Source organism: Bufo bufo, chromosome 8, assembly GCF_905171765.1.
Source record: "Bufo bufo chromosome 8, aBufBuf1.1, whole genome shotgun sequence".
NCBI lineage: Eukaryota > Metazoa > Chordata > Amphibia > Anura > Bufonidae > Bufo > Bufo bufo.
The window spans coordinates 171,996,537-172,284,894 of record NC_053396.1 but is presented as its reverse complement, the minus strand read 5'-3'; the positions used below and the strand labels follow the sequence as shown (position 1 = coordinate 172,284,894).

At 45.5% G+C, this 288,358-nt stretch overlaps 3 protein-coding genes across 4 annotated transcripts; 2 read left to right on the top strand and 1 right to left on the bottom strand.

Annotated features, from left to right (window-relative positions):
• Window positions 1-54,979: 54,979 nt before the first annotated feature.
• Window positions 54,980-158,551, top strand: LOC121009367 (fibronectin type-III domain-containing protein 3A-like). 2 transcript variants are annotated; one of them, XM_040442434.1, is made up of 26 exons: window positions 54,980-55,138; window positions 102,357-102,494; window positions 117,546-117,621; window positions 118,649-118,725; window positions 120,272-120,503; window positions 122,375-122,653; window positions 125,342-125,400; window positions 128,064-128,221; window positions 130,958-131,017; window positions 131,381-131,519; window positions 131,637-131,690; window positions 135,409-135,530; window positions 136,784-136,958; window positions 137,407-137,493; window positions 138,439-138,577; window positions 138,666-138,734; window positions 141,489-141,607; window positions 142,983-143,088; window positions 145,444-145,616; window positions 146,230-146,343; window positions 150,128-150,277; window positions 150,941-151,224; window positions 151,936-152,148; window positions 152,882-153,048; window positions 153,827-153,948; window positions 155,206-158,551. In XM_040442434.1, the coding sequence occupies exons 2-26, from the start codon at window positions 102,384-102,386 to the stop codon at window positions 155,521-155,523; spliced, it is 3,603 nt and encodes a 1,200-aa protein (XP_040298368.1). In that variant the 5' UTR covers window positions 54,980-55,138; window positions 102,357-102,383; the 3' UTR covers window positions 155,524-158,551. The 2 variants fall into 2 exon arrangements, with proteins under 2 accessions (XP_040298368.1, XP_040298366.1); XM_040442432.1 differs by having other exon boundaries at window positions 117,531-117,621.
• Window positions 158,552-167,028: 8,477 nt separating this feature from the next.
• LOC120978107 (growth hormone secretagogue receptor type 1-like) lies at window positions 167,029-175,015 on the bottom strand. The gene is made up of 2 exons (XM_040406336.1): window positions 174,262-175,015; window positions 167,029-167,534 (listed from the first exon to the last, which is right to left on the bottom strand). The coding sequence occupies exons 1-2, from the start codon at window positions 175,013-175,015 to the stop codon at window positions 167,161-167,163; spliced, it is 1,128 nt and encodes a 375-aa protein (XP_040262270.1). The 3' UTR covers window positions 167,029-167,160.
• Window positions 175,016-186,103: 11,088 nt separating this feature from the next.
• Window positions 186,104-203,635, top strand: LOC120977702 (transcription initiation factor TFIID subunit 9-like). Its single transcript, XM_040405754.1, has 7 exons — window positions 186,104-186,244; window positions 188,861-188,942; window positions 193,216-193,352; window positions 195,974-196,108; window positions 197,724-197,805; window positions 200,330-200,443; window positions 203,158-203,635. The coding sequence occupies exons 1-7, from the start codon at window positions 186,182-186,184 to the stop codon at window positions 203,322-203,324; spliced, it is 780 nt and encodes a 259-aa protein (XP_040261688.1). The 5' UTR covers window positions 186,104-186,181; the 3' UTR covers window positions 203,325-203,635.
• Window positions 203,636-288,358: the final 84,723 nt, after the last annotated feature.

Sequence of the window (288,358 nt, the reverse complement as noted above, 5' to 3'; positions counted from 1 at the left end):
AATCCAGGTGGTGTGTATATACACAGGCACACATTTGCTGCCAAATTGTGAACATTTTTCAGACTGTTTAAAAAAAAAAAACTCCTATGGTACAGTTTGTTTTTAAAGGGCTGTTTGTTACCATCATCAGACATGCGTTATCACTTTAAGATTATTAATGCTGTTTTGGTGTTAAAGGGGTTGTCCGGGTTCACCCAGACATACCCATAATATCACCCAGGCAGCCCCCCTGATGTTAGCATCGGAGCATTTAATGCTCCGATGCTCTCCCTTGCCCTGCGCTGGATCGCGCGGGGCAAGGGCTCTTTTATTTACAAGAACACACTGCCGGGCTGAGGCTTCTGCCCAGCAGTGTTTTCGGTGACATCACCGGCTCTGATGGGCGGGCTTTAGTGCTGCCCTAGCCATTTTACAGGCTAGGGCAGCACAAAAGCCCGCCCATCAGTGCCGGTGACGTCACCGGGCTCACTGCTGGGCGGAAGCCTCCGCCTGGCAGCCCCATGGAGAGCCCGGTACATCACCGGAACTCCAGAAAATGCCTTTTCAAAAGAGAACTGCTCCGATGCTCAAGTCAGGGGGGGCTGCCTGGGTGAAAATAGGGATATGTCCGAGTTCAGCTCTAAACAATCACACAACTGAATCGAATCCGAGTTGAATTTCAAGAAATTGCCTCATCACTACTAATATTATTGGTAGCATTTTCTGCTTTCTCAGACTGGTTACCCTGTGGTCACAAAGTGATTACATAGCTCTATGCGTGTCCTCCCCACATCCACCATGACTAAATGCATGTTAAATAGGAAACGTTTTAGTAGATTTTTTAGTTTTTTTGCTACATGACAAATAATTTGTCACTTTCACATCAAAATAACAAGTTCCCCTACGACCTTTCTGGGCACTAAATGTCACAGCGGAGAATCTTTTTGGCTGTCTTGTCTTGTTTTTGAAGTTGGCAGATTTCCCCCAGGGTGATTAGTAAATTCAGTAGCCAAATGTTATCTTAATCTTGTTCTTAACATGCTGTGACAACTATATAGCTGTGGACTGTTTGAACTCTCCTACGAGAAAGGGTAAAAAAAAAACACCACGCTCAGCATACACCGTAATTATGTTTCTAACTGCAATCAAACAACAGAGACAACCAGAACTAATTGATAAGAAATGCAAATTCATGCTTGATGTGATGCTATGAAGCTAAAAACCCAAGCCGCCATTTATGCGGCATTTAAGGGAATGTATCACCAGAAAATGACCTATTGTTTAAATCACGTTTTTACGCTCAACATAATTAATTAGCATTTTTGGCGATTTTTGTTTAAATTAAATTATAATGGTAAACGTAATTTTTTTTTTAAATCCAAAAATTATTCCGTTTTCACACTGGCCACTAGGCCGAAGAGATGTCAAGACTTCCTGTATTTTGAGACCTCATTAAGTTCTTTGGGAGAGTTTTGTGGACGTGCTCTGTGACCCGTGCAGAGGTCAGGAGGGAGTAGATAAGCTGTGATATCACCTACTGTGAATGGTGGATCCTGAGTTATCTATATATGCTGTAGGTGATATATGTCATTGTAATTCTGCCTGTGATGATAATGCAATGACTGCTGACAAATTACCTGTACAGAACAGGAAGTCTTGACCTATTATTAGGCCTAGTGGCCAGTGCAAAAACTGTATGATTTTAGATATTTTTTTAAATCTAGACAGTGACATGGAAAATGAAAACCAAAATCACCAAAAATTGAAGAAATTTTTTTTAAACATAAAAATGTGATTTATACAATAGATTATTTTCTGATGACACATTCCCTTAATGCATTGTCCAGCCAGTAAAAATGCTTTAAATAGGGGTCAGAATAGCCTAAGAAAATAACCTTAGCACTGTTGACTCTGCATTGGGTGGCAAGAAACCCGTGCATTACTCCCCTTTAGGTCTCATGCACACAAACTTTTTTTTTCTTCCGCTTCCGTTCCAATTTTTGTTTTACAGGTCCCTATGCAGAACCATTCATTTCAATGGGGCTTGAAAAAAAAAACGAAAATGGCTCAGTCTGCATTTCATGTCCATATGTCCGCATGTCCATTCCGCAAAACAAGAATAGAACTTGTCCTATTCTTGTCTCTTTTGCGTACAAGAACAGGCAATGTTACAATGGATCCGCCCCAAAAAAAACGGATGCAACACGGGCGTCACACGGATGTCATCAGGTTTTTTTTGCAGATCCGTGTTTTGTGGACCGCAAAATATATACAGTCGTGTGCATGAGCTTTTACTGAGGAATTGTATTATTAGCAAGCATGGGGGGGGGGGGGTAAGATATCGGGTAATGGAGAGAAAATAAACAACATCTCCTTCAGTCCTTTGCAAAAAGCTTTTTGTACAATGTTGGCGCAGTTTGATGTTTACTATGGAGGCCCTTCTTTTATATGCATTCCACTGTCATTTAAAAGTAAACCGTCAGCGGATTTATGCTGACGGAACCATAGGCAGCTTAAAGTACTGCCAGGCTCCCTCTTTATAAAGAATTCTGATATACCTCTCCTCTTGTTTTCTCTGCAATGTCGCAGCTTTTCAAAGAAAACCATTCCTATGTGTAATAAAGAAGCCTGATGGTATTTCACGCGGCCCATGGTTCAGGCAGCATGACATTGATGACAGGCTCCTTTATGATCAGTTAGCCCACAACTCATCAGCTACAGTAGCTTGTCTCACTTCTTCAGACAGCTTCATTTATCTCCTGATTCCTGATAATGTGGTTGATTAAAGGGGTTTTCTGAACCCTTTATACTGATGACTTATCCTCACCGTAGCGCCACGGCCTTTTCTCAGCTCACCAAGCACAGCGCCGTACATTGTATAGCGGCTCTACCTGGTATTGCAGCTCAGCCCCATTCACGTTGATGAACGTGACATCACATGGCCTAGACTATGCTGCGAGAAGGCTGCAGCACTACTGGGAGCGCCAATGCCTTCTCAAACAGTTGATCGGCGAAGGGTCCTAGGTGTCAGACCCCTATCGATCAGATACTGATGACCTATCCAGAGGATAGGTCGTCAGTAGAAAAGTCTCAGAAAACCCCTTTAATTATTATTATTAGTGGTATTAAAGGGGTTGTCTCACCTCGGACATCGGGGCATATAGCTAGGATCTGGGACCCGCACCTATACTTAGAACGGAGTCCACAAACTGAAGGAGGGTGCACCACATATATGTGGACCCTTCAATTTATGCCTATAGGAGTGCCAAAATTAGCCTTATGGTACGCTCAGCTATTTTCAGCAGTCCCATTGAAATGAATCGGCAGTGTACTGCGCAAGCGCAGCCACCGCTCCATTCACTTCTATGGTGCTGACAGAAACAGCCGAGCCAGCGCTCAGCTATTTTTGACACTCCCATAGGAATGAATGGAGGGCAGCCGCAAATACGGGGTGCACCCTTCTTCAATTTGCGGGCTCCGTTCTTCTTAGTATAGGTGCGGGTCCCAGAGGTAGGAACTGCACTTATCAGACATGGGGGCAGATCCTAGCGATATGCCCCCAATGTCTGAGGTGAGACAACCCCTTTAACTACTATCACTCCTCAATTTCGTACCCCATCCTTGTTTTGGATTTGCACACTTATATGTGTTATAGCTATGACATCCTAATTCAGTTATAATTTTAACCAGTTTAAGACTGGGCCATTTACCATTTTGGAAGCGCTCATTAGTACCGGAGGACCAGGAAGCGGTGAACGTTCTGTACTTACCGCTTCCTGGTCCTCGGCTGTCGGCTGTGAAGGGCCGCGCACAGCATGAGGCGATTTGTGACGTCACGCTGTGCGCGCCAGTTCAGAGCACAGCCGACAGCAGGAGGAAGAGGATCGCGGGCAGTGAGGAGCGGCGGCGTCCAGGAGCAGAGAGGTGTTTTTTTATTTTATAAAAAATTTGGCTGCTGGGGGCATAATGGAGGCAAATGAGGCACAGGCTCGGACTGGCCCACAGGGGTACAGGGGAATCTCCCGGTGGGCCCTTGAGCAAGGTGGACCCCTAGTCTCCCACCCCTTACACAAGTGGAACATAACACAGTAGACTTACTGCACTACATACATATATTCAATGTACAGCACCTCAACCAGCCCATGTTCATATAAAAAAAACTTATTATATTTGAATGTATCCGTATGGTGGGCCCCCAAAATAAATTTTACTGGTGGGCCCTAGGTACCCCAGTCTGACACCGATGAGGCATATGGGGGTTAATGAGGTATATGGGGGCTAATGAGGCATATGGGGGCTAATGAGAGGCATATGGGGGCTAATGAGAGGCATATAGGTGCTAATGAGAGGCATATGGGGGCTAATGAGAGGCATATGGGGGCTAATGAGGCATAATATGGGCTAATAAGAGGCATAATGGGGGCTAATGAGAGGCATTAGGGCTGATAATGGGGGCTAATGACATAAAGGATATATATATATATATAAGCGCACGCGGTGTGTGTGTTTGTGCTTTAGGGTGCACACCCTAATGCAATAGGCTGCGCACGCCTATGGGCCTAAGGAAGGGGAGACTCAACACAGGGAGGAAACTATACACAAAGACAGACAACATGGAAGCGAGAGCTTCCCAGGCCATCCCCAAAATAGCAAGAGAATCAATGGAGCTGAGATCAAGAGCCAGGAGATAATGCAGGCACAAAAGGGGTAATACAAGATCAAAGTCAAAACAACCTGAAGTTAGGAGCCAAGATATCTCGTCAGTACAAGGGGTAACACAAGGTCGAAGTCAAATACAAGCCGAGGTCAAACAAATCGAAGTCACACATGCAGGATAAGCTAGTGAGGTGATAAGACCAATCACAGACAACCTGTGGCCAGCAGGTTACCTGTTTAAATAGGTCCCCTTGATGGATCATGTGACGTGGCCAGTGTCACATGACCCATGTCTAGCATCTCTGTACACCTGAGCGCCGACTCACTAGCACCGGCGCTCAGTTCTCCACCTGCTCGTTGCTCAGGAGATGGAGGACGCCGGCCACGTTGAGGAAGTGTGCACGCCCGGGTCCTCTCGGCCCCCTTGTCACCATGGAGACGGGGACGCCAGCCGCATTCTCGCTCCTCCTCACGAGCGGGATGCCGACGGCGCTGCAGAGAGAGCGTGTCGCCGGCTCCCCGTTACAGGGGCTTTATTTTTATGTCATTTTTATTTTAGCTGTAAAAATGTTAAAAAATAAAAAAAATAGTCTATCTCAATATTTTTCATTCTTTTTTTTTTTTTGACTAAAATGAAGGTGCAGCTAAAATACTTTTTAAAATTATGTCCCTTTTCTTGATGGTTACTTTCACATAGGATATTGTGGGGATTTGCTCTGGTAGGCAGGTTAGCGGATGCAGTATAGAGGCAAGGGACCAGGTTGTAAATCTTCAGTGTTTATTCACACTTATAACATAACACAACAGTCACTTTTCAGGCTTTATGCTTGTTCACACGCACAGAAAAACAAAAGTTCACCTGGTATCCGGGGTGTCAGTTCACACCCGGCTGAATGTTCAGCCTCAGAAAGTCCACTTGCAGGCTTTAATTCGGCCTGCTTGCCAGACACACGGTTTTCAGACCTCAGCACAGAGATCTCCAGAGCTGCTGGCTGTTTTTTGTAAGCCTGCCAAGACCGGGCCTGGCACGTGGGGAGTAGTCACCCACCCAGCACTTTGACTACTCCCGGATCGTCCCGGATCAGCTATTTACAGCCATACTAAATAGCAAAGTGTCAATCAACATTAGCTGCTGCTGACACATGAAAATACCGGCTCTTACTTCACCGAGGCCAGGAACCTCGGTGACACATACCTACCATCAATGATGACCCCTTGTACTTTCCTACAATATGTATGGGTGATGGTCGCCAGGGATGGGGCTAAAAGCTGTAATGTGGTGTGTGGTGCTGTTTCTTTTACTATATTTTTTATTTTGTCAATTTTGTTTTACACTTTCTGCCCCCCATAAGGTCATCCAAGACATTGGGGGTGTTTTGCGATACTTTTTTTTTTTTCTAATTTCTTTTGTTACTACATTTTACATATTAGACCCAGTTACAGCCCTGTACAACCTCACTGCAGAGCCAAACTGGATCTGCTCATACCCAACAGCAGACACCTGGCCACCAGCGACCATGCGATCGCTGGCACTGGAGCAAGAAGCTGCAGGAACTAAAAAGTCCCTGCTGTCATTGAAGGTGGGCTCCCAACTCCTGCAGCTGCACAACTAAAGTGCAGCTTCCATCTCTGCAAAGACATTCAGAAACACCCTTGCAAAAGTAAGCAAGGACCACCCGGATGTATATAGTCAACGGGTGGTCTGGAGGCAGTTAACAATTATTGCTTACTGTTTACAAATAATTAGTTACTCTGTATCTAAATATTGATTTCTTAATGTGACATTCAGTATACTGAGTTTCTGTGATAATGTATGGACACAAAGTTTCCATAGAGGGGCAGAGACATCTAAGAAAGATAAAATAGTATATACTGTACACCTTTCAAGTCCATACCGGCCTCTTCCTCAGGCTTCTTCTCTACTCTACACCATGAAATGCAGTACAATCTGCAGGCAGCATGTTATAGGGCAGGAGGAGCTGAGCTGCTGGGGGCGTAGTGTATGAGCGGAGAGAGAGACGTGCTTGGGCTCTGTAGTGGGGGGAGGGGGACTGAGCACTGGATGGGGGAAACTACTGTGTGGGGAAAATTACTATATGGGGCAGTGTGGGGCAAATTACTGTGGGGGGGACTGTGTTGGGGAAACTACTGTGTGGGGACAGTGTGGGGGAAATGACAGTGTGGGGGCAGTGTGGGGGAAATTACTATATGGGGGCAGCGTGGGGGGCATTGTTATTGGGGAGGCACTGTAGGGGCAATTCTATTATTTCTGGGGACATTATACAGGGATTATTTCCTAGAGCACAATATAGGGTGTTATTATTACTGGGGGCACTCTAGGACATTATAGCTGCTGTGGACACTATAGGAACATTTGGGGTCATTTATCAAACTGGTGTAAAGTAGAACTGGCTTAGTTGCCCATAGCAGCCAATCAGATTCCACCGTTCATATTTGACAGCTCTTTTGGAAATCCAGTTCTACGTTACACCAGTTTAATAAATGACCCCAATTATGTCTACCGGGGTCACTATTTTTTCAGCAGTATAATACCTGGGGCATTGGGTGGCACAACGGGCACAGTATTGGAGGTGGCAGCAGGATGACACTGTGGGGACACCAGGCATGCTGGGTGAACAACAAACACCGAAATTCTTTGAGAAGTTGGAGTGCCGCGGTTTTTTCCTGTATTACTGTGGGGACACCAGGATGGGGAGGTTGATGGAAAACCTGAAAAACGTGTCTGAAAGAATTTGTCATGGCGGTCTAACGGAGGAGAAGTGGAAAGAGAAGATCTACATGACAGGAGATTTCCCTGGATGTAAGAGGTATGTGAGGCGGGGGGGTGCCAGAGAAAGGACCCACCCCGGGTGCCAAACACCCTAGGCACGCCACTGCGGTGGCATGAAGGAGGAATAATTACTATGTGGGGGCATTAAGGGGACTGGGTGGGTTTAGGTGTATAGTTATGTTTTGGAGTTAGAGGCGTGGCCTAGTGCAGAAGAATCTGCTGCGGCACGCGAGGCACAATGTGTCCCTCTTTGTTTGTTTACAAAGTTGGGAGGTATGCTTTTGGTATAATATTGATTCTCTAGGTGATAGATTCCCTTTAATGGGGTTGTCTCATCACAGACAATGGAGGCAGATCGCTAGGATATGCCCCCATTGTCTTATAGGTGCCCACCTATATCTAGAATGGAGCCCCGAAAGTGTAGGAAAGCGCACACTGCGCATGCGCAGCTTTCCCCTCATTCATTTTCTATAGAGCCACCAAAAATAGCCGAGCGCTGGCTCAGCTATTTCTGTCGTGCCCATAGAAGTGATCGGGAGCGGTGGCCGGTCATGCGCGGTGCGCTCCGATTCACTTTTTATGGGGAGCGCACTTGGTGGTGGCCAGTCCGGAGTCCTCCAGCCACCACCCTCCGGGGCTCCATTCCCGATATAGGTGCTGGTCCCAGTGGTGGGACCCGCACCTATAAGACAATGGGGGCATATCCTAGCAATATGCCCCCATTGTCTTTGGTGAGACAACCCCATTAAAGACCGAGGAGGGACATATTGTGTATATTTGCAGTTTTCCAGTCCTCATGGTCTGAATGTACATTTTTGATTTGTCCTGCGTTGATATATGTGATAGAAAGGCGCCTTTTCTTCTCTTCTTTCATGTTCACAGCAAATGAATTGCAGAATTAAAGCGACCTGTCCCATTTTGTTTCTGCTAGTTTTCTGATAAGGATTGAAGAGTGAGTTTGAGAAAGGTATTGATTTCAACATTATGTTATTTACTTTATGTTAGGGTTATCTGGGGTCACCATTTTTAATGGCAACATACATAAAGTAAAAAGTAACATTTTCCCACGTATCCCAATGTCTGCTGTGGATGCATATATACCAGTGCATGCACGGCTGAGCTAGACACTATGGGGTGATGTAGACCAAATAGACATGACATCACATATTAACACTGGACAGGACCAATCGACATTGCTGAATGCCCCTTGGTAAAATATTGGGTGGTAGCTCCTCTCCTGTCCCAATTGATATTTATGCAGCACTATATTGTAAATTAAGGGCCTGACGTGAACCCTCTTTGGCGATATTATGCCACTGTAAAGAGGCAGGCGATTACCTAATGAACTAAAGAAACGCTCGTTCGTGCGGACACCTAAGGATCGTTCTTGTGGACACTTAAATCATTGTTTTCCGGCAGCAGATCGTGGTATCTAAACAGCTTCTGCTGCCGGCAAACAATGACTTTGTATGGGGGCGAACGATGGCATTAGCGATCACTGCTCCCCATACTGTGGAGGAGATCGCTGCATGTAAATGTGAGGGTCTCCTTCACTGACAAGCAGGAGATTAGTAGAAAGGAAGGCTTCCTTCTCGACAATCGCTTCCTACACTGGGCCATTTAAAGGGGCCTTTAGTAACCTGTTCAGCTGTTTAAATGGTAATTAAATGGTGGAGGCCCAAGGGTGATTGCCCCATCCTCCCTATAAACTAATCTTGATGCTGGAAGCAGACAGCGGGAGTGAAGTCATGATGGGGAACACAAACATTTCCCTCTCCTGACATCTGTTTTAGTAACTGCTTGTATTCCCCATGTAATAACAATTCAGGAACATCTATTCTCATGACTCATTTATTATTTCTGTTAGAAGTTATAAATGGATCAGATGGGTGTGACAAGTCGGGGGGAGGTGTCTTTGCACAGTCAGACACTATCCAATCAGTGCTGCCAGTGTCAGACCACACCCCAACTGATAACACCCAGCTGGACCTTCATTGCAGACCGCTGACAATTCACTCATAACTTCTAGAAGGAATAATAAAAGAATGGCACGTTAGTGTTGGGCGCGAATATTCGAATCATGAATTTTAATCGCGAATATCGCCATTTCGAGAATTTGTGAAGATTTAGAATATAGTGCTATATATTCATATTCGCAAATATTCTAGATTTTTTTCATCTGAACCCATGATCCCTCCCTGCTTCTTGCTTGTGGCCCAATGAAAAGGCTGCAATGTCTTTGTCAGAGCTTAGCAACATCCCAAGCAACCAATAGGAAAGTTGCCTACCCCTTACTATATAAGAACCTCCCCAGCAGCCATTTTCTGCTGTTTTTTAAAGTTCTGAGAGAGAGAGCAGTGTCATTGCTATGATCTGTGCTTTCCACTCATTACATTAGATAGTTAGTTAGCTCATATATATAATTCAGATAGTTAGTGGGAGATAGTCCGTGTAGGTTATATTCTGATATAGTGTAGCTGATAGGTTCCAATGCAGGGTGTTAGGTAGTGTGATAGGTTCTGCTGTCCATACATACATGCTACAGACATAGTGCTGTGATGTCACAACAATACATAGTGCACCAATCAGTAATATGTAGTCAGACCTGCTAAAATGTGAAGTTGCATGTATTGCGCAAAAATATGCGCATAATTTATTGCCAATTTGCACAATCACAAATATATTGGAGCACTCTATCTGCATATAAAGCTATTGCTAAAATCATACAAAGACAGTGAAAGAGTTCCGAGGGGTCTCCGTGTCTATAAAGAGTACAAGGATGATATTTCTTTTGCTGCAGAGTGGAAAAAACGACACGCCAGTTTATCAATGCAGATTTTACAACTTGTACTACAAAGAGATGAGCAAGAGTATGAAATTGTCAGTGAGGAATTGAAACAAGCTAAAGAAGAATTAAAGGTGAGGTTAACGGAAAACTAACTCCTCGCCTTTGAAAAAAAGCTGAATAAAAAGTGGATAATAACACAAAACTAAATAAAAGAGAGAAAAAAGGACAAATTTTTGAGAGAAAAATTTGACTATGACACCGGTAAAGTGTTTGAGTTGAACAAGAAAAAACATCGAAAAAGACTCCCACAATGCAAAGTAAAAAGTGATTATTGGACCACCGACTCCGACTCGAGTATATCAGATGACGTCAATGGGATGACTGAATCAACACAAAAGCAAGACCCTTTAGAATGAAACTCAGGAGAGGTAGAAGAAGAAGAAAGAAGAACTCCAAGGAAGTCGACTCGCTTGAAGAAACAAGTCTCCTGGAGACATTGAACAGAAACACTTGCCATGAAATTAAAGACAATATCGTAATTAACCTCACCCTGCATGAGTTGTCGTCGGACTGTGTCTCAGTCCTTAATAGACGGCTGGGATACAGCCTGCTCGAGGAGTTCAACAGGGTGGGGTTTGTTATCGATTTATACAAATCAATACGTAAGCTACAACTAAAAAAAGTATGCAATGAGATGCCTGATAAACAACAAATGAAAAAACAAGGGGATATTTGTCACGGATGTTGTAGGGGAGAACACCAAAAGACAACAAGAAGGAAGGGAAAAGACACTAGGCCTCACCGCTAGGGAAGGAAAAGGGTCACCACCTATAAAACCCTGCTCCTGGCCCCAACTCCTATCCATATGGGCACCACTGGATGGTAGAGATGCCCATACACAGTAACCTAGAGAACCCTGGTGGCCCTCAGATGCCCTAATGGTAATGACAGGGCAGAGACAACCCGCTCCTTCCCTGGTGAAGGAACCAGCGTCTGGCTGAGGCCTAGTAAACAACAAAGGTGGGGGGGGGGGAATACAAAACACAACAAGCGGAACACTTAACTTCTGAGGCTGATGGATGATGGACAAACAGGACTTCACCAAGAACCACACTCCAGCTCTTCCAAAAACCAAATGAAGCTGTCAGATCACAAATGTGCAGATAATCTTTCAGACCTTCTCAAACCTGTCACCGGAGTGACAATATTCCAGCCTATACTGACCAATTAGGCTTTTATATCTCGGAAAAATTCAGCAATACGGAGATATCCTGTTTAGAATTGCTCACTGACATGAATTTAGGAGAGGAGGAGGGTGGTGAACTCATGGTGGACAGATTTAGTGGTGGTATTAAGTCCTCTTATTGTCCCCCTTGCCTGCCGGTAGTAGCATCGACATCTTCCATAAAGGAGTACTCAGAGATGCCAAGAGTACAAGATAATATTACTTATAGAGAAAAAGAAGCGCTATAGCTCGGTAACAAGAAGGATGTCGTGGTGAAACCGGCAGACAAGAGGGGGGGGGGCATATAGTCCTTATGACCAGAGACTATTATATGCAGGAAGCTGATAGACAATTGGGGGATAGTTCCGTATATATAAAAAAAATTTAAATGATCCTATCTCGCACATACAGTTGCAACTCAAGGAAATGTTACAAAAATATATTGCTTATATAGGGCTTATAATTCTTTTTTTTTGTTGTTAAAGACGTCCTGTTAGTACCCTATATATGACCATTTTTCTACTATGTCACACTAAAACTGACCAATTCAATTTTCTAGATTGTCGAAAGTCATGCCATAATGAACTCCATCAATCCTAGCAGCTACACAGAGTAGGTTTCCGTAACTTCCATTCATTTTGTCGGTGGCTGGCCTGGAACTATTACCATGGATGGGCAGAAGCAAAATTGCTTCCCTTTCCTTCATTCATAGGAATGATCAGGTCGACTGACTGCAAATATATTTTCTAGGTCTTCTAAGCCTGCCCTGTGTTATATGAGTAGGAAGTGAGAACTTTTTATGCCATTGGCCATGGAGTAGTGAGTCAAGGTTGGCTGAGAGTCTGACATGTATGTTCTCAAACATAATTGGATGGAAAGATAACATTAATGTGCACAGCATTACACAGGCTATGAGTAATCCATTACTGTGAACGTGCCGTGGCATCACAGAGATTCTCACACCTGTGGAGCCTGTAGGCTCGCCAACAACATTATGTCATTTGAAAAACAGCACTGGAAGTGGACAGTGCAGAGGCAAGATGACATTTGTATAATGAGGTGACATAATTGTAGTACACCAGAGTGGGCACTACCATTCATACACCCTGCTACTGTCTCTAATGGCTAACCAATAATGTCATCTGTGTATTTATTCCAGAACCTCTTACACTATGCCTTAATAGTATTGCTACATAACTTATGTATTATTATTACATGTACTGTGCCTGGTTGTCCAGCAGGTGGCAGTGCATCTGGCAGAGAGAGATCTTTAGATAGAATGGAACTTACCATTTCATTCTCCCCCTTTTGGGCAGAAGTGGGCTAGACCTGCTTCCTACCAAGGGAGAGTTTGAAGGAAGCTATAGTTGAGTTGAGAGTTGGAAGGAGACAAGAAATGACAGTGTGGGGAGCAACCTCCCCCCCCCCCCCTTGGTAGAGCACCAAGACTACAGGCAGTTCATAGACTGAGTATTACGAGGGGGTTAAGGGCCAAAGCACCCCACTCAAACTACCAGAACTGTCAGAAAGTCTAGTAACCAGATGGAAGCTAGAGATTAGTACAGCAGAGAGGGACGAAACAGAGTATTCAAGTTCACCTGCCAGTGCACCCTAAAGGCTGCTGGAGCCAAGAGAAAGATCAAGCATTGTTTGGATGACACAAGGTTATCTCAAGTTTATCCAGGTAAAAACCGTTGAACTTCAATAAGTCTGGACTGTTACTTATTCCACCAACTACAACTGACTTTGAATGCTACGGAGCCTAACCCCGGGAAGTGACAGTATCTAGGTAGGAGCATCGTGACACACAAAACTATTAAGGCTGCATCACCACTCAGCATTCCGAAAAACCTGGGACACGATCGGCCCTGGGGAAGGGGGGTGGCCCCTTGCAAAATTCACATATGGTGACATGTAACATCCAAGGTCAAGTACAATTGAAGAAGCCCATGCATCTGCTTTGGAGCCCTTTGAGAAATAGAGCAATGCAGCCTATGGCCTAGCCCAGGTTGGCCGCATCCCTTAAATTAATGGGTGGTAAAAACCTGTCTATGGGTTCCCTGTCCACAACAAAAATCAAATCATGTCCTCCTCGTACAGTTCCCCTTTAAGAAAGAAGAGAATCGCAGACCAAATAAAATTGAAACATCTCACCTTTACTAACATGATTACAAATACAATGGCACTCAATTGTACTAGAGGCAAAATAATTCTTGGTTGTTCTAGCAGACGAGGTGGCACACGTACGAGCAAACAGTTACATGAACAATTGTATAATTTTCCACACCCTGTCTCTGTTCACCCCACAGAGACAAAGCCCAGACTACATTACCTCACACAGTCTTCAAGTGCACCACACCCGCTGCTTGCCAGGCATCAATCTGTTCCCAAATTCCACCCTGCTCTCAAGGGCATTATACCCTGGTCACAGTTCCTACATCTCAACGGTTTGTCCAATCTGTCACAGTTCCCTCAGATTTCTCATCAGGGATGCAATCTTCTAAACGCCCATCCAGCAGTCTGTCTCACCACTGAACACAAGTCTTTTCTTCACTCTCACTCACTCACTCACTCACTCACTCACAAGCAGCAGGACAGCATCTGCACAATACCCAGTTTATATCATGGACCCTATAATACCATTCTATACAGTCCAGCACAGCCCCAATAGACTTCCCAGTGCTAACCACTTTGGGTGATGTTGCACTTGTTACATAGTTGGTCCAACCATATATCCTATAAGTGTTAAGCAATGAAGGCATTGCTGGGTTTGTGCCAGGGGAGGCGGGGCAACACAGGGTTAAAAGGCAGCCGAAGATACCTGCTGCCGCACGTTCACCGGCACGTCTGAGGCAGAGCACTTCCGGGTCGTTCAGGTTCGGGTCGGGCAGCGCGTGCAGGTCGCGTCATCGCGACTCCAATTCGGGTTAACTTTGTGTGCCACCATTGGCATTTACAGAAGACAAGGTATGTATCATGTTCCGACGTAGCACAAACAGTCAGTCATCCATGGCGTTAGGTCCATGGTGGAGGGTTTACCCACAAAAAAAAAAAAAATAAAAGTCTGTCACGACCTCAGACTCACAAAAGTCCTGTCACGACCACGGGCAGCCAAACGCGTCTGTCACGTCTTCAGACTTGCGATACAATCCTGTCACGACTACAGGCATTCGATAAAGAAAAAAAAAAAAAAAACCTGTCACGACTACAGGCATTCGATAAGGAAAAAAAAAAAAAAAAAACTGTCACGACTACAGGCATTCGATAAAGAAAAAAAAAAAAAAAAAACTTGTCACGACTACAGGCATTCGATAAAGGAAAAAAAAAAACAAAAAAAAAAACCCTGTCACGACTACAGGCATTCGATAAAGGAAAAAAAAAAACAAAAAAAAAAACCCTGTCACGACTACAGGCATTCGATAAAGAAAAAAAACCCTGTCACGACTACAGGTCTTCGTGTCACTACGTCTGTCACGTCCACAGACTCGCTATAAAGTCCTGTCACGTCCACAGGCAGCTTTGTCATACACTACGCGCACGTCCACAGGCTGGTCGAAGTCCTGTCACGCCTACAGGCACACCACGGCTCATTCAGACATCAGCACTAAGTCCTGTCACGACCTCAGGCACACGTACCAGGACGTCTTCTCAGTCATGATCACTCCACAGGTGCCACCTGGGGTATTCCGACACTGGTCAGGGCCTGTCCCGTCTTCGGGCATCACAGCCTGGAGACCACGGGGGGCTACAACACAGGTGGCAGTAGCACGCTTGTCAGCCACGGCACCCGCGGGACGGACAGGCCCCTCAGTGGCCAGGCACACGGACACCAGCTCATACTTCGCAGCCTGGCAATAAAGGGGGGTTCTAATAAGCTCTCAAATTAATAACCAATAGGAAGATGTCGCAAGAACTCACACCTGGAGGATCCTCCGCATCGCGGGATGGTGGGGACACCCAGTCGGAGCGAAGCGTGGGACCCTCTTTACGTTCCTGAACCATACCGAAATTGGCCGCCGAGCTGCGCAGAAGGGGCATCCCCTTTCCAGCATCAGCAAGGAAAGCCGAGTTGTATCGACTTCTGATGTCTGATGTACCTCCAGTGAGTCAGGATGAGGTTTCCATGGGTACCATTCAGACGTCGCTCACCCAAATACACGCCATGATCAACAGTATGGCGTCATCCATGTCAGACCTTCAGGCCCGAATGGATTCGGTGGAAGCCAGGTCTGCGGCGGCAGCATCACCGACACCAACACCGGCGGAACCTGTGGCAGGGCCATCCGGCACTTCGGGTGGGTCATTCCACTTTCCCTCCATCACTCCATCCCACTTCATTCCGGCCAGTATCAGGCAGGACATTTTGGAGGGCAAAGACGTCAACCTGGCGTCCCTGCTCATTGCGACACATGAGGCCCCGGACAATAGAACCATTGCCTGTGGGGAAGTTTCGGTAATCCTGAAGTCTAAGGACGCTAGACTTAACAGGAAGTTGAACGCCATGGAATTCGTTCTGGCGTTCAGTTTATATCGGGACGTGATTTGCTCAGTCAACCCGCATAGGAGGGCCGAGCTAGATCTGTATATGTATAAAGTGGTGGAATTAGCTTACAAATATGGCGGCTCGGCATTCTTCGAATACCACCGGTCATTCTCAGCCAAGGCAGCAGCTGCCCTTGTTCAGTGTCAGCGCATGCTGGATTGGTCTGACATAGATACAGAATTGTTCTGCCGCCATTTTGCTGGGCTCAAATCTCCAACCTGCACGGTCTGCAACTCGTACTCCCATACCACGGGTTGGTGTTCTCAGTCAGGCCACATAGCAGATCCAGCACTACCTTATTCTGCCCCAGGTTCATCAAACACCAAGTCAGCTTTCGGGGTTGATAAGTTAGGTCGTCCTATTAAATACCTTGGCAGGAGCCAGATATGTAATAATTATAACTACGCCATTTGTCACTACAACCAGTGCAGGTTGCTGCACCTGTGTGCAATTTGTTTTAGGGCCCATCCACGCGCAGCGTGCCCTCAAAGGAATCAAGGCCCATCGTGACTAAGCGTGGTCAACGTGGCTCTGCTGGCGGTGTTCTTGGCTGAACATCCTCACCCAGCTTGGGTCCACTTCGTCATCCACGGCTTGACACACGGGTTTCATACAGGGCTTCTGGCGCTTCCTCAAACCACGTTCGAATGTGACAATTTGCAGTCCGCAGCCAGAGACCCAGAAGCGGTCACTCAGTTGATCCACACTGAGCTAGACCGGGGGTACTTGATAGGGCCGTTCAACCATCCTCCCTTCGCATGCTGGAGAGCCAATCCAGTAGGCATCGTGACCGGCAAATTCAATAATAAAAAACGCCTAATCTATGACTTGTCCGCCCCACATTCTTTACACATACCAAGCTTGAACTCTCTGATTCCATCCGAGGAATTCACTATGAGATACGCATCTATTGACGAAGCCATACAGGTCATAATCAGTTTAGGCAGGGGCACCTGGCTGTCAAAAGCAGACATCACCGATGCCTTCAAGTTACTTCCCATCCATCCTGAGTTATGGCAGTGGCATGGCATGAAATGGCAGGGTGCTTATTATTTCGCCAGTAAACTGACCTTCGGGTCAAAGTCCAGCCCCTGGTTATTCGACCAGCTGGCCAGCGCGCTGCATTGGGTGTTGACCAACACCTTTAGGGCAAACCACGTCATCCACTACTTAGATGATTTTCTCCTGATAGAATCCCCAGATCAAGTACCACAAGATTTGCAAGTCCTGCGCACGGCGTTTTCAGACCTGATTATTCCATTAGCCCCACATAAGGTGGAGGGACCCAGCACTGAGATCACTTTTCTAGGCATCCGCTTGAACACAGTGGACATGAAAGCCAGTCTTCCTCTGGATAAGCTGGACAGGATCAAGACTGTCGTTCATAGACTAACACAAGTGAGGGTAACCACCAGGGCAGATCTGCAGTCACTCCTTGGAATGTTGAATTTTGCAATGCGCATTATGCCGCAGGGCAGGTCCTTCATTTCAAGGCTCCTGGCACTCCTCCCGCTTGCGCCCTGCCAAGACAGTCCAGTCCAGCTGGACCAAAGCGCCATTGCTGACTTGGTAATGTGGGACAACTTCCTCTCCCAATGGAATGGGGTTTCCCTCTTTATCCCGGTGGCTTCCAGTAATTCCCCAGTGATCCATACAGGCGCCTCGCCTGCTGCCGGCTTTGCAGCCATTCATGGCACTCACTGGTTCGCCCAATCATGGCCGGTAGAGGTCTCCAGCATCCCAGGGTTTTCAAGGAGTTCCTCACTCTTTGAGATTTATCCCATAGTAGCAGCGGCCGTCACCTGGGGGGCACAGTGGAGCAACCAAACTGTCCTGTTCTTAACCGACAATGAGGCTCTCGCTGACATCCTAATGAAGGGCAGGTCAGCCTCCAGGCACGTCATGGCGTTTGTACGGAAGGTGGTGTGGCTGGCTCTGCAAAACAATTTCAATTTTATATGCACACACATAAGTGGCCAACGTAATGTTGCAGCCGATGCTCTATCTCGGTTTAACTTTCCCCTCTTCTTTCAGGTCTTTCCAGAGGCAGATCTCTCCCAAACACCAACCCCGCCTCATGGCCAGCTATTGTTGGAGTAGCACCTTTCCTCCAGATCGCTAAGAACCTCATGTCCGATTCTCTGTCTAGCAACACACGAAAGGCGTACAGAACGGCCTGGCGTTTGTTTAACAGGTTCAAATTCTCTTACCCTCCGGCCGGGGAAGGTCCTATCACTTACCTGCTGGCGTTTATAGCTTTTTGCCACTCACAGCTAAATCTATCCTATAGCACCATTAAGCTGTACCTCGCGGGCATACAGCATCATTGGTATGTACAGTTCCTGGATCAACCATCACTGTTCACGGCCCATCCAATCAAATCCTTGCTGAGGGGCATCCAGAAGCAGGCTATCAGGAAAAAGCCGGCCAGGCAACCTTTCACCGGCAACATGGTTAGGACAGTTTCGGACGCTCTGGCCAATGAACCTTTCGGCCGTTATATTAGCTTACTCGTCAGGGCGGCATTATATCTGGCCTTCTACGGGTTCCTCAGGCCAGGTGAGTTCACATGTGTACGATCATCAAACAAATTCTTGCGGAGGAACCAACTGGTTTGGGATGGTATGCACCTCATCCTCAGTTTGGACTCCAGCAAGACGGGCCGACCTGGGGAATCTGTGCAGGTCAGGTACTTTGTCACTAACAACAAATGGTGCCCAGTGACTGTACTACGCGAATGGTTGCGGTTTACAGGGAACATGCCCGCGGAGGCCCCCCTGTTCCTGCTGGATGGGTTTCCCTTGAACATTCAGACCTTCCTCAGATATGTTCGCTTGTTGGTCTCCTCGTCAGGGGGCAACCCGTTAGCCATCACCGGGCATTCATTTCGTATAGGTGCCGCCTCCGCGGCCTCCAAAAATAATGTACCGGCACACGTCATTCAGAAATTGGGCAGGTGGAAATCTGCATGCTATGCTCGTTATGTTCCTGATCCTCAACAGGAAATGGCACTTGCTTTCAATTATTTGTTGCTGTAATTTCACTTATAATACACAGATCCTAACCTTTCCTGCATCCGTGTGGTTTTTGGCCCCTTCAGGCTACCCTCAATACAGCAGTTCCGGCATAACTCTACTGCTTCAGGTAGGTACAGGTACATAGTTCTCAGCCAGCCGATCCTGGCACAAGTGTTAAGCAATGAAGGCATTGCTGGGTTTGTGCCAGGGGAGGCGGGGCCACACAGGGTTAAAAGGCAGCCGAAGATACCTGCTGCCGCACGTTCACCGGCACGTCTGCCAACCCAACCCTCCCCTTTTTTAACACATAATCCACTCTGGGGTAGCCCCCTTCAGGCTACCCTCAATACAGCAGTTCCGGCATAACTCTACTGCTTCAGGTAGGTACAGGTACATAGTTCTCAGCCAGCCGATCCTGGCACAAGTAGTGTTAAGCGAACTTGTGTTTTCAAGTTCGGCTTACAAGGTTCGGGTTTGGGTTATCAAAGAATCCATAACAGAACCTTGTACGCCGAACTTGAAAACACAAGTTCGCTCATCCCTATCTTTAAGCCATAACCTAATTGCAGGGTTTCCAATCGTCCGGAAATTTCTAGACAGTCCTTAAAAGTAAGTGACTTTTTTGCTGAATTTGACCAAAACACTGACATGTGAATGAGGCTTAAAGCAGTTATCTGATCCCTGAAATTCCCCCTCTATATGCCCGGGCCCCTCACACACCATGTTCTTACCTGGCTCCCCAGCACCTGCGTCGCTCCTGGTTCCCACACGGCCACCGCTGCTTCTCCCAGTACTTCCCACACGGCCTCAGGGAGGCAGCCAATGGCAGGCGGTGACGGGGACGGGCCTCCCTAGCATCGCTCGTTCCTGTCACCGCCTGGTATTGGCTGCCCCCACCTCCCGACACCGTATGTTTTCATCTGCGCACAGGGAGAAGCAGTGGCGGCCATGCGGGGACCAGGAGTGAAGCTGGTGCCGGGGAGCCAGGTAAGTACATTGTGTGTGAGGGGCCCGGACATATGGGGGGGAATTTCAGGGATCAGATAACCGCTTTAAGGGATAATGTGTTCTTCAGCCTATGCCCTCTGCTGGGAGGGATGAATTTCCCCGGAGTAAATCCCTAGGAGCAGAAGTAGCAGTAATCACCATGAGTAGACTCAGATTGACCGCAGTGATGTAGGAATGGTGATGTTGTTCAGTAACATGTAGAGGTCGGCAACAGGAGGTCATCGGAAATAAGAGGTGCAAAAGAGGATAACAAAGTATAAATCAAGCTGAAGTCGGAGCTGACAACCACAAGTGTCAGCAATTCAAGGGCAGAGAGAACAAAGTTTTGAACAAGCCATAATTAAAGCTGTGTAACAACAGGTTTTAGCAATCCAGGCAGGAATAAAGCAATAAATAGGTCAGAATGAGGTACAAGAGTTAGTAGTAAAAAAGAAATACAAAAAAATGTTTGCCTCAACATATAGTGACTGGCAGTGGCGTACATAGAGAAGTAAGGGCCCCATAGCAAGGATCAAACCAGGCCCCCCACACAGGACAGAAGGGTTTCCTCCTAAACCCCTTTCAATGACCCTTGGGCCATTTTTTCCACTGCTTCATTTGCTAAATGTTGTTTCTTTAGAGGGTAGAGTCCTGACCAAGTCTTGATCCCCAGTAGAAGAGGAGATGATCCCAACTGGGCCCCCTATTGCTCTGGGCCCCATAGCAGTCGCATGGTCTGCCGCTATGGTAGTTACGCCCCTGGAGACTAGCACTATAATAAGGCAAAGTCTGCTGACCAGGATGTTGATCTGAACCTGCTGCCCATGGCATCTTTTAGCACCTACTGCCTAGTAAATCTGGAACAGAGTCTGGTGCAGGCAGGAGTGTCAGAAGAGCCAGGCTGGATCCTTCCCTTATATTATTTCTTTTTTATCTTAACATAGACGTGTTTATCCCAGGCCTGTTTAAATTCACTTACTGTAGATTTTCCAACCACATCTGCTGGAAGTTTGTTCCAAGGAAATGACAGGACAGGACAAGGCCCACTTGGAGCTTGGGTGGGCCAACTTCTTACAAAACCCCTCTGTGTCAGCTCTCAGACAAGTTATAGCTGAGCTCACTGTCCACCTTATGACATGTCCTCAATTTATCTGTTAAACAAGGCAGTCGTGCAACCTTCTTCTACAGGATTTATTCCCCTTCTATGGGCAACCATCTATGCAGTGCAGCAGAGGTCTTCTGTCACAAAATATGGCCTCCAGTTCACACCTCCACAACTAAGCTTCTAGTCTGTCTCGTAGCTTGCCATATAGTATTCTTGGCCTAATATCTCACACAAGCCCTCGGCAGAAATGTTTCCCCTGATGGTGCTAAATACCCTGTCTTTAGGAGCTCTCCCTATCCCTCTCCCACTATCATGGTGACACCATGCTCTGTCCCCAGGCTCTTCTTGGGCTTATGTCCCCCTGTAGCTGCAGATGAGAGTACTTAGTTCACTCCTCTTGCAAACCCAAGATTCATTGAAAAGAGAAGCACCAAGTCTTTCAGTCCTAGGGTCTTAGGGGGTGTGGTATTTTTAACCAGTACCAGAAGGAGGCTCCATTTCAGTAGTTACTATGCAGTAACCTAAATTCTGTGTAGGCCGTTAAGAACATAATTGGTGGTGGTCACAGTTATAGTTTTTTGATCAGGGTTAATGTACACCTCCATGGCATGCCAGCCATGGCCTACAAACTGATGAAGATCATAAAGCTACAGTAATAAAATGCTACGAAACATCTATATACTAATCTTTCTGTACGATTTTACTGCTGTAGATGTATTTATGAGACTAACCATACTCAGGGATTATGACATCATGCAGACTTCTGCAGTAGCTAAACTGGGGAGAGCTGAGTCACACAACCCCCTTCTATGTGTGCAAATTCCAAACATTCTTACTAAGATTCAACTTTACTGCAAAAGTGTTCTTCTTCGGCTGTAAATGCTTCAGTTTTCCTACTTTAGAAAAAAACACAAAGTATCCTTGAAGGAATAACCCAACCTTCTGTAGAATAAAATATAAAAAAGTAGTATTATGGCTTCCATATATACTAAATGGGCCAATAATCATATATTAGATCCATGTCAGAATTTGCCTCCTTCAGTGGGACCAGCTGATGTGTATGAGGGCTTCACAACTCTCTTGCCAATGGCAGATGTCAGGTGACAGAAGGATAAAGCAGTTGGATTTCAACATGCCTTATCTCTTTGTTCTCATTGAGATAATTCATCACCAGAGGTGTCTTGTAGTGGCTTTCTCCCGTGTCATCATTCAGAACACATATTGTACATATATGGCCGAACTGAGCCAACAGTATACTACATTTAAATTTGATGAGGCCAGTGTGTGTGGGAAGCTGGTGAGCACTTTTTGCTGTCAGAAGGATTTTGAAAAACCTCTTTGCAATTAAAGGGGTTCGTCCAGTCTAAGAGCCAACAACCGCAGTGGAAGGAAGTGGTTCCCAGTTAAAAAAACACACACCTATCCACAGCCCCGCTGATCCAGGGCCATTGCCCCATTCCTGGCTGTTTCCAGTCCCAGCCAGACTAGAAGTTACTTGGTCTCATGACTGCTGTAGCCAATAACTGGCTTCAGTGGTCACATGCTTGAACAGTACGTCACTAGGAGTGACATGCCATTTAAGCACATGTGACCGCTGAGGCTAGTCACTGGACCAAGCCACTTCTGGTCCAGCAGGGACAGTGGAATGGTGTTTTTTCTATTTTTTTTAACTGGGCACCAGTTCCATCCATTCGGGTTGTCAACTCCTGGGCCAGACAACCTCTTTCAGTAACCCTTCCCTGCAATATAGAACAGATAAGTATTAGTTGCTCAACAGAGCAAGAGTCCGGAAAGCAAGAAGAGGACTTTATCATGTGCGGCCAGCCCTATGCTGGTCATACACAGCTATTGGTTGAAGGTCCTATCAGTTGACAGCTATCTCTAGCTATGATGTTTCATTCTTTTTTCCAGCAGTTCTTCATAACTTCCATTATTCAGACATTAAAAAAAGTTATAAGCAGCTCACATGTCTTCCCTAATGTTTTAGAATTTTTGGGAATCTGGCTTTAGGACAGCCGCCTTTCATAGTTACCAACAGTCCCGAGTTTCAGGCTGTCTCAGGCCAAAAATGGATGGGGCTTAAAAAAGCTACACCTGTTTGTAGGCTGTACCTGGCAGGTTTGGGAGTGTTCCCAAGGTGGGGCTTAAATGCCCTAAAGTTATCAACTACAACGTTGGTAAGTATGCACTTACATCTGAGTCTCACAAAATAATCTAAGTCAGTGGGTGAGTGAGACTTACCTAACCATCTATCGCTATAGAAACTCTCGCTTGTTGTAATTTTTATTTGCCTTTCTTCATCAAGGCAAAGTCTATAGGCACCCGTTAACACGTTACATTTTCTACGGGAAAAATATGGCAATTCAGAGTACCGTGAAGGTGAATGAGGAATGTTTTCCGGTAACACACCACAGCGACTCTTCTGAAATATTTTGACAGCAGAGTTGCTCTGGTCTGAGAGGGATACAGTGCATCCATTCACTCTACATCAACTGAGAGATTGTGAGGACTGTAGACCTGCCCAGATTGTGCAGCGCTAAAATGTCCTTCTTCATTACTGAAAACTCGTAAACAGAAACATTTACTACTTTTTCCTCTATGACATAAACACAAGGTATTGGACCAGTCTCAAGACAGTACCAGGAGTTACCTATTTCCATTATAATACAGAAATTCATGCGGATCTTTTGCACTGTGTGCAGGTACCCTTAAGATCAGCAGGCTGTTGATATAATTCACTCACTTTGTAGTCCCTCTCCTATCTAATCGATGGAGGTTACGACTCCCCTTTATTTACTTCACAGACCCTAATAGCTTATTCTAAAATTGGTTTTCTTAAAACAGACGATCCATTTTGTGGGGGGAAAAAAACTCATAACAAATCCATGATTTGTAATTAATTTAATGTATTTTATAACATTTTCCTCTACCTTGTAAAGTTCCCAGAAGTCAGGTATGTGTCTGCAAACAATTCGAAATACTTCATTTTCAGCGTGATTTCATTTCAGATATGTAGAGGATAACATGTTGACATTTTAACTTGTCTGAAATAAAAACACGTAAAAGTTTACATATGGTAGAGGAAGGAGCCGATGCAGAGGCAGGCAATTTCAAGGAGAGGTCTCACGTTCTTGGTTGAGGACCCTTCTGGCACGCTTGGATACCCTTGTTAGCACGTCAATATCTTGCGTCATGTATTGCTCAGTTACTAAGTAAATGTTTGTTTAAAATGCTCAGCCTCTGCTTTCCTCCCCCAAAAAACACCTTCACCCGCACGAATGCTACTTGGTCAAGGAAGTCAAAAGAGCTTTTCTTCCCTAATTAGAAATAATATTAATAAAAACTATTTTTTCAAAGTTGGAATAAATTCCAATAATAATAACTGTATAAATCTGGATATGTTACATACATATTGAGCTGGGATCTCCATCAGTTGCTAGAGGAATGAGGCTTGGGCGCCCAGGCCTCCTGTCTTTTAGCTCAGAAGTCTGCATTCTGAAGCACTAGGAACTAATATTGATAGCACAGAACCATGTGCAAGACCCTGTATGGAAGCACATGAAGTCCCTGCAGCTCCACGCTTTCCGGGTCATGACATATCGTGCTTTGTGTGGCGCCATGTTATTTTTTTACACCCCCCCCAGAGGTGGTATAGTGGTGAATAGTTCAGTAATACTGCATCTGATGGGTTCCAACAGAAAAAGCGTCTGCTTTCTGCAACATAAAATTAGTTCCATTCCTCTGAATGGGGTTTTCTGACACCTCGTCAAGTCCTCAGAGTTTTTAATGTCATTTTAGAAAATTGTGGAAAAAAAATCACAAGGTGTAAAAACCCCTTAGGTCTAATAAATGTTTAATTGCACTATGATGAAACTTTATTTACTGATACATCGCTCTTTCTCTATATATATTCGCCCTAGTAGACAGGATTAGCAGACGTAGTATAGAGGCAACAACAAGTTCTTTGGATCAAACAGTTCAGTGTTTTATTCACACTTCAGGCAAGTGACAAAACAAGCAGTCATAATAAAAACAAAAAGTCACCTTGCGGTGTTGGTAATTCACACCATGCAGCAATTCTGCCTCAGAGAGTCCTTGCTGATAGCAGCACCAACCTGTTTTCACGCCAAACAGGTAGTAAGCCTTCATCCAAACACAAGGCTCCCAGATCCCAACACAGAGACACAGCTTCTGAGCCCAGCTGCCTATTTAAGGACAGCCAGGTGCTGCCAAAACCCGGACCGGCACTTAAAATCTGGTCCGTATTTGACCTCACCTGGCTGTAAATCAGCCCAGCAGCACATGCTGGGAGGAAAATACCTGTTTTCCCAGACAAAACCTCTCACTGTGTCACATACCCCCCTTTGTTCAACCCTGAGGGGGTAAACACACGCCAGACAGTGTACTCGGGACAGGGCATCCGCGTTTCCCTGTAACTGGCCTGCCTTGTGTTCCACCGAAAACTTTACGTTTTGTAGGAAGAGAAACCATTGGGTGACCCGGGCATTTCTGTCCTTGGCCTGGCTCATCCACTTGAGAGGGGAGTGGTCAGTCACCAGGCGGAATTTTCTCCCCAATAAATAATAGCGGAGAGATTCGAGTGCCCACTTGATAGCCAGGCACTCTCTCTCCACTATACTATACCAGGTCTCGACTGGGATGAGCTTACAGCTGAGGAAGCAACGGGATGCTCCTCCCCGTTGACTTCCTGAGACAGTGCAGCACCGAGGCCTACCTCGGAGGCATCGGTCTGTACTATAAACTCCCTTTTGAAGTCGGGCGTCACCAAAACCAGGGACTTCAAAGCAGAGAAAGCCTCTTCCGCCAGCTCATCCCAGCGAACCATCATTGACTTGTGTCCCTTCAAGAGTCCTGTCAAGGGCGTGGCTAGAGTAGCAGAGTGGGGAACAAACCTCATGTAATAGCCCACCATTCCCAGGAATGACTTTATTTGCCTAGTGGTGACTGGTCGGGGCCAATTCCGTATCGCCTCTATTTTGTTCACTTGGGCTTTGATGACTCCGCACCCAATGACATACCCCAGGTACTTAGTCTCTTCTAACGATATCGCACATTTTTTTGGGTAAGCGGTTAGGCCAGCTTTCCGAAGAGAGTCCACTACAGCCTGCACTTTGGGTAGGTGACTTTCCCAGTCGGTACTGTGGATGACAATATCGTCCAGGTAAGCCAAAGCGTACTGACGATGTGGACGAAGCACAATGTCTATTAGTTGCTGAAAAGTGGCGGGGGTGCCATGCAGACCAAAGGGTAAGACCTTATATTGATACAGCCCCTCAGTCGTGATGAAGGCAGTTTTCTCTTTGGCAGCCTCCGTTAAAGGCACCTGCCAGTACCCTTACCTGAGGTCCAAAACAGAAAAATACCGTGCTTGTCCTAACCTCTCGATGAGTTCATCCACCCGGGGCATGGTATATGCATAGAATTTGGAAACCTCGTTAAGTTTTCGAAAGTCCCGTCCGGCTTGTGTATCAATACTATAGGACTGGCCCACTCACTTTTTGACTCCTCAATGACGTCTAGCTGCAACATTAGCTGCACCTCCTCCGATATGGCTTGTCGCTAATGGCTTAGTAAGAATGTCATGCTGGATTATGGAAGTGCATCCAGGGAGGTACGAGAACACATCCATGTTCTGACTAATGCACTCCCTGGCCTCCTGAGTCTGTTTAGAGGAGAGGCTGTCAGTAATTTTTACTGTGGCAGCCGCCTCTCTTGCATCAGACAAAGGGGCCGGTACCTCTTCTCCTAGAAAACCCGGCCGCGGGCTGTCTTCTGTACAGGTTTCCCTATCATTTCACGGTTTAAGTAAATTCACATGGTAAACCGGCTCCAGCTTTTGCCGCCCTGGCTGGTGTACCTTGTAATTTACATCTCCAATTTTTTCAAGTACCTCGTAGGGCCCCTGCCACCTAGCCAGGAACTTACTGTCCATGGTCGGCACCAGAACCAACACCCGATCACCCGGGTTAAAGATCCGAACCCGAGCCTGCCGATTATATACCCGACTCTGGGCTTACTGAGCTGCCTCCATATGCTCCCTAACAAGAGGCAACACTGTCTCTATCCAATCTTGCATCTGGGTAACGTACTCAATGAAACTTTTATGTGGAGTGGGTTGTTGTTCCCACGCCTCTTTGGCCACGTCCAAGAGACCGCAAGGGTGTCTGCCATATAGCAGTTTGAAGGGCGAGAACCCAGTAGAGGCCTGGGGTACCTCTCGCACTGCGAACAAGAGATAGGGCAGAAGGAGGTCCCAGTCCTTCCCATCTTTAGCCACCACCCTTTTCAACATATTTGTTAATGTTTGGTTAAACTTTTCTATCAGACCGTCCGTTTGCAGATGGTAAACGGACGTCCGTAGCTGTTTTATGTGCAGCAACTTACAGAGTTCACTCATCACCTTGGACATAAAAGGGGTCCCTTGGTCGGTCAGAACCTCTTTAGGTAGTCCTACTCGGCAAAACATCAACATTAATTCCTTAGCTATGAGTTTGGCCGAGGTATGTCGCAGTGGTAATCCCTCTGGGTACCGAGTGGCGTAGTCTGGAATGACTAAGATGTGTTGATGCCCTCTGGCGGACTTCGGTACTGGGCCTATGAGATCCATAACTATTTGGTCAAACGGTACTTCGATAATCGGAAGAGGTACTAGTGGACTACGGAAATGTGGCTGGGGGCTAGTTATCAGGTTGGGCAAGACTTACAAACCTCTTCCACTTCTTTGAATATGCTGGGCCAGTAAAACCGCTGTAGAATATGATCCTGAGTTTTCTGCAGCCCGAGGTGACTCCTAAGAACGTGTTGGTGGGCTAGATCTAAAACAAGCTTGCGATAAGTCTTGGGGACCACCAATTGTTCAATAGGTTCTCCCCCTAACAACATATCCTGATGAAACACTGACTCTGCCCCAGGTTGTTGTGGTTCACCATCTACTATTAACACATTTTCCCAGGTGCGGGATAGGGTTGGGTCCCGACGTTGGGCGGTACCAAAATTATCCCCGGAGACATTGAGGTCATCCAATTCAGGACCCGACGGCAAGTCCTCCACGTCTCCCACCATCACACTTAACAGGGTTGTCTCCCCCTCTTCTACCGAAGTGGCGGTCACCCCTACCACTGGCCCTTTGGTCTCAGGTTCCCAGGGTTCTGGTTTCGCCCCCTGAGCTGGGCCACTCTGCTAGTGTTACCCCTGTCTCATAAGCATCAGTCAATATCATAGCAGGCCACAGTGCCGGGAAGTCTCTCCCTATTATGAGTTCATAATGTGGATTTGTGGCGACAGCCACCTCGTGGGTCCATCTACCGGCCACCGTAGTTAGAGACACCAGCACGGTGGGGTAGTCTTTTAAGTCTCCATGGATGCACATCACCCCGACTTTCTGGCCAGTATACTCAGGGGACCACACCAGGGTAGCCCTTACTAGGGTCACCAGCGTACCCGAGTCCAGCAGAGCCTCCGCTGGAGTGTCTCCCACTTCCACCTGGCACAAAGGATCTAGAGACTCTGGGGTACCTGTTGCACACAGCCTCCTGGCATATAGCGACTGACGCTAGCCATAGTTAGTGTGCATGGGCTCAACCCTATGGGGACAGTCAGCCATTACAGGGCCAGGCTCCTGACACCGCCAGCAGACTATCGGAGCCAGGTCTGCTGTGGGTATATCCCGGGCGGGTTTTATCGGCTGGGGTGGAGATTTCCAGGGTTTGCCAAACTCCCTCCCGACAGAACCCGCCTTTAGATTCCTGGTAGCTTCATAGCGTTCCACCATCTCAAGGGCATTGCCAGGAGATACCTGACCAATCCAGTGCTGGAGAGGGTATGGCAAAGCCCTCCAGAACAAATCGGCCAACAGACGATCCAGCATAGCAGTGGGACTCAGCATGTCAGGCTGTAGCCATTTTTGCAAGAGGTGAAGTAAATTCTAATACTGGAGTCTTGCAGGCTCAGCTGGGTTGAACCCCCACTGATGCACCCGCTGGGCCCGGACCAACACATTCACCCCCAGTCTTGCCAGAATCTCACACTTGACTTTCTGGTAGTCGGCTGCTTGATCGTCCAGCAAGTCGAAATACACCCGCTGGGAATCGGATGCCAGGAACGGAGCGACGACCTCAGCCCACTGGTCACAGGGTAGCTTTTCTTAGGAATTGCGGCACAGACTGCTTTCCGGGCATCGTGGATGCTCAGAGTTGCTCCTGCTGTCTGCAAAGCCATCACGTGTTGTAGCAGCAACTGATTAGTCTACTGCTGCTGCTTATTAGCCTCGCGTTGCTGCAGGTTTGTCTCTCGCTGCTGCAGATTAGCCTCCATGAGGGCCTTCACAACAGCCTCTATTTTGTTGTGGGGGCACTGGTTGTAATACAGCTAATTTAATGTACGACATGCAACCGTGCCTGAAAAATGCAGGAAAAAGAAAATCGGCGTGCGCGGATCCTCCACCAATTGTGGGGTTTCGCTCTGGTAGACAGGATTAGTGGAAGCAGTATAGAGGCAACAACAAGTTCTTTGGATCAAACAGTTCAGGGTTTTATTCACACTTTTGGCAACTGACACAACAAACAGTCATAATAAAAACAAAAAGTCACCTTGCGGTTTTGGTGGTAAGTAACACCATGTGGCAATTTTGCCTCAAAGAGTCCTTGCTGATAGCAGCACCAACCTGTTTTCACGCCAAACAGGTAGCAAGCCTTCATCCAGACACAAGGCTCCGAGATCCCAACACAGAAACACGGCTTCTGAGACCAGCTGCCTATTTAAGGACAGCCAGGTGCTGCAAAACCTGAACCGACACTTAACTCCTTAAGGACAGAGCCTTATTTCACCTTAAGGACCAGGCCATTTTTTGCAAATCTGACCAGTGTCACTTTAAGTGGTGATAACTTTAAAACGCTTTGACTTATCCAGGCCATTCTGAGAATGTTTTTTCGTCACATATTGTACTTCATGACACTGGTAAAATGGAGTAAAAAAAAATCATTTTTATTTATAAAAAAATACAAAATTTGCCCAAAATTTTGAAAAAATTGCAAATTTCCAAGTTTCAATTTCTCTACTTCTATAATACATAGTAATACCTACTAGTAATAGTTATTACTTTACATTCCCCATATGTCTACTTCATGTTAGAATCATTTTGGGAGACGTTACAAGGCTTAGAAGTTTAGAAGTAAATCTTGAAATTTCTCAGAAATTTTCAAAAACCAACTTTTTAAGGACCAGTTCAGGTCTGAAGTCACTTTGTGAGGCTTACATAATAGAAACCACCCAGAAATTACCCCATTCTAGAAACTACACCCCTCAAGCAATTCAAAACTGATTTTACAAACGTCGTTAACCCTTTAGGTCTTCCACAAGAATTAATGGAAAATAGAGATACAATTTCAAAATTTCACTTTTTTGGCAGATTTTCCATTTTAATATTTTTTTCCAGTTACAAAGCAAGGGTTAACAGCCAAACAAAACTCAATATTTTTGGCCCTGATTCTGTAGTTTACAGAAACACCCTATATGTGGTTGTGAACCGCTGTACGGGCACACGGCAGGACGCAGAAGGAAAGGGATTCCATACGGTTTTTGGAAGGTAGATTTTGCTAGACTGTTTTTTTTGACACCATGTCCCATTTGAAGCCCCCCTGATGCACCCCTAGAGTAGAAACTCCATAAAAGTGACCCCATCTAAGAAACTACACCCCTCAAGGTAATCAAAACTGATTTTACAAACGTTGTTAACCTTTTAGGTCTTCCACAAGAATTAATGGAAAATAGAGATACAATTTCAAAATTTCACTTTTTTGGCAGATTTTTAATTTTTTTTTCCAATTACAAAGCAAGGGTTAACAGCCAAACAAAACTCAATATTTATGGCCCTGATTCTGTAGTTTACAGAAACACCCCATATGTGGTCGTAAACTGCTGTACGGGCACACGGCAGGGCACAGAAGGAAAGGAATGCCATACGGTTTTTGGAAGGCAGATTTTGCTAGACTGTTTTTTTTGACACCATGTCCCATTTGAAGCCCCCCTGATGCACCCCTAGATTAGAAACTCCAAAAAAGCGACCCCATTTTAGAAACTACGGGATAGGGTGGAAGTTTTGTTGGTACTAGTTTAGGGTGCATATGATTTTTGGTTGCTCTATATTAAACTTTTTGTGAGGCAAGGTAACAAGAAATAGCTGTTTTGACACCGTTTTTTTGTGTTATTTACAACATTTATCTGACAGGTTAGATCATGTGGTATGTTTATAGGGCAGGTTGTCATGGACGCAGCGATACCTAATATGTATACAATTTTTTTTATTTATGTAAGTTTTACACAATGATTTCATTTTTGAAACAAAAAAATCATGTTTTAGTGTCTCCATAGTATGAGAGCCATAGTATGAGAGTTTTTAAGCGATTATCTTAGGTAGGGTCTCATTTTTTGCGGGATGAGATGACTGTTTGTTTGGCACTATTTTGGGGGTGCATATGACTTTTTGATCGCTTGCTATTACACTTTTTGTGATGTAAGATGACAAAAAATAGCTTTTTTTACACCTTTTTTTTATTTTTATTTTTTTACGGTGTTCACCTGAGGGGTTAGGTCATGTGATATTTTTATAGAGTAACTTATTACAGACGCGGCGATACCCAATATGTATACTTTTTGTTAATTTATGTAGGTTTTACACAATGATTTCATTTTTGAAACAAAAAAATATCATGTTTTAGTGTTTCCATAGTCTGAGATCCATAGTTTTTTCAGTTTTTGGGCGATTATCTTGGGTAGGGTATGATTTTTGCGGGATGAGATGACGGTTTTATTGGCACTATTTTGGGGTGCATATGACTTTTTGATCGCTTGCTATTACACTTTTTGTGATGTAAGGTGACAAAAATGGTTTATTTAGCACAGTTTTTATTTTTTATGGTGTTCATCTGAGGGGTTAGGTCATGTGATATTTTTATAGAGCCGGTCGATACGGACGCGGCGATACCTAATATGTATACTTTTTTTTTATTTATGTAAGTTTTACACAATAACAGCTTTTTTTAAACAAAAAAAAGGATTTTTTTTGTGTCTCCATATTCTCAGGTAGGGGCTCATTTTTTGCGGGATGAGGTGACGGTTAGATTGGTACTATTTTGGTGGGCGTACGCCTTTTTGATCGCTTGCGGTTGTACTTTTTGTGATGTAAGGTGACAAAAAAATGGTTTATTTAGCACAGTTTTTATTTTTTATTTTTTACGGTGTTCATCTGAGGGGTTAGGTCATGTGATATGTTTATAGAGCCGGTCGATACGCACACGGCGATACATAATATGTCTATTTTTTTCCCCCCCTATTTTTTTTTTACTTTATTTGGGGAAAATTACGTTTTTGTTTATTTTTACTTGAAACTTTAAATTTTTTGGGGGGAAAACTTTATTTTATTAACTTTTTTTTCACTTTCTTTTTTGTCCCACTTTGGGACTTCAACTTTTGGGGGTCTGATCCTTTACAATGCATTCCAATACTTCTGTATTGGAATGCATTGGCTGTATGAGTAATACAGTGTGTATTACTCATACAGCTTCCGGCCTGTGAGATCCAGGGGGCTGGATCTCACAGGCTCGTCACCGGAAGGCAGCGCGATGCCTTTCTTAGGCATTGCGCTGTCTTCCATGCCATCGAGTCCACCCTACAGCCGCATGGGGACCAGATGGCACCGCCCGCCGCCACAATAGGTAAAAGCTGCAAACCGCAGGTCTGAATTGACCTGCGGTTTGCGGCGATCGCCAAAATGGGGGGGGGGGTCACGGGACCACCCCGTGCATTTAGCCGAAGTGCCTGCTCAATGCCCGCTGGTGATCAGAAATACACAGGGCGTACAGGTACGCCCTGTTTCCTTAAGTACCAGGACATCATGGCGTACCTGTACGCCCTGTGTCCTGAAGAGGTTAAAATCAGTCCGGTATGTGACCTCACCTGGCTGTAAATCAGCCCAGCAGCACATGCTGGGAGGAAAATACCTGTTTTCCCAGACAAAACCTCTCACTGTGTCACAAAATATATATGATAGATAGATATGATAGATATATGTTCAGTATGCTGAAAATCTACAGTATATTGCAGTACCAACAAAGTGGATGAGATTTTACAAAGTCACATCCACACACTGTGGAAAAAATCCCCCCCCCCTTCCGGGACATACCCTCAAGCAAAAACCAGTTTATTTACTTTTTGAACCCCTTGAAGTGTTTTTCCCTCTTATTCCTCAGTGATGAAAGGTAGACATCTGGAGGACCATTCATCCTGGAAGTCACTGCTTGGTGCACAGGCTGCTCAGGATGTTTGGGGTGGACTGCAGCTTGAGTCATAATTTTTCTTTGAATGATTAGTAAATTTATGGCTAAACACAGAAATAGAACTGTCTCCTTGACTCACTCTCCACTTCCTTGTAAATGACGTCACTTCTATAACATTTTCTCACTTTAGGTTGTCCTTCTAGCACTTCTTTATCAGCTAAGGTGTAAGGAGATTCCAATGAGAACACTGAAAGGACATAAAAACCTGACATTTCCAGTTGTGGAGATCCCAACAAAAAATTGTCTTGTCTTGAGAGGTTTAGGCTACATGCACACGAACGTTGTTTGTTTCCGTGTCCGTTCCGTATTTTTTTTTCCGGATAGGATGCAGACCCATCCATTTCAATGGGTCTGCACAAAATGTGGACAGCACACCGTGTGCTGTCCACATCAGTATGTCTGTTCCGTAGCCCTGCAAAAAAAAAAATAGAACATGTCCTATTCTTGTCCGTTTTAGGCATTGTTACAATGGATCCACACACAAAAAACGGATGGGATACGGATGTCATCAGGTTTTTTTTTGCGGATCCGCAATTTGCGGACGGCAAAACACATACAGTCGTGTGCATGTAGCCTTAGGCTACTTTTACACTGCCGTTTCTGGGTCCGCCTGTGAGATCCGTTTCAGGGCTCTCACAAGCGGCCCAAAACGGATCAGTTCAGCCCCAATGCATTCTGAATGGATAAGGATCCGGCTCAGAATGCATCAGTTTGCCTCCGTTCAGCCTACATTCTGCTCTGGAGGCGGACACTGCTGCTTGCAGCGTTTTGATGTCCGTCTGACGAAACTGAGCCAAACGGATCCGTCCTGACTTACAATGTAAGTCAATGGGGACGGATCCATTTTTACTGACACAATATGGGCCGTACCTGGCACTTAAATACTGGTGGGAAACAGAGCGCGGGCGCGATCTACTGCCCGTGGCTTATCTAAGGATGCCCGAATTAAGGTGGAGCATTATCTAGTACTCCATACAATAGTCCACTTACGATCAGCTGGTGGTATTACATTTGCCATCACCGGATCGTTAGAAGTTTTTAGAGTCCTATACATCTCCCCTGATGATGTTATTTTGCTGAAACGTGCATGTAGGGAGCGGGACTAGAATAGGGCCATACAGGGCCAGGCGACAGGGCAAGGTTCCGGACGGGGTCGCCCTTATAAGGACGAGTGCCCTGTGGTTAGGCTGCTATCCCACAATAGTATCAGGGCAAGCCATAGACCACTTTACAAGGCCAAATCAGGGCCTCAGCTGTACCCCGCCGTCCCTATAGCAGGTGAGCGTCTACTTAGGAGTCCATTATCGTGGCATCATTTGGACGCATTCTGCACCCTGGATGCAGACGTCAGAGCGGTAGAAGTACGGGTTTTTTATGGGTGCCGCCGAGTACCCTCTTTAATTTATCATCGGGTGCCGCCGTGCATGATTACCTGTCATACCGTCGCTCTGATTATAATTTGTTTGTATGTATATATGCATTTTGGGCCTATTTTTCTTAAATTCTATAGTAAAAGTTGTTTTAACACAACTAAGAAATCACTAATCCTGTAGTTTTTGATCACAATATGGTGCAATTGAAAACGGATCCGCCTCCCATTGACTTTCAATGTAAGTCAAAACGGATCCATTTGCATTATCATGAAAAAAAATATATATATTTATTTTTTTGTTCATGGTAATGCAAACGGATCCGTTCTGAACGGATACCAGCGTTTGCATTATAGGTGCGGATCCGTCTGTGCAGATACCAGACGGATCCGCACCTAAACGCAGGTGTGAAAGTAGCCTTACATGCATTTCAATGGATAGTGGTGGCAGATCGCCTCATTCTTGAAGGAGTAGGCCTGAGAAAAAAATAAAAACTTATATCACCTAGGTTATGTGTCCAACCACTGGGAACCCCATTGATCACAAGAACCTCATTTGAATGTACCAGTAATCACTCATGCGTACATCCGCTCCATTCAAAATCTATGGGACTGGCGGAAATAGCTCAGAGACTGAATGGAGCAGAAGTGGTAGGTGATCACTAAGCGAAAAATGTTTTTTTGTGGATCCCAGTGATCAGTCCCCACCAATCAAGCTTTTATGACTTGAAAACGTTTTAGTGGTACACCTCTTTAAGTTATTCATTTATTTCAAATAGATTATATAGCGCCACTGTGTTCTGCAATTATCATTAATCCTTATAGGCCACCATACACATTAGGCTTGATTCACACTTATGTCTGCTGATCCGGCAGGTTGTTTCGGCCGGATTTGGCATTGCTGAACGCTGCCAGAATGCCGTCCGCCCCATTAACTATAACGGGGTCCAGAGCAGATCCGGTCAAAAACTGGCAATAATGTAGAGAAACGGCCGGACAAATATTGCTGCGCGCAGTGGTTTTTGTCAGCCTGCTTCCTGGCTTTTCATGCCTGAACGGCCTGGTGTGGCCAGATCTGCTGACAATCTAATGTATATAAGGATCTCCCGACAGACGACGTTGGGGAAAAGAAGGATCGGGCAAGATGAATTTCAATGCCGAGTCCTTTTGTTCTCCTGGGAGATAAGTCTCCCCTGAGGTATCAGGCATTAAAAACACAAACAAGCTTGGCCAAACTGAAAAAGCATGTGTATGTGTATGGGCGAGTCGGAGAAGGAAGCGGTCATCCAGGTGCACATATCTCTCACACACTTGACAGTTTTATAGGAAGCCAGCTAAAGCTATTATCTTGAAATGATATGGCATATGGCTAGAATATACCATAACATAATGGTCGGTGGGAATCCAACCTCTGGGACCTCTGTCGATCCCTGTTGAAGAAGATTTATTAACAGTAGCGCACTGAATGAGTGATGCACCAGTATTTCTCCTACATGCGGCATGTGCAGGGTTGAAAAGTAGTAGTCTACACTGAGCACAACGCTAAAGTCCCATTAAACCCTTTTTTTATGTGTCAGAAATGGTGGTGCAGGGTATTCATAAATATATCAGATCAGTGGTGTGTTACAAAGTGGGTGTGGACCCACCATATCAATCAACGGTTTTGGCTTAGGGCTAACTCTAAAGGCCTTATCCTAGCAGTATTCACTCTTTAACCTCTATACAGGGATCTGGACTTTGCTGTGGAGGAGCCACCAGACCGCTACCTCTTCAGATAATCCCAGTGTCTAGTGGCTGACCTGTGGGGCCAGAGACACCGGTGCGAAGCACCAAAGGATCAGGCAATATGTGAAGTCTGGAGACATGAAAAGGGCAGGGTAGCCATCATATGAGCGTATCCGTGGGCAGCCAGAGGAAGAAGGAGCAAGGGTGCACAAAGTGGCTTTGACCCACCCTCGGTGCACTTAACTGCTCATCTGCATATGAATTAAAGTACTAAGTGAAAGGTATCATTACATTCAGCTAAGCTAGCCCTACAAGGCATCGTGCTTGGTGAAATTCCTGGTGACAGACTTCCTATAATGCATCGATAAATAATCTCCCATATGAAAATAAAGATATACAGTCAGGTCCATAAATATTGGGACATCGACACAATTCTAACATTTTTGGCTTTATATAACACCACAATGGATTTGAAATGAAGCAATCAAGATGTGCTTTAACTGCAGACTGTCAGCTTTAATTTGAGGGTATTTACATCCAAATCAGATGAACGGTGTAGGAATTACAACAGTTTGCATATGTGCCTGCCACTTGTTAAGGAACCAAAAGTAATGGGACAATTGGCTTCTCAGCTGTTCCATGGCCAGGTGTGTGTTATTCCCTCATTATCCCGAATACAATAAGCAGATAAAAGGTCCAGAGGTCATTTCCAGTCTGCTATTTGCATTTGGAATCTGTTGCTGTCAACTCTCAAGATGAGATCCAAAGAGCTGTCACTATCAGTGAAGCAAGCCATCATTAGGCTGAAAAATACAAAACAAACCCATCAGAGAGATAGCAAAAACATTAGGCATGGTAAAAACAACTGTTTGGAACATTCTTAAAAAGAAGGAACGCACCGGTGAGCTCAGCAACACCAAAAGACCCGGAAGACAACGGAAAACAACTGTGGTGGATGACTGAAGAATTCTTTCCCTGGTGAAGAAAACACCATTAACAACAGTTGGCCAGATCAACAACACTCTCCAGGAGGTAGGTGTATATGTGTCAAAGTCAACAATCAAGAGAAGACTTCACCAGAGTGAATACAGAGGGTTCACCACAAGATGTAAACCATTGGTGAGCCTCAAAAGCAGGAAGGCCAGATTAGAGTTTGCCAAACGACATCTAAAAAAGCCTTCACAGTTCTGGAACATCATCCTATGGACAGATGAGACCAAGATCAACTTGTACCAGAGTGATGGGAAGAGAAGAGTATGGAGAAGGAAAGGAACTGCTCATGATCCTAAGCATACCACCTCATCAGTGAAGCATGGTGGTAGTGTCATGGCGTGGGCATGTATGGCTGCCAATGGAACTGGTTCTCTTGTATTTATTGATGATGTGACTGCTGACAAAAGCAGCAGGATGAATTCTGAAGTGTTTCAGGCAATATTATCTGCTCATATTCAGCCAAATGCTTCAGAACTCATTGGATGGTGCTTCACAGTGCAGATGGACAATGACCCAAAGCATACTGCAAAAGCAACCAAAGAGTTTTTTGAGGGAAATAAGTGGAATGTTATGCAATGGCCAAGTCAATCACCTGACCTGAATCCGATTGAGCATGCATTTCACTTGCTGAAGACAAAACTGAAGGGTAAATGCTCTAAGAACAAGCAGGAACTGAAGACAGTTGCAGTAGAGGCCTGGAAGAGCATCACCAGGGATGAGACCCAGCGTCTGGTGATGTCTATGCGTTGCAGACTTCAGGCTGTAATTGACTGCAAAGGATTTGCAACCAAGTATTAAAAAGTGAAAGTTTGATTTATGATTATTATTCTGTCCCATTACTTTTGGTCCCTTAACAAGTGGGAGGCACATATGCAGACTGTTGTAATTCCTACACCGTTCACCTGATTTGGATGTACCAAAAGCTGACAGTCTGCAGATAAAGCACATCTTGTTCGTTTCATTTCAAATCCATTGTGGTGGTGTATAGAGCCAAAAATGTTAGAATTGTGTCAATGTCCCAATATTTATGGACCTGACTGTAGATGCAACTAGTCACTGAAATTACAGAAATGTACTATCCGTACAGTAAAGGAATTGTAATTTGGCGGCGAGGTGCTCAGGGCGCTCTCTGTAGACAATGTGAGTAGTGTTTTGCGAGATGTTCCCGGGGAGCAGACGTTTCTTCCATACAGGAAATGTGTATCTAAGCTGCCTGTAATTTACACATTTGGGTAAATTACACATTTACACAGCAAATACTGCAGTTTAACTACTCCCATAGCAATTGCACCACAAAAGAACTTTGATCTGTCTGGACAGAAAAAAAAAAAAAAGAAAGAAGAAATTCTTTGAATTGCCAAAAAATATTTAAAAGAGGGAGGAAGGTTCAGCAAAAAATACCTTCTATGTGACATCAACTGGTTCATACCCTGGGGTTATACATTTTTATTAGAGACACATCCCTTGCTGGACGGGCTGGAGTTGCACTGAAATACAAAACTCCAGGTTTCTCAAAAGTTACAAGCTTCATAGAGCAATCCAGGTGATATCCAGGAATCAGCGTCTTGCAGTCACTTGCCTCAGACCACAGGGTACAGCTGCTGCTTCTGACTCCATTAGTCCACGTTTTAGAAGAGAACTCGTTTGCAGTTGTAGAATCTTGCAGACTTGATGTTATATTTGCGGAATCCACACGGCCGGTTATCCATGTTTTGCGAATCCGCAATCACACTGCACTAGTGACTTCTGCATGTGTGACCTAAAAAAGAAAAAGCAATGCCACAATTGCTATTTTTTGTTAATCCCGTCTACCAGGAAATGGAAAAGTGATGAAAAAGTCATATAGTCCCAAAAATGGTCTCAATAAAATTTACAGATTGTCCGGCTAAGCCATCACTGTTATTCAATTTTTTGTCGGGGACAAGGCGACAAAAAAAATTGGCAAATTGTGTTTTTTTTGTTTTCCGTTACAGCGTTCACCGCGGAGGAAAAATATATTTATATTTTAATAATTCAGACATTTTCAGATACCTGTTATGTTTATTTTTTTATTATTTATTTGGAATGGGGCAACTACAGTACCCTGAAAGATGATCAACATTAGGGTTATTCACTTTAGAAAAAAGACGACTGAGGGGAGATCTAATTACTATGTATAAATATATCAGGGGTCAGTACAGAGATCTATCCCATCTTCTATTTATCCCCAGGACTGTGACTGTGACGAGGGGACATCCTCTGCGTCTGGAGGAAAGAAGGTTTGTACACAAACATAGAAGAGGATTCTTTACGGTAAGAGCAGTGAGACTATGGAACTCTCTGCCTGAGGAGGTGGTGATGGTGAGTACAATAAAGGAGTTCAAGAGGGGCCTGGATGTATTTCTGGAGTGTAATAATATTACAGGCTATAGCTACTAGAGAGGGGGCGTTGATCCAGGGAGTTATTCTGATTGCCTGATTGGAGTCGGGAAGGAATCTTTCCCCCCTTAAGGCCTCATGCACACGACCGTTGTTTTATTCCGTGTCCGTTGTTCTGTTTTTCGTGATTTTCTGCGGACCCATTGACTTTCAATAGGTCCGTTGAAAACTCGGCTAATGCACCGTTTGTCATCCGCGTCCGTGATCCGTGGTTCCAGTCCGTCAAAAAAATATAACCTGTCCTATTATTTTTGCAGAAAACAGTTTGCGGACCCATTCAAGTCAATGGGACCGCTAAAAAACACAGAGGCACACAAGATTGTCATCCGCGTTCGTTTTTTTCCTATCATTTGCATGGCAAACCTGTCTTAGATTTTTTTTTTACTTTCCTTTATGTCTGGTGGTCCTCCAAAAATAAAGGAAGACACACAGAAACAAAAACGGAAACGGAACCCCATTTTGCGGAACGGAACACAACGGTCGTGTGCATGAGGCCTAAGTGGGGAAAATTGTCTTGTACCTCACAGTTTTTTTTTTGCCTTCTTCTGGATCAACTTGCAGCATAACAGGCCAAACTGGATGGACAGATATCTTTTTTCAGCCTTATATACTATGTTACTATGTATTTATATATGTAAATTTGGGAAAGGAAGAGATTTGAATTTTTCATATTTATTTTCATGTTAACCTTTTTTTAAATTTTTCATTCAATAACTTTTAGCCCCCTTGGGGGGGCTGTAACCTGTGATCTTCTGATCGCTTGTCCCATAGCCCATAATAGAAAACCACTATAATCTATTTGATTTTTCATTGCCTGCCTGTGAAGCCATTGCATCTGAGGGGGTAAACGACCAGTTTCGGCATCATTGCTGGTATTATACAGCCAGCAGCCGCCATGCATGCAGTAAGCTCAGCGCAGCAGCCGCTCCACACAAGCCCTTTAAAAGAAATCAAACCTGGCAGAAAGAGTTACTAAAAGTTACTCAATAAGTTATATGTAGCAATCTAATGCCGGATCTATCCCCTTTAGACCACTGCTCTCTTATCCCTGCCTGTAAACTTCCGGTGGCGATTGGCCACATCGGTGACTTGTTCCCCAAGCGGCACGTGACCGCACTGACCTGCCACTACCCATTGGAAGTTTGCATGTGGGTACCGGAGCGTGGCGAGGACAGCAGTGGGCCAAAGGAGCTGGAACTGAGCAGGTGGGGTGCAGGTAAGGCTACTTTCACACTTGCGTTGTTCTTTTCCGGCATAGAGTTCCGTCACAGGGGCTCTATACCGGAAAATAACTGATCAGTTTTATCCCCATGCATTCTGAATGGAGAGTAAGGCCTCTTTCACACTTGCGTTGTCCGGATCCGGCGTGCACTCCATTTGCCGGAGGTGCCCGCCGGATCCGGAAAAAAGCAAGTGTACTGAAAGCATTTGAAGACGGAACCGTCTTCCAAATGCTTTCAGTGTTACTATGGCACCCAGGACGCTATTAAAGTCCTGGTTGCCATAGTAGGAGCGGGGAGCAGGGGAGCGGTATACTTACAGTCCGTGCGCCTCCCCGGGCGCTCCAGAATGACGTCAGAGCGCCCCATGCGCATGGATGACGTGATCCATGCGATCACATGATCCATGCGCTTGGGGCGCCCTGACGTCACTCTGGAGCGCCCGGACGGTAAGTATGCTGCTCCCCCGCTACACTTTACCATGGCTGTCAGGACTTTAGCGTCCCGGCAGCCATGGTAACCACTCTGAAAAAGCTAAATGTCGGCTCCGGCAATGCGCTGAAACGACGTTTAGCTTAAGGCCGGATCCGGATCAATGCCTTCCAATGGGCATTAATTCCGGATCCGGCCTTGCGGCAAGTGTTCCGGATTTTTGGCCGGAGCAAAAAGCGCAGCATGCTGCGGTATTTTCTCCGGCCAACAAACGTTCCGTTCCGGAACTGAAGACATCCTGATGCATCCTGAACGGATTTCTCTCCATTCAGAATGCATTAGGATAATCCTGATCAGGATTCTTCCGGCATAGAGCCCCGACGACGGAACTCTATGCCGGAAGACAAGAACGCAAGTGTGAAAGAGCCCTAATCCGTTCAGTTTGCATCAGGATGTCTTCAGTTCAGTCGTTTTGACTGATCAGGCAAAAGAGAAAACCACAGCATGCTACGGTTTTCTCTCCGGCGAAAAAAACTGAAGACTTGCCTGAATGCCGGATCCTGCATTTTTTCCCATAGGAATGAATTAGCGCCGGATCCGGCATTCCGAATACCGGAATGCCGGATCCGTCGTTCCGGCATGCGCAGATCGGTAAAAATGTGAAAATATGTACAAGACGGATCCGTCGGTCCGCATGACAAGCGGAGAGATGGATCCGTCCTTGCAATGCATTTGTGAGACGGATCCGCACCCGGATCCGTCTCACAAATGCTTTCAGTCAGCGGCCGATTGGCGGATCCGGCGGGCAGTTCCGACGACGGAACTGGTTACCGGATTACACTGCCGCAAGTGTGAAAGTAGCCTAAGCATGCTTTCCTCCACAATTCTAGGGAGGGGCACAAAAGTGTAAGAAAACTGAAATAACCTAGTGGCGTATTGAGTGCTGAATGATGGGGAAAAACGTAATTTTATTTTTTAAAGCAAAAACTGAAACATAAGATGTGAAAACAGTAAAAGGGTCTCAAGACTTGTCAGAGACCGTGTATTCCTTTATGCATTGCATTAGTGTATTATATCGTTTTTGCACCAGTCTTTACTGTATCATGGTTTCACACACCCCCAGCTTGGTGTTGTTTGAGTGCACCACCTTTGTTCTTTTTGGACGTTGATTACAACATGTAAGCCTGAACAATATGAAAGGTGTAAGGCTGGGTTCACCCACAGTGTACAAGATATCCTGTGCAACTCGCTTGAAAATCTGCATTGTAATACAAAGCGAAATCTGCATGTGTTATGGGCAATGTATTCATGTCCTAGTGCGGCTGCACTTCGTGGTGCCCAAAGGTGCCAAATGACTAAGAGGTCATGCCATACACTTACCATACCGGACAGATCATATTTTTGAGAGACAGCGGTCTGCTATCAAACCTTCCATTTGGGCCAACGTTTATCTAATGTGTGTGGGTAGGTTTCTGAGATTATTTTTAAACTGATGACCTATCTAGATAGGTCATTATTATCTGATCGGCGGTGGTCCAACACCCGGGATCATCTGTTTGAGAAGGCATCAGCACTCGCAGTAGCACCGCGGCCTTCTTGCAGCTTTGCCTAGTGCAGCGCTCACACGAATCCCCGTGCCTTCTCAAACAGCTGATCGGCGGGGGGACCTGGGTGTCGGACCCCCACTGATCAGATACTGAGGACCTATGCAGAGGTCATCGGTAGGGATGAGCGAAATTGACTTCGAAATGAAACATCCGAAGTCGATTTGCATAAAACTTCGTTCCAATACTGTACGGAGCAGGAGCTCCGTACAGTATTAGAATGTATTGGCCCCGATGAGCCAAAGTTATTGCTTCGCGAAGTCTCGCGAGACTTCCGGTAATAACTTCATAAATTAATTTGTACTGTAAAAACCTTGGAACCGAACCCGAGTTCGGGAAATGTTTTTTTACAGTACAAATTAATTTATGAAGTTATTACCCGAAGTCTCGTGAGACTTCGTGAAGCAATAACTTCGGCTCATCGGAGCCAATACATTCTAATACTGTACAGAGCTCCTGCTCCGTACAGTATTAGAACAAGCTTTTATGCAAATCGACTTTGGATGTTTCATCCGAAGTCGATTCGCTCATCCCTAGTCATCAGTAATAAAATGTCGGAAAACCCCTTAGAGGGGTCAATTTACAGGGGCCGATAAAGAGTGCCGATCGACAATGCGAACGTGATGAGCACCACGTGTTACCTGCATTTTCATTGTGTTGTTCGTTCCCAGTCATCGACCCGTATGAAAGGGCTCTAAGTCTGCAGATATGAGGATTAGAGATGGCCAGTTCGCTGGCGAACACTGCGATGAGGATGGAGCTCAGGCCATGACGCAGGATCACTATAAGATAAGTAACCCAATGTATTTACTCACCTATTACGTTGATAATATCTGTATAATAATCTTCAAAGGAGAACCTAGCCGCACTGTTCAGATACCGGAGTGAACTTCATGCGAATGAACACAAGTCACTGTCCAGTGTCTGAACTATCAGTACATCAAAGGCCAACAGGGTTCATAAGGAAACACGAGGGCGATTACAAGCGCACGGAATCCCCCACAAAACCAGACGAACCAGTTCATACATGAGAAACGCTTGCACTGACCTTTTCCTATTGAGGTATTTGTAGACCGAGCAGGAAGTGTACTTACTGTATGCCGGATTTGTGCTGTGTCAATATTTTAATGATATGAAATCTCAGATCCCGTAATGATCAAGAGTTCATTTAACGGAAAAAAGTGTGGCCAGGGAGGAACTATGGGGGTCATAAACAAAGACCGGCGGAGAAGACGCCTAATTTATGACGAGGCTCAGGCTTTATCATAAATTAAGTGCATTGAGGGAGCTGGCGTAGATTTAAGGCTGTTGTATGCCGGTGGTGAATGCACTGACGTTATGTGGTGGCAGACTACGCGACTGGTCTGGGGCCCAGTTGGGATCATCTCCTCTTCTATTGGGGGTGAAAACTTGGTCAGGCCTCCACCCTCTAAAGCAGGGGTGCACAACCTTTTTTGGTCTGTGGGCCGCATTGTCACATCGCTCTATTTCAAGGGGCCGCAAATTAAAAAAATGTTGATCGGCGCTCATCTGCCTATTACACAAGCCAGTGCAAAGTGACTGGGGAGGAGTGATCACTGCCACAGTCGTGCTGCAGATAATCGGACATCTTTCATCCTGATAAAATATGCAAATCAGCCGACAAATGAGCGATTCCTTGTTTATCAACTGATCAGCTGCACGATTATACCGGCCAGATATAAGATATGAGCGCTCCTATGAACACTTGTTCCCAGTAATTGTCCCAAATATCGTGCTGCAGCATAGCCCCTGAAACCGAAGAGTTAGGCTGGGTTCACACCTGAGCGTTTTACAGCGCGTTCCTACGCGCTGTAAAACGCTCAACAGGCAAGAACCAATGATCCCCTATGGGCATGGTTCTCATCTGAGCGTTTTACAGCGCGTACGAACGCGCTGCAAAACGCCCTACGCCCCAAGAAGTACAGACACTTCTTTGGGGCGTATGGTCACTCGTTCCCGTACATAGACTTCCGGGAACGCGCGACAATGGGCGTTGCTTGTTGCCGGAGCCGCGTCTGTAAACGCACGATAAAATTGCGCATACAGAGCGCTCCTTTGGTACACTCAGGTGTGAACCCAGCATCATACTTACCTGCTCCCCGCCTCTCCGAACTGCCTCCGCTGTTTACACCTGGCAGTGCATGGACATGGTCATACACCACTCCAGACAATGACTGGCTTAGGCGGTGATGTGGCCACAAGTAGCGTGTCACTGCTGAAGCCAGTCATTGACTGGAGCCGTGCAAGTGACCATGGCCATGCACTGTCAGGTGTAAACAGAGCAGGAACCGGAAGATGGAGGCAGCGGAGGCAGCGCAGAGGACCAGAGCGGAGTGGAGCAAGTAATTATGAATTTTCTATTTCAGAGGCCATGCTGCAGGAACTTGTTAAAAATCATTTTTACCAGAAAAGTGGCGACATTTCCTTCCATCCTGCCTCCTATTTATAAATCAGCGGTTTCCTTCACTGCAGAGGACGGAGCTCACTGGTTATCACATCTCCTGCCAATCCAGTTATAGGCGTCCTGCAGTAACCAGTAAGCACATTACCTTGCTAGTGGGGAAGGCGCCTATTGGTTAACGCTTGAATGACCAGGCCCGAAAAGGCCTTAATGACCAGACACTTTTTTTGTGATTTAGCGCGCGTGGTGGTTCAAATGGTTGTAACTATCTTATTTGTTGGACTACCAAGATAATTTTTGCAACAATTTTTATTTGGGGGAAACTGTACAAAACGTTTTTTAAAAGTATATATTTTTTCAAACTATCCTTATTCTTTAAATATGCAAACTGACGCCAAATTAATTATTATAATTAGTTCTCTATTTTGTGTATTTTGCTATATAATATGAAAAGTTTCACGTGAATGGGGCGGTAATGGTGACGGTTTTGATTGGTGTGGGTGTCTTTTCTTTTATGTATGAATTTTTATTTTTTTATTTCTGCTACATAATATGTCCCCCAAGAGGTCATAAAAAGACCTTGGGGGACACTGTCACTTATTAAAATTTTGCACTTTTTCATAAAAAGACTGTGGTGGGACAGTGAACACTCTTTTATTAAGCACTTTTTCCTTTTTTTTTTTTTTTTTTTTTTTATTTAGTTTTCAATTTTTTTTTTATTATTTTTTTACTTTTTTTAAAATATATTTTTACCACATAATTTGTCGCCAAGAGGTCACTAAAAGACCTTTGGGAGACAATAAGTGAATTTTTTTTTGTACTTTTTCCACTGTAACTGGAGCATCCAAAGGAGCCCCAGTTACAGGGAAACCAGCCTGCTGCGGAGGCTTTGTACCAGGGCAGCACTCCTCTGTTCCCGAGACACCCAGCGATCACGTGATCGCTGGGTCTACACTGCAGAGCGCTCATAGAGGAGAAGGCAGAATCGCTAATAAAGCGCTTCTGTCTTCTCCTCGGCTTCCCCGCTCTCACTAATTGCCGGGGACCCTTTCTGCTCCTGATACAGTGCACAAGCAAAACCTGTGATCCATCTGCTGTGCGGCGCTCTGTGCAGAAACACAGCTGATTGCAGGTTCAGCTGTGTTTCTGCCCAGCAGGGCGGGGGCCGCAAACCATGGCTCTGGGGGCCGCATGCGGCCCGCGGGCCGCAGGTTGTGCACCCCTGCTCTAAAGGAACAACTTTTAGTAAATGAAGCAGTGGAAAAAATGGCAGCTTAGGCGGAAACCCTTCTGTCCTGTGTGGGGGGGCCTGGTTTGAGTCTTGCTATGGGGCCCTTACTTCTCTATGTACGCCACTGCCGGCACCTCTACGTAACTTAGGCGCCTCAAGTACATAGGGAAATTAAGACCGGCGTCTAAAACGACCCCAATCATCCGTAATCCGGGTCCTTGGAGTAAAAATTATTCCAGTCTCTGACTGGAGTCGTTTTCTCTCTGCTTAAGGCCTCCTGCACACAACCGTTTTTTTCCCCCCCGTTTACTGGCCGTTTTTTGCGTTCCGTATACGGAACCATTAATTTCAATGGTTCCGCAAAAAAAAAACGGAATGTACTCCGTATGCATTCCGTTTCCGTATTTCCGTTCCGTTTAAAGATAGAACATGTCCTATTATTGCCCGCAAATCACGTTTCGTGGCTCCATTCAAGTCAATGGGTCCGCAAAAAAACGGAACACATACGGAAATGCATCCGTATGTCTTCCGTTTTTTGCTGAACCATCTATTGAAAATGTTATGCCCAGCCCAATTTTATCTATGTAATTACTGTATACTGTATATGCCATACGGAAAAACGGACGGAAAAACGGAACAGAAACGGAAACACAACAGAAACAAAAAACGGAACAACGGATCAGTGAAAAACGGACCGCAAAACACTGAAAAAGCCATACGGTCGTGTGCAATAGGCCTTAATGCCTAAAAAAAGATGTGTTGGGCCCGATGTCCCGGCCCATGTCCCACTACTCTCAAGTGGCGAGCAAGGTGCAAAAATATTGTCGCACGGTGTCATTGGTTGCTATGACGCTGTGCGCTTCCTGCTGCCGCCGCTGTACAGTGATGCACTGGTATAGATCATACCAGTGTATTACTGTACTGCGGCGGCAGCAGGAAGCGCACAGAGTCATAGCAACAAATGACGCCGTGCGCTCCTGCACTCAGCCTAAAAAGTTGCAAACTGGAACCTAGCGACTTTTTAATGCCAAAAACTGTCAGGGCACCCATCGTAAAATGACCACATATTATCTAAAGGAATTGCCTAATTTTCAAAATACCTATTAGTCCACATGGACATCATAGAGGGGGGCCTTCAGCTCAGGATCCCCCTCTGTGAGCCAAAACATCTCCTGTTTTGGTGGACTCAAGATGCCCTTGTATTTTTACCTCCCAACCGTCCCGGATTTTGGCAGCTGTTCCGTGAGAGTTGTGATATGTCCCGATTTCAACTGTATCTGCATCCCGAGGACGCAGATACAGTTGAATGCAATGGTGAAGTGGGAGCCTTCAGCTTCAAGGTCAACCATTCACCAATCTGTGCTCTACCCAACAGTGACATCATTGCATGCTCAGGAGAGTGCAGAGGCTGAGGATCGTTCACCGCCCTGTGCGCTCTCCCCTGTGACGTCAGAAGGGTGGGGAGAACTCACAAATACAGTCACTGCTAAGAAGAGTTTCACTGAACGCACCCTGAACGCATCCGGACCTAATCCGCAACGCCCGTGTGAAAGGGGCCTAAGGATTTGCTCTGGATGCGTTGCAGGAAACCCGCGCGAGTGCGCACACAATTTCAGTCAGTTTTGACTGCGATTGCGTTCCGTTGTTTCGTTTTTATTGCGCGGGTGCAATGCGTTTTGCACGCGCGTGATAAAAAAACTGAATGTGGTACCCAGACCCAAACTTCTTCACTGAAGTTCGGGTTTGGGTTCTGTGGTGTGCAAATGTTATTATTTTCCCTTATAACATGGTTATAAGGGAAAATAATAGCATTCTTAATACAGAATGCATAGTACAATAGGGCTGGAGGGGTTAAAAAAAAATTAAAAAAATTAACTCACCTCATCCACTTGATCGCGGCGCAGCCGGCATCGTCTTCTTTCTTCTTCTTTGAGGACCTGCAAAAGGACCTTTGATGACGTCACCACGCTCACCACGTGGCCTAAGGGCCCCTTTCACACGAGTGAGTTTTCCGCGCGGGTGCAATGCGTGATGTGAACGCATTGCACCCGCACTGAATCCTGACCCATTCACTTCAATGGGGCAGTGCAAATGAGCAGTGCTTTTTACGCATCACTTGTGCGTTGCATGAAAATCGCAGCATGTTCTATATTCTGCGTTTTTCATGCAGCGCAGGCCCCGTAGAAATGAATGGGGCTGCGTGAAAATCGCAAGCATCCGCAAGAAAGTGCGGATGCAATCCGATTTTCCTTGATGGTTGCTAAGAGATGTTGTTTGTAAACCTTCTGTTTTTTATCACAGGCGTGAAAAACGCATCAAAACGCATTGCACCCGTGCGGAAAAAACTAAACAACTGAACGTAATTGCAGACAAAACTGACTGAACTTGCTTGCAAAGTAGTGCGAGTTTCACTGAACGCATCCGGAACGCATCCGGAGCCAATCCGTCACACTCGTGTGAAAGAGGGCAAAGGTTTCGTTATTTTAGGGTACTTTCACACTAGTGTTATTCTTTTCCGGCATAGAGTTCCGTCCTAGGGGCTCTATACCAGTAGACAGAGGGAGGTGTTCATGCCGCTCTACAGAGCACTAGTGAGACCTCATTTGGAGTATTGTGCGCAGTACTGGAGGCCATATCTCCAGAAGGATATTGATACTTTGGAGAGAGTTCAGAGAAGAGCTACTAAACTGGTACATGGATTGCAGGACAAAACTTACCAGGAAAGATTAAAGGACCTTAACATGTATAGCTTGGAAGAAAGACGAGACAGAGGGGATATGATAGAGACTGCTAAATACATAAAAGGGAATCAACAAGGTAAAAGAGGAAAGAATATTTAAAAGAAGAAAAATTGCTACAAAAGGACATAGTTTTAAATTAGAGGGACAAAGGTTTAAAAGTAATATCAGGAAGTATTACTTTACTGAGAGAGTAGTGGATGCATGGAATAGCCTTCCTGCAAAAGTGGTAGCTGCAAATACAGTGAAGGGGTTTAAGCATGCATGGGATAGGCATAAGGCCATCCTTCATATAAGATAGGGCCAGGGGCTATCCATAGTACTCAGTATATTGGGCAGACTAGATGGGCCAAATGGTTCTTATCTGCCGACACATTCTATGTTTCTATGTATACCGGAAAAGAACTGATCAGTTTTATCCCCATACATTCTCAATGGAGAGCAATCCGTTCAGGATGCATCAGGATGTCTTCAGTTCAGTCTTTTTGACTTTTCAGGACGGAGATAATACCGCAGCATGCTGCAGTTTTATCTCCGTCCAAAATTCCGGGACACTTGCCGGATCTGGCATTTTCTCCTTTGAAATGTATTATTGCCGGATCCGGCCTCGAGTGTTCCAGCAAAATGATTCAGTTTTTGCGGTCTGCATGCTCAGACCACAAAAAGTAGAAAAAAAAAAAAATGCTGCATCCGTTTTTCTGGATGACAGCGGAGAAACAGATCCGGCATTTCAATGCATTTGTCAGACGGATCAGGATTCTGATCCGTCTGACAAATGCTATCAGTTTGCATACATTTTGACTGATCTGGCAGGCAGTTCCGGCAACGGAACCGCCTGCCGGAATCCTCTGCTGCAAGTGTGAAAGTACCCTTAGCCCAGTCCGACTAGTTTTAATATAAATTACCCCCCAAGGCCCCTTTCACACGAGCGTGACGGATTGGCTCCGGATGCGTTCAGTGAAACTCGCACCATTTTGCAAGCAAGTTCAGTCAGTTTTGTCTGCGATTGCGCTTAGTTGTTCAGTTTTTTCCGTGGGTGCAATGCGTTTTGATGCGTTTTTCAAGCGCGTGATAAAAAACTGAAGGTTTACAAACAACATCTCCTAGCAACCATCAGTGAAAAAACGCATCGCACCCGCACTTGCTTCCGGATACAATGCGTTTTTTCACTGAAGTCCCATTCACTTCTATGGGGCCAGGGCTGCGTGAAAAACTCATAATATAGAACATGCTGCGTTTTTCACGCAACGCAGAAGTGATGCGTGAAAAAAAAACGCTCATGTACACAGACCCATTGAAATGAATGGGTCAGGATTTAGTGCGGGTGCTATGCGTTCACATCACGCATTGCACCAACGCGGAAAACTCGCTCATGTGAAAGAGGCCTAAAGACAACCTGTCACCTGGATTTTGGGTATAGAGCTGAGGACATGGGCTGCTAGATGGCCGCTAGCACATCTGCAATATCCAAGTCCCCATAGCTCTGTGTGCTTTTATTGTGTGAAAAAAACGATTTTAGATATATGTAAATGAGGCAAGAAGCCCAAGGAGCTGTTACTAACGTTTCCGGAGCCCAGCACCGCATACTCCGAATCTCCTCCTTGCTCCCCGATGTCACAAATCTAAAGCATCGTAATCTCGCGATGTGCGAGCTAGCGCATGCGCAGTGTCGGCATAGTGTTCCTTCCCTGTGCTGGCATCAGCCTCAGGGAGAGAACTGCGCATGTGCTAGCTCGCGCATCGCGAGATTACGGCGCTCTAGCTTTGTGACGTCGGGGAGCAAGGAGAAGATTCGGAGGATGCGGGGCGGTGCTGGGCTCCTTCACAGTGAACGTGGCCGGGCTCAGAGTCAGAGAACGCTGGACTCATCTCTGAAGCATGGAGGAGACAGAACTCATCTAAGGCTCATTTACATATATATAAAATCGTTTTTTTACACAATAAAAGCACACAGAGCTATGGGGACTGGGTATTGCGGATGTGCTAGCGGCCATCTAGCAGCCCATGTCCCCAGCTCTATACACAAAATCCCGGTGACAGGTTCCCTTTAAACAATGGACAGAGCTGTATAGGCACCAGAGCTACTCTACAACAGCTGATGGCCGTGGGGAAGGTGTCAGACCCCTGTCAAAAGGACACTTGGCATCTGTTTGAGCCATTTCTGTCTGAAATCCATTTTTTAGACGGAAAAAAAAAGTCCTGCATGCATGATCTCAGACGGAAATGGCTCAAACGGATGCCAAAATGTGTATAACTGATGTTCAGAAACCGTTTTATTACTTTACGGATCAGAAGAACAGCAAAATAAAGGTGATGTGAACGTGAACCTTAAGGCCCCTTTCACACGAGCGAGTTTTCCGCACGGGTGCTATGCGTTTTTTTTTTTTTTTTTTTTACTGATGGTTGCTAGGAGATGTTGTTTGTAAATCTTCCGTTTTTATCACGCGCGTGAAAAACGCATCAAAACTTATTGAACCCGCGCAGAAAAAACTGAACTACTGAACGCAATCGCAGAAAGAACTGACTGAACTTGCTTAGAAAATGGTGCGAGTTTCACCGAACTCACCCTGAACGCATCTGGACCTAAGGCCTCATGCACACGACCGTTGTGTTCCGTTCCGCAAAATGGGGTTCCGTTGTTCCGTGATCCGTTTCTGTTTCCGTGTGTCTTCCTTTATTTTTGGAGGATCACCAAACATGAAGTAAAGTAAAAAAAAAAATCTAAGTCAAGTTTGCTTTGCAAATGATAGGAAAAAAACGGACGCGGACACGGATGACAATCTTGTGTGCCTCCGCGTTTTTTCGCGGACCCATTGACTTGAATGGGTCCGCGAACTGTTATCCGCGAAAAAAATAGGACAGGTCGTATTTTTTTGACGGACTGAAACCACGGACGCGGATGACAAGCGGTGCATTAGCCGAGTTTTCAACGGACCCATTGAAAGTCAATAGGTCCGCAGAAAATCACGAAAAACGGAACAACGGACACGGAATAAAACAACGGTCGTGTGCATGAGGCCTAATCCGTCACGCTCATGTGAAAGGAGTCTAAGGGCTCATGTACACAAGCAAATAGTGGTCCACAACGCACAGGCACTAGCCATGTGCCCGCCGTTTGCGGACCCATTCACTTTAATAGATCCACAATCCGCAAGATTCAGCCCACACCGCAAAAAATAGAACATGTTCTATTTTTTTGCAGTGCGGAAGCACGGACTGAAATCCTTCATGTGTCATTCAAGCCGCCGTGACTGACCACAGTGGTCATGGGACCAAGCTGCTTCCTAGTCCTGCGGGGACTGGAAACGGACTAGCGGTGGGACCGCAGACAGCTGAGTGGGCTTTTTCCATGTTCAGGGTGACAGGGAAGTACCCCAGGTGTTTCCAAGGACAAAGCTGGACAACCCCTTTAAGGCCTGAGATGCATTTAAAATAAGACAATAAAGCCACTTACCTATTCACTTCTGCTCCGTTTAAAGGGTTTCTGTCACCCCGCAAAACTCATTTTTTTTTTTTTGGATAGTTGGATACCTCATAGCGTGATATAGGAGAATATAATGCTCTTACTTACTTTCATGCGGCCGATTCTTTATAAAACGAACTTTTATAATATGTAAATGAGGGCTCTACCAGCAAGTAGGGCGTCTACTTGCTGGTAGCTGCTGCAGAAATCCGCCCCCTCGCCGTGTTGATTGACAGGGCCAGCCGTGATCTCCTCCTCCGGCCGGCCCTGTCAGTAATTCAAAAATCGCGCGCCTCGCGTCATTCGGCGCAGGCGCTCTGAGATGAGGAGGCTCGTATCCTCAGCACTCCCTCAGTGCGCCTGCGCCGATGACGTCTTCTCTTTCGGTGATGTCATCGGCGCAGGCGCACTGAGGGAGTGCTGAGGATACGAGCCTCCTCATCTCAGAGCGCCTGCGCCGAATGACGCGAGGCGCGCGATTTTTGAATTACTGACAGGGCCGGCCGGAGGAGGAGATCACGGCTGGCCCTGTCAATCAACACGGCGAGGGGGCGGATTTCTGCAGCAGCTACCAGCAAGTAGACGCCCTACTTGCTGGTAGAGCCCTCATTTACATATTATAAAAGTTCGTTTTATAAAGAATCGGCCGCATGAAAGTAAGTAAGACTATTATATTCTCCTATATCGCGCTATGAGCAATCTAACTATCCAAAAAAAAAAAATGAGTTTTGCGGGGTGACAGAAACCCTTTAAGCTCCAGGGGTCCCGTCCCCCCTGCTGTGGACCAGAAGTGGTCACATGCACCATCCACTGGCCTCAGTGGTGATGTGTCCTTAAAGGGGTATTCCCATCTCAGACAATGGGGGCATATCGCTAGGATACAATGAGAACGGAGCGGGGAGAGCTGTGGCTGGAGGACCCCGTATTTCCCGGGGTCCGTCCACCACCAAGCGCTGCTCCCATAGAAGTGAATGGGAGCACACCGCGCACGTGCGGCCGCTGATCCCATTCATTTCTATGGGGCGGACGGAAATAGCCGAGCCAGTGCTCGGCTATTTTCGGCGGCCCCATAGAAATGAATGGGGGGCGGCTGCGCATGTGCAGTGCACCCTCCGTTAATTTCCCAGCTCCGTTCTCATTGTAGGTGCGCCCCTGGGACCCGCACCTATCAGACAATGGGGGCACATCCTAGCGATATGCCCCCATTGTCTGAGAGGAGACAACCCCTTTAAGGCCTCTTTCACACAAACGATACGGACTGGCCGAGGATGCGTTCAGTGAAACTCACACCATTTTGCAAGCAAATTCAGTCAGTTTTTTCCGCGCGGGTACAATGCGTTTTCCACGCGCATGATAAAAAACTGAAGGTTTACAAACAACATCTCCTAGCAACCATCAGTGAAAAACGCAACGTACCCGCACTCGCTTCCGGATACAATGCGTTTTTCACTGAAGCCCCTTTCACTATCAGATTCCCACGCAACGCAGAACTGAAGCGTGAAAATTTTTTGCACAGACCCATTGAAATGAATGGGTCTGGATTCCGTGCGGGTGCTAGGCGTTCACGTACACAGACAGTACTGACCCCTCTTACAAACCTACCCCCATTTGAGGGTATCTCTGTACACCCCCCCCCTTCTCTAACCTTTCACAATAGATGAGGGCAGCAGTGGAAACCCCCTTTAAGCGCCACTCCGCCGCCCATGCCCAGTGCACAATGAGGGGGCTGTGTGTGGATTTCCCATGCAGTGAAACTATTTGCACAGAGGAGGGGGGGGGGATTTTCCTAGCCATGGCACTCGGTGCACAGAGGAAGGGGGGGGGTGTGTAGTGTAATCTCTGCCAGGGAGTGGGCCGGTCCTGTCTGGGGCTGCCCCCCCCTCCTCCTCCTCCTCCCTCTGCGCATGCGCACTCCCCGCATTCCAGCATGGCGCTGCAGCCCGGCAGTGGAGGAGCTGCGCACTGAGATTGCAGCGGCCCCGGGGGACACAGAACGGTGCGAGGGGAAGACACGGACACCGGGCGATCCGCTCCCACCATCCCCCCCACCACTCCTTCATCTCCACCGACTGCCCACAGGTAAGCGCTGCCGCCACAACGACGGTACTCCCGGAGCCTGGGTACCCCCCGGGCATTCTTCATCATCTACCCCATCCAGGGGCAGCAGATGCACAGCGGCCGCGCCACACATTGCAGCATCCAGGGCACCGGTCCCGTCATCATGCCAGGTCCTGACTTGCTATGAGTTCGATCTGCCGGCGGGGAAGGGGTTAACGGACAGGCACTGGGGGGGCGCCTGATCCGGGCTGTGCCCCCTCGGTGCCCTCTGGGTCCGTAGTCTCCCCCCCCCCTTCCCTCTGCCTCCTGGAAATGCCACGTAGGCTTCAGATGACTGCAGATGGAGAGGTTCCTGCGCCCTCCCTGCTCACTGCTTTTTTTTTGCTCCCCCCCCCCTTCCATTTTTTCTCTCCCTTCTTTCTCGCATTAGTTGGGAATCTTTGATTTCACTTCTGCCCTTCATTTTAGGACTGTCCCCCCCCCCCATTCACTCATTCAGGGGGCGCAGCGTTGCCCCCCTCCTAAGTCCAAGTGATAACAAAGGGCTATTGACTTTTGGGCTGACGTCACCCTGTGGACAGTTACTTGTTGCGGGCGGGCTGCGGTGTCAGTGGGGTATGGGGGGCTGCACTGTGTCACTGCTGGGGGCTGCTCTGGATGGGGGGGGCTGCACTGTGTCACTGCTGGGGGCTGCTCTGGATGGGGGGGCTGCACTGTGTCACTGCTGGGGGCTGCTCTGGATGGGGGGCTGCACTGTGTCACTGCTGGGGGCTTCTCTGGATGGGGGGCTGCACTGTGTCACTGCTGGGGGCTTCTCTGGATGGGGGGCTGCACTGTGTCACTGCTGGGGGCTGCTCTGCATGGGGGGGGCACTGTGTCACTGCTGGGGGCTGCTCTGCATGGGGGGGGGGCACTGTGTCACTGCTGGGGGCTGCTCTGCATGGGGGGGGGGCACTGTGTCACTGCTGGGGGCTGCTCTGCATGGGGGGGGGGCACTGTGTCACTGCTGGGGGCTGCTCTGCATGGGGGGGGCACTGTGTCACTGCTGGGGGCTGCTCTGGATGGGGGGGGACTGTGTCACTGCTGGGGGCTGCTCTGGATGGGGGGGCTGCTCTGTGTCACTGCTGGGGGCTGCTCTGGATGGGGGGGCTGCTCTGTGTCACTGCTGGGGGCTGCTCTGGATGGGGGGGCTGCTCTGTGTCACTGCTGGGGGCTGCTCTGGATGGGGGGGCTGCTCTGTGTCACTGCTGGGGGCTGCTCTGGATGGGGGGGCTGCTCTGTGTCACTGCTGGGGGCTGCTCTGGATGGGGGGGCTGCTCTGTGTCACTGCTGGGGGCTGCTCTGGATGGGGGGGCTGCTCTGTGTCACTGCTGGGGGCTGCTCTGGATGGGGGGGCTGCTCTGTGTCACTGCTGGGGGCTGCTCTGGATGGGGGGGCTGCTCTGTGTCACTGCTGGGGGCTGCTCTGGATGGGGGGGCTGCTCTGTGTCACTGCTGGGGGCTGCTCTGGATGGGGGGGCTGCTCTGTGTCACTGCTGGGGGCTGCTCTGGATGGGGGGGCTGCTCTGTGTCACTGCTGGGGGCTGCTCTGGATGGGGGGCTGCACTGTGTCACTGCTGGGGGCTGCTCTGGATGGGGGGGGGCTGCACTGTGTCACTGCTGGGGGCTGCTCTGGATGGGGGGGGGGCTGCACTGTCACTGCTGGGGGCTGCTCTGGATGGGGGGGGGCTGCACTGTGTCACTGCTGGGGGCTGCTCTGGATGGGGGGGCTGCACTGTGTCACTGCTGGGGGCTGCACTGTGTCACTGCTGGGGGCTGCTCTGTGTCACTGCTGGGGGCTGGTATTTTGTAAACACTCCTGGAAAGTTTAGGAAGTTGAGAAAAGTTTTTTGCTGGTGTTGTTTTTTTTTTGTAATCTTTTTTCTATAGCGCTGACCTATTCCACAGCGCCTTACAATCATAAATAACTATAACTCCCAGTATGCTCCGGGGGTTGTCATTCCATCAGGTTTTGGCTCCTGCTTGGTGGGATCTGGTGATTGGGGCGGTCTGTGCGTCCAGGTCAGGCATCCTCAAACTGCGGCGGCCCTCCAGCTGTTGTAAAACTACAACTCCCACAATGCCCTGCTGTAGGCTGTTCGGGCATGCTGGGAGTTGTAGTTTTGCAACAGCTGGAGGGCCGCAGTTTGTGGATGCCTGGTCCAGATGAAGAAAATGGTTAGAATGGAATATACTGGCTTCACCGCAGCTTCTGCAACGAGGTGGGATCACACAGGTTTTTAATGGCGTTTTTCGGCTGTTTTAGTCGCGTTTTGGGAACGTTTTGCCTTAAAAGCCATTTCCAGAATGTCTGTGGGAAATATGAAATGCAGGATACGTACGTGTTTTTAAATTTTTTGCGCCTGGCATTTTTGTTTAGGGTTGTTTTTTTTTTTTTTTTTCTGGCGATTTGACATCTCTATAGGGGAAAACAGCAGAAAAAAACTTTTTTTTTTTGCCATATCGTATGCGGTTTTTATGGCATTTTTTGAGTAGAGCAAAATGAATGGATGACGGCCAGGCTCTGTTCTGTGTGCACACGTTTTCAGCGTGCCGCCAGAAGTGCATGCCTCAAAGCAATCATGTGACGGATGCCGAGCAGTGGTGTGGCCCGTTCTAGAGAATAATACCGTGCAGTATACTTTTATTTTTTTTGCTGTGTGGCTGTAAGAATGTGCAGACTGCTGCGCTTTCCTATACAGTAAAAAAAAAAAAAAAAACTTGGCAGGCGGAGGCCAAAAGGGCAGTCTTCTGACTTCAGTCTGGTAGATGGAGCCCTGTGGAAACAATAGAAGAAATGATTAGACTTCGCCCCAGTCCCGGGCATGGCATTGTCTCAGCGGGCAGCGGATAGCATATGTCATGGGGAAGGCTCTGCTGGATAGAGCCTACAATTTAGAACGTTTTTTGATCACTTCTTTTAGCGTATGTCCAGTTCCTGCTTTTTTTTTTGTTAGAGGAAGTGACATTTTTTCCTTTTTTTTTGCGGATTTTGTGACAGGTGAGATGTAACCAGAGCGGGCAGTGAACCCTCCTCATGCCAATGGTTGATCTTACGTATGATGTAACTCTGGTTCTGATGAAAGTGATCCGGTTTTCTCTACGTCAAGTAGACATAACTCCTAGACTGCCGCTGTAGCAGTGTTGAGCAACGCAAGTGTCAGGCTACTTTCACACTAGCGCTTTAGTTTTCCGGTATTGAGATTTGTCATAGGGGCTCAATACCGGAAAAAAAAAAAAACGCTCAGTTTTGTCCCCATTCGTTGTCAATGGGGACAAAACAGAACGGAACGGAGTGCTCCAAAGTGCATTCCGTTCCGTTTGGTTGCGTTCCCAGACCTCAGAGCAAACCGCAGCATGTTGTAGTTTGCTTTCCGCCCTGGGATGCGGAGCAAGACGCATCCGGCATCACCCCCCCCCAATGCAAGTCAATGGGGACGGATCCGTTTTCTCCGCCACAATAGAAAACTGATCCATCCTCCATTAACTTTCAAACGGAACCGTCTTGGCAATTTTAAAGATAACGGATGCAGGCGGTTGTATTAGCGGATCCAGCAAAAACGCTAGTGTGAAAGTAGCCTAACCCACGCGGTTTGGGTGCAAAGCCATTTTTTCTGTAGAGAAGTGGTATTTTTTGTACAATGGCTGCACGATGTGACGTTTTGGGCTCATGCGCACAACCGTACTTTTCTTCACTGTACTCCTTTTTTCTTTTTTTTTTTTCATGGATAGCACACTGACCCATTCATTTTGAGAGCGCCAGGCACACATCCTTTTTTTATTTTATTTTTGATCCACAAATCTCAGAACTAGTCCAAACCAAATCTTGTCCGTCTTTTTGATGAGAATAGTTTTGATGGGAGCGAGACAAATCCAGAATGGCCATGGAAGCTATAGGATCAGTTATTTTTAATTTTTTTTTGCAGACTGAGATACGGGCACAGCCGTGTGCATGGGGCTTTATGTAAAAAAAAAATATAAAATATGGTTTTATGCCCCTTTCACATGACATCTGTGAATGACCCATGTTTGGTCCGTGTGTCATCCGTGTTTCACGGACACTGCTAGGCTGAAAATTACGGTAGTTTATAGAGCATCTCCTACCAATGGTCCGTGAAAAACCACAAAGCAAACACAGGCAGCATCCGCCTTGTGTCCATGGTTTCCCCAGACCCGTAGACTATAATGTCCATGAGGGACCCGTAATCATGGACAAAAATAGGACATGCTCCCGTGGCCTCAGTCTGTGGAAGACCATTGATGACTAAATACACACAAAAATCAGTGGATACTTAAGTGGTCCACAGAGACCACAGGCAGCACACGTCTAACCCTGCTCCATTATGGCTATCCTGTATGGAGCCCTGGGACAATATGACTACTGAGCAGTCGCTTATTGGTGATCGCCTTGTGTCTTTACTGGGTTTTGAGGGTATTTTATTGTCCTGCCCTTTTCATCCCTGAGTTTTAAGTGCAGCCAGGTGTAATAGTAAGGCCTCATGCACACGATTGTATTTTGCGGTCTGCCAAATACGATACTGTCCGTGTTGCATCCGCATTTTTTGCGGACACATTGACTTTAGTGGGTCCGCGGTCCACATTTTGCTTTCCGCATCCGCATGTCCCTTCTGCCAAACGCTAGAATTTGTCTGCAAAATGTGGACCCATTGAAGTCAATGGGCCTGCATAAAAATGCGGATGGCCCATGGGCTGCATCCGTATTTTGCCAACCATACAATGGACACGGTTGTGCGCATGAGGCCTAACCTTGCTTTGGAAGTAACTACATGACCACACTTGGCGCAGATATTCACACCATTTAGGTACTGAAATACCATTAGCATGGACGCTTTGATCAGCCCATGTACTGACCTTGTGGCCGAAGGAAACGTCGGCCAACCTGGACACATGGTGGTCAGGTAGCATTGCCGTAAACTGCAATCTGTGGACTTCTGATACATGTTGAGAAAGGGCCTGGTAATAAACGGATCGCTCGCACAACTATAACAAACACATTATGGAGTTGCCTTTTAAGCCGTTCTTCGGTATTGCACCAGCATCTCTGGTACTTGGTCAGGATTCAGGAATACCCATATTAGTGTACTGCGTGCCCATATTTATCAATTTGATGTACGCAGGGTAGACGCTGAGCTGTGCCTGGCGCAGCTTGTCACTATTTTTTGGGGGGATGTTGCAAGGATCTACGGAGTGTGAAATTTTGAAGCCACACTCTTAAAAATGATAGCTGGAATCTGATATTGCTATGGGCATCTAAGCTAGTCTTGATAAGTCTCCCCCAATAATGTGTCCTCGAAAGCCATTTTTTTTTTTTTTTTGTGTTGCCTTCACGTGACGTGATGCTCTGCGGCATATTGCACATTATTATTGCTGTAATTTCCTCACTGACACTTATCTGGAAATGAGTGTCCTTCTCAGAATGCGGGTAATGACAACAAGAGGAAATGCCTGACTCAACGGTTCATCCAAATATAGTCTTTATCGGGCGCGTGAGTCTGCCTGACGCTGGTGTTCATGAGAAGAAGAGAGGAGACAGCAGCTCAGTGAACTGGGCAATATCTGAGGGGGCAAGTAAATGGGGTTTCCAAGATTAATCCAAACCTCAAAATATCCCTTTTAAGGGGGTTGTCTTGTCATATATTTTTTTTTTGTGCCCCCAAGTTCTCTATACCCATGGAAAAATCCATCCTTGCCTGCTCACCACCACTATCTTCTGGCTACCTGCCTCTTCTCTGGTCTTATGGTCTCCATCTGTTAACCTCCGCACGGATGGGTGCTGGATCATGTGCCACCTGGGGACATGTCACCTCTTAGGTCAGTCATTGGCTGCAGAGGAGCATGTGACCTTGTCCATGGGAAGTTGACAGGCAAGAACCAGAGGACCGGTGAAGAGAGGCAGGGAGCAGGTGAGTGTGGATTATTCCACAAAAAACTGCAAGAAAGCCCTACAACAGGGTTCCTCAACTCCAGTCCTCAGGGCCCACCTACCAATCATGTTTTTAGGATTTCCTTAGTATTGAGCAGGTGATATCATTAATGTCAATGCATGAGGACTTACCACAGGTATTCATTCTGTTGGATATTCTTGACTCATGACCGACAGGTGGGCCTGAGGACTGGAGTTGGGGGACACTGCCCTACAACATTATCTCCAGTTAAACCCATGTTCTGATAGTTGGTATAGGACAGTGGTCTATAACCTGTGGTTCTCCAGCTGTGGGGAAACTACAACTCCCTCTTAAGGTTTGCAGAAGGACATCTAGATAAAGTGTACCTCCACCGATGATCTCCCTACTGATCTGCATTGGACATGAAGAGGTGCAACTGCCCGCTGGGTGGTATAACTGCTAAGGCTATCAAATGATGCCTGTTGCGTATTTATGTTGGTCCTATAGGACCCATGTGTGATACTAGCCGGGTATCCTATGGCTGCCTTTGCACCAAGTTGCTTTTTTTCAGCAGTGGAGGTACTCCTTAACGATTGGACGAAGGTGGACTTGCCCTTTAAGACCTGCCTTTATTCTCCAGTTCTTCAGAAATTGACGACTTGACTCCCCAGCTGTTCCCACCTATGGTATGTTCTCATTCTTGGCAAGTATGGGCTGTTTCTGTTGAACAGCTGTGTAATTGGCATTGTCTCCTTCTTTTCCATATGATTCAGCCTCAAGTTCTCCATTCTCTAAGTCGTCCCAAGGCGTCAGGGTTGAATTCCATGACAATGAATCCCAATCGTCTTGAAAAAAAAAATTGTATGGCGCGAACGTGCGCTGCCGGCTACGCAGGTCACCATTTGCTTAGATCTGCAACCATTCTTTTTCCACCTGGTCTTTCTTTCCGCAGTAGTTAATGGAACAAGCCGTCACAAGCGCGACATTAGGTGTACCTGCTCGTGTACTGTTGTAACAAGCTCACCTACCCCTCACCCACCCTCGTCGGTTCTCTTGGCCTAGGCTGTATTCAGGCAATACCTTGGCAATGACATTGAATAATGAACTTCTAGAAGTGTTTCCTGGCAGACCTTCTGCTTGCCTATAAATAGTCTTTTCAAAAATGAGTAAGCTAATACTTTACTGGGTTGGCTTTATTTTTGCTCATATAGATGCTCTCTCTTTCCCATAGAAGAACAGAGGTTGCCTTGTTCTCGTGGAGATATCGGATCTCCTTTACCTGTCGTCGCGATGTTCAGTGATTAGCTAGCAAAGCGCTTTTTAAAATGACTATTGAACAAAGATTCTTAAGTTTGGGCAGCAGAGTACCATGGCGCCCATTAAAGCGTAACTCTAGGGAGAACCTGACAGTCTGAATTTAGCTCAATGTTGAACTTCCACCTCTCAAAACCATACAGAAGATGGAGTTGTGTTCTAGAGGGAGTATGGAATATGCAGGGATTGACACATCATTGCTCACCTCTCTGAAGTCCATGTCATGTTCCAGTTGGGAGTAAGGTTATCAGAAACCCCCCAGATGTCCTCATTACAGGAGGAGGCAGGAGGTTAACAAAACACAAAAACTGGATTTTCAGGTCTAAATGAATTTTTTTCTTCGTTTGGAATCCAGAACAAAGTATTTCTACTCTGAATAATGGCTACCATTGAATTGAGTCTTTGAGGTGAATTTTTTTTATTGTCTTCTAGTGGGGTTTTTTTTTTTTTACATTGGCTGTCACATCTAGGTAAGCAGCTGATAAAATGAGAACTAGACATTTGATAAAACATATTACAAAGTTTCTTGTGGTCTCTTATACTGTTGAGTTATGTAAAGTTGTGTGAAAGTACAGTGGCTCTTTAAGACTAGGTTTTTTTTTTGCCTGTTTTACAGTTCTGTACCCCTGATTTTAGCAGACCATTTCTGTATGCTGTACAGTTTCAAGGAGTCAATGCGTACTGTTGTTGTATCCCATAAAAATGAATGGGGTCAATCTGAGATAGGATTAGGCTCCTACTTTGTGTTTTTGCTATTTTCTTTTTGCTTCTTTGGGGAGGGGTATTTGGCGACACAATTTTTGTTATTTTCTATACCACAAGAGACAGTTATTAGTGTGAACTACTCAGAATCTGCAAGCTTCTTTGTAACAATCGCTATAAGGGCTCATACACAACCTCTCCATACTGAGCATCCATGCATTTTTTTTTTTAAAGTTTTTCTGCACTTTTGTTTCTTTTTCACCTTTATCTTCATTAAAAAAAACAAAGAAAACTCTGCATACTAGAGCTTTTGACGTTTTTTCCTGGAGTTTTGACACCACCTTCTGACACCAGCACCAGGAGCACTGACTGCCCAAGGTACATCTAATTTATGACAGGGTGCACACCTCATCAAAAATTTGACGCATCCTTTGGCAGTGTGTAAAAAAAAAAAAATCTGAAAAAAATTGCTACAAAAGGTGGCCAAATTGTTTTTTTTGTTCTGGTGTTCTTTACAGGTAAAAAAAAAGTAAAGTCTTGTGTGAGAACCCTAAGGCTACCTGTACGTTTTTTTTACTGCGCAGGTTTTCTTGCAGAAAAAGCGCAGTGTAATACAGTTCTAGCAAATCTCATGCACACTTAGGTGCCGAAATTGACCTGCTGTGCGGATTTTGAAATCTGCAGCATGCCAATTGTGCGATTTTTGTTACGGATTTCACTCTTTTCTATGGAAGGTTGATATCTGTGGAAAAAATGCATCAAATCCGCAAATAACGCATGCGTTATTTGCGGATTTGATGCATTTTTTCCACAGAAACGCACAAAAAGCCACATGGAAATTCTGCAAGTCCTACACCCGTGTGCAGGTAGTCTTAGGCTAAATGCAGTTTGTTTTGTCCACGATTTGGAGTCGGCGCAGTGAAACCGCCATGTTTTGCAGTGATTTGGGCAAACTGCGGACAAAGAAGTGTAAGAACATGGTAATGAATGAGTGAGCAGTAGGAGCGGCACACGCATGATAGGTCTGACATCCCTTTGGCCTCTGGTTACATACGAGGAGTTCAGTCCTTTTCTATGAGAATCCGGTTATTTTGGGAAAATCTTCTGTGATATTGTCCTTGTTTTATGTCTCCCCTCTACGAGCTTTGCCAAGATTCTGATTTACACAAAGAAAGGTTGAATAACCTAAGAAAGCTTTGCTTATTTTGTGCCAATTTCTTCTTTTATTACTCAGATGGCGGTGTTAGTGTACAAACCCTGTATGATGGCACATAGTGTCTGTTGATCCCTATGATGGATCTACAGTTCCTGTGCCGCCATACAGTACTTTAGTGATGCACCGTTTGCCCCTAAGGGTATATTCACACACTGATTATCATGCAGAAAATCTGCAGCCTAAGCGCTCATGCACACAAGCGTATTCTTTTTTTGTTCCATGTCCATTCCGTTTTTTTGTGGCCCGTATGCGGAATCATTCATTTCAATGGAGTCACAAACAAAAACCTGAAATGACTCAGTGTGCCTGTCCATTCCGCAACAAAATAGAACATCTCCTGTTCTTGTCCATTTTGCAGACAAGGACAGGCAGTGTTAGGATGGATACGCATAAAAAAAAGACGGATGGAACACGAATGTTATCCTTGTTTTGCGCACCGCAAAATACATACGTTCGTGTGCATGAGCCCTAAGGATGCCTTCAAACGTTGCGGAATTTTCCGCAACAAAATCGGCAGGTGTGGATTTTTCAAAGTTGCAGATTTTGGCCTCATGCACACGACCTTTGGGTGTTTTGTGGTCCGCAAAAAACGGATTGCGTCCGTGTGTGTTCCGCAAGTTGCGAAACGGCGTGGACAGCCATTATTATAACTGCCTATTCTTGTCCGCAAAACGGACAAGAATAGGACAGGTTATATTTTTTTGGCGGACCACGGAACGGAGCAACGGATGCGGAAAGCACACTGAGTGCTGTCCGCATCTTTTGCGGCCCAATTGAACTGAATGGGTCCGCATCCGAGCCGCCAATACTGCGGCTCGGATGCGGACCAAAACAACGTTCGTGTGCATGAGGCCTTTGTGTGTGAATCATGTTGCGGATTTCTGTGCAGATTACATCTCCACTGAAATGAACGGAGACATTTAGCTACAGGAAATCTGCATATATTGACGCTTTTCATCCCCAAAGGCTAACATGGGGGGGGGGATGTCTTTACGGTGCGGATTTTGTTGCTGAAAACTCTGCAACGTTTAAAAGAACCCCAATACAATACCAGGATTTTATTGTGTATTTCTGTGCCTTTCGATATTAAAAACTGCGTCTCGTTACTTGCAGTTTTTGGTGCGGATTTTACGCAGATTTGACCTTTGCATTGAAAAGGGTAAAATGATAAAATCTGCACAAAGAATTGACATGCTGTGGATTTCAAAATCTTCATGGGAAAAAAAAAAAAGCTAAGTCTACATAAGTTATCTAATCTTTCTCACTTTGCTGGTACTGTAATATGCTGCGGTTTTTCTGCACGAAAAAAGTCATGCCGGAAAACCCACGTAATCGGCAACGTGTGCAGGTGGCCTAAGGAGGCCTTCACACGCTGCAGATTTTATTGCAGAAAATTTCTGTGACTGGAAATCAGTTCTGTGACTGAAATTGGGTTGTTTTGGCAGGAAGAAAACGGTTTTCTGCAAGATCTATTCAGGTGAACGGAATGGGTTTTTAGTGACGGAAAAGTTCTGCCTCAAAATCGGCCATGTGTGAAAGCGGCTTGTGTATAAAAACTACTTTTGTATCCTGCGCTAGAAAATGAAAACTGCGCTTCGTTTGGTGGTGGATGTCAATGCCCCGTGTTTATTTCACCACTGGCCACGTGTCTGTCCCCTGGGAAGTGACGAGGAGATGTTTTATCTAACGGCTAAACATGTTTATGGACTGGGGGGGGGGAGCCAGGGGGGGGGGGGCGCTCCTGAGGTCGGGGCCCATGTGTTCCAAATTTACCAGCTACAGAGTGGATTAGCATGAGGGGGTGCGCTGTTGCAAGATGGCCACTTACGTATGGCAAAAGTCACTAGGCCTCGTGTTGAAACTGGTGGGGGGGGGGGGGGCGCGAGTTTAGTTGAGCTTTCACTTTCTGAATTGCTGTGGAAAAATAAAACGTAGGCCCTGGTTGCTATGGGCGACAGGACTGCATTGGTTTTGGGCCTGGTATTCATTCTCCTATTACAGGTCGTTGTTCCTATTGATTGCGTACCAGCAATTTTATAGGGATTTTTTTATGGATATTTTATAGAAATATTTAGGGATTTTATAGGGTTTGACCTTGTTCATGAGGAAAGAATGGTTGCTTTTACGATGGGCTCCTACATGAACAGACATGCGACATTTAAAACTGGAGCTTCTCAAAGACTTAGGCCTCATTCACACTTGTTGCAAAATACTGATCTAAGTACACGTCAGGTTCCAAATACCGATGCCAAATACTGAGGTCTTCAGAATAGCATTGTAAAAAGAGCTGTCCGATTGTAAGGGTACAATTCAAACAGTGCGGTCGTGATCCGGTTGGGCCGTGGGCAGCTACGGCCAAGCACTGTGCAGCCATTTAGGCTGCAGCTGCCTGATATTTAATTAATGATGACCACACGGAATAGCGGCTGGATCAACGCCAAACCTCATGGGGTCCAGCAGTGAAGTAGAGAATCCGGCAATGCGAGATCCAGCGGGTTGCTCGGTGCTGGTACAGCCTGCCGGATCTCCTTGTGAGCCCATGCACACAGCCTTTGCTGTTTTTGTGGTCCGCAAATTGTGTATCGGATACCAGCCGCGTGCGTTTCCGCATTTTACAGAATTAAATGTCCTGCCATCTATAGAACAGTCCGAACCTGGTCCATAACACGGACAAGTATAGGACATGTTCTATTTATTTGCGGGTGCCGCGGACCTGAAATACCGCGTGCTGTCCGCATCTTTTGCGGCCTCATTAAAGTGAATGGGTCCACATCTGACCCACAAAAATTTGGATCTGCATAAGCACTGATCGAGATGTGAACTCAGCCTTAGGCCTCATGCACACGACCGTTGTTCTGGTCCGCATCTGAGCCAGAGTCTTTGCGGCTCGGGTGCGGACCCATTCACTTCAATGGGGCCGCAAAAGATGCGGACAGCACTCCGTTGCTCCGTTCCGTGGCCCCGCAAAAAAAATATAACATGTCCTATTCTTGTCCCTTTTGCGGACAAGAATAGGCATTTCTACAATGGGCCGCCTGTTCCGTTCCGCAAATTGCGGAAGGCACACGGGCGGCTTCCGTGTTTTGTGTATCCGCAACTGGAAAAAACGGAACGGTCGTGTGCATGAGGCCTAAGTGTCTTGTTTTTCCATGATAAATGCCATAGGGGCATCCAGTACAAAATCATAAGGAAGCACTTGCCAATTTTCCATAAGGTGCCCGAGTAGAACGAATCTCAGGTCTGACATCCGCCCTGTAAGGTCGTTGCGGTGTTACAGTTCAGTCCTAAAGTTAACCATTGTCAGGATTAAATTAGACCGTAAACCACAGGGCCTGGTAATCAATCTGTCATCCGGCTTCCACATTATGCTGAGCGTAGAACACACCGTGCTGGGAGTCAGACGACCGTTCCCATGGTCCAGAAATATTCATTACGGGAAATAATATTTTTGATGACGTCATTACCTTGACATTATAAGGTTACCGGTGAATGGTCTGCATTACGGCTTCTTTGTTCCCCTCCTTGGTGCAACCGGGGAGTGTGTACGTCAGTGAGTGTTAAAGGTGGACAGGTGCTTTGTACCTGTTCTATTGTGGCGTTTTTCATTTACACTGACAGCAGTTCCGTGCGCTCAGAATGTCATGTGTCGTCGTCCTGTGCCCTAATGCATTTTTAGAAAGCTGTTTTTTACATTTGTTGCAGTACATACGCTGGAGGATAGTCTTGGTGCACCTGGGATTGATCTCGAGAGTCCTCACCTAAAACGTCCTACCTAGAAGGAGTAAAAGATGCATAGATAGAAACCTGAGCTACAGATGACTACCTGAAAATCTCGTATACCTGATGAATATATAGCTATGTTCTTCCTGATTTTCTTTGTTCACAAATGAAATGCGAAACTACGGTAAAGACTGACACCGAACAGTAGCAAAGGGGAGGCTAACGTACGGTAGCTAATGAAAAAATGCTCTTCACCGATCCAGTCTGGCAGGCTCGCTTTGTTCTGAAATCCCCAGCTTTTCTTCTGGACAGAGTATGGACGGGGTCACATGTGCTCTGCAGCCAATGACTTGTCACCGCTGAGGCCAGTTGGCTGCAGCAGTGTAGGTGACCACATCTGTTTCTTGGCCGAAAGTAAACAAACCAGGGACCTGAAGATGGCCGAATGGAGCGGCAGGGGGCAGGTGAGTATTGTGCTAAGGGGCTTAAAGGGGTTGTCTCATCTGAGACAATAGGGGGCATATTTCTAGCACCTATATGGAGAATGGAGCGGGCAAAAGTGGTGGCTGGAGGACTCTGGTCTGGCCACCACCAAGTGCTCTCCCCATAGAATAAATGGGAGCACTGGTCACTTCTATGGGCCCAACGGAAATAACTGAGCCAGCGCTTGGCTGTTTTTGGTGGCCCCATAGAAATGAATGGAGGGCAGCTGCCCATGCTCAGTGCACCCTCCACCACTTTCAGGGCTCCGTTTAGGAGATGGGTGGGGTGGGACCCTCACCTATCAGACAATGGGGGCATATCCTAGTGAGATGAGACAATCCCTTTAATTATAAAGGGAGTTTAGCAACAACAAAAAAACAAAACGCAGAGTTGCAGCACAGCCCCGACATGTGGCAGCACTCTCATCCATATGAGTTGTGCTGTAAACCTGCCTGAGGACCTAAGATTGGAATTATTAGACATGTTGCTGCCCATTGCTCCTCTCCCGTGCACAAAGCAGACCTCTTTCAGCTACCTGTATGTGGTGCCGGAGCGCTGTCATTAGCCCCTCCACCCAGTTCCAATATGTGCTCTGAGAAGGCGTCATCAACAAAGGGGTGGAATCTATCCAAGAAAGGGACAGTCTTAAAAAGAGACTAGCTCATGCAGAAAATATTTCACGGCTGCACTTCCAAATGAAGCCAAGTATGCGTTGTTCTGGGTGGAGGGTGACATTATCTGCGCATGCGCCATAGTCCTCTGTGGTAGGGTAGACTAGGGTGCATGCACAAGGTTAGGGGTCAGGTGAGATGCTTGGCACTGGTATTCAAGTGGAGCTTGGGCCTGCCCCTCGGTGCTCTGTGGAGCTTGGGCCTGCCCCTCGGTGCTCTGTGGAGCTTGGGCCTGCCCCTCGGTGCTCTGTGGAGCTTGGGCCTGCCCCTCGGTGCTCTGTGGAGCTTGGGCCTGCCCCTCGGTGCTCTGTGGAGCTTGGGCCTGCCCCTCGGTGCTCCGTGGAGCTTGGGCCTGCCCCTCGGTGCTCCAAAGACCTTATTTATATATTCAGTAAAAATTAATTTTCTCAGGAATAGTGCAGCGGAGGAACAAAGAGGAGGTGGTATTTTGCTCTTCAGGATCAGACCTACCACGCATTATGCCTGATAGGGATGATTCCGCTGACAGATGCTCTTTATCGGGTTTCCGATGAATAAGCTGACTACAGGATGTACTGTACGGCTGAACGTTCTAGTTCATCATCTAATGTGCTCGGGGGTGTTCTGACTCTCCTTCTACTGCAGATGTCGGGGGACGCCCATATATTAACTCAAATTTCACTAATGTTGACTATTCAAAATGAGAGTTCTACTTCAGGCAACCCCTTTTGGTATTTTGCAGCGGATGTTGCCGTTTGCCGTGGCGTGCTGTACATGCTGTTCTTGGTGAAAGTGTTATCTCTGCAGAAAGTAAAAGCTCATATTTTGGATTCCTGAAATCTCGCTGACCTTTCAGAAGCCTTTAGGGATAAATGTAAGATTCACGGTTTCTTCTAAGAATTTGTGGAGCGTTTGCATGCTTTTAGTGTTCACTAATAGGTAGGGTTCCTACTGGAAATCAACAATGCACTGATTATGGGGGCACCCAGTGTAAACGGCGACATAGGAGGATATTAACTTGAGTACGTTCACCAGTGCAATAGTTTTCATCACTTTATTGCATTTCTAGTAAAAATGAAGCAATTTTGCAAATATTCTTGTTTTAAAATGAGTCTACAGCTCCGAAGCAGAGCTCTGTGTCTCCATGGTTACCAACTGTGTGTGTCGTCCGATATCGCAGTCGCGCTGCCTTTCATATCTATCCCCTACTTCTTTCCAGCCATCAGAGTACACCAGGTTTGTCGGTAATTGGTCATTTATCTTCTTAGGAGCTGTAGACTCAAAACAGTATAAGAGACTATTAAAAAAATATATTTAAGGTTGTCCATCTCCTATTGAAGGGGTTTTTCATTCGGTGGGGGTGTCGGACCTTCGCCGATCAGCTGGCTGAAGAGAAGGCCAAGCTCCGTGCGAGCGCAGCCTTCCCTTCATTGTTTACCTGCTTGTAGTCGACATCGCAGCCGTGAGCGGCCGTAATTACCTGTCCCATTCACTTCTATGGAACAGCTCTGAAGTATACACTTGAATAAGGAGTTGTCGTCCCATAGAAGTGAATGGGACGGCTTCTTGTAATTACACCTGCCCACCGTTACGGCGAGCAGGTAAACCATGAAGGGAAGGCGGCGCTCACACGGAGCGCAGCCTTTTCTTCAACTAGCTGATCGATGGTGCTGCCGGGTGTCGGACCCCGGCGATCGGATATTGATGACCTATCCTGATGATGGGTAATCAATATTAAAATCCCGGAAGACTCCTTCGAGATCTCAAGATAGGCCATCACTAGCTGATCAGCAGGGTCCGACACCCCACACACACCTCCTCTATGTAGCTCCGTCAACATCGTAGGGGACGGCGCCCTTCACTGCGGTGAGGAGCGCTGTCCACAGCAATGTTGACCGTGCTGTGCAGTTCTGGAGCCGACTTCTGGCGACGGAGCTCCACAGACCAGTTTACACAGTGACTATTCATTAGTGACCACTGCATCATTCTTGTACCGTGACTTACTGTGACATCACTTTGTGCATTGCGGCTGAACTGTGACATCACTGTGTGTATTATCCCTTTTTACCGTGACATCACTGGGTATGTTATCCTTGTACTGTGACATCACAGTGTTTATTATCCCTTTATTGTGACATCACTGTGTGTATTATGGCTGAACTGTGACACCATTGTGTCTAGTAACCCTTTTACTATCACTTGGTACGTTATCCTTGTACTGTGACTTAATTATCTCTGTGCTGTGACATCACAGTATTGTGACATCACAGTATGTTCATTATGCCTTTATTATAACATCACATTGTGCAATATCCCTGCGCTTTAGGAAGAAGAAAATATTCATATTTTCATTTTCAAAATGTGTTGCTAGATGTGTTCAGCGGGAGCAGTACTTACTTGTCATGCCCCTTACTGCTGCCTTCTTAGGAACTTGGTTCCTGGGTACTCCCGGAAACCACTGCTTTGGAGACCTTAAAGGGGTACTCCAGTTAGACTACCACCACAGTATGGGGATAACTACCAGATCCTACCCCTACCTGCAGGGGGGTATGTGGGCCCCCTTTCCCCCTGCAGGCCCTTGAAACGAACGGAGCGCATACACGTGGCCGCTCCATTCATTTCTATGAGAGTTACTGAGATTGCCGAGTACATTGCTCGTGATCCTGTGGATAGGAGATAACTTAATATGTCCGGAATGCCCCTTTTAATGTATTGAAAACTCTTCTGAGTGACGTAGGACATTTTTTGGTGTTACTGGTCCAATTAACCGGCGCTTATCAGCTTGTTGAGAAATGTCAGCCGGCGTGCGGTTGGGCTTGCAGCCTTCAACAGTTGGTTGTGCCGTCCATGGTGGACCAGAATACATCCTAGAGTGAAGGGCCTTCTTCCGGCAGTATTCTTCACACCGCCATGGAATGTAGAAGCCATTGTTTTGGCAGCAGCAAACTTGTTCTGTCTGGACTTGAGAGCGGTGAATTCCCTCAGGGCTGGAAAAGTGATCTGCTTTTCTTCTGATGTCAGGTGGGCGGTGGCGTCATGTAAGTGATCTGACAGGGCTCTTGTGAGGTTACCCTTACCGATTACCCAGCTCTGTCATATCTCATACGCTGGCGCTGCCCGTGTCAATATTTATTCAAGTTGTTGCCTTCGTCCTCCGATCGTGACCCGTCATCCCTGCCCATGTGTAAGAACAGAAGTGGCCGCCTCTGTTACATGAAAGGTTTTCTTCCCATGGTTCCTGGTGTAATAAAAACTATAAAAGTTTCCAATGTGTATCCATGCTGGAAACGGTAGCATAATTTGACGCTATATGTCGTGCGTAGAAGTGCTTGGATAAGATGGTCATAAACGCAGGTTTTTTTTTAGCACCCGGTTCCACTGCAGACAAACCTCGGCCTAAGGCTACACACACAGTGCCTATTACACACAGAAAGCGTAATACGGTACCAGCTAAGTAAATGAGATTTTCAAAATCTCATGTTCACGGTACAGAAATGATTGGCGCAGACTATTTACCTGTGGAGCGGATTTTGAAATCCTCGACATATCGATTTGTTTGTGCAGATTTTCACCCTTTGCAATGCACAGATCTGGAGCAAATCCACGTCAAAACGCGCAGGTGACCCTTGTGGGTTTGTTGCGAAAATTAGGGATCGACCGATATTGATTTTTTAGGACCGATACCGATAATTTGTCAACTTTCAGGCCGATAGCCGATAATTTATACCGATATTCTGGGTATTTTTATTTTTGAGGAAAAAAAAAATTTCCTACACAAATCTGCTGAAAATTAATGTTTATTGTTAACGTGTATTATTATTTTATTTTTTTTGTAAATCTTTTTCATTTATACTTAATATTTTTGTGTTTTTTTTTTTTTACTAACTTTTAGCCCCCTAAGGGACTAGAACCCTTGTCCCATTCACCCTGATAGATCTCTATCAGAGTGAATAGGATCTCGCACTCTCCCTGCTGCCCTGTGCTCTGTGCACACAGCAGCATGGAGCCGACTATGGCAGCCAGGGCTTCAATAGCGTCCTGGCTGCCATGGTAACCGATCGGAGCCCCAGCATTACACAGCTGGGGCTCCGATCGGAGGAGCAGGGGAGAGGGGATCCTGTGGCCACTGCCACCAATGAGTAATACTGGGGGGGGAGCGCACTGCGCCACCAATGTTTTTACTATTGGGATGGGGGGCGCACTGCGCCACCAATGATTAATACTAGGGGGCTTGAGGGGGGGGGGCGCACTGCGCCACCAATGTTTTTACTATTGGGATGGGGGGCGCACTGCGCCACCAATGATTAATACTAGGGGGCTTGAGGGGGGGGGGCGCACTGCGCCACCAATGAAGATACCTCTCTTTCACATACAGGAGGCGGGAGCTGGCTGCAGAATCACATAGCCGGCTCCCGACCTCTATGAGTGGTAGCTGCGATCCGCGGCACCTAAGAGGTTAACTACCGCGGACCGCAGCTGCCGTTCATAGAGGTCGGGAGCCGGCTATGTGATTCTGCAGCCAGCTCCCGCCTCCTGTATTTGAATTAATGAAAGACTCATCTTCATTGGTGGCGCAGCGGCCACAGCCCCTCCCCTCCTCTTGTCTTCCGTCCTGTCATTGGAGGCAGCGGCAGCAGCATCACAGGGGGAGGAGACACTGCTTCCTTCTCCCCTGTGCTGCGGAGGGAACACAGAACGCGCTGAGAGCAGCGCGTTCTGTGTTCCCAATGCGTTATCGGTATATCGGCAAAATAGATACCGATAACGTTCAAAATCCTCAATATCGGCCGATAATATCGGCCAAACCGTTAATCGGTCGATCCCTAGCGAAAATGCAGCAAAATCTGCGTGCACTACAGTGCTGTGTGCATATACACTGAGGCTACCTGCGCACGTTGCGGATTACGTAGAAACTGCGTACTACAATACCCACAAATCTCATGTTTCACTTTGCTTATATGTTCCCTGCGGAAATTGACTTGCCGTGCGGATTTTGAAATCTGCAGCATGTCAATTGTACGGATTTCAGAGATCGGATCAAATCGGCATGAAAGTCCACAAGTTACACACGTGGATCTGGAGCGTAAATGCTGAGAAATCCACGCAGTGATTCTGTTTGACAGCCCGCACCCCTGTACAGGCACCAAGAATGTGGAATTTGTGGCGTATTTTGTTGCAGATTTTTATGCATGGATTAAGATATTATATTTGTGTGGATTACGGTACATCCTCCATTGATGTAACATTTGAGGGCACCCTAATTCTTTTATTTCCAGTGGCTATGAAGTCTGTCTAGGTAATATGATGAATAGGGATGAGCGAACTTCTGTTTCAGAAGTTCGGGTTGGAGTTACCTCCGAACTGCGTTGTGGATCCCGTGACCGTAACGCAATTCTCTGGTAACCCGAACGCCAACTTCTAAAACAGAAGTTTGCTCATCCCTAGTGAGGAACACCGATGTCGTGGTTTCGACCTGGCCGCACTGCGGTTGAGTACCGCACAGCAGTGGGCGGTCATTAAACCGGTTAAGAAGTCAATGTCTAGTCGTTCGGCATTGTTAAATGGGTTGTGTCACTTCAGCAAATGGCCTTATCATGTAGAGAAAGTTAATACAAGGCACTTACTAATGTATTGTGATTGTCCATGTTGCTTCCTTTGCTGGCTGGATTCGTTTTTCCATCACATTATACACTGCCTGTTTCTATGGTTATGGCCACCCTGCAATCCATCAGCGCTGGTCGTTCGTTCACACTATAGTAAAAAGCACCGCCCTCTCTGGTGGCCCCGAACCATGGGAACGCACATAGGCTGGTGCTTTTTCCTATAGTGTGCAAGCACGACCACTGCTGATGGATTACGTAGTGGTCATAACCATGGAAACGAGCAGTGTATAATGTGATGGAAAAATGAATCCAATATGGACAATCACAATACATTAGTAAGTGCTGATCAGGCAAAAGAGAAAACCGCAGCATGCTACGGTTTTCTCTCCGGCGAAAAAAACAGAAGACTTGCCTGAATGCCGGATCTGGCATTTTTTCCCATAGGAATGTATTAGCGCCGGATCCGGCATTCAGAATGCCGGATCCGTCCTTCCGGCCTGCACATGCGCAGACCGGTACAAATGTGAAAAAATGTACAAGACGGATCCGCCTGTCCGCATGACAAGCGGAGAGATGGATCCGTCCTTGCAATGCATTTGTGAGACAGATCCGGATCCGTCTCACAAATGCTTTCAGTCAGCGGCGGATCCGGCGGGCGGATCCGGCGGGCAGTTCCGACGACGGAACTGCCCGCCAGATCACACTGCTGCAAGTGTGAAAGTAGCCTTAACTGCATCTACACAAAGAAGATGTCCATACTTTGCGGACACGGACCCGGTGGTGTGAGAGGCTGGATGGCAGCCCCTGTGAATAGGTCATCAATATCCAGAAGATAGATCATCATCATTAAAAAGGCTCGTAAAACCCTTTTAAAAACTCGTCCACTTTGCTGACATTCTAATACACTGCAAAATCCTGAAGGAAAACCCATCCAGTCTATCCACCCATGTGAACCAGGCACCTTAGCTAACTCTCGGCTTGTCCAGCCGCCAGCTGTTGCTCCTGACGTTCCCCATTCACGTGGCTCGACTATGCATGTGTTCCATCAGTAAGAGGGGAATAAGTTGCTACGAGACACCTCTGACAGTGACCTGTCTAGCTTGATAACCAAACATCTGCCATCAGGGCAAAATCGGGACACCTACATACACATTAGATGGTTGGCCATCGCTGCCAAAATTGGTAGTTTTGTAGTATGTACAGTCAGGTCCATAAATATTGGGACATTGACACAATTCTCACATTTTTGGCTCTATACACCACCACAATGGATTTGAAATGAAACAAACTAGATGTGCTTTAACTGCAGACTGTCAGCTTTAATTTGAGGGTATTTACATTAGGGTTGTTGCGGGTATCGAAATTTCGATACCCAATCGATACTTTTGTCCCGGTATCGATACGATACCGGGATTTCCGTTTTTTTCGATACTGGGCTGCGCTTCTGCGCAGTCTAGTATCTCTGAACATGAGCGCGCTGCTATCGGCGCGCTCATGTTCTCTCTCAGCAGCACGGGGAGAAGGAAGCTGTCCTCCCTCCCCCTGTGCTGCTGCCGCTGCCACCAATGAGAAGAGAGGGGCGGAGGAGGGGCGGCAATGAGAAGAGAGGGGCGGAGGAGGGGCGGCAATGAGAAGAGAGGGGGTGGAGGAGGGGCGGGCGCACTGCGCCCCCAATGATAGGATTACTATCGGAGCGATGGGAGGAGAAATCAGCTTCACTAGTGGGCGTTCCTTTTCCCTGCGCTGCGATTGGACAGCGCTACAGCCAGGGAGAAAGAACGCCCACTAGTGAAGCTGATGTCTCCTCCCATCGCTCCGATAGTAATCAGCAGCATGTGGAGCAGGAGAGGAGACAGTAATGGGGCACTGCGGGCGAACGGAGCGGCGCCCAGGACTAAATGGTGAGTGCTGAGACATCGCTGGGCGCCGCTCTGTGTGGCCTAATAGTGAAAGTCTGGACTCATATACAGTAGTCAGTCTTTAACACATACAGGAGGCGGGTGCCGGCAGCAGAATCGCATTGCCGGCACCCTGCCCCTGACAGGGAGCTGCGATCAGCGGCAGTTAACTGCCGCTGATCTGCTAGTACCCGCCTCCTGTATAAAGGGGTAAAATCATTGGTGGTGCAGTGTGCACCCCCCCTCAATCCCCCCATCCCATTAAAATCATTGGTGGCACAGTGCGCCGGCCCCTCTCAACCCTCCAGTATTAAAATCATTGGTGGCAGTGGCCACAGGGACCTCTCCACTCCCCCTCATTGGTGGTGCAGTGGCAGCTTCTGATCGGAGCCCCAGCTGTGTAAGCCTGGGGCTCCGATCGGTTACCATGGCAGCCAGGACGCTACAGAAGCCCTGGTTGCCATGGTAACATCCCTGATGCTGTGTGCACAAAGCACAGAGCAGCAGGGACAGTGTGGAGTCCTATTCACCCTGATAGAGATCTATCAGGGTGAATAGGAAAAGGGATGAAAGATCCCAGGTTCTAGCCCCTAAGGGGGGAAATAGTTATTAAATAAAAAGTGAAAAAAAAAACACTAAAATATGAAGTATAAATCACCCCCCTTTTCCCAATTTCACATATAAAATATATAAATAAACATATTACATCGCCACATCAGAAAAGTCCAAACTATTAAAATATAAAAAAAAAATCTAGGTGGTGAATGCCGGAACAGAAAAAATAAAATAAAAACTGCGCGATTCGCCATTTTTAAAAATGAGGAATGCACGTGGCTTTTTTTGTTTATTTTTTTCGCGTGGTATCGAATGGTATCGAGTATCGCAATACTTTTTCATGGTATCGAAACCGAATCAAAAATTTGGTATCGCAACAACTCTAATTTACATCCAAATCAGGTGAACAGTGCAGGAATTACAACAGTTTGCATATGTGCCTCCCACTTGTTAAGGTCCCAAAAGTAATGGGACAGAATAATAATCATAAATCAAACTTTCACTTTTTAATACTTGGTTGCAAATACTTTGCAGTCAATTACAGCCTGAAGTCTGGAACGCATAGACATCACCAGACGCTGGGTTTCATCCCTGGTGATGCTCTGCCAGGCCTCTACTGCAACTGTCTTCAGTTCCTGCTTGTTCTTGGGGCATTTTCCCTTCAGTTTTGTCTTCAGCAAGTGAAATGCATGCTCAATCGGATTCAGGTCAGGTGATTGACTTGGCCATTGCATAACATTCCACTTCTTTCCCTTACAAAACTCTTTGGTTGCTTTTGCAGTATGCTTTGGGTCATTGTCCATCTGCACTGTGAAGCGCCGTCCAATGAGTTCTGAAGCATTTGGCTGAATATGAGCAGATAATATTGCCCGAAACACTTCAGAATTCATCATGCTGCTTTTGTCAGCAGTCACATCATCAATAAATACAAGAGAACCAGTTCCATTGGCAGCCATACATACCCACGCCATGACACTACCACCACCATGCTTCACTGATGAGGTGGTATGCTTAGGATCATGAGCAGTTCCTTTCCTTCTCCATACTCTTCTCTTCCCATCACTCTGGTACAAGTTGATCTTGGTCACATCTGTCCATAGGATGTTGTTCCAGAACTGCGAAGGCTTTTTTAGATGTCGTTTGGCAAACTCTAATCTGGCCTTCCTGTTTTTGAGGCTCACCAATGGTTTACATCTTGTGGTGAACCCTCTGTATTCACTCTGGTGAAGTCTTCTCTTGTTGACTTTGACACACATACACCTACCTCCTGGAGAGTGTTCTTGATCTGGCCAACTGTTGTGAGGGGTGTTTTCTTCACCAGGGAAAGAATTCTTCGGTCATCCACCACAGTTGTTTTCCGTGGTCTTCCGGGTCTTTTGGTGTTGCTGAGCTCACCGGTGCGTTCCTTCTTTTTAAGAATGTTCCAAACAGCTGTTATGTTTGGCCTAATGTTTTTGCTATCTCTCTGATGGGTTTGTTTAGTTTTTTTAGCCTAATGATGGCTTGCTTCACTGATAGTGACAGCTCTTTGGATCTCATCTTGAGAGTTGACAGCAACAGATTCCAAATGCAAATAGCAGACTGGAAATGACCTCTGGACCTTTTATTTGCTCATTTGTAATTGGGATAATGAGGGAATAACACACACCTAGCCATGGAACAGCTGAGAAGCCAATTGTCCCATTACTTTTGGCCCCTTAACAAGTGGGAGGCACATATTCAAACTGTTGTAATTCCTACACCGTTCACCTGATTTGGATGTAAATACCCTCAAATTAAAGCTGACAGTCTGCAGGTAAAGCACGTCTTGTTTGTTTCATTTCAAATCCATTGTGGTGGTGTATAGAGCCAAAAATGTAAGAATTGTGTCAATGTCACAATATTTATGGACCTGACTGTATATTTGCCTTAGGGTACTTTCACACTTGCAGGAGAGCATTCCTGCAGGCAGTTCCGTCCAAAACGTATGCTCCGTTTGACAATTGCATTAAAAAAGCCGAATCCGTCTCTCTGGTGTCATCCGGAAAGAACTGATCCGGCAGCATTTATTTTTATTTCAAATTTTTTGCGGTCTGAGCATGCGCAGACCGCAATGCCGGATCCGTTTTGCGGGAACACGCTAAGGGCCGGATCCGGCATTAATACATTTCAATTGGAAAAAATGCAGAATCCGGCATTCCGGCAAGTGTTCCGGAATTTTGGACAGAGATAAAACTGCAGCATGCTGCGGTATTATCTCTGTCCTGAAAAGGCAAAAGACTGAACTGAAGACATCCTGATGCATCCTAAACGGATTGCTCTCCATTCAGAATGCATGGGGATAAAACTGATCAGTTCTTTTCCGGTATTGAGCCCCTAGGACGGAACTCAATGCCGGAAAAGAATATCGCTAGTGTAAAAGTAAAGGTTTTCTGGTAATTATTACGTTTTATGTAATGCCCGCAGCCTGCCTCCTGAAAAAGAAAATTCATACTTGCCGGCCCCCTACCACTTCGGTCCTCCTCGCGTCCTCTGCTGTGTCCATGTTCCGGTCATCGTTGATGTGGCCACAAGTGGCGTATCACTGCTGAAGCCAGTCGTTGGCTGCAACGGAGCTCGTGACCATACCCATGTAGCGCCAGGTGTAAACACTCCGAGGACTGGAACATGGAGGCGTCGCAGAGGTCCAGAACGGCAGGTGGCAGGTAAGTATGAATTTTCTCTTTTTCAGAAGTCAGGCTGCAGCATTACATAAAGTCATTATTACCGGAAAACCGGTAAAGGGGCCCTTTAATCCCTATGGACGCCACTTTAGGCTGGAGAGAGGCTGATGGTAGTCGTCTTCTACTGGATTACCGGCAGGAAATCCAGAAAACAATGTCTGCCCCATGATTATTTTGGGAGATTCCCAGACATCCCAGGAGAGTAGTTAAAAGCGTGATCACTCATTTCGGAGACTGCCGGAGACTATAATTGGTCCCGCTAATCTATCACTTCTTATCGGGAATAAGTCTCCATAGAAAATGTTGCATGTCAATCAGACCTATAATTAGATTTTATTTATTTAATTTTTGTATTTTTATTTTTGTGACGGCAACTTTTTACGGTCGGTTGTTTTGCACATTTACACAGTGCTATTAATGCTAGTCAGCCCAAATCTTTTAGACCTCGTGCACACAACCGTATTTGTCATCCGTGTTCTAGCCGCAGTTTTTGCGCAGTTAGCAAATAGACCTATTCATTTCCATTGGGCCTTGCGCACACCCGTATTTTTTGTGGGCATATGTGGCCTTTCCGCTAATTATCGGGCATGTCCTCTTATTGTCTGCATTGCAGATGAGAACAGTCCTTTCTAGATCTGTTGTTTGAGGACCAAAATACAGATACTGCTGTGTGTATAAAACCTACGTTTAACAATTAATACCATTATTATTTTTTTCATTCTCATACAGTGAAGGGGTTAATCCCGCTCCATCAGCGTAGGTTTATTCGCCTCTGATATAGTGCTTGTGTCATCAATCATGTTCTGGTACAGAACTGGCACCAAGCGCCTTAGGATAATGGTATTTAGGGCATTCTGCTTCATCTTCTGTTACGTGCCAGTTCCTCCTCCTCTGTGATTTTGTGCATCGTAGTCATTTATTTCCACTCACTCACTTCCGTGCTTCAGCCTTGGGGCTGCTTTCTTCCAGAATGCACTATGGCAGAGGTCTTGTCTTCATACTTAAAAGTTGGACTATCTGAAAAACTATCAGGTTCTCTGCTTCACACTGAATCCATCAGAGAGCTGCTCCGTCGGATATGTCTGTAATCCGTATCTGTTCTTTCCTAACTGCTCTAACATCTTAGTAGGCCTCATTCACACGACCATATCCGTATGGCTGTGCGCAAAGCGCGGATGCATAAAGTATGGACACCTACTATTGTGCACTCTTATTTCTCACTCCCATCACTATAAATGACCATTCTTGTCTGCAATATGACACAAGAATAGGACATGTTCCAGAATTAGTGGAATGGACTTACAGATGCAGACATCACATGATGATATTCGCGCACTGTTGTTATTTTTTTTGCGGACTCGTAGAAATCAATTGGTCCGTGTGCTATCTGCAAAAAATTTGGATTGGACTCTGATGTGCATGAGCCCCTAGTTTGATAAGAATTGAGCTATAATGAGTGTTTGAGCTGTCAGGAGTTCAGAGATAAGTGCTACAGAGCCAGCCGTCAAAGCTGTTCTCTGATGGAGTCAGAAGTGGAGTGTGAAGCAGGGACCCTGGTGGTCTCCAAATGCACTAAACCTGAAGGCTGTAGAAGAAAGACTTTTGACAATTTTTTTATAAAGACCACCTTAAAATTTATTTTTAGCCCAAAATGAGTAGAATTCAATAATAAAAAAATCGCCCCCAAAGGCGTCCTCAGCCTTTTTTAAAGGGGTTGTGCAAGAATCGGGGCGTTTTGGCAAACCCTCCCATTTGGCCAGACCTGCAAAGGAAAGATTACTTACTTACTGGCTTCCTGCTCCTCCTCCTACAGAGCTACGCTTGGCTCTCTCGATGTCAACATCCGGTTTGACGTTGCCGCAGCCAATCACTGGCCGTGGCAGTGACCCTATTCCTTTGCATCATTTGACATGACGTAAGGGGAGCCGGTCACCACAGTGGCCAGGGATTGGCTGCAGTGATGTCAAATTGGATGTTGATATCAAGGGAGCCTAGCAGTCCTAGACGGAGGAGCGGGAGGCAGGAAAGTAATCATTCCCTTACAGGTCTGGCCAAATGGGAGGGTTTTTCACAACCCCTTTAAGGTTTTTATTACTCAGACAAAAGTCTTACTATGTCTAGGTGTATGGTTTTCAGCGCATGCATGTAGTCTTTGTTTTGACTCCTCCATCTCGCCTCAATTAGCGGTAGAGAGTTTAAAAATAAGAAATGAACACAGAAATGATAAACGCCATCTTATCTTGTGCTGGCAGCTCCATAACACTTAAGATAATGAGCGTGTACCTGTGAATGACTTGTGGCGTTATCAGGCTACTGATTAGGTGAAGGTCTGAAGATCCATACAGACTAATTGACCTCCATAAAAAGGCATGTGTAGCAGATGGCGTACCTTCTTTCAGAGGCACAGACAGAAAACCCACGGAAGCACTCAGTAGTGCTTCCGATCCGTACCTCCGTTCCGCACCGAATGGTGATGTGGGGTGCACACGGCCGATTCCTATGTGTTGCGGACCCACTGTATGCGGACCGCAATACGGCCACGGCCGGGCAACGACCATGTGCATGAGCCCTCACCGAGGAGGTGTTTATTACTAAAAAGGGGTTGTCCAAGTCTTAAAGGTATATTCAAAAAATATTCTTTCATTTTGTAATTGCAAGTAATTAAAAATGTTTTATAGCCAGTGAGCTATTCAATAAAATGTATCTGTATAGCGCCACCTGCTGTTTGTTCTTAATTCCTTAATTTATTTTATTTTTTTGTCCGTCTCTCTAAGGCTACTTTCACACTCGTGTTTTGTGCGGTTCCGTCATGGATGGATCCGTTCAGATAGTACAACCGTCTGCATCCGTTCAGAACGGATTATCTTTAACATAGCCAAGACGGATCCGTTTTCTATTGTGTCAGTGAAAACGGATCCGTCCCCCTTGACTTACATTGTGTGTCAGGACAGATCCGTTTGGCTCAGTTTCATCAGACGGACACCAAAACGCTGCAAGCGTTTTGGTGTCCGCCTCCAAAGCGGAATGGAGACTGAACGGAGGCAAACTGATTCATTCTGAGCGGATCCTTTTCCATTCAGAATGCATTAGGGCAAAACTGATCAGTTTTGGACCACTTGAGAGAACCCTGAACGGATCTCACCAACGGAAAGCCAAAACGCTAGTGAGAAAGTAGACTAAGCTGGTCACACATGCTCAGTTTAAGTCTTTAACTGCCACCAGCCATATGTTGTGTTAGAAGCTGTGGCAGTTAAAGGGAGAGAGCTGCAGCAGAAAGGACACTCCCCGTGAGCTGCCAGGCTGAAGAGAATCTAGCAGAGCAATTGGCGTGTTGAATGTGGATATCCTCTGGACCCATGTGAGGTACAGGGCTGGTCCTAGCTTCTTTTAAAGGCATTGCCATGTACTATATGATGTCTGATTTTAATTTTTTTTACATCAATCTTGGCATAACCCCTTTACGATAATAAGTTAGGCTATGACCCCACGGTGCAGCTAGGCCACGTCCACAGCAGCAACTAATTTCCAGCCAAATTGTGTGCCCATTGGCTGAGGTGGTTGGACACGGCTTGGTCGCATATGTTCAAGGTTCAAACCCTCTCCACTCCAGGGTCAACTCTCTGATCCTTGAATGGGACTGAACTGTGCCCTAGGTCATGTGACCGATGAATGTGACGTCACTGGCGTGGGAAGAGGACTCGGCGCTGTTTTCTCTTCAAACAGCAGATTGGTGGGGTTGCGGGGAGTTGAACCCCAACCTACTAATGACCCCTCATGGGTGGAGGTGTAGGGAGTCGAACCCCAGCCGATCAGATACTGAGGACCTATCCTGAGGACAGGTCGTAAGTATAAAACACTCCTGAAGTGGTCCTTGAAGTTACATAGATGTGCTATAGCCTATAATTGAATTTTGCGAGTGGGAAAAGCCCCTGGAACTACAAAGGTATCGGGCCCTTTGTAGTCAATATATGATGTCAGGTGGTTTGGCCGCCTAGCTTGTCCCATTGACCGTCTTGGTGTGAGAGGAGAGCAGAACGTCAGGCGGTCTGAAGTTGTGTCTGTGATTTATATACTGGTCAATCTGAGATCTCGATAAATAAGTGAGACTCCTGTCCCAACCTCTTGGATTTACAATTTTGCGTTTTCCGACCGCGGCATCTTTAAATCCGACCGCGGCATCATTCCATGAAACACGTTGGCCAAATGTTTGCTTTGTAACAAAGCGTTTGCATTCTGTCAGGGTTCACATCAGTATCAAAACAAACATTGGCTGTGGATTCCCAGGCACACTGGGCTTTTCAGCCTTGTCTGAAAGGGGCAAAGTGACCTTTTGCCTTTTTTCTGTGCAAACACAGGGCCGGAAACAAGGTCCTGGAGCTATTGTGCCCGGCTGTTCTTTGTTAATCCTTTGTTGTAAACTTGGAAGAGGACCGGCTGCTTGTACCATCTCGCCGCTTTGTATGGCTTCTTCGAACGTTAATGTTTTTATAACTCTTTCCAGATCCTTGACTAATTTTGTGGTTTCCTGTGTATTGATCACTTTCACTCTTGGCTTTCTTCCAGATTGTTGTGGAATTTCGTCAGACTCCATTTTTTTTTTCTTCAGAACTTTTACCTTGGAGAGTCTGTTCTGTAGTCTCCACCGTGAGAAGGTGGAGGGCCTCGGTTGACCAGGTTCTGTAGGTTAATATGTCAAACCAATTATTTTGCTTAATGGGTCCTGGCACATAAAATGGTTTAATGAGAAGAGTTTTAGGTGTTCGCATCCTGGTGGGCACTCCCTTGTCTGCGGGCAGTGGAAATATCTGGGAAGAATGGCAACTGGACCAGCAGTTTACATGGCATCGAGCATTCGGGCCACCTTCAGATCTCCAGGAGAGAACAGCCTGCAGGAGTTCACCGGATCGGGAATTACCAGATTCTACAGATCACCGCTGGATCAATATCGGCTATAATGGGATCTGGCGGTGATCTGGTATAAATGCAGCTTCATGCAACGTTTATTGAACAGCTAGCATTTACGCCGTAACGGCCCTCCACCGGATCAAGCATGCCAAAGATGTGAACGCAGGATTAGGGTCCATTCACACGTCTGTAATACACCTGGCCGGCACCCCTATAGAACTGCCTATTCTTGTCCGCAATTGCGGAAAAGAATAGGACATGTTCTTCTTTTCTTTCTTTTTTCTGAGCCGCGGACCGGAAGATCGGGGCCACGCTCCGGAAATGTGGATGCAGAAATGTGCCCCCATCCATTTCTGCCCCATAGAGAATAAATGGGTCCGCACCCATTCCGCAATTTGCGGAACGGATGCGGACCCATTCTACGGACGTGTGAATGGACCCTTACTCTTCCCGTCTATAGGGAATGTATCATACCCAGGATACATGTAATATCATGCCTATATAGGCCAATGCCAGCAGCATCCATGGTTGCTGAGATGCATGGCACAAATCATTGAGTTGTCTGGACTTTCCTTTTTAGTTTCGAAATATATCAGAATTTAATTTTTCATGAATAAAATATGCAATAAAAGTAATAAGTAATCAACACAAAAAATGACACTGTAGAAGTTGTGGCAGATAATAGCTTTGGGTCTGTTGTATGAAAATGCTCCTGGTGCCGACATCATTTACTGAACGGCTCGGTAAAAGCCTCCATGAAAAAAAAATGGAAATCCCAGTGGACACCTGGCCAGCAGAGTCCAAAAGAAGACTTGTTTGCCCTCTGTGGCTTATAAGGGGGTCCTATAGGTTTGCGCGTAGTTAAAGTCACAATGCCGACTCGATGTGCAATGCCCGGAGGAAATCCTTGAGAACGTACAAGCTCCGTTTTGGTTGCCTTGCTTGGTGGTTAATGGGGTCCAGCCTGGGGTTCTGGGTAGGCGTCCTCTGCTCTGGCTTTGTTTTCTCGTTATGCCTAATTTAATGCAGATTTTATTATTTTATTTTTTTTTGAAGATTGAAAACCAATGTCAAAATTGTGCAACTTGAAAGTTGTGGGCGGATTTGTTTGCTTTTCATTGTGAAAGAATTTCGGAAGAAGCAGATTTTTTAGGGATTACATAATAACGGGGGGGTAGTCATGTGTTTTTAGCCCTCTGAGACTTTTAACTAGATTTCCAGAGACTCTCTGCAGTTCATTTCCCATTAAGGGGTTGTCTCACTTCAGCAAGTGGCATTTGTCATGTAGTGAAAGTTAATACAAGGCACTTACTAATGTACTGTGATCGTCCATATTGCTTCCTTTGCTGGCTGGATTCATTTTTCCATCACCTTATACACTGCTGGTTTCCATGGTTACAGACCATCCTGCAATCCATCAGTGGTGGTCGTGTTTGTACGCTATAGGAAAAAGCATTGGCCTATGGTCCCGCCACCAGAGAGGCTGACGCTTTTTCCTATAGTGTGCAAGCACGACCACCACTGATGGGTTGCAGGGTGGTGGAAACCATGGAAACGAGCAGTTTTTTTTTTATGTGACGGAAAAATGAATCCAGCCAGCAAAAGAGGCAATATGGACAATCACAATACATTAGTAAGTGCCCGTTTTAACTTTCTCTACATGATAAAGGCCATTTACTGAAGTGCTGCATACAGTATATCGCCATCTTACAATGTGACCCAAAAATGTTATGTCTATGAAGGCAGCTTGCCTCCCGTAAAATCTGCCATTAGACACCATATATTGGCCAGTCTGACACGACATCGAAAGATTTATTCGCAGGTTTTCCTAAAACTCATCCGATATCCTAAGACCATTCCTCACTTTTAATATGTAGGAACTGCACAAGCCCTTTAATTATCATTAAAGGGATTTTCCCTTCTGGTTAAGGGGGTTTTCCAAGACTCTCTATCTAACTGATGACCTATCCTCTGGCCCTCAGTATCTGATCTCCGGGGGTCAGACACCCCTGCCAATCAGCTCCTGTGATCGCCGCGGCCTTCTCTCTACTTTTCCTAGGCCGATTGACAACACGTTCATCGAGAGCTCCAGGGCATGCACAGTAAGGAGTCCATTCACATCTTTCCGGATTTTGCAGACCCATTCATTTTCAATGGGGCCAGAACGGATGCTATGTGCTGTCCGCATCCACATTTCCGGATCCGCTTGTCCGGATCCGCAATGCCGTTCTCGAAAAAAAATAGAACATGTCCTATTCTTCTCCGTAACTGCGGACAAGAAAAGGCATTTTATATTATAATGCCGGCGATGTGCGGTCTGCGAAATGCGTAACGCACATTGCCGGTGTCCTATGTTTTGCGGATCCGCAAAACGCCTGCGGACGTGTGAATGGAGCCTAACCCTGAAGCTTCTCAATAGGGAGGAGCTGGAGTGCACACAATCAGGCAAACGGTGCGATGATGTCATCAAACCAACTCTTGTCTGTAATGTTCATCAAATTGGGAAGTCCAGCCCACAGAAGAGTCAGGAAATGGCGATCTGGTGTGAAGGGCAGATGGGACAACCCCTTAAACGGGTTGTCCGGGTCCAGAGCTGTTCCCCGGACATCCCTCCATTTTTCACCCCGGCTGCCCCCCTGACTTGCGCTAAATCGTGCAGGGCAAAAGCATATTTTGGAGATCCGGTGACGTACCGGGGCTCTTCATGGGGCTGCCAGGAAGCCCGGTGACGTCACCGGCACTGATTGGCGGGATTTAGCCCATCAGAGCCGGTGACGTCACCGAACACACTGCCGGGCGGAAGTTTCCGCCCGGCAGTGTGTTATTGAAAACAAGAGACCTTTCCCTTCGCGATTTAGCGCAGGGCAAGGGAGCGCATCGGAGCATGAGATGCTCCGATGCTAGCCTCAGGGGGGCTGACGGGTTAAAAATAAGGGTATGTCCGGGTTCAGCTCTGAACCCGGACAACCCCTTTAAGTGTTCATATCTGGTAACTAGGCAAACTTCTTTACTTGTGCGTTTTTGTTACATAATGGACTTTGTGTTGACTCCAAAACCTCTCTTGCCATGTCAGGATTTACACCCCTTTCTCATCTTAACCTGGAACCGTAACATAAATTTTTTTTGTTCCCATGAATTGTTAATAAAAAGAATCTGTTTTGCTGCTTTTTGTTCTTGGTGCCAGGACGTCTGACGGCATTGGACGAACAGTTGGCGCACAAGTAGTACAGACAACCACCACCAAAATCTCCGCCCCTAGATGTTAGCGCTCCAGCCCATCACTCGGCTGTCAGCATAGTTGTGTCACACTTTGGTAATGAACTCAAGCGAAACCTTTTTTTTCAGACGGAGCTGGTTCTATTTTCTTCTGCTTTTCACTTTTAGGCGTTTTGAGCACACCCCATTTTCTGACCCGTTACACTAAATTTAGAATTATTAGATTTGTCTGAGGGAATTTCTTTGGTGATTGTATTGGGTTGTTGCGTTCCTTCGAGGGTCCATGCGCACTGCAGCGCCTTGCTCGTGGATGGTGCGGCGGCAGAAATTATGGAAAACTTTTGGTTGCCCGTAGCGACCAATTATAACGCGGCTTTTATTTCCTAATCTGCTGTTGGAAAATGAAAGCTGTGCTTTGGTTGCTATGGGCAACAGACAGTTAAATAAATCTTCTCCAGTACTAATTTATTAAGGGCACGCCCCGCCTCAATCGGGCACATCTTTTGGCAGTCTATGATGTTCATTTATCAAAGTCTGGCATTTTCTATGCCGGTCTTGACGCGCTTAGGGCTAAGCGGTAAATTCTACCGGCAGGTGGTACCGGTAGAGGAGATGGCAGTGTGGGCAGGGGAAGCCAGACCCGCAGACTCTCTATGGCAGATTTACACAACTAATCGCAAGGAAATACTGAAATCATAAAAAATATATATATATATATTAAAATTGGAGGATTTAACCTTCACTTTTCTAAAAGGGGGTGTGACAAGGGCGGGGAAAGGGGTGACAAATTTGTCTTCATTTACGCCATTTTTCTGACAGCTGAGATATAGATTTCTGGCTAGGCGCACAGGCCGCAGGAGGGTGCGCTTAATTTACAACGAGGGATGCACCCGGTCATAAATTAGGCGCCTCCTCCGGCAGCACAGGGGATATCAAGACAGGCGCATAACCAAATGACCTTTCGTCGCCAAAGTATTTCAAACAAAGCAAAAATAAATTGCTTGGAGCAACTCGTTTCAGGTCGCGGTGATGTACCATGTGATTGGAGCATGTGATCTGACGTCACCAAAGGTCCTTTAGCCCATAGTTCATCTTTTTAAAGAACTAAAGACCGGGAGAACTACGCGAACAAGAGGACAAGGTGAGTTAATTTTTTTTATTTTTTAACCCTCAATTGATCACCTACTATGCATTCTGTATTCAGAATGCTATTATTTTCCATTATAACCATGTTATAAGGGAAAATAATACAGTGAATAGACTGTCACCTAGCAACCGTGCGTGAAAATCGCACCGCATCCGCACTTGCTTGCGGATGCTTGCGATTTTCACGCAACCCCATTCACTTCTATGGGGCCTGCGTTGCGTGAAAAACGCAGAATATAGAGCATGCTGCGATTTTCACGCAACGCATAAGTGATGCGTGAAAATCATCGCTCATCTGAACAGCCCCATTGAAATGAATGGGTCCAGATTCAGTGCGGGTGCAATGCGTTCACCTACCGCATTGCACCCGCGCGGGAATCTCGCCCGTGTGAACGCAGCCTTACACTGCGGCCAGGGGATGATGGGGATTACAGATGTTTGATTTCCAGGAGCTCCGCTTCCCGGCTGGGACTGTTCGAGAAGCTCAGCACATAAGGTGTAATGTTTGATTTTCCTGGGTGGTTCGCTTCAGCAGTTTGGGCTCCTGACAGAATAGATATTTTTCTGCCGGCGACCTAATTGAATTACACATAATTTACGTAAACTGGTAGCACAGTGTTATTTTCACGTTTTATTATGCTGTTGTGTATCGCTTTAATGCAGGGCGTGACAAATTTCCTTGGAATCTAGGAGCCAGCTAAAAAAGTTAGGAGCCAGGCGGAGCCGCGTCATAAAGCCCCCAGTAGATGCCCCCATAGTGCTCCCCCCCCACTTCTCCATAGAGCCCCCCAATAATGCATGCCAGTACATAGGGCCCCCATAGTGCTCCTTCTCCTCTTCTCCATAGTGCTCCCCATAATGTGCCAGTATATAGGGCCCCATAGTGCTTCCCCTCTCCTCCATAGTGCCCACCCCCCCATAATGTGCCAGTATATAGGGGCCCCCACCCCCCCTCTTGCCACAGTGTACTATAAATAATAAAAACAATAAACTCATATACTTACCTTATACTGCTGTCAGTGATGCCATGCAGGCCTCTTCCGGACTGTGTCCCGCACTGTACGGCTTAGGTGGCGCTATGACGTCATCGCGCCGGCCTCTGATAGGGTACAGGCCTAGTGCCATCAGAGGAACGGGCAAGGGAGACGTGTCTCCCCTGCTCCTCCGCACCATTCATCTGTATCGCTGTCCTGAGGACATGAATATGGAGATGAGCGCTTCCACAATGGAGGCGCTCATCTCCACTCCTGCTGCCTCTGGACAGAACGGGCACCTTTGAAAACGGGCTGACAAATACCCAAGCGCCAGGAGCAAATTCCTGATCGCCATGGCGTCTTTAGATCAAGCTGTTAGGATAGTTTGTTCATAGCGTTTAATAGAATATGCTTATTTTTGTCTGCAATTGCGGTCAAGAATAAGGCATGTTCAATTTTTTTGCGGGGCCACGGAACGGATGCGGACAGCACACAGAGTGCACTCAGATTCTCACCAGTCGAAACCCATTCATGTGTCTCTATGACTTAAGCTACATGCACACGACCGTTAGGTCCGCAAATCGCAGCTGGCGTCCGTGTGCGTTCCGAAATTTGCAGAACGGCACGGCAGCCATTAATATAACTGCCCATTCTTGTCTGCAAAGCGCGGACAAGAATAGGACAGGTTATATTTTTTTTGGGGGGGGGGGGGCCATGGAACGGAGCAACGGATGCGGACAGCACACAGAGTAGTGTCCGCATCTTTTGCGACCCCATTGAAGTGAATGGGTCCGCATCCGAGCCGCCAAAACTGCGGCTCGGATGCGGACCAATACAACGGCCGTGTGCATGAGGCCTTAGCCAGTTTTTTTTCTAAGGACAGTGACACTTTAAGGACTGCCTTAGGACTCATGCACACGAACGTTTGGCCGCTCTGTGCATTGGGAACCAAAATTTGCGGTTCCCAATGCACAGGCAACATCCGTGCGGATTCCGCAAATGGGTCCATGTTCTATTTTTTTTTTTTTTGCTGTGCAGAGGCACGGACAGAAAACTACAGAGAGCTTCCGTCGTTCTTCTGCTCCTTCTGGATTGTGGACCCATTCAAGTGAAAGGGTCCGTATCCGTGATGTTGTGCACAAACGGCCAGTGCCGTATATTGTGGACCCACTGTTTACGGGCTGCAATAAGGGCACGGCCGGGCAACGGCATGAGCCAATAGATTGAGGGGGGGGGGATGTTCTTGGGCTGTGCATTGTATTGCAGCTCAGCCCCATGTACAAGAGTGGCATTATCCTGATCCAAGAGAGTCCTTTTCTAAGGGGGTCCATCATGACCATGGGCTTTATAGCAGGAGCAGAACAGGGCCCTTTTTTAATGCATTTTTTTTGTCCCTGTTCCATACTTGTAGCAGGACTGAACCTGGGCCTGTTGTTCCTCTACCTTTCTCTGCTTTCCCCTTCCCATATTTGCTAATATGGAGGTCCCTTTGGAATAGGTTCACAGCACTCATGGGCCCTATGCGGCTGCCGATATAGTCTCAACAGTATTCACCCCCATTTAAGAACGGGATAATGTAACAACATGACTGGTTACCTGTTATGCCGAGTAGCGCAAAATCACAGTTATAGTTAGAGCCTGGTGCTCGCCTGCTTTCACCCCTCACGTTGATTGACAGCCTTCAGTATGTAAGCAGGGCCAATTATTTTGAGGTGGGGGGGGGGGGGGGAGCGCACAACGTATGAATGCACCGGACTTATAACTAGGCTGCCATGTGTGTAAATGAATGGGGACCACAGCAGTCGCTTGACTTTTCCCATTCACTTCTAAAGCAGCGTAGTCCAAGGCGGAGAGGGGGAGGGGAGCAGCACATAGAGTCACTTGTATCTGCAACAGTCGCGCCATTAAGGTTTCTGAGAGGGATCGTCTAGACCCGGAGACCTCCCGCACAGATTTGTTAATACCGGTACAAGCGATAGACCTCTTTCGATAATCTGGTCCTTATTTCTAGCGCGGAGCTGCAGTGTGTGGGATTTCACAGGACGAGAACCAGAATGTTTGACGGGTGGCACCTATCCCCATTGATGCCAGGTTAAAGAAATGCGACTAGGCATCTAAGGGGCTCTTGTAATTTATTGGGATCATCTTAGTTGTTATGACGTCCAAGGGCTGGTACACCTCTGTTCCGAATTTCCATTGCCTGGCTTCGTCATAGGAGCAGAACAAGAAGTCCTCAATCTGATCGGTGACAGTGGTGCTCCGCAAGCCCTGCCTGTGGACCGTCAGTGGGTCTGTCGGGTCTCCGTCACGCTGTCTGCAATTTATCGGATCTCTGTGTGTGTATATAGAGAAAAGCTATGAGGACAACCTCAAAGGTGCCTGTGGCGTGAACAGAAATCCTATTACCTAAACCTTTGTTGAAAAGCCTCTTCGGCTTTCATCTGGTCCGCTCGCCTTCTCGAGCTTGTGGAGTACGGATCCGTAGAAAGTATATGGGACCCATACTTCGTCGCCGAGCAGAGCCGACGAAAACCAAAGGGGCGTAGCGCCCCTAGCAGCTCTTCCGCCTCTTTGTGTTTTGAACAGATCAAGTTCCCCCTTTTAACTGAATTAAATGCAATATAAAATTGTCATTTAAAGGGATACTCTCACTTCAGCAAATGATGTTTATCATGAACACAAGGCCCTTACTAAGGTATTGTGATTGTCCATATTGCCTGCAATCCAGCAGCGGTGGTCGTGCTTTCACACTATAGGTAAAATCGCCAAACTCTGCCTCGTATCTGTGCTGCAGCGGTGGCCGTGACCTCTGGAAACGAGCAGTGTATAATGTGATGGAAAAATGAATCCAGCCAGCAAAGGAGGCAATATGGACAGTCACGATACATTAGTAAGTGCCTTGTATTCACTTTCTCTACACGATAAATGCCATTTGCTGAAGTGAGACGACCCCTTTTAAAGGGCATCTGTCAGTAGATATCTATGACACTGGTTGGCAGCTGAAGGCATCTGTGTTGGTCCCATGTTCATATGTGCCCGCATTGCTGAGAAAAATAATGTTTTAATATATGCAAATGAGCCTCTAGGAGCAACGGGGGGCGTTGTCATTGCACCTAGAGGCTCTGCTCTCTCTGCAACTGCCGCATCTTCGCCGCTCTGATCGACAGGACCAGGTGTGATGCGGGGCAGCCAGTTTCATAGGTACAAATCTGCTGCCCGATGCCCTCTAAGTTTGGACCGAAGGATGTCAAATACCACTAGTGAAGAAGGGGTTAAGGTTACCAATCCCTGCTTGTTTGTTGATCAGGATTTCCAGGGTCACTACAATTCATTCCAATAAGTATTTTCTTCCAGCCGGGATTTGTTGCCTTTTTCACCCTAAATAGTACTGTAGGGTTTCCTGTATGAGTGTGTGTGGGCTGCCCATCCCCCACCCTGGCAGCGCGGACCCCTATGGTATTGTGTTCCCCATAAGGACACTTTCTGTACATCCCAGGTTTGTGCTGACTAATCTCTGTATTCATAGGATATCCAGTTCCTTGAAGCCTTTCAGAGCGCAGTTATTCAAAGAATGACTCTGGAGCTGGGAGAATCCTGGCCCCCAGGCGGCGGGGGATGGGAGGGGGGGGGGGGGGGGTTCATTTATTTATTCTCTAATGGTTGTGTCTTATATGGCAGAAAACTCAGATTGAGTGAAAGGCGGAGAGGATCGCGTCCTTATTGTTTTAGATTAAGGGTGGATTGGCGGAAAATGCCGCAGTTTTGGAGCCAAAGCCAGAAATAAATCCAGCAAGAAGTATATATTATATTTCCCGTTCCTTCTAAATCCATTTCTTTTGGCTAAGGCTACTTTCACACTCGCGTTTTTTGTGCGGATCCGTCGCGAATAATGCAAACGCTTGTATCCGTTTGCATTATTCATAAAAAAAATTTTTTAAAAAGTAAGTCAAAACGGATCCGTCTTGACTTACATTGAAAGACCAATGGGGGACGGATCCGTTTTCAATTGCACGATATTGTGTCAGTGTAAAAACGGATCCGTCCCCGTTGACTTACATTGTAAGTCTAGACGGATGCGTTGGGCTCCGCATAGTCAGACGGTCACCAAACACAGCCAAATTGATGCATTCTGAACGGATCCTTTTCCATTCAGAATGCATTGGGGCTGAACGGATCCGTTTTTGGCCGCTTGTGAGTTGTGAGAGCCCTGAAACAGATCTCGCAAGCAGACCCAGAAACGCCAGTGTGAAAGTAGCCTAAAAAATGCACGATAAACTGCAGCATTTATTTTTTTTAAAAAGTTTGTGACACTACCTTTACTGAGAACGGAGCCCCGAAAGTTATGGAGAACGCACTGCACATGCGCAGCCGCCCTCCATGAATTTCTATGGGGCTGCAGAAAATAGCCGCGCTCTAGCTATTTCAGTCAGCCCCATAGAAATAAATGGGAGTGGTGGCGGCGCAAGAGCGGTGCGCTCCCATTCACTACTACGGGGAGAGCGATGGTGGTGTCCGGCCACCACCTTCCCCGCTCCGTTCTCTGTGTAGTTGCGGGTTCCAGAGGTGGGACCCGCACATATCAGACAATGGGGGCATATCCTAGCGATATTCCCCCATTGTCTCAGATGAGAATGCCCCTTTTAAAGGGGTTTTCCAGTATTTAGATATGAATGGCCTGCCTCTGCCTCTAATGCCACCAGAGGTAAACAAGCTGACCTTTGAGTCAATGCTCAACCTTTTGAACAGGCCTTGAGACATAACTTGGATAATAAATAAGCCAGTATCTCATCTGCAGACAGCTGTTTTCGCGGTGAATGCCCCTAATCAATGCTGAGCAGAGAGAAGTGGCTTCACTGGGTGCGAGGCCTAGGTCAGGATTCGGGAAAGTATGGATCAGTACCAGCACCATATTGATTGCTGGAGCGCAGCTTGGATCTCTTTGTCCTGGTGGGAGTTGTTGGAGATGATTCTTCTGACTACTTCTTTCCACGATTTACTAGCAGCTGCTTATTTCAAGTATGAATTTTTTTTTCCATCTTGGAATTTTTTGTGCTTTCGTTGTTATGTGGTTTGCGTGGATCCCTGCATGTTCGGAATTGGATATTGCCGTGATCTCCTGGCTGTGGCTGTGAGCGGACGTGCACTGGCCATCAGAGAGGACATCTGTAACTAATATTTCATTTCTTCAGTCATTCCCTTCGTAATAATTTTGTGTGGTTTCTATTCTGATGGCTTGTATATGGCATTTACACCACACTGTTCTGTTTCAAGGGTTGTGTGTTTCTCTCAGTTTAGTTTTATTGCTGTGGTATTGTCTGGGAAAACTTTTTATTTTGTTCAAGAGGGAAAAATGGTCTCCTAGATTACTGATCTATCGACTGTTACTTGTCTCACAACGTTGAGGCTAGTTTCACACTAACGTTCATGAGATCCGGCACGGAGCAGCCTGCCCGATCCCTCTGTCGGAAACTACACAGAGGCCCTCCGGCCCCATTAACTATGATCTGGCCGCGCCCGACATGTATGCCGAGAATCAACCGGACAGGTACCACTGCTTGCAGCAGTTTTTGGCCGGCCAACTGTTGGCATTTATGACGGAACAGCCTATTGGATCAGCCTACCGGATTCACAACACTACTTTATACCGTATGTAGCCTGAAGTAATAATTCAAATTGGTGAAAGAAGGAAAAATACCAAGGATGGGATAAGTTGCCTTTAAAGTTTAGTTTGAGTTTAGTAAAAAAATAATAAGTGGGTGACAGTGATTTCATACATTCCCATTAGAGACGAGCGAATTTCACAAAGAAATTTGCTTTGTGACGAATTACTTCGCCACGAAGCGCATTTTTTTTTTTGTAAGGGTACTTTCACACTAGCATTTTTCTTTTCCGGTGTCGAGTTCCGTCACAGGGGCTCAATACCGGAAAAAAACGGATTAGTTCTATCCTAATGCATTCTGAACGGAGAGCATTCCGTTCAGGATGCATCAGTTCAGTCCCTCTTACGTTTTTTGGCCGGAGAAAATACCGCAGCATGCTGCAGTTTTCTCTCCGGCCAAAAATCCCGAACACTTGCCGGATCCGGCATTAATTTCCATTGAAATGTATTAGTGCCAGATCCGGCATTAAGTGTTCCGGCAAGACCGATCCGGTATTTCAATGCATTTTTCAGACTGATCCGCATCCGGATCCGTCTGACAAATGGCATCTGTTTGCGTCCAGATTGCCGGCAACAGAACTGCCTGCCGGAATCCTCTGCCGCAAGTGTGAAAGTACCCTAGGTAGCGGGTGCAATGATGGGGAGCTGCGATGGCGCCGCCCCCATCATTGTACCCCTCAGATGCCACGTTCATACATGATCGCGGCATCAGAGTGTACAATCGGTGTGAAATAAAAAAAAAACACGGGCGAAATTACGTGCGGCGTGATGATGTAATCTCGTGCCGCACTGGATTGCAGGCTGGTCTGTAACCATGGAAACGAGCAGTGTATAATGTGATGGAAAAATGAATCCTGGCAGCAAAGGAAGCAATATGGACAATCACAATACATTAGTAAGTGCCTTGTATTCACTTTCTCTACATGATAAATGCCAGTTACTGACACGAGACGGGAACGTTAGACTAAACAATGAAGTTGTGTAGTGCGGCACCCGTGTCGGTCACCTGGATGTGTATTGCTCGGGACAGAACAGCTTGTCCCCTGGTTGCAGCACACACTCCTTGCGGATTTCCAAAAACTGGGGCTGGAAAATAAACGGTGGAACTTCAGGGAAAGTAGAGAGTACTGTGGAAGACCTTCAAGGACAACCCCAATGTGGGATTGGTGAAGTTAAAGTTTGTCTTTACAACGCGTTTTGGGTTATTGTGGCATTAGAAGAAATGGTCCTCGTCAATGTGGTCTGTCTGGAATTGCAGCTTAAAACCAATAAAGCGAATTGGGATGAGCGGCAATGCCAAAATAAGATATATTTCTGATCTCGGAAAACCACTTTAATGTCTGCATACATTCTGCAAGCTTAGGGTAAGCAGACTCGTGCTTTGTGCCCTGCCCGTGCCCCCTCCAAACCTCGCCACTTTCTCGGTAGTGTACTCTCTGTATTGAGATCGGGCATCTGTTCTGCTCGGTTCTCCAGATGTCTCGGACCTGAAACTCCCATGACAGAAACTCTAGGGTTTATGTAAACCACCGAGGCAGGTTCTCGAACAGCAGATGCTTTGTTGACTTGTCTCGTTTTTCACAATGGCTCATTTTTAGTTCAAACTATTTGAATACATGAACCATTTTTTTTTCTTGTGTTAACAAAAAGGGATTTTCCCAGTTTCTCCTTTTGCTTTGTGTCTTGCGGCGTTCATTGGGCTAGTGTTTATTTTTTGGGTTTTTAATTGAGAACTCTGTAATGCTTTATATGCCCTGTGGTGGTCCTGCAGGATTCCATGGCAGATTACACAGGTGACCCCCATTTATCTGTAGGTGGTGATGGGGAATGTCCCATCTGAGAAAACTTGGGTTTATACAAAAAAAAAGCAGACCACTCCATTAGGCTACATGCACACGATCGTTGTGTGTTTTGCGGATCCGCAAAAACACGGCGTCCGTGTGCGTTCCGCAATTTGCGGAACGGCACGCACAGCCATTGATATAACTGCCTATTCTTGTCCGCAAAACGGACAATAATAGGACAGGTTATATTATTTTTTTGCGGGGACACGGACTTGATCAACGGATGCGGACAGCGCACGGAGTGCTGTCCGCATCTTTTGCGGCCCCATTGAAGTGAATGGGTCCCTATCCGAGCCGCAAAAACTGCGCCTCTGATGCGGACCAAAACAACGGCCGTGTGCATGAGGCCTTAATTTGTTGCCTAACTTGTCTGACAGCGGTGAGGACATAAACGATTGTCTGTTTCCAAGGGCAACCAGTAGAATTTTTAAAGCAGCTACCCATATGACGGGAGGATGTGACTCGTAGAAACCGAAAAAGATAAAAGTTAGGCAGATTTCGCACAATCCCCAAAGTGAGCACTTTACTGCAGAACGTCATCTCTGTGATGACGTAGGAGCACATTTATCTCATTCTCGGAGATCCCCTTTAAGAATTTTGTCCCTGGTCGTCTTGCCTCAGTTTGTACTCACTATCTTCTCACAGAAAGAGGAAGTGGTGTGTCCACATAAGGCAACGTCGGCTGGGACATGATCTGACTTTATCAGCCTTCACAATATAAAGGAAGTTGGCTCACATTTAGTCACAGATCAATCTTCCTGAAATGACGTTGGCTGCAGTGTTCAGTTCCCCGCCACCCTGCTCCTCTTTCCAAAGATTTTTTTTTATCTTAAAGGGGTTTCCAGAATTACTCTGGTTTTTAACAGATAGACTCATGTAGTTGCTCACCTCATGTACATTTTCCCCACACTTTATTTATTTTTTGTCAATTTGGACTCTTCTGACGCGTTTTCATCATGTAAACCAATCCCTCTTTGCTTCCATCCTGTATGTAGCACTTCCTGTTCCTGTATCCAACCAAACCCATGATGCACTTCTCCTTCCTCTGCCAGAGCTCCAGCACCGCCCCTAACAACGCCCAGATAGTGTATAGCTCCTCCCACCCAGCTAGTTAAATAGACACTTCTTTATCACTGCCCCGCCCATGGACATAACATCACAGGAAATAAGAGAGCTGCATGGACATGGTCATGTGATTGCAGCCAGAACGGAAGATAGGAGCCTTAGACCTCTTGCACATGACCGTATGGCTTTTTCTGTATTTTGCGTTCTGTAAAAAATGAATCCGCAAAAAATACGGATGACGTCCGTGTGCATTGTGCCAGCTGTCCCCTGATAGAACAGTACTATCCTTGTCCGTTATGCTGACAATAATAGGACACGTTCTATGTTTGAACGTAAATATGGAAACGGAAGGCATACGGAGTACCTTCCGTTTTTTTTTTTTGCGGATCCATTGAAATTAATGGTTCCATATACAGTCCGTATATGGAATGCAAAAAACTAAATGGAAGAAAAAAACGTTTGTGTGTAAAGAGGCCTTAGGGTCTATTCACACGTCCGTGGTGTATTGTGGATCCGCAATACACCCGGTCGCCCCCCCCATAGAACTGCCTATTCTTGTCCACAATTGCGGACAAGAATAGGACATGTTCTATTTTTTTTGCGGACCCGCGTCCTGGAAGTTTGGGTCCGAAGCCCGGAAGTTCGGGGCCGCACTCCTGAAATGCGGATGCGGAGAGCACATGATGTGCTCTCGGCATCCCGTTCTGCCTCATTGAGAAGGAATGGGTCCGCACCCGTTCCCGATATTGCGGAACGGATGCGGACCCATTTGCGGATGTGTGAATGGACCCTTATCCTGTTTATTTCATTTTAAAGCCTGTTGAGCATTGGTCCTTTTCACTGCACTGTGTGTAGGTCTACCCCATACTAAGCAGGAGGTATACACCCTGTACAGAATTATTAGGCAAATGAGTATTTTGACCACATCATCCTCTTTATGCATGTTGTCTTACTCCAAGCTGTATAGGCTCGAAAGCCTACTACCAATTAAGCATATTAGGTGATGTGCATCTCTGTAATGAGAAGGGGTGTGGTCTAATGACATCAACACCCTATATCAGGTGTGCATAATTATTAGGCAACTTCCTTTCCTTTGGCAAAATGGGTCAAAAGAAAGACTTGACAGGCTCAGAAAAGTCAAAAATAGTGAGATATCTTGCAGAGGGATGCAGCACTCTTAAAATTGCAAAGCTTCTGAAGCGTGATCATCGAACAGTCAAGCGTTTCATTCAAAATAGTCAACAGGGTCGCAAGAAGCGTGTGGAAAAACCAAGGCGCAAAATAACTGCCCATGAACTGAGAAAAGTCAAGCGTGCAGCTGCCAATATGCCACTTGGCACCAGTTTGGCCATATTTCAGAGCTGCAACATCACTGGAGTGCCCAAAAGCACAAGGTGTGCAATACTCAGAGACATGGCCAAGGTAAGAAAGGCTGAAAGACGACCACCACTGAACAAGACACACAAGCTGAAACGTCAAGACTGGGCCAAGAAATATCTCAAGACTGATTTTTCTAAGGTTTTATGGACTGATGAAATGAGAGTGAGTCTTGATGGATGGGCCCGTGGCTGGATTGGTAAAGGGCAGAGAGCTCCAGTCCGACTCAGACGCCAGCAAGGTGGAGGTGGAGTACTGGTTTGGGCTGGTATCATCAAAGATGAGCTTGTGGGGCCTTTTCGGGTTGAGGATGGAGTCAAGCTCAACTCCCAGTCCTACTGCCAGTTTCTGGAAGACACCTTCTTCAAGCAGTGGTACAGGAAGAAGTCTGCATCCTTCAAGAAAAACATGATTTTCATGCAGGACAATGCTCCATCACACGCGTCCAAGTACTCCACAGCGTGGCTGGCAAGAAAGGGTATAAAAGAAGAAAATCTAATGACATGGCCTCCTTGTTCACCTGATCTGAACCCCATTGAGAACCTGTGGTCCATCATCAAATGTGAGATTTACAAGGAGGGAAAACAGTACACCTCTCTGAACAGTGTCTGGGAGGCTGTGGTTGCTGCTGCACGCAATGTTGATGGTGAACAGATCAAAACACTGACAGAATCCATGGATGGCAGGCTTTTGAGTGTCCTTGCAAAGAAAGGTGGCTATATTGGTCACTGATTTGTTTTTGTTTTGTTTTTGAATGTCAGAAATGTATATTTGTGAATGTTGAGATGTTATATTGGTTTCACTGGTAAAAATAAATAATTGAAATGGGTATATATTTGTTTTTTGTTAAGTTACCTAATAATTATGCACAGTAATAGTCACCTGCACACACAGATATCCCCCTAAAATAGCTAAAACTAAAAACAAACTAAAAACTACTTCCAAAAATATTCAGCTTTGATATTAATGAGTTTTTTGGGTTCATTGAGAACATGGTTGTTGTTCAATAATAAAATTAATCCTCAAAAATACAACTTGCCCAATAATTCTGCACTCCCTGTATGCTGGTCAATAAATGTCAGCTTTTATGAACCCTGGTGGTTGTGTGAATGGGAGGTTACTGGATAAGTGTAATGGATCTCACTGCGGAGCACAGTAGTCTTTTGTTTTATTCTTGTGGAAAAAAAAGATTCCAGATAAACGTAATATGGCATGACAAATTTCCTGTATCCTGTTATCTCATTCTTTATTTTTTTCACAAGAATGCTCAATGCCTTCAACTTGTGAATATTTCAGTTAATCTTCCTAGGGAGAGAATAATTTGAGTGTTGAGTACAGCGCTTGGCTATCTCCTGTAGTCCCTTAGACATGGAGCGGCTGAGAGCATGCCTGACCGGCTACTCAATTCATTTCTGGGGGCTTCATGGGGGTCCCAGTGGTAGAACCCAGCCGATCTAATAGTTATTCCTCTATCCTGTGGATAGGGGATAACTTAAAAGCTATGGACTCCTTTGGGGCTATTTTTTTTATTATTGCATTGTGCAGATTTTGAGCTAAAAAAAATAGAATTTTTTCAATTGGTCTTTATTGAAAACGTTCCGCCGCCTTTCTCTGTACAGCCTTGAAATTCTCTAGTAGCAGGCTGTGTATTTTTACTCTGTTCCGTCAGGCAGCTAGGCTGACGGCTCCTTATCTCTGAGCTCATAAACACTCATTATAGCTCAATTCTTATCTTGCTCATAAAAACTTGGCTTAAATATGTGTTTATGACCTTTTTTAGTAATTTAGAAATAAGGTTTATTTAGATGAAAGTGAGAGTACAGTTCACAGACAGAACAGAACTTTGTGACAGAACGGCTGAATATTTTTAATAAAGACCAGTCGGAAAAAAAAAAATTGTTTTTTTTTAGCCCAAAATGGGTGAAATGCAATCATAAAAGAATTGATCCCAAAGGTGTACATAGTCTTTAATATAACCGTAATACCCACTTAGAGGTTTTCAGTAATAATTACTTTTTATCTAATGACTGCAGACTGTCTCCCAAAACAGAAGATTCATGTTTTCGTACTCACCGCCGATCTGGTCCCCCTTTGGTTGGGGGGATGGGGGGGGGGGGTAAGGGTCAAAAACAATAAAATAAACTGTTGCCTGTTGACTCCTCCAGTGCCATTGCTGTCTGCCAGCCCTCCCTTCCCATCTACCTATATCACCGCTACAATATAGTGAATAAAAAGCTTAATTTTACTATGTTTTTTTTATGTGCAGGTGGTGGATGTGAACATCTGTCGATGAATGATCATTTCAGCCATGATGGCCGACCAGCCTCCTCCATTGGAAGCTACTCCCTTAATGAATGATGTTTCACTTGTACCTCACATGGTAAATGGCGACAGCACCCAACAGGTAAATCAGGGTTGTGACATTTTGTTAGCTTTTGGTGGGTTATTTCTCCTTTTAGATCGTACTCTAATGTATAGGAGGAGCCTGAACGTTCATTAATAGGTTTGCAGATGTTTGTGCCGTTATGGTAAAGGACATATTTTGTATGGTGATAGTTAAACGGGTTTTGCAAGAATGTCCTGTAAAGGAAGATTATTTACTTCCCGATGCCGGCTCCCCACTCCTTCTTCAGCCGTGCAATTCCCTGCTGGCCTCCCTCGCGTGAACATCCAGTTTGACATCACCACAGCCAATCACTGGCCATGGTGGCGACCAGATCCCTTTGCGCACAACCATTTGAGAAAGCGGTCATTGCCGCGGCTCGTGATTGGCTGCGGCGATTTCTCACCGGATGTCTACAAAGAGGAAACTCAGCTGGGAGGAGAAGGAGTGGAGAGCCACCACATCATTGGTCAGATGGCCAAGTACGCAGACAGATCTTTTGTACACGCCAACTATTGGTCAAATAATCTGTTGGTGTAATACAGCCCTTAGCGCAGTGGTCCTCAACTCCAGTCCTCAGGGCCCACCTACCAGTCATGTTTTCAGGATTTCCTTAGTATTGGGCAGTTGATATAATTAGTGTCCGTCCATCAGGATTTACCACAGGTATTTATTCTGTGGGATACTCCTAAATCCTGACCGGCAAGTGGGCCCTAAGGACTGGAGTTGGGGGACCCTGCCTTAGCACACAGATAGACAGTTAACCCTTTGTTACAGAACCGCTCAATATTTTTAATAAAGACTAATTGAAAAAATGATTTTTAGCCCAAAATGAGTAAAATCCAATCATTAAAAAAAATTGCCCCCAAAGGTGTACAAAGCCTTTAAAGAAAACCTATCACCGGGATTTTATGTATAGAGCTGAGGACATGGGTTGCTAGATGGCCGCTAGCACATCCGCAATACCCAGTCCCCATAGCTCTGTGTGCTTTTATTGTGTAAAAAAACGATTTGATACATAGCACACCGAGCTATGGGGACTGGGTATTGCGGATGTGCTAGCGGTCATCTAGCAACCCATGTCCTCAGCTCTATACACAAAATCCCGGTGACAGGTTCCCTTTAATATTTGAAAGCATCAGGGCTGATGATTTCTGAGCAAACGACTGTCCTTATAAAGTGATCTGTACCCATGCCGGGTTCATCACAACTGCTTGATATTTTGTATGTTGACAACCAGAAAAAGTTGCATTATCTCCAGAGGAGCGTTATTCTGGAAAGTAAAACTTTGCACGCTATGGTCCACCGTGTTAGGTGGCGCTATATTTCATACAATAGGTTTGGGCAAGTGACTTTGTGGAGCCAGACTTTTTGCCCGTTATCTATTGCTGACATCCCATGACTGCAGCAGCGATGGTGTGCGGTCATCTTCGTGTCCATGGTGCCATGTTGTGGTTTTTGTGAACAGAGGCTGGCTTAGCAAGGTGTGAAGGTTGAAGCTTGGCATTCTCCAAAGGGCAAATGTATTCGGCCTATGAGGGTCATTTATCAAACTGGTGTACAGTAGAACTGGCTTAGTTGCCCATAGCAACCAATCAGATTCCACCTTTCATTTTCAAAAATGAAAGGTGGAATCTGATTGGTCGCTATGGGCAACTAAGCCAGTTCTACTTTACACCAGTTTGGTAAATGACCCCTATATGTTTATACAGGTCGGCTACACTAAAGGGGTTTCCTAAAATTCCCAGAACCTCATGACCTGCAAATTATTGGTTAAAAAACATACACTTCGTTTCTCGCTCAGTTATATTTCCGGATAAACCGGCTGAGGTCGGCCCGGGGCTTATGAAGTGGTATTGCTTCCTTCCATTTGACTAATCAGTGGCACTTTGTTTTCTTCATAATCACTGAAGCTCAACCGTCCGCAGCTTTCACAAGTGCAACGTGGTTTCAGTTTAGAATTATTCTTAGAAATCCATCGTATGAGTGTGTACGACGGTGAGGAACTCAGCACAGGTGTCACAACACCTGCACCCTCCCCCTACGTATTATGGGGAGAGGTTAGGTGCAGCATCCAGGGGTGCACCCAATGTCCTGGCGCTGGGCGGCAGCCAGAGCTGAGCTTGAGCTGAGTGGTCTGGGGTCAGGTAGGGGCTCTGCTTTGGGGTGAAATATTAATATTGGACATGGTCTTACATTGAAGCGCCCCTTCGGTTTTAGGGTACGACCACATGGCGCGGTCGTGATGCGTTCATGCTGCACCTGAGGTTGCAAAAGACAGTTTGCAGAAATTGGTGTAGATGTGTTACACACTAGCGTTTGTGTTCCGGAGTTCTGTCACAGGGGCTCGATACCGGGAAAAAACAGTTTCAGGCCCCATTCACACGTCCGCAATTTCGTTCCGCATTATGCGGAACGGAATTGTGGACCCATTCATTTCTATGGGGCCGCACAATGTGCGGCCCGGCTCTGGAAATGCGGACTCGCACGTCCGGGTCCGCATTTCCGTTCCCGAAAAAAAATTAAATAGAACATGTCCTATTCTTGTCCGCAATTGCGGACAAGAATAGGCAAATTCTATTAGTGCCGGCGATGTGCGGTCCGCAAAATGCAGAACGCACATTGCCGTGTCTGTGTTTTGCGGATATGTGGATGTGCAAAACACGCTGCGGACGTGTGAATGGAGCCTTCTCCTAATGCATTCTAAATGGAGAGCAATCCGTTCAGGATGCATCAGTTCAGTCCCTCTTACGTTTTTTGGACGGAGAAAATACCGCAGCGTGCTGCAGTTTTATCTCCAGCCCAAAAAACTGATCACTTGCCGGATCCGGCATTAATTTACAATGAAGTGTATTAGTGCTGGATCCAGCATGCGCAGACCTTTAAAAATGCAAAAAGAAACTGCCTGCCGGAATCCTCCGCCGCGAGTGTGAAAGTACCCTTACGTGTAAAATAGAATCGGGAGCATTAAAGGGGTTGTTCATAATTAGAAACTAAAAAGTGTTTTTTTTTATCCAGAAAAAGCACCTCTCATGGGCAGCGACTAGAATTGCAACTCCTCCCCAATAGGACTGAACTTGCATCCCAAGTGTGGTGCTATATTATATTATATTATTATATGTCTCTTTCACAGAAGACAGCACTTTCCTTTCCTAGGTATGTTGTGCGCTGACATATCTGTACCTCCATAGGGATACATTTCTATATTCCTGATGGAACGTAGAGATTCCTGTACAAAAAACTCAATTAACCACCTCCGGACCGCTGTACGCACAGACGCGTCCTGGAGGTGGTTGATTCATTCCTCCTGGACGCGCCGGCGCGTCCTCTCGCGAGACGCGAGATTTCCTGTGAACGCGCGCACACAGGCGCGCGCGCTCACAGGAACGGAAGGTAAGAGAGTTGATCTCCAGCCTGCCAGCGGCGATCGTTCGCTGGCAGGCTGGAGATGTGTTTTTTTTAACCCCTAACAGGTATATTAGACGCTGTTTTGATAACAGCGTCTAATATACCTGCTACCTGGTCCTCTGGTGGTCCCCTTTGTTTGGATCGACCACCAGAGGACACAGGTAGCTCAGTAAAGTCCCACCAAGCACCACTACACTACACTACACCCCCCCCCCCCGTCACTTATTAACCCCTTATTAGCCCCTGATCACCCCATATAGACTCCCTGATCACCCCCCTGTCATTGATCACCCCCCTGTCATTGATTACCCCCCTGTAAAGCTCCATTCAGATGTCCGCATGATTTTTACGGATCCACTGATAGATGGATCGGATCCGCAAAACGCATCCGGACGTCTGAATGAAGCCTTACAGGGGCGTGATCAATGACTGTGGTTATCACCCCATATAGACTCCCTGATCACCCCCCCTGTCATTGATCAACCCCTGTAAAGCTCCATTCAGACGTCCGCATGATTTTTACGGATCCACTGATAGATGGATCGGATCCGCAAAACGCATCCGGACGTCTGAATGAAGCCTTACAGGGGCGTGATCAATGACTGTGGTGATCACCCCATATAGACTCCCTGATCACCCCCCTGTAAAGCTCCATTCAGATGTCCGCATGATTTTTACGGATGCACTGATAGATGGATCCGATCCGCAAAACGCATCCGGACGTCTGAATGAAGCCTTATAGGGGCATGATCAATGACTGTGGTGATCACCCCATATAGACTCCCTGATCACCCCCCTGTAAAGCTCCATTCAGATGTCCGCATGATTTTTACGGATGCACTGATAGATGGATCCGATCCGCAAAACGCATCCGGACGTCTGAATGAAGCCTTACAGGGGCATGATCAATGACTGTGGTGATCACCCCATATAGACTCCCTGATCACCCCCCTGTAAAGCTCCATTCAGATGTCCGCATGATTTTTACAGATGCACTGATAGATGGATCCGATCCGCAAAACGCATCCGGACGTCTGAATGAAGCCTTACAGGGGCATGATCAATGACTGTGGTGATCACCCCATATAGACTCCCTGATCACCCCCCTGTCATTGATTACCCCCCTGTAAAGCTCCATTCAGATGTCCGCATGATTTTTACGGATGCACTGATAGATGGATCGGATCCGCAAAACGCATCCGGACGTCTAAATGAAGCCTTACAGGGGCGTGATCAATGACTGTGGTGATCACCCCATATAGACTCCCTGATCACCCCCCTGTCATTGATTACCCCCCTGTAAAGCTCCATTCAGACATCCGCATGATTTTTACGGATCCACTGATAGATGGATCGGATCCGCAAAACGCATCCGGACGTCTGAATGAAGCCTTACAGGGGCATGATCAATGACTGTGGTGATCACCCCATATAGACTCCCTGATCACCCCCCTGTCATTGATTACCCCCCTGTCATTGATTACCCCCCTGTAAAGCTCCATTCAGACATCCGCATGATTTTTACGGATCCACTGATAGATGGATCGGATCCGCAAAACGCATCCGGACGTCTGAATGAAGCCTTACAGGGGCATGATCAATGACTGTGGTGATCACCCCATATAGACTCCCTGATCACCCCCCTGTCATTGATCAACCCCCCTGTCATTGATCAACCCCCCTGTCATTGATCACCCCCCTGTCATTGATCACCCCTCTGTAAGGCTCCATTCAGATATTTTTTTGGCCCAAGTTAGCGGAATTTATTTTTTTTTTTTCTTACAAAGTCTCATATTCCACTAACTTGTGTCAAAAAATAAAATCTCACATGAACTCACCATACCCCTCACGGAATCCAAATGCGTAAAATTTTTTAGACATTTATATTCCAGACTTCTTCTCACGCTTTAGGGCCCCTAGAATGCCAGGGCAGTATAAATACCCCACATGTGACCCCATTTCGGAAAGAAGACACCCCCAGGTATTCCGTGAGGGGCATATTGAGTCCATGAAAGATTGAAATTTTTGTCCCAAGTTAGCGGAACGGGAGACTTTGTGAGAAAAAAATTAAAAATATCAATTTCCGCTAACTTGTGCCAAAAAAAAAAAATTTCTATGAACTCGCCATGCCCCTCATTGAATACCTTGGGGTGTCTTCTTTCCAAAATGGGGTCACATGTGGGGTATTTATACTGCCCTGGCATTCTAGGGGCCCCAAAGCGTGAGAAGAAGTCTGGTATCCAAATGTCTAAAAATGCCCTCCTAAAAGGAATTTGGGCACCTTTGCGCATCTAGGCTGCAAAAAAGTGTCACACATCTGGTATCGCCGTACTCAGGAGAAGTTGGGGAATGTGTTTTGGGGTGTCATTTTACATATACCCATGCTGGGTGAGAGAAATATCTTGGTCAAATGCCAACTTTGTATAAAAAAATGGGAAAAGTTGTCTTTTGCCAAGATATTTCTCTCACCCAGCATGGGTATATGTAAAATGACACCCCAAAACACATTCCCCAACTTCTCCTGAATACGGCGATACCACATGTGTGACACTTTTTTGCAGCCTAGGTGGGCAAAGGGGCCCATATTCCAAAGAGCACCTTTAGGATTTCACAGGTCATTTACCTACTTACCACACATTAGGGCCCCTGGAAAATGCCAGGGCAGTATAACTACCCCACAAGTGACCCCATTTTGGAAAGAAGACCCCCCAAGGTATTCCGTGAGGGGCATGGCGAGTTCCTAGAATTTTTTATTTTTTGTCACAAGTTAGTGGAAAATGCTTATTTTTTTTTTTATTTTTTTTTTCATACAAAGTCTCATATTCCACTAACTTGTGACAAAAAATAAAAAGTTCCATGAACTCACTATGCCCATCAGCGAATACCTTGGGGTCTCTTCTTTCCAAAATGGGGTCACTTGTGGGGTAGTTATACTGCCCTGGCATTCTAGGGGCCCAAATGTGTGGTAAGGAGTTTGAAATCAAATTCTGTAAAAAATGACCTGTGAAATCCGAAAGGTGCTCTTTGGGATATGGGCCCCTTTGCCCACCTAGGCTGCAAAAAAGTGTCACACATCTGGTATCTCCGTAATCGGGAGAAGTTGGGGAATGTGTTTTGGGGTGTCATTTTACATATACCCATGCTGGGTGAGAGAAATATCTTGGCAAAAGACAACTTTTCCCATTTTTTTATACAAAGTTGGCATTTGACCAAGATATTTATCTCACCCAGCATGGGTATATGTAAAAAGACACCCCAAAACACATTCCTCAACTTCTCCTGAATACAGAGATACCAGATGTGTGACACTTTTTTGCAGCCTAGGTGGGCAAAGGGGCCCACATTCCAAAGAGCACCTTTCGGATTTCACAGGTCATTTACCTACTTACCACACATTTGGGCCCCTAGAATGCCAGGGCAGTATAACTACCCCACAAGTGACCCCATTTTGGAAAGAAGAGACCCCAAGGTATTCGCTGATGGGCATAGTGAGTTCATGGAAGTTTTTATTTTTTGTCACAAGTTTGTGGAATATGAGACTTTGTATGAAAAAAAAAAAAAAAAAAAAATCATCATTTTCCACTAACTTGTGACAAAAAATAAAAAATTCTAGGAACTCGCCATGCCCCTCACGGAATACCTTGGGGTGTCTTCTTTCCAAAATGGGGTCACTTGTGGGGTAGTTATACTGCCCTGGTATTCTAGGGGCCCAAATGTGTGGTAAGGAGTTTGAAATCAAATTCAGGAAAAAATGAGGAGTGAAATCCGAAAGGTGCTCTTTGGAATATGGGCCCCTTTGCCCACCTAGGCTGCAAAAAAGTGTCACACATCTGGTATCCCCGTACTCAGGAGAAGTTGAGGAATGTGTTTTGGGGTGTCTTTTTACATATACCCATGCTGGGTGAGATAAATATCTTGGTCAAATGACAACTTTGTATAAAAAAATGGGAAAAGTTGTCTTTTGCCAAGATATTTCTCTCACCCAGCATGGGTATATATAAAATGACACCCCAAAACACATTCCCCACCTTCTCCTGAGTACGGAGATACCAGATGTGTGACACTTTTTTGCAGCCTAGGTGGGCAAAGGGGCCCATATTCCAAAGAGCACCTTTCGGATTTCACAGGTAATTTTTTACAGAATTTGATTTCAAACTCCTTACCACACATTTGGGCCCCTAGAATGCCAGGGCAGTATAACTACCCCACAAGTGACCCCATTTTGGAAAGAAGAGACCCCAAGGTATTCGCTGATGGGCATAGTGAGTTCATAGAACTTTTTATTTTTTGTCACAAGTTAGTGGAATATGAGACTTTGTAAGAAAAAAAAATAAAAATAAATAAATCATAATTTTCCGCTAACTTGTGACAAAAAATAAAAAGTTCTATGAACTCACTATGCCCATCAGCGAATACCTTAGGGTGTGTACTTTCAGAAATGGGGTCATTTGTGGGGTGTTTGTACTGTCTGGGCATTGTAGAACCTCAGGAAACATGACAGGTGCTCAGAAAGTCAGAGCTGCTTCAAAAAGCGGAAATTCACATTTTTGTACCATAGTTTGTAAACGCTATAACTTTTACCCAAACCATTTTTTTTTTACCCAAACATTTTTTTTTTATCAAAGACATGTAGAACTATAAATTTAGAGCAAAATTTCTATATGGATGTCGTTTTTTTTGCAAAATTTTACAACTGAAAGTGAAAAATGTCATTTTTTTGCAAAAAAATCGTTAAATTTCGATTAATAACAAAAAAAGTAAAAATGTCAGCAGCAATGAAATACCACCAAATGAAAGCTCTATTAGTGAGAAGAAAAGGAGGTAAAATTCATTTGGGTGGTAAGTTGCATGACCGAGCAATAAACGGTGAAAGTAGTGTAGGTCAGAAGTGTAAAAAGTGGCCTGGTCTTTCAGGGTGTTTAAGCACTGGGGGCTGAGGTGGTTAATCAGCTCGTAAATGATACAACCCTCACATAGGCCAATTATTGGGTTTAGGTCTACAGGTTTCTAGTAACCTGGTGTCAGTTTTGCATACCTTTTTTAAAGGGGTATTCCCCACCGATCACAAGAACAGGTACTTCGTATCCCTCTGAGCTCCCCTGAAATGAACAGTGGTAGGTTGAAAGAGGCGAGACGCTGTACTCTGCTGTCTCGGGAACTGCCATAGAGCTGAATGGAGTGGCAGTGCGCATGGGCTCCTTTTGGCCTATGTTTTTCTTACGCATAGTTGCCAACAGTCCCGAATTTTCAGGGATGGTCCCTAATTTTCAGAGCCAGTCCTGGCAAATTTGGTCTGTTCCAGGCTGAAGCAGCACAGAGAAGTGGATGCACTTGGGAGTGTTTTGGGTTCCTCAGGGGTGGAGTTTAACTGCGCCAAATTTACCAATAAGAATGTTGGCATACAATTAGAGTTGTTGCGATACCAAATTTTTGATTCGGTTTCGATACCATGAAAAAGTATTGCGATACTCGATACCATTCGATACCACGCGAAAAAAATAAACAAAAAAAGCCACGTGCATTCCTCATTTTTAAAAATGGCGAATCGCGCAGTTTTTATTTTATTTTTTCTGTTCCGGCATTCACCACCTAGATTTTTTTTTTATATTTTAATAGTTTGGACTTTTCTGACGTGGCGATGTAATATGTTTATTTATATATTTTATATGTGCAATTGGGAAAAGGGGGGTGATTTATACTTCATATTTTAGTGTTTTTTTTTTTTTCACTTTTTATTTAATAACTATTTCCCCCCTTAGGGGCTAGAACCTGGGATCTTTCATCCCTTTTCCTATTCACCCTGATAGATCTCTATCAGGGTGAATAGGACTCCACACTGTCCCTGCTGCTCTGTGCTTTGTGCACACAGCATCAGGGATGTTACCATGGCAACCAGGGCTTCTGTAGCGTCCTGGCTGCCATGGTAACCGATCGGAGCCCCAGGCTTACACAGCTGGGGCTCCGATCAGAAGCTGCCACTGCACCACCAATGAGGGGGAGTGGAGAGGTCCCTGTGGCCACTGCCACCAATGATTTTAATACTGGAGGGTTGAGAGGGGCCGGCGCACTGTGCCACCAATGATTTTAATGGGATGGGGGGATTGAGGGGGGGGGGCACACTGCACCACCAATGATTTTACCCCTTTATACAGGAGGCGGGTACTAGCAGATCAGCGGCAGTTAACTGCCGCTGATCGCAGCTCCCTGTCAGGGGCAGGGTGCCGGCAATGCGATTCTGCTGCCGGCACCCGCCTCCTGTATGTGTTAAAGACTGACTACTGTATATGAGTCCAGACTTTCACTATTAGGCCACACAGAGCGGCGCCCAGCGATGTCTCAGCACTCACCATTTAGTCCTGGGCGCCGCTCCGTTCGCCCGCAGTGCCCCATTACTGTCTCCTCTCCTGCTCCACATGCTGCTGATTACTATCGGAGCGATGGGAGGAGACATCAGCTTCACTAGTGGGCGTTCCTTCTCCCTGGCTGTAGCGCTGTCCAATCGCAGCGCAGGGAAAAGGAACGCCCACTAGTGAAGCTGATGTCTCCTCCCATCGCTCCGATAGTAATCCTATCATTGGTGGCGCAGTGCGCCCGCCCCTCCTCCGCCCCTCTCTTCTCATTGCCGCCCCTCCTCCACCCCCTCTCTTCTCATTGCCGCCCCTCCTCCGCCCCTCTCTTCTCATTGCCGCCCCTCCTCCGCCCCTCTCTTCTCATTGCCGCCCCTCCTCCGCCCCTCTCTTCTCATTGGTGGCAGCGGCAGCAGCACAGGGGGAGGGAGGACAGCTTCCTTCTCCCCGTGCTGCTGAGAGAGAACATGAGCGCGCCGATAGCAGCGCGCTCATGTTCAGAGATACTAGACTGCGCAGAAGCGCAGCCCAGTATCGAAAAAACGGAAATCCCGGTATCGTATCGATACCGGGACAAAAGTATCGATTGGGTATCGAAATTTCGATACCCGCAACAACCCTACATACAATAGTATACTTTGGAGGTTTACATCAAGGTCAAGGAGACCTTCCAACCCGTCGCCACAATAACTGTTTTACCCCCTGTCCATCGTTGCGCTCAGTATTCCTTTAAGACGTCGACGTGTTCTGAGCCATAATGTGGAACTGCAGCTGAAGACTAAATAGCGCTTTTCTCACTGCTTGTATTGGCTTCGTCCTCCTTATTTTCCATGACTTCACGCCACTAATTACATGTGGGTAGTGGCAGCCAGGAACAATGCTATAAATCTCACAGTAACATTGCTTGAATTTATAGCTCGGCTCCGACTCTTTTGGTTCTTCCTCATCAAAATTTCTGAAAAAATAAAATAAAAACGGACGCGCTGATTGTACGAGCGAGCCTGAAGTGAATTTCCACGCAAATAAACTAGAATTGGCAGCTCGAATGGACAAATTGCTGCTTTGCAACTGTGAAACAGATGTTGTCTTGTTTTTAAAGCCTCCAAGTTGCGCAAGAATACAGCGGAAATAAGCTTCTAATTGTTTAGTGTGTCTCTGAGCTAGCCGCCAGTGACGGACAGGCCACGTTCACAATCCTGCAGCTGCTAGGAACGAGAAGTACGCTTTGTTTGGAAAGGATGAGTCTCTATTTTCTTCCACCGTGAATTTCCATCGCCAGGGCTGGAGCATTACCTTGTATTGCAGAATGCAACGATCATCCTGGAAGATGGCCTTCACAGCCAACCTCCACTTGTCTAGAAGGACCTGGGGCCTTCTTGCCCCCTGACTGTCCGAAAAGTCCCACTGTAATGAACTGCAGGTGCAGATAACCGCGCGTCCTCCCATCTGGCCCATGCGGTTGTTTACATGGACAGTAAAAAAAACACTGCATCCTTTTTAATTTTTTTTGCCTCTTCTGAGAAAGGGTGACGTTGGCGAGGAAAGCGGGTGGACCAGCAGGCCCATCAATCATTTTCTACACCTGCTTTGCCGTAGAAAATGACTTAAATCTACACCAGCAAGGGAGCTGGGGTAGATTTAACCAAGTCGCACGGCTGCCGGTAAAGCGCCTATCCTATACAGAGGCCGGCGTCTATATCGCTGGTCTTAGTAATGCGTAAATGCTTTTCACATTGACACACTTTTTGAGCTTTACTCAATGAGGGGTCGTGCTTTGGCAGGAAAGGGGTGCAGCTTAGGGTACTTTCACACTTGCGTTGTTTGATTCCGGCAGGCAGTTCCGTTGCCTGAACTGCCTGCCTGATCAGGCAAACTGTATGCAAACGCATGTAATTTTTCTGACTGATCAGGCATTTTTCAGACTGATCAGTCAGAAAAATGCCTGATCAGTCAGAAAAATGCATTGCAATACCGGATCCGTTTTTCCGGTGTCATCAGGCAAAACGGATCCGGTATTTTTTTCCCTCATTTTTAAAGGTCTGTTCATGCGCAGACCGGAAGGACGGATCCGACACTAATACATTCCTATGGAAAAAGTCCAAGTCTTCAGTTTTTTTCGCCGGAGATAAAGCCGCAGCATGCTACGGTTTTCTCTTTTGCCTGATCAGTCAAAATGACTGAACTGAAGACATCCTGATGCATCCTGAACGGATTACTCTCCATTCAGAATGCTTGGGGATATGCCTGATCAGTTCATTTCCTGTATAGAGCCCCCTAGGACGGAACTCTATGCCGGAAAAGAAAAACGCTAGTGTGAAAGTAGCCTTAGCAGGTAGCGCACCATATTTGCCATCCAGCATGAACCTCTGTGATAAATCTGGCATTTCATTACACTGCTTGGTCTGAATTTCCACGGGTTAAACATGATTAGTAAATCTCCCCCGTGCGGTATGCCTAATGCGGGGTGTTCTTTGATTTCCTGTGTACCACCCCATTGGTTCCAGATTTTTGTTTTACCCAGGCGCATAATGTTATTGGAATTCATTAATGCCGGATCCGGCCCTAAGTGTTTCGGAAAAACTGATCCGGTTTCCCGGTCTGAGCATGCGCAGACCTTTAAAAATGTGAAAAAAAATAAAATACCGGACCCGTTTTTCCAGATGACACCAGAGAGACTGATCCGGCATTGCAATGCATTTGTGAGATGGATCCCGGTTCTCCCTCGGCCAATGATGTCTGGTTAGAGAAGGATCGGGCAAAATGAATATTTTTGCCCGATCCTTTTGTTCTCCTGGGAGATAAGTGACCGCCAGATCTGTCTGGCTGCTTCTTTCTTCATTCTCCCCATAGAATACACTTACATTTGGCGGAGCCGAGTGTGTATGGGGAGGTGTGGAAAGATAGCGTTCCGGGGTACTGTAAATTGGTTTCCCCACCAAAGAAGTGATGACCTCTCTAGGAGACGTCACCATTTTCTGATCATTGGTGGTCTGACTGCCAGGTCTCCCAGGATTTCACTATATGGCTGCACTCCCAGGCCCCCTCTGTGCAGGCAACTGCAGCACAGCTCCATAGCCCCTACCCCTCTAAAAAGGTTGTGAACTCATTTACCATTAATGGGTACAGCGCTACAGTATCCAGCTCTGTCCACTACACAACGGATAGAGCGGTGTATTTCCAGCGCCTCCTCTAAAACAGCTGATCTCTGTGGGAATGCTGGACCCACAACGATCAGACATTGATGGCCTATCCTCAGGATAGACCATCAGTTGTCAGAGTGGACAACCCCTTTGACGCATCAGTCACTGCCTGACCGCATGCCTGGTCAGTCGTAGTCATGAGATGATGATTGGGACCACTGAGCGGATATATTTAGGCCTTTGTTCTGGAATTACTAATGGTCAGTGTCTGCTCGCCCCGTTATGTGTAGCACCTCTGATCATTCACTGTCTGAGTTATTTCTTATGTGATATTAAGCAACTTCTGTAACTGCTAAAAATAAAAAAAAATCTATTTTTCTTACTTCTATTTAAGCTTACAAAATGCACTTGTCATGATTGGGAAGGAATTACATGGGTCCCAGGAGCAGGAGGCTTCATCTCACCAGTGATAACTTTCCATGGATTGACTTTTGCTTGGCGTGGTTGTGCTGAGGTGTGGTATGATGGTGGGAATTTTTTTTTATTATCTTGAACTGACCCTCTGGACTGATATTATGGAGCAGCAGAAACGAGAGGTCTCTCTGTACAGTCACGGGTAGATACGTTGAGGCACAGGGTGGAGTGATGTCTGGTCAGCTTCTGGTTTACATTCTTTTAATAAAACTAGCAGACCATGATACCGCTGCTGGAGCTTATCCGTCACTTGGTCTTTTCTTTGATCTTTTAAATTATTTTCAATGATTGAGTTTTCTTGGCACTGCTCAAAGGTGTTACAGAAAGATCACTCACCAATATATCTAGGTCCTGGCACCTCACTTTTTGGATTTATTTTTATTTTTTTATTGAGTTTATGGAAGGTTTTTACTGTCTCGGAGTGGTCTCCATTTTGGTGGCTCCACCCTTAGGTCTGCTAAACATAGAACCTTTGTGGGTTGGCCATGGGTATAAAAACTTGTGAAGGAGATGCCTTTAATATGCAATAAAACTGAAAAGTAGGGTATTGTGATTCATATGGATTTCCTCTCTAGCAGCCATCCATAGATGATTTTGGTGCACCGTCCTAGCACACTAATGTCTCTTGCTAGCTCTTCTTCTGGGTAGAACTTAACAGAAAACTAAAGAGTCTGTCATAAGTTTTGACAAAAAACTGCTGACCGCACTAGGTAAAAGCTGGAGTGAGCAGGACGGTCATACCTTTTGTGGGGCTCTTATTATCAGAAGTAGGGAGAATATGAACTTTTATTCTGCCAGGTTCTGCTCCTGCAAGTGCCCTCTGCATTGAGCTGCTTTACTGCTCCTCCCCACTGCTCTGAGTGACAGCTGTAGCATCCAACCAGAAGACTGTTACAGCTGTCACTCAGCAGAGGGTAGGGGCTGGGAGCGGCCAATGAGAGAAGCTCCACCTCCTTGGCACTTGCAGCAGCAGATTCTGGCAGAATTAAACTTTATCTTCACACTCCTCCTGATGATAAATACTCGACAGTTATGTTTACACTCCTCTCCCTAGCCCCTACCTAGTGCTGTCAGTAGTTTTGCAAGCTCCGAACTGCTGACAGACTCGGAGTTAAACAGAAAACATGCCTATTTCACACCTGCTCATAGGTTGTGTGTGGTATTGCACCTGAGCCCCGCTGACCTTAAAGGGGTTGGCCGGTTTTGTTATATTGATGACCTGTGCTCATGATAGGCTATTAATATCGGATCTGCACGAGCCGACTGCCAGCACCTCTGCCGATCAGCCATATGAAGAAAACACAACGCTCATATGAATGCTGCTTTCACTTTACTATTTACATGCTCGCCATCGACATTGCAGCGGCGAGCAATTGTAATTACAGCTTTGCCGTCCTATTCCCTTCAATAGGAAGGAGCCGTCCTATTCAAGTGAGTGGGACGGCTGAGATGTAGTTGCCAGCAGTTGGACTCCCACCGATCTGATATTAGGCCGTCAATATAGCAAAAGCGTACAACTCCTTTAAATGGAACTGAGCTGCAATACTAGATGCAATCCATGGACAAGTGTGGCGCTGTTTCTGAAAGAAAAAAAAAAGCCATACATGTTCTTATAAACTCCTTATTTACCATATAGTGAAAGTAACCTGTATTACGGACACTGGTAAAACCTGAACTCTTCCAAACAGCCTCTGTATTTGCAGGTGATCGTGGTGCAAGTGAACCCCGGAGAGACCTTCACCATCCGCACAGAAGATGGCCACTTTCAGTGTATCCCAGGTAAGTGGAGTAGCTGCTCGTTCACACTCTCCATCCAGTCCTGGGGTTTTCCGTCTTGGGCACCAAGATGAATGAGAACTTGTGTATAGAGCGACCACAAGGCTTGATGTATCACAGCTTCCTGGAAGTGCAGGCTCCGTCATCAGCACTGCTGTTTATTATCGGATGCGGAGATGTATGGTGGGGTCACTTAACCACTGATGGTTTTCTACGAAAATCCATCATTAGAAAAAAAAAATCTTATTTTATAACGATAAATCGTCATTTTCTTGTCAGCGAGGAGAAGGGATTTCTAGCTGCAGTGCAGTGAATTTGCACTAAATTTGGGGCACTTGGGGTAAAATATCCACTTTCAGCTATTCACAGAGGACCTGTCCCCTCTCCAGACATGCCTTTTTTTTCTTAACTACTTGCATTCCCCATGTAATAACAATTATGGACTATCTATTGTTATGACTGTATATTGGGCCATTCCTCTATTATTCCTGCTAGAATGTATGATTGGATTACTAGCAGTTTGCACTGAAGGTCCAGATGGGTGTTACCAGTTGGCAGTGCTGATTGGATCACGTCAAATTCTGCAGGGACACACCCCCAACTGGTAACACCCATCTGGACCTTCAGTGCAAACTGCTAGTAATCCAATCATACATTCTAGCAGGAATAATAGAGGAATGGCCCAATATACAGTCATAACAATAGATAGTCCATAATTGTTATTACATGGGGAATGCAAGTAGTTAAGAAAAAAAAAGGCATGTCTGGAGAGGGGACAGGTCCTCTGTGAATAGGCCCTAATTGCAGACTGCTAGTAATTCATTTGTTAGATCTGGTAGGAATAATAGAGGAATGGCACAACATAAATTCATAGGAACAGATGTTCCAGAGTTATTACATGTGGGTGCAAGTAGTTGCTAAAACAGAGAAGTCGGGAGAAGTTATAGGTCCCCTTTAAAGTGGCTCCAGGGCACATCGTAACTTTACCGTAACTTTTTTCTTTTCATTTTCATTTTCTGCACTCGTATAGGTCCAGCCCATGTTCCCATGATGTCTCCAAATGGGTCCATGCCTCCTATCTTTGTGCCGCCTGGTTATGTGTCTCAGGTACCATTCATTCACTTTACTTATTTTTTAACGTTTTATGAAACTGTCTGCAAGAAAAACGTAACTGCTCATAGCAGCCAATCACAGTGCTGCTTTCATTTCATTTTCTGCTCTTGAACCGTAAAAGCTGGGCTGTGATTGGTTGCTATGGGCAACAAAGAGTTTGTCTTTTTTAAGAGATTTTTCTGCCCCGTTTTTTAATCTTGTAGTGACGTGCATGTCTCGTAAGGTTCATAAAAAGATGTATCGAGTTCAGTCTTTTTCTTACGTTGTTAGGTTCTCACCTCCCCTATTACGTCTTACTGTACATGGCAGGTATCAAGCCCTCTTAACCCCTTTCCACAACACAGTGGGGGTCATTTATCAAACTGGTGTAAAGTAGAACTGGCTTAGTTGCCCATAGCAACCAATCAGATTCCTCCTTTCATTTTCCACAGGAGCTCTTCAAAATGAAAGGTGGAATCTGATTGGTCGCTATGGGCAACTAAGCCAGTTCTACTTTACACCAGTTTGATAAATGACCCCCAGTGGCTCTCATTTACTAGTGTGAGTGCACCTAGATTTTGCGCCAAAATTGGCACAGTTTGGAGCATCTAGGTTTTGAGAGAATTTTATGCGGCGAAAAAGGAGGAGCATACTTCTAATATTGTAGTTGGTAAATTCGGGATAGGGAGCTTTGCCAAAACCAGGGCCATTTTCAGCCCTAGTCAGTCCGAATTTGCCAAGTCTGAAATCTAGGGACAATCACTGCAAATTAGCGGGCTGTTGGCCAATATGGGTGTGGCTTTGAAGGAAATGGGTGTGGCCTAAGATGCGCCTTTTGCCCCAAACTTGTGGCACAAATCTAGCTTGGGCTACTTTCACACTAGCAGCAGAAAGTTCCGGCGGGGGGAACGGCCTGCCGATCCGTGCTGCTGCTAGTGCACTGTGCCGCCGGAAGTCCGCTCAGGCCCCATTGACTATAATGGGGGGCGGGCCGGAGGTCAGGCCGCAGCAATGCGAACATGCCCAGAGGCGGCCGGAATAAAACTACGACAGCCACTGTACAATGAACGGCGCTGTGCTGGGAAGGCTGCCGGGGTCCCTGGAACAGCTGATCGGCTTTGGTGCTGGGACTCCGCTGGGGATAGCCCATCGTTATTTCCTGGATAACCCCTTTAAGCTTGCACATTGCCTAACAGCGGGAGTGCTGGAGATGGCCTAGAACTGTACTCTCCCATCTTCAGCAATCCCATGGGGTTCGAATGGAATGACAGTGTTCATGTTAGACTGCTGGTCCATTCACATAGAGGGCACAGGACCCTGGTTCTCGTGATTGGCAGGTGGTCTAGGAATCTGACCCCCCTTCCCACTGGTCAGACATTACCATCCTGTGTGGATGATTGGATAACCCATTTACGGGTATGACGTTTACATGCTGCCATGGTGGTATAGAAGAAAACCACCCCACCGTCGTGCCGCAAAAAAAAAAAGCATGTAACACAAATGTCGTAGAACATTGTGAACTTTGGAGACCTAACCTGATTGTTTTTCTGTATTGTTCCAGGTTGTAGAGGAGAATGGAGTCCGCAAAGTACTGGTCTTACCACATTCGACAGAGTTCCATCCGTCAATGCACCCCCCGCCACCTCACGTTACCCACTTTATGCACCATCACCCTGCCCTGCTCCCTCACCCCCCTCATCATGTGTACCCACCAGTGCCTGGCACAGGAGAGCTGCCTCCACAGTTTATACACCAGCATCCACCACCCCCACCTCACATTTTCCAGGAACAAGGTATGGATTCAATGAGGTTACTTCTCTCGGCCTTTGTTGTACACTTAAAGGGGTATTCCCATTCCGACATTGATGTCACAGCGCTAGGATATGCCATCAATGTCCGATATGTGCAGGTCCCACCTCTGGGACCCGCTCCTATCTCCAGTTTGGGGCTCCTAAAGTGAAGGCGAGTGCACCGTGCATGCATTGCATGCTCTCCATTAACTGCTACGGGGCTGCATGGCTATTTTCAGAACGCCCATAGTAGTGAATGGAGGGTGGCCGCGCTTGTGTGGTCCTTTCTGCTTTACTTTAAGGAGGTTCGTTCGAAAGATAGGAGTAGGTCCCAGAGGTGGGATCTGCACCTATCTGACATTGATGGCATATCCTAGCGATATGCCATCAATATCTGAAATGGAGTGCCCCTTTAAGGCACCCATAGACATTTAATGTATTATCATCCAAACCTGACGAGAACATAAATGTGTATTGGGGAGCTCTCGACCTCTCTCCGGACAGATGATGTCGGCGGCAGCGAAGGATCAGGCAAAGTCAATATCTCCCTCCTAATCCTTCTCCCAGAAGATAACCCCCCCCTTAAAATATACATACAGTATGTGGGGGGAGAGTCAGGAAAGGGAGCCGTCGGCGGAACCAGCTTTATGCCCACAGACAATTTACCTGACAAAACCAATATTCGGCTTTATTACAGATATTCTATAGCCGCACATATTGGTCCAGATGCAACTAACCAGACGTTTTATGGCTTAAATCAATAACATTTAACATCATATTCATCTTTTTATTTGGATAGGTTACATATAATAAATAATGCCGACCAAAAGTAAAGTAACATCGTAAATACATTTCATTATAAATTTTGAAGTGATCTAATTCTGCATCTGAAATTTCCCAGCATTCCCTGCTGGTTCAGTATGTCTTCAGAGCTGTCCCTGGTGATATGCACATAGGAAGTCTACGATCTATATTAGAGTTTTAGTAACCAGATATTTCGGTACTCTCCATTATGTGGCCTCATCTTAGGGTACTTTCACACTTGCGGCAGGACGGATCAGACAGGCTGTTCACCGGACTGCCGGCGGAGCTCCGGCGCAGTTCGCGGTGAGAGGCCGTCGGACATGCTGCGCCGGAGCTCCGCCCTCATCCCCATTATAGTCAATAGGGACGGAGCGGCGGCACGGCGAAATAGCGGAAGGACGGATCCGACAGAGTGAACAGCCTGTCGGATCCGTCCTGCCGCAAGTGTGAAAGTACCCTAAGATGTTGGATGTGTACAAGTTTGCTGTCAGTTTCCACGCAGCTCTGTTATTTAGTACAGGACGTAATTCGGGATGAGTACAGTTGAGTACTGCTACGTATTTACAGAAGTTACTTGACCGTTTTTGTAGATGAATTCTATATATTAATGGGCCTTGTGTTGCCTGTACCTTTCAGGTTCATGGAGATCATCTATGGTAGATTAAAGGTGTTTAATATCGATGACTTATCCTCATCGATAACTGATAGGGGTCCAGCACCCCTGCCGATCAACTGTTTGAAGAGGCCGCGGTGTTCCGTTGAGCATCGCAGCTTTCTCTGCTTCCGAAGTACAGCGCCATCCATTGGATATCGGCTGTGCTTGGTATTGCAGTGCCTAGGCCAAGCGACCAATGAACGTGACGTCACTGGCCTAGGAGCACCGCGGCCTCTTCAAACAACTGCCGGGAATCGGATCCGCCGATCAGGTATTGATGACCAATCCTGACTGTAGACCATCAGTATCAGAATCCCAGAAAGCCACTTTAAAATCTTCTTCCTCTAATGTAGGGTTGTCTTTTTTTTTTGCAATCTTGTGTTTGGTTGACGTTTTGATTGTCTTCACACTTTAGAATTGAGGCCACACGGGAGGATGAACTTCCCACAGAGAGACGAGAGAAGCATGAAAGTGCAAGAACAACTTCGGAAGAAATTAAAAGACCGTCAGATCAGCAACCACAACAACAACAAACTGCACAGCCCACCCTCCTCCCCCCACAAAGCACACATTGCCGCCAATTCGCACATGCAAAACGGATACACCAAGGGTCAGCACCTCCCCGGGGGGCCTATTAAACTGAAGCAAGCAACTCGAATACGGGGCAGTCCACCTGCAGAGAATGAATCTGGAGGTATGTTGTGCCCGCCATGTCTTTTCTTACGGAAACATGCACCTAGATGAAAAGGGCTGGATTGACTCCTGTATGTAAGGGTAAATATCGTCATGGGGTAGCGGAATCGCCTTCCTTTGTTTTCGGCAGCCCCTGGTGGTGGAGTGGAACCACATTTGTGTTTTCTATGGAGGTTGTCCAGCCTTTACTAAGTGATGGCCTATCCACAGTATAGGCCTTCACAAGCTGATCAGTGGGGTTGTAGGTTGTTGGACCCCCGGCGATCAGCTAGTGATGGCCTATCCTGAGGCTAGACCAATGCTTAGTAAAGGTTGGATAACCCCTTTAAAGGGGTTGTACCATCTCAGCCATTGGGGGAATATCGCTAGGATATGCCCCCCAATGTCTGATAGGTGTGGGCCCCACCCCTGATACCCGCCCCTATACTTAGAATGGAGCTGGCAAAGTCCCGGAGGGCACACCGCGCATGTGCGGATGCCCTCCATTTATTTCTATGGGAGCGTGTGCCGCTCTGCTAGTTTTGGAATTCTCTTTTTTAAATGAATTGGATGCGCACCACGTATGCCCGGCCATCGCTTCATTCCCTTCTATAGGTCTGACGGAAATAGCCGAATGCACGCTGTGCCCTCTGGGAATTTGCCAGCTCTGTTCTAAGTATAGGTGCGGGTATCAGGGGCAGGACCCGCACCGATCAGATATCCTAGTAATATGCCTCCAATGTTTGAGATGGTACAACCCCTTTAAGGTGACCATACACATTAGATGAACATTGGCCAAACCTGCACAACCTGTCAAACATCTAAGGTGTTTGGGGTGGTTGCCTCGTCCCCAGAGAGCAGATTTGAGGGAAAAGAAGAGTCAGACATGTTGGATTTCAACATGTTTGATCCATTATTCTCACAAGAGATATGCACAAGAGAACTCCTCTCACTATTAAGAACACATCCATGCTTGGCTGAGCGCAGCTTGCATATTTAGTTGGGGGTCAGAAGGAACAGCTGTCCACCAGAATGGCGTTCCAACAACCATTCAAGGGAAGATCCTCTACGGCTGTTGCTGGCATTCCTACAATGACCCCCCCCGTGATTTTGGTAGTAAGTAAATGGACATAAATTAACAATTCTTTTGGAGCGGTCAGTTTCTTTCACAGTATAAGATGATGTGAGATTAAGAAGTCAATCCATCATCCTTAGACCTCTATGGTATGTTCATAGAGGGGATCTCTGTGTTGTATCTCATCCATATGGACTAGTAGGCAGAGACCATCCCTGCAGATGAGGTCCGCTCGCTTCATATTCCTCTATTGGCTTTCAGCTAACATCTGCCCAAAAACCATTTGCCAGGGAAAAAAAAGCACAAAAGAGTAGCCGAATTGAGGGCAAAAAATCTGTGACCCTCCAGTTCAGGAAAAAAAAAATAATTCACGTTAACTTGGGAACTAACACGCCAGACGCTTACCTGGTGACCCCCTTTTCATCAGTTCAGTTGCAGATCAGTCTAGTCCTAGGCTCCTCTGCAGTCCTTCAAGGTGGCCACAGGCACTTCTCAGACTACCTGATGCACCCTGTGAATTTGATAGCCCAAGACACTTCTTCCTGTCCTTGGATTGGCCAGCGTTGTTCATGTTACCAATGCTGGCCAATCCAAGAGCAGGGCTGGACAAACAGGAAGTGTCTTGGTCTCCCTGGTGCAGTGGGCATCAGGTAGTCTCGGAAGCAGTTCAGCAGATTTGGTGCTGAAAAGATGAAAAGGAAGGCACCAGGTAAGTGTTCTGTTTCTTCCCTAGTTGATGTTGTTTTTTTGTTTTTTAATGAACCATGGGTTGCTTTGAATTTATTTATATTTTTTTATTTTTTTTCACTAATTTATCCTCTGGATAGTATCTGATTGTGGGGATCCAACACACGGGACCCCAGCTGTTTGAGAAAGCATTGGAGCTTGCAGTAGCGCCGCAGCCTTCTCCCTCCTCACCTAGCACAGCGCCGTACATTGTATAGCAGCTGTGCTTGGCATCGCGCTCAGCCCCAATCACTTCAATGGTTCTGAGCTACGCCAAGGCCATGTGACTGTTGAACGTGACATCACGTGGCCTAGGAAAAGCTGGAGAAGGCTGCAGCACTACTGCACGTGCTGCTGACTTCTCAAACAGCTGATCGGCGGTGGTCCTGGATGTTGGACCCCTACCAATCTAGAGGATAGGTCATCATTAAAAAAAAAATAAACACACTTTGAAAACCCTTTTAATGCCCATATGAACATCACTTCGTACTTGTTTGCGTCCTGTGTACGCAGTGAATGACCTTTTAGTGCTCTTCTGTGGAAATGCACAATGCTTGGCAACACTAATCCAGGATATGCAACAGGACACTGGCCCAACCATCGCTGTGCCCAAGGAGGAAGCGCGGAATCGGATTTTCAGGATGAATAATTACTTGTGTTGTGCAATACTGGGTGCTTGCATCATTCCTCTCCTCAGATAGTGATAAAGTGCATAGAGTATGCAAATACTAGTTCCCAACAGATTAGAGAAGAACATCTGTGCGTTTTGCCGGTCCCCCTCGCTGTTAAATCAATACCAGTTGGCGGTTTCTTAAAAGCTTTCGATAAAAATAAACCCACCGAACAAGTTTGGCCGGTAGGCCCACTGTGCGTGCGGAGGGTTCATGACCTATTTTCTTTCTTTCTTAGCTGGAGAAGCAGAACCGAAAAAGCTACAAGATTTAAACCCCAGCATGACCAAGCCGTTTGTAAGTATATTCTACACCTGCGAGGGTGGTTGCTTTTCTGGAACCCTGTGGACTTTGTGGAGCTCAGTCCATCTAAGGTTTCTGCAGAGGTGGATGTAACTGCAAGCATATCTCACACAGATTGTTTATGCAAAGGGTTAACTTGAGTGAACGTGCACTTAGATAGTAGGGAACTGCAGAAATCTTACACTTCCATAATGATAGTGGAAGAGCCTTCTGAGAAATGAGGTTCTTCAGCACTTCCCTGCAGGTCCATCCATTGAAACAAACCTGTGCACTGGCACCCAGTTCGTGATGAACCCAACATTGGTTTCGTGTAACCCTGCAGGTTTATTTTCTGAATATTCCCGATGGTAAAGAGAGAAAGTACAGGGATGGCCAACCTGAGGCTCTCCAGATGTTGCAAAACTACAACTCCTAGCATGCCCAGACTGCCAACAGCTATCAGCCTACACCAGGGCATGGTGGGAATTGTAGTTTTACAACAACTGGAGAGCCACAGGTTGGCCATGCCTAATATAGTACATGACAATCTTTCTAGCAAAGATAGAACCAGCCCTGTACCTCACATGGATCCAGAGATCTCACCATTCATTGTTCCAATTTTTCTGCTGGATCTATTTCAGTCTGGAAGCTCAAGGGCCATGTCCTTTCTCAGGGCCGTTCCCTGTCTGCTGCAGCTCTTTCCCCGCTCCTCTTGATTGATGTCACGGTTCGCAGCATCACTGACGAAATCCCGCGCCTGCGCCGTTCATTTCTGTATTCGGCGCAGTGAGTGAATGATGCGCTTCTGGTGCCGGCTTCCTCAATGCGCCTGTGCCGAATACAGAAGTGATCGGCGCAGGCGCGGGATTTCGTCAGTGATGCTGCGAACCGCGACATCAATCAAGAAGAGCAGGGCGGGCAGAACAGAGGACCTGGGCGGGATAAAGGGTGAGTAGACGGAGCCTCTAGGTGCTGAATCTACGCCCACATAGCACCTAGAGGCTCATTAGCATATTATAAAAGTGCGTATTTAATCAGAACGGCTGCAGGGGGAAAGGTAAAAACCACACTGTTATGTAGTGCTGAGATTAGCACATCGCTAGTCAGTCAGCTACATAACAGTAATTCTGATGGTAGAAACCCTTTAAAATCCCAGACAACCCCTTGCTAATTAAAGAGGACCCGTCCCCTCTCCTGATATGTCTATTTCAGTAACTAATTGCATTCCACGTGTAATAATTCTGGAGCAGTTATTCTTATAGCTTTATGTTGTACCATTCTTCTGTTATTCCTGCTAGACATTTATGAATTACCGTACAACTCTGTGTTACGAGGGGGGGCTGTGACACTATCCAAAAAGTGCTGCCTGTGTCAGACTGCAGGGACATGTCCCCAGCTGGTAACACCCAGTTGTAGCTTTTGGTCAAAAGCTTCTAGAAGGAATAATAGAGGAATGACACAGCACAGTGTCATAAGAATAAATGCTCCAGAATTGTCATTTCATGTATGGATATGGCAGGAGAAGCGCCTGGTCCTCTTTAAAGGGATCGTGTGCTCCTTGAAAAACAGGTCAGAAGTACACCAGTCGGACCAGTTCGCAGGCGGGACTCTGTGATTTTATGTAATTTGCAGAGTTGCAGGTTTTCGGTTTCCCTTCTGGGAACTGATCTGATGTCTAATGTGAAGCCTTATCTCTGAACGTCTGACAGCTCCTAAACACTTATTTAAGCCAGATTCTTATCAGTTTGATAAGAATATAGCTCTAACTAGTGTTTGAGCTGTCACCTACCTGCTACTCTGCAAGTACTCAGAAGCTGACAGCTGTACTGGGAAAATGGCTGGACATTTTTAATAAAGACCAATTGAAAAAATATATATTAAAAAAGATTTTTAGCCCAAAATGAGTAGAATGCAATAATAATTAAAAAAAATGCCCCCAAAAGGTGTCTATAGCCTTTAAGTTTTTTATTTGTATTTTTTATTATACTATATTAATCATGAAAGCTTAGGAGTGTTGCAGACCAGCATAAGATGCCCTATGCTTAGTAGGATCCGCCATGTACAGTACATTGTTGACCGGGGGATGAATAGGACATTTCTGCACAGTGCTGAGTATACCTCATCTGGATGAGTCCACAATTATACCCAGTCTCGCGTGGTCTTCTGTGTAGCTTGCGGCATTATCTGAAATCTGACCCAGTCAGAGGGCTGCATTATGCGAGGAGGGTATTCGAGGACACGTAGTTCATTGAAATAACATTACATCACTGCATTAACAATGCATACTTGTGTGACACTTCCTGAGTAACGACTTTCATTCTCCTTGGGGTCTCTCCCCGGATATAGTCCGCCAATCCGTAGACCTTTCTTTTAACACACATCTTGAATTTTGTCGGCCACCTAATGAAGATGTAAAAAAAAGTGCAAATGCAAAAAGGCTACAAATGCAATGAAAATGACATAAAAGTACATTAAAAAAGTAATATTTTTATTTTTTGGTTCCACCGTAAATGTTCAGAGACTTTACTGGATTATTTTCTCTTTTTGACTCGTACATCTAGTAGGGATGGTGTAAGGAAAGGTTGTGTCCATTGATCCCTAAGAGTCGCGCGATCTTCTGCGAATGAGATTATGTGACCGCATGTTTTAACGCTTTCGACCTAATCCTTTTTATATAGATTTCCAACTTGGAAGCGAGGTCTGCTGTGTTGTCTTGGAGTGTGCAGATCACCTCCCCGAACCGCGAGAGTCCCACCAACCACTTACCAGGGGCCTTCATGTATGAGGTGACCGTATCCAACAGCGGCAAAAACGGAAAGTTCAAGCCCGCTTACTCGTGAGTAGTCGTTCAACCTGAGAATCGGGAATAGTGGGAAGCTATATGCACTCTTCATGCTGTGCTCTCAGAATGGGAGAAAAGGTTTCTCCTTTATGGGGGAAATATCTCCAGTGCATTTCTTTAACCCCTTATTGACTAGACAATTTTTATTTAAATTAGCACTCCTTTTTTGCTTTTATTTGGGCAGACCTGTGCAAATTTTTTTTATATTTTTTATTCTAGCTTTTAACCTGTCCCCGGGATTTTGTGTATAGAGCTGAGGACATGGGTTGCTAGATGGCCGCTAGCACATCTGTAATATCCAGTCCCCATAGCTCTGTGTGCTTTTATTGGGTAAAAAAAACTATTTGATACATATGCAGATTAACCTGAGATGAGTCCTGTTCCTAAGATGAGTCACGTACAGGACTCATCTCAGGTTAATTTGCATATGTATCAAGTCAGTTTTTTTACACCATAAAAGCACACAGAGCTATGGGGACTGGGTATTGCGGATGTGCTAGCGGCCATCTAGCAGCCCATGTCCTCAGCTCTATACACAAAATCCAGGTGACAGGTTCCCTTTAAATTTGCAAATAGACATTAAAATAAATGATTGAAATAGGTTTCTTAATTTGTGTCACATTTCTGTATATAATAGGTATAGCCTCACTAGTGGTTTCAGTTGGCATGGGCTTTTTTTCATTTGTATTTAATTTTAACTTAAAATATATATTGTGTATGTATATATATATATATATATGTATGTATATATATATATATATATATATATATATATATATATATATATATATATATACACACACACACACACTCTCACACTTTTTTTTTTATAGGTGGCTAGGTTACAAAGTAAACAGCCCCTCTGGTGATTAGTCGCTGGCAGGGGTGAACTTGGTCTGCCCAGAAACACCCAGCGATCACATGGTCCTAGAGGCTGTTCGGAGACAGCCGGGCACCTGACCTGCTCCTGCTAGACTGCAGGAGCTCGATATAAAGCCCAGCACCATGTGCCGTATTTGTACAGCGCATGGTCATTATTAGGTTAATAATTAGAGATGAGCGAAATTCCACTTATGAAATCCGTTCACACTTCGTTTGGTGGTAAAAGGTGAATTGCGTTATGGATTCTGTTACCACGGACCATAACGCAATTCTATGACGGAATGCCTTTAGAGGCATTCCGTTATTCATTCCTTCGTAATAGAAGTCTATGGGCTGCAAAACGGATCCGTCCCATTTCCGTTATGCAGGAGAGGACTCCCCTGCATAACGGAAACAGGACGGATCAGTTTTGCAGCCTATAGACTTCTATTATGACGGAATGAATAACGGAATGCCTCTAAAGGCATTCCGTCATAGCATTGCGTTATGGTCCGTGGTAGCAGAATCCACAACGCAATTCACCTTTTACCACCAACGAAGTGTGAACGGATTTCAACATGCGAAATTCGCTCATCTCTATTAATCACAAAAGGTACAGATGATTGTATGCTCTATGCATCATCATACTGTGCATCCTGTAGGTCTCTCCCCCCCCCCCTCTTCTTTTTCATGTAACCTCCGTCTCTATCTGGGGTAATTCTTCTGCAGGAACAGCCTTTACACTCTCTCTTCTATCTGCAGTGGAAGCCTGGCCTTGCTGACGAGCGAGTATTCCGCGTGGGTGCAATGCGTGATGCGAACGCATTGCGCCCGCACGGAATCCGGACCCATTCATTTCATTGGGTCTGCGTACATGTGTGTTGGTTTTCACACATCACTTGTGCGTTGCGTGAAAATCGCAGCATGTTCTATATTCTGCGATTTTCACGCAACACTGGCCCCATAGAAGTGAAAGGAGCTGCGTGAACATCGCATAGCATCCGCAAGCAAGTGCGGATGCAATGCACTTTTCATGGATGGTTGCTAAGAGATGTTAAATTGTGTACATTCAGTTTTTTTTTTTTTCATATCAAAACGCATTGCACGCGCGCAATAAAAACTGTACAACTGAACGCGATCACAAACAAAACTTAAAGTACTTGCAAAATCACGCATTTTTCACTGAACGCATTCGCACTGCTTGTCTGCAAGGGGCCTTAGGCTTCCTTCACACATTCTCGGAGGCCTGTATTATTCTTGGATAACCCTTTTAAAGTAAAATCTGGCCTCATGAAAAAAATGCTACGAAAAACACAAAAACAAGCCCGTGAAATCAGCCTTAAAGGTTGTCTATAATGATGATGCCCAACCTGAGGCCCTCCAGCTGTTGCAAAAGTACAACTCCCAGAAAGTCTGGACAGCCTACAGCTAAGAGGGCATGTTGGGAGTTGTAGTTTTGGAACAGCTGGAGGGCCGCAGGTTGGTTGGATATCCCTGGTCTATAGGATACCCATCTTATAGGATATGCCATTACTTTCTGTTCTCTGTGGGTCTGACCTCCACCGATCCTGAGCTCTGGTTTAGCGGTGTCCCCTCTTCTAAGTTGTCCCTGCAAAGCAGCACTCCAGGGAACAGTAACCCGGCCCCATTCACTTTAGTGGAGCTGTGTTGCTGTTTAAAAAGGACACCAGAGGCAGTGGTAAACCAGCGCTGCGCCTGCTTTCTTCTTAGGATCGAGGGGATGTAAGGGGTCAAACACAATCTAAAGTGATATGCCAACACCTTTTTAGCTATGGTCTTAAATACCTGAGAAGTGTGGGCCTGTATGTTACCTGCCTTTAGTAAATGGTTATGCTTTTTATTTTTCAGAGGAGATGCTACAATGTGCACGCTCACAGACCTGCGGCCAGCAACAGACTACCATGTAAGGTATGTGCAGTGCGACTTTGACTAGGACTGTCTTACATAGATAGGAGATAACGTGCTAATCTATGGCCATATCTGCAGATTTTTGGGAATTTGGAGGAAAACTTAAAGGGCCAAGTTATTATTTTTTTTTAAAGGCAGGTTAGCCTTTACAATAACAACAAAAAGCTTAGTCACTGTCTTGAACCCTCTCTGTTCCTGTGCTGCCACTTTGTTCCCTCTACCTTGCTTTGCTTACTGACTGCAGCAGTGACATGCCTGGGGCCGCGGCTCTGGGCCCGCCTGTTTGCCTCGGGCCGGGACTCTGGGCCCGCCTGTTGCCTCTAATAGTATTTATAATAATGCTTATATTCATTTTTGTCTTAGAGTTTCTGCCACGTGTCCATCTTTAGAGGGATCCATCTATGAATTAGTGAGTTTTACTACGGAAAGCTGTGAGCCGGATTCACCAGCCCCGCCAAGACTCATTAACAGAAGTCGAAATTGTTTGAACTTACAGTGGAAGGTCTGTATGTCTGTTTCTTCATTTCTCTTATTTCGGACATTCTGTAAACTGTACTTTTATTTCAGATACTGTTGATGCTTTTTTTTTTGTGATATATCTTTATATTCTTACTTTCAGGCCTCTAATGACAATGGATCAAAAATTAATGGCTACCTTTTGGAATGGGATGAGGTATTGGACTGTTATATATTTTTTAGCATCTTTTCATTAAAGGGAGAAAAACCTTATGAAACCAGGCACAATGTCTTGTAGGGCTGACAAGCCTGTATGTAATGATGCTTCTCACTTAGTGATTTGTTGCTTCTTTCTGGAGAAAAAAGTGTCCATGCTCTCCCTATCACTGAGCATGTGCGGCCTTCTCAGTGAGCAGGTCAAAAAAAATAAGGAAAAGTACAAACAGCAGGTGGCACTATACAGATACATTTTATTGAATAACTCAGTGGCTGTACAAAATCTTTAATTAAATGCAATTACAAAGGGATTCAGATCCAAGTGCAGTTTGAAAACTGTAGAGTATTTTTCGTGGGACAACCCCTTTAATATTTTATTTTTTCTCAGGAATGCCACAACCAGTTTTCAGAAGACTGGTATCGTGTTAATCAGCAGGATCAACCCCACCCAGCAGTATATTTGCTTTAATAGGGTTGGTCCTGCTGACAGGTGCTCTTTAACCACCTCCCGACCGCCTAACGCACGGATGCGTCCGGAAGGTGGTTGATTCATTCCTCCTGGACGCATCCGTGCGTCATCTCGCGAGACGCGAGATTTCCTGTGAACGCGCGCTCACAGGAACGGAAGGTAAGAGAGTGGATCTCCAGCCTGCCAGCGGCGATCGTTCGCTGGCAGGCTGGAGATGTGATTTTTTTAACCCCTAACAGGTATATTAGACGCTGTTATGATAACAGCGTCTAATATACCTGCTACCTGGTCCTCTGGTGGTCCCCTTTGTTTGGATCGACCACCAGAGGACACAGGTAGCCCACTAAAGTAGCACCAACCACCACTACACTACACTACACTACACCCCCCCCCCCCCGTCACTTATTAACCCCTTATTCACCCCAGATCACCCCAGATCACCCCATATAGACTCCCTGATCACCCCCCTGTCATTGATCACCCCCCTGTCATTGATAACCCCCTGTAAGGCTCCATTCAGAGGTCCGTATGAATTTTACGGATCCACTGATAGATGGATCGGATCCGCAAAACACATACGGACGTCTGAATGGAGCCTTACAGGGGAGTGATCAATGACGGAGGTGATCACCCCATATAGACTCCCTGATCACCCCCCTGTCATTGATCACCCCCCTGTAAGGCTGCATTCAGATGTCCGTATGATTTTTACGGATCCACTGATACATGGATCGGATCCGCAAAACACATACGGACATCTGAATGGAGCCTTATAGGGGGGTGATCAATGACAGGGAGGTGATCACCCCATATAGACTCCCTGATCACCCCCCTGTCAGGCTGCATTCAGATGTCCGTATGATTTTTACGGATCCACTGATACATGGATCGGATCCGCAAAACACATACGGACATCTGAATGGAGCCTTATAGGGGGGTGATCAATGACAGGTTTCGGAAAGAAGACACCCCCAGGTATTCCGTGAGGGGCATATTGAGTCCATGAAAGATTGAAATTTTTGTCCCAAGTTAGCGGAAAGGGAGACTTTGTGAGAAAAAAAAAAAATATCAATTTCCGCTAACTTGTGCCAAAAAAAAAAAATTCTATGAACTCGCCATGCCCCTCATTGAATACCTTGGGGTGTCTTCTTTCCAAAATGGGGTCACATGTGGGGTATTTATACTGCCCTGGCATTTTAGGGGCCCCAAAGCGTGAGAAGAAGTCTGGTATCCAAATGTCTAAAAATGCCCTCCTAAAAGGAATTTGGGCACCTTTGCGCATCTAGGCTGCAAAAAAGTGTCACACATCTGGTATCGCCGTACTCAGGAGAAGTTGGGGAATGTGTTTTGGGGTGTCATTTTACATATACCCATGCTGGGTGAGAGAAATATCTTGGTCAAATGCCAACTTTGTATAAAAAAATGGGAAAAGTTGTCTTTTGCCAAGATATTTCACCCAGCATGGGTATATGTAAAATGACACCCCAAAACACATTGCCCAACTTCTCCTGAATACGGAGATACCACATGTGTGACACTTTTTTGCAGCCTAGGTGGGCAAAGGGGCCCATATTCCAAAGAGCACCTTTAGGAGTTCACAGGTCATTTACCTACTTGCCACACATTAGGGCCCCTGGAAAATGCCAGGGCAGTATAACTACCCCACAAGTGACCCCATTTTGGAAAGAAGACACCCCAAGGTATTCCGTGAGGGGCATGGCGAGTTCCTAGAATTTTATATTTTTTGTCACAAGTTAGTGGAAAATGATGATTTTTATTTTTTATATATTTTTTCTTACAAAGTCTCATATTCCACTAACTTGTGACAAAAAATAAAAACTTCCATGAACTCACTATGCCCATCAGCGAATACCTTGGGGTGTCTTCTTTCCAAAATGGGGTCACTTGTGGGGTAGTTATACTGCCCTGGCATTATAGGGGCCCAAATGTGTGGTAAGGAGTTTGAAATCAAATTCTGTAAAAAATGGCCGGTGAAATCCGAAAGGTGCTCTTTGGAATGTGGGCCCCTTTGCCCACCTAGGCTGCAAAAAAGTGCCACACATGTGGTATCTCCGTATTCAGGAGAAGTTGGGGAATGTGTTTTGGGGTGTCATTTTACATATACCCATGCTGGGTGAGAGAAATATCTTGGCAAAAGACAACTTTGTATAAAAAAATGGGAAAAGTTGTCTTTTGCCCAGATATTTCTCTCACCCAGCATATATGTAAAATGACACCCCAAAACACATTCCCCAACTTCTCCTGAGTACGGCGATACCAGATGTGTGACACTTTTTGCAGCCTAGGTGGGCAAAGGGGCCCACATTCCAAAGAGCACCTTTCGGATTTCACAGGGCATTTTTTACAGAATTTGATTTCAATCTCCTTACCACACATTTGGGCCCCTAGAATGCCAGGGCAGTATAACTACCCCACAAGTGACCCCATTTTGGAAAGAAGACACCCCAAGGTATTCACTGATGGGCATAGTGAGTTCATAGAACTTTTTATTTTTTGTCACAAGTTAGTGGAATATGAGATTTTGTAAGAAAAAAAAAAAAAAATCATTTTCCGCTAACTTGTGACAAAAAATAAAAAATTCTATGAACTCACTATGCCCATCAGCAAATACCTTAGGGAGTCTACTTTCCGAAATGGGGTCATTTGTGGGGTGTTTGTACTGTCTGGGCATTGTAGAACCTCAGGAAACATGACAGGTGCTCAGAAAGTCAGAGCTGCTTCAAAAAGCAGAAATTCACATTTTTGTACCATAGTTTGTAAACGCTATAACTTTTACCCAAACCATTTTTTTTTTTACCCAAACATTTTTTTTTTTATCCAAGACATGTAGAACAATAAGTTTTGAGCAAAATTTATATATGGATGTCGTTTTTTTTTTGCAAAATTTTACAACTGAAAGTGAAAAATGTCATTTTTTTGCAAAAAAAATCGTTAAATTTCGATTAATAACAAAAAAAGTAAAAATGTCTGAGGTGGTTAATATCGCTTGTGTGCACAAGCCCTTAGGGTATTGGACATCTGTACTATCTGCTTTCGTGGTCAGGGACATAGATCTGCAGGGAGTGGAGGAGCTGTTTGAGGGCCTTTTGGCTAGGGACTACCTAGTGGGATATGCTTTGGGGTTGCATTCGAATTGGCAATAATTATAGAGTTTTGGAAGAACAGAAAGTTTTATTTCTTTTTAGACATCATCATAAGGAGCAAGTATAACGGTCTCTCTTGTTTTCAGGGGAAACATGGACCATACAGAGAATGCTACTTTGGTCACCTTAAGCAATACAAGTTAACAAAGCTGTCTCCATCCACAAAGTATGCCTTCAGAATAGCAGCCAAAAATGACATTGGGATGAGGTAAGACTGAATTTATGGTGGTGTCTGGCCATCTCTTAAATGCGTCACCTCCTGTGTGCCCTGCTGCGGCGGCGGCCAAAGTCCAAATTCCTCATATTGCTTCACTTTAGTCTTCAGTTTTAGCCCCTGTACACCTTTTAATCCCTTAGTTTGGAGACTAGCCCCTCTATCCCGGTCAGCTCTTTTGCATTCCCCATGCAGCAATGCTGGTGAATCTTTTCCAAAAACACTTTGTCTATCGTTCCTCTGTTATTCCTCATGTAAATGAGTGTTTTGCCATCACCATTTCTCTTGTCAACAGGGTGTGTCCTTACACAGACACCATCAGCACTGATTTGTGTAGGGACATGCTGCTGCCATCATATATTGATGCCATTTCAGGAGTAATAACTGAGGAACAACACAGATTCCCAAAAATAAAATAAAGCGGTCCTGTTTGGAGAGCTGGCTCCAAACATGACATGTCTGTTTTGGTAACCGCTTGCCTTCCCCATAAAATAGCATGGGCTACATCTTCTTCATATAAACGGTGTCGTTCCGCTGGTATTCCTACAAGAAATTATGAATGCAGTTCCAGCAATCCGCAATACAGGCTCTTGTGGTTATTACTAGTGTTGATCTTGTGTTTTAAGTTCGGCGTCTAAAGTTCGGGTTATCGAAGAATCGCGTTATGGATTCTAAATTCTGTTATGGTCCGTGGTAGCGGAATCCATAACGCGATTCTTTGATAACCCGAACTTTAGACGCCGAACTTAAAACACAAGTTCGCACAACACTAGTTATTACCAGGTGGGGGCGTGTCCTTGCACAGTCTAACATTATCCAATCAGTGCTGCCAGTGCCAGACTCTGCCCCCCCCCCCCCCCGGGCACTGGCAGCAATGATTGGATAATGTTAGACTGTGCAAGGACACCCCCCCACCTGGTAATAACTAGTGTTGAGCGAACTTGTGTTTTAAGTTCGGCGTCTAAAGTTCGGGTTATCAAAGAATCGCGTTATGGATCCCCCCCCCCCCCCGCCTAATTGGACAGCTGGCGATTCATTTATAAACGTCTAGAAGGAATAATAGAGGAATGACAGAACATTGAGTCACCACCGTAGATTTTTCCAGTGTTGTTCCATGGAAAATTCAAGTAGTTACTAAAGCAGAGCTGTCTGAAGAGCCGGCGGGTCGTCTTTCACTTTGTTATAGGATTGCTTGGATGATCTCCTTTGCTATGGGACCCTAAGTAGCTCCTGTATTTCTCTTTCAGTGGTTTCAGTGACGCAGTGGTATACTACACAGCAGGAAGCGTGCCAGCCGCACCCCCTCCGCCAAGGCTTAGGCAAGCGGGTATCACTTGGCTCTGTTTAGAATGGAGTCCACCCAATGATATGCCCTCAGATGAAACACTAACCTATATCCTGGAAATGGAAGAGGAAGGCTCGGTGAGTGGCCATCTCTGATTCCCCGTGCAAAGCTCAAAGGTTTGTGCAGTGCTACAGCATTGATCACCTCTCCTCCGGATAGATAATCCGCATTAGATCGGTGGGGGGGGGGGGGGGGGGGGGGACTTCCGGGAACCCCTGCTGATCAGCTGCATGCGAGCGCTGCGTTCTCATCGCTGTTAAAGTGCTACGACTGATCGTCCCGACGCTACTAGTGAACAGGACGCAGCACTCGGAGGGGGTCGCAGGAGCCAGACCCCCCCACCGATCCGATATTGAATCCGTCATCAATATCGTATGACTGCACAACCCCTTTTAACGGTGTCTGCCTCTCTCAGCCACCGTACCTTCATTGTATTGTAGTTTTGCGTTGCCGGATTATTGGATGCCACATTAAAGGCGTTTAAACCTCATCTTATTGTTTTTTTTATATATATTTATTTCCTAGGGTTATGGCTTCAAACCTAAACAGAACAGTGAAGACCTCACATGCACTTTAAGAAACCTGAGAAGGAATACGTTATACAAGTTTAGGGTATGTTGCATTAGATGCAGTTTTGCACTGGATGTTTGTGTTTTGTCATCTGTTAACGTACAATCTTTGGATATGGTCGGTTTTCTAAAATGTGTGTCCTGTAGACATGGAAGAAAGAAAACTAACACCCAGGGGCGTAGCTATAGGGGAAGCGGCTGCTTTGGGGCCCTGACCCAGAAGGGGCCCATCCAGGAGGAGGAGGACTAAAGGATTTGGTCAGGGGCCCTCAACAGTATTACACAATGAAATTCTATACAGTGGCAGTATAGACGGAAGGAACAGCTGCCGGGCCTGGTCCGAGAGAGAGCGATCTTTACTAGTCACAGGAATGGGGGCGGCGTGAAAGGAGGGGGTGAGAAAAAAATACTAGGGGGGGGGCCCTCCCCATTTAAAAATTTGCTGTGGGGCCCAGTCCTTTTTAGCTACGCCCCTACTAATACCAGTGATTTCAGAATTTTGAAGATTGTGTCGGGCTCATACGTGGTCACACTAGGTGGCGCTATGTTTGCTAGTGCACATACCTTATAAAGATGTTGTGCAGGGTTTTTCATAGGTCCTCAATATCACTTCACGGGGGTCCGACATCCCTGACGATCAGCTCTTTGAAGAAGAGGGGGGGTGCTCCATGCGAGTCCTGCTTCTTCTTCATTACACTACATGTCGTCTCCCCTGTGGTGGTGGTGTAATTGCAAGTACTTCCGAGACGGCATGCAGTGTAACGAAGAGGAAGCGGCGCTCGCATGGAGCTCCGCCTTCTCTTAAAACAGCTGATCGCCGGGGGTGCTGGGTGTCGGACCCCCGCCGATCTGACGACCTATCCTGAAGATAGGTGATTAATATAAAACCCCTCCACAACCCCTTTAAAGCTAGCATGAACTTCTTTTTCCCAAAACGGTGAGCCTTATTGCATGTCCCCCTGTTTCATGAACTTCTTTGGCTCCTCAGGTCTTTGCAGTAAACAGTGAAGGCAGAAGTAGTCCGAGCGATATTGTAGAGTACTCCACTTCCCCTGATAAACCCGGACCCCCGTGTAAGCCGAGTACAAAGGGCAAAATCCATGCGCAAAGTGTAAAGATCATGTGGGGTGAGTCTGAGTATTCGGCCGTCGGTGCTGTTTACACCTTTTTGGTTTTGTCCACTTCTACTCCTCTAACCGGGATATTGTATTGCAGATGCCCCTAAAGACAATGGAGGCTCCGAGGTTATCAAATACTTCCTTGAAATGGCAGAAAACATAAGTGGTGAGCAAGGTTCCTAAAGCCACATTGCAGTACTGCAGGGTAACAATATAGGTTGCACTTAGAGTTAAAAGAAAAATTGCAGGGAAGGGGTTAAAATAGTAAAAGTTGTGCTCAAACCCACCCAGCTTTCCCCTCGCTCCAGCGCCGCCACTCCAATCCTCCCCACTGTTACAGCCATGACATCATGTTTTTTTTGCAGTGACTATGACATGTGCCTATGGGAAGTGACTGCTGCAGCCAATCACTGGCTTAGCAGTATACAGGACGGCACAGTTGAGGCCAGTGATTGGCTGCAGTCATATAAACGAGGCCCGGCTGGGAGGACCGGAGCGGCACTGCTGGAGCAGAGGGGATTGGAACCCATGAGTATAACTCTTTTATTATTTTAACGCCTTCCCTGCCCATCGCCATTTTTTTAATTGATGGGAAAAGAAGAAATATGTTTAAGGCCTCTTTCACACGACCGTTTTTTTTTTTTTCGTTTACGGGCCGTTTTTTGCTTTCCGTATACGGAACCATTTAATTCAATAGTTTTGCAAGAAAAACTGAATGTACTTCGTATGCATTCCGTTTCCGTTTTTCCGTTCCGTTGAAAGAACATGTCCTATTATTGCCCGCAAATCACGTTCCGGGGCTCCATTCAAGTCAATGGGTCCGCAAAAAAAAACGGAACACATACGGAAATGCATCCGTATGTCTTCCGTATCTGTTCTGTTTTTGCGTAACCATCTATTGAAAATGTTATGGCCAGCCCAATTTTTTCTATGTAATTACTGTATATGCCATATGGAAAAACAAAACTGAAACCCAATGGAAACAAAAAACGGAACAACGGATCCGTAAAAAAAAAAACGGACCGCAAAGCACTGAAAAGGCCATACGGTCGTGTGAAGGAGGCCTAATATAGCTGTGTGAACAGGAACTAATATGTTCCCATTCACACACACAGTGAACTTGTGTTTGCTGTGGAAACTAACTGCAGCAGCCAAACCCTCCCTTGCCACAAAATGGGACCAATGCCTGATGTAATAAACGTGCTATAATTCATGTATTTAGGAGCCAGACTTTCATGGATCGTTAAAGGGGCATTCCCATCTGGGACATTGACGGCACATCGCCAGGATATGCCATCAATGTCAGGTGCCGGTTCTCTGGCGCTCACTCCTGTTGCTGGAAAGGGGCCCCCAAAGTGAAGGGAGACTAGCCACACATGCATAGCCCCCCTTTCTTCACCACTATGGGAGTTTCAAGTAATAGCCAAGCGCTGCATCGGCTATTTCCGGCAGTGAATGGAGAGCAAGCCGTGCATGTGCGATGTCCTCTCTCCTTCACTTCGGGGGGGCCCCGTTCTGGAAATAGGAAGGAACCCAGATGTGAGACTCGCACCTATCTGAAGTTGATGGTATATCCTAGCAATATGGCATCAATGTCCCAGATTGGAATGCCCCTATAACCTTTTTGTAGTGTAGTAGTAGTGTTTAATGTATCTGGGGTATTACTCTTATGGTGTCCTGCCGTGGGCCAGCTTGGTTCGATGACACCAGAACCCCCTCCCCGTTCTGCAGTTTTGCTGTTTGATTATAGGCAAGTACTGTATTATTCATATGTGTAGAGGATATATTATTCTCTGTGAAAACTGTTTTCTGGGATTGATATATTGATGACCTATCCTCAGGATAGGTCATTAATAGGAGATCGTCGGGGACCAGACTCCCATGACCCCCTGCCAATCAGCTTCACGAAGCGGCCACAGCACTCCCTGAGCGCTTGCGCCTCTTTCTAGACCGTGTGATGTCGCGTTCATGGGTCCCATGGCCTAGGCACAGCTTATCCCCATTGAAGTGAATGGGGCTGAGCTGCAATACCAAGCCCTGCCACTCTACAACGTACGGCACTGTGCTTGGCGAGCTGTAAGGAGGCCGCGGCTCTCACAGGAGCGCTGTGGCCTCCCCCCAAACTGCTGATCCTGAGGATAAGTTATCAATATATACATCCTGGAGAACCCCTTTAATGATTAATCATCATGCATTAACCCCTTAGTGACACACACATTTTTTTTCAAAATCGTGTTCCATGAGCTATAACTTAATTTTTTTTTGTTCTTTCAACAATGTACCTGTATGAGGGCTTATTTTTTGCAGGACAAGTTATAGTTTTTAATGCACCATTTTGGGTACATATAATCATTGATTAACGCTAGCTGTCTAGCTTAAACCCCATTTGTATTGGTGGTCACTAATGAGCAAAGTTCTACTAGGTATTAGAATAAGAATAGTCGCAAACTATCCATCACCGACCTGCTTGTTGGTGGTTTCCAGAGATCAACAGACCTTATACATTGCACAGTACAAGTAAACTGTGAAAGAAATTAAAACAAGTAGGTAGGTTCACGTCTGCCAGTGGTTCCAACAACAACAAAAAAAAAAGGCCGAAATGCCCCTTCATGCAGCAAAATGCTGGTATCCCTCTGGAAATCTGATAGACCCCATTATAGTGAATCAGATCTCTCAGGAATGTGCTGGATCCGGCGATTCCGGTATTCTGTTCCTTTGCCGGATCAGAATACTGGAAGGTAAGCGCAGATGTATGTGTAAAGATTAGGAAGATATGTCTCAGAGGTGTTGAAGCTTACACTTACAGACTGTATAGCCACTGTTAATAAAAGGGGAGCCTCATTCTCCATCCCTGTATTTCGTTCTTTGCTCTTAGCGACCCTTGACAGTACAACCCTTTTTTTTTTTTTTCCTCTTACAGGGAGTAAATGGGAGACCATGTACAATGGACCTTTTAAAGAACATGTGTGCGATCATCTCAGACCTGGTACTTCCTATAGGTTCAGGGTGTATTGCTCCAACATAGTGGGCTCCAGTCAGGTACGTGGAATTTTACTGAGCTGTCAAAAACTGCTTTGGAATAACTAGTGTCATAGGAAATACCGTAATACTTGTGCACACACTCGAGTATCGGCAAAATAGGCTGGCTTGGCGGCAGTCACAGATTATTCCTGGGGTCCCAGCAGCTACTGGCATGGCCAGCCTGTATAGATAGTCGAGTCTGGTGCACTTCCTCAGAAAATGGAACTATAAAACAGCAGGACATATGTTCACTTTTATGTAGCATTATTATATATATATATATATATATATATATATATATATATATATATATTGTGGGGATTCGCTGTGGTAGGCAGGTTAGCGGACACAGTATAGAGGCAACAACTAAGTCTTTGAATTAAACAGTTCAGTGTTTATTCACACATTAAGTAAACGACAAAACAAAAAGTCAGTTTTAAAGAAAACAGTCACCTTGTGATTCTGGTGTTCGTTCACACCATGCAGCAAAGAAGTCGTCCTTGGACAAAGCAGAATCCACCTGCTTTCACACCAACAAGGTAGCAGGCCTTAATCCAGGCCCAAACTCTCAGGTCCCAACACAGAGACTGACAGAACTCCACTGTCAGAGAGGAGTAATCTACTGACAGCTGGCACTGCTGGCAGTTTTTTTTTATAGGCCAGTCAAGACCTGGCCTGGAATGCGGGGAGTAGTCACCCACCCAGGACTTTGCCTACTCCCAGTAAGAGTCGTCCCGGATCAGCTATACAGCCATACTAAAATAGCAAAGTGTCAATCTGCATTAGCTGCCGCTGACACCTGAAAATACCGCCTCTTACTTCACCCAGGAACCTCGGTGACACATACCTTCTGTCAACAACGGACCCTTGCGACTTCCATATATATATATATATATATATATATATATATATATAGAGAAAGAGAGAGCTGTGTCTAGTATTGCAGCTATTCATGTTAATGGGGCTGAGCTCGATACTAGAAAGATGCGAAGGCTTTTTTTTTTTTTTTTTTTTATCTTTCACAGCCCTTTTTAAGAAGGTCGGGCACCTCTCCTGACCAGCCTGTTTTAATGAATGAAATAACAGTAGTGGAACATCTTTTTTAATAACAGTATTTTGCTATTGCTCCTCACTATTTGTTACTAAATGGGTTTTACCATTCCCCTCCATGTCCCTGCACAGTCTGACTGATTGGACAGTGTCCTAGTGTGTAGGGACACAACCCCCAACTGTCAGTGTATTCGCAAATTTCTAAGCGGAAGAGCATAGGAACGGTACAGTGCAGAACTGACATTTCATGGGGAATATAAGTATTTAACAAAACAGAAAATAACCCCAAAAATAATATTCTGAATATTTATTATGTTTTGCTTTTTTTTTTTCCCCCTTTTAGATGTCTGATGTGTTAGTGGTCCAGACAGGCATTGTTCCTCCAGGTCATTGCCACCCACCACGTTTAGCTGGAAAAGCAAAAGCCAAGGAGTTGAATCTGCAGTGGGGTAGGTTTCTTGTACATTGTGACTAAGTTGATGGGTCTGCAAGATGGAAAGATATTGAAGAGGTTGTCCATGGGATAACAATAACATTTTGGTAAATAAAAGGCGGCATACTCGCCCTTAAAGAGGCTCTGTCAGCAGGATCAACCTTATTAAGGGCTCTTTCACACTTGTGTTCTTTTCTTCCGGCATACAGTTCCGTCGTCGGGGCTCGATGCCGGAAGAATCCTGATCAGGATTATCCCCATGCATTCTGAATGGAGAGAAATCCGTTCAGGATGCATCAGGATGTCTTCAGTTCCGGACCGGAACGTTTTTTGGCCGGAGAAAATACTGCAGCATGCTGCGCTTTTTGCTCCGGCCAAAAATCCTGAACACTTGCCGGATCCGGAATTAATGCCCATTGAAAGGCATTAATCCGGATCCGGTCTTAAGCTAAACGTCGTTTCGGCGCATTGCCGGATCCGACGTTTAGCTTTTTCTGAATGGTTACCATGGCTGCCAGGACGCTAAGGTCCTGGCAGCCATGGTAAAGTGTAGTGGGGAGCGGGGGAGCAGTATACTTACCGTCCGTGCGGCTCCCCGGGCGCTCCAGAGTGACGTCAGGGCGCCCCATGCACAAGGATGACATGATCACATGGATCACGTCATCCATGCGCATGGGGCGCTCTGACGTCATTCTGGAGCGCCCCGGGAGCCGCACGGACTGTAAGTATACTGCTCCCCCGCTCCCCACTACTACTATGGCAACCAGGACTTTAATAGCGTCCTGGCTGCCATAGTAACACTGAACGCATTTTGAAGACAGATCAGTCTTCAAATGCTTTCAGTTCACTTGCGTTTTTCCGGATCCGGCGGGCACCTCCGGCAAATGGAGTACACGCCGTATCCGGACAACGCAAGTGTGAAAGAGCCCTAAACCAGACATATTGCCTGGTAGGGCTCATCATGCTGATTAAAACAATACTTTTCTTTTGCCTATTGTTATTCATATGCAAATGAGGAGGTTGGAACACCGGGGGGCGGGGCTAAATCCTTTGAGCACTGCTTTTGTAACATCCCTCTGCTGAGCACACTCCCCCTTCTCCTTGATTGACAGGACTAGACATCAGCATGGTGACGGCACACATACATATGCACTACTTACTATAGCCTTACCATAATGGGAAGAGTGGATTTCTAGGTTTAGAAAGCTAATATACATATTACTGCATATAAATTTTAAAAAAAAAGCAGATATCCCCGGAGCTGTTTAACATACAGAGAAAAGAAAGGTATCATTTTAATCAGCATGACGAGCCCTACCAGGCACTATGTCTGGTTTAATAGGGTTGATTATGCTGACAGAACCTCTTCAACTGATCCCCAGCTGCTGCTGTTCGGATGCTCACGGAGTCCCCGCTGGTCTCTGCTCCCTAGTCCCATCTCGCAGTGCCCCATTAGTGCATAGAGGCGCCTGCTGAGGATGGAGATGGTGGGGATGAATGACACCTTACCCATTATTGTTTATATCCCCATGGACAATCCCTTTTAAAGCATTGAATAATGAGTTTGCTTTTCTGTGGCAGTTTTGTCGGTGCTTAGTCTGTGCAGAGATTCAGAGGAGAGCGGAGACCGGCGCTGCATGATTTTACATGCAAACTGCCTTTCAGTTCATGGAGTAGCAATTCTAGTACTTCATATACAGATAAATATCATTTGTCCACGTTCAGACTCTGCAGCTTTGATGCAGATTCCACATTGAAAATACACAACAATTAATAGCACAATACGTGTGGATTTCAAATTATGCCCATTTTATTGAGGATGTTACTCTTTGCCCATGCAAATACCTCAAATACTTAAAGGGAACCTGTCACCTGGATTTGATGTATAGAGCTGAGGACATGTGTTGCTAGATGGCCGCTAGCACATCTGCAATACCCAGTCCCCATAGCTCTGTGTGCTTTTATTGTGTAAAAAAACCTATTTGATACATATGCAAATTAACCTGAGATGAGTCCGGTCCCTGACTCTTCTCACGTACAGGACTCAGCTCAGGGTAATTTGCATATGTATCAAATCGTTTTTTATACACAATAAAAGCACACAGAGCTATGGGGACTGGATATTACGGATGTGCTAGCGGTCATCTAGCAACCCATGTCCTCAGCTCTATACACAAAATCCCGGTGACAGGCTCCCTTTAACACATTTTTGCACAGTGAAAGGAAAATGCGTTACAGACAACGGGCAATAAAATATTGAGTTTATAAATTTTTCATAAGATCCAAAAGGTAGACACCCACTTGTCTTAGTGGTATCGTATTGTATTGGTGTTGCTTTCGTTTTACTAACAACCTTGCACCTTTTCTGTAGATGCCCCAGATGTAGACGGCGGCTCAGCAGTAACATCATATACTGTAGAGATGGCAAAATCCGAAGAGGATCGGGGCCCTGTCTTTGAAGGTCCTGACCTGGAATGCACAGTGAGCAACCTGCTTCCCGGCCAGACGTACTGCTTCTGGATAAAGGCTTCGAATAAAGCTGGGGTATGTGTTATATTGCGCCGGACGCCATTAGAATATGGCCACACACAGAGGGGAAAGGTCGTCTGCTTAGCTTTCAAATTGTGTGGATTTTGTTGTGAAAATTATTGCAGACATGATGTGTTTTTAGTCCAAATACAGGAGTAGATTCAAAACCAGTACGGGCTCATGCACACGAACGGATTTTCTTTCAGTGTCCGTTCAGTTTTTTTTTTTTTTTTGCAGACCTTGATGTGCAGACACATGAATGCGGAACCATTCATGTCCGTTCCGCAAAACAATAGAACATGTCCTATTATTGTCTGAATTACGGAGAAAGATAGGACTGTTCTATTAGGAACCAGCTCTTCCGTTTACGCAAAATACGGAATGCACACGGATGTCATCGTATTTTTTGCGGATCCGTGTTTTGTGGACCGCAAAATACATACGGTCGTGTGCATGTGCCCTAAATGAAACCTGATTTATGCAAGTTATAAAGATGCTGGATTGGGAGCAGGACAGATAGTTCTGTATATATCACAAGCAGTCCATGCATCGGTACGAAACCATATACTCCGCATGTAGCTCCTTTCCATCCTTTTTCATATATATATTTTTTCATTTCCTTGTTTAGTGTGGACCTTATTCAGAAGCAGCTGAGTTCTTCACAGCACCCGGACCTCCAGAAAGATGCAAAATACCATTGATGATATGTAAGAGTCCAAACTGTGTTCTAGCAAGCTGGGAGGTGAGTAAAGATGGCACGGTTTTTAGTTATCAATATGGACTCCTAATTCTTTTAGAAAAAAAATTGTTTGCGATGGTCAATTCTGTATATAGTTTTAGAGTCAAGTTAGGGGGAGAGGGTTAAGAAGCATATAAATTGTATATTTAAGGGGTGGCTCGTGAAGGCAATCCCTGTCCATATGCAGTAATAGGGCATATGGACATCATAGAGGGTTGTGGACCCCCCACCGTGAACCAGAATGGAGAGCGACTGTAAGAGCAGCTCCCCGTTCGGACAGACTCGAGCCGTTCTCCTCTGAATGGTTAATGATGATGTCCAAATTTTGTTCCTAAGGTTCGTTCTGTGATCACTGATCACTTTTCTCTTTTTTGATATAGAGCAGAAAATAAATGAAATTATCTTTCCTAGTCCTGGGTACATAGGTAGTCTTTACCCTGACAGATTTCATAGGAAGCCAGTGTGATTAGGTAGACCAAGGATGGGCAAACTGCGGCTCTCCAGCTGTTGTAAAACTACTACTCCCAGTCTGCCTACAGCAGGGCATGATGGGATTTGTAGTTTTGCAACAGCTGGAGAGCCGCAGTTTGCCCATAACTGAGGTAGACCGTTCTGTGGAGGCACAAAATCACTGAGGACTTATCTGGAATCTCCATCTCCTAAGATGGAGATTCCAGCTTCCATAAAACGGCATTGGTGGACCTCAAGGATCTATCCTAAGTCCTGTTCTTTTAAATATCTTTGTAAGGGCTCATGCACACGAACGTATTTTCTTTCCACTTCCATTCCGGGTTTTTTTGCGGACCGTATACGGAACCCTTCACTTGAATAGGGCTGTAGAAAATACAGAAGTTACTCTGTGTGCATTCCGTTTCAGTTTGTCCGCATGGCCGTTCCGCAAAAAAGTAATGCATGTCTTATTATTGTCCGCAAATCACGGTCCGAGGCCCCATTCAAGTCAATGGGTCCCCAAAAAATATGGAACGCACGCGGAACACATCCGTATGTCATCCGTATTTTGTGGATCCATACTGTAGAAATGCTATGCCCAGCCCATATTGCTCATGTGTTTGGTGATTAATAAGTTACTGCTTCTGTATACGCTCCGCAAAAAATCGGATCAAATACGGAAACCATACGGATATGTTTTGTGCAATAACGGAACGGAAGAGGACTTGAATCAGAGGGAAAAAAACTCAGATACGGAACAACGGATCCGTGAAAAACGGACCGCAAAACAACAACGGTCATGTGCATGAGCCCTAAGAGACATAGGAGAAGGTATGGTAGGTAAGGTTTGTCTGTTTGCCGATGACACAAGTGTGTAATAGGGTTGCTATTTCTGGAGGGGGGTGTAACATGGAAAAAGATTTAACGTCACTAGATAAATGGTCCAAACAATGGAAACTGCACTTGCCAAATGTAAAATAATGCTCTTGGGTAGAAGGAACCCTAAGGCCTCTTTCACACGGGCGTTACGTTTTGGCTCCGCGTGAGTAGGTACCCAATTGCAGTCAGTTTTGACTGCGATTGTGTTCATTGTTCAATTTTTTTTTTCGCGCGGGTGCAATGTGTTTTACACGTGCATGATAAAAAACTGAATGTGGTACCCAGGGTTAGGTGTTGTGTAGATTGTATTATTTTCCCTTATAACATGGTTATAAGGGAAAATAATAGCATTCTTAATACAGAATGCATAGTGCAATAGGGCTGGAGGGGTTAAAAAAAAATAAAAATATTTAACTCACCTTAATCCACTTGTTCGCGCAGCCGGCATCTCTTCTGTCTTCTTTCTTCAGGACCTGGGTAAAGGACCTGTGGTGACGTCACTGCGCTCATCACATGATCCATCACCATGGTGATGGATCATGTGACGGACCATGTGATGAGCACAGTGACGTCACCACAGGTCATTTTCCTCCTGCACAGAAGAGATGCCGGGCTGCGCGAACAAGTGGATTAAGGTGAGTTAAATTATTATTATTATATTTTTTTAACCCCTCCAGCCCTATTGTACTATGCATTCTGTATTAAGAATGCTACTATTTTCCCTTATTAACCATGTTATATGGGAAATTAATAATGATCGGGTCCCCAATTTTGATGCCTTGATGTAGCGGTATAACCAGTAGGAAGAGAGAGATTGTGATCTCGCTGTATAGAGCGCTTGTGAGACCACTTCCGGAATATGTGGTTCAGTTCGGGAGATCGCCACCTACAAAAATACATAGATTTAATGGAACAGGTACAGAGACAGACTACAAAAATGATGGTGGGTCTTAAAGGGAGTCTGTCACCAGATTGTGACCTTCTAGACCGCTTACATAGCGCTCTAGCATAGCAATCTATGATTCTAATAGTACCTTTGATGTTTTCTTGTGAAGTTCCCCCAAGGCAAAAACAGACTTTTATTCATATGTAAATTAGGGCTCCCAAGTGCCCAGGGGCGGCGTTCACCTCGTTGGTGCCCATGCTGTTCTGCCTCTTTTCGTCATATGCCAGCCTCTTCCTCTGCCCGCCCCGCTCTTCCTTTGCGTCCTCCTAATCTGCAGCTAGATCCGGCGCCTGCGCTATCCATTGCTTGGCCGGGGCATGCGCACTGCGATGCCCATTGTGGGTGTCTCTGGTCCGCCTCCTCGCCGCTGTTTCTCGCCGTTGGCCGTTTTTTATATATGTTAAAGGTTTCTCGCCGTTATTATATATGTTAAAGGTTTAAAATGAGGTTCAGGAGAGAAGTGTTCTCAATAAGAAGCTAAACACAAGAACAAGGGGGCACAATCTGGGGGTAAGATCAGGAGCAAGGTCAAGAAATATAATTTTACTGAAAGAGTTGAAGCTTCGAGCAAACTTCCAGCAGATGTGGTTGGAAAACCAGCGAATTTAAACATGTCTGGGATAAACGCATGTCTATTCTGAGATAAAAAAAAAAGAAATAATAATAAGGGCAGACTAGATGTCCAGGTGGTCTTTTTCTGCTGTCAGTCATCTGTGTTTCTAGGGTTTCTTTATTGTATCCAGTAAATCCAATAGTGCAGACATAGTTTACAGCCCAAAACGCGTTGGATTTACTGGATACAATAAAGAAAACATTGTTTTATAGAAGCTGGAATCTCCCTATTTGTTCATATTAAGCCATTGAATCGGAGTATGTTCTTGTAGAGTTGGAATTAAAGTGCTATTATTATGGTTATTATGGTTCCCCTGTATAGGGGCTGCTGAGAGCACTGCTGTACAGAGTCCACTCCCCAAACCAGGGGCGATACTTATTGGAGGACATTATCTCATATGGACAATGCTTTCCTCATGCTATGAATCTCTGATTGAGCAGGAACTATAAAATAGTCAGAATACGCTGCCAGCAAATCCATTACTCAGCACTTTGAGGCAAGCTCACTGATGACCTACTCAGGCCAAATTTGAGGAAGTGGGTTGAAGAACACACTTGGTCTTGATTTATGCATTGTCTCATGGGAACAGATAGTTTACAGTAATTGTAGGAGGATGTCGGTGGGCTGATGCCTCAGAGGCTTAGGAGATGGAGCAGTCTTCTAAAGTTGCTTTGTTGGGGTCTGTGGGTTGCTCCTTTACCCAGCTTGCTATGTCTACAGTCCACAGGCTACACATAGTTTTGGTTAAATTGATCCCATGCTCTGTTTATCTCTTGTTGTCCCCTAGCCATTTCTAAGGCCTGATTTGTTTGCTTTCTTTAATCACTATCCTGATCTTTTTGTTTTCCTGTTTACGCTTTGGCTCCTGATATACAGTAAGTCATGTCCTCTGTTTTCAGGTTCCTGGATGTAATGGAGCAGAAATTACAGAATACCGGTTAGAGTGGGGCAAAGCGGAAGGATGTATGCAGGTCATCTATACAGGCTCATCTTCAAGCTATGAAATCAAAGGTCTTACACCGGCATCTACTTATTTCTGTAGAGTTCAGGTATGTATAGTAATGTGTGAATTTTCATAAAAAATAAGGTTTTTAGACTAATGTGTAAGTGGGTTAAATGCTTGTATCACTTATTGTCTGTGGCTAAGATGCCTCTAATCCAGTCTCACATACAGTAATTTGACCGTGTTCCTGGTAATTATCTCCTACTTGTGTGACTTCCTATACATTGAACACATGAGTATCTCCCCTTTTCCCCCTCCCTGTAGTATGGGAGTTGACACATCACATGTCTCTTATCTGCAACTTTTTATGGGTCTTTCCCTCACTGCTTGTCTATGGAAGGATTGTGTTTCACATGCTGGGCACTAGACAGTGCGTTATCATATGAATGACAGAACACCGGAGCAGGCAGGAAGCACTATCTTAAACATTTTAATTTCATGCAAGTATCTATAAATATGGGCTATGAATGTGATTAGGGAAAGGAATAATGGGAATTATTCCCCTTTACACTAGTAATCCCACACACAGCAAGCCTTTGCAGCATCAAAACAAAGGTGCTACACAAAGTAATAAAAACTCTGCGCTAAGGAGTAATCTTTGAGTAAGCTTTCAGACACAAATACATACTTTTCTGTATTTTTTTATACGATGAAAAGAGCCTTTTTAAGTCTTGTTTGAAAATGTGACTGTGTTTGCTCTCCTTTGCAGGCTGTCAACATTGCTGGTACTGGGATGTTTGGAGACACAGCAGTCATCACAACGCCAGCATCTGTTCCCGCAGCAGTATCTGTACTACAGGTTGTTGATGAGGAGCTCCTGGAAACTCCTATACCCTCACCGTCAGAGTGCCTTTCTCTCCAGTGGAAGGAGCCATGCTGCAACGGGGCAGAGATCACTGGGTACACCATAGAGTATGGGGAAAAGCAGCAGATTACAGTAGATTCTGTTACTAGCTGTGTTCTCACAAATCTGGTGCCTGACCGAACTTACAGGTATGTCCTTTTAAGAAATAATACAGCAATATGTAATTTGTGGTATACTCAGGACTGCAGCGACAAAACCATCTCTGCTGCACACGCGTACAACCCATTTTCTGCTAATTATATCACATTTAGGCCTCTTGCACACGACTGTATGCCCTCGTTACATACGGTACGTGAGCGGGCCATATGTCCCGGAGCGGCATTGAGCATGCGCATGGGAGCACACAGCATCATGGATTACAATGATGCTGTGCACGTCGGGCTGCCCACGGGACTATTGGCCTGCACTCATAGGATTTTATGAGTGCAGGACAATAGCACCGCGGGCGGCCCGACGTGCACATCATCATTGTAATCTATGATGCTGTGTGCGCTCGTGCGCACGATCAATGCCGCTCCGGGACATATGGCCCGCTCACGGACCGTATGTCAAGGAGGGCATACAGTCGTGGGTAAGAGGCCTTAGGCTAGGGCTACACGGCGACACCTGTCGCGCCCAGGATCGCTAAGCAGCGGTAATCCCATAGAAATGAATGGGAGGGCCGGGGCAGTTGCAAGAAAGCCAGCCCTGTTAAATTTCTTGCGATTGCCGCGGTGATCCCGTTCATTTCTATGGTATTGCCATTGCTCGGTGATCCTGGCCGTGTCCAGTGTCGCCGTGTAGTCCGTCCTAGCCTTAGTCTTCCAGTTCTGTTTGAACAGAATTTTCTTTCTTTCCAGGATACGGATTCAGGCCATAAACAGCTTCGGAGCCGGTCCCTTCAGTCCATCTATTAAAGCCAAAACAAAGCCTCCTCCTCCCAATCCACCACATCTGGAATGCGTAGTCTTCAGTCACCAGAGCCTTAAGTTAAAATGGGGGGACGGGACAAGTAAAGCTTTAGCTACAGAAACATCACAGTACAATCTGCAAATGGAAGATAAACTCAGCAGGTCAGTGTGCGATTGTCTGTGGACGCATTACGTGTGATTAATGTGTTCTCCCCCTCCTTCCTCCTCTCCATTAGTGTTTTACCTGGTAGCAGTTACTCTTTAACAGGTTCACATTACTGGGTACCGTCCTATTCTTATATAATGGACAAAGGAATAGGTCATTAATCTTGGAAAGATTGAGCTATGTTTGCTCATTACTTTCAGCTTGCTGGATTAGTGTCTTTCCATCGAGGCCGTCAAAGTCCACAGCAGATTTCCTCCTACTTAAATTATTCAAATATTGCACTAAGCCAAGTCTGCAGTATGAGAATAGATTCTTCAGCAGGACCTCCAATAACCCCTGCCTCTATGGTGACAAACAGTGATGGCCAGTTCGCCGTGTTCGCCCGCGAACATATGCGGGCTGCCATCTTTTTTCACAAGTCCAGTGAGGCACAGGTAAGCCCTTACCTGTGCCGTGAGCCGGTCTGAAAACAAATGCGGTCACCGGGAGCAGGCAGTTCCGAGAACAGCCCGATAAAAGCCCCCGGTGGCTGTTCTCGGAAATGCCTGCTCCCGCTGACCGCACTTGTTTTCAGACCGGCTCGCGCACAGGTAAGGGCTTGCCTGTGCCTCACTGGACTTGTGAAAAAAGATGGCAGCCCGCATATGTTCGCGGGCGAACAATGCGAACTGGCCATCACTGGTGACAAAGTACAAGTGGAAAATTCATGACTTTTTTTTTTTGGTGTAGGTTTTTTACAATCTACAATGGACCATGTCATACGTATAAGATGCAAAGACTGAATGAATCAACCACATACAACTTCAGGATCCAGGCTTACAACGAAGCAGGGGAAGGCCCATTTTCTGAAGTCTGCAGTTTTGCTACAACCAAATCTCTGCCCGCTGCATTAAAAGGTGAGTAGTAACACATGCCGATTTTGGTGTGGAAACCAATCTGCATAAACCACACTGCCATGTGCATGTACCACCCAAGATTTGTTAGGAGGCAGGTAAAGAAGAACATAACCTTGTCATTTCTTTTAGCAAAGTCCTTCAATGAGTAGGCAGCTTGAAAGCTTCGAACCCTTAGAGACGTGAACACAAGTCGTATGTTCTAGAATCGCATTAATGACTAGCAGATTTTCTCTAATATATGGCGTTCTCCTTCTCATCACTGTCCATCTCTCTTTGAAGTGGTTCTCACTCTAGTCATTGTATTGGCCATGTGTGGAAGGAACTTATACGCTTGTACTCATCATGAGAACTATTTAATGTGAGATACCCTTATAGGATGTTCTCTCAAAAGGTATGACTTGAAGTGGCCCTTGGGTTTCTTATCCTCCTCCAAGAGCTAACCTAGGCTGAGAGCAGCCACCGCTAGCTGCAGTATAGACAAGCACCAGGACACAGACATGTCTTCCTATGCTTCACCGAGGGGTGGCCATTTGTCTTGAGCTGTTGGATTTCAACATGCCTGGTCCTTCTGTTCTTGGAGGAAATAGGCACCCACCAGAGGAGTCTGGCAGCGGCTTATTCCCCTCTTTCCATTGAGATTACGTGCATGCTCATGCATGTATATGATAGGTTGAGAGGGAGAACGGTCAACCTCTAGCTACACCAGAAGTATGCAGCCAGCTTTATAACTAGTATTGTCACTTTAAACGTGCTTAATAAATTTCACTTTTCACTTTAGCACCCAGAGTACATCAGAATGACAACAATTTGTGTGAAGTATCTTGGGAGACTGTGCCGCCGATGAAGGGAGATGCAATAGTTTACATCCTTCAGCTTACCAATGGGAGAGAGTTTGATCAGGTGATATTCTAATGTTCTTCATTATAAGTAATGGCAGATAACAAACACACAGGATATATTCCTTTCCTTTACCGTTCTAGAACAACTTTACCCTGCCAAAGAAAAAACACCCACTCACTCTTGGCTTAGTAGCCCAAGCTACTGTATTAGTTTGACCACAGAAGTCGAGTCCTTCGACAGTGTAAGGGTGAATTTACACGTAGCATTGGTTGCAGAAACTTCTGTGACTGTCTGTCATCTGAATGGGGTTTGCAGAACTTCACGCAAATGCATGCAGAACATCTTCATTCAGTTTATACAACTACTCTGCCATGTGTGTACAGACCCTAAAGGGGTTGCCAGTGGGCTCCTCTGTTGTCTTATGTTAAAGGGTATAGTAATTCCTGTTGCATCCATGTGTTTCTCTAGAGATTAGCAGTGCCAGAGCTTCCTTGAAGTTATTTAAAGGGTTTCTTCAAGATCCTGTAGGGAGTAGTGGGGAAAAAAAATATTTAATGTGCCGTGCCACGCCACTTCTTTGGTTCTCCACCACTCCAGTCTCACTGAAGATGAACATTACATCACCTCTGAGGCCTTTGATTGACTGCACCAGTAGGGACCACAGTGGCCGTGCAGAACATCGTAAGGGGCTGTTCATCTTTTAAGGGCCTTTCTGACTCTTTCCCCCCCCACCTTCCCATGTGGTCAGACCTGTGGAGGGAAGCATACTTACCTGCTCTCCTTCTGGATTCTGGCTCCTTCAAGCTCCGCTGCCTAGTTCTGGTCTCCATGTGTCAACATACTGTTTGACACAGGTCGCACGTCGTCGTCCCCGCGTGTCACGTGATGCATGGCGGGAGACACGTCACCACTTTGGCCAGATGAACCTTGTCAATTAGAACATTGACGTGTAGACCGAAGGGAGGCGGCAGGGGACCTAAGGACCCAGAACCCAGCGGGAGGGAGCAGGTAAATATGCTTCCCTCCGCGGGTCCAGCCAAGTGCGTGGGTGGGGGCTGGCAGAAAGGCGTCCAAAAAATAAACAATCCCCTTATATGTAAGGGAGTTTTTTCTTACACGGTTTCCTGCTCCCTAACAACATTTTACAAAATCCTGGACCCCTTTCACCCGCTCATTTATTGACTAAAGATGCATATTAATGACTAAATCTGGACTGATGACCATCAAACATTTGTTTTACTAATACTTATTCCAATTTTATTAGAAGAAGCCATGATCGTGGTTTGACCTCTGCTCTTCTCTCTTTTTCCTTACTAGGTATACAAAGGAACAGACACCTTATTCACTTTTGCAAACTTTCAAACAAACTGTGAATACCGGTTTAGAGTTTGTGCTGGACGGCAGTACCAAGATGCCAATGGGTTACAAGAGTTGTTTGGCCCCTACAGCCCCAGCACCGTGTTCTCATCTCAAAGACGAGAGTTGGATTTGCCGTGTGTTAATGCTGCATTGGAGGCCACGAAAAGCAAAAGGAAGTCTCTCAGCGACGAGCAGTTTGCCACCTTGCTCCTCATGATGTTCGCTGTCGTGGCCTTTCTCTTTGCCGTCGTCATCCAGTACTTTGTAATTAAGTAGATTTAAGTGCCCTGTTCCTGAGAATTCTCCGTACTTTTTTTTTTTTTTTTCAATATTTATGTTTAATTATTCTAATTAAATTTATAGATGGAAATGATTGTATTATATATAAGTGCATTTCCATTCTTGCTGCTCATTCATCAAGAGGCTGGATTAGTAGAATCCTCCTGTATGTGGAACATAAGACATCATGACACTCTTAGAAAGGGAAACTTCAGTCCTGTGTTTCTAGGGCCATGGTGTCCAATGCCTTAATACACTCTTAAAGGTCAAGACGGTGCTGTTCGTTTATGTGATGGACCATTTGCTTTAAAAGCGTGTCCCTTTTTAAATGTTCAGCTTTGCACGTGGTAGCTCACGATGTTTGTTAAAGAAGTGTCCATTTTTCCACTGACTTGTGGCCTTCATGGAGTAGCATATCTAAATCATAAGTGGCGCCATTGTGAAATAAGATTTGCTGACATCTACAAAGACTTTTTTTTTTTAGGAATATATGTTGGGTTGACTTGCTCACATTTTCTAGGGTTGCTTCACCTCCATCTGCCATTTTATTTCACCTCCTGTTATTGACAGTAGGTTTTGGCAAGGAACCGAGACTATTGATGTGGACCAAGACTTTTTATTTTTTTATTAGATTTTAACATCCAAAGATGTTGCTATAGATCTTGGCATTGGGAAGGTAAAATTTGATAGGTTTATCAATTATGAAGTCCTCTGAGAAGGACTGAATCCCCTTAAGGGATTATGGCATACCATTGCAGTCCACTTGATAGGATCCAGTAGTGAAGACCTTCTTTGATCTCAAGAATAATCACATCCCAATAACCGGTTTCAGATGGCTTCACGCTCCTAGGTTTTATTCGTTGTCCTGGACCGTCTCATTCTGGGGATCATTGGGAGTCTTGGCTTGCTGGATGCCACTTGACATCTCAAATAGGAATTTGGGGAAGAACCCCTTGTATAAACCATGGGCTTTTTGTATGGATGTTCAAAAATATTCCATCAATTCTTTTTATTTTTTATTGTTTTTACTTATTGTCCAGTTATTAATTGTATGGCCACTTAAAGTTGCAGAAATCTGCTCATCCGACAATGTAGAAGTATGAAAATAAGGAATCAAGCTTGTGTAAATACAAAATCGCCCAAACCCTGTTTTATATAGGGGTGCAGTCTAAGTCCTTCGACTCTGTGGTTTCTGTCAGTGAAGGTTATGGAAATCTTAAGAGGCTTTCAGGAAGATTTTGAGATCAATATGAATCACTGTGATTATTTCAAAGGAGTTTCGGTAGGAAAAGCTGTGGAAAGTGAGTTGTGTTTTGGGACGCTTGCTCTAAAAACTCAGTGGAGACATATGGATGGAAGCCAGATGTGCTGTAAATCATAGCAGTCAATGCGGTAAAATGTTAGTTGTTGGTTACCATGAGTGGAGGCTCTGTTGCCGTAGTTGTACATAAATAGATTTCTCCTCAGGTTCTTGGTGTGAATAAAGTGTCCCTGTACTCCGTGTAATCGGTGGGGGTCTGAGTGCCGAGACCCCAGTTAAATTGCTAGAACCCATCTCAATTCCGTCTACTGCAGCGAGGAGAGAGAGAGCTCTCTTAGTGAGCACTTCTCTCTCCTCGTTCTAGTGATTGGTGCGGGTCTGAGCACTCTGACACCCACCAATTAATACCTGTCGCTATGACATATCAAAAGTTTTTTTCAAAAACAAAGAAAAATTGACATACAATTTCCTTCGTACGCTATTCCTCTCTTTTATCCGATGTGAGATAAGCAGATAAATTCTATTGAATTATTTAAATTCATTTATGTAGGGTGAATCAAGAGTCAGGAACCACCCAGATATCCATAAGAGATTGAGCTCATATTTGCCATTATGTTTGAACCCACAGGAGCCAATATCTCACAAGATACTTACTTTTATGGTTTGATATACATTGCCATCTACTGCTTTTATATTGGCAGTAGTCATCCATTTATGCCCAACATTGCATTGGTTGAGTGCCAAGGATTCTCCATACCCCTCCCTGAAAAATGGTGATTTAGCTGTCTAAGCTTTCAAATAGTAATTAGGCCTTCAGGTCTGAAAGGCGTGCTCTTTTTGGCACTAAGCCGACAACCCCTTTTAACAATGCTGAACTACTAGGCACACCTCCCACTATATGGCTTCTTAATACAGGAGGTAAATATAAGTGAGCCCCCACCAGATTCAGAACCTAGGAGAAGTGTGTCTTGTGACTCCCCCTCTGCTTCAATGAGACGTCTGACAGCAGGGTCTTCTCCTGTCTCTGATCATGACTTTGGGAGGCCATGAGGTGTGTGCACCTCACTAGTTCAGTATTATTTAGGCAGAGCTGGAATTATAAAGCATGGTGGGTTTCTCCTCCAAGGTTTAAAATAGACAGCAAGGGACACACTTCCAAGGGAGGTAAGGCAGGTCAGTTCCTAAGGCAACTGTTGGACACCCAAGATTGACCCTGCAGTGTCTCCTACTATCAGTTTTAAACTTTGGGCATGGAGCTTTAACTTTAAGGTATCTGCAATAACTGTAGATTCAGTTCAAATGTTGATCTCCGGCACTCAAGATAAAAGCATCAACTTTTTATCCTTAAAGGGGTTGTCCGTCATTTACCATGTGATGGCTTAGGCCAGGGATGGTCAACCTGAGGCTCTCCAGCTGTTGCAAAACTACAACTCTCAGCATGCCCACACTGCCGCATGGTTGAAGTTGTAGTTTTACAACAGCTGGAGAGCCGCAGGCCATCACTAGTGGATCGGCAGGGGTTATACACTCTGCAGCTCCCACTACAAACGTTTCTGGAGCGATGTTGAACCAGCACTGATTTTTAGAGCTACGGCTGATCGGAAGGGTGTTGGACCCTGGCCAACCCATTAGTGATGGCTTGAGGCTAGGCCATCACTTAGGGTCCATTCACACGTCCACAAAATGGGTCCGCATCCGTTCCTTAATTTTGCGGAACAGGTGCGGGCCCATTTTCAGTGGGGCCGGAATGTGCTGTCCACATTTGCGGATCCACACTTACGCATCCGCACTTCCGTTCCGCCCAAAAATAGAACATGTCCTATTTTTTTTTGCGGACAAGAAAAGGCATTTTCTATGAGAGTACCGGCGATGTGCGGTCTGCAAAATGCGGAACGCACATTGCCGGTTTCCGGACGTGTGAATGGCTGGAAAACCCCTTTAAATTCTATAGGGATATTCGCACAAAAAAAATAAATGCATCCACGTTTTGGACGATTAGTTTCATCCTTGTTATTAGCCTCTAGGTATCTGTAAAAGATGTTAAAGGGAACCTGTCACCGGGATTTTGTCATGGGTTGCTAGATGGCCACTAGCACTTCCGCAATACCCAGTCCCCATAGCTCTGTGTGCTTTTTTTGTGTAAAAAAAATATAATAATTTGATACATATGCAAATTAACCTGAGATGAGTCCTGTACGTGAGATGAGTCAGGGACAGGACTCATCTCAGGTTAATTTGCATATTTATCAAACTTTTTTTTTTTTTTTACACAATAAAAGCACACAGAGCTATGGGGACTGGGTATTGCGAATGTGCTAGCGGCCATCTAGAAACCCATGTCCTCAGCTCTATACACAAAATCCCGGTGACAGGTTCCCTTTTTAAGTTTCCTTTTAATTGAATTTTTTTTTTTTTTATGCTGAATATATCTGTTTTGTGTCAGAATTTTATTAAGTAGGTGATTTTATTGGAATATATATCTATTTTCATAAGTAGAATTATGGTTCTGTAGAATACGATGCAGCTGCTATTGTACATGGCCTGCACCTCAGAGGGGAGAAATAAACATCCCATAAAACCGAAGGACTAGTAACATAAAAATAAAAAAAACTACATTTTATTTGCCTGACCAAAAAGAAAATGTCTGTCTACCTCTTTAAAGCTTTTCATGTTTTTTTTATATATATATAATAAAAATCACTGTGAAAGTGCGCTTTGGGATAACAGTGTAACCAATATGTCTAATAGAACTGCTCTACGTTGTCCAAGAGATTTTACATTCTAAAATTCACTCTAGGCCTCATGTCAGAAGTGGCCACGTAGCTCCTAGCAGCCAATCGGAGTTCAGCTTTCAATTTCCAAACAGCACAGGGAAAATGAAGTGTGTACACTCTGGTTGCCATGGGCAACAAAGGAATTTCCTAGCGGCTTCCTTGAGGCCTAGAGAGTTGTGTTTTAATCTGCAGCCTGACCAGTAGTACTCGCTGGCTGTAAAGCTCTGAATGTGTATAGATATATTTTTAAATGTACATACTATATTTTTTAACTTTTGCTCTACATACCAGAATGGTTTTCTAGAGGTAGTCTACCAAACTTGTTGGTGAGGTAAATAAAACAGATCCATCTGCCGTGTTTATTAGTTACGGTCTGTAAAAAATATACTAATAATATCGCCTTTCATATGTTTAGAATTAAATATGTATGTAGATCTGACACCAAAAAATGAGAAAGATATTGCTACTTCCACAGGGCACATCATTCCTTGTAGACATAGGTGCCTTGTCAACGTGATGCGTTGGATAATTGTGAATTTTGTGTCACCACGTTCCCCCTTTTCCAGTTGTGGAATCAAATTCCCGGCTGCTCAGCACTGTCAGGGAAATAGCTGAATTTTATCATTTGCACATGAACCATACAACAAGATAAACTATAAAAATAATACAAAACTATAATAAGAGTGTGAAAAGGTATCGAGATACTTCCAGACAGTCAATATATAGGGACAATGGTGTCCATTTTGAGAGGTGTAGTCTATCCTTTCTCCTGCAGCAATGGTTCAGTTTGCTGCCTAGACCTATATGTAAATTAGTCAATGCATTTTCCCTTAAAGAACCCTTCTTTTCTTACAATCTTGCAGTCTATTTCCATCTCCAAAGTGATCTCCGGTAATTATTTCATCCCAACCAATAATGGGTCTATGTATCGAGAACTTATGACTACTGGGGGTGGATTCTCTTAGGAATGTGAGGACTGACGGCATAGTTGTCAACAGTCCTGAATTTGCAGGGACTGTTCCTAATTTTCAGAGGGAGAAGGGCTGTCTCGTATGGGTGAGGCTTCTGGAAACCTCACCCATAAATGAGCACCCTGAACTTGGTGGTGGTCTCAGACGCTTCGGTGTATTTGTCGCGAATTTACCAATTGCAAAGTTGGTATGTATCTGATGGATGCATCACAAGTAGAGATGAGCAAATCGATTCTAAACCAATTGGATTCAACCAGAATTGTCAAAAAATTGGAGAAGAACCCACATTTTGGGTCATTTTTGATTCAGGCAAATTTTGGAGTGAATGAGATTGGCAAAAATGACCTCAAAGGGTCTTGCACAAATTTTCAGGCCGATTCGAGCACTTTCAATTCAGATAGAAACGTTTCAGACCCCAGTTGAAACTGTCCACCGGTTTGGCGGAATCAAACCCAATCAAATTTTAGCCAGTTCATCTCTACTCTGTTGGTATCAGCAATACACCTTCCTCAGTATAGTCAAGGCTATAATGGAAGTCGTTGGGTGCAGGTTTTGGCTACTTTTGTATAGTACTGTCTGGCATTATGTTATTACCTTTTTACTTTATTTTTATTGACTGTAAGGCCTCATGCACACGACCATATTTCCATCCGTGTGCTGTCTGCATCCGTATGTCCGTTCCACAAATTTATAGAACATGTCCTATTCTTGTTTTGCAGACAAGAATAATGATTTCTAGTGATGAGAGGGAGAAAAATGCAGATTGCACATGGAAGGTGTCCATGTTTTGCTAATCCGTGGCATGTGGATTGCAATATGGACACTGTTGTGTGACTTTAGACTTATTTTTTTAGGTCTGATTTAAAAAAAACTGCTATAATGTTTGTTCCTCTCCTGTTCCTTTTTGTCCAAAAGTAAAGCAGTTATATAAAAAAAAAAGAAATTATATACTTTATAAAAAATACTATATTACATGATATATCCCAAATAAATCTATGTATAGAGATTTGTAGTTTTTATTAGATTTGTTCTTTCAAGTCTAACCCTTTATATCCCAATAATTGTCACTAGTGGCCACAATCCATATAGTCTTCCGCACCAATGAATGGTTTAGGTCTGTTTTCATAAGAAAGTTTTCCGCTGCCAAGAATAAAGGGGTTCTTTGAGATTTTTATTTTTTTTCCCTGAGGATAGGTCATCAATATGAGATCTTTGGGGTTCCAACTCCTGGGACCCCCGCCGACCAGCTGTATGAAGAGGCCGCCATGCCCCGTGAGCGCTTAGGCCTATTCCTAGGCCATGTGACGGCACGTTCACATGACCTAGGCACTGCTCATTCCCATTCAAGTGAATGTGACTGAGCTGCAGTACCAAGCACAGCGCTGTGTGGAGGCCACGGCGCCCACTGGAGAGCTGCGGCCTCCTCAAGCAGCTGATGAGTGGGGGTGCTGGGAATTTTGGACCTCCACCGATCTCGTATTGGTGACGTATCCTGAGGATAGGTCATCAATATGTAAATTCTGGAGAGCCCCTTTAATGATAAAGGATAGAAAATGCAACATGTGCCTCTTAACGGTTGTCTATGTTTTTCCCCATAATGGTGCCACCCTTGTCCATGTTTGGTATTGCAGCTTGGCCCCAATCCGTTTATTCTTATAACGGGCAATCCCTTTAATGTTTGAGTAGACAGCCAAATGTCAGCCACTATTCAGAAGTATGGGATCTGTCCGTTCATGAGGAGTCAGTGACCCCTACGATGCCGTTAGCGTGTAGTAAATTGGTATTTTTTGAAAGTTGATCTAACAGAAGACTTATCCATCTCCACCATGTGTAGAGGATACGTGTTAACATTTGACGCTAATACCATGGTCTTTTCTATATTTGGTTGTCTCAGTAATGCATTGCATGGCTTCAGTTGCTTTCACCTCCGCCGATTGCTCGTATACTCCAACATTTAAGCGTTATACCATTGTGTTGTGTTTCAGTACGCCAGTCTTATTCCCAGTGATGCTTTTTACCACTGCAGTATACATAGGCCTTACAAACTCCCTTTCTGCGTATCCGGATGTCGTACTCGTATTCATGCGTTGACCTGCTTATGCATTTCTTTTAATGTGTTACAAAAAAAAATGTAATTTCTGTGCTTCTCAAGAATATATTGCAGCACTTTCTGAAAAAGCACAGATTTGTCTTTATGGAGGAGAAGAAAAAAAGTGCATTTATTATAAATGTTACACTATTTGGCTCAAACTGAGCAAATGTTTTTATACTGTCTATAACCATAAAAAAGTAAAAGTGCACGTTTTAGTTTTTTTATGAGATGCCCATATTATGTATTATCTACTAACCTAAATATTTTTACATGTAAGATGTTTTTTTTTTGTAAGAGATTACCATGGTGAAAATATAAATATATATAAATTTACATTCCATCACTTTATATTGGAGATTTTTTTTTATCTCTCACAATGTAATTTTTTTTATTTTAATTAGGATAGTTTCTCTGTTTTCGCATGGTTTACTGCTGTGTGAGCCTAATTTGCATCGATTTTTAAAAGTTGTGTTTTCATATGGCGAGAAATTATAGAATGGTTCTTATTAGGAGGGCGACCTCCTGAAAAGTCACTTTTATCTCAAATTTAAAAAATAAAATAAAAATAATTGCTGTTCTACAATTGAAATACGAAATTGTAGATGTTATTGTAGCGTTAAGATTTCATGTGAGTCCTATTTGTTACATTTCGGATCGATCCAATTGAATTATCAGTTATCGCAGTCGTGCAAAATATACACTAGAGAGAATTCTGTATTCGCGTATAAGATGGATACTGCATATTAGACATTATATGTATTGTTCTGATTCATGTCAATCATTTAGGCTATTTCCGCGTATAATTTCATTTGAGTATTTCCTAGAGATGTGTATTGCTACTTTCTTTACAGTAGATACATGGTGCAATCTAAAAAAAAAATGTACATTTTTTTTTTTCCACAGGTAGTCTTTGTGTATTTTATTTATTTCGATTTCTAAAAGTCATGAAAAGTGTAAAAGTGTGAATGTTCTGTTTTTACCTGTACCAAAAAGGAAAAAAAAAAGATAAAAATAAGAAATAAAATGTCTGAATATCACATCCAATCTCCCACCATAATGATCCTCCTTACAAGGAAAGGGACGGGTTCAATGAATTTCGTATGTGTGTGTGTATGTCTATGCATATGTTTTTGTACACACCTTCATGTCTCTCGACTTACAGGCATGTTTACATTTTGCTCCAATTTTTTCTCAATACATATTTTTCATCTTAAGAAAAAAAAATACTCTCAATTGCCAAAGGATTTTTATTTTTATTTTTCCAGTACACAAATTGAGAAGCACCCGAAGCATTAAGACTTTTTTTTTTTTCTTCGTTTTTTCCCCCTCTCTCCCCCCTATTACCCTCCATACCTAGTTGTTCAGGAAATAAATGACCGCTTTTTGATGTACTAATTTCCTTAGCACACTGCTGTTTATTTCATCTGGACAATGTCGGCCATATTTATCAAGGGAAGTATGGGACGTACCAGTTCTATATTTGACAAGATGAGGCGACACAATTCTTGCCATACATATGGAACTCTGAAAGGTTCCCTTCTTTTTTTCACCTTCATAAATCTGGCTTCCTTCTATTATTTTTCCATTTACAAATGATGATACATTCCAGTCTTCAGAACTAGTGGTGTTCTTGTAAGAGATATGTTTCTTTGTATTTCATTGTTATTTGAGGTATCTTCTACAATATAAGATGCCCTTGCATATGTATTACTAAATTGTTACTTTGAAATAGATAATATATTTAATGTCTAATAAAAAGTATAAAAATTCGTTGTAGGATGTTTTTGCCTATTCAAATGCCAAGTTTTTTTTATTACAGTAAAATACAGACGTTACATTGTTGTCTTGTATTTGCCTTGTTTTTTTTTATATATATACATTTATTTTTTTTACCTCTTTCTATATTTAGTACTGCAAATGAGCTCTTAACAAGCTCTGCCTCTGGTGGCAATAGTGGCAGAGCTTGGTACGAGCTCATTTCCATCTCTTTCTTCCCAGAATTCCAGAGGAGCATTGCCTGGCCTAAAAGTCGCCTGACGACGATAAAGGCGCTCTCACCAAGGAGAGAGAGCCCCCCCAATCCTATATTTTGTACTAAAATAAACACTAACCACCATAAGCATGTGGAAACCTTATCTAGCATACAAACGTATTACAATGGTGTCTAATCTATTGCAGATGTACATTTAAAAAAAATCTATTTCCCCCTTAAAGGGGTTATCCCATGATTAATGTTAAAAATGAAAATCGGAACCATCCCTGTATCTCACATGGATCCAGATATCTGCCCAATCATTGCTCTGCTAGATTTATTTCAAGGTGGTAGCTTGGAGAGTGTCCTTTGTGGGTGCGGCCTTTCTGCTGCAGCTTTCTCCCTATCACAGCTCTGGAGGCAGTTGAAGAATGGAACTGAACATATGCGTCCCTCTCAGTGAGGTGGACAGATAAATAACAGACAGCAGGTGGCGCTATACAGATACGTTTTATTTAATAACTCTGTGGCTGTACTTAATTTTTAATTACATGCAATTACAAAAGTATTCAGATCCAGGTGCTGATATGAAAACTGCTGAATATTTTTCGTGAGACAACCCATTTAAGAAAATGATGGTCCTGACTTAACAAGACCGGAATGTGCTATTTTGGTCTTGATGGAGCTTGCGCTGCCGGAGAAGGCATGCCATTTATTATGGTACAGTCCGTGTGCCGGAATATAATAGACACCTCAGAGCTGCTGTTGATTTCTGACTAGAACAGTTGCATTGAAAAGTCACTAATCCAGTGGAACAGCAATTTATTTTATGCCAAAAGACAGAGGTGGGAGAATAATGAAAATAATGAATTTCCCTCTAAATACCTTACTGATGAAGATGCTCTCAATGTTGTGGCAGGCAATTTTAGAGGCTAATAATGCAATGTATGGGAGCTGACCCATATATAGAATCCCAGGGTCAAAACAAAAAACTGCATGAGGTTTGTATGTTCTCCCTGTGTTTGTTTATGTGGGTTTCCTACCACTCACCAAAATGTACTAAAACAATAGTAGTCAAACTACCTCATATGGACCTAAGTTTTGGCCCTTGACATCTGAGAACTGTGCCTGAAACGAGATTGTCCGCTTTGTACAATTCTTTTATATTTTGGGGGTTTACTTGAAAATCTCCACTCTGGCAAAGAGTCCCGAACAGAGGACCTTACTAGATTAAATCAGAATTCCCAAAAAGTATATAATTTTTTTATTTTTATCTAGGCAATGTGCCATCAGAAAAGGGCCTACTGTTAAAGGGGTTACTAATGTATTGTGATTGTCCAAATTGCCTCCTATGCTGACTGGATTCATTTTTCCATCATATTATACACTGCATTTCCAGGGCTGATGACCAGCCTGCAATCTATCAGTGGTGGTCACACTTGCACACTATAGGAAAAAGTTCGGGCCTCTCTGGTGGCTGGGAGTGTGCGCAGGTCGGAGCTTGTTCCTATACTGTGCAAGCACCACCATGGTCCTAACCATGGAAACGAGCAATGTATAATGTGATTGAAAAATGAATCCAGCAAAGGAGGCAATGTGGACAACAACAAATATATTAGTGCCTTGTAATAACTTTCTCTACATGATAAATGCTATTTGCTGAAGTGACACAACACCTTTAAGTTAAAGTTTTCCTGTTACATTTTTGTCCCATGTTTAACATATGTTGGGGAAAAAAGGATGCAAAAACTTAGTATACTATGCTTTTCCATCCTGCAGAGTCCAGCAAAAACTTATTGATGAATGCCACTGTGTGACGTCCATTGGCGGTATTTAACATGCATGTCGTGTAGACATTAAATGTGGTACAATAGCGTGATGTGAGCACAGCCTTACACATATTCTTTAAGGATTGCTGGAGAGTGCTTTTTTTTATTTAACAAAAAAAACAAACTGAAATCTTGCAGTTTTAACCCCAGCCACTGAGCCTCACAATAGACTACAACTTCCTGCTCTGTAGAGATCACTTATCTGCAGTCATACCATTATCACAGGATTACAATAGCAGGTAACAGCTATATATAGATAACACAGGGTCACATGATTTACATGGGGTGATGGTCAGATCTCACCTCACTCTTTGTGCACAATGTCCTCTGTAAGTCAATGAGTGATCTTCAGTCTACAAGTTCAGCTGTGCGGAAAATAGAATAAAATGTACAGAAGCAAATTCAAAAGTAACAACCACTATGGCTCCACTTCTCATGGAGCCTTATCGGACACCACAACCAAACAAAAAGATGGTAATATCTCTCCACTCCATTGGTCAAGGTATACAGCAAAGTCATGTGCATGGACCATTGATGGTCACCCACAGCCGTCTCTTGGGTTCTGTAGTATTGAGCCTTACACCTAGAGTTTCCACTTGGTACATTACTTGTATATCTTCCAGTGTGAATGGCTGTAGAATTATATGATAGGTCCCAATGATCTTCTCATCAAAGTAGGTTTAAAGAAAAGTATAAACTGGTGCTGTTAATCCAAATCAGTATAAACTGGTGCTGTTAATCCAAAACAGCAACACTTCTCTTCAACAGTGGTGACCCAGAAATCTTCTCAGTTTCGATGGACTTGAGCATCATGAAAGAAGTGACCTCTGTCCCTTCCAGAGAAGACAGCTCGCTCCTTGGCATGTTCCTAGATTGTGGATCTTCCCTTGGACTGAGGATTTTAGTCATGGCAGCCCTGTACTTTTGCGACATAATGTTGTACAGCATGGGGTTGATTGAGGCACCCAGGTAAAAGAGAACCATAGAGATGAGGTTTAAGTACTGTGCGAGGTGATAGATGTCTTTTTGTCCTAGTCCAACACACGCAAACAAGATCCGGCCAATATGGAAGGGCAGCCAGCACAACACAAAGGACAACACGACAACAGCTGAAAAACACAAAAGCCATTATATACTTCTAGGTCTATAATATAAAAAGATTGCTTCAAAGGGGGACTGCAATCTGGAACATATGACATATTGATAGGATATGCCATAAATGTCATCAATATCAGATCGGTGGGGGTCTGACACCCAGCACCCTCACTGATCAGCTGTTTTCAGAAGCTGCTGGCACAGAAACAAAACTTTGGACGGAGCAGAAAGCACAAAGCCCATGTAACCAATGTCACTTGAGCACTACAACCTCTTTCAACATCTGATCGGTGGGAGAGTTGGACTGCCATTGGTCAGATATTGGTAACCCATTTAATGAATAATGATTTATTGATTAGTGTGTACCACAAATGTGGAGTTAAAAAGTGCGTGTTTGCAATTTTTGAAAAAATTGTTCCAAGTGGTGGTTTTTACACCACCTTCGCTCCTTTATTTACTTCTGGTGCAAATGAAGCCACACATTTCTGTTTAAGCGCACAGTGCTGGAAAATGATCCTAATTTATGACAAGGCCTGCACCTCATCATACATTAGGCAATTCTTCCAGCAGTGCAGGAGATAGTGCCGGCCTTGATAAGTCTCCCCCATTGTTTATATTATGAAGGTGGGGGCTACATAAAGCAGCTAGTGAACGGTTCTTGAAGTTGATGTTAGAACCAGGAAAATGGGCAAGAGTGAGGATCTGAGCAACTCTGATAAGGGCCAAGTTGTGACGGCTAGATAATTGGGTCAGAGTATCTCCAAAACGACAAGTCTTCTGGGGTGTTCTGGCATGCATTAGATCAGGGATACCCAACCTGCGGCCCTCCAGCTGTTAAAAAACGACAACTACCAGCATGCCCTGATAGCTGTAGCTATCTCATCTCTACACAACAGAAATTGCCTAGAGAGAGCATGTGAGCATCTGTACTGGATCATGAGAAATGGAAGACGGTGGCCTGGTCTGGTGAATCACATATTCTATTAGATTGTGCATGTGTCACTTATCTGGAGAAGAAGTGGCACCAGGATGCACTGTAGGATGGAGACAAGCCAGCGAGGGTAGTGTGATGTACTGGACCACGCTCTGCAGGGAAACCTTGGGTCGTGACATTCTTGTGGATGTTATTATGACCTACAAGTCCCTGAACACTACTTCACACTAAGTACACCCCTTCATGGCAGTGGTATTCGCTGTTGTCCTACCATGCTGCAAACATTGCTCGGGAATTCTTTGAGGAACATGACAGAATTCAAGCTGCTAACTTGGCTTCCAAATTTGGAGCTGGAAAAGTAAGTCCAATCGATAGAGGCTCCACCTCACAACTTACAGGACTTACATAATCTGCTGCTATGGTCACAGGACACCTTTAGAGGTCATAAAATCCATGCCTCGATGGGACAGATATTTTTTGATGGTAAGAGAAGGAACTACGCAATATTAAGCAGGTGGTTTATAAGTTGTTGATGATCAATGTATAGCCACATGAAGAAGATTCTACTGACTTCATGTCCCCATCTGATGTTTGGTAGAAGCAGCGTTGTAAAGTCCTTGGAATAGATTTATCAAAAAATGGTGTAAAGGAAAACTGGCTTAGTTGCTCATAGCAACCAATTAGATTTTTATTTTTCAAAGAATCTCTGAAAAATGAAAGGTGGAACTAATGGGCAACTAAGGCAGTTTTCCTTTACACCAGTTCTGATAAATCTCCCCCCTTGTGTGGATTTGAATCAGCATTCACAATCATGTTCACACATACACATACAGTTGAAACCAGAAGTTTACATACACTATATAAAAAGACACATATGCATGTTTTTCTCAATATCTGACATGAAACCAGAATAAAGCTTTCCTGTTTTTGGTCAATTAGGATTACCATAATTATTATTTGCCAAATGCCAGAATAATGAGAGAGAGAGAATATTTTAAGGCATTTTTATCACTTTCTGCAAAGTCAAAAGTTTACATACATTTCATTAATATTTGGTACCATTGCCCTTAAACTTTATGACAATAGTTTGCAGAATTTGGGCCCATTCCTCCTGATAAAACTGGTGTAACTGAGCCATGTTTGTTGGTCGCCTTGCTCGCACCTGCGTTTTTTAGCTTTACCCATAAATTTTCAATAGGATTGAGATCAGGGCTTTGTGATGGCTACTCCAAAACATTGACCTTGTTATCCTTAAGCCACTTTGTAACCAGTTTGGCAGTATGCTTCGGGTCATTATCCATTTGGAAGACCCATTTCCACCCAAGCTATATGTTCCTGGCTGATGTCTTGAGATGTTGCTTCAGTATTTCCACATAATCATCTTTCCTCATGATGCCATCTATTTTGTGAAGTGCACCAGTCCGTCCTGCAGCAAAACAACCCCACAACATGATACTGCCACCCCCGTGTTTCACAGTTGGGATGGTGTTCTTAGGCTTCCAAGCTTCTCCCTTTTTCCTCCAAATGTAACGATGGTCATTATGGCCAAAAAGTTCAATTTTAGTTTAGTCAGACCACAGGAAAAAAATGTAGGTCTTTGTTCCTGTGTGCATTTGCAAACATTAATCTGGCTGTTTTTATGTTTCTTTTGCAGTACTGGCTTCTTCCTGGCAGAGTGGCCTTTCAGCCCATGTTGATATAGTACTCGTTTCACTGTAGATATTGACACAATCTTACCAGCTTCCGCCATCATTTTCACAAGGTCTTTTGCTTTTGTTCTTGGGTTGATCTACACGTCAGACTAAAGCACGTTCATCTCTGGGACACAGAACCCGTCTCCTACCTGAGTGGTATGATGGCTGGACATTCCCATGTTGTTTGTACTTGCGTATAATTGTTTGTTCAGATGAACGAGGCACCTTCAGGTATCTTGAAATTGCACCCAAGGTTGAGCCAGACTTGTGCAAGTCCACAATTCTCTTCCTGATAACTTGGCTGATTTCTTTAGACTTTCCCGTGACGCTACACAAAGAAGCAGTGTGTTTCAGGTCTGCATTTAAATACATCCACAGGTGTGTCTCTAATTAACTCAGATGTTGCCAACAAACCTAACAGAAGCCTCCAAACACATGACATCATCATATGGGTGGTCCAGAATTGTTTAAAGGCATAGTAATCTTAGTGTATGTAAACTTTTGACATTGCAGAAAGTAATAAAAATGCCTTAAACATTTTCTCTCTCATTATTCTGGCATTTGGCAAATAATAATAATTATGGTAATCCTAATTGACCAAAAACAGGAAGGGTTTATTCTGATTTCCTGTCATATATTGAGAAAAACATGCATATGTCTTTTTATATAGTGTATGTAAATGTCTGGTTTCAACTGTACATATACTTTGTTTGCCACTGTTGAAAATAGGATGTAGACACTAAAGGTAATGATGACTTATACCCACATTACATAGCAAAAGTTATGGATAAACAAAGAGTTAACTGCCAAAAACTCGACTCTCCTTCATTTGTGTCTTCTAGGCCAATGTTCCTCAACTCCAGTCCTCTGGGTCCACTAGTCATGATTTGAGAATATCCCACAGAATGAATACCTGTGGTAAGTCCTGAGCTGCATGACAGTCTGCAGGTAGAAGCAGGAGCCCACTCCGCTCAGCTAATCCTGGCATAGTACATGAGTACATGACCACTGGATGACAGTGGCAGCTCTACCACCACCCCTTCTTCTGCTGCTACTTGTGCTGGTTGCAGCAACATTTTTACCACTAGCCGTTCCTTTGAAAAGCCCAGGCAACTGTCTGTTGGCCATAGTGTACAGTAACTGTATCAGTAATGTAAAGGATTAACTATTAATGTTACAGCAGTTGAAAAAGATAAACGCAGCGATATATTAGACCGCCCTAATAAATTAACTGGAAATGTGGCAGCAGTTCAACAAGATGCACTTACCCTGCACTATCCCTATGCTCTGCCTACAGTCTCTAAAAACTCTCCCTATGATCTCCCTACAATGTCCCTGCACTCTCCCTATCCAATATTCTGATATTAATAGCTTTCAGCAACACCATCCCTAGCGCATAAGCACTTGTCGCGTCTCTCCCTATGCTCAGCTCACTGTGAAATGGCGGAGACCGTGTGGGATGAGGCTTTTTTATAGGGCTGTGACATGGGATGGCTACCTGCAGGCTAGCTGTACCGCATTATGGGTCATATTGCGTTCCCGGGCTTCTTCATTTTGTAACATGTGCAGCAGCCATTTTAGAAAAAAATAATTTGTTACCTCGAAGCATGAGGAAATCCTGAAAACATGACAGGTCAGGTGGACCCCAAGGATTGGAGTTGAAAAACATTGCTCTAGGCCTCACTCACTTGAAAATCTGATTACACCTAGAACTCCCCCGCCCTTCACTGACATTTGTGTCTCAGCCCATGACGGGCTGTGTTACAATATTTTTCTATTATTAATATATTGGAAAAGGTTTCCGCAGAAATTAACACTGCCTTCTGTTAATGGCTGGCATAACACACTGTGCTGTGAATGTCTTTGATGGTCTGGTTACAGCATGTTCTGGACAGGACACTCTTGAAATCTACACAATGGCCGGGTTGTAGAACAAAGCTGGAAAAGCTTTTATCTTTATTTCTTTTTGTAACAAAAAAATGTCCACTATAAAATATTCCCGTATTAGGCCTCATGCACACGACCGTTGTGTGCATCCGCGTCCGTTCCGTCATTTTTCACAGTTTAGCGGAGGTCCCATTCATTTCTATGAAGCAGTGAAAAAAAACTGATAGTCCTCCGTTTTTTCTCTGCATCCGTGATCCGTGATTCCAGTCCGTCAAAAAAATATAACCTGTCCTATTCTTGTCAGTGGAAAACGGAGGACGGACCCATTCAAGTCAATGGGTCCGTCAAAAAAAACGGATGCACAACTGGTATGTCATCCGTGTCCGTTTTTTTACAAGACCTTGGTGCAATAAAATTACACTTTTCATTAACCTTCCTTTTTTCCCCCTGTCAGACAAAAAAAATGGAAGACACAAGGAAACACAACTGAAGCAAAATCGGACACGGACCACTGAAGCCAAATCACTGACAGTGAAAAAACACTGTCGTGTGCATGAGGCCTTACAGCGCTGGCTGCTATGTGGGCTTCAGAGAACAACCGAGGAAATGTGATCAAATATGACCATCATAATGAACCCTCACAGTGGGTTTAGGTTTTGGAGTTCTTTTTATGATTATCAAAAGAAAAAAAGACTACACACATTACCATATTAAAAAACAAAGTGAGTGGATAACGATCTACCCCCTTTAACCCATATCTGGCTTTGTAAGGGGGAAGGGGGGTTCTATCTGTCTATAGTGGTTGGAGCTATATCCACTGAACAGACATTAAAGGGAACCTGTCATGTGGATTTGCCACAGTAAACCTCCACCACCTTGTTATTCCTGTCTTTGGTGGTGAAGCTGCCAAGCGCACATGTAACAGGTCAGCCAGTTTCATAGGTACAAATCTGCTTACAGATGCCCTTTAGGCTCCATTCAGACGTCCGTAACATGTTGTGCGGATCCATGGATCCGCAAAACACGGACAGCGGCAATGTGCGTTCCGCATTTTGCGGATCGCACATTGCCGGTACTAATAGAATATGCCTATTCTTGTCCGCAATTGCGGACAAGAATAGGACATGTTCTATTTTTTTCGGGAACGGAATTGCGGACCCGGAAGTGCTGCCCCATAGAAATGAATGGGTCCGCAATTCTGTTCCGCAAAATGCGTGTGAATGGACCCTAAATAAACATTCTGAAAAGGCACAATGTAAAAAAATGTACCTTTAAGATGGCACATGCAATTAGCCGTGAGCAGCCATCTGTGAGGCCTCTAATAACATGACTGCCATGCCGACATAAGTCCCATGTCAATAGAAGCGCCTACGACTGCTTAGTCGAGTAGAAGTGAATGGAGAGGGCCGTGCATGCGCAGCCACCTCTCCGATCACTGCAGCCGCAAGACAGAGGTCATGGCTTGTTTCACATTTGCATTAGACATGTGCGGCAGGCTGTTCCGGCACTGCTGGACGGAACCGGATACCCGCCAGCCCCATTAACTATAAAGGGGATCGGCGGAGATCAGGCCACAACCCGGCAAATATGCTGAGAATTGGCCGGACAGAAACTGTTTTCGTCCAGCTAATTGTCAGCATATTTGCCAGGTTGCGTCCGGCACTCCGCCGGTCCCCATTATAGTTAATGGGGCCGGACAGAGACTTTCAAGCTTCTGGCAATGCCGGATTATAGAGAGATCCGTCAGGCTGCTCCCTGCCAGATATCTAGCACTAGTCTAAAACTTGCCTTACCTGGCTTCTTCCGTTCACCATGGTCTGTTCTCCACTTGTCAACTACTCATGTGGTTAGGAGTCATGTGTGCCACTGCAGCCAACGAATATCTTGGGTATTACCTGAGTGAGAGCTGCACTTACCTTGTATTAGCTACTGTACCTACTGATGTGCATCACATGGCCCAGTTGACCCAGTGGAAGGAGCTAGAACCAAGCAGTGGGGAGCAGGTAAACATACTGGAGGGAAATGATCCAAAATGTCTTCACATGGTGGAGAACCCCTTTTGGCATTTAAAAATTACACTTTAATGATTGTCACCAGCACCAGTACTACCTGTCTTGACATCTCCATGGTACAGTATATGCAGTTTATAAATCCAAAATACATAGTGGGAACCACTGACAATAAGTCTAAAAGGACAATGAAACAATGTATTTGCAGGTGACTTACCCAACATTTTGACTGTCTGCTTGTGTTGCTTCCCTCTATTGGCCGCAGTAGGAACCTGTATTCCATGCTTGTTCTTCCAAAGCTTCCTACAGATTAGACCATAAAGCAATACCAGAAAGCAGACAGGAATGAAAAAATAAATGGTTGACACCCAGGTCATAGTAGAAAGAAGGCCAATTTTGGCATGTTCCATGGTAGTGCATTCCTTGGTTTCCTCCGGTTCAGTTCCAGAAGGATGTTCTACTCCAAACAGAAACAATATTGGTCCGGCAGTAATGAAGGCAAACATCCACAAGAATATGATGATGATCTTCACTCTCTTCTTAGTGATCATGATTTTGGCTTTAAGGGGGAAACAAATGGCAAGATACCTTTCTACACTTACAGTGGTGATGTGAAGAATTGTGCAGTAGGTGCAGCTCTCACTCAGGTAATACCCAAACTTGCAGACAAAGTTCCCAAAGATATAAGGTCTATATTTCCAAATTCTGTACAAATCGAATGGCACGCCAAGAAAAATCAGAATGTCCGACACTGCCATACTGGAGAGGTACATGTTCACTGTGGACCTCATGTCTTTATACCTCTTAAAGATTAAAATGGTTATCAAGTTGCCCGTCACCCCCAAAAGAAAGAGCGTAATGCAGATGATTGTGACCGGAACTAATGTGTGAATATCAAAGATTGCAGTTTTCCTGTCCAGGGGTTCGGTTCCATTACTTTGAACTCCAGCGTCAGTTTCGTTCTCAGCCATCGTTTGACTACTCTCCTAATAGAGTCTACATGCAGTCTTTGGAAAAGGTGTCAATAGCGTGTTCTTCAGTGCAGTTCATATTGAAAAGAGGACAAATGTAGAAAATATGGTTGACTATAAGCAAGCTTGAGCCAATATATATTTTCTGCAGGTCCGTCATCACTGTACCAGTTGAGTTGTAGGCTGTTTGGATGTCTTGTTCCAAGTCATTTTTTTTCTTGATGTCGGTGTTAAAGACTGTTTTCTCCCAGAAAGCCCTACAGGACTGAGAGAGTATCTGACCTTATTTGATAGTAATGTACTTTAATGCTCAATTAGTGGATTAAAACCATTCCCTTCTGTGCTTTAACAGTCCATTACCCTTTGCAAAATCACATTTGTCACCATTTTTGAACGAGTCTTTATTACACTTTACATGAAGCATGAAAGATAAATATACATATTTAGTCATCAGTTTTATCCTGCTGTCATCCAGAGTCTCATTACACTGTCATAACACAAAGCTTTAGTGATATGCTGCAGATAAGTATGAATATCAGGTCCCTGTAATGAGCTAGTGACACTGTAGTCATTGTTCCATATATTATAATAAAATAAAACTAAAGAAATCTGACGTTAGAGTGATATCTAGATTAATTTCTCCAAATCCCCTGCAAAGACATACACTACTCACAAAAAATTAGGGATATTTGGCTTGTGGGTGAAATTTCAGAACAAACCTAAAATGCAATCCAACCTTTACAGGTGAACTTAATGTGACCTTCTCGTAAGTTTTGAATGCACAAGTCCAACTGTTCAATGTTTCGGTACTTTTTGCACAACTTGCTGTTCTCTAACAAGGCGCGTAACGGCAATTCACAACAGGTGTTTAATCCATGAATCGCCCAATAAATTTCCTGGTTCAATTAGAATCAGTATTTAAATGGTCCTCCTCATCATGCTGTTTACATTTTGACATCATGTGACCAAGAAGAAACCTAACAATTGAACAACATATTGAGGCTTCAAGTAGGATGTTCTCAGACAGAAGTGGCCACTGAGATTAGAGTGTCACAGAGCGTCATCAGCAAGTTGCAACAGAGATACAGAGTGACTGGAAGAGTCACAGAAAGGCATAGAAGTGGACATCCTTTGTCCACATCCCACACTGATGACCGCTTCATTGTAAACAATGCCCTGTGGAACCGGATGATGAATGCCCTACAACTCCAGGCACATTTAAGGAAGGTGAAAGGCACCCAAGTGTCACGTCAGACCATTTGAAACAGTTTACATCAGTGTGGTCTGCGTGCTAGACGACCTGCAAGGATACCTGACCACACCACCAGGCACAGGTGTTATTGTCTTGCATAGGCCAGGGAGCATCTATGCTGGATGAGGGACCAGTGGGCCTCAGTGCGGTTCACTGATGAAATTTGGTTCACGCAGACCAGAAATTATGGCAGACAACGATGTTGGAGACATCAAGGAGAGCGGTATGCATCAGCCATTTTTTGCCTTTGGTGGTGGTGGTGTTACAGTGTGGGCAGATGGGTCTAGTCAATACAGAACTGCCCTACACTTTGTGAATGGTACAGTGACAAGCCCATACTACTTGAAGAACATCATTAATCCAGTCATTGTGCCTTCGCATGAACAACAATGTTCCAGCTCATCGAGGTCGCATCATTAGGGAACGGCTGCTGGAGACTGGGTGACCTCAAATAGAGTGGCCTGCACTTTCTCCAGACCTGAATCCTATTGAAAATCTATGGGATCAGCTGAGTCGTCGTGTATAGGCTCATAACTCTGTACCCCAGAACCTCAATGACCTGAGGGCCGCCCTTCAAGAAGAGTGGGATGCCATGCCTCAGCCGACCATATGTCAACTTGTGAACAGCATGAGACGTCGTCATCAAGCTGTAATTGATTCTCAAGGCCACATGACAAATTATTGAGACACTGAAATTTTTTGTGGGGGTATACCCACCACTGGGGTTGGCTTTTGTTACAATAAATAGTTTGAGATGAAGAAATCACCATTGCATGCTTCTACTTAGGGCTCTTTCACACTTGTGGCAGAGGATTCCGGCAGGCAGTTCCGTCGCCGGAACTGCCGGATACGGCAATCCGGACACAAACTGATGCATTAGTCGGATGGATCCGGATCCGTCTGACAAATGCATTGCAATACTGGATCCGTCTTTCCGGTTGTCATCCGGGAAAAAAGGATCGAGTATTTTTTTCCCCACAGATTTAAAGGTCTGCGCATGCGCGGACCGGAAGAACGGATCCGTCAATGCAGCAATTTTAATGCCAGATCTGGCACTAATACATTTCAATGGAAATTAATGCCAGATCCGGCAAGTGTTCAGGATTTTTGGCCGGAGAGAAAACTGCAGCATGCTGTGGTATTTTCTCCGGCCAAAAAACATAAGAGGGACTGAACTGATGCCTCCTGATGCATACGGAACGGATTGCTCTTCATTCAGAATGCATGGGGATAAAACTGATCAGTTTTTTTCCGGTATTGAGCCCCTATGACGGAACTCAATAGCGGAAAAGAAAAACGCTAGTGTAAAAGTACCCTTAAATGCCCTACTTTCATGGTAGAATATCACTGTAGCGTGAACTTTTTACATTTTACATAAATTTCACCCGAAAGCCAAATATCCCTTTTGTAGTGTAAAGTTAAAGAAGCACTCCCGGAATTTTTTTTGTTTCCTCTATTTGTTAAGTATATAGAGTAAGTATAAAGTCAAGTCACATTATTGTGACCACCACCTAATATCCAGAGTAACCACAGTGGGCGACACAGACAGCAGCTAGACGGGCTGGGAGTGACTCAATAAGGTCCTGGTAGGTTGTCACAGGTATCTGGAGCCATGCTGACTGCAGTGCATCTATAGCTGCTGAAGGGGTGTGGAGGAGGATCCATAGAGTGAACACGACAATCGAGGTGATCCCACAGATGCTCAATTGGGTTTATGTATGGGTAATTAGGGAACCAGGGTAGTACATGGAAGCCTTGGTCATGCTCTTCCAACCAATGTTGAACTTTTCTAGCCGCGTCACATGTAGAATTGTCTTTCTGGAAGATCCCATCCGCCCCAGGGAAGGCAATCAGCATGTGTGGGTGTACGTGATCTGCAAGGATAGATTCATACCCAGAACTTGGGAGAAGGGCATGTGGGTGTGTGCACGTAGGTGATGCTCGATCTCCCTCCCAGCCATGGAGCCCCCAGCCTGATGTGACGCCGAGCTCCAAGCGAGGCTGCCTCTGCCGCTGCTTGCTCTCGCCACCCCCGCCTGCCGCTCTGACACGCTGATACACCGCTGACCCGCCGCTGGGATCATTTGGCAGTCCTGTCCTCGAGGGGTGTGAGAGGCGAACAACAAGTGAGACCGGAGTTGACTGCAGGATCGGAACAGTAGGAGAGCGGGCTGAGCTGACTGGTGGTCCGTGAGTGATTTCATGCCTCCCCCTCTTCTCTGTGAATACGTGTGGTTGGGCTTTGTATCCTTCCCTTCGTTTGGAGATCTGGAGGTCTGTTGTCAGCAGGCTGGGATAGTAGCGGATAGAGGTCGCGGGCTGAGGGGTGTTGGAAGGGGGTCACGAAACGGGTCCTAAAAAGAAAATATGTGGCGCCCCCCTCCCTCCCCAAAGGCCTGCGTAAAGTTTGTGGAGTGCTACCGCGATGCCGCGCGGCGGGTGTATCAGCTGTGAGGGAGGAGGGGCTGGGGGCCGGCATCTGCTTTTATAATGACAACGGGGCTCATGCAGTGACTGTATTCTACTACACGGGCCCCGCTCACTGTATAATCGTATCTGTATTCTGTAATAGTTAATTATGTATATACCGGTAATCGCATAATCAGCGCTACTTACAACTACAAGCGCTCGGTAGGTAGCAGAGAGGAGGGAGGAGGCAGGACGGGCGGGCGGCGAGTCACTCACTACATCACCACTTTATGAATGAAGCAGGCGGCGTGGGTGCATGACGTAGTGACTCACGCTGCCAGCGCCCGTCCTCCCGGCCTGCCTCCTCCCTCCTCTCTGCTACCTACCGAGCGCTTGTAGTTGTAAGTAGCGCTGATTATGCGATTACCGGTATATACATAATTAACTATTACAGATACGATTATACAGTGAGCGGGGCCCGTGTAGTAGAATACAGTAACTGCACGGGCCCTGCTGTCATTATAAAAGCAGATGCGACCCCCACCCTGGTATTGAGGGTCATTCACTACAGGGACACTTATGGAGGGGATCTGTGGATGCCACATAGCATAAGATGCTATATATGTGTCATCCACAGATCCCCCCCATAACTGTCATACACAGATCCCCATAACAGTACCATCCAGAGACCCCAATAAGAGCCACCCACAGATCCCCCATAAGTGTCACCCACAGATCCCCCATAAGTGTCACCCACAGATCCTCCATAACAGTGCGTCACCCACAGATCCTCCATAACAGTGCGTCACCCACAGATCCCCCATAACAGTGCACCATCCACAGATCCCCCATAACAGTGCACCATCCACAGACCACAATTAGTTTAAAACCCACCAAAAGCACACCTATTGGTTAAAAAAATTTTTTTAATTATTTTCCTCCTCGAAAACCTAGGTGCGTCTTATGGGCCGGTGCGTCTTATAGGGCGAAAAATACGGTAACAGCAGGGGGAAAATTAATTTCTAAAATGTATCAATGTTTATTACATCAAAAGACCAAGAAGAAAGCAGTCATTAGTTTAATGAATAAATGGAAAGACGTTATAAACCCCCAGCAAGAAGAGTTTTGGGGATTGGCCATAAAAGAAAAAAAATAGAGTTTCAAAAAACTTTTCCCATAGGATTACCCAATTCAATATATTATACCGCCTTTATTACTCCCCTAAGATATTAAAGAAGTGTTATAAAACTAAAGTGTTTAGCTGCCTAAAATGTGGGAAGGAAGGGGTGGATGATGTCCACATACTCTGGACATGCATAAAGATTCAAGAGTTCTGGGGAAAGGTTAATGACAGAATAGAGCAATACCATCGGTAATTTGAGACATGTATACTGGGGGTGATGGATAAAATGGATACCCCACAACATCGGGAAATCGCTTCCAAACTCCTTTTTCAAGCAAGGAAATGTATTGTTGGACATTGAAGAGGCAGTGTGGCTCCGACGGTTAGGGAATGGGAGAAGATTACTAGAATTTCACTTGCTAGAGAGGAATTTCACCTGGCAAATATTAAAAAAAAAACATAGATTTGTTCCCCCCATGAGATGATGGGTGGTATAGGTTGGGCCGAGGGAGGTGGGCGCAGGAGAGGGGTTAGAGACAGGAGGATTTTTTATTTATTTTTTTCTCCTCGGGAGCAGATAATGAATGGGGGGGGGGGGGGTAATATAATGTTATGCATTCTATAGATTGTATAATGTTTTTTTTGTATGAAGAATTTTTTTTTTAAATAAAGATTTATATATATATATATATATATAAAAAGGATAGATTCATACCCAAATGAGTGTACCACATGGATCAGTGGGTCCAGAGAATTCCACGAAAACATTCCCCTGACCATAACACTGCCACCACCGGCTTGTGTTCTTCCAGCAATGGTTGCAGGCTGTTTGTTCTCTGATGTTTCTCGCCTGACACGCCAACGTCCATCCGTTCTATGAAGCAGAAAAAGTGACTCATTGGAGAAGACAACCCTTTGTCCATCAACGGAGGTCCAATGCCAATGCTGCAGCGAAAATTGAAGGCTTGTCTTCCGATGCAACTTTGTTAGCAGAGGTGCAGTGACCGTCCGTCTGGAGCCCCATACACAGTAGGGTTCGCTGAACTATTCTTTTAGACACACATCTGGTAGCCCCCTGGTTCATTTTGGCTCAAGACACTTGACTTTCTTCATGAGCTACACGCTGCTGACATCAAAATAGGAAGTGGTCATACTAATGTGATTCGAATTTGCAGTAGTACCAATAATTTTCGTACCGAGCAGCGTCCTCCTCTGTGCAAGTGCTGAAAGCATTCAGCGCACACAAAGATACAGGCAACAGAATGTCCTGTACACCTTCAGCACCTGCACAGAGGAGGAAGTAGCTCCTGTGACATTGTCTGTTCATGTGCTTAAAGGGGTGGTCAGACAACCCTAAGCTGACATTGGGGCTTTAGCTGGCTGATGACGCCGCAGCTTAAAGGGGTATTCCAGTTACATTCAGTATAACTATTAGATCGGTGTGGGTCCTACCGCTCCGTTCGTTTCAGGGAATAGCACGGGGCCCCCATTCTCGTGATAGATGGGGTCCCAGCAGAAGGACCCCCACTGATCTAATAGTTATACCCTATCCTGTGGATAGGATATAACGTTATGTAACGGAGTGAGATGTGACAAAGTTTAGCGGCGCAATCAGGGCCCATAGACATGACTTGGAGTCAGGAGCACTAAAAATGCCACATCTGGGTATGCTTTTGAATTGTACATCTGCAACACCTTAACCCCTTAAGGACACAGCCTTATTTTACCTTAAGGACTTGGCCATTTTTTGCAAATCTGACCAGTGTCACTTTAAGTGCTGATAACTTTAAAACGCTTTGACTTATCCAGGCCATTCTGAGATTGTTTTTTCGTCACATATTGTACTTCATGACACTGGTAAAATGAAGTAAAAAAATAATAATTTTTATTTATAAAAAAATACCAAATTTACCAAATTTACCAACAAAATTAAAATAATTGCAAATTTCCAAGTTTCAATTTCTCTACTTCTATAATACATAGTAATACCTACAAAAATAGTTATTACTTTACATTCCCCATATGTCTACTTCATGTTTGGATCAATTTGGGAATGATATTTTATTTTTGGGGGATGTTACAAGTTTAGAAGCAAATCTTGAAATTTTTCAGAAATTTTCAAAAACCCACTTTTTAGGGACCAGTTCAGGTCTGAAGTCATTTTGTGAGGCTTACATAATAGAAACCACCCAAAAATTACCCAATTCTAGAAACTACACCCCTCAAGGTATTCAAAACAGATTTTACAAACGTCGTTAACCCTTTAGGTGTTCCACAAGAGTTAATGGCAAATGGTGCTAAAATTTCAAAATTTCGATTTTTGGGCAAATTTTCCATTTTAATCATTTTTTTCCAGTAACAAAGCAAGGGTTAACAGCCAAACAAAATGCTATATTTATTGCCCCAATTCTGTAGTTTGCAGAAACACCCCATATGTGGCCGTAAACTACTGTACGGGCACACAGTAGGGCGTAGAGGGAAAGGTGCGAGTATGGTTTTTGGAAGGCAGATTGGACTGTTTTTTTTTTACACCATGTCCCATTTGAAGCCCCCCTGATGCACCCCTAGAGTAGAAACTCTATAAAATTGACCCCATCTAAGAAACTACACCCCTCAAGGTATTCAAAACTGATTTTACTAACTTTGTTAACCCTATAGTTGTTGCACAAGATTTTATGGAAAATAGAGATAAAATTTCAAAATTTCACTTTTTTGGCAGATTTTCCATTTTAATATTTTTTTCCCAGTTACAAAGCAAGGGTTAACAGCCAAACAAAACTCATTATTCATGGCCCTGATTCTGTAGTTTACAGAAACACCCCATATGTGGTCGTAAAAACTGCTGTACGGGCACACGGCAGGGCGCAGAAGGAAAGTTTCTGGAAGGCAGATTTTGCTGGACTGGTTTTATTGGACACCATGTCCCATTTGAAGCCCCCCTGATGCACCCCTAGAGTAGAAACTCCAAAAAAGTGACCCCATTTTAGAAACTACAGGATAGGGTGGCAGTTTTGTTGGTACTAGTTTAGGGTACATATGATTTTTGGTTGCTCTATATTACACTTTTTGTGAGGCAAGATAACAAGAAATAGCTTTTTTGGCACCGTTTTTTTTTTTGTAATTTACAACTTTCATCTGACAGGTTAGATCATGTGCTATGTTTATAGAGCAGGTTGTCACGGACGCGGCGATACCTAATATGTATACAATTTTTTTTATTTATGTAAGTTTTACACAATGATTTCATTTTTGAAACAAAAAAAATCATGTTTTAGTGTTTCTATAGTCTAAGAGCCATAGTTTTTTTCAGTGTTTGGGCGATTATCTTGGGTAGAGTATCATTTTTGCGGGATGAGATGACGGTTTGATTGGTACTATTTTGGTGTACATGTGACTTTTTTGATCACTTTTATTACCTTTTTTGGGAAGTAAGGTGGACAAAATTTCAATTTCTCATAGTTTTTTTTTTTTTTTTATGGTGTTCACCGTGCGGGGAAAGTAACATGACCGCTTTATAGATCAGGTCGTTACGGACGCGGCGATACCTAATATGTGTAGTGTATTTTATTTTTTATTCAGTGATAAATGTGTTTTTTTATCTTTACTTTTTTCACTTTTTTTTGACCCAGACCCACTTGGTTCTTGAAGATCCAGTGGGTCTGAGGTCTGTATTTTACAGTACAGTACAGTACACTATATAGTGTATTGTACTGTATTTTACTTACACTTTGTCTGAACAGATCTATGCCTTTAGCACAGATCTGTTCAGCACCATGGACAGCAGGATGCCTGAGAAGGCGTCCTGTTGCCATGGGAACCTTCCCCGTCTGCCACAACTGAGCAGACTGGGAAGGGTAAGGAGGGGAGCTCCCTCCCTCTGTGACCCCATCCTGTCTGGGGGCTGCAAAGGCACAGCAGCCCCCCCGATGGGAGAGGGAGGGAGCTCCCTGACTGTTAACCTTTTCCATACAGCACAGATGTCAGCCGTTTATACCAGAGTGTCAGCAATGTGCTGACACTCTGGTATACCCACTGGACACCAGTGAATATTCAAGAGGAGGTGGGCGGGCGATCGCGATCCCGCCTGCCGCACCGCCCGCAACCTACAAAAAATCTAAATTTTGGGCATTTTAAAGTTTCTGATCCCCGCGGTCCGATCAGAAACTGCAGAAAGCGCTGCAAACCACAGGTCTGAATTGACCTGCGGTTTGCGGCGATCGCCGATACGGGGGGTCACATGACCCCCCCCGGCGTTGTGACAGGATGCCCGCTGAATGATTTCAGCGGGCATCCCGTTCCGATTAACCCCCGCGGCACCGCAATAGCTTTTTAAAGCCATGACGTATCGGTACGTCATGGGTCCTTAAGGATTCGGGAAACATGCCGTACCTGTACGTCATGCATCCCTAAGGGGTTAAAGGGAGTCTCTCACCAACATATGACGTTATACACCAGTTACATGGCTCTCTAGCACACCTATCCATGATTCAAATGGTACCTTTTTAATTTTCTTCTGACTTTCACCAGCAGGAAAAACGCAGTTTAATCCATATGCAAATTAGAGCTTGCAGGTGCCCAGGGGCGGTGTTCGGTGTGTAGGTGCCCAGGGGTGGTGTTCGGTGTGTAGGTGCCAAGGCTGCTCTGCCTTCTTTTTACATTACTCCTCCCCAGCCTCTTCCTCGCCCCGCCCTGCAAGTCCCTTGCGTCATCCACAGTGCACCGCCGGCATGCTGTGATGCCCATTGTGGGCATGGCATCGCTACATGTAGTGCGCATGCACCAGCATGAAACCAGTGACTGGGGGCGGACCAGAAGCAAACAAAAGGACTGGAGGCCGGCGCATGCACACTACATGTAGCGATGCCGTGCCCACAATGGGACTCACAGTGTGCATGCCAGCGCCCGCGATGCACGAGCGGGATATCGTCCGGTCCTGTGGATGACGCAAGGGAATTGCAGGGCGGACCAAGGAAGAGGCTGGGGAGGAGTAATGTAAAAAGAAGGCAGAGCAGCCTGGGCTCCTACACACTGAATGCTGCCCCTGCCCCTGGGCACCTGAGAGCCCTCATTTGCATATGGATTAAACAGCGTTTTTCCTGCTGGTGAAAGTCAGAAGAAAATTACATAGGTACCATTTGAATCATGGATGGGTGTGCTAGAGCGCCATGTAAGTGGCGTATAACGTCATATTTTGGTGACAGACTCCCTTTAAAAGTCACACAGGCAGCCCCATCCTCCCGCACACCCTGTCACACAGGGCAGCCCCATCCTCCTGCACACCCTGTCACACAGGGCAGCCCCATCCTCCCGCACACCCTGTCACACAGTGCAGACCACCGACATCCCCATCCTCCTGCACTCCCTGTCACACAGTCTAGGACACAGGCAGCCCCATCCTCCCGCACACCCAGTCACACAGTGCAGACCACCGACATCCCCATCCTCCTGCACACCCTGTCACACAGTCTAGGACACAGGCAGCCCCATCCTCCCGCACACCCAGTCACACAGTGCAGCCCCATCCTCCTGCACACCCTGTCACACAGGCAGCCCCATCCTCCCGCACACCCTGTCACACAGGCAGCCCCATCCTCCCGCACACCCTGTCACACAGGCAGCCCCATCCTCCCGCACACCCAGTCACACAGTGCAGCCCCGATCCTCCCGCACACCCTGTCACACAGGCAGCCCCATCCTCCTGCACACCCAGTCACACAGGCAGCCCCATCCTCCCGCACACCCTGTCACACAGGGCAGCCCCATCCTCCTGCACACCCTGTCACACAGGCAGCCCCATCCTCCCGCACACCCTGTCACACAGGCAGCCCCATCCTCCCGCACACCCTGTCACACAGGCAGCCCGATCCTCCTGCACACCCTGTCACACAGGCAGCCCCATCCTCCCGCACACCCTGTCACACAGGCAGCCCCATCCTCCCGCACACCCTGTCACACAGGCAGCCCCATCCTCCCGCACACCCAGTCACACAGTGCAGCCCCGTTCCTCCCGCACACCCTGTCACACAGGCAGCCCCATCCTCCTGCACACCCTGTCACACAGGCAGCCCCATCCTCCCGCACACCCTGTCACACAGGGCAGCCCCATCCTCCCGCACACCCTGTCACACAGGCAGCCCGATCCTCCTGCACACCCTGTCACACAGCAGTTGCACCCTGCGTTTTCTGGGGCCCCTGTGCCACGCTCTTCTCTTCAAATACGGAGAGAAACGCGCAGTTCTCACTGACACCAGCAGGTGGCGCTCTCTACTACGACGCCGCACTTCCTCTACATAGATGGCGCTCCTCGCCTGACGGAAGTTGGACGCTGCCGCCCGACTGCTGGGTGTCTTCTTGGTCCGGTGCCGGAAGTCAGTCAGAATCAATGTTGGAGGCTATGGAGCAGGCGAAGATGGCGTCACCCAAGAGCGCTCCAAAGGATGCTCAGGTGCAGGGGGTGGGGAGCTGCAATTACAGGGCGGCTGAGGGACTACATAGCCCAGCATGGCGGGATGTACTGCAGCACGACCACCGGCTGTTACCTCTCCTGACACATCTCTCCTGCGGGGAGTTAACTTCTTCCGTCCTAGCATTCACTGCTTAGAGGGGAGGTCCACTTTACGTAAAGCTGTAGACGATAGTCCCTGGTGATGGACGGGGTGCTCTGGAAAAGGGAGTCCCTGACACAGGGCTGGATTGGGACAGCTGTTGGCCTCATTGCCTTGGTGTCAGGTGTTATAGAGATACATCACTTTTATTTTTCAGGTCACTGTATATGCTAGCAACATATTGAGACATGCCCCGCCCCTTAGTGTTTAGGCCACGCCCAAGCTGATATGCTGGACATAGAAGGAACATAGTCTCATCACTTACCTGCAGTACCAGACACGGCCACACTTGTGTATGGCGCTGTGCTTATGTATATAATGCAGGAATCAAAGGGGTTGTCTGGGGTATTGATGATCTAGTCTCAGGATGTTGGGGGTCCGACTCCTGGCACCCCTGCCGATCAGCTGTTTAAAGAGGCTGCGGCGTTCTGGTGAGCACCCTGGCCTCTTCATTGGCCACATGTCCTATTTGGGGCTCGGTCTCATTCAAATGAATGGGCCTGGGCTGCAATACCAAGCATAGCCACTATACCATGTATGGCACTGTGCTTTGTAAGCTGGAGTGTCGCGGTCGTCTAACAGCTGATTAGGAGCAGTGCCGGGACCTGGGCCCCTCCGATCAGATATTGATGGCCTCTCCCTTAGGATAGCCCAATTGCATTGATGACTGAGCACAAACTGCGGTATTGCCTTCAAAAATCATGTCCCAAAGTATCAAGGAATTTGAAAGCCCTGCCCCCCCGCCACTTTGCCTTGGCCATGTGACGTCACGCGGCCTAGGCGCAGCTCAGCCCCCTTGAAGTGAATGGGGCTGAGCTGCAATACCAAGCACAGCCACTACACAATGTACGGCGCTGTGAGAAGCCTGGGGGGGTTCTAGGTGTCAGACCCCCACTGATCAGGTACTAATGACCTATCCTAACCTAGGTCATTGGTAAAAAAAAAAAAAAAAAAACACTCCCAGAAAACCCCTTTTAACCCCTTAGGAACTTAGGACGTACCGATACGCCACGTTTGCCGAGTCCTTCTTAAAGGGACACTGACAGGCCCAATAAGCATAATTATCTATATATATGACTGCACAGGTCTTCTAATGTGTATTAAAAACATATAAGTATAACCCCTGTCCACCTTATAAATACTGCAAACTCATGTTTTATAACCTAAAGTAATCGCTCTTCTTTCTGCCCAAGGGGCGGCGTTTCAGCTTCACTTCTGCCCAGCCAGCCGACCCCCAAGAGCCCTTTTGAAGTGCCGCCCAGCTCATCAATATTCACTTCGCTGGGCGGCTTCTGTGTGCTGGCCAATTGTGCCCGGCGCAGAACGGAGAGGCTGAAGCGGCCTCAAAGAAGCAGAGGGGACGCAGGCGCGATGTCATCCCGGCGAGTGAGTGCCGGGCGCATGCGCAGAAGCTGAAAGTGAGTCCGATGCCCATAGCCGGATCTCGGAACGTCGGGGGACAGCAGAAGCCGCCCAGCGAAGTGAATATTGATGAGCTGGGCGGCGCTTCAAAACGGCAGTTGGGGGGCGGCTGACGGGGCAGAAGTGAAGCTGAAACGCCGCCCCTTGGGCAGAAAGAAGACGATTCTATCAGGTTATAAAACATCAGTTTGCTGTATTTAGAAGGTGGACAGGGGTTAGACTTATATGTTTTTAATGCACATTAGAAGACCTGTGCATTCATATATATAGCTAATTATGCTTATTGGGCCTGTCAGTGTCCCTTTAAGGACTCGGCAAACGTGGCGTACCGGTATCTCACAGGCCGGAAGCTGTATGAGTAAGGCTCCATTCACACGTCCGCAAATGGGTCCGCATTCGTTCCGCAATTTTGCGGAACGGGTGCGGACCCATTCATTTTCTATGGGGACGGAATGGATGCGGACAGCACACAGTGTGCTGTCAGCATCCGCATTTGCGGAGCGCGGCCCCGATCTTCAGGTCCGCAGCTCCGCAAAAGATAGAACATGTCCTATTCTTGTCCGCAGCTTGCGGACAAGAATAGGCATTTCTATAGGGGTGCCGGGCGGGTGTGTTGCGGATCCGCAACACACCACGGACGTGTGAATGGAGCCTAATACACACAGTATTACTCATACAGCCAATGCATTCCAATAAGGGGTTAAATAATATATGGCTGTAAAGTGATCTTTTTTATCTGCCAGTTCCCGCAGAGCCCTTCAGTGTTGGAAAGAGGTTCAGGACGGGACGTCATTGTATGGGGCGTGATTGACAGCAGATATCCCCATGAGGAGTATATGGGACAGCACAGAGGAAAGGGGTTTTCTACCATTGTCAGCTGCTAAATGATTTCATGGGGCTCAAAAGCCCCTTTAAATGTAGTGGTAGGACCCCCAGCACCCTGCCATTACCAGACCTGATTGTGCCTGTGGGGGGCACTATTACCGAGTTATTCTGTAATAACGCGTCATGCTGACTCCGTTTTCTATTTACAGGTTATGGCCCAGATTCTGAAGGATATGGGGATTACAGAGTATGAGCCGAGGGTCATTAACCAGATGCTGGAGTTCACGTACAGTAAGTAAATCGCAGGCTGTCGCAGTGCGTCTTAAGGTTTGTTCACAGTGTGGTAAAGACGTGGTCGAAAATGTACTTTGGTAAAATAATGGGCACCATTGCTAGACACTTGACTGACCCCATTATAGTAAATGGGGTTTGTTGGGCGCGGTTGGTCAGTCACGTTTTTCTCTTCCTGTGGCGGAAGGCCCTGATGTGGATGTGAACGAAGCTGGCGTCAGCGCTGACCGTTTTCTGACGCATCCTTACCCTTCTGTGAGCCTAAACTGTACCAAGCGATACCTCCATCTGGACAGCATCTACATCTGCATGTTTTTACCTTTTTTAAAGGGGGTTGCCCCATGAAACACACTAATTCCTTATCCACAGGTCAGGGGGAGAAGTGTCTGATCGACGGGGTCCTACCACTGGGCCCCCCACCAATCAAGAGAATGGGGGTCCGCATTTGAGTGGCTGCACTTGCTTGATGATCCATTCAACTGTATGGGACTTCTGGAAATAACTGAGCACAGAACCTGGCCATCTCTGGTGGTCCATTAGCTGCGGCTTACAAGAGCTACCGGACGCTCTATTCATACAGGGGAACACAGGGCACCCATTCTTGTGATGGATGGGGGTACATATGCCCTATTCTGTGGATATGGGATAAGTGTCGTTTGTGGTACAGCCACTTTTATTGCATCCTGCAGATTATTTATTTTTTTCTCTCTCTGGGAACGCCTTATTGTGAAGTCAATTAAAGGGGTCCTCTTTAAGGGGTGTATCAGCAAATTAATGGAAGAGGAAGCTCCATCTTTTATGGGCAGCATAAAACAGATGATACGTGAAGAGGTCAGGGAGTCGGTTAGCGGTCTGAGAATGCACCGCCCCAGTACTTCCACAGCTGCTGCAAAAGACTCCCCCTCCAGTGATGGTGAGATACTTTCTGGCCTGCGAAAAAAAGGAGTGGGGGTCAACAGACGAGGCTGCAGGGAGACCACTTTTTCCTGTGGAAAATACTAATTCCCTAGTAAAGGCGGTTCGGATGTCTATGGGGTTGGACGATCAGAGACCACAGCATTCAGTCCAGGACTCTATGTTTGAAGGGTTAGCTCCCAAGAAGAGGAAGGTGTTTGATGTGCATAAGAACATTCAAGATGTGATTGCCAGAGAATGGAAAAGGCCGGATAGGAAGTTTTCCGTCCCTTCTTTGGTGAAGCGGAAGTATCCGTTTGATGAGGAGTTGTCTTCCCCCTGGGATAGGGCCCCAAAGCTTGATGCCCGAGTAGCAAAAATGTCCAAAAAAGCCGACCTTCCTCTTTGAGGACATGGGTTCGCTCAAGGACTCGATGGATAGGAGAGCAGAGGTTCACGTAAAGAAAAATTGGGAAGCCTCTGCAGTGGCTTTTAAACCTGCTATTGCGGCTACGTCTGTTGCCAGATCACTAAAAGTGTGGCTGGGGGAGTTAGAGGCTCACATTAAAGGGGGTACCCGTAGGGATTAGTTACGGTCTTCCTTCCCTCTTATAAGTAATGCCTTGGATTTCTTAGCTGACGCTTCCACCTTATCCAACTTTATTGTATAAGGTTATTTGGTTGAAGAGCTGCAATGGGGATGCTAGTTTCAAGGCAACACTTTGTGCTATCCCTTATCAATGACAGTCTTTGGGCCCGTCCTTGACGACTTACTAGAAAAGGCCTCGGACAGAAAGAAGGGCTTTCCCTCTGTTAGTCAGGCACCCAGGAAGTCTTTCTGTCCCAGATTTAATAAGGGGAGCTTTAGGGGCAAAGAAAGAGAAACTATTTGCAGGTCCGAATAAGAAAAGTAAGGGATTTCTTTTTTTCGGGTCAGACACCACAAAAAAGCAGTCCCAATGACGCCAGAGCACCTGTCGGAGGTCATCTGTCTCTTTTTGCAGAGGTGGAATGGGCCCAGTACCATTCAAGGCTTCTTCAGCTTCAGATCCTGCGAGATTGGGACAGAAGTCTCCCCTCTCTGGACACAGAGATATCTCTATCCTCCCAGACCTTAGATTCCTTGGGGTGGTGGATGGATCTAAAAAATCTAGAAAGAGGAGTTCCTGGGACCAGGGAGACGGTTCTCCCCTTAACCACGGGTGCAAGCCCATCCGGTTGGGGAGCCCATGTTGTGTCCTTGCTTTTGCAGGGGATTTGGGACAGCAGATCTCTGTCCCATTCACACAATTTCATGGAATTGGATGCAATCAGGATAGCCTTAGTACAGAGTCTCCCGACCATCAGAGGCAGGAATGTAAGGGTCTATTCGGACAACACAACAGCAGTGGCCTATATCAAGCGGCAGGGAGGTACAAGGGCTCGGGGCCTAATGTCTCTCTCCCATCAGATTTTCAGCCTAGCAGAAGCTTCTCTATTATCTCTTTCTGCAGTACATCTAAGGGGTTCGGACAATGTGAAAGCGGACTTCCTCAGTCGTCATCAACTGTTCCAGGGAGAATGGTCCTTAGATCAGGGGTTTTTCAATCAGGTGGCAGCATTATGGGGTACTTCAGAGATAGATCTCTTTGCCACCAGGGAAAACAGGAAGGTAGAAGTCTTCTTTTCCCTTTCTCCGGTGGAGCATCCGAGAGCTGTGGATGCACTGGCTCAATCTTGGGCCTTCTGTATGCCTTTCCCCCACTAAAAATGCTACCAAGAGTCCTCAAGAAAATCAAAAAGGAGGAGGCCACAGTAATAGTTATAGCTCCTTTTTGGCCGAGAAGGGTGTGGTTTTCATGGCTCCGCAAGATGTCGATAGCAACACCATGGGTGCTTCAAGAATCTCAGGCGCTTCTGTCCCAGGTTCCAGTTTTTCACCCGGAGGTGAAGTATCTGCTCCTGACTGCCTGGTTATTGAGAGGGAGATTTTAAAGAAAAGAGGTCTTTCCGAGGATGTAGTTAGCACTCTCTTGGCCAGTCAGAAGGAGGTCACTTCTAAGGTCTACCTTAGAGTTTGGAGGACTTTTTTCAGATTCGCCAAGAAACCTGTGGATGTGCTAGAAGCTCCTGACATCCCGCTAGTATTAGATTTCCTACCGGAAGGATAGAACAAAAAACTTTGGCCCAGCAATTTAAAAGTTCAGATTTCAGCATTAAGTGCCTTATTTGAGTTTAAAGGGAACCTGTCATCAAAAAGGATACATATTAGGTATTGCTGCGTCCATAACAACCTGCTCTATAAGAATACCACATGACCTAACCCCTCGGGTGAACACTGTTTAAAAAAAAAAAAAAAAAAAAAAAAAGGTCAAAAAAGCCATTTTTTTGTCACCTTACATCACAAAAAGTGTAATAGCAAGCGATCAAAAAGTCATACGCGCCCCAAAATTATACCAAACAAACTGTCATCTCATCCCGCAAAAATGATACCCTACCTAAGACAATCACCGGAAAAAAAAGATGAAAATTGAAAATCTGCCAAAAAAAGTGAAATTCTGAAATTTTCAATAAAATCTTGTAGAACACCTAAAGGGTTAACAACGTTGGTTAGATCAGTTTTTAATACCTTGAGGGGTGTAGTTTCTAAAATGAGGTCATTTTTGGGTGGTTTCTATTATGTAAGCCTCACAAAGTGACTTTAGACCTGAACTGGTCCCTAAAAAGTTTTGCTTCAAAGCCTTCTAACATCCCCAAAAAATAAAATGGCATTCACAAAATGATCCAAACATGAAGTAGACATATATGGGAAATGTAAAGTAATAACTATTATATGAGGTATCGCTATCTGTTTTAAAAGCAGAGAAATAGAAATTTGGAAAGTTGCAAATTTTTCTAAATTTTTGGTAAATTTGGTATTTTGTTTTAAATTAAAAATTAAATATTTTGATTCCAATTTACCACTGTCATGAAGTACAATATGTGACGAGAAAACAGTCTCAGAATGGCTTGGATCAGTAAAAGCGTTTTAAAGTTATCACCACATAAAGTGACACATGTCAGATTTGCAAAAATCAGTCTGGCAGGGTCCTTAAGGGGTTAAAAGGCGGTTCTGGTTCCTGTTTCCTGTCCTGAGGAGGTGGAGGCGGTCTCTCCAGGGGGGCGGTCATAGGTTCAAAGAAAACCGATTACCGGTAAGTGTAATCCAATGTTTCTGAACATTGGATTTGTTCTCTGACCCTCAGATTTAATTCCTGAAGCTTTCAGGCTGAGGACCTCACGTCACCATGTCACTCCAGAGTGTGCAGAGTAGCATGAAAGGAATGTGAGGTTGATTTTTACACACAGAAAATATTTAACTGTGTCTTATTTTGAGAAAACCATTCTTGTCATTATTTAGGATATGTGACGTCGATTCTGGAAGATGCCAAGATTTACTCCAGTCATGCCAAGAAGAATAATATTGATGCCGATGACGTCAGGCTGGCGATTCAATGTAGAACAGACCAGTCATTTACATCGCCTCCTCCAAGAGACGTGAGTGTTGGGTTTTATATATCGCTGTGGAGGCGAATGACAAGGGGGTGTCCGCATATGAACTTGCCGAGTTTCCTCTGGACTTATTTTGGTCCAAAATTAGTTGGTTTGCTCGGTGCCCATGGGCAGTGATGTAAACAAGCACCAGTGTCGATTGCCCTTCCAAGATGGTGCATCTGTCCTCCACTGCGCATGCACTGAAAGCGTTCAGCGCTGATACAGGTTGTCCATTACTTCCCCTGGTCTCCTGTATCGCTGCTTGCACTCAATGCTTTCAGCACACGCACAATAGAAGACAGAAGCACCATCTTGGAAAGCCTATGGAAGCCGGTACTTGCATCACTACCTATTGGCACCAGATTGGGGGGGGGGGTTCTGTGTGGGCTAAGGTAAGTCCAGAGGAAGTTTATCAAGGTCTTATGACATTACACAGTAGTGTACGGCAGTACTGAAATATATTCACAAAGTGGACATTAAAGAGTTTTTCTAGGTCTGTAGATAAAGCTTTATTGCTGTGTAATGAAAAATTCTGCACATTTCTGTTATACTTTGTGTTTAACATGGGTTTTCCAGTGCTTGCAGTACCAAGCACAACCACCAGGAAAACTATGGCGCTCTGCCTGGTCAGTGGGGGCATTGTGAGCGAGACCTCCACAAGTCTGATATCGGTGGCTGATCCTGAGGTTAGGGCATCAGTATTCTACTTTGGGGAACCCTTCAACTTCCTCACCTATTTGGGACCTCTGCATGCTGTCAGTAAATGGGAACATTCTTGTTTACTTTCAGAGGCTGAACAGCCATACAGACCTAGACAGCTAGACTTATATAAATTATAAGCAATCTTTGAGATGGATAAACCATCAGCACAGTTCGTTCTTCTATCCTGACAGTTTGCCAGAATGTGTCGGTGGAAGTAAAATCAGTGAAAAGTGGTATGAGGAGTAGGACTAGTGTGACGTACCCTTGTGAAGGCCTTTTCATGTCGTTGCCCACGTGGTCTCCAGGCCAATCTCCAGCTATCATGGCGTCAGAGACAAAAGTAATACTCATTACTGAAGAAGACAGACCTCCATGATGGCCTTTGAGACTGGTGGTGTGAGGTCAGTGGGACACCTGTGGCTGGACATCTTGCTCATAGCCCAGGGTCGTGCAGACACCTTCTGATGGTTTGTGTAGACATTGTTTGCCGCCCTAGGCTTGGGATGTGATATCCAATTTCACTTACAGTACAGAATTTGCCATTCTTCTAATCCGATGATCCGTGCAGAGGTTCATCTCTATGCACCTCTTGCTGTCATTCTAATTCCTTGTTATTCTCCCAATCACTTGAACACGCACCGTTGAACAGTGCTGACATCTCAGCCTAGGTGCATAGAGACCTACTGGAGTGATAAACCAAGGCCTCTCAGTTCAAGGATTCTGTCCCTCTCAGTTTGTGACAGGTGGAGATAACTGGCTTGTTGAGGAGGCATCGCACAATCATCCCACACAACATGATCCAATTTTAGAGGCTTCATGTGGCTAAAAAAAAAACGTTACTTTCCATCTGGCTGTTATGCCCATCCCACATGTCACAGATTGGAGCTAGGTGCTTAAAAATTTACTGTATTTTTCGCTTTATAATAGGGATCGACCGATTATCGGTTTTACCGATATTATCGGTCGATATTCAGGATTTTGATCTTCTCTGGGCCCACGTTGCACTGTCACCTGACTGTGTCATAGAGGGCTCAGTACGTCCTTACGCTGTATGCAGTCAGGACAGTGCAGAATGGCCTAGAGAAGACCAGGGAGGACAGATATAGGCAACGTCTCACACCCCGCTCCTTTTGCATACTAGTAAGTGCTTCCATAATGGAAACGCTCATTAATATTCGCTTTATAAAATGCACTGCCATTTTCCCCCACTTTTGGGAGAAAAAAAATTACGTCATAATGCCAAAACTACAGTAATCATCTGCAGATCTTAACGATACCTGCTACTTCCTCCGTTTGTATAACCTTATGTCTTGTCCTTCTTGGTGTTGCTATGTCAGTGTTGAAGAGTGTATGGACCCCAAAAAAGGGTAAATTCCAAATTTATAAAGTCACAGAGAATAATGCACTATAGTAATAGAAGCAAACATAACATATGCCCTAAGCCATCACTCTAATGATAAAATCTGAGACTCTTAGCCAATACATTTTGATCAAAACATAACGGCATAGGTAGGTTTAGCGTAGGACCTGCCTGGACTGAGACCACCTTGGCGCTGGGTAGGTGGGCACAGATGTGTTTTGATCAAAATGTATTGGCTAAGAGTCTCAGATTTTATCATTAGAGTGAGGGCTTAGTCCATATGTTATGCTTGCATCTATTACTATAGTGCATTATTTTCTGTGACTATAAATGTAGCCATGCACATCCGCATATTAACTATCATATCGTCCTAATGCGGCCACAATGATGACAAATTACAAGTTATAAAACTTAGACTATGGAGACAAAAAATGAATGAAATTGGGTCCAAAATGAATAAAGTGCTTGCAAAATGATTGTTTTTTTTATGGTGATGTAAATATAAATTTGTTTACAGTAGAATTTATACTTATGAGTTTTTTTGTTTTTTTCTGTGCCTTAGTTTTTACTAGATATATCGAGACAGAAGAACCAGACTCCTCTACCATTAATCAAACCCTATGCTGGACCCCGGCTGCCACCAGATAGATACTGCCTGACTGCGCCAAACTACAGACTGAAAACAATAACGAAAAAGGTATGTGCCTGGGAATAGTTACCGTATTTTTCGCTCTATAAAACGCACCTAGTAGGAAAATAGGAAAAAAATATTTTTCATTAGACCTCAGATCAGCCTCGTGTCTGCAGCCCCCAGCCTCATGTCTGCAGCCCCCAGCCTCGTGTCTGCAGCCCCCAGCCCCGTGTCTGCAGCCCCCAGCCCCGTGTCTGCAGCCCCCAGCCCCGTGTCTGCAGCCCCCAGCCCCGTGTCTGCAGCCCCCAGCCCCGTGTCTGCAGCCCCCAGCCCCGTGTCTGCAGCCCCCAGCCCCGTGTCTGCAGCCCCCAGCCCCGTGTCTGCAGCCCCCAGCCCCGTGCCTGCAGCCCCCAGCCTCGTGTCTGCAGCCCCCAGCCTCGTGCTACCAGTTACCTCTCCTGCTCCGGACACCACCGCTCCTCACCTTCGGCGCTCCTTCTGCTCTTCTTGCCGCCGGCTATGCTGTGAACTGAGGCGCACAGCGTGATGTCACATTGCGCCCTCATGCTGTGAGCAGCCACTGCACAGCTGACAGCCAAGGACCAGGAAGCGGTGAGTACAGAGCCTTCACCGCTTCCTGGTCCTCCGGTACCGTTTTGGGGGGGGGGCAAAGTGCGTCTTATGGGGTAAAAAATACGCTATCTGCTGGGCACACAGCATTGTATTTTATGTGGCTTTGCATGCGGATAACTTAACAAATTCCCTGCATATGTTAGAGGACCTTTCATCGGCCCAAACATTGTAAGATAACTATCAGGCTATGTAGAGTGGCGCCAAGGCATCTCACTGCACTTAATATTATTCCGGGGCGCCGCTCCGTTCTCCCGCTATGTCCCCCGGTATTTTCGCTGACTTGGTAACACTGGGAGGAGCCTTCCTTTTTTTTCTCCTGGGCGTCTCCTTCTCCCAGGCTGTAGCGCTGTCCAATTGCAGCGCAGAGCTCACAGCCTTTTTTCTCCCAGGCTGTGAGCTCTGCGCTGTGATTGGACAGCGCTACAGCCTGGGAGAAGGAGACGCCCCCGATAAAAGCTGGCGTCTCCTCCTCCCTGTACGGATGCTGTCTATTAGCATACAGAGCGTGAAACCAGAACGAGGGGCACAGAAGGGGAAACAGAGCAGCCTATCTGAAAAAAAAATGACATCTACTAATAATGTCCTACAGTGCCATTTACTTATATTGTAATGTCAGGACTGGTGAAAGGTCCTCTTTAAGCACTCGTCTACTTAGCTGGTACTGTATTAAGATGCAGATTTTCCTCAGACAAATTAGCAGATACACATGTAATACGCAGAAAATCTACAATGAGTCAGTGCCAAAATCCTCATTAGCAACATGTGGATTTTACCCCTTGCTTGGCAGAATATGCAGCGGTAATTGACAGGATTGACGCGCTGCGGATTTAAAGGTGTTCTCAGGCAGGTTATATTGATGACCTATTCTGCTGTGTATAATCACAAGATCTGCAGGAGAGAGAGAGGTTTTTCAGGTGCCTCTCGTAATGGCAGCAGATATGCAAAAGTGACTAATCTGCTGTACTTGTGAGACTGTAGATGGTTTGTATATTGTGTGTATGGTATAATTGTATATTGCTTATGTTTTCTGCATTTCTCTCTGTAACAGATTCCGTCATCTGGAAGCAGAATAACTGTCCCAAGATTAAGTGTGGGGACCGTATCAAGCCGACCCAGCACGCCAACAATAGGTAAGCAGCACAGCTCTTGGTAAGTTATTTTTGTTCTGTTTTTACTCTTCGGATTGATGTTCTAAGGCAGTGTTCCCCATCTCCAGTCCTCAGCGCCCACCTGTCGGTCATGATTTGAGACTATCCCAAAGAATAAATACCTGAAGTAAATGGTGATGCATGGACACGAATTTTATCGCCTGCTCAATACTGAAGGAATCCTGAAAACCGTACAGGCTGCTGGGCCCTGAGGACTGGAGGCTCCTGTTGCTATTAGTAGGATAGCCTGCAAGGCAGCAGGGGTCGTACTTCTGGGTAAAATTAGAATTCACTAAACAAAGTACCATATAGGGAACTGTGAAGAAATCACAGCATAGTCACTCTGCGGCTCTGAATAGTGAAGTCTGCGGCTCCTGTTTCTAAGGAGTCCATGAGTGTATGTTGCATGATGATCTGCTGAGAGATCAAGAGACATTATGTGACTTCATACCAGGAAGCGATTTCGTTGCAGCATTGCTTCCTTTAAATTGACCGCGGACAGAGCTGTGCAGTCCTGGTGCTTGTGAAAACAGCTGCTCCTCGGGGGGTGCCAGAAGTCGGATCCCTGCCGGTCTGATATGGATTACTTATCTCAAGTATAGGTCATCAACAGTTCTAGAAATCTCCTTTAAATAGTCTTATTCTAGAACAATGATGTTATGTGAATCCTTTAGATGCAGGACAGCTTTATGAAAGCTTGTAGTCTCTGTCCCATTAGCACTGACAGAGATGACTATTCTCATCGGCCTCTGTCCCACATGGAGTTTAATTTCCTTATTATAATATGGCGGATGACCAAAGTAGTAAATGTAATGAGTGGACTACAGTTAGGGTTATTTAGAGGGAGCTCTGATAACTGTGTGTAAATATATCAGACGTGCAGGGGTTGTCATAAATTAGGTGCTTCCTCTGGCAGTCTGTGCGCCTAAGGCTACTTTCACACTAGCGTTTTTACTAGATCCGGCAGGGATAATACAACCATCTGCATCCGTTATGAATGGATCCGGTTGTATTATCTTTAACATAGCCAAGACGGATCCGTCATGAACTCCATTGGCCTGCATTGTGGGTCATGACGGATCCGTCTTGCTCCGCATCCCAGGACGGAAAGCATGCTGCGGTTTGATCTCCGGTATAAGAACGGAACGGAATGCATTTTGGACCACTCCGTTCTGTTCAGTTACGTTTTGTCCCCATTGTCAATGGGCTCTCAATAGTGTAAAATATTAACGCTAGTGTGAAAGTAGCTTAAAATGAGCTGGTGTAGATTTCAGTCACCATTTATGTAAAAAAAAACTGGCGTGAATGATGTTAAATGTGCCAGGGGCTGATGGCCCTGCCCACGCCCTTTTTGGAAAGTGCAGAGGGCGGTGTAGAAGCACCACTTGCGCCAAGATTTTTGTGCAGTGGCGTTTAAAAAGTAGCAACTCCAGGTTTGCAACTTTTTTAGGCCAGGTGCTGACAGTGGTGCTCAGCCCAACATGTAACTAGATTGTTACTATTGCGATTATACTTGTACAAAAAGAAGACAAGGGCGGCACTCACCGGTACTTGCAGAAGTGGTTTCTTTATTCCATTTCGGTGTAAGGTAGGGAGCAGACTACATATAAGCGTGCATCAGCAGGATAAGGCGACAGCCAGACGAAGCACTGAGGTGCGAAACGGCCGTCGCCTTATCCTGCTGATGCACGCTTATATGTAGTCTGCTCCCTACCTTACACCGAAATGGAATAAAGAAACCACTTCTGCAAGTATCGGTGAGTGCCGCCCTTGTCTTCTTTTTGTACAGATAATTCCCTCCCTATTTAGGACCAATTACATAGGACACTGTAAGTATTGTATGTTGTTAGAATGTTGGAGGAAACCAAAGGAACTGGAAGAATCACACGCACGAGAAAAACATGGAAATTTAAAGGGGTTGTCTTATTGTCAGGATAGGTCATCAATATCAGATTGGTGGACGTCCTACAGCTATCAGCTGTTTGAAGGGGAGGCGGCAGTGCTCCATGCAAGTGCCGCTTCCTCTTCATTACACTCCCTGTCGTCTTTGAAGTGCAGTGTAATGACAAGTACTCGCTCCATACGCCTGAATGGATAGAGTACTTATAATTACACCGCACCACCAGGAAGCAGCGCTCACATGGAGTGCCCCCTCCTCCTCCTTACCCAGCACCCCCACCGATCAGATGTTTATCAGGCCCCCGCCAATCTGATATTGATGACCTATCCTGACGATAGGTAGGTCATCAATATATAGCAGGACAACCCCTTTAATGCAAATGCCCAAGGTCCGAATCAATCCTAAGACCCCAGTACTGACCACTGAGCTTGCAGGAAGCTGTGAGTTCCCCACGGTCCTGAGGGTCTTATCAGACCATTTCCGGTGATTAAAGGGAATGGTTTGATGATAACACTATTTTTCCATGTAATCATGTTACTGAAGCGTCTCCTTCATTGCAGTCTTTTATTATTGTAGATATATTTGATGTCTTTGTTTTCACCACAGGGACTCCTGCAGCTCAGACCGTGTCTCTTTCTAAGGTTGGTGGTACTTCAGTGGCTCTCACTGGCCAAAGATTTACCGTTCAGATTCCAACTTCACAGACAACAGTTAAGACAGGTTAGTAAATATTCTGTCATTCTTTTATGTCATGTCACTTTTTTGCATTCATTGTTGCAGAAAATACGTAAAAATCAAATACTCTTGAGTTGTCCCTGACACCAAATTGTAGCCTTCAACCTGGCTTTCCATCGTGCACACTTGAATACCTGAAAACTATTTAAATGGATACAGCAATGGATCCATTTGCTTTAACGAAGCAAATTAAGTTGTTTTTAAAAAAAATACATTTCATTCAAATTTTTTAGAAAACACTGATGTAAACAATAAAGCAGCTGCAGCTTTCAAAAAATCTAACGTACATTAACCCCCATCCCCCCGGTCATTCCCCACCCTCAGAGAGACAACCAGTGAGAGACCAGGACCCAAACTCCTGTGGAATGGAAGACAAAGCTTGCTTCCTAAAAAACAGACGACAGGCTGAGCATTGCTTTCTATAGACACCTTTACAGGAAAAGTAACAGAATAACATCTGGTTCAGAAAAGCTATATGTCTCATGAAATGGAAGGATAGGAACAGTAGGGTAAATGTGAAATAAACCTGCTGATTTTCAGAGCGAGTCACTATTACCAATAGATCGTTAAGTCTCCAGAACATGGACCCCGATTCATCTGTCCCGAAGAGGTTCCTATTTAGGGCTCGTGCAGATAAACGTAAGGGCTCAGTTCTCGTATTGCAGACCGCAAATGGCCAGTGCTCGTATATTGCACTCCGTGGTGCAGGTGCAGACCCAGTGACTTGAATGTTTCTGTGATCCCCAGATATGACTGAAGATAGGACTTCACCTCTCTTTTGCGGAGCAGGGGCACAGATCGGAAGCACTACGAAGCGCTTCCGTGGGCTTTCTGGTCTGTGGCTCTGCACCACAAAAAGTAGGACTATGTTCTATCTCGGTGACCCGGTGAATGAGTAATAATTGAGACATACTTTGAGCCTCACAGACTGACAATTTTGGGGTTAAGGCCAATATCTAATTTCATTGTTTTCGATATAGGACCACATCCATCTCCCACTTCTATATAACAGGCAAATGATCAGTTCCTATAGGGTCACTAAATAAGCGTATATACACTCACCTAAAGAATTATTAGGAACACCATACTAATACGGTGTTGGACCCCCTTTTGCCTTCAGAACTGCCTTAATTCTACGTGGCATTGATTCCACAAGGTGCTGATAGCATTCTTTAGAAATGTTGGCCCATATTGATAGGATAGCATCTTGCAGTTGATGGAGATTTGAGGGATGCACATCCAGGGCACGAAGCTCCTGTTCCACCACATCCCAAAGATGCTCTATTGGGTTGAGATCTGGTGACTGTGGGGGCCATTTTAGTACAGTGAACTCATTGTCATGTTCAAGAAACCAATTTGAAATGATTCGAGCTTTGTGACATGGTGCATTATCCTGCTGGAAGTAGCCATCAGAGGATGGATACATGTTCTCATTCTGTTTACACCAAATTCGGACTCTACCATTTGAATGTCTCAACAGAAATCGAGACTCATCAGACCAGGCAACATTTTTCCAGTCTTCAACAGTCCAATTTTGGTGAGCTTGTGCAAATTGTAGCCTCTTTTTCCTATTTGTAGTGGAGATGAGTGGTACCCGGTGGGGTCTTCTGCTGTTGTAGCCCATCCGCCTCAAGGTTGTGCGTGTTGTGGCTTCACAAATGCTTTGCTGCATACCTCGGTTGTAACGAGTGGTTATTTCAGTCAACGTTGCTCTTCTATCAGCTTGAATCAGTCGGCCCATTCTCCTCTGACCTCTAGCATCCACAAGGCATTTTTGCCCACAGGACTGCCGCATACTGGATGTTTTTCCCTTTTCACACCATTCTTTGTAAACCCTAGAAATGGTTGTGCGTGAAAATCCCAGTAACTGAGCAGATTGTGAAATACTCAGAACGGCCCGTCTGGCACCAACAACAATGCCACGCTCAAAATTGCTTAAATCACCTTTCTTTCCCATTCTGACATTCAGTTTGGAGTTGAGGAGATTGTCTTGACCAGGACCACATCGCTAAATGCATTGAAGCAACTGCCATGTGATTGGTTGACTAGATAATTGCATTAATGAGAAATAGAACAGGTGTTCCTAATAATTCTTTAGGTGAGTATATATTAGGGAAATAAGCCCTTTAGTACTCACCAGTGCGCGGCAGGTCAAACTCTGAGTGAATCCCCATGTGGCGCGTTTGAAGTTTTTTATATTTTATTAAAGGCACAGGGTTGCACAGTGTGGAATAGCATCCGTGCGTGCCTGCACTAGGAGCAAGGGGGGAGTTGCTCTTACTCCTCGAAACTCGGCTCTCTCCGCAACTGCTGCACTTCCTGCGCTTTGACGTGGCCAGGCGTTATGATTTCACTGCCTGTCCCTGTCAATCAAAATGCAGAGGACGTGGCAGTTACAGAGAGAGCTGAGCCGCTAGGAGTAACAGCAACGCCCCCATTGCTCCTAGAGCTCATTTGTCTATATTAAAACATCATATTTCTGAGCAATGCGGGCACATATGGACATAGGACCAACTCGGATGCCTTCAGCTGCCAAGCGTACATGTTACAGGTCAGCCAGTGTCATAGGTACAAACCTGCTGATAGATGCCCTTGAACATTGTGTTAGTGACGTTCATACTTATGTTTTACATGTTGTAATACTGTTTAGCCATTGTGCTGGTTTGTCTTAGATATCTTTTTCTTTTTCCATCCTACAGCCACATCTACAACGCCCACAGTGCAGAACGTCCTGATCAACCCGTCACTGATCGGATCCAAAAATATTCTCATCACAACTAACATGGTGTCCTCACAGAACTCCGCAAATGAATCCAACTCATTAAAGCGGAAACATGAAGATGATGAGGACTACGATGCGTTATAACATGGACTTTATTTTAAAAAAGGCTCAAGGATTACTCAAACTTATACAATTTCTTTTTTATGTGGAGAAAGTAAAAATTTAAATATTAATTTGCACAAGTGCTCTAAGTGATGTGATATTTATTGGACGTCATAGAGATCCATAATATTAAAATGTAAATGAACGAGTGCTATAATTTTCACAATATTCCCCACTAGAGATGGCCTTGCGGTTCGCCCGGCGGTCGTTTCCCGGCGAACTTTGCTTGTTCGCTGTTCGGCGAACATATTGCGATATTCGCGCCCGCCATATTCTTTTACATTATGAAGAACTTTGACCCATGACACATCCATCAGGTGGTACAGGACAGCCAATTGAGACGTTTCAGCACATGGACACACCCCCTACCTTATAAATAAACCTGATCTGGCCGCCATTTTACATTCAGTGTTTTGCCAGTGTAGGGAGAGGTTGCTGTGTGGAGCAGGGACAGACTGTTAGGGACACCAAACGCTAGCTAATAGGGCCACAAAAGACCTTTTAAGGACTGGTATAGGTATGCTATCGATAGGTGTGACATACTGAGGGGTGTAATATTCTTATAATATACCTTCTAACAAAGAAAGTATATTATAGTGCAATTGTATTGTGCAGCAGTTGTGTGCGGTGGTGCTGAGATACCGCAGCTATACAGAGGGAAAAAGGCTATTGGAACCAATAATTTCTACCGGTGTGATTTACCAGTTGCCCCCCCAAAAAAACTGATTGAAGCAGGAGTGTGATATACCAATAATATACTTTCTATATAGTGCATTTAGGTAGTGCAGCATTTGCGGGTTTGCTGCGTTACCGCAGCTACACAGAGTGACAAACGCTATTGGAACAAATAATTTCTACTGGTGTGATTAACCAGTTGCCCCCCAAAAAAACTGATTGAGGCAGGGGTGTGATATACCTATAATATACCTATAATAATTTATATATAGTGCATGTGCAGCATTTGTGTGCAGTTCTGCTGAGATACCGCAGCTATACAGAGGGACAAACACTATTGGAACAACTATTTGCAACTGTTGTGATTAGAGATGAGCGAATCGAAGCTAACGAAGTCTAATTCGCTTCCGAATTTCAGGAAAAATTTGATTCTGAACGAATGCGAATTTCCTCACGCTTCTTGGTAACTAATCGCATTATTTCCCAGAATGGCGGCTACACGTGTGAGGACATGGGCAAGGAACTCTGGGAAGGCGGGATGACCCATAATGCAATGCATGCAGCCAATCAGCAGCCAGCCAGCCCGGTGATGTCACAGCCCTATAAATACGGCGGCCATCTTAGATGCTGCCATTCACCATCGTACATTCAGGGTCAGACATGTATGCAGGCGCTAGGGAGAGTGAAAGAAAAACTAATTGTTAAAAAAATAAAAATAAATAAAAGACGCGATTTACTAGTGCAGTGAAAGGACAGTGAGAGGAATCATTTCACAGAGAGATGTGCAGATGCTAGGGAGAGTCATAGGAAAATCCTCATTGTGAAAACAATCGATTTAAAAGTGCAGGGAAACATTACATGGGGATCCAGAGAGTCTCATAATACAGCTCTGTCATTCCAGCAATTAGTTATTGGGGTGCAAGTGCTATGTTGAAAAGCCTTTATTGGCTTTTATCTGTGGAAAAAGATAAATATATATGCAGGTCACTTATGATGTTATTTACGCTAAAATCATTTGCAGTAATTTCTTGTGAACAGTATAGGGCGGTATTTCAGTAATACACAAAACATTTAAACGCACTGCACGGTTGCATTAGTTTCTGGTGAAAGAGTATAGGGGCTTATTTCATTAGAAAAATTAAAATACATACGCACTGCTGGTGAAAGCGTATAGTGGCCTATTTCAGTCCACTTTTGCAGCTATTTCTGTTGAAAGCGTTTAGGGGCCTATTTCATTCCAACAAGAAATATATATTCTCAGGTCACTTCTGCAGTTATTTATGGTGAAAGCGAATAGGGGCGTATTTCAGTACTACAAGAAAAATATATTCTCAGTTCACTGTTGCAGTTATATCTGGTAAAGCCTTTACTGGCGTATATCAGTAGAAAAAGAAATATACATTCGCTGGTGTACTTATATGTAGAAAAACATTTATTGACGTATATCAGTAGAAAAATTAAAATATATTCAGCGTTCACTGTTGCAGTTATGAGGTAAAGCCTTTAGTGGCGTATTTCTGTGCAAAAATCAAGATATGTTCAGCGCTGCAGTTATATGTGGGAAAGTCCTTTTTGCAGTATGGACTGAGTTACGTTGTGTTGAAATTTTGTATTTACGTTTCACACACTGCGCACTTACGTGATGACGTCCATAAGAGCTGTGCACTAATACAGGTGAATACACTATGCACTAACCCTGCACAAAAATGCAAAATAATTCACACCAGCCCGCATCTATATATGGTATTGCTTACTGGACACTACGGGGACTTTTCTGTACCACAGAAACCGCATGAGGTCCGCGTCTCGTTCTTCCAGCGCGGATCTACTTCCTCCGCTACGTCCCGTTCACTTATGAAAAAATCTTGTATTCTGCGTTAAGCGCTGCACTGATGTGCGCTAAAATCTCTTGAAACATTTGGGTGGAAAAAAATCTTGTATTTGGCGTTAAGCACTGCACTGATATGCGGTAAAATCTTTTATTAATTTTCTTGGTGGTAAAAATTTCCACCTCCTCCATTAGCTTCCTCATCTCCATTAACATCGGACACACTAACTTTATGGACGCCGTAAAATTTATAATGTAAAAACGCAGTGGCAGTATTGCTATTTTTCCCCATTTCCCTCCCAGAAAGAGTTAATAAACGTTAATCAGAAAGTTATGTGTACCCCAAAATGGCGCCATTAAAAACTACAACTTGTCCCGTAAAAAACAAGCCCTCATAAAGCTATATAGACGAAAAAATTAAAAAGTTATAGCTCTTGGAACGAGACCATGAAAAAAGGAAGAAAAACGCTTGGTCATAAAGGCCCAAACAGTCTTGGTCACTAAGGGGTTAAAGTGCCCACATATAGCACATAGTGGGACACTGCATCAAGATGAATCAGGCGTGGATCAGCCAGGATTTCAACACACCAATACCTGATGCATCAGACTAGATCAGTGTTTCCCAACCAGTGTGCCTCCAGCTGTCCGAGCATGCTGGGAGTTGTAGTTTTGCAACAGCTGGAGGCACACTGGTTGGGAAACACTGGACTAGATCATCCATGGTGCCACACCAACATTTTGACAAGAGACTGTTTTCTTCTGGCTACTATTCTGATGCTGTTACCCTCCTGATACCAAACATCTGATGCCAAGTGCTCCTTCTTTCACCCACCATCTTCAGCAAGTACTAGTATTGCCACCCACCTCCACACTATGTCAACTTGCCACTCTGTGGCCCACTGATGCTGTCATGTCCACACTATGTCAACTTGCCACTCTGTGGCCTCCTGATGCTGCCATCTCCACACTATGTAACCTGGCCACTCGCTTGCCTCCACATACTGCTGCCACCTCCACACTGTCATTGTGCCACTCTGTGGCCTCCTGATGCTGCCGCCACCTCCAGACTTTGTCATTGGGCCACTCTGTGGTCTCCTCATGCTGCTTCCACCTCACCACTCTGTCATAGGGACACTCTGTGGACTTCTCATGCTGGGCAACTATTTTGGCTCTCGGCCTGGCTGACATCAACATTTATTTGACCTTTCTTCTGATCTGTCAGAAGGAAGGAAAAATGAGACGCACAACGGATCCTGTCTGTGTAGCAGCTGTAAGGCCTGTATGGTAGTGTTGGCCTTGTGGTTCGCCCGGCAGTCGGTTCGTGGTGAACTTTGCTCGTTCGCGATTCGGCGAACATATGGCGAAATTCGCGGCCGCCATATTCTTTCACATTGTGAAGAACTTTGACCTATGACACATCCATCAGGTGGTACAGGACAGCCAATTGAAAAGTTTCAGCACATGGACATGCCTTATAAATAAACCCGATCTGGCCGCCATTTTACATTCAGTCTTTTGTTAGTGTAGGGAAAGGTTGCTGTGTGGAGCAGGGACAGACTGTTAGGGACAAAAACGCTATCAAATAGGTCCACAAAAGTCCTTTTAAGGACTGATATACAGTACAGACCAAAAGTTTGGACACACCTTCTCATTCAAAGAGTTTTCTTTATTTTCATGACTATGAAAATTGTAGATTCACACTGAAGGCATCAAAACTATGAATTAACACATGTGGAATTATATACATAACAAACAAGTGTGAAACAACTGAAAATATGTCATATTCTAGGTTCTTCAAAGTAGCCACCTTTTGCTTTGATTACTGCTTTGCACACTCTTGGCATTCTCTTGATGAGCTTCAAGAGGTAGACCCCTGAAAGGTGTGCCCTGTCAGGTTTAATAAGTGGGATTTCTTGCCTTATAAATGGGGTTGGGACCATCAGTTGCGTTGAGGAGAAGTCAGGTGGATACACAGCTGATAGTCTTACTGAATAGACTGTTAGAATTGGTATTATGGCAAGAAAAAAGCAGCTAAGTAAAGAAAAACGAGTGGCCATAATTACTTTAAGAAATGAAGGTCAGTCAGTCAGACGAAAAATTGGGAAATCTTTGAAAGTAAGGGCTATTTGACCATGAAGGAGAGTGATGGGGTGCTGCGCCAGATGACCTGGCCTCCACAGTCACCGGACCTGAACCCAATCAAGATGGTTTGGGGTGAGCTGTAACGCAGAGTGAAGGCAAAAGGGCCAACAAGTGCTAAGCATCTCTGGGAACTCCTTCAAGACTGTTGGAAGACCTTTTCAGGGGACTACCTCTTGAAGCTCATCAAGAGAATGCCAAGAGTGTGCAAAGCAGTAATCAAAGCAAAAGGTGGCTACTTTGAAGAACCTAGAATATCACATATTTTCAGTTGTTTCACACTTGTTTGTTATGTATATAATTCCACATGTGTTAATTCATAGTTTTGATGCCTTCATAGTCATGAAAATAAAGAAAACTCTTTGAATGAGAAGGTGTATCCAAACTTTTGGTCTGTACTGTAGGTGTACTATTGATTAGGTGTGCAATACAGAGGGGTGTAATACACTTATAATATACGTTCTAACATAGAAAGCATATTATAGTGGATTTGTATTGTGCAGCATTGTGACTGGTGAGCGGTTCTGCAGTGATACTGCAGCTACACAGAGTGACAAACGCAATTAGAAAAAATAATTATAACTGGTGTGATATACCAGTCGCCCCCCCAAAAAACTGATAGAAGCGGGGTGTTATATACCAATAATGTACTTTCTATATAGTGCCTTTGGGTACTGCAGCATTTGTTTTCTGTTTTGCTGCATTCCCTCTGCTATTGCCGATATTTCGCATTTAAAAAATAATAAATGAAGATCGCAAATTTGAATAATACATCTGGTATGTCACTGTCCATGTTGTGAGACTATTTGTGCACTTCTAGTAATTATTTCTTGGCTGCAAATATGAGCTGAAGGTTTTTCAGGTTCTCCTTCCATTAAATTGAATGGGGCCCGTCTCGGACTTGCGGTTCGCGAACATTTAAATCGCGTTCGCGAACCATCCCGGCAGATGTTTGTCCATCACTACTGTATGGTCCCATCAGAATTGGCTTATGATTTGGTAGACAAATGCAGGAGTGGGTACAAAACACAGAAGACATGCAAATATTCCTTTCACGTGTCATCTCTGTTTTAGATCTACTCCTGTTTTTATTGGCATTAGCAATACTGATGGATTACTGACCAAATGCTGACCGGGTGAAGGCGAATGCTCCAAAGACAGGATCCGTTTTTTGTGGGTTATTGTTCTGACGGATCAGAGGAAGGGCAAATTAATCAGTGAAGTCAACACAAACTTACTGCTGACACCCTCTCCACTCTGTCGGGGGGGGGGGGGGGGGGGGCTCTACTTGTATAAGCGTGTAATAGAACAGGTTCTGTAGATATCTATGTGGAATCAGCTGACAAGGTTGTATAAGGCAGAGTTCATACTTGAGTTATTTCAGTTTTGGCAAATTTAAGTATACTTTCTTATAATTTTAATCAAGTTTTGGTTTAATAAAATGAATGTTAAAATATTAAATAAATTTAATAATAAAAAATTTAATGTTGCGTAAGACAGGAGAGAATCGGCCAGTCTTCTGTTTATTCAACGACGTGGTGTTGCGATGGAGAAAGTATTCAAAAAATTATAATTACTCTCCACCTGGAGCCGAATCCTGTGAAGATTGATGCAAGTGCGGTATTGGCTGCTCATCCAGCAAGATACTTCTGGGGGAACCTGCCTGCCAGGCTTAGGCCTCTACTAGCGACAGACAATGAGAAGAAGACAAAGCTTGTTCTTTTCTGTACATTGAATGAATAATTTTTGGGGCCTGTACTCCACTGGCCTGCAGTAAAATTGATATCTAATGATCGTCTAATATACCTCCAGCCACATAATCACTTGATGTTTTCTGTCCGGTGAATGCCTAATGTTTGGGGCCTGTACTCCCGTGGCCTAAAATAAAAATTTTCTAGGCTCCAGCGGGGCACATTTTTGAGAGTCTCAATTTAAGACGCATAAAAATGGCCCCTTATTAACCACCTCCGGACCGCTGTACGCACAGACGCGTCCTGGAGGTGGTTGTTTCATTCCGAGTGGACGCGCCGGCGCGTCCTCTCGCGAGACGCGAGATTTCGGTCACAGCCGGCCCGCGCATGCGCATCGCGGGCCGGCAAAAGTTTGAGGAGAATTGCATCAGCAACCTGCCAGCCAATGATCGTCGCTGGTAGGTTGCTGATTTTTAAAAAATCGAATCACAAGCCAGATAACAGATCATATTAGTAAATATGATCTGTTATATGGCTTCTCTGCTCCTGTGCTGGTCCTTTTCGTCGGTTGGATCCAGCAGAGAAGCAGACTGAACTGTGAGTACACCAAACACTACACCTTAGCCCCAGATCACCCCCCTGCACCCCAATTAACCCTTTGATCGCCCCTGTCAATCACTAGTGAAAGGAAAAAAAGTGATCAGTGTAAACTGTCACTTTTTTTTTTTCACTGGTATTGACTGATAGGTTTTAGGGATAGTTTAGGCCCCTTGGTTAGGTAGTTAGCGCCCACCCCACCGCAGTCACTTTTATTCGCTGATTAGCGTATCGCTAATCAGCATTTGTACTTTTATAGTATCTGTAAGTGATCAAAACTGATCACGGTCAGATCTATAATAGTATTAGTGTCACTTTAGTTCGCCCTCCACCCAAAACGCAGTGTTTGCCCGATCAGGCCTGATCGGTCGCCCACACGTGCGTTCACCCACACCCGCCCCACCGCAGTGACAAAAAATTATTATTTTTTGATTACTGCACATTCACTTTACACGCACTGCGGCGATAAAAAAAAAAGTTTTTATATTTTTTATCAACCGCAGCGGCCTCCGGTACTTCGCTAGCCTCCCCTTTGTAAGACAGGTTTGCTTTTTTTCTTGGGTAGTCTCAGGGAATACCCCTAAATTTAGTAGTCCAAAATGTCAAACAGGGGGTATTCTTCTGAAGAGGCCTACAGGATTCTGACCCAGTCGGATGAGGAGTGGGAACCCTCATCTGACGAATCTAGCGGGTCAGAATATGAACCTGTGGAAAGCAGTGGCTCTCTGACCCAAAGTTCGGACGAGGAGGTGGAGGTCCCTGGCAGCACCAGGCGTACCCGGCCCCGTGTCGCTAGACCACAGGTTACGCAGGATCTGCTTCAAGAGCAGCAGAGTGGGGCTGTCGCTGCCGGATCACGTGGTGAGGCATACACCAGCAGCGCAGCCCTTCCTGGACCTAGTACCAGCACTGCCGTACAACATGGTGAAGAAGCGAGCACCAGAAGGGCAGTTGAAGCTGGTACGGTGGCACGTGCAGTAGTTACCCCGTCGCAGCCACCGCGCAGACAGGCCCGTAGACCCCATAGAGTCCCTGAGGTGCTGGCAAACCCTGATTGGTAGTCACCAACTTCAGCCGCACCTGTAGTTCCCCCTTTCACCGCCCAGTCTGGAGTTCGGGTTGAGACGGCTCAAATCGGTTCGGCCCTGGGATTTTTTGAGCTGTTCTTGACTGCGGAGCTCTTGGACTTAGTCGTGGCAGAGACCAACCAGTATGCCACACAATTTATAACCGCAAACCCGGAAAGCTATTATGCCCAGCCTTTCCGGTGGAAACCAGTCCAAGTTTCCGAACTTAAAATTTTTCTGGGCCTTCTCCTCAACATGGGCCTGACAAAAAAAACATGAATTGCGGTCATATTGGTCCACGAACCCAATTCATCACATGCCCATGTTCTCTGCTGCTATGTCCAGGACACGATTTGAGACCATCCTGCGTTTTCTGCATTTTAGCGACAACACCACCTCCCGTCCCAGAGGCCACCCAGCTTTTGACTGGCTCCACAAAATTCGGCCCCTCATAGACCATTTCAACCAGAAATTTGCAGATTTGTATACCCCCGAGCAAAACATCTGCGTAGACGAGTCCCTAATACATTTTACCGGGCGCCTTGGCTTCAAACAATACATCCCAAGCAAGCGTGCCCGGTATGGGGTCAAATTGTATAAGCTCTGTGAAAGGGCCACAGGCTATACCCACAAATTTCGGATCTATGAGGGAAAAGATCAGACCCTGGAGCCGGTCGGTTGCCCTGACTACCTGGGGAGCAGTGGGAAGACAGTCTGGGACTTGGTGTCACCCTTATTCGGCAAGGGGTACCATCTTTATGTGGACAATTTTTACACAAGTGTGGCCCTCTTTAGGCATTTGTTTCTAGAACGGATTTGCGCCTGTGGCACCGCGCGAACTAGTCGCGTGGGCTTCCCCCAACGGCTTGTAACCACCCGTCTTGCAAGGGGGGAGAGGGCTGCCTTGTGTAACGAAGAACTGCTCGCGGTGAAATGGAGAGACAAGCGTGACGTTTACATGCTCTCCTCCATTCACGCAGACACGACAATCCAAATTGAAAGGGCAACCCGTGTCATTGAAAAGCCCCTCTCAGTCCACGACTATAATGCGCTCATGGGAGGGGTGGACTTCAATGACCAGATGTTGGCTCCCTATTTAGTTTCCCGCAGAACCAGACGCTGGTATAAGAAGGTGTCTGTATATTTAATTCAATTGGCGCTGTACAATAGTTTTGTTCTCTACAGTAAGGCTGGGAGAACAGGATCCTTCCTCAAATTCCAGGAAAAGATCATCGCGAACCTCCTTTACCCAGGAGGTTCCGTGGCCCCATCCACCAGTGTAGTTAGCCGTCTACACGAGCGACATTTCCCCAGTGTCGTAGCTGGTACCTCAACCCAACCGCCACCCCGAAAAAAAAATGTCGTGTCTGTAGCAGGAGTGGAATAAGGCGTGACACCCGCTATTTCTGTCCTGACTGCCCTGACCACCCTGCCCTATGCTTAGGTGAGTGTTTCCAGAAGTACCACACACAGGTACACCTAGCATAGGTATTGCATCTCACAGGACAGGCACACAGGGCTATTAAGGCCCTTTTACTCACAGCTGCTGCAAACCTCTCCTTTCACCTGGGATAAAGTGCATAACGTACTTCGCCACATCTTTGGGCGATTTGCGCTTTGCACATTGTCCCATGGGGAAGGAGAGGTTTGTTCTATAAAGGTAAAAAAAAATAAACAAAAAAAAAATTACCGGTAAGTAAAAAAGTTTAAAAAGTTTAAAAAAAGTTAATATGTTCTGTTCTAAAGTTAATAAAGTTATTGCTTTGCGGCCTGGTTTTTTCTTTTTTGTTTTGTTTTTTTTACCTTCCAGGTGGACCAACCGATCGACTAGCTGCAGCACTGATGTGCATTCGGACAGAAGCATTGCGCTGCTGCCAGATTACACGCAAGTCGGTGTATGCGGCGCTGCAAGACGAGATTTCTCCTCTTCAGTAAAAGATATGTTTGCCGAGGCATATGAGCTGAGGAGGTGGCGGTGTTCATATACTTTGGCAAACACTTTGTATATATAAAAAAAAAAATCCCGGCAATGATTTATTCATCCACATCGATTGATGTGAATGGAGAAATCGGGTTTGCAAGGGCATACGAGCTGAAGTGGGTATGGATGTTGGGCGGAGCTCCTATGTCCTGGCAGACGCCTTTCCCCTCCTTTTTCTTTTTTTGGCAGAGATTTTTTCATCCACATTGATCGATGCGAATGAAGAAATCTGTGCCGTTCATTTTTTTCTTTCAGCCCAGAGGCTGAACGGAAAAAAAAAATCTCATTACCTGTATGCTCAATATAAGGAGAATAGCAGAAACTCCTAATGCTGGCCATACATGTAATGATTGCGGAGACCCTCAAATGCCAGGGCAGTACAAACACCCCACAAATTACCCCATTTTGGAAAGAAGACACCCCAAGGTATTCGCTGAGGGGCATATTGAGTCCATGAAAGATTGAAATTTTTGTCCCAAGTTAGCGGAAAGGGAGACTTTGTGAGAACAAAATCAAAAAAATCAATTTCCGCTAACTTGTGCCAAAATATTTTTTTTTCTATGAACTCGCCATGCCCCTCATTGAATACCTTGGGGTGTCTTCTTTCCAAAATGGGGTCACATGTGGGGTATTTATACTGCCCTGGCATTTTAGGGGCCCCAAAGTGTGAGAAGAAGTCTGGTATCCAAATGTCTAAAAATGCCCTCCTAAAAGGAATTTGGGCACCTTTGCCCACCTAGGCTGCAAAAAAGTGTCACACATCTGGTATCTCTGTATTCAGGAGAAGTTGAGGAATGTGTTTTGGGGTGTCTTTTTACATATACCCATGCTGGGTGAGATAAATATCTTGGTCAAATGCCAACTTTGTATAAAAAAATGGGAAAAGTTGTCTTTTGCCAAGATATTTCTCTCACCCAGCATGGGTATATGTAAAATGACACCACAAAACACATTCCCAACCTTCTCCTGAGTACGGAGATACCAGATGTGTGACACTTTTTTGCAGCCTAGGTGGGCAAAGGGGCCCACATTCCAAAGAGCACCTTTCGGATTTCACAGGTCATTTACCTACTTACCACACATTAGGGCCCCTGGAAAATGCCAGGGCAGTATAACTACCCCACAAGTGACCCCATTTTGGAAAGAAGACACCCCAAAGTATTCCGTGAGGGGCATGGCAAGTTCCTAGAATTTTTTATTTTTTGTCACAAGTTAGTGGAAAATGATGATTTTTTTTTTTTTTTTTTTCATACAAAGTCTCATATTCCACTAACTTGTGACAAAAAATAAAAAAACTTCCATGAACTCCCTATGCCCATCAGCGAATACCTTGGGGTCTCTTCTTTCCAAAATGGGGTCACTTGTGGGGTAGTTATACTGCCCTGGCATTCTAGGGGCCCAAATGTGTGGTAAGGAGTTTGAAATCAAATTCTGTAAAAAATGACCTGTGAAATCCGAAAGGTGCTCTTTGGAATATGGGCCCCTTTGCCCACCTAGGCTGCAAAAAAGTGTCACACATCTGGTATCTCCGTACTCAGGAGAAGGTGGGGAATGTGTTTTGGGGTGTCATTTTACATATACCCATGCTGGGTGAGAGAAATATCTTGGCAAAAGACAACTTTTCCCATTTTTTTATACAAAGTTGGCATTTGACCAAGATATTTATCTCACCCAGCATGGGTATATGTAAAAAGACACCCCAAAACACATTCCTCAACTTCTCCTGAATACAGAGATACCAGATGTGTGACACTTTTTTGCAGCCTAGGTGGGCAAAGGGGCCCATATTCCAAAGAACACCTTTCGGATTTCACAGGTCATTTTTTACAGAATTTGATTTCAAACTCCTTACCACACATTTGGGCCCCTAGAATGCCAGGGCAGTATAACTACCCCACAAGTGACCCCATTTTGGAAAGAAGAGACCCCAAGGTATTTCGTGATGGGCATAGTGAGTTCATAGAACTTTTTATTTTTTGTCACAAGTTAGTGGAATATGAGACTTTGTAAGAAAAAAAAATAAAAAATCATCATTTTCCGCTAACTTGTGACAAAAAATAAAAAGTTCTATGAACTCACTATGCCCATCAGCGAATACCTTAGGGTGTGTACTTTCCGAAATGGGGTCATTTGTGGGGTGTTTGTACTGTCTGGGCATTGTAGAACCTCAGGAAACATGACAGGTGCTCAGAAAGTCAGAGCTGCTTCAAAAAGCGGAAATTCACATTTTTGTACCATAGTTTGTAAACGCTATAACTTTTACCCAAACATTTTTTTTTTATCAAAGACATGTAGAACAATAAATTTAGAGCAAAATTTATATATGGATGTCGTTTTTTTTGCAAAATTTTACAACTGAAAAATGTCATTTTTTTGCAAAAAAATCGTTAAATTTCGATTAATAACAAAAAAAGTAAAAATGTCAGCAGCAATGAAATACCACCAAATGAAAGCTCTATTAGTGAGAAGAAAAGGAGGTAAAATTCATTTGGGTGGTAAGTTGCATGACCGAGCAATAAACGGTGAAAGTAGTGTAGGTCAGAAGTGTAAAAAGTGGCCTGGTCTTTCAGGGTGTTTAAGCACTGGGGGCTGAGGTGGTTAAATACATATTTTTTGTGGGAATTTTTGCCATTGATCCCCCCTCTGGTATGTCACTGTCCATGTTGTGGGACGATTTGTGCACTTCTTGTAAGTATTTGGTGGCTGCAAATATGAGCTGAAGGTTTTTTCAGGTTCGCCTGCCATTAAAGTGAATGAGGCCCGCCGCGAACTTGCGGTTCGCGAACATTTGATTGCGTTCGCGCACCGTCCCAGCCAATGTTCGTCCATCACTATTCCCCACTGTATTACAGGGTTCACAGGGCCAGGCAGAGAAAACATACCCACACTTGGACCTTTCGCAGGAGCTCATTCAGTGCATGCGCTATAGAGAGATGAAGGCACTAAACCTAGTGGTTAAAACCGGTGCAAAGGAAAAGTGCAGCACTTGCCTATACCTACTAGTTATAATCCAGCACTAATTATTCAAAGGACCTTTTTGAAAATGAAGTCCGTACCCTAATTGTTCGCAGTGGGTAACTTCTCCACTATACCTTTAATTTAAAAATTCTCTGTTTTTAAGATCTCTGGATGTAAACAAGGAATGCGTCCAATTACCAACAGGATATTTTTTTTTTATTTGAGGTTATATGGGAAAAATATGCAAATTAGTTCGGGGAGACAGGGAAAGGAAAATGCAGCGGCACTACTTGCAAAACACCTATGCCTTCGTGCGTCCGTGTCAAATCCAGGGGAGGCAGCCGTGATGTGGGACCCAGCTGGAGGTGGTGCTCAGCGTGATAAAGTGGTAACTGGATAAAAGTTGAGAAAGAGACGCGGCACTCACCGGACTTCTGAATGCTGGTGACTTATCCGGCCAGAAGAAGCGCTATCCCAGCGCGAAACGGCCGTCGCCGCCGACGCACATTGTGGCCATCCCGCCCCCCCTGCCTGCGCATGATGTCGTACCTGTAATAAACAGTCACCAGCATTCAGAAGTCCGGTGAGTGCCGCGTCTCTTTCTCAACTTTTATCCTATGCAAATTAGTTCTCCTTCCAAAGGAAAAATAAAGCTATAAACCTCTGATACCAGGTAGCCGTCCTATAAATCAATGCCCAACCCTTTAAACAGGCCTTCAAGCATAATTTGGGTAATAGCTAAGACAGACACTCATCTGCAGACAGCTGTTTCAGTGTGAGCACTCTTCATCAGTGCAGGGCAGGGAAAACTGCCTTAGCATGGTGAGTGGACTTTGTCAGGATCTGAGGGTACTATTTCTCCTTTCGGAGAGTGCCCATTAGGCGTGAGGAGTCTTATCAGCAAGACAACACTCTTCTGGGTTTCTGAGAAAAAGATATGCTAATTAACTCTCCTTCCAAAAGAAAAAGAAAGCTATAAGCTTCTGTGGCCCATAAGACTCATTTCACATACTTAGTGCACTACATAAGGAAAAATAGTACCTCCTGGATCCTGACCATGGCATCTCACCGAGTTCTTTCTGCTCTGCACTGATTAAGGGCAATCACCCCGACAACAGCTGTCTGCAGATGAGTGACAGGCTTAGCTATTATCCAAGTTATGCTTGAAGGCCTGTTTAAAACATCAAGCATTGACTCATAGGTAGAGATGATCTGACCTGTGAATGGACGGGTTTGGCCAAACTGTGGTTCAAACTTCGGTTCAGGTCCCTAAACTTGACCCTGAACCCCATTGAAGTCATTGGGGAGCCAAACTTTGGTGCTGTAAAATAGTTATAGAAAGAGCTGCAAAAGGAAGCAAAATGGGTTGTAAGGGCAGTACAACTGCGCTGCAAACAAATGTGGATAGAGAAATGACTTAAAATACATAGAAATATAAAATAATCTTGAACCAGGAGGCAGAGGTCCAAGTGGAGTAGAAAGTTGAGGAGGCTGTGGACGTGGCAGTGTAGGTGGAAGAGGCGGAGGAGGTAGCAAACACTAATAACAATGGATAAGGGGGCACACTTCAAATGAAGGGGAGGGCACAAACGGTTCAAATCCAACCCACAAATACCAAAGAAAGGCCGCATGGCCCAAGGAAACCGCAATAAAGTGCACATCCACTAAGTATAAAAGCAATATAATTTTTTTTATTAGACTATATGGACATACAGACATTATTTAAAAATTGTATACGATAAATCAAGTGCTGGTACAAGGTAGGACCAAACACAGCATCCACCTGAGTCCACAAATAAGGACACAGTGTGTATAGTCCGAGGCAAAATGGCAGATAGCAAACAGTACAAAGCTGAACAAAAATTCACAATAAATAAATGATAACGTGGCATCAAAGTAAATACAGTTAGGTCCATATATACTTGGACAGATACAACATTTTTCAAATTTTTGTTCTGTACATTACCACAATGTATTTTGAACAAAACAATTCAGATGCAGTTGAAGTTCAGACTTTCAGCTTTAATTCAGTGGGTTGAACAAAAGGATTGCATAAAAATGTTAGGAACTAAAGCATTTTTTAAACTCAATCCCTTCATTTCACGGGCTCAAATAAACTCCTGGGTTGCTTTGGATTTATGTTTTGGGTCATTGTCCATCTGTATTATGAAACGCCGATCAATCAGTTTGGCTGGATTTGTGCACACAGTACAGGTGAAACTCTGAAAAATTAGAATATCGTGCAAAGTTTATTTCAGTAATAACCATGTTATAAGGGAAAATAATAATGATCGGGTCTCCATCCCGATCATTTTTAGTAACAATGCCTGAAAATTGCACCGCAATCACACTTGCTTGCGGATGCTTGAGATTTTCACGCAGCCCCATTCACTTCTATGGGGCCTGCGTTGCGTTAAAAACGTACAAAATAGAGCATGCTGCGATTTTCACGCAACGCACAAGTGATGCGTGAAAATCACCGCTCATGTGCACAGCCCCATAGGAATGAATGGGTCCGGATTCAGTGAGGTTGCAATGCGTTCATCACACGCATTGCACCCGCGATGAAATCTCGCCCGTGTGAAAGGGTCCTTATAGTTTAGGGGGGATATAATTATATTGTGGTCACTATTATCTAGTGTTTCTTGAACATTTCCGACAAGCTCTGCCTCATTAGAAATTACCAGTTCCAACAGAGCATTGCCCCTAGTGGGAGCTTCTTCAAACTGGCCCATAAAGTGGTCCTGCAGCAACTTAAGGAATCTTCTCCCCTTTGCGGTTGAGGCAAAACCATGACCCCAGTCAATGTCTGGGAAGTTAAAATCTCCCATTATGACCACTGTACCAGCCTGTGCCGCCCACTCTATTTGGTTATACAGTTGAGCTTCTATCTCCTCTGTGATGTCAGGAGGTCTATAGATTACACCAAGTATTATTTTTTTCTGTGTTTATTTCTAGGGTTGAGCGAACCCAAACTGTAAAGTTCGGGTTCGTACTGAACTTTAGGATTTTTGGACCCCGGACCTGAACCCGAACATTTCAGTAAAAGTTTGGGTTCAGTGTTCAGCGATTTATTGGTGCTTTTTGAAAGGCTGCAGAGCAGCCAATCAACAAGCGTTTAACTCTGTGCCCTTAGAAGCCATCACAGCCAGGCCTACTAATGGCATGGCTGTGATTGGCCAGTGCAGCATGTGACCCAGCCTCTATATAAGCTGGAGTCACGTAGCGCTGCACGTCACTCTGCTGATTCTAGTGTAGGGAGAGGATGCTGCTGCTGTGAGGGAGAGAATAGGAAAGAAACTTTAATCAGAACTGCAATTGAACTCAGTGATCTACATAGATTTTGTTGTGTGGGTGCAGTGCACAATCTTTTTACCCTGCCCTGAGCCCAGTGACAGAGAAAAATAACTTTTATCCGTCTGTTAGTTAGGTGGGCGGCGGAGGCCATTTTATGCAAGCTCAGTGCACCAGCATTGCATCTGTGCTTTTGTGACATTGAAATCCAAGCTTGAAATACTGCAATAATAATCTGGGTTTAAAAATCACCCATTTTGGGCAATATCCTACATCTGGTGCCTTTGCAGCATTAGTCAGTGTGCAATTTAAGCTAGAAATACAGCTATAATTTTCTGGGTTTTAAAAAACACCCTTTTTGGGCAAAATACTAAATTTTACAGCCCTTGCTGCATCTGTACGTGTGAAATTCAAATGTGATATACTGCTGTCATTATCTGTTAGCAAAAAAAAAAACACCCATTTTGGGCAAAGTACTTAATATTGCAGCCTTTGCTGCATCTGTGATTGTTAAAACAAGCTTGAAATACTTCAATAAATTTCTGGCTTTGAAAAAACACAAATTTTTGCCAATACCCTCCATCTGGGGCCTCTTCCGCATTAGTCAGTGTGCAATTTAAGCTAGAAATACAGCTATAATATTCTGGGTTTTATAAAACACCCATTTAGGGCAAAATACTTAATTTGCGGCCTTGTCTGCATCTGTCAGTGTGAGATACACGCTTTAGATACTGCTGTGCTATTCTGGTATTAAAAAAATACTTAATTTGTGGCCTTGTCTGCATCTGTACATGTGAAATTCAAGCGTTATATACTGCTGTCATATTCTGGTATTACAAAAACACCCATTTTGGTCAAAAATCTTAAATTGCGGCCTTGTCTGCATCTGTACGTGTGAGATACACGCTTTACATGCTGCTGTGCTATTCTAGTATTAAAAAAACATCAATTTTTGGGCAAAAATCTTAATTTTGCAGCCTTTGCTGCATCTGTCATTGTGAGATACACCCTTTACATACTGCTGTGCTATTCTGGTATTAAAAAAAACACCCATTTAGGGCAAAAATCTTAATTTTGCAGCCTTTGCTGCATATGTCATTGTGAGATACACCCTTTAGATACTGTTGTTCTATTCTGTGTGGGGATTCGCTCTGGTAGGCAGGGTAAGCGGACGCAGTACAGAGGCAAAAACAATGTTGTAAACCAAAGTTCAGTGTTTATTCTCACACAGAAAGGAAACAAGCCAAAAGTAAATGTTCATTTTTTGGTGCCTGTTCACAGCACACAAAGTTCACAGTGTAAAAAGACTTCACCTGGTCAGCAGATGATTTTCACCCACAGTCCGCAGCAGGCTTTAGAGGCCTGTTTCCCCAGCCTATGGCTCTCACAAATAAATGTCTCAGTGTCTCAAACCACAGACTCCTCAGCTCCTCTGCCATGGAGGATAATCCACACACAGCTGAGCTGCTGGCTGGGTTTTTAAATCCCAGCCCAAAACCTGGCCTGGACGTGGGGAACAGCCACCCACCCTGCTCTTTGGCTGCTCCCAATAAGAACCGGCCCGGATCGGCTTTTCAGCCACACTAAGAATAAACAGTGTCAGCAAGCATTAGCTGCGGCTGGCACATAAAATAACCGGTTCTTATCTCACCGAGGCCAGGAACCTCGGTGACACGTACCTTCCGTCAATGACGGACCCTTGCGCCTTCCTACATACCTCCCCCCTTTGTTCAACCCTGAGGGGGTGAACACACGCCAGACAGTGTACTCGGGACAGGGCATCCGCGTTTCCCTGTAACCGGCCTGCCCTGTGTTCTACTGTGAACTTAAAGTTTTGCAGCGATAAGAACCACCTGGTGACCCGAGCATTCCTCTCTTTGGCCTGGCTTATCCACTTGAGAGGGGAGTGATCGGTCACCAGACGGAATTTCCTCCCCAACAGATAATAGCAGAGAGACTCGAGTGCCCACTTGATGGCCAGGCACTCTCTCTCCACTATACTGTACCGGGTCTCCGCTGGAGTGAGCTTACGGCTGAGGAAGACAACGGGATGCTCCTCCCCGTTGACTTCCTGAGACAGTACCGCACCGAGGCCCACTTCGGAGGCATCAGTCTGTACCACAAATTCCCTCTTGAAGTCGGGCGTCACCAAAACCGGGGACCCACACAGTGCCGACTTCAAAGCGGAGAAAGCCTCTTCCGCCTGGTCATTCCAGCGGACTATCACGGACTTACGTCCCTTTAAGAGCCCTGTCAACGGAGCCGCTAAAGTGGCAAAATGGGGGACAAACCTCATGTAATAGCCCACCATTCCCAGGAACGACTTTATTTGTCTAGAGGTGGCAGGTCGGGGCCAATTCCGTATCGCCTCTATCTTGCTCACTTGGGGTTTGATGACTCCGCGCCCAATGACATACCCAAGGTATTTAGTCTTCTCTAACCCTATCGCACATTTCTTTGGGTTAGCCGTTAGCCCCGCCTTTCGAAGGGAGTCCACTACGGCCTGTACTTTGGGCAGGTGACTTTCCCAGTCTGTACTGTGGATGATAATATCGTCCAGGTAAGCCGAGGCGTAACGCCGATGTGGACGAAGTACAATGTCCATTAGACGTTGGAAAGTGGCGGGGGCGCCATGCAGGCCAAAGGGTAACACTTTATACTGGTACAGCCCCTCTGGTGTAATGAAGGCAGTTTTCTCTTTGGCAGCCTCCGTCAAGGGTACCTGCCAGTACCCTTTGGTGAGGTCCAGAACAGAAAAATACCTGGCTTGACCTAATTTCTCAATTAGTTCATCCACCCGAGGCATTGGATATGCATCGAACTTTGATATCTCGTTTAATTTCCGAAAATCGTTACAAAATCGTAACGACCCGTCTGGCTTGGGAATTAAGACTATAGGACTAGCCCACTCACTTTTAGACTCCTCAATGACATCCAGCCGCAACATGAGTTGCACTTCCTCCGAGATGGCTTTTCGCCGAGCCTCGGGTACTCGGTATGGCTTTAACCGGATTTTTGCCTGAGGCTCAGTGACAATGTCATGTTGGATTAAGGAAGTGCGTCCAGGGAGGTCTGAGAACACATCCGTGTTCCGACTAACGAACTCCCTGGTTTCCTGAGCCTATTTAGAGGAGAGGCTGTCAGCAATTTTTATGTTGGCAACCGCTTCCCTCACATCAGACCTAGGAGCCGGAATCTCTTGTCCAAGAAAGCCCGGCCGCGGACTGTCTTCCGTACAGGTTTCCCTATCCTTCCAAGGTTTTAGCAAATTAACATGGTAAACCTGCTCCGGTTTTCGCCTCCCCGGCTGGTGTACTTTGTAATTTACTTCTCCTATTTTTTCACGTACTTCGTAGGGCCCCTGTCACCTGGCTAGGAACTTACTGTCCACTGTCGGCACCAGAACCAAAACCCGATCACCCGGGTTAAAGTTCCGGACCCGAGCCTGCCGATTATAGATCCGACTCTGGGCTCGCTGAGCGGCCTCCATATGTTCCTTGACAAGAGGCAAAACGGTCTCTATCCGCTGTTGCATCTTAGTAACATATTCCAGGACGCTTTTATGCGGAGTGGGTTGTTGTTCCCACGCCTCTTTGGCTACATCCAACAAGCCACGAGGATGTCTGCCATATAGCAATTCGAAGGGCGAGAACCCAGTAGAGGCCTGGGGCACCTCTCGCACTGCGAACATGAGATAGGGCAGAAGAAGGTCCCAATCCTTCCCATCTTTGGTCACCACCCTTTTTAACATGGTTTTTAGAGTTTTATTAAACCTTTCCACCAGTCCGTCCGTTTGTGGAGGATACACGGACGTCCGTAACTGTTTTATACACAGCAACTTGCAGAGTTCCCTCATGACCTTGGACATAAAAGGGGTCCCCTGATCAGTCAGGACCTCTTTAGGTAGCCCCACTCGGGAGAACATCTCCATTAGCTCTTTAGCTATAAGTTTTGCTGAAGTATGTCGCAGTGGCACTGCCTCCGGGTACCGAGTAGCGTAATCAAGGACAACCAAGATGTGTTGGTGTCCCCTAGCGGACTTTGGTACAGGACCTACTAGGTCCATAGCGATTCGCTCAAACGGTACCTCAATGATCGGGAGGGGTACCAAGGGACTGCGGAAAAGGTGCTGGGGGCTAGTTGCCTGGCAGGTCGGGCAAGACTTACAGAACTCGTCCACCTCTTTAAACACACTGGGCCAGTAAAACCGTTGTAGTATGCGGTCCTGTGTTTTCTGCATTCCCAGATGACCCCCAAGAACATGCTGGTGGGCTAACTCTAACACGAGTTTGCGATAAGCCTGGGGCACCACCAACTGTTCAACGGATTCACCTCGCAGCTTATTTACCCGATAAAACATATCCTGATGAACCACAAAACGGGGAAATACTGATTCTGCCCCTGGTTGTTGTGGTTCACCATCTATTATTAGTACATTTTCCCAGGCTCGGGATAAGGTTGGATCCCGGTGTTGTGCGGTACCAAAATTATCCAGAGACATTGAGGTCTGCCAGCTCAGGCCCCGGTGGCGAGTCTTCCATGTCTCCCACCATTACACTTAGCGGGGTTGTTTCCCCCTCTTCCACCGAAGTGGCGGTCACCCCTACCGCGGGACCTTCGGACTCAGGTTCCCAGGGTTCTGGTCTCCCCCCTGAGCCGGGCCAGTCTGCTAGGGTTACACCTGTATCATGCGTATCAGTCACTCTCGGAACCGGCCACAGTGCCGTGAAACCCGGGAAGTCTCTCCCTACTATAAGTTCATAGTGGAGGTGGGTTGCAACAGCCACCTCGTGGATCCACCTGCCGGAAACCGTAGACAGAGACACTATAGCAGTAGGATAGTCTTTCAAGTCCCCATGGATACACATGACTCCAACCTTACGGCCGGTGTACTCAGTGGAGCGTACTAGGGAAGCCCTTACCAGGGTCACCAAACTTCCTGAGTCCAACAGAGCCTCCGCTGGAGTGTCTCCCACCTCAACCTGGCACAGGTGGTTCAGAGACTCCGGTGCACCCACTGCACATAGTTTCCTGGCATATAATGACAGACGGAAGCCACAGTTTGTGTCCATGGGTTCCCCCTGACGTGGACAGTCCGCTCGAACATGGCCTGGCTCTCGACACCGCCAGCATGTTATTGGAGCGGGGTCCACAGGGGTTATATCCCGGGCAGGTTTGATGGGCACCGGTTGTTGGGTCCGGGGTGGAGAGTTACGGGATCTGACTGCCCCCCTCCCAACAGAACCCCCCTGTAAGTTCCGGGTAGCCTCATATCGCTCCACCAGGTCGACCATCTCCAGCGCATTCCCTGGGGAGACCTGGCCAATCCATTGCTGGAGAGGGGGTGGCAGAGCCCTCCAGAACCTGTCTGCTAATAACCGGTCCAACATAGCCGTGGGGCTCAACACGTCAGGTTGTAGCCACTTTTGTAACAGGTTAAGCAGGTCATAATACTGGGGTCTCACGGGCTCCGCCGGGTTGAACCCCCACTGATGCACCCGCTGGGCCCGGACCAGCACATTCACCCCCAGTCTTGCCAAAATCTCCCCCTTTACCTTTGGGAAGTCGGCCGCTTGATCATCAGGCAAGTCGAAAAACACCCGCTGGGACTCTGATGTCAGAAAAGGAGCGACGATCTCAGCCCACTGGTCTTGGGGCAGCTTTTCCCTGGTGGCCACTTTTTCATACATCGCCAGGTAGGTCTCGATGTCGTCTGCGGGGGTCATTTTAGGGATCGCTGCACGTACTGCTTTCCGGGCATCGTGTACGCTTGGGGTTGCTCCTGCTGACTGTAACGCCATTACATGTTGTAGCAGCAACTGGTTGGTCTCCTGCTGCTGCTTATTAGCCTCGCGTTGTTGCAGGTTAGCCTCCACAAGGGCCTTCATAACAGCCTCCATTTCGTCTCTTGACACCGGTTTGAATCTAGCCGGTTTGATAAATGACATACAACCGTGAGAGAAAAAATTAAATTTCGGCGTTCACGCCAGCCTCACTGCGCTTGCTAGCTCCAAGCCACCAATTGTGGGGATTCGCTCTGGTAGGCAGGGTAAGCGGACGCAGTACAGAGGCAAAAACAATGTTGTAAACCAAAGTTCAGTGTTTATTCTCACACAGAAAGGAAACAAGCCAAAAGTAAATGTTCATTTTTTGGTGCCTGTTCACAGCACACAAAGTTCACAGTGTAAAAAGACTTCACCTGGTCAGCAGATGATTTTCACCCACAGTCCGCAGCAGGCTTTAGAGGCCTGTTTCCCCAGCCTATGGCTCTCACAAATAAATGTCTCCGTGTCTCAAACCACAGACTCCTCAGCTCCTCTGCCATGGAGGATAATCCACACACAGCTGAGCTGCTGGCTGGGTTTTTAAATCCCAGCCCAAAACCTGGCCTGGACGTGGGGAACAGCCACCCACCCTGCTCTTTGGCTGCTCCCAATAAGAACCGGCCCGGATCGGCTTTTCAGCCACACTAAGAATAAACAGTGTCAGCAAGCATTAGCTGCGGCTGGCACATAAAATAACCGGTTCTTATCTCACCGAGGCCAGGAACCTCGGTGACACGTACCTTCCGTCAATGACGGACCCTTGCGCCTTCCTACATCTGCTATAAAAAAAAAAACACCCATTTAGGGCAAAATTCTTAATTTTGCAGCCTTTGCTGCATCTGTCATTGTGAGATACACCCTTTACATACTGCTGTGCTATTCTGGTATTAAAAAAACACCCATTTTGGGCAAGATCCTAAATTTGAGAAATATGAGGAGAGCGTCAAATAAGGGACGTGGCCCCGGTCGTGGTGCTGCCAGTGGAGCTCATATTGCAGGGAAAGGACTTGGTCGATCAGTGCCAGCTACACTCACAAGTGAAACACCTTCCTCAGGTGCGAGTAGGCGACAGAACCTTCAGCGGGATTTGGTCGGGCCTAATGCGTCTCTTAGAATGGTGAGGCCAGAACAAGTATAGGCGATAGTAGATTGGGTTGCTGACAGTGGATCCAGTTCCTTCACATTGTCTCCCACCTAGTCTCCTGCTGAAAGATCAGAGTTGGCACCTGTAGCCGATGTCCATCAGTCTTTCACCTCTCCCCCTTGCAAATCAGCCAAGCAGTCTGAGCCCCAAGTCATGCAGCAGTCTCTTCTGCTTTTTGATGACTCTGTTAGCAGGGTTTCCCTGGGCCATCCACGTAGCCCTGCCCCAGAAGTGGAAGAGATTTAGTGCACCGATGCCCAACCACTTATGTTTCAAGATGAGTACATGGGAGGACCATCGCAGCACGTCTCGGATGATGACGAAACACAGGTGCCAACTGCTGGGGCTTTCGAAAGTGTGCAGACTGACAAGGAGGGCAGGGGTGAAAACTGGGTGGAAGATGATGTGGAGGACGATGAGGACCTCGACCCCACATGGAATCAAGGTCATGCGAGTGACCTGTGTAGTTCGGAGGAAGAAGCGGTGGTCACACAGAGTCACCAGCACAGCAGAAGAGGGAGCAGGGTGCAAAAGCGGAGCAGCCGTCCCCTAGACAGTACGCCTGCTACTGCCCACCGCAGCAAGGGACCGAGCACACCAAAGCCAGCTCCAAGGAGTTCCCTGGCGTGGCAGTTCTTCAGACAATGTGCTGACGACAAGACACGAGTGGTTTGCACGCTGTGCAATCAGAGCCTGAAGCGAGGCATAAATGTTCTTAACCTGAGCACAACCTGCATGACCAGGCATTTAAGTGCAAAGCACGAGCTGCAGTGGAGTAGACACCTCAAAAACCAAGAAAGGTCTCTGGCTCCTCCTACTTCCTCTTCTGCTGCAGTCTCGGCCTCTTTATCCACCTCTGAAGTGACAGTGCCACCTGCCACCCCGCAAACAGAGGATCTGCCAGCAACACCACCATCTGGGTCACCAAGCATCTCCACATTGTCCCACGGAAGCGTTCAGCTTCCCATCTCCCAAACACTGGAGAGGAAGAGGAAGTATCCCCCCTACCCACCGGCGATCTCGGGCCCTGAATGCCAGCATTTCAAAATTACTGGCCTTTGAAATGCTGTCATTCCGTCTCTTGGAAAAGGAGAGTTTTAAAAGCCTTATGGCGGTGTTTGTTCCACAGTACATCGTGCACAGCCACCACTACTTTTCCAGGCGTGCCATCCCTTCCATGCAGAACCAAGTGGGAGACAAAATCAGGTGTGCACTGCGCAACGTCATCTGTGGCAAGGTGCACCTCACTACGGATACGTGGACCAGTTAGCACGGTCAATGACGTTATATCTCCATAACAGCACACTGGGTAAATGCAGTGGCTGCTGGGCCTGAGGCAGATAGCAGTTTGGCGCATGTCCTTCCACCACCGAGGATTGCAGGGCGCTTCAGTTTGCCTCCTGTTGCTTCCTCCTTCTACTCCCTCCGCTTCCTTATCCTCTACCGGCTCCTCATTCGGTCAGCGTAACACCTTCACCACCAACTTCAGCACAGCCAGGGGTAAACGACAGCAGGCAGTTTTAAAACTTATCTGTTTGGGGGACAAACCCCATGCAGGAGCTGTGGACGGGCCTTGAACAACAGACCGATGAGTGGTTGGTGCCAGTGAGGCTCAAGTCGGCCTGGTGGTGTGCGATAATGGGCGAAATCTCGTAGCAGCTCTGGGACTAGCCGGTTTGACGCACATCCCTTGCCTGGCGCATCTGCTGAATTTGGTGGTACAGAGATTCCTTTAAAATTACCCCGATATGTCAGAGCTGCTGCATAAAGTGCAGGCTGTCTGTGCGCGCTTTTGGCGTTCTCACCCTGCTGCTGCTCGCCTGTCAGCGCTGCAGTGTAACTTCAGCCTTCCCGCTCACCGCCTCATATGTGACGTGCCCACAAGGTGGAACTCCACCTTGCACATGCTGGCCAGACTGTGCGAGCAGCAGCAGGCGATAGTGGAGTTTCAGCTGCAGCACGCATGGGTGAGTCGCTCTGCGGAACAGCACCACTTCACCACCAATTACTGGGCCTCCATGCGAGACCTGTGTTCCTTGTTGCGCTGTTTCGAGTACTCCACCAATATGGCCAGTGCCGATAACGCCGTTCTCAGCGTTACTATCCCACTTCTATGCCTCCTTGAAAAAACGCTGCTGGCGATGATGGAAGAGGATGTGGCATAGGAGGAGGAAAAGGGATCATTTCATAGGGTTTCCGGCCAGTCATTCACAAGTGGCTCCGAGGTAGGGTTGGGCGATATCAAAAATATTCAGACGATAACGATATAAATACTTTACAATATACTTTTCCCGCGGCTGCCTCGCTTGTGTGCTCCGATTCTGACATCAGATGTCGGTGGGCGGAGATTTGAATATGGGAGCAAGGAGGAGGGAGAGCTGGAGGCTGCGGGAAGTAATAAGTTTGTAATTTTGTCATCAGAGCAAACTAGTGAGGCAGCCGCAGGAAAAGTCTCTCCAGAGACACCCAGTACTCACACAGAGTTCGTCACGGTGATGTCAGATGGTGGGTGGAGTCTGGAGACTTGACTAAGGGAGGCGGAGCAAGAAGGAGCCAGGAACGAGTGGAAGTAATGTTTGTACTCAGCGCTATGCAAGGTGCAGGGGCGGGCGGACACAGATTTAGAAGCGGTCAGCGAACATGACCGCTTTGATGATGTCACAAAATACAGCGGTAATTAGGAAACAGCGATATCGCCATATCGCCATTTTTTTAATACCGCTGTATATCGTGATACCGGTATATCGCCCAACCCTACTCCGAGGGTGGGTTCCTGCACCCACAAACGCCAGGTACACAATTGTTCAGCCAAGGTACAGTTCTGGTGGATGACGAGGTGGAGGATGAGGAGGAGGAGATGGAGGAGGAGGAACCATGTTCACAGCAGGGTGGCACCCAAACCAGCTCATGGCCATCACTGGTGCGTGGCTGGGGGGATACAGAGGACACAAACGATACATCTACCACAGAGGACAGCTTTTCGTTGCCTCTTGGCAGCCTGGCACACATGAGAGATTACATGCTGCAGTGTCTCCGCAACGACCGCCGAGTTGCCCACATTCTAACTTGTGCTGATTACTGGGTGGCCACGCTGCTTGAGCCCTGTTACAAGGACAACGTAATGTCCTTAATTCCCTCACTGGAGCGTGATCGTAAGATGCGCGAGTACAAGCGCACGCTGGTAGACGTGCTGCTGGTGGCATTTCCACCTGACAGCGGGGCACAGTGGAAGCACAAGGCGAAGGCAGAGGAGGAGGAAGAAGTCGCCAACGCAGCCATTTTAGTGCTCAAAAGTTCGGGTCCCAATTGACTTCAATGGGGTTTGGGGTCAAGTTTGGGGTCCCATACTCAAACTTTTTTGTGAAGTTCGGCCGAACCCATCGAACCCGAACATCCAGGTGTCCGCTCAACTCTATTTAAATCCCTTTGAACTTCCACCTATAAGGTTTCCACATCCCCACCATCCTCACCCACAATTGCCTCTTTCACACTTGTCTTCATTTCACTCCTCACATAGAGGCACACGCCACCACCTTTTCTATTGACCCTATCTTTCCTAAATAGTGTAAAACCCTCAATATTAACAGCCCAGTTATGCGAAGAGTCCAACCATGTCTCAGCCACACTAACTACATCTATGTGTTCTTCTAGTGCCATAGCCTCCAGCTCCCCTATTTTGCTAGACAGACTTCTGGCATTGCTAGCATATACTTGCCTATTTCATCACCCACTGCTTCCAGTGCTACCACTCTCATCCTCTCTCCCAGTATGGCCATGATCTCTGTTGCAGTGTTGCTATGCCCATATACCCCGGACACGTCTGCAACCCATCTCTCAGCAGCATATGATACATGACCACTGTGGCCAGCCAATTACTGGCTTCAGTGGTCATGAGCCATATGCTGCTAAGGCCAGTGAATGGCTGCAGTGGTGTCAGGGCTATACAAGCATATGTCACTGCTGCAGCCAAGAAGATGATGTCATGGTTGTATTGGCCATGAGGGTTGTAGTGACAGCACTGGAAGTAATGAGAAATAAGATAGGTGAATAGATATTATTTTATCACATTAGATGTCCAGGCTGATTATTTAATGACTTGGACAATGCCTTTAAGTTGAATATTTTATTAATACACGAAGGTGACCATGTATAGTCATTAATATTCTTGTACTATGGACGCCATTGATCATTGCTCATTTATTCTTGTATTTAATAAAGATGAAAAATGTATTTAAAATAGCTTTTTAAAAATTAAATAAGTAAACAGCAGCGATCCCACAATGTGAGAATTATATGTTATTAAAATGTTAGAGAAATGTCATCCAGACACCAATATCGTCTGTGTTATAATAATCCACCTCGCTGCCATATCAATAATGGACGAAGTACAAATAGTCTTCATTTTTATCCTAAACCTTTATTCTATATAGTAATGTATACGTAGTAACATCACAGCCCCCATGTCACATGACCAGTAATGTCCATATGATGATGTCATAATATCAGATAAGCAATAATGAGAATCTAATGATGTCACAAACGGGAAGTCATGAAAAGCCCAGTCACCCAAAGTTCCATTGAGGGTTTCTGTAGGCGTTTGCAGAGCGAGGATCGTTCTGTGTGATTTTTTGCAAATATGGCAAAAAGAAAGCGCTGGAAGCGAATTATCGTTCTGTCCGACTCATCGGACAGCAGTGAGGATGAGGATTTACATCAGGTGAGTGACACTAACTGTGAACTTAAAGTTATAGGTTACAGTATAAACGTACTGGGCCAAAACTATAATTCTAGACAGGGGATATATTATACCAGTCCTGACCTCATCTGCATAGTATACACCAGGACAATAGCAAACACATGGCAGTCATTATAATTAGCATTGGGATTGTAGATTCCATAAGTGGGACCATTGTGCAGTTCTTTATTTCATGTTTCCTTATTATTCCAGACTCATCCAAGAAAGAAGCCGGTTCCCAGGTCTCCAAGACTAGAGGACGAAAATGGCTTCACCACCACCATCTTATCTGGACAACCAGGTACAGTGCTTTTAATGAGGACTTTTTATAGGAAACATAAAGATCGGATCTCAGCTGGACATCTGGGATGTTTCTCCAACCATAGATGTCCATGAGATAACTTACCATATAGTGTCAGTGTGAATATGGACAGATTCTGGGTGGATTGCTGTGTAGATGTGTGCGGATGATTCACTTTCTTACTGTTTAGCTGTGGAGGTTTACCTATTGTTATTATACACATTTTACTTTTCATTCCACAGATACACCAATACCATCATCAAGCAGCGTCATTGGCATTGATGTCAACAGGTATGAAAAAAAATGTATACACCTCTAATAACGGGCAGATCCAGGAGCCAAGCAGCTGAGGCCTCAATGGGAGTCATTTCTACTGAGGTCATCAGTGTACACCAGATCGTGTGGTTCTTGGTTACTGATCTACTGCCTTCCACCAGGACTTGGCCATTATTTGATGTATTGTTAAAGTCCTAAGATTAACCTCTCAGCTGCTGATATATCTTTCTACATTTATTTTCACAGGGCCAATGACATAACATCTGATGATGATGACGACTCTGAAAGTGGAGAATCTTCCACACCTAAAAGTAAGTTATAAATCACTGTTTTCCAGTTACAATCCAGGTTTGTGTTATTGGACACAGGACATTTCTCAATTCTCTGTCCTGTTATCTGTTCTTCATAGGGATCAGGACTGATACAGGGTCTTCTGATACCTCTATAGAGAGGGACTCTCCAATTAACATCAGTGACAGTGATGATGAATCCATCATTACACCAGGCACTGCTGTCACAGGTCAGTTTGATATCATTCAAGTTCATCTAAATATATATTTGTCTGTGAACTCAAAGTCCAAGGGCCTACCTGTTCTCCTTATCCCCTACTTATAGCCATTATCTCTGATCAGTATTTAATACCATATTGTTCACTCTTTTATTACTTCACATTTCTGTACAGATAAAGCACCATCTGAATGTGCGGAGAGATCCACTCCAGAGGGAAGGTGAGATATGTCGGTTTACTATTTACTATGGTAAAAGCCCCTGTAGCCTCTTGCTGGTGGTGGGATACATGTAATTTCCTCTTCTTATTTTGGGATAAGTGACAGATATTCGGATGTTCAGAGACTGGACCTAAGGCTTGATGATTAATATTCTTTCTGCTTTCTTTCCAGGAGAACTCTGTGTAATACTTGTGGCTGTGTCATTAAAGACATCACATCGCCCACATCCACTTACACCACCTTTTTCCAGGAGTTAAAGCAGGAGCTGGTAACAAGACTGTTCCATCACTACAACAGAACCACCTTTGAGAACAAGGTATCTTATTATCAGTTTCTAGAGGACATGTCCACAAGGTCCTTATTACCTCGAGAGGACCATCGAAATGTTTTCTCTTAGAGGAGACCTCTACTTCTATTCCTTGCTGTACGTCAGTGAATGAAATGTAGATGGAATGGACTTTGTTTTCTCTTTCCACTTATTTAGCTCCCTCAGGACTTACAAATAACCTGGAGTAAAAGACTAACATCTACAGGTGGTCGTTGCAATAACGTGCAGGATGGTATGGAGCGATATTCCATCATCGAACTGTCTGAGAAAGTCTGTGATTCTGCAGGTAGGTCTCACATCACCTCCATCTTACAGCTTCATATAACACCCTGTATACGGGGTAGAAGCTGCCATGAAATGTCGCACCTGTGACAGAAGTAACAGGCGGCTACTTGGGATGTAATACGACTTTTATACTCATTATACATATAAATTATTTTCTCTTTAGACCGAGTAAGAGACGCATTGGCCCATGAGATGTGTCATGCTGCCTGCTGGCTTATTGATGGAGACCTAAACGCTGGACATGGTCCATTATGGATGACGTATGCCCAGAAAGTGACCTGTGTACATCCGGAGCTGCCAAAGGTGGACATATACCACTCATATGACATCAATTACAAGTTCACCTACCAATGCTCCTTGTGTCATCACAGGTAAGAGGATATTAGACTTCTAAAGAACAATAACTATGGGATGACTTCAGGGTGATCCTGCTGATGGTATTTTATTGTAATTAATACTACCTGAGTAGACTTATGCATGGGGCTGTTTTATTGGTAAAAGGGTTCAAGGGGCGGCATATTCTACATTTTGTGCTGGGGCTGTTTTCCTGTAGCCAGTTATTCATATATTGGTGGAGATTTTCTGATGTTGGTACAGCTCATATCTGTCCTGTAATGATCCATTTCTGCCTATTAACCAGTAATTTCTCTGTCTCCACAGCTTTGGGCGTTTTAGAACCATCGCTCAAAATAAAGCTTATTGCAGGTTCTGTGGGGGCAGATTACATCTCCTGACCACCAGCCAAAATGATGAACATCTATCTACAAGTCATCATACTCCATCCAACAAGACCAATAAAGAGTACTATGGTAAAGCCAGGAAAGCAGCGTATGGACTCAGCCACCGAAATGTCATCCAGAAACTCAGTCCTGGCGCCTCTAGAAAGAGGAAGCATCCTTTCTGAATCTCCTTAGTGAACACCTCTTCATCCAAGACTAAAGATCCTGCACCGGCCCTGCATGCTTTTCCGAAGACAGAGAATTTGGGGGAAACTTGGCCTCTGCAAACATCGCAGATTACATGACTTTATAACACATCATGCCTGTAAACATCAGTCTATATGGCCATTGTCATCTGTGCCACAATCCCCATCAAGACGGAAAAAGCAAATGTACATCTAGCTATGGGCCAACTGCAGTGGAAAGAGAAGAGTGTGACCAGGAGATTAAAACAACAAAATATAAAATACCCCTTTCCAAAGAATGTGCTGCTTCTTCTGATGCTGAAGATCCTGCTCAGGCCCTGCATGCTTTTCTGAAGGCTGTGGATTTGGAGGACTTGGCTTCTACAAACACCAAAGAAGTAATTGATAACACCACCTGTCTACATTGACAGCACCAGAGTCCCCGCCAAGCCTGGAAAGAGCAGATATAGATACCAGCAATTGGCCTCTAGCAGTAGAGGAAGAAGAATGTGCCTAAAGAACAACTACAGAGCGGAGCCGACCATTGCTCCCTGTTTTCCCCCTTTACCCCTACCCCAAACTAAAAACATAAAAATACAAAAACCTTAAAAAAAACAAAAAACTTTCCTTTCCCTTTTCCCCCCTAAATTAAAAAAATACATAAATCATCCTACCCCAACCCCAAATCCCCTAAATAAAAAAACTAAAACATACCTCCTTGTGTCTTGTATTTTCTTTGCTATCCTCCTGGGACTGGGGGCGTCCTCTTTACTACAATGCTATGAGGGAAGTGCTTGTGTTTATCACCAAGAAGTGTCAGCGTTCTGCAGATTTCTGGGTGACAAAAAGATCCAGAGATTCATCTGTTGCCTAGAAAGAGAGGGCGATACAATAAATCCTAGTTGCTGTTCCACATTAGACCAGTAAATAATTAAAGATTAAAGAGGTTATCCAGCACCTATTATGCCCCCCAAAATGCCCGGGCACCTCATAAGGGTTATTGTTACCCTGCTCCCCGGCACCAGTGTCTCTCCTGATGCTCGCATGGCCGCCACTGCATCTGCCCGTCGTGAGGATCAAAACATCTGGCTACGGTGGGTCGGGGGTTCAGTCAATAGCAGGACCAGACGGGGACCAGCCTCCCTAGTGCACTAATGTACATGAGCTCTGCAAAAGCTTGTTATGTCATGTGTTGTATCGTGCTGAATTTTATTCCTATGTGAAATCCCTGTTACCAGGCTGTCAGGTGCACTACACACATTCCACCACTAGATGGGTATAGCACCACAGTATATATAGCTCAGTTCAGGCCTAGTCAGTTGGTAAAATGTAGGAGTTGGAGTTAGAGTTAGAGTGTGGAGGTTGAAGGAGATGGAGTGAGGAGCAATGGAGAAGGAGAGGTCCCCTCTCCACTCAGCTCTCTCTCTTGGGCTCCACGGCCCAGAGGAGCCAATTTATATCTCAGTGTTAAGCCAGGAAAATAGGCAAAGGTGAAGTCTGTATTCTACAATCCACTCTTCCGGAGTGTCAACTGGATTTTGTTAAGTTGATTGTGGAAAAGACAAAGGAAGGACAAAGCCATTATTCTAGGCTCTAGGCGCCTTTGTGCCAGGGTGAAGGATTTATTAGCTTCCGGCAGCCTCACCGTTATTTTATGGACAGATAAGATTTCTGTTGCATCACTTGTGTGTAGAAGATAAAGACTTGAACTACCTCTAGTGAGACTGAAGCAAGGCAAAGAGCTGAATATCAGTGAGTACATAACTACCTACGATAGCCTGAGACATAACTACATGTACAGCCTGTTACTGGGATTCATCACATCCAACCTGCATGTTTATAACAGACTGCTTTATTACTGGATGTAAACTGTTGTCAAGATCCTGGTTACAGTAAAGTTCTTAGTTGGTGTAAAGGGGGAATATTAATCACCAATATTTATGCAAATATCGATAATTAATATTCATAAATAGGAGGAGCCGTCTATTGATAACTCCGCCTATTTATACCTTTATATAATAATTACAATACTTTCGCTATGCTCTACACTGATCACTTATGCTAACTGCATGCGCCTTACTAACTCGCTACCGCTAACAAGTACACGCTACACAAAAGGGTACAAATATAACAGTATTTATTACACCAAACAATACACTAACAATACACTACGCACGCAGTACACTACAATACACTACGCACGCAGTACACTACAATACACTACGCACGCAGTACACTACAATACACTACGCACGCAGTACACTATAATACACTACGTACGCAGTACACTACAATACAGCACTAAATATTCAATCCTAAACTACACTACACATTCCCAATTCCACCCATAAACTAACTAGACAGTTCACACATACAAGTATATTAATAATCCACCCCACCTGACTATACATTGTCCCTACGGGGTATGACGAAGGGTTAAAAGGATTTGTTTGCAGAGCAGGAGCATGCTCTACAGGACCAGGGTAACCACTAGGGGTTAATCAGGGTTAGGGTTCCAGGGGTCAGTAGGGGATCAGGGGATATAACCAGGGGAGAGTAGGCACACAGGGACCAGGGGTGACCAGGGGAGACCAGGGGTGACCAGGGGTAACAGGGTTAGGATAAAAGGGGGTGATACTTAGGGTTCTGCTCGTCCGTCCAGGGGTGGAGATGTCCGGCAGGGTCCCTCTTCCTTAGCGCAGGATGCGCTCTCCTGAAGGGGGGGTAAGGGCTGCAGGGGTCGGGTCGGGTCCGGTGGAGCGCAGGATGCGCTGCCCTTGGGGATCTGGTCTGTCCTTGAGCCGGAGGGAAGGGGGGGGGGGTCCCGATCCTCACTGCGGCCTCTCCTAAAGGGGGGGGGGGGTCCGGTCAGCTGCCACGTGGGAGGCCGACTCCCGGAGCGCAGGACGCGCTCCTCTTCCAGGTGGGGGCCCAGGTCAAGCCTCTGCTCTGAGCGCAGGGCGCGCTCTCCTCCACGTGGGGGGCGGCAGGGGGGGGGTCCCGCACCGCTTCGTCCGGAGTGCAGGACGCACTCCTCTTCAATGGTGGGGGGCCCAGAACCTAACTCTGGAGTGCCGGGGCCGCCGGATATTTATCCCCCGGCGGCCCGCACTCCCGCGCCACCAGGGGGCGCGCGCGCGCCCCCATCCTCCACGTGGGCCGGCGCAGTGATATGACGTCACTGCGCCGGCCAGCACATCGGGGACGCGCTGCAGACAGGCGGGAGAAGCCTTTGATCTCCCGCCTGCTGCACCTCGCATTCCGGACAGTGCGATGGTAATCGCACTGTCGGAATGCACATAATAGAAGGAGGAGAGGCTTCTCCCCTTCTTCTATCATGTGTAATTATCTCCAGCAGCGCTGAGGATAATTACAACAAAGGGCTCAGATTCTGTTGAATCTGAGCTCTTTGTATCCATCAGGATGACCGGACCCTTGTCTGGTCATTCTGATGTAATTAGCCAGATTGCATCGGTGTGAATGCTTGGGGCACATTCACACCGATGCACCTGGTTTCAGTTGTAGGAGGGGGGGGGATATATATAATATACATGCGTATTGATGCTTGGGGCACATCCATACACATGTATACATTAATCATATCTAAGGGGGATTATATAAGGGGATATATAAGGTGGCACAGATAAGGGGGCACAAGCCCCTACACTATCAGGGGGCACAAGCCCCTACACTATCAGGGGACACAAGCCCCTACACTATCAGGGGACACAAGCCCCTACATTATCAGGGGACACAAGCCCCTACATTATCAGGGGACACAAGCCCCTACATTATCAGGGGACACATATTTCCCACAGGGGCCAGCATGAGCCCCTGGGGATCACCATGGGCAGACGTGCACAGATGCTGGGCACATCTGTGCACATCGTCCCATGATGCTATGTCTCATGTATGCACATATATACCATACATGCCCGCACGTGTTTGCAGGCATGCATGGATATATATGCATACATCTCAACCGTTCCTCAACAATCCCCCTGTTGTCGGAATATAATACGACAATATAATGGGGGAACGGGTTGAGATATATTTGCCCCCCTTCAACCCCATCTTTGGTGGAAGTTCAGGAAGAACTGTAGTGCACACTGATCTTTAGGTACTTAGACATCCCTCATCTTCCTCCGACCTGCCCTTCACCGTAACCTCCTCCTCCGTCCACCGGATACACCGTACCACACACCCACAGTCTCTCGGTTATTCTGCCGATCTTCAGGTATCTTCGCCCCCCCCCAATTCTGGAGTGGGTTCACCCTTACAGTCTTTAACTGGCCTTTCTATAACAGTCTCTTGGTGTCGGCCACCCCCACTTTGGAGTGACCACACCCCCACAGTCTCTCGGTAATTCTGCCGATCTTCAGGTATCTTCGCCCCCCCCCCAATTCTGGAGCGGGTTCACCCTTACAGTCTTTACCTTTCTATAACAGTCTCTTGGTGTTGGCCACCCCCACTTTGGAGTGGCCACACCCCCACAGTCTCTCGGTCATTCTGCCGATCTTCAGGTATCTTCGCCCCCCCCCCAATTCTGGAGCGGGTTCACCCTTACAGTCTTTGCCCAACTTTCTTGGTTTTCCATCTTGATGGGTGCGGTTCTCCCGTGGACAGATTAATGGGTCTTTACAAGGCAGGTCAAACTCTTAAGCGGTGATGTCATGGTACCTAAATTCTACTGCGGAGAACACCTCCGCCACACTACACCTCCAGCCCTTCCCTTAAGAACCTCACCGTTCCAGGGTTCAAGGTGGCAAATGAATTATGCCTGTCCCTATCGTGACCTAACCTTATCCCCATTCACACAACATACACATCCCTCCCAACACCACCAAATTCCATTAAATGTGTGTACCCATAGAGACTAATGCAACCTGGCATATCTCTACACCTCCAAAGACACAGGTAGGTCGCAGACCCCTGTGTCAATGGGAAACTACTATAGGATGCAAATGTGTACAGCCGAATATAGGCTGTCACACATTTGTACCTAGAGTGTCTATGGGTACGCAATCAACCGACAAACAAAATCAATACATGTACAATACAATGTGCTATGGGGTTTCAGGGTAGTACAAGTTATACGTCCCGAACCCTCATAGGAGACAAAGTGTCCATCCAATATTTGGCTACAGGAACAATGTTTGAGTTATGTCCTGAGCCTCCTCCTCCGGATAGTTCTGTAAAGTTCTGTCTGGTTCTGGTGAATTTGGTCAGTAAGTCCCTTGACCCTCAGATTACGATGACCAGAACCAGAAGAAGTTTCACTGGGTGAAACAATTGAATAAGTTCTTCCACCCGAACGTCTCCCAAGTCTTCCTCCAGAGCCTAAATAATGCTCCCGCTGGATTGTGGCAGTCTTCTATAACACCTCTAGGCAGAGGTCGCTTTGTTGCCAAAATCCAGTGGGATCCTCTGGAGCTTCACAACAGTGTCAGGGGGAATAGCTGGCCTCTTCTGTGGCATCTCCTAGGTTTTTCTTCCGCTCCATATAAAAATCACACCTATGGCAGAAGAAAATACCAGGCGCTCCCAGGGGAGATTCTCCCCTAACAGTGCAATTAATGTGAAAATTCCCAGTCCCAATACCTTTGACCCATGGGTAGAGAAAGGTATTGGGCTGCCCTTTATCTCACAGGACCCCTCGTTATCCCAACACTGGTGTCTGAACACCCTACCTTCAGAGGATTGAGTCCTCTGCTGCACATCCCTCTGCACCAACAGATAAGGATGGCCACCCTACTAGGTTAGGATAACTGGAGTTCTGTGGACAAAGCACCATCTTGTTATTGATGGCACCGCATCCCTGTCCACTCATGTGTACTCAGGCTGATTTCCCCCTGTGATCCCGTCTTGTGGAGGCCCGCAGAACCAATGGCATAGTCATGCCCTGGTTCCCCAGGACCCCACAACACAAGAACACGGTCCACACTCTGCTGCCCAACACTCTGCGTCCAATCCCTATCAGAGCTGTGCTGCCTGACCGGACTAGAATTAAGTGCGCAGCACAACATTACACCAATGTTGTCTGTCCGCCCCAGTCCCCAGCGCAACACAGCCCTACCGAAAACCTGGAGCACAACAGCGCTATCTGTATCGATCTGAGACCCTGGTTGCCCAGAATAATATCACATCATCCTTTGTGTGCTGCATGGAGAAGGTCCTTATGCCTTCTCCCGACCAGCAGGATTTCCCGTGTGATATTATCTGCTCGCAAACCTATACGTTCTCGATCCACAGTATAACACTGTTCCACTCCAAGGGGACACAGAATGAAACAAAGACAGCAGACGGGACTTACAACACTACATAAATCAGCATGGTAGAACACATCCGCAGACAAGGACTACCACCATCAACATCAAGAAGAACTTACAAACAGATAACAAAAACACACTACATGGACATACACAGGGAACAAACTGTGTAACAAATAGTACAGGGGTGTCAAATGTTGCCTAGCCTAGCTTGGCCACTCTGACCCCTCAGCAGCTGGTGATGCTGCCGAGAGGTAACCCCGTTATGGCCAGGCTGACTAGACCCCACTGCCCAATTTGTTACCTGGCTGATACTGTTGGACACATTGCAATTACTTGCACCAGGGCAATTCCTTGCAATGTGTCCTTTGTTCCCACACCTGAAACACGTGACTTGGTTTCCTGTCCTGTGTGTTATGTTCCTATCTGTTTTGCAGTGTCTCGCTATGTGACCTAGGCCACCACAAGCAAAACATCTGATGTTTGCTCTGCATGGCCCAGGTCCATCTACACTGCAGTCATGCTCCCTTCTCCTGAATTGTTCCATCCTCAGGGACGCACTCTTCACCACAGTTCTTTTTCCCAAAGTCAGGGAAAAATCTCTGTTAGTCTGGACCGGCTTGACCTGATGATTAGACCGGTCACAGACTACTCTCACCCCTTGTGGCCCTGCACAGGGCAACATTTTGGGAGATTCCGACCCTGGCTTTATGGAAAAAGAAAGGGCAGGCACCAACTTGGTGATAACCTGTTGCATGCCAGACATTAGCTGGGACCTTACAGCAACCTGAGCCTTCAATTTGGCTACCGTCACGTCAGTAGAGGCAGTCCGCTCCTTGAAGGCATTGACTTCAGTATAAGACTGAGTCAACTTAGCCTCAATTTCCTCCTTCTGCCTCTGCAGCTCTACCAACTGTGACTCTATCCTAGCCACCTGCGCATCTCGGTCAACAGTAGACCGCACATTCTCTGCCAGCTGTGCCCGCAATGCCGAAACCTGGTCCGAATTACTAGCACAGCATTGGCAGTGAATGGCTGGAGGAATTGTCTCCGTTGACTGAGACACCAGCGCCACTTCCTTTGGCTTACAGATGCTAGCCTCAAACGTATGAACGAGTTTGGCTAGCATCCGAAGCCGTTTAGTGGCCTTGTTCAAAACCGTCCGTTTGTTAACACAAAGCTTGTCGTAACTACAAGCCTGTGCTAACAAATCGGACCACAGCATTTCTGCTGACTTGTATGTAGTGGGGAGGATGGGGTTAAATGTGCTGTGTTTGCTCAAGTGTTGCAGTGTGGGGAAGTCCATACTCACCGTTTGATGAGTGTCCATCTTCTCCTTGGCGCCGTATCTCGCAGCTGCTTGGAAGAAGTCCATTTTCCCGGATCGCCTCTTCCCGACCAGCCTGACTTGTACGCCGCTCCCACGAAGATGGATCTCCTCCAGTGACGTGTGCTCTTCTCCCTTGCAATCACTTGAGCGATGCTTGTTGGTGCTGTACTTTTCCGTGTACCCCAGCGACGGTGACCGTGTAAAGCAAATACAAAAGTATTAATTCACAGAACAATTATAGATTCTCTGCAAAAGATTTTGTTTTAATTCTGGTACTCTAAGGGAAGTATCGCTTCTCCTGTACGAATTATCGGGTCCTAGACGCTCAGACACTCCGCTGACCGCGTCTCTCCTGCCCGCTAATTCACAGCACTAGCGACCCTCAACCTTAAGACCAAAAATAAGCGCAAAATCCACGCAGTGGGCCTGGCTCGCCAATGTAAAGGGGGAATATTAATCACCAATATTTATGCAAATATCGATAATTAATATTCATAAATAGGAGGAGCCGTCTATTGATAACTCCGCCTATTTATACCTTTATATAATAATTACAATACTTTCGCTATGCTCTACACTGATCACTTATGCTAACTGCATGCGCCTTACTAACTCGCTACCGCTAACAAGTACACGCTACACAAAAGGGTACAAATATAACAGTATTTATTACACCAAACAATACACTAACAATACACTACGCACGCAGTACACTACAATACACTACGCACGCAGTACACTACAATACACTACGCACGCAGTACACTACAATACACTACGCACGCAGTACACTACAATACACTACGCACGCAGTACACTACAATACACTACGCACGCAGTACACTACAATACACTACGCACGCAGTACACTACAATACACTACGCACGCAGTACACTACAATACACTACGCACGCAGTACACTACAATACACTACGCACGCAGTACACTACAATACACTACGCACGCAGTACACTACAATACACTACGCACGCAGTACACTATAATACTCTACGTACGCAGTACACTACAATACAGCACTAAATATTCAATCCTAAACTACACTACACATTCCCAATTCCACCCATAAACTAACTAGACAGTTCACACATACAAGTATATTAATAATCCACCCCACCTGACTATACATTGTCCCTACGGGGTATGACGAAGGGTTAAAAGGATTTGTTTGCAGAGCAGGAGCATGCTCTACAGGACCAGGGTAACCACTAGGGGTTAATCAGGGTTAGGGTTCCAGGGGTCAGTAGGGGATCAGGGGATATAACCAGGGGAGAGTAGGCACACAGGGACCAGGGGTGACCAGGGGAGACCAGGGGAGGCCAGGGGTAACAGGGTTAGGATAAAAGGGGGTGATACTTAGGGTTCTGCTCGTCCGTCCAGGGGTGGAGATGTCCGGCAGGGTCCCTCTTCCTTAGCGCAGGATGCGCTCTCCTGAAGGGGGGGTAAGGGCTGCAGGGGTCGGGTCCGGTGGAGCGCAGGATGCGCTGCCCTTGGGGATCTGGTCTGTCCTTGAGCCGGAGGGAAGGGGGGGGGGGGTACCGATCCTCACTGCGGCCTCTCCTAAAGGGGGGGGGGGGTCCGGTCAGCTGCCACGTGGGAGGCCGACTCCCGGAGCGCAGGACGCGCTCCTCTTCCAGGTGGGGGCCCAGGTCAAGCCTCTGCTCTGAGCGCAGGGCGCGCTCTCCTCCACGTGGGGGGGCGGCAGGGGGGGGGGGGCCCGCACCGCTTCGTCCGGAGTGCAGGACGCACTCCTCTTCAATGGTGGGGGGCCCAGAACCTAACTCTGGAGTGCCGGGGCCGCCGGATATTTATCCCCCGGCGGCCCGCACTCCCGCGCCACCAGGGGGCGCGCGCGCGCCCCCATCCTCCACGTGGGCCGGCGCAGTGATATGACGTCACTGCGCCGGCCAGCACATCGGGGACGCGCTGCAGACAGGCGGGAGAAGCCTTTGATCTCCCGCCTGCTGCACCTCGCATTCCGGACAGTGCGATGGTAATCGCACTGTCGGAATGCACATAATAGAAGGAGGAGAGGCTTCTCCCCTTCTTCTATCATGTGTAATTATCTCCAGCAGCGCTGAGGATAATTACAACAAAGGGCTCAGATTCTGTTGAATCTGAGCTCTTTGTATCCATCAGGATGACCGGACCCTTGTCTGGTCATTCTGATGTAATTAGCCAGATTGCATCGGTGTGAATGCTTGGGGCACATTCACACCGATGCACCTGGTTTCAGTTGTAGGAGGGGGGGGGATATATATAATATACATGCGTATTGATGCTTGGGGCACATCCATACACATGTATACATTAATCATATCTAAGGGGGATTATATAAGGGGATATATAAGGTGGCACAGATAAGGGGGCACAAGCCCCTACACTATAAGGGGGCACAAGCCCCTACACTATCAGGGGGCACAAGCCCCTACACTATCAGGGGACACAAGCCCCTACACTATCAGGGGACACAAGCCCCTACATTATCAGGGGACACAAGCCCCTACATTATCAGGGGACACAAGCCCCTACATTATCAGGGGACACATATTTCCCACAGGGGCCAGCATGAGCCCCTGGGGATCACCATGGGCAGACGTGCACAGATGCTGGGCACATCTGTGCACATCGTCCCATGATGCTATGTCTCATGTATGCACATATATACCATACATGCCCGCACGTGTTTGCAGGCATGCATGGATATATATGCATACATCTCAACCGTTCCTCAACAGTTGGATTCAAACCTGCCTCATTCTTCTATCTCCATACTACAACCACTCTCATCATTTTGCACCATCAAGGTGCTGGCGTCACAACATTACCTAAATCAGGGGCCCAGCCGCACAAGCACTCAGAAAACCAATCACCATCAAGGGCCCCTAGATCTCCATCTGGCCGGTGTCCCCTGTAATAGAGTGTGCCCCGGAGAATCCAGTGCTGTTCTCCCCTTCACTGCACTGCTGGCCCAGGGAGGCATCTGCTAACCGTGAGTAACCGATGAACTGTTGTACCCTTCGGCTCACCGTGAACCTCACGTGTTCTACCCCTGTGGACCGCCACGTTGCACTAGCATTGTGGGTGACCCTGGGGAGGCTCATCCTCATTGTGGCCTGCTATTGGCTGACCCCCTCCCCCCCGTTTGTTTCAATCCTCACGATGGAGAGATGCAGCGGAGGCCATGCGGGCATCAGGAGAGACACGGGTGCCCGTGAGCAGGGTAAGTATAACCTGTATGAGGTGCCCGGGCATTTTGGGGGGCATTATAGATATTGGATAACCCCTTTAATCATATTTGAGATCTAAATGATAATTGCATTATTTCTTTATGTTCTGTCATGCTATGTACAGGGGTGCACCTACCTTATCTGCTGTCTGAAGTGAACAGCAAAAAGCCCCCCCTTCCCCAAAGGCAGTACAATTAGACCGCAGACCCTAATGCCTCATTCACATGTCAGTGTTCGGTCAGTGATTTCCATCAGTGATTAGGAGCCAAAACCAGGATTGGAGCCTCCACAGACATAAGGTATAAGGGAAAGATCTGCACCTGTTCTGTGTTTAGAGCCGCACCTGGTTTAGGCTCAAAATCACTGACCGAACACTGACAGTGTGAATAAGGCATAAGGCCGTCTGCACATGGTGCAAATTTATGCGCCAGAAATCCGCACCAAAACAGCACATAAATCCGTACTGTTTATCGTGTTTTGGTGCTTTTTTTTTTTTTTGGCGAATCTGATGTGGATTTTCCGCAGATTTCTTCCTTTCATTGAAAAGGGTAAAATCCGAATAAGAAGTTGACAATAGCTGGCATCCTGCAGATTTTCCGTACAGCAGGTCAATTTCTGCACCTAAGAAAAAAGCAAAGGGGGTCATTTATCATGCTGAAATACGTATACGTATATTAGGCGTATTTGAGGCACAGATTGCGGTGCAATGGTCCATTGCGTCGCAATCTGCGACTACTCCCCGCGCTCATGCCCGGTCTAAAATTGTGGACATGGCGCAGGCTGGCCGTCTCATTTACCATTTTCTACACCTGCTTTAAGCCTCATTCAGATGTCAGTGTTTCACGGACGTGTGCTGTACGTGTTCTCCACGGACAGCACACCTCCCCATTCATTTGAATGTGGGTATTCACACATCAGTGTTTTAGCACGGTCCGTGGGTCTGTGTTTTCAGCACGGATGCATGTCCCATCTTGATCCGTGTTCCCGGATCCCTCATGTCCGTTATAGTCAATGAGTTCATGAAAACCACGGATGCAACACGGATCATTAAGAAGAGATGCTTTGAAAATTATTTTTCAGCTGTTCAGTGTCAGTGAAACACGGATGGCACACGGACAGCAAAAAACAGACCCACGGACCAAACACGGATCTTTCACGGATGCATCACTGACCACCTGCTCACGGATTTGAGCGCGGATACGGACGCGTGAATAAGGCTTAAAAAGACTCAGACACAGGAGGAGATTAGTAAATGTGACTAAAACAATGGGCCTCATATATCTAAACTGCCTGAATAAAACTGTTTTAGTTGCCCATAGCAACCAATGAGAGCTCAGCTTTCTTTTTTTTCTGAGTCCTTTAAGAAATGAAACGTGAGCTCTGATTGGTTGCTGGGGGTAACTATTATAGTTTTGATAAATGAGGCCCAATTATTCTGTCCAAACAAGGAAACATCAGACAAAACCAGGAACAAACCACAATAATAAATGGCCCCCACTGACTACACCACTAATGCAGGAAGTGTGAATGAGACTCACTAACAACTACCCCTTATATGTTATATGTTGCTATGTAGTTGTACCCTTTTGTCGCCATGTAGCCCTAGCCTAAATCATGCTCACTGCATTGACTAAGTGGCCATGTAGGCAACTAATGACCACAGAAATTCTTAACCCTATCCCCCCACACTGCTACACCAATGATAAAAGAGAGGGGTGCAGATATTAAAGGGGTCCTCAGGTACTGTTAACCCATGGTCAGGGGGCTGCTACTCACTGTGACAAATTAAAGCAACAAAAAACAGCGCTGACCTGTCTCTGTCACTTCCAGGTAGGGTTGTCACCTTTCCCAACAAAAAATCCCGGCCAAGTTAAGCCACACCCTAAAGGGGGTGTGGTTGTGGGGGCGTGGCTTAACACAGAGTGTTAAGTCGCAATCATACTGTGGCTCCCAATAATATTTTTGCCCTTTTTAGTGCCTCCAGAATTAATAATGTAGTAAGTAATAGTAATGACTCCATTAGCACCCACCCGGAATTAATACTGTCCACATTAGTGCCCCCAGTAATATTAATTCGGCCATTACTGCACCCCAGAATTAATGCCCCCATTAGTACCGCCAAGTAAGAGTAATGAACCCAATAGTGCCCCCCAGTAAAAATAATGCTCTCATTAGTGCGCACCAGTAAGAATATTGCCACTATTTGTGCCCCCAGAAGGAATAATGCCCCCAGATTTTTTTTTGCCCCCATTAGTGCCCCTAGGAAGAAAAATGCCCCTAATTTGTGCCCCCAGGAAGAAGAGTGCCCCCCAGGAAGAATAATGCCTCCCATTATTGCCCCCAGTTATTATAATGCCCCCCATTAGCGCTTCAGTTAGAATAATGCCCTCATTAGTGCCCCTAGTTAGAATAAAGTCCCCCATTAGTGCCCCTAGTTAGAATAATGCCCTCATTAGTGCCCCTAGTTAGAATAATGCCCCCATTAGTGCCCCCAGTTAGAATAATGCCCTCATTAGTGCCCCTAGTTAGAATAATGCCCCCATTAGTGCCCCCAGTTAGAATAATGCCCCATTAATGCCCCCAGTTTGCATTTGGAAAAAAAAAGAAAAAGGCCCCCTGTGTAAAAACAAAACAAAACAAAATAAAAATTAACCTCCTCCACTTCATCAGTGAACGCCCTCTGCTGACTGGAAGCTCAGGAAAGGACCAGCGCTCCAGTGTGATGGCGTCTCACAGGTCCTGTCCTGAGTATCTACAATGAGCAGGACACTGGGTCAGTGGGCATGCTATGCAGTGGGTCAGTATATATATGTATAAGTTTGTGACGCCAGTTGCAGCTTGCGCAGGTACTGTAGCAGGGCTCTTTAAGATGTAGTAACTCACGTACTAGGTAAGGAATGCCAGAGGGGGATAATGTCTCTGTATAGCAGATATGGTAGTGTCAACGGTGTCTCCTACCTTGGTATGGCTGGACTCCTGGATCCTGGCTCACATGCAACAAATTTGAGTGTGGTTAATAAGAGTAACTGAGGAATGATGGAATTCCACACAGATAATAGGGTCCAACTTGTCTTTACTTGATGTTATGCAGCTTTGATCCATACAAGTACAGCTTTAGTCTAGGGTCCCAGCAGGTATAGGCAGTGTATGGCAGGGATCAGTATCTCTTCTGCTCCTATACTATATGCCCGGAGAGTCTGGCAGGTATTTATCTTCTGCTCTGTCTGTCTTCTGCTTGATATGGGCCTGACTAGCTGAGGAGGAATTTGGCTTCTCCTGGTCTCTGGATCTGTACTCACAGCTTGGCTCACAGGGAATGCTTCTTCCTGGAGGCTGGAGATGGCTGCTTTTCTTGTCAACCAGCTGAGGCTGATGGCTCAGGCTGGGAAGGGTGATCTTTGCCTCAGCCGAGGTTCAATCCTGTTTTGGGATCCCTGTTTCTGGGAGCTCCTACTAACACAGCCTTCCCTTAGCCGGGGTGGCTGGTACACTCTGGATCTAACGGGTTTCTTCCCTCCCTTGCTGCAGGGCATGGGACCAGCCCACTTCTGCTCCTAGAAGAGGGGGAGCTAAACACTGGAATGAACTATTCCAGTCTAGCTATACTAAACTGAACTAAACACATTGCTGCCACCTGCTGGTGTACATGGAAAGTACAGCATATATACGAAACAGGCATAGAAAATACATATAATTGAAAATGCAATGTTAGACTACACAAGATGACAATACATATGCACCTGACATGTTGTAGCAGGGTGAAAGAGTTTAGTGACATACTCCAGGATGTTACACATCCAGTCAGCAGTACGAGCAAATGGAGGAGGTAAATGCTTTTTTTTTTATTAACATGGGGGAATGGAAGCACTTATTAGTAGCAGTCCGCACAGAAAAAAAACTACCGGCAAGGACACTAAATAACCGGCCTTGCCGGTGAGATTTCAGGTGGCAACCCTACTTCCAGGGCCTGCTGAACCAGAAATTTGATGTCTACAAGCACATCAATCAATGGCCTCAGCAGTGACATCGGTCACAGGACATTGGTGCACAAATCACTGCTGAGGCCACTGATTAATCAGCAGCAGTGACATGCATGTAGACGTCACGTCACATCAGGGATGGGAGTTCGGCCCTGGATCTGGATTGCTAGTCACAGGTGAACTTTTCCCCCCTTTTTTAACCACCTTGGCCAACCTCCTAAGGGCTCATTCACAAGGCCGTTGTTCAGCCGTACCGTGCATTGGGCGGGGCACAATCTGTGGCCCCCAATGCATGAGCACCATCCATACGGCTGCCGCAACGGATGCAGACACATTCAACTTGAATGGGTCTGTGATCTGTCCGCACCCCAAAAAAAATGAACATGTTAAATTTTTTTCGTTCCGCACCGACCTTTGGAACTGCGGACTCATTCAATTGCATGATGCGGGGTGCACGCGGCCAGTGCCTGCATATTGCGGAGCCATGTGCATGAGTCCTAAGTCACATTCTTCAGCTAATCATATACCAGATAGGTAGATCTAATAGGAGAACTGTGATTTCATTCATCCAATTACCGTATTGTTCACTTTATAAGATGCACCTAGGTTTTAGAAGAGCAAAATAAGAGAAAATATTATATCAGACCTAAGACCAGACTCCTTATCTTCATCAAACCCCCAAATTTGACCCCAATCTTCATCAGACTTCAGATTAGGCCCCCATATCAGACCCCTGATAAGACCCTAGTATCAGACCTCAGATCAGATCCCCACAGCAGACCTAAGATCAGACCTCAGATCAGACCCCCATGTCAGACCACATATCAGTACCCCCATATCAGACCTCAGATCAGAACTAAGATAAATAAATAGCTTTCTGCTCTGCTGCCATTCTGCAGATCTGGCGGTCTCTCCTGCAATTACTGCTCCCTGGTCTTCTCCGGGCCTGTGCTGTACTGTAGCCTGACTGCGTGCAACATCAGGTCATAGGGCACACGCATTACATCCTGATGCTATAGGCAGTCAGAATACAGTGCAGTGTCCGGAGGTAGATCTGGAGGTTAATGAGGGGCCTCATTAGCAGTAGGACTATAGAGAGTATGGAGGGTCCAGGTAGATAACTTCAGAATATTATGGTCAAGGGTGAAATCCGCAGTTAAAACCACAAACATAATTGACATGCTATAAATTTGGCAATATTCAGTGCAGGTCAATTTCTGCACAGAAAAAATGAGTGTAAATGAGATTTGTGTAACCCCATACACTTTGCTGGTACTGTACCAGCTTTAAGCAAGTCAACGATTCTTAATCGTAGGTCTTCTGAGAGCTCTTTTGTGCGAGGCATCATTCACATCAGGTAATGCTTCTTGTGAAAAGCAAACCCAGAACTGGTGTGTGTTTTTTTATAGGGCAGGGCAGCTTTAACTAACACCTCCAATCTCATCTCATTGATTGAACTCCAGTTGGCTGACACCTCACTCCAATTAGCTCTTGGAGATGTCATTAGTCTAGGGGTTCACATACTTTTTCCACCTGCACTGTGAATGTTTACATGGTGTGTTCAATAAAAACATGGTAACATTTAATTATTTGTGTGTTATTAGCATAAGCAGACTGTGATTGTCTATTGTTGTGACTTAGAAGATCAGATCACATTTTATGACCAATTTGTGCAGAAATCCATATCATTCCAAAGGGTTCACATACTTTTTCTTGCAACTGTATAAGTATATATTTTTTTTTTTTTATATGTACAATAGTTTTACAGGCACATTAGGGGGGCTCTTGTTACTAGCACATGGGGGGGGGGGGGGGGCTCTAAGCTCTTGTTACTGGGCTGGCACATGATGAGGGGGCTCTTACTGGCTCATGGAGGGCTCTTACTGGCACATGGGGGGCTCTTGTTACTGGCACATGGGGGGCTCTTGTTACTGGCACATGATGGGGGGCACTTATTACTGGCACATGGGGGGGGCTCTTGTTACTGGCACATGATGGGGGCACTTATTACTGGCACATGGGGGGGCTCTTGTTACTGGCACATGGGGGGGCTCTTGTTACTGGCACATGGGGGGCTCTTGTTACTGGCACATGGGGGGCTCTTGTTACTGGCACATGATGGGGGGGCTCTTGTTACTGGCACATGATGGGGGGGCTCTTGTTACTGGCACATGATGGGGGGGCTCTTGTTACTGGCACATGATGGGGGGCTCTTATTACTGGCACATGATTGGGGGTACTTATTATTGGCACATTATTGGGGCACTTATTATTGGCACATTATTGGGGGCACTTATTACTGGCACATTATTGGTGGGCACTATAGGGGCATCTACTGAGGCCACAAAGAAGGTTTTTTTTTATATGGGGGGCTCTGTACAGTAGCATTTTATACTGAGACACATTATGGTGGATACTATGGGGAAGGGGGGAGAGGAGTACTATGGAGTCATCTACGGGGGGCACTAAGAAGGGGTATTTTATACTTGAAAATTATGGGGGACACTGAGGGCATCTACTGGGGCACGATATATGGGGAATTTTATACTGGTACATTATGGGGGGCACTAGGAGGAAGGGGGGAGAGAAGCACTATGGGGGCATTTACTTGGGGCACTATATAGGGGTATTTTATACTGGCACATTATGGGGGCACTATGGGGACATTAGCTCAACTGGAGGCATGACAAGGGGGTATTTTTTGCACTGTCACATTATAAGGAGAATTATTTCTACTGGGGGGGGGGGCATAATGGTGGGCTTTATTACTCCCCCATGGTATGACCCCCCCTAGTAGCAGCACCAGCCTCTCCCTGCTCTGTTATCCCTCTGCCCCTTCTCCAAATCCTGAAATTATGAAATCTTTCTCATTAGGATAAAACACAACATCAGCTCCGCCGAGCCCCCCAGTAAAGTGTTGAAGTGGTGTCCAAGATCCCCAAGGGCCAAGCCAAGTAATTGTAAGTTTTCATGTGATATACACTCACCTAAATAATTATTAGGAACACCTGCTCTATTTCTCATTAATGCAATTATCTAGTCAACCAATCACATGGCAGTTGCTTCAATGCATTTAGGGGGGTGGTCCTGGTCAAGACAATCTCCTGAACTCCAAACTGAATGTCAGAATGGGAAAGAAAGGTGATTTAAGCAATTTTGAGCGTGGCATGGTTGTTGGTGCCAGACGGGCCGGTCTGAGTATTTCACAATCTGCTCAGTTACTGGGATTTTCACGCACAACCATTTCTAGGATTTACAAAGAATGGTGTGAAAAGGGAAAAACATCCAGTATGCGGCAGTCCTGTGGGCAAAAATGCCTTGTGGATGCTAGAGGTCAGAGGAGAATGGGCCGACTGATTCAAGCTGATAGAAGAGCAACGTTGACTGAAATAACCACTCGTTACAACCGAGGTATGCAGCAAAGCATTTGTGAAGCCACAACACGCACAACCTTGAGGCGGATGGGCTACAACAGCAGAAGACCCCACCGGGTACCACTCATCTCCACTTGTTATAAATACTTCCTTATAAACATCATCACACCTGGTCCTGTCAATCAAAGTGCAGGGGGTGCGGCAGTTGCAGAGAGAGCTGAGCCTCTAAGTGGCAACGCCCCCATTGCTCCTAGAGGCTAATTTGAATATATTAAAACATAATGCGGGCACATATGGACATGGGACCAACACAGATGCCCTCAGCTGCCAAGCGCACATGTAACAGGTCAGCCAGTTTCATAGGTACAAATCTGCTGACAGATGCCCTTTGTCTCGTACAGTGCTAAGAAATTGTAAAAAATTATAGATAAATGGTAATAAGTGTAGAAGGTGACTTACTTTACTGGTGAGGGGGATGCAGGATAAGCTCAAGACACTTAAACCCACTCCTCCATCGCCGAGATCTCCTTGAAAGTATGATAAACTTCAATGATGTAGCTAGGACTTCAATGGAGAGTTAGGAAGTTCTTTATTTTAAATCAGCTCAATGTGTTTCGAAGACAATAGCAAGTCCCCTTCTCCAGGAGCATAAGAGCATACACATATGTGTATAAAAAGACACATATAAGTAGAGATAAAAATGTATTGTCTAACCAATAGAAGTTCATAAATGCCTGAAAAACCTGAAAAACAGGAAACTGGAAATTATGGGGACGTCACTTCTGGTTGCGGACCACTTTTACAGAGAGGGTATTGCTAAGAACACAAAATATAGCCCTTTTCATATATTTAATATCAAATAGTAATCAGTTAATCCTGAAATAAACACTTTTGTGCGGTGGCTCACACGCTAATTAATAAGGAGTGGGTGCTCTAACCAATAGACTCACCCAGTATTATATACATATATTCAAAAATGTATTAAAATAAGGTTAGGCACACCTACATCTGGACATAACATGGATCCAAGGTTAATAATAAACACTTTTATTAAATATAGCAAAATATGGTACCAAAATTAATAGATTAAAAACAAATAAAAATAGGGATTTTTCCCCAAAAAAACTATGTACACTTAGGTATACAAACCATAGATCATACAAACGTTAGTCCTCCCATAAACACCAGACTAACCACCTAAAATATAATGGGAATTAAAATAGATACGTTATCACCAATGGCAACGTGATCCGATGATAATGCCTTGTATGATAATATCCAAGATACGATCAGTTAATCCTATTGGCCGCTTAATTATTGAGAGAGAGGGCTCTTGTTCACCGGAAGTAGGCCGCGGGGGCATGTGTTCCAACGTGGAATGCATGTGAGGTTGTCAGGAAATGGTAGAGACCAATGCGCTCCAGGGTGCAGCGGCCAGGAGAAGAAGTGGAGAGGAATATCAACGGACCTTCTCCACGATTTCCGGTGTGGTTATGTGTGTCACAAGGTGGAACGCACAAGGCAAGGGGAGGGGAAAAAAAGTAATTGCATGCCTGTGTGTCTCAGATTGGAATGTACATGACACACACAACATATGGGTATGTACGTGAAACGCATTAAACAAGGGAAGAGGGGAGCCACTATAGGTGCATGTACGATACGTACTTGACGTTTAAAATAAATAAATCAATAAATAATTGAATAGAAAAGATTATTACATAAAATCATAAAAGAAAAGGGGAAAGGTAAAAAAATTGATAAATAAATAAATAATAAAGGAACACATATGTAGGCAAATGGCTTGTTACATCTTATAATAAGTAGAAATGAAATCAATATAATAATGAAATTAACCCCTTCAGGACCAGGCCATTTTTTGCAAATCTGACCAGTGTCACTTTATGTGGTGATAACTTTAAAACACTTTAACTTATTCTGGCCATTCTAAGATTATTTTTTCGTCACATATTGTACCTCATGACACTGGTAAAATTGAGTCAAAAAAATTCTTTTTTATTTATAAAAAAATACCAAATTTTCCCAAAATTTTGAAAAATTTGCAAATTTCCAAGTTTCAATTTCTCTACTTTTAGAATACATATTAATACCTACAAAAATAGTTATTACTTTACATTCCCCATATGTCTACTTCATGTTATGATCATTTTGGGAATGACATTTTATTTTTGGCGGACATTACAAGGCTTAGAAGTTTAGAAGTAAATCTTGAAATTTCTCTGAAATTTTCAAAAAACAACTTTTTAAGGACCAGTTCAGGTCTGAAGTCACTTTGTGAAGCTTACATAATAGAAACCACTCAAAAATGACCCCATTCTAGAAACTACACCCCTCAAGGTATTCAAAACTGATTTTAAAAACGTCGTTAACCCTTTAGGTGTTCCACAAGAATTAATGGAAAATAGAGATACAATTTCAAAATTTCACTTTTTTGGCAGATTTTCCATTTTAATATATTTTTTCCAGTTTCAAAGCAAGGGTTAACAGCCAAACAAAACTCAATATTTATGGCCCTGATTCTGTAGTTTACAGAAACACCCCATATGTGGTCGTAAACTGCTGTACGGACACACGGCAGGGCGCAGAAGGAAATCAGTGCCATACGGTTTTTGGATGGCAGATTTTGCTGGACTGTTTTTTTTTACACCATGTCCCATTTGAAGCCCCCCTGATGCACCCCTAGAGTAGAAACTCCAAAAAAGTGACCCCATTTTAGAAACTACGGGATAGGGTGGAAGTTTTGTTGGTACTAGTTTAGGGTACATATGATTTTTGGTTGCTCTATATTACACTTTTTGTGAGGCAAGGTAACAAGAAATAGCTGTTTTGGCACCGCTTTTTTATTTTTTTTGTTATTTAAAACATTCATCTGACAGGTTAGATCATGTGGTATTTTTATAGAGCAGGTTGTCACGGACGCGGCGATACCTAATATGTATACAATTTTTTTTATTTATGTAAGTTTTACACAATGATTTCATTTTTGAAACAAAATAAATCATGATTTAGTGTCTCCATAGTCTGATAGCCATAGTTTTTTCAGTTTTTTGGAGATTATCTTAAGTAGGGTCTCATTTTTTGCAAGATGAGATGACGGTTTGATTGGTACTATTTTGGGGAGCATATGACTTTTTGATCGTTTGCTATTACACTTATTGTGATGTAAGATGACAAAAAATTGCTTTTTTTACACCGTTTATATATTTTTTACGGTGTTCACCTGAGGGGTTTGGTCATGTGATTTTGTATAGAGCCGGTTTATACGGACGTAGCAATACCTAATATGTATACTTTTTTTTATTTATGTTTTACACAATGATTTCATTTTTGAAACAAAAAATATCATGTTTTAGTGTTTCCATAGTCTAAGAGCCATAGTTTTTTCAGTTTTTGGGCGATTATCTTGGGTAGGGTAAGATTTTGCGGGATGAGATGATGGTTTGATTGGCGCTATTTTGGGGTGCATATGACTTTTTGATTGCTTGCTATTACACTTTTTGTGATGTAAGGTGACAAAAAATGGTTTGTTTAGCACAGTTTTTATTTTTTATTTTTTACAGTGTTCATCTGAGGGGTTAGGTCATATGATATTTTTATAGAGCCGGTTGATACGGACGCGTCGATACATAATATGTATACTTTTTATTTATTTACGTAAGTTTTACACAATAACAGCTTTTTTAAAACAAAAAAAATGATGTTTTAGTGTCTCCATATTCTGAGCCATAGTTTTTTGATTTTTTTGGCGATTGTCTCAGGTAGGGTCTCTTTTTTTGCGGGATGAGATGATGGTTTGATTGGCACTATTTTTGGGTGCATATGACTTTTTGATCGCTTGCTATTACACTTTTTGTGATGTAAGGTGACAAAAAAATGTGTTCATCTGAGGGGTTAGGTCATGTGATATGTTTATAGAGCTGGTTGATACGGACGCGACGATACCTAATATGTCTATATATCTATTCCCTATTTATTTATTTTTTTAATACTTTTTTTTTGGAAAAGGACGCTTTTTTTTTACTTGAAATTTTAATTTTTTTTTGTAAAACTTTAATTTTATAAACTTTTTTTTTTCACTTTATTATTTGTCCCACTCTGGGACTTCAACATTACAGGGTCTGATCCCTGTTTCAATGCAGCACGATACATCTGTATTGTGCTGTATTGAACTGTTAGTGTCTTACACTGTAAGATGCTAACAGTTGCCTAGGAGAGCCAGCCTGGGGGCTGAGCCTCTTAGGCCTCCGTACATGCCAGGCCCCAAGCCTTGGAATGGCTTAGGGGTGCCATGGCAACCATCGAGTCCCCGCCACAGCAGCGCAGGGACCAATGGATGAGGTGAGGGAGCGCAAACCTCCCATATGCCGCGGTCAGCGCTGACCACGGCATATGAGGGGTTAATCCATCGACATCGGCATCATCACTGATGCTGGTGGATGCAGCAGGGATCCGGCTGTCAGTAACAGCCGGATCTCTGCCGCAGATCGGGGCACCGCACGTGGGGGAAGAGAAGGATCGCAGGACGAGAATGCTCGTCCTCTAGCGCTAAGTGCAGGCGATTTAGGACGAGCATTCTCGTCCTGAGTCGTTAAGGGGTTAATGTTTCCAGTTCCCATAGTGCACTAATTAAATGGGCAACATGGTTAGGTAGAATGGCTAAAAGTTGTTGGTAAAAATTAAATTAATAATTAATTAATAAAATTAAAATAAAAGAATGCAGGTAAGGAGGTCCTCAGTAATTGCCGAAAAGGATAAGATAATTAAACAGAAGATCAAAAACATTTCCTTTTTGCATAGGTGCTGGTAAAATTTGGGGACCCATTCAATAGGTGTAAAATTTAGAAGAGAAGTGCCGCCTGAATGGAATTCAGGCAAAGTGTCTGGAAATGCTATGCTTAGCATATTTATTTTAGTTATGTTGGAATGGTGTGAATTTAATCTTTCCCTAATACCCTGGGTGGTGCGTCCAATGTATTGGAGTCCGCAGGGACATTGGAGCATATAGATAACATTGCTTGAGCTACAATCCATCCGGTCCAGCAATGGGATCTTTCACCAGATGTGGAGATCACAACTTCTCTGATTCCATCTGATTTTGGTACCATTTTGGATCCATTGGTACCTGTTTTGGATTGTTGTAGTATTGAATTTACTGTTCTTGGGGCAAGAGGGTGCCAATAGCTCTTTTAGAGTTTTAGCTGTATGGAAAATGAGATGCGGTTGGTGTGGGAGATTAGTGCCTATTATTGGGTCCCTTTAAAGAACAGGCCAGTGTAGGTTCAGTATCTGTTTAATGTTATTATGTGGGAGTTTTATTGGGTTATAAAATTATAACTATATTGTGTATATTCCGTTTTTTGATTGTTGGATTATCTTTCATACTTTTATTTATTTAATTGTTTTTATTTTTATTGTTCGGTTTTAAACAGTCATGTTGGTTTTCACATTTCACTTTTTCCATGGATACTATAATGAAACCCTTCGGGTATCCTTTCTCCAGAAATCTGGATTTAAGGACCCCTAGTTGTTCCTTCATAGTACCATCATCGGAGCAGTTCCTTCTTATTCTTTTCATTTGCCAATATGGGATTTATATTCCTTATATAATAATGACATCTTCGGTAATAATGGTAGCTATTTGCATCAACATTCTTAAAATATGCATGTGTCCGAATTATGTTATCCCTAACGTACAATTCAAATAGCTATATTAGGGTCTATATGGGAAGTAAAGTTTAGATTCCATTGGTTGGTGTTGAGACCTTTAATATACTGTTCAAGGTTACTTCTTTCTTCCTGCCAGATCAAAATAATATCATTAATATATTGGTTGAAAAACTTGATTTTAGGATTATCTAAAAGGCCAATTTGTTCTTCAAAGGCCCCCATAAATAGATGAGCATATGAGGGGGCGAATTTGGTCCCCATTGCAGTTCCTCTTTTCTGAATATAAAAAGTATATTAATATTGGAAATCATTATGGTTTAAAATGAACTCAATTGAATGTATAATAAACTTTCTCTGATGGGGTGGCATGAAATGGTCTTTAGTTAAAAAACCCTCTTCTGCTCTGATACCTAGCTCATGAATGATGTTACTATAGAGGGCAGAAACATCCAAAACATAACATATTTTCTTCCCATTTAAAGCCTTTGAGAATTGTAATCAACTGGCTCAAATCTCTGAGGTGGGCTGCTAGACTAATTACGTATTTTTGTAAAAGGTTATCAACATAGGCCGAAAGGTTGGAAGCCAGGGAGTTGATCCCAGATATGATGGGTCATCCCGGGGGTTTATCTAATAACTTATGGATCTGTGGAAGGAAATAAAAGTATGGTATTGAGGGATGTTCAATTGTGAGGTATTTCTTCTCTTGTTTATTAATTACCTTCTGTGTGTATCCTGTCTAAATAAGAGCAGAAATAAGTTGTTGTTTTTTTTAAATCGGATCATAGCATATTCTTGTAATAGTTTTTGTCAGAAACTATCCTTAGGTATTCTTCATTATAGCAATGAAAGTCGAGTATGACTACCCCACCCCCCTTATCGGCACTTTTAATAATGATCTCCCTAAATGAAAAATACGTTGAACTCTAGAAAGTTTATAGATGCCAATATATATATGTTTTTGTTCTGGGGTTCTCCCTGATTCCCCTCCATAAAAGTGCCTAGTTATTCACCAGCTAGGCCCTATGATTTCTCCCCTCCCCCCCCCCTCCTCATGTGTGCCGTCTTGTCTCCCCCCTTTTCTGTCAATGTTTGTCTAGAATTATTGGCCTATATATCATTTGTTTGAGGCCTTATTTAGCCCTTCTGGGGCCTTTGATTCCGCTGACTATATGTCAGCTGGTTGTTTGAAATACAGTTACAGATACATGCTTATACCATGTACTTGATGCTATACTGCTATTTACGATTGCATGTCGCACTGTAACTATATATGTGGTGTCTATACTGCAATTTGTGATGTTTCCTTTATGATTATAAAAGATAATAAAATCTTAATGAACCATAAAAAAGTCTCCTTTCGATCCATAAGGACCATGTTGTAAAAGGTCTGTAAATGTGGGCCCCTGCTCTCTACTGGTTAGAATGATAATCTAGCTTTAAGAGAAGGTACAGTAAAGGTGAGTGGACCAATTCTTCTACTAAAATATCTATATTTAAAGTGTCAATTATTATTGTGTCTCCTATTTCTTCACAGGTAAGTGGCAGATGGTGGAGAATATTTAGATTGTTTTATAACAAAATGTCGTTGCAAATGAATTGATTAAAGGGACACTGTCAGGCCTCCTGAGCATATTTAGATCTTTATATGCCCTCCTAGGTCTTGTAATAAGTTTCCCATTCATATAAGTATTATCCCTGTGCGCATTGTAAAACGTGAAAAATAATCTTTATAATCACCTGTCAATCAACTGTCCTTTGCGCCCAAGGGGCGTTCTTTGCGCCGCATTTGTGCCCAGCCGTGCCCCAACTGCCGGATCCTTAGACGCCCATCTCATTAGAATTCACTTCGCTGGGCGGTATTTTCCTGTCCCCGGCATTCGGAGATCCCGCGCATGCCCAATACGAAGTTACGGTCATCGGCCTCAATAGCATTATCTGCGCATGCGCCCGGCTCCCTCGCTCGCCTGGGATCACATCGCGCCGGCGTCCCCTATGTTTCTATGAGGCCGCTTTAGCCTCTCCATTCTGCGCTTGCGTAACTGCGCCTGCCGTAACTTCGTATTGGGCATGCGCGGGATCTCCGAATGTTGGGGACCGAAAAATACCGCCCAGCGAAGTGAATTCTAATGAGATAGGCGTCTCTAAGGATCCGGCAGTTGGGGCGCGGCTGGGCACAAATGCGGCGCAAAGAACGCCCCTTGGGCACAAAGGACAGTTGATTGACAGGTGATTATAAAGATAATTTTTCACGTTTTACAATGCGCACAGGGATAATACTTTTATGAATGGGAAACTTATTACAAGACCTAGGAGGGCATATAAAGATCTAAATATGCTCAGAAGGCCTGACAGTGTCCCTTTAAGGTCCACAAATAGTTCGAATAGATCAGGACCACTCATAGGGCAGAAGGAAAGTCCTCTGCTGAATAGTTCAATTTCCACTTTATGAAGAATATATTTAGAAAGATTAAAAATACCCCTAGATTGAAGGGTTTCCGTTAAGGAATTGGAGATGGAGTAGGGCGAGGTCTATTTTTTTAAAAATGGGTTCTCTGTTTTCCTTTTCCTCTACACCCTCTTCTTCTGCGCTTGGTCTTTTTTTTTTCTTTTTCCTTTGTTGACTGAGAGGTAGAATGGGGCTGTAGAAGTGGGTTATTTTTAATGTTTTTTGAGGCCGAAAATGTATGGGAGTATGAGGCTGCGTATGTGGACCAAAATAGGAGTCAGAGATTGGAGGTGGAGTCACACAAAGTTTTTTTTATTTTTTTTTATGCAGTTTCTTTTTTTAGCCAATGCCAGAAGTGGATCCAGGGAAGTTTATGCTATTTCTTTATATTTTTTCATTCCCTTCCAACCCACTTCTGACTTTGGCTCAGGAAACTATATCAAAAAAATTTGCACAAAAAGCCGTCTGTAACACCAGCCTTAAGAAAAAATAAACTGGATGAGATCAAGTATTAAGAGGATTTTCTGGAGCTTATCCCCTTCTACCCAAGGCCTATTTTCACCTTCCTACCCAGGACATTTTTTTCAAACCTGACATGTGTCACTTTATTTGGTAATAACTTTGGAAAGCTTTCACTTATCCAAGCCATTCTGAGATTGTTTTCTCGTGACTAGTAATGAGCGGACCGGTGGATGTTCAGGTTCAACTCGTTCGGGCGAACTTTGTTTCAAAGTTTGGTTCGGGTTCTGAACTTCACCCGAACTTGACCCCGAACACTGAACCCCTTTGAACTCAATGGGGACCTGAACTTCTCTACTCTGCCAATATAAGAAATAATAATCTTAAGCCAGGAGGTGGAGGTCCGAGTAGAGGAGGAGGTGGATAGGGCGGTGTAGGTGACAGAGGTGTAGAGGTGGAGGAGGCGGGAGAGGAAGCCAACATTGTTTTTATTTAGTTTTTTTAAATGTGTCTGTAAATTCTGCGTGTGACCTTTAGCAATTTTTTGGGGTGCGGCCTATATAATTCTAAGACATAATAATCTTGAGTCAGGAGGTGGAGGTGTGAGTGGAGGAGGAGGCAGACATGGCAGTGCAGGCAGAAAAGGAGAAGGCGGACTTGGCGGTGCAGGTGGGAGAGGTGGATAAGGCAGCCAACATTTTTTTTTCTTAAATATTTTTTTCTTTTTGTTTTTCTGTTTGTGGAGACCCCAAAACATTTGGAAATAGCAAAGAGAATTCACAAACTGCGCTGGAGTATAACAATGGCTGAGTGCTGTCAGTATACCTTTCTACTGTGCCCAAGGTACGGACAAGTCCTGTGGGATCCATGCCTTGATCATTTTAATGAACATTAGCTTGTCCATGTTGGATTTGGACAGGCGAATGCGCCTGTCTGTGATCCCTCTATCTGCCATGCTAAACACACCTGCTGACACTACACTTGCCGCAGGGCAGGCCAGCACCTCCAAGGCGTAAAGGACAAGCTCAAGCTATGTGTCCAATTTGGAGTCCCAGAAGTTAAATGGGGAATACCCTTCAGTCAGTACATGCAGACATGTGCACATGTACAGTTCCACGATTTTTCTGAAACGCTGCCTCCTACTAAGATGATCCATATCAGATGGTGCTGCTGGATGTTGTGGCGTGCTGACAACATTTTTCCACATTTCGGCCATGCTAACCCTTCCTTCTGAGATGCTTCCTGTGCCCCGACTGAGTTGGTGACTTCCTCCTACGCCTCGTGCTTTCACTGAGCCCTGCTGTCAGGTGGGAACGTCATCAGTAGTGTGTCTACTTCCAGTGTGCATTTGTACTTGCGCATCTTCAGATCATGCTCCAGTGATGAAAGTAAGGACGGCACAATGTACTTGTAGCGGAGATCCAGAATGGTGGCCACCCAGTAATCAGCACTGGTATCAATCAGGGCAACTCGGCGATCATTGCGCAAGCACTGCAGCATGTAGTTGCTCATGTGTGCCAGGCTGTCCTCGGTGGGAGGTGTATTGTCTGTGTCCTCTGTATCCCCCCAGCCGTGCTCCAGTGATGCATGTGAGCCAATTTGTGTGCCACCCTGCTGTGAATGAGCATCCTCCTTCTTCAAAACTGTGCCCTGGCTGCACAGTTGTCTACCGGGATGCTGTTGGTGTAGGAACCAACCCTCTGAGCCACCCGTGGACGACAGGCCTGATAACCGTGGGAATGATCACTGTTCCTTCTCCTCTTCCTCCTGTGCCACATTCTCATCCATCATCGCCCCAAAGCATTTTATCAAGGAGACATAGAAGTGGGATAGGAATTTTGTCCACAGGGCAGGGATGGCCCCCCTGGAAATGTGGTGGAGGCTGAGAACCGCATACTGTAGGACAGCCACCGCCGTTAAGTTTATAAAAGTGTCCATCTCCACCAAACCGAATGGCAGCATTTCAAAGGCCAGGAATTTTGAAATGCTGGCATTCAGGGCCTGAGCTCGCAGGTGGGTAGGGGGGTATTTCCTCTTTCTCTACGGTGTTTGGGATATAGACAGCTGAGCGCTTCTATTGGACAGTGTGGAAATGCTCGGTGACACTGCTGGTGGTGGCGGTGTTGCTGTCACATCCTCTCTTAGTGGATGCCAGGTGGCCTTATTGCTCCAGAGGGGGAGGAAGATGCCCAGACCGCAGCAGAAGAGGGAGCAGGCGGAGCCTCGGATCTTTTGTGGATTTTTAGGTGTCTACTTGTCACGGAAGGTGTACAGCAAACTAGAAGACACAAATGGAAGATCCGGCTGACTGGATCCAAAACACCAGAGGAATGGGGAAGTAGGCGAAAATGGAGTTTGCAAGCCTCTCTAAAACGAACAAAATTCTCACTACCCCCGGAGAACGTATCCGGGAGCGAGATCTTAGGCTCAGAACAAACTCCATGAACTCAAGCTGAACCGGTCACCTGAAACTGCGAAACAGTTTTACGGAGATCTGCTACCTCCAATGAAAGACCCTGCATGTGTTCAGTCAAAAGTGAAACCGGATCCATGCTTGAGACAGTTTTGGCGGTTTATAATGTCACGGAAGGTGTACAGCAAACTAGAAGACACAAAAGGAAGATCCGGCTGACTGGATCCAAAACTAAGGAACCAAAGGGATAGCCCTGCAACAGACCTGGCTCTCTCCTTAAACTGCTCAGCCTATGCAAAATTCTCAATGGTAGAAGATCGCATATCCTCGTACCTCGACTGAATAACCCCTGAACACCCTATAATAGTGAGGGGACACGACCACCGGCTCCCTACACTTGATACGGAGGGAGTCAGGGTCTCCTGGGATCCAGCAAACAGGAAAATACAAATGAATAAACAAAACTTATCTGTAGAAGACGCAGTAGTAGCATCCAGCATGCATATACTCCAGGGAGTTGTATAAACCGCAAAGTGATGCAGTATGGGAAGGGATTTAAAGGGATGCAATCAGTGCAACTACATGACAGCTGAGAGAACGAGATGAGAAAATGAAAGCAAAACAAAAGGAACCTCAAGGAGGAGGTTCTGAAGGACGTCTGTCAGAGCTTCTCAGATGTCTGGTGGTGACAGTACCCCTCCTTCTACGAGTGGACTCCGGACACTCAGAGCCCACCTTCTCAGGATGGGACCTATGGAAAGCCCTGATGAGACGAGTGGCCTTAATGTCCGTCACTGGGACCCACATCCTCTCCTCAGGACCATAACCCTCCCAATGAACGAGGTACTGGAGAGAACCGCAGACAACACGAGAATCCACAATCCTAGAGACCTGAAATTCAAGATTACCATCAACCACAATCGGAGGAGGAGGCAAAGACGAGGGTACAATGGGTTGGACATAAGGTTTTAATAAGGACTTATGAAAAACATCATGGATCTTCCAAATCTGAGGAAGATCAAGACGGTAGGCAACAGGATTGATGATGGACACGATTTTGTAAGGCCCAATAAACTTAGGACCCAACTTCCAGGAGGGAACCTTCAATTTGATATTCTTAGTAGACAACCACACCAGATCACCAACATTCAGGTCCGGACCAGGCACACGTCTCTTATCCGCCACACGCTTATATCTCTCACTCATGCTCTTTAGATTATCCTGAATCTTTTGCCAAATCGATGACAAAGACGAGGAGAATCTGTCCTCATCAGGTAAACCAGAAGACCCCTCTCCAGAGAATGTCCCAAACTGCGGATGAAACCCATATGCACCAAAAAATGGTGACTTATCAGAGGACTCCTGACGACGGTTATTTAAAGCAAACTCAGCAAGGGACAAAAAAGAACACCAATCCTCCTGATTCTCCGCCACAAAACAGCGCAGATATGTCTCCAGATTCTGATTGACGCGCTCTGTCTGACCATTCGACTGCGGGTGGAAAGCAGAAGAGAATGACAACCGAACCCCCAAGCGAGAACAGAAAGCCTTCCAGAATCTGGAAACAAACTGTGTGCCCCTATCAGAGACAATGTCTGAAGGAATACCATGCAATTTGACAATGTGCTCAATAAATGCCTGCGCCAGCGTCTTACCATTGGGCAAGCCAGGAAAAGGAATGAAATGCACCATTTTGCTAAAACGGTCCACCACCACCAGAATCACAGTCTTCCCCGAGGAACGAGGCAGGTCCATAATGAAGTCCATGGACAGATGTGTCCAAGGACGGGAAGGAATGGGTAACGGAAGGAGAGGACCTGATGGCCGTGAATGAGGGACTTTGGCACGAGCGCAGGCTGCCACAAAACCCTCAACCGACTTACGAAGCGCCGGCCACCAGAATCTCCGAGCGATGAGATCCACTGTGGCTCTTGCCCCCGGGTGCCCAGCAAGGACAGTATCGTGGTGCTCCATAAAAATCTTGTGTCTTAAAGCGAGAGGCACAAACAACCTCCCAGGAGGACAAAGATCAGGAGCCTCTGACTGGGCTACCTGAACCTCTGCCTCCAATTCAGGATAAAGAGCAGAGACCACTACACCTTCAGCCAAAATGGGACCCGGGTCTTCAAAATTCCCACCTCCCGGAAAACAACGTGACAGGGCATCCGCCTTCACATTCTTAACCCCAGGGCGGAAGGTGACAACAAAATTAAACCTTGAAAAGAACAAAGACCATCTGGCCTGTCTCGGGTTCAGACGCTTGGCTGACTCCAAGTAGGCCAGATTCTTATGGTCAGTAAACACGGTAATAGGGTGTCTGGCTCCCTCTAGCCAATGGCGCCATTCCTCAAAAGCTAACTTGATGGCCAACAACTCCCTATCTCGCACATCGTAATTTCTCTTTGCGGAGGAGAGTTTCTTCGAGAAAAAGGCACACGGTCGCCATTTGGCAGGAGCGGGACCCTGAGACAAGACCGCACCCACACCTACCTCAGAAGCATCAACCTCAACTATGAAGGGCAGAGAGACATCAGGTTGTACCAAGATGGGAGCGGAAGCAAAACTCTCCTTGATATTAGAAAAAGCCTTACACGCCTCTACCGACCAGGAGGAAAAATCTACCCCCTTTCTAGTCATATCAGTGAGTGGTTTAACAACAGAGGAATAATTCAAAATAAACTTCCTGTAATAATTGGCAAAACCCAGAAAACGCATCAGCGCCTTCTGATTCTCAGGAAGCTCCCACTCAAGCACAGCGCGGACCTTCTCGGGGTCCATGCGAAAACCAGAAGCGGAGAGAAGAAACCCCAGAAATTGAATTTCTGGAACCGCAAACACACATTTTTCCAGTTTAGCGTACAATTTATTCTCCCGCAGGATGAGCAAGACCTGACGTAAATGTTCCTTATGAGTTTTGAAATCAGGAGAAAAATTCAAAATGTCATCCAGATACACTAATACAAATTTCCCCATTAAATGATAAAAAATGCTGTTCACAAAATGCTGAAAGACGGCTGGAGCATTCATCAAACCAAAAGGCATAACCAAATTCTCAAAATGGCCCTCAGGGGTATTGAAGGCCGTCTTCCATTCGTCTCCTTCTCTGACCCTGACCAGGTTGTATGCCCCTCTTAGATCCAATTTGGAAAAAACTTTAGCCCCCACAATCTGGTTAAACAGGTCCGGAATCAGAGGAAGCGGATAAGGGTCACGAATTGTGATACTGTTCAGCTCCCTGAAATCCAGACATGGTCTTAAAGAACCATCTTTTTACTTAACAAAGAAAAAACCAGCGGCAACAGGTGACTTCGAGGGTCGTATGTGTCCCTTTCTCAGACTCTCAGAGATATAAGCACGCATAGCGACCCTTTCAGGTTGGGAGAGATTGTATAAACGAGATTTAGGCACCTTGGCGCCTGGGGTGAGATTAATAGGGCAATCGTACTCCCTGTGAGTGGGCAATTCCTGAACACCACTCTCAGAAAACACATCCGAAAATTCAGAGAGGAAAGATGGTACAGTCTTAGTAGAAACCTCTGAAACAGATGTCGTGAGGCAATTCTCTCTGCAAAAGTCACTCCAACCATTTATTTGCCTCGCTTGCCAATCAATGGTGGGGTTATGTTTAGTGAGCCAGGGTAGCCCCAACACTAGAGGAGTAGGCAACCCGTTTAGGACGAAACATGACACAGCCTCAACATGAGTATCACTCACAATCAAACGGATATTGTGAACTATGCCCTTTAACGATTTCTGAGAAAGTGGAACAGAATCAATAGCATAAACAGGTATATCCTTTCCCAAAGTGCATACCTGGAAACCATGAGTTATAGCAAATTGATTATCAATAAGATTGACAGCTGCTCCACTATCTACAAAAATCTCACAAAAAATATCCTTGCTCTCTAGCGCCACCCTGGCAGGTAGGACAGAACAGGAACTACAAGCAAACGGAAAACCTTCAATTTCCGCATCAACCTTGCCAATAGTAACAGATGGAACGTTTTTAGAGGATTTTTTTCTTTTTGTTTCTTTATTACTCTCAAAAAACTGCCTGAATCTCCTAGAGGGACAAACATTTGCCAAATGATTTATACCTCCACAACAGAAACAAACCTTCCCATGAGAGCTGAATCCTGATACTTGTAGTCAGCACATTGGGTGAAGAACTGCCATGGAAGGAAGCTCCTTTGAGCTGGCTTTGGTTTGCTCTGTCTCTCGGCGCAGTGAGCAGTAGCAGGCATACTGACTAGAAGCCGGCCGCTGTGGTTTTGCACTCTGCTCCCTCTTGTCCTGCACAGCTGGTGCTGCTTGACCACCACCCACCTCATCCTCCGAACTGCACACATCACTCGCATAAACTTGATCCCAGGTGAGGTCTAGGAGATCATCATCCTCCACATCATCTTCCATCCAGTCTTCATCCCTGCCCTCCTTACCGGTCTGCACACTGCAGAAAACCGCAGCAGTTGACACCTGTGTTTCGTCGTCATAATCAGAGACGTGCTGCAACGGTCCTCCCACGTCCTCATCCTCAAACATAAGTTGTTGGGCATCTATGCACTCAATATCTTCCACTTCTGGGGCAGGGCTAGGTGGATGGCACACGTAATCCCCGCCAGCAGAGTCATCAAAAAGCGTAAGTGACTGCTGCATGACTTGGGACTGCTTGGCTGATTTGCAAGGGGTTGAGGTGGTAGACAGATGACCATGGGCCACTGGTGCCAACTCTGTGCTTTCAGCAGGGTACTGGGTGGAAGACAATGTAAGGAACTGGAGGCACTGTCAGCCACCCAGTCTTATTCCGCCTCTTCTTGTTCTGTCCTCTCCACTTTTACAGCTGTATTTGGCCTACAAGATGACGCAGAACATCTTGTCGCCTACATGTACCAGAGGAAGGCGTTTCCTTTGGGCATGTAGCTGGCACAGATCGACAACATCCTCTCCCTGCAGCAGGAGCTCCACCAACACCAGCAGCACCACGACCACAGCCAAGACCCTTATTTGATGCTCTCCTCATTCTTTGAGGGCACCCACAAAATTAACAGACTGAATAACTATTCTTGTATCAAGTAAGAAAAACAGAAGTGGATCGCACATCCACAAGCTATGCATTGATCTAACTAAACTCGCTTCTCAGCGCAATATTCAGTGTATTGCCCCCTATATTGTATACTTATACAAAGGCATTAGTGTACTTTTTGATCAAAAGGCATAAGCCCACTCACCACGTCAAGGATGCCTCTTTGAGTGGGACCTACTCTGAACTTGGCACAGCGCTATGTGGAGGCCCCCAAAAATGGTGCGGCACTGCGTGGTGACCACCGGCACCACAACCGCGCACCAGCAGGCGGCGGGACCCAGCAACCAAACAGCACCCCTGCTGCCTGGCAATGATGCCCCGGCACTGGGCCACACCGACCCACCAGTACAGCACCACAGCAACAATGGCCGCCACGCAGCATCACAACCTGAAACAAAGGCCACAACGCTGTACTGCGCCATCTGAACAGTTGTCTAACAGAACATGTTCAGAGCTCTTAGTAACTCCAAATGAAAGTTGGCAGATCCATTTCCATTCATATGCTACTGCTAATTAAAATCACCTTTTCCGAATGGGAGGAGTGCTGATACCAGGAATAAAGAAGAAAGATTTTATATACATGTATCGAAAAACTGAACTGGATCGCACATCTACAAGCTATGCATTGATCTAACTAAACTCGCTATTTAGCGCAATATTCAATGTACTGCCCCTATATTGTATACTTATACAAGAGGCATTAGTGTACATTTTGATCAAAAGGCAATAGCCCACTCACCACGTCATGGTTGCCTCTTTGAGTGGGACATACTGGGGCTGTGGCGCCGATGGTCGCCGCGCAGTGCCGCGCCAATTTCGGGGGCTGCCGTATAGTGCTGCGCCAAGTTCAGAGTAGGTCCCACTCAAAGAGGCAACATTGAAGTGGTGAGTGGGCTTATGCCTTTTGATTAAAATGTACACTAATGCCTCTTGTATAAGTATACAATATAGGGGGCAGTACACTGAATATTGTGCTGAGAAGCAAGTTTAATTAGATCAATGCATAGCTTGTGGATGTGCGATCCAGTTCAGTTTTTCTCATTTGATACATGAATAACTATTCTATTATATTGTGATGGATGTAAAGGAGGCATTTGGCGCCCCAAAAAAAGGGTTTATATCACCGACAGAATTAACAGCCAGATTAAGTATTCTGTTTCTGTGTGATGGATGCAAAGGAGGATGCAAAAAAACGGTTATAGGTCACACACAGAATTAATAGCCCTAGTGGAATGCTGAGTGGTGTGGTGCGACCTATATGTGTTACTGTGCTTCTACCTGGATACAGCGGGACCCCAAGCTCAGGTTCCGAAGCAAATAAAGGGGAATAATTGAGTTGGGGGATGAAGAAAAACTAGAGTCCATACCTGGTAAACTTTAACAGCAGCTTTACTTAGGTAAACTTGATTCCACACAGTATTCAGGCTTTTCTTACATTCAGGCTTTCTTTTGGCTCCAGCAGGCTTTGGCATAAACTGGCAGGCAAACTTGTTAACTGCGCTTTCTCTCTTTCTCTGCTGGGATGACAGGCTTTCTAAATAACTCTGCTTTCTTTCTCTCTGCTGTGCTAAACTCTGCGTGGGTCTGGTTACTGGACTTTCAGCTGGTTCTGGTATCCTTGGATTGGGGTGCCTTAGGATGTGATCCCCCTCTTGGCACTCAATAAAATAAATTAGCATGAAGTCCGGGTGGTCTACAAGTTACTTCTCTTCTGTGGCTCTTGCTCCAGCCGAAGAACACTTTACTCTGGCTGCTATATCTTTCATGTCTTCTCAGCTCCAATATGGAGTCTAAACTGCAATAAACTAGAACTGCAACCCCCTCCCTTCTGGTCGGTAGCTGTACTGGCCAAGATCTGCCCAAAGGGGGAGAGAATGGAATGGTGAGTTCCATTCTATCTAAAGATTACTGTCTCTCTCTCTGTTATATACGCTGCCACCTGCTGGTGAACCAGGCATATTATATGAACAAAACAGTTTCACTACAGTAATATAAATGCACACTTGAGAAGGACCTGGAAATAAACACACAGATGACATAGGCATTAGCAATAAAAGACAGTAGCAGAGTGAAAGAATAGTAACACCACTCCGGGGTGTTACATAATGCACCCACAAAAAATGAATATAAGCCAACCACAGAGTTATCAGCCACATCAAAAGCCTAAAACTGTCCATCACTGCAGCAGTGCCCTGTCCCTACACTAGCTAGAGTAGAATCGCGGCACAACACATGATCCAGCACTTATGCAGGCAGCGTCATGTGCTGCTCCGGCCAATTACAGCCATGTCAGTACTAGGCTTCAAAGTGCCCACAGCATAAAGGCTTCTTGCCATTCAACTAGCTTAATTATTCATCCGAACACCGAACCCGAACTTTCATCCCGGGATAGCTTCCTTACATCTGGAATCATAAGTGACTTACAGCTTTCTATTCCTTTTGAAAGGAGAATTGATTTGCACATCGTTTTCTCAAAAACGCAGAGGAACATTGTCTGGCAATGAGAAATATTGTCTTTTAGATCTTGAAGTTATATGGGACATGAAGAGAAATGTCTGTCACATAGAGGTTTAAAAAAATACAACTCACCCTAAAACACAACTAGACCCCCAAAACGGTATGGTAATAAACTATGTAAACGTCTCTATAGCAAACAAGTCACTGAGGTGTAGAGTCGCTAAGAACAAAATAATACATTTTTATTGATGCAATCAGACAAAAAAGGGAGTAGATTCCATCAGTGACTGGGTACACCAGTAGCGAAAGTTTCTAAAAGGTGCACATTGGGCAAATGTATGAATAAGCCTTGTGCACAAATAGAAGATAGTGCTACTGAATGGGTCAAAAGCACCGATAATTTAGTGTTCGACTTATGTATGAATGGGCCACTCCAAATTGCTATATGTCATTTTATGCATTTCCTTTGTCAATGCTGCTAAATTCCTATTACAGGCTGGTAAATGCACTACATACATCTAACACTAGGTGGTGCACTAACAACATTTATATAGGTCAGCCACAGGAAGTTAGTGAGTAGAAAAGTAGAAGGTTAGGAGTGTGGAGGAGAAAAGGAGAGGAGACAGACCTCCTGGTCCAGGGGGTAAAATGCCTGAACTTTTGGAATCCAGAACCAGGATTTATTAATCCTACGTTATAGAGCCACTGACCAGGCACTACTTTAACTATAGTTGGGAAAACTTTTCAAAGAATGGAGCAGAGAGTTTGCCTGTCATGAGGGAGACCGACCATGGGTTTATACTAATAGTTACCGAGGATCCAGAGTATATTGAAAGACTGAATAGCCAGAGCAAGATCAGGAACCAAGTAAAGTAAGATCATCATGCCTACTACAGTTGAGCTAGAACCTACCTGCACCACCTCACTAAGCCAGTTATTGGGATTTACAGCTTCACCATCTTTATTCATGACAAAGTGCTGCTATGATTATTGCAAGATTACCAACTACAAGTAAAGTTCCTCTTTGGTTCAACCTTTGCCTCTCTCATCATTCTACTTCATCTCCCAATTGCACCGTACGGTGCTGGAGTCCCGAACACAGGGGCCCAGCCACCAAAGCACCCTAAGCGTTACCCAACTACAATCAAGGGCACCTCAACTTCCATCTGGCTGGTGTTCCCTGCAATAGAGAGTGCCCCGGAGGATTTAGTGCTGTCTTCCCCTCCACTGCAGGCTGGCCCAGGGAGCTACAGAAAAGTGAGTACAACTACTACACCCATTCGGCCCACCACTAACGCTCACATATTGCCCCTGTGGTCTGCCACGTTGCAATAACAACACGCTATATTGTTTAGACTGGCCTATTGACCCAGTGGGTGTACTCTGCAGGCTTGTATATATCAAGGAGTACCACCTTGTATTGGCCTATGATGCCAGTGAAAAAAGTATGGTTAGGTATTAACCCTAGTGTAATTCAGTGGAGCGCACCTGCACTAGTCACCTGTATAACTGCAGTGCACCGCACACAACCAAATTGGGTGGCATTGATTAGTCACTCATTCATACGGACCTAAAGTGCCACTATAAAACCCCACACACACCAGTAAACAGCTGATCAGTCCCGTTCAACTAGCGGAGGCATTCATGGCCTCACAAAGTATCCCGCTCGATGCGTTTCATCACCCAAAGGGTGAATCATCGGGAGCCAACTTAGTTAAATTAAACGCTAGGATAAGGAGCTGCAAAGACACCACCCCATGGGAGGCATGTGGCAGCGTGTCCGGCGCTGGTATAGCCGTAGCGCAGCCGCTAAAGCTGCCGGCTTTTAAACGGGAAGCTCTGCCCCTAAAGAGGCTCGATCAGCGCATTGGCCAATAGGGGGAAGGAGTGATGAGATATGTTCTCCCCGATACCCGCTGTGCGCGATGTACCAAAGGAGCCTAGAAAAAATTAAAACATGTAGACTATGTTATACTGGCAGGATAAAAAAGACATCAGTATCCGCGGTGGATACGGGGACAAAGACAGACACATCAGTTGTAGAAGAAGTTATAAAAAAGTAGGTAAATATTTACATCAGTACAATAGGGCAGATGGGACCATTTCCCACCTGTGTCCCCGATGAAAAGTAATCCAAGGGAGGTGCTATGGCAAGTAGAAATGATGGAAAGTCCATGGAACATGGGCAAGCTTCAATAGACAGCATTGCTGAACAATTATACAAACATCCATCTGTGTGAGTGAGAATTATCACACATCTAGATTAAATGAGAGTGGTATAATACCACCAATAGAAATCGATAATCCACAAGATAAAGCAAAGGCCAACTAGAACCCCAACTATTTTTCTATAGCCCCTCCCAAAAAAATAAAATAAAAAATACAGTGAAAACTACTCTAAATGCTTTGTGTGAATCATGTATCATCCGCACTGCATCCCTCATATCTATATCAACTGTATCCGTTAGACAAGATTTTGGTTTCTCTTAGCCTCTGATGGCAAGCATGGATATTAAAGGGGTTATCCAGTAATCAGGGGGCGGATTAAGTGCATGATAGGCCCGGGGCTGTCTACCCAACTTGGCCCCCCCTCCCCCTCCTCCATTTTTTTTTTTTTTTTTGTATGAAGAGGCTGCGGTGCTTCATGGGCGCCACAGTCTCTTCTTAGGCCATATGACATCTTCAGACTAGAAAAAAAATACCCCAAATTGGGTCCTAAACTGAAAAATTTGGTCACCAAATTTAAATTACATATAATTGTAATAAAAAAGACATGGAGGAGAATACAGCACCACATACCTCTTACATCCAGTGACATCTCCTGTCATGTAGACCTTCTCTTTCCTCTTCTCCTCCATTTGACCCAGACCACCATGGCAAATTCTTTCAGCCGCATCTCGTCTGTACAGTTTGTAACACAGACACGTTAGATTTCTCAATTTTTCCATCAACCTCCCCATCCTGGTGTCCCCACAGTGTCATCCTGCCACCCCCAATACTGTGCCCGTTGTGCTTCCCAATGCTCCAGGAACTATACTGCTGAAAAAATAGTGACCCTAATAGACATAATTGGGGTAATTTATCAAACTGGTGTAAAGTAGAACTGGATTTCCAAAAGAGCTGTCAAATATGAAAGGTGGAATCTGATTGGCTGCTATGGGCAACTAAGCCAGTTCTGCGTTACACCAGTTTGATAAATTACCCCAAATGTTCCTATAGTGTCCACAGCAGCTATAATGTCCCCTAGAGTGCCCCGAGTAATAATACCACCCTCTATTGTGCTCCAGGCAATAATCCCTGTATAGTGTCCCCAGAAATAATAGAATTGCCCCTACAGTGCCTCCCCAATAGCAACACCCCCATATAGTAATTTCCACCACACTGCCCCCACATAGTAATCCCCCCATAGTAATTTGCCCCCACACAGTAATTTCCCCCAAACTGCCCCCATATAGTAGTTTGCCCCCACACAGTAATTTGCCCTACACTGCCCCCACATAGTAATTTCCACCACACTTCCCCCACATAGTAATTTCCACCACACTGCCCCCACATAGTAATTTGCCCCCACATAGCAATTACCCCACACTGCCACACACAATAGTTTCCCCCACACTGCCCCACATAGTAATTTGCCCCCACACCGCCCCATATAGTAATTTGTCCCCACACTGCCCCATATAGTAATTTGTCCCCACACTGCCCCCTATAGTAATTTGCCCCCACACTGCCCCATATAGTAATTTGTCCCCACACTGCCCCATATAGTAATTTGTCCCCACACTGCCCCATATAGTAATTTGTCCCCACACTGCCCCATATAGTAATTTGTCCCCACACTGCCCCATATAGTAATTTGTCCCCACACTGCCCCCACATAGTAATTTGCACCCACACTGCCCCCACATAGTAATTTGCCCCCACACTGCCCCCACATAGTAATTTGCCCCCACACTGCCCCATATAGTAATTTGCCCCCACATTGCCCCATATAGTAATTTGTCCCCAAACTGCCCCATATAATAATTTGTCCCCACACTGCCCCCACATAGTAATTTGTCCCCACACTGCCCCCACATAGTAATTTGTCCCCACACTGCCCCCACATAGTAATTTGCCCCCACACTGCCCCACATAGTAATTTGTCCCCACACTGCCCCATATAGTAATTTGTCCCCACACTGCCCCCACATAGTAATTTGCCCCCACACTGCCCCACATAGTAATTTGTCCCCACACTGCCCCATATAGTAATTTGTCCCCACACTGCCCCCACATAGTAATTTGTCCCCACACTCCCCCCTATAGTAATTTGTCCCCCCCCCCCCCCCCCCAAGTAGGCACATGAAATAAAAAAATAAAAAATGAACAAAAAAATGAAAAGATAAATACTCACCTATGTCCAGGGCCAGGCGCTTGCTCGCAGAGGAAGGCGGGATGAGTCAGGCGCGTCACAGTGCTGCGTCCCGGCACAGGCGCGCGATGATGACGTCATCACGCACGCCTGCGCCGGGATTTCTCTACCGCATAGGCCTCAGGCCTACAAGGCCTGAAGCCTATGGCGGTGATCGCGGACGGGATAGGGAGCTATGCGCTCCCGTGCCCCTGCGCAGTATGTGGGCGTTCGGGTCAGCGTTGGGCCCCCCAGCGGTGCTGGGCCCGGGGCTGCCGACCCGAACGTCCCTATTGTAATCCGCCACTGCCAGTAATATATAATGATGACCTATCCTCAGGTGGGGGTCCAAGTTCAAGCACCCCTAAATTAGGCCTATTTCACGCGCAGATGGCAACACAACGGTTGATAAATGAGACGGGCCTGACTTTTTTCCTGCCCGTGCACCGTCCCCCTTATTTAGACATGACTTGGCGGAAAATGGAAAAAAGTCACAGATTGCGGCGCAAAAGTTAGTAAATCTGCGACAGATATACGCCAAAAAGTGCAATATATCTGTTCATAAATAACCCCCGAAAATTACACAGCTCCCTTGCTGGTGGAGATTTCCATTCTGACAGACGGACCTGCACAGGTTATTAACGGTGGTGCTTCTGATGCCAGCAGGGGATAGATTAAGACCGACATGTAATAGACCAGTCATGATTAAAGGGACTCTGTCACCACTTTCTAACCCCCCCTTTTAAAGTATTGTTCTCTCCATGGCGCCCTTGTGATTACAAAGGTGTTGTTATAACATAAATTCGCCGTCTCGTTTTGATAAAAATACCTTTTATCTAACCTGTCAAATCTTGTGGATAAGGTGCCCAGGGCGTTTCTGAAGGTCTGATGCTGCCGCCCGCCGCCGTTGGTGCCGAGCTCCTCCCCTGATCCTTTCAGCGCCGCCTGAATGTAAAGAAATCCGCCTCCGGCTCTCGCTCAGTGCCCCCTCCTCCTTTTCAAAGATCCAGCGCGTGCGCACAGGCCTGTGCCTGATGCGCCCGTGCGGACATTTAGAATCAGCCTCATTGAGCGAAGTGTGCATGCGCGCACTTCGCTCAACCTCCTCATAAGACGAGCACTGCAGCCAGCCACTCAGAGCCTGCGGCTCCATACAGCGCTTGGCAGGCTCTGAGTGGCTGGCTGCAGTGCTCGTCTTATGAGGAGGTTGAGCGAAGTGCGCGCATGCGCACTTCGCTCAATGAGGCTGATTCTAAATGTCCGCACGGGCGCATCAGGCACAGGCCTGTGCGCACGCGCGGGATCTTTGAAAAGGAGGAGGGGGCACTGAGCGAGAGCCGGAGGCGGATTTCTTTACATTCAGGCGGCGCTGAAAGGATCAGGGGAGGAGCTGGGCACCAACGGCGGCGGGCGGCAGCTTCAGACCTTCAGAAACGCCCTGGGCACCTTATCCACAAGATTGACAGGTTAGATAAAAGGTATTTTTATCAAAACGAGACGGCGAATTTATGTTATAACAACACCTTTGTAATCACAAGGGCGCCATGGAGAGAACAATACTTTTAAAAGGGGGGGTTAGAAAGTGGTGACAGAGTCCCTTTAATGTCCTCTAAAGATGATTCAGTGTCAGGAACCTGCCAGATATCGGTATGTGGACCATTGAATGATGAGATCAATGTAACATAAGGCGTCTTACAGAGACAAGTCTCCAGGATTCAGCAGGACGGTCCTGCACTGCTGCCATTGTTCCAGGATGCATCGTCCCATACGGATAGAAGGGAATCGGTAATAGATTATTCTTCCAGGGCAGACTTCTACTTCTTGTCCTGCTGATTGGCTGCATCAGGGGGCATTGTAGGTGGCATATAGAAAATGGCTGTTTCTGCTAAAAGGGTCGTCCCAGTTATTGAAAAAAATCTAACATCAGCAATATTTGTGATAATATAACATATAATTACATATTTTATCCCCCACTGCTTCCATTGCTGCCACCATGATTCTCTCCCCCAGTATGGCCATGATGTCATCTTTGTTGCTGAGTTGCTTTGCCAATATACCCCGAATACGTCTGCAGACCATCACTCAGCAGCATGAGACATGACCACTGAGGACAGTGATTGGCTGCAGTGGTTACATGGAATTTACATCAAAATCAAGCCAAACACATGAAGGATGGGAGTAGTAGTGCTGGAAGTGGCGTCTGTTTATTTGGCAGCAGTGATTACATCCCCATATACTCTACACGACTGTTGCAGCCAATTACTGGCTTCAGTGGTCATGTGCCATATACTGCTAAGGCCAGTGAACGGCTGCAGTGGTGTCAGGGCTATAGAAGCATATGTCACTGCTGCAGCCAAGAAGATGATGTCATGGTTGTATTGGCCAAGAGGTTTGTAGTGACAGCACTGGAAGCAATGAGAAATAAGATAGGTGAATAGATATTATTTTATCACATTAGATGTCCAGGCTGATTATTTAATGATTTGGACAACGCCTTTAAGTTGAACATTTTATTAATACACGAAGGTGACCATGTATAGTCATTAATAATCTTGTATTATGGACGCCATTGATTGTAAATCTTCGCTCATTTATTCTTGTATTGTAAGATTCAATAAAGATGAAAAATTTGTTAAAAATTTCTTTTTAAAAATTAAATAAGTAAACAGCAGCGATCCCACAGCCTGAGAATTATATGTTATTAAAATGTTAGAGAAATGTCATCCAGACACCAATATCGTCTGTGTTATAATAATCCACCTCGCTGCCATATCGCCAATGGACGAAATACAAATAGTCTTCATTTTAATCCTAAACCTTCATTCTATATAGTAATGTATACGTAGTAACATCACAGCCCCCATGTCACATGACCAGTAATGTCCATATGATGATGTCATAATATCAGATAAGCAATAATAAGAATCTAATGATGTCACAAACGGGAAGTCATGAAAAGCCCAGTCACCCAAAGATCCATTGAGGGTTTTTGTAGGCGTTTGCAGAGCGAGGATCGTTCTGGGCGATTTTTTGCAAATATGGCAAAAAGAAAGAGCTGGAAGCGAATTATCGTTCTGTCCGACTCATCGGACAGCAGTGAGGATGAGGATTTACATCAGGTGAGTGACACTAACTGTGAACTTAAAATTATATGTTACAATATAAACGTACTGGGCCAAAACTATAATTCTAGACAGGGGATATATTATACCAGTCCTGACCTCATCTGCATAGTATACACCAGGACAATAGCAAACACATGGCAGTCATTATAATTAGCATTGGGATTGTAGATTCCATAAGTGGGACCATTGTGCAGTTCTTTATTTCATGTTTCCTTATTATTCCAGACTCATCCAAGAAAGAAGCCGGTTCCCAGGTCTCCAAGACTAGAGGACGAAAATGGCTTCACCACCACCATCTTATCTGGACAACCAGGTACAGTGCTTTTAATGAGGACTTTTTATAGGAAACAGAAAGATCGGATCTCAGCTGGACATCTGGGATGTTTCTCCAACCATAGATGTCCATGAGATAACTTACCATATAGTGTCAGTGTGAATATGGACAGATTCTGGGTGGATTGCTGTGTAGATGTGTGCGGATGATTCACTTTCTTACTGTTTAGCTGTGGAGGTTTACCTATTGTTATTATACACATTTTACTTTTCATTCCACAGATACATCAATACCATCATCAAGCAGCGTCATTGGCATTGATGTCACCAGGTATGAAAAAAAAATAATACACCTTTAATAATGGTCAGATCCAGGAGCCAAGCAGCTGAGGCCTCAATGGGAGTCATTTCTACTGAGGTCATCAGTGTACACCAGATCGTGTGGTTCTTGGTTACTGATCTACTGCCTTCCACCATGACTTGGCCATTATTTGATGTATTGTTAAAGTCCTAAGATTAACCTCTCAGCTGCTGATATATCTTTCTGTATTCATTTTCACAGGGCCAATGACATAACATCTGATGATGATGACGACTCTGAAAGTGGAGAATCTTCCACACCTAAAAGTAAGTTATAAATCACTGTGTTTTCCAGTTACAATCCAGGTTTGTGTTATTGGACACAGGACATTTCTCAATTCTCTGTCCTGTAATCTGTTCTTCATAGGGATCAGGACTGATACAGGGTCTTCTGATACCTCTATAGAGAGGGACTCTCCAATTACCATCAGTGATAGCGATGATGAATCCACCATTACACCAGGCACTGCTGTCACAGGTCAGTTTGATATCATACAAGTTCAACTAAATATATATTTGGCTGTGAATTCAAAGTCCAAGGGCCTACCTGTTCCCCCTTATCCCCTACTTATAGCCATTATCTCTGATCAGTATTTAATACCATATTGTTCACTCTTTTACTACTTCACATTTCTGTACAGATAAAGCACCATCTGAATGTGCGGAGAGATCCACTCCAGAGGAAAGGTGAGATATGTCGGTTTACTATTTACTATGGTAAAAGCCCCTGTAGCCTCTTGCTGGTGGTGGGATAAATGTAATTTCCTCTTCATATTTTGGGATAAGTGAAAGATATTCGGATGTTCAGAGACTGGACCTAAGGCTTGATGATTAATATTCTTTCTGCTTTCTTTCCAGGAGAACTCTGTGTAATACTTGTGGCTGTGTCATTAAAGACATCACATCGCCCACATCCACTTACACCACCTTTTTCCAGGAGTTAAAGGAGGAGCTGGTAACAAGACTGTTCCATCACTACAACAGAACCACCTTTGAGAACAAGGTATCTTATTATCAGTTTCTAGATGACATGTCCACAAGGTCCTTATTACCTTGAGAGGACCATCGAAATATGTTTTCTCTTAGAGGAGACCTCTACTTCTATTCCTTGCTGTACGTCAGTGAATGAAATGTAGATGGAATGGACTTTGTTTTCTTTTTCCTCTTATTTAGCTCCCTCAGGACTTACAAATAACCTGGAGTAAAAGACTAACATCTACAGGTGGTCGTTGCAATAACGTGCAGGATGGTATGGAGCGATATTCCATCATCGAACTGTCTGAGAAAGTCTGTGATTCTGCAGGTAGGTCTCACATCACCTCCATCTTACAGCTTCATATAACACCCTGTATACGGGGTAGAAGCTGCCATGAAATGTCCCACCTGTGACAGAAGTAACAGGCGCCTACTTGGGATGTAATACGTCTTTTATACTCATTGTACATATACATTCTTTTCTCTTTAGACCGAGTAAGAGATGCATTGGCCCATGAGATGTGTCATGCTGCCTGCTGGCTCATTGATGGAGACCTAAACGCTGGACATGGTCCATTATGGATGACGTATGCCCAGAAAGTGACCTGTGTACATCCGGAGCTGCCAAAGGTGGACATATACCACTCATATGACATCAATTACAAGTTCACCTACCAATGCTCCTTGTGTCATCACAGGTAAGAGGATATTAGACCTATAAAGAACAATAACTATGGGATGACTTCAGGGTGACCCTGCTGATGGTATTTTATTGTAATTAATACTACTTCAGTAGACTGATGCATGGGGCTGTTTTATGGGTAAAAGGGGACAGGATGCAGCATATTCTATATTTTGTGCTGGGGCTGTTTTCCATATATTGGTGGAGATTCTCTGTTGTTGGTACAGTTTATATCTGTCCTGTAATGATCCATTTCTGCCTATTAACCAGTAATTTCTCTGTCTCCACAGCTTTGGGCGTTTTAGAACCATCGCTCAAAATAAAGCTTATTGCAGGTTTTGTGGGGGCAGATTACATCTCCTGACCACCAGCCAAAATGATGAACATCCATCTACCAGTCATCATACTCCATCCAACAAGACCAATAGAGAGAACTATGGTAAAGCCAGGAAAGCAGCGTATGGACTCAGCCACCAAAATGTCATCCAGAAACTCAGTCCTGGCGCCTCTAGAAAGAGGAAGTATCCTTACTGAATCTCCTTAGTGAACACCTCTTCATCCAAGACTAAAGATCCTGCACCGGCCCTGCATGCTTTTCCGAAGACAGAGAATTTGGGTGAAACTTGGCCTCTGCAGACGTCGCAGATTACATGGCTTTATAACACATCATGCCTGTAAACATCAGTCTACATGAACATTGTCATCTGTGCCACAATCCCCATCAATACGGAAAAAGCAAATGTACATCCAGCTATTGGCCAACTGCAGTGGAAAGAGAAGAGTGTGACCAGGAGATTAAAACAACAAAATATAAAAACAGAACAAAAATTACCCCTTTCCAAAGAATGTGCTGCTTCTTCTGATGCTGAAGATCCTGCTCAGGCCCTGCATGCTTTTCTGAAGGCTGTGGATTTGGAGGTCTTGGCTTCTACAAACACCAAAGAAGTAATTGATAACACCACCTGTCTACATGGACAGCACCAGAGTCCCCGCCAAGCCTGGAAAGAGCAGATATAGATACCAGCAATTGGCCTCCAGCAGTAGAGGAAGAAGAATGTGCCTAAAGAACAACTACAGAGCGGAGCCGACCATTGCTCCCTGTTTTCCCCCTTTACCCCTACCCCAAACTAAAAACATAAAAATACAAAAAACCTTAAAAAAAACAAAAAAACTTTCCTTTCCCTTTTTTCCCCTAAATAAAAAAATACATAAATTATCCTACCCCAACCCCAAATCCCCTAAATAAAAAAACAAAAACATACCTCCTTGTGTCTTGTATTTTCTTTGCTATCCTCCTGGGACTGGGGGCGTCCTCTTTACTACAATGCCATGAAGGAAGTGCTTGTGTTTATCACCAAGAAGTGTCAGCGTTCTGCAGATTTCTGGGTGACAAAAAGATCCAGAGATTCATCTGTTGCCTAGAAAGAGAGGGCGGTAAAATAAATCCTAGTTGCTGTTCCACATTAGACCAGTAAATAATTAAAGATTAACCACTTAAGGACCACAGGTTTATACCCCCCTAGTGACCAGGCCCTTTTTTACAAATCGGCACTTCACAACTTTAACGGTTTATTGCTCGGTCATGCAACTTGGCACCCAAATGAACTTTACCTCCTTTTCTTCTCACAAATACAGCTTTCTTTTGGTGGTATTTGATTGCTGCTGAAATTTTTCGTTTTTCTGATATTAATCAAAATAGACCGCAATTTTCTCAAAAAAGTGTATTTTTAACTTTCTCTGGTTAAATTGTTCAAATATAATTACATTTCTATACAAGTTTGTGTCAGAATTTATTGTGCTACATGTCTTTGATAAAAAAAATCCAATAAGTATTATATTTATTGGTTTGCGCAAAAGTTATAGCGTTTACAAACTTTAGTACAAAAATGTGAATTTCCGCATTTTGAAGCAGCACTGACTTTCTGAGCACCTGTCATGTTTCTTGAGGTGCTAGAATGCCAGGATAGTATAAATACCCCCCAAATGACACCATTTTAGAAAGAAGACACCCCAAAGTATTCGCGGAGGGGCATGGTGAGTTTATGTATGATTTTTTGCCTAAAAATACCCTCCTAAAAGGTACTCGTTGGAATACCTTGGGGTGTCTTCTTTCTAAAATGGGGTCACTTGTGGGGTATTTATACTGCCCTGGCATTTTAGGGGCCCTAAGGCGTGAGAAGTAGTTTGGAATCTAAATGCGTAAAAATGCCCTGTTAAATCCTAAAAGTACTCATTGGAATTTGGGCCCCTTTGCGCATCTTGGCTGCAAAAAAAGTGTCACACATGTGGTATCGCCGTACTCAGGAGAATTAGGGCAATGTGTTTTGGGGTGTATTTTTACATATACCCATACTGTGTGTGAGATATTTCTCTCACCCAGCATGGGTATATGTAAAAATACACCCCAAAACACATTTCCCTACTTCTCCTGAGTACGGAGATACCACATGTGTGACACTTTTTTGCAGCCAAGATGCGCAAAGGGGCCGAAAGTCCAACGAGTACCTTTTAGGAGGGCATTTTTAGGCATTTGGATTCCAGACTTCTTCTCACGCTTTAGGGCCCCTAAAATGCCAGGGCAGTATAAATACCCCACATGTGACCCCATTTTGTAAAGAAGACACCCCAAGGTATTCTGTGAGGGGTATGGCGAGTTCTTAGAAGCAGTGGCGTAGCGTAGGTTGTCAGCACCCGGGGCAAGCCAAGTATTGCGCCCCCAACCTGTGACCACGCCCCATTTTACAAATAATGCAGTAGATGTCATCTGCAGTCCTATGTAACACCACAGGTAACACAGGGATAACTCTGAGTACAGATAATGTAGTAGATGGGTGTGAGCCCCAGAATTCAGGACACGCACAGTGTGACCTGAAGTCTGGGGCCAGGCGTCAGCAGTCTGGCCCAAATTCTATATCCACCCCCCCCCCCAAACAGATATTTGTATGGACATAACATACATTGCTATGAAAAATACAGGAGAAGACCGCACAATACCTGTTACATCCAGTGACCTCTCCTGTGATGTAGACTTTCCTCAGCATCTTCATTCGGAGATAGGACAGTCATGATAACTTCTTTCAGCCGCGTCTCGTCTCTGTAGAGTTTCACAGAAAATGTTTGGGATTTCTCACTTTACTATCCTCCTCAGATAACAGATCTCCCCCGTAGTTCCCATAACTATAATGCCCTCTGTATAATTATAATATATACTGGCCCCTCTATATTATTATTATTATTATTTCCTCCTCTGTATTAATATTATTAATATTAAAATGGCCCCCTCTGTAGTATTATAGTAATAATTATGCCCCCCTTCAGCATACAGTCCCATGTAAGATACAACCTTCCCCCTGCCTTCAGCCCCTCCAGCATACAGTCCCATGTAAGACACATCCCTCTCCTTAGGCCTCATGCACACGACTGTTGTTTGGGTCCGCATCCGAGCCGCCGTTTTGGCGGCTCGGATGTGGACCCATTCATTTCAATGGGGCCGCAAAAGATGCGGACAGCACTCCGTGTGCTGTCCGCATCCGTGGCTCAGTTCCGCGGCCCCGCTAAAAAAAAAATAACATGTCCTATTCTTGTCCGCGCTTTCCGGACAAGAATAGGCATTTATATTGCCGGCGCCCGTTCCGTTAATTGCGGAAGGTAACACTAGCGCCTTCCGTTTTTTGCGGATCCGCGGTTTGCGGACCGCAAAAAACGGCACGGTCGTGTGCATGAGCCCTTATATTGAGCATACGGGTAATGAGATTTTTTTTTTCCGTTCAGCCTCTGGGCTGAAAGAAAAAATGAACGGCACAGATTTCTTCATTCACATCAATCAATGTGGATGAAAAAATCTCTGCCAAAAAATGTGCAAAAAAGAGGGGAAAGGACATAGGAGTGCTTGCGAAGTAAAGCTGCGATCGCTAATAAAGATCCAAAAAGTCAAAAGTGATCTTTATAGCGCCGCAGCGATTTTACGGTGTTTTTGCAGTGATCAGAAAAATTTCTGTCACTGCGGTGGGGCGGACTGAACGCAAGTGTGCGCACAAGATCAGGCCTGATCGGGCGAACACTGCGTTTTTTGTAGAGCCTAAGGTGACCTTAATGTACTGATATAGATCTGATTGCGATCAGTCTTGATCACTTACAGATACTATATAGTACTAGTGCTGGTTAGCGACAGCGATGACGCTAATCAGCGACTAATCAGTGACTGCGGTGCGGTGGGTTGGGCGCTAACTACCTAAGAAGTAGCTAACTAACTGGCGGTGATAAGGGACCCTTAGGCCCCATTCACACGTCCGCAATTCTGTTCCGCATTTTGCGGAACGGAATTGCGGACCCATTCATTTCTATGGGGACAGACTTTGTCCCGCTCGGATCCGGAATTGCGGATCTGCACTTCCGTTCCGCAAAAATATAGAACATGTCCTATTCTTGTCCACAATTGCGGACAAGAAAAGGCATTTTCTATATAGTTCTGGCAATGTGAGGATCCGCAAAATGCAGAAAGCACATTGCCGGTGTCCGTGTTTTGCGGATCCGTGGATCCGCAAAACACATACGGACGTCTGAATGGAGCCTTACAGGGGGGTGATCAATGACAGGGGGGTAATCAGGGAGTCTATATGGGGTGATCAGGGGTTAATAAGTGACAGGGGAATGTGTGTGTAGTGTAGTGTGGTGCTTGGTGCTACTTACAGAGCTGCCTGTGTCCTCTGGTGATCGATCCAAGCAAAAGGGACCACCAGAGGAGCAGGTAGCAGGTATATCAGACGCTGTTAACAAAACAGCGTCTAATATACCTTTCTGATGCGATATTTTTAACATCTACAGCCTGCCAGCGAATGATCAGCGCTGGCAGGCTGTAGATCAACTTGTGAACTGCGCGATCCTGTGAACGCGAGCTCCTGTGAGCGCGTGTTCACAGGAAATCTCGGGTCTCACGAGATGACGCCAATAGGCGTCGCTGAGCCCTGAGAGCACTGCCGCCCGGACGCCTATCGGCGTTACGTGTGCGACAAGCGGTTAAAGAGGTTATCCAACACCTATTATGCCCCCAAAATGCCCGGGCACTTCATACGGGTTATTGTTACCCTGCTCCCCGGCACCAGTGTCTCTCCTGATGCTCGCATGGTCGTCGCTGCATCTCCCCTTCGTGAGGATCAAAACATCTGGCGACGGGGGGTGGAGGGGGCAGTTAATAGCGGGACCAGACGGGGACCAGCCTCCCTAGTGCGGCATCCCACTAGTGTAAATGGGCTCTGCAAAAGCTTGTTATGTCATGTGTTGTATCGTGCTGAATTTTATTCCTATGTGAAATCCCTGTTACCAGGCTGTCAGGTGCACTACACACATTCCACCACTAGATGGGGATCGCACCACAGTATATATAGCTCAGTTCAGGCCTAGTCAGTTGGTAAAATGTAGGAGTTGGAGTTAGAGTGTGGAGGTTAAACGAGATGGAGTGAGGAGCAAGGGGGGAGGAGAGGTCCCCTCTCCACTCAGCTCTCTCTCTTGGGCTCCACAGCCCAGAGGAGCCAATTTATATCTCAGTGTCAAGCCAGGAAAATAGGCAAAGGTGAAGTCTGTATTCTACAATCCTCTCTTCCGGAGTGTCAACTGGATTTTGCTAAGTTGATTGTGGAAAAGACAAAGGAAGGACAAAGCCATTATTCTAGGCTCTAGGCGCCTTTGTGCCAAGGTGAAGGATTTATTAGCTTCCGGCAGCCTCACCGTTATATTATGGACAGATAAGATATCTGTTGCATCACTTGTGTGTAGAAGATAAAGACTTGAACTACCTCTACTGAGACTGAAGCAAGGCAAAGAGCTGAATATCAGTGAGTACATAACTACCTACGATAGCCTGAGACATAACTACATGTACAGCCTGTTACTGGGATTCATCACATCCAACCTGCATGTTTATAGCAGACTGCTTTATTACTGGATGTAAACTGTTGTCAAGATCCTGGTTACAGTAAAGTTCTTAGTTGGATTCAAACCTGCCTCATTCTTCTATCTCCATACTACAACCACTCTCATCATTTTGCACCATCAAGGTGCTGGTGTCACAACATTACCTAAATCAGGGGCCCAGCCGCACAAGCACTCAGAAAACCAATCACCATCAAGGGCCCCTAGATCTCCATCTGGCCGGTGTCCCCTGTAATAGAGTGTGCCCCGGAGAATCCAGTGCTGTTCTCCCCTTCACTGCACTGCTGGCCCAGGGAGGCATCTGCTAACCGTGAGTTACCGATGAACTGTTGTACCCTTCGGCCCACCGGGAACCTCACGTGTTCTACCCCTGTGGACCGGCACGTTGCACTAGCATTGTGGGTGACCCTGGGGAGGCTCATCCTCATTGTGGCCTGCTATTGGCTGACCCCCTCCCCCCCGTTTGTTTCAATCCTCACGATGGGGAGATGCAGCGGAGGCCATGCGGGCATCAGAAGAGACACGGGTGCCCGTGAGCAGGGTAAGTATAACTTGTATGAGGTGCCCGGGCATTTTGGGGGGCATTATAGGGATTGGATAACCCCTTTAATCATAATTGAGATCTAAATGATAATTGCATTATTTCTTTATGTTATGTCATGCTATGTACAGGGGTGCACCTACCCTATCTGCTGTCTGAAGTGAACAGCAAAAAGCCCCCCCCCCTTCCCCAAAGGCCGTACAATTAGACCGCAGACCCTAATGCCTCATTCACACGTCAGTGTTCGGTCAGTGATTTCCATCAGTGATTGTGAGCCAAAACCAGGATTGGAGCCTCCACAGACATAAGGTATAAGGGAAAGATCTGCACCTGTTCTGTGTTTAGAGCCGCACCTGGTTTAGGCTCAAAATCACTGACCGAACACTGACAGTGTGAATAAGGCATAAGGCCGCCTGCACATGGTGCAAATTTATGCGCAAGAAATCCGCACCAAAACAGCACATAAATCCGTACTGTTTATCGTGTTTTGGTGCATTTTTTTTTTTTTTGCGAATCTGATGTGGATTTTCCGCAGATCTCATCCTTTCATTGAAAAGGGTGAAATCCGAATAAGAAGTTGACAATAGCTGGCATCCTGCAGATTTTCCGTACAGCAGGTCAATTTCTGCACCTAAGAAAAAAGCAAAGGGGGTCATTTATCATGCTGAAATACGTATACGTATATTAGGCGTATTTGAGGCACAGATTGCGGTGCAATGGTCCATTGCGTCGCAGTCTGCGACTACTCCCCGCGCTCACGCCCGGTCTAAAATTGTGGACATGGCGCAGGCTGGCCCGTCTCATTTACAATTTACTACACCTGCTTTAAGCCTCATTCAGATGTCAGTGTTTCACGGACGTGTGATGTACGTGTTCTCCTCGGACAGCACACCTCCCCATTCATTGGAATGTGTGTATTCACACATCAGTGTTTTAGCACGGTCCGTGGGTCCGTGTTTTCAGCACGGATGCATGTCCTATCTTGATACGTGTTCCCGGATCCCTCATGCCCATTATAGTCAATGAGTTCATGAAAACCACGGATGCAACACGGTGTTTCACGGATTATTAAGAAGAGATGCTTTGAAAATTATTTTTCAGCTGTTCAGTGTCAGTGAAACACGGATGGCACACGGACAGCAAAAAACAGACCCACGGACCAAACACGGATCCTTCATGGAAAGCTTCACGGATGCATCACTGACCACCTGCTCACGGATTTGAGCGCGGATACG

Bases quoted from the DNA above. Each gene is read 5' to 3' on its own strand.
- LOC121009367 (XM_040442432.1), top strand. From the start codon at position 102,384: ATGATCATTTCAGCCATGATGGCCGACCAGCCTCCTCCATTGGAAGCT. The intron at 102,495-117,530 runs GTAAATCAGGGT...TCTTCCAAACAG, and splicing joins ATGGCGACAGCACCCAACAG to CCTCTGTATTTGCAGGTGAT. The intron at 145,617-146,229 runs GTATGTGTTATA...TTCCTTGTTTAG, and splicing joins AGGCTTCGAATAAAGCTGGG to TGTGGACCTTATTCAGAAGC.
- LOC120978107 (XM_040406336.1), bottom strand. From the start codon at position 175,015: ATGGCTGAGAACGAAACTGACGCTGGAGTTCAAAGTAATGGAACCGAA. The intron at 167,535-174,261 runs GTAAGTCACCTG...TGTGTTTTTCAG, and splicing joins GCAGACAGTCAAAATGTTGG to CTGTTGTCGTGTTGTCCTTT.
- LOC120977702 (XM_040405754.1), top strand. From the start codon at position 186,182: ATGTTGGAGGCTATGGAGCAGGCGAAGATGGCGTCACCCAAGAGCGCT. The intron at 196,109-197,723 runs GTATGTGCCTGG...TCTCTGTAACAG, and splicing joins TGAAAACAATAACGAAAAAG to ATTCCGTCATCTGGAAGCAG. The intron at 197,806-200,329 runs GTAAGCAGCACA...TTTTCACCACAG, and splicing joins ACCCAGCACGCCAACAATAG to GGACTCCTGCAGCTCAGACC.